A 264789-nucleotide genomic window follows, 5' to 3' on the forward strand; every position below is an offset into this window, starting at 1 on the left:
TCAGGGAGCGGTACCCATCCAACAGTCTCTCAGTGCCGTAACAATCTCAAGCGGCACATACCATCATGTGTCGGTGGAATAACAGCGGCATAATAGCAGCATACCACTCCGAGAATCTGTATGTCAGTCTGGGGATCGGTATATACCACTCCGAGAATCTGTATGTCAGTCTGGGGATCGGTATGCCATTCTAGGGATCGGTATATGCCGTTGAGCAGCAATCGACATACCTTTAGCCACTTTTCGATCTCGCTGTCACTCTATCAAGGATGAAACCTGAGTCAAGCTCCAGTGGATGTGAAAGTGAACTGGGCCACACATTCCTGTCTCCTTTCCCTACCATTGACAAACTAAACACTTAGATCTGCGCACATTCAAGATGTTGCATTTAGACAGCATTTAAAGAAGCATGTGTAGAGATTTAGTGCTAGCAGAAGTTTGGGGAGATTTACATCTGCGACACTGAACACAAGATGCAATCAAAGATGTCTCAAGGTGACATCTTAAAGAAAATATATTCAAGCTGTTTTGCAGATGCTTTGATCCAGAGTGAGTTAACAATGCTGCTCTGTATTCATGATTAAAACATTATGATAACCTGATGAATTTTTTTAATATCTTGATGGGAATCATCAGTGACTTACTTTGAGGTAGTCGAAGATGTTGCAGATGAATGTGACATAGCAGACCCACTCCTGCAGCGAGCGCCTCCTTGTCTCTTCGCGGTCCTTGAACTCCTGCTGGAGCCGGTTCAACAAGTTCCTCCGGAACACATTTCCATTGCTTTGCTTGGCCTCGGCCTGCACGGGTTGATGGAGTGTGCACAAAAAGTCAGGAAACACACTGGTGTGGGTAAGCTGGCTTAAGAGCTCCCTGTTGCTCATGTGTAAACTACCAGTTGGGCATTAATAAGGTAAGAGGATTAAGAATTTGGTTGAGGAAGCTCAATCAGATGTTTAAGTCCGGCTCTGGTTTCTTAAATCCCTCTGCTACGATGGTGTTCAGCCTGTTGATGTAACAAACTAAGATGGACTCTTAAATGGTGATGGACAAATGACACATGAAACTGCAAATGGTACAGACCTGCACAATGGTGTAGCAGATGCGTCCTGCCTCTTTGCTGAACACTTGGTCCTTTAAAGACTGATCCATGATGATACTGGATACTTTCTCCAGGTTCACTGAACTTGGATCTGAAATACACAAAAATGCATTCACACAAAAAGGTTGTTTAAGACAGTTGTCATTCACACAGTAGATGCTGAATAGTCATTTATCAATTACAATGCAGCAACATGTCAACATGTCATAGGCATGATTTGGAAAATTATTGGAGATGTTTGCAACAAGTGATGACACTGAAATTCCTGTAAATTAGTGATAAGACTACAGTAACATGCTTACCTTTCAAGGCTGTTTTCAGCAACATCTGTGTGTCCAGGTCAAATGACTGGATCTTGTAGTCGTCAGTAGAGTTATCCATTATAGATACCAAATTACACCTGAGAGCTGTCCCACTGTGAAAATCAGACAGCACATTTTGTATTATAAGGTGGTCATAGTATAGCAGGTGTTTTCAAAAGAAATGCAAGCTTTTCACAAACAGGTTGCGGTTCTGCTTCAAGCCTGCTGGGCACAAAATACATCACAGACAGGGAGCACAGAACAATTTGTGTGACAACAATAACCACAAAAATCCTGCTGTGCTGTCATCAAACTGGCTGCTCCCCATTCTTCATTCACTGAGGGATAGGAGGGATTACACGGGCAAACTCAGGTCAACCAAAGGGTCAGCTGACACCCCAAATCAACAGATAACACACAACACAAGAACGAAGTGGTCTTTTGATACGTGACATATTAACACCTACATATTAGCCACACACAAGTTGCTTACGCTACATGTGTTGTTAACATTAGCATGAACGTTGCATCTGGTATTAGCTAAACGCCAACTTAGGCAACGATATTTTGATTTATCGCTGGGTAACGAGAGTAAATGTAACGCCAGCACAGTTTTACTGTTACTAACAGCTAATATTTACTAATGTTGAATTAACACAAGCTAGTTTGTGTGCACCTACTCTACTGCGGACACCGTTAAACGTTAGCGTAAACGTTAAGACCAGTTAGCGTCAAGTTGTATAAGTTACCTAGCGTTAACTAATTAACGTTAACCTACATTTACCTTACAACCTCTCGCCAAAAGAAAGAAAACGGTTTAACGTTGATTACATCCAGGTTGGTGGAAGGGACAGATTAAAATAAATACTTACATTTCGATAATAATATGCAAAATGTACCTTAAATTTGCGCTAATTCTTCACATCTAAGCTGGTCATTCCACTTGGTAGCTTACGCTAGACACAGCCTTTCGAAGCCGAACTATCACGACAAGATGACTCCCTGCTTCTCTCCATATCACCCAAAAAATAACGGGGCCACGAGGGAAACAAGAGCTTTCGTGGTTGTTTTATTTCCGGTGTGTTCCGAGGAGGGAGAGATGCCTCTTGCTGCGTTATTTCTGCTTTGGTAGGTGCAGTACGCGCTATCTGACCCGGAAGTACTATTAGCAATTTTTGGGCGTGCGATGGAATCAAATTTTTGTCCTGTTATCATTGGATTTTACTTGTTTGGACTTTGGAGCTTACTGTAGCTTAAGTTATTTTTTATGAAGAACTTACTATAAGGTGAGTGTCCTTCTAACTGCAGACCAGTGTCTCGGTACAAAGTAAACTGCTGTCATGTTGTTGTTAGCTTAGCTAGGCTAGTCAAGGTCCCACTGCATGTCCTCTACCTGTTGTGACTGTTACTGTACCTGGTGTCATGTGTGTGTTGTTGGCATTAACACTACATTATATCATACTCTCGACAGTTTTGTCTAGATAGTTATACTCTGACAATATTTTAAGGTACGGCATTTAAAATGCCCAACGAAGGGAGATGTGCCACAGGAAACAGCCTTCCACAGGAAACATTAATTAATCACTTACTGTTGTGACATGGATAATATTTCTGGGTAGTCCCGCATGCTACCTTCCACATTAAAAAAACAAAACAAAAAAACAAAAAACCAAGGGGAAGAGCTTAAGAAAAATTAATCACATAATGCGGTATGGCATAACGGAAATTTTGGCTCACTTTTCCCTTCTCTTAAATCACACAGCTCACACAGTCTGTTTTATGTCTGATTATGTTTGAAATGGAAGGATGCCAGAGCTTTTGGCTAGTGGAGAATATGTTGCATATGATTTGTTTTTATATGGCTGATATTTTCCAACAAATTGATTTAAAACATTTTTTTTTTTTTAATTGAGCTCACATTACAAAGCACAACCCAATCTTGATCTCTGATTGCAGTGTTAACAGAAATCTGAAGCAGTGGAGAGATGGTGGGCTATGACCCCGGGGCACAGGGTGCACCCCTCTCCCCAGAGGAGGCAGCCCTGGCTGGGTCAGCTGCTGGGATGGTCACTCGAGCCCTAATAAGCCCCCTTGACGTGCTCAAAATAAGATTTCAGGTAATGATGCATTTGTTTACTTTCTGGGGATTCATTTTGATATGTTTGAACAAAGCCTTTTTTATTTATGATTTTTCAATATTTTCACCTTTCAGACTGTGAAATATACTTTACATTGAGATACTGAAGCTAGCAAATTAAAGTCAGTGTCACCAAATGGAACGATGTCGCGTTAAAGCACATTCATCATCTGTTGTTGATTTGGCTGCTACTCTCTTGGTGCATTTAATTACATTTTATTAAATATGCTGTTAATGTTGTCTGCCTTTTTTTCCCCCACAGCTTCAGATTGAACCTGTGTCTTCACAGAGGCCGGAGGGGAAGTACTGGGGGTTATTTCAGGCCTCCCGCCGCATTCATTCAGAGGAAGGACTCTCTGCTTTCTGGAAAGGCCACATCCCTGCACAGCTTCTCTCCATCTGCTTTGGGGCTGTCCAGGTAGGGCCTCTAAAACCATAAACTGCATCCTCACATAAACAAGTAAACCTCTCAAAACTATCTCACTTGTATTAGCAACGTTTACTTAATTGTGTATGTTCACTTTGCAGTTTGCCAGTTTTGAGTTTCTGACTGAGGTGGTCCACGAAACGACGCCGTATGACAGCCAGACAGCAGGAGTTCACTTTGTGTGTGGTGGTTTGGCTGCCTGCTCTGCCACAGTAGTCTGCCAGCCTCTGGACACACTGCGGACACGCTTTGCAGCTCAGGGAGAGCCCAAGGTAACACTTGTCAATACACTGATAAACTGTGGCTGTCAGAGAGTTTTTGTCAGAACTTATGTTAGGAATTTCTTACATCAACTCATAGTCATAGATCTTCTTCTAGTTGTTTTATTGATTGGATGGGTTGGTGTTGAAAAAACGTCATCCTGTGATTAGATAGAAATTTAGCACACAGTGAATGTGGCAGGGGTCACACAGGTGGAAACTCAGGATGTCAGTGGAAATCAAACTAATGAAGACAGCAGCCCATAGCATTCCCAGTTTTAAGTTTTATCCATAAAGAAACTAATGCTAAAAACAACAAAGCAAGAAGCCGTATTGACTTAAATTTGCTTCTTTTTGTAATGATCAATTATTTTGTTGCACATTTTAATAGACTTAAAAATGTAGGTGTCCTCTGGTGCTTAATACAGTGTATCTGCAGGTCATTAGGGCTAAAAAAAAAAAAAAGCACGGTATTTGATTTTCTGACAAATGACCTTAGAAAGCGTGAAAAAATGTAATTAACAAAAGACAGTGAATATGTAACAAATATGTTCTCTTTTGCTCTGTAGAGCTGCAACTATGAATTGATTAGATGCTAATCGCTAACTGTTTTGAGTGTATCATTAGGAAATGTTATTCACTGCGGTAAAGTACTGAAAAAAAAAAGTATTATTGCTGGAAAATGTATCTTCTGTGCAAATACAGTGTGAATACTGACAGTGGAACATATTTTAAAAGCAATGATTGAAATGCAAATTGTGAGATGAATTGTCTGAAATATATGAAAATCATAAAATGCAATGCACTAACCTGATGAAAAATCTGGAAGTCAAACTAAATATATTTAAGAAGGTAAGTGATGTAATGCATTGCTGGACAACCTTAGAGGTAATTCATTTCAGCTGCCAGCTCTGAGAGCATTACAGTTACCTGAAAACACTCAACAAGTCAAAAAAAACCTTGCTATTTAAAAAGCATAACAGGTCTAAAAGGTGTAATAGAAACATGAATGTTTTTTTTTTTTTTTTAATCAGCGTTCACACTTATTACCTACTTTGGCTGGCATTCAACTTAATGAACCCTGCCAAAACCCTGTATTACGCCTCATCTGTTTTCTCAGGTGTACAGCAGCCTGCGGCAGGCTGTGTCAACAATGTGCCGCTCAGAGGGAGTACTGACATTTTACCGTGGCCTGTCTCCAACACTGGTGGCAGTGTTTCCCTACGCAGGGCTGCAGTTCTTCACCTACAACATCTTTAGAAACCTGCTGGCTCCACCAACCACTTCTGGAAACTCAGGAGGTCAGCGGAAATCAAACGCACCATCCTGCCGTTTTATTTATCACGCAATCACACACACACACACACACACACACACACACACACACACACACAGGAAGTATTAACAGTCTGAAGTCTTTTTATCACCCCCTTCAAGGGAACCTAAGGAGCTTAGTTTGTGGCAGTGGAGCAGGAATGATCAGCAAAACAATGACATACCCATTCGACCTCTTCAAGAAGAGACTGCAGGTGGGGGGCTTCGAGGCAGCAAGAGCTCACTTTGGACAGGTAAGCTCATTTCCATCATGTTTCACATTTTGGAGCACTTATTGTGAGTATTTAAGCACCATCTCCTGCGTCTCTCATTCAGGTGCGGTATTATAGAGGCCTGCTGGACTGTGCGGTTCAAATAGCCAAAGAGGAGGGCGTCCGAGGCTTCTTTAAAGGCCTCTCTCCCAGCCTTGTGAAAGCTGCGCTGTCAACAGGCTTCACCTTTTTTTGGTATGAATTCTTCCTGAATGCCATACGTAACGTCAGGGAGGAACGGAGAGCAAAGGGCCTCACCAAAGACCTCGGGGAAAGATAATGAAGGGACAAAAAAAAGTAAAGATCACGCACAGACTCTCGCCTTGTTCTTTGCTTGCACTTGACATATTTATCAACTGGGTCGATGATCGGTGGTGGTTTATGTCGTGTTTACTTAAAAGGTAGGGAAAACGTAACCTCATTTTTGTATTTGTCTCTGTGCTATCATCACACCTTATGTTGTATGTTGTGAGGATTGAATTTAAAAAAATAATGTATTTCATATTTTAACGTGGGTTTCAAAGGGTTACTGATGTTTGCTTTTAAGAGATATAAGTCATAACATTTTGTGTTCAAACTGAACTTTGCACATTTTAAGCTCTGACTTTTATTAACAAATAGCAACTTTTCCAATTGTTGACTCATATTTCAATCAATTACATTGAAAGATGATTGTTCAGCAAAATGTCCTTTGATTGTCTGGTTGTATGTGTTAAGACAAGGAACATGTACAGTGTGATATTTATTTTATTATGTACTGTGGTGGGCAAAATATCATCCCTTTGACTATCGGCCAAATTAACGGCTAATTGAGAGTTCAGTTTGTCCCGCTAAGTGAAACTCTTAAGTGGCTCAGGTTGCTCCTACATGTCTGTCCAACACTGAAACTTTAAAGTCATTGTTTTAAAAATAAAATATAAGTTTTTAAACACTGAGTTCTGTGTTGTGCTTTAACAAGAGGATACCTGATTGGTTGTGAATCACTTACAGCAGCCCCTAGATTAATGCCACCGAGTGTGACGCATGTGCTTAGTTGACTATGCAGTAGTATCGCTCATTTTTAGTGCGTTTAATTTTTAGAATTAGAGCAATGCCCACAGAAATGTCTGCTGTGAGTGAGTGTTTCAGCTTTGCCACTTAATTATTTCCTTTTGTGCAAAAAACAAAGTTTGCAGTTCACGTTGAGGTGTTGTACATCTGTACCAATAGTGTTTCTATAATGAAAAACTTAAAATTTAATTTCCTGAACATGTAATTTAATTTGAACTTAACGTGATTAAAAATGTTTTGAACCCAGTAATTTAATGAAATGTCCTGACTGGTATTCTACCGATAACGTAATACCCTATTACATTATTGGAAATCCCCATTTTCAGGTGGGTCACTTGTTTTTGTTCAAAGCTGAGAATGTCGTAATGTTGACGGGCAATAAAATACTTTGTTCATTTTCAATCCAGAGCACACTGGGCTTCAAGAATTTTGGAATGATTTATACATTGGGTTTGAATCAAAGTACTAAATTATGCATTAGTGGGTTTTTATTAGATTTTCTGGCCTTAATGCATTTCCAGGAAATTATTACATGATTTGATGCGACACAGCCTGAGGTCCTGTTCTTTTTCAGTAAATATGTTGGGCGGTGTAGTTGAGAGCAAGCATGTACAATTATTTCTTAATTCCATTCAAATACATGGTAGTAACAAAGACGGCTCATACAGTTATGGATGCAACATGTTTTAATTTCATTTACTGAATACAAAACCCATCAACAGAATAACTAAAAAAAAAATATAATGAAATACAGTTGAAATGCACAAAGCAGCAAAACAACATGCATACCACATGGCTGGTGTGTAAAAACTCAGCTGAAACACAACATCAAGTATGAGGCAGAGATAACGGAGGAAAACATAGAGAACATTAAATTCACAAATATTTTAAAAGCAGCCTCTGGAGTCAAAATCATGCACTTACAGAATTCATTTACAGACACTGAGGCTGACCGAACTCACTATAATAAACAAACACTTAAATAAGGTTGAGAGTCCTGTCCTTTAAAATACACGATAAGCAATTTCATAGCAGCATCATCACTGGATATGATATTCTTTTAGAAGTTTTGACATTTTACTGGTTAAATAATGTTCATACAGTATATACAAGAATACACAATCACCTGACACCTTACTGTGAGAACCATAATACTCAACTGATACAGTGGCCATCAAAGGATCTGTCAAAATAGTCCCCACCACACAAATAGATATGTCAAACCACAAGGTCCAGTTACCAAAGCCGGAGACTCTGACGCTCAAAGGTAAAGCAGAAATATAAACAAATTCTCTACAAGTTCATGTGCAGTGACTAAACCTCAACATATCTCGTCAACACACCCTGAGCTTGGATGAAAGTACGGTGATGCTCTGTGGGATAAATCATTTTCAGGAATGTACTGTACGCTATACTCAATCTGACTAATTGGACTCCAAGCTGTCTGACGCATTGGTGCTGGCCGTCTGTTTTCTGAGGAGGAGACAAGAATGAGGAGCCTCCAGCTGCTTAAACTCTCAATGGGACGCACTATACCTTTACACCTGGCAGGACTTTTAACTGTGGAGATCGGGCTGCCTGATTGTACCTGTAAAGGCAGTCTGGGAGCTGTCGGCTTTGCTGTAACACCGGCGAGTCTGCTGAAGGGGCTGGAATCAGCTGGACAGCGAAAAGTCTCCTTCACTTCAGCTAGCTGAGGGGGGGAATTGTGGGATGTGCTGGGTGGCAGGCATCCTCCACTCATCCACAGGTCTAGGGGGGTTCACCAGTCGGCACAGCCCCGCTCTCATTCTGGCTGCGGACTGGAGTTCCAGGAGAAAAAGCTGGGCAGTTTGAAGATTGAATCCCTGCGGCCCGGATCGGGCAGGGTCAAGGTCTCGGGGGCAGATTTCTTCCTGGGGCGCTCTTTTGGCACCGACAGGAACTCGGGGGCTTCTGTGGAGAGCGGCGTGGACGGGGCGCTGTTAGGGCCACTGCGGGCGCTGGATGGCAGGGGCGTCTCTGAGATGGAGATGGTAGGGGGGAAGGTGCCAATCTTCAGGTTGGTGGCTTCTTGTGTGGCACGCTCGTACTCCCTGACTTCCTCCATGGTCATGTCTGTTGGGATGGAGGCATTACACTTGACAAACTGATTGGACTGTTCAATTTCTGAGTGTGACAAAGTTAGCTGTATCGTTCTATAATGCTTTCTATGAGGTATACTTTGAATTGGAGTTGGATTATATCAAACTGCAATCTTGCGGCGAGTCACTTTCTTCACACAAAATAATGCCCATGTTTCATGAGCAGTGCCGTCTCTAATAAACTTACCAATCCACTCATCCACCCAGGCAAAGGCCTGCCTGTGTCCTAAAAGCAGGACATCTCGAATCACCTGAGCAGAATTACAAAAAAAGAGAGAAAAAAGGAAGCAAAGGAGATGAGATCACAGACGGAACAAAGATGAAGAGAGAAGGACGCAGGGAGGAAGTTCAAGGAGAGAGGATGTGAATCAGAATGAGTCAACTTTGATGGCTGAAGAGAGTTTTAATAACATTTCTAAGTTCTAAATGTTTCCTTTCACCCCCTGGAGGAATGTGATAAATATGAGTCACTCCCGGCGGTACTGAGTGAGTAATGATCCTGCCTGTGTGTGTGTGCCTCTGGCAAGGAGAGGACGGGGACAGTTCACCTCAGGGACAGATGCTGTAGCGGCGAAAGGGATTTGGGAAATAGGAGATATGAAGTTTAAACTGTTGAGCCCAGGTAAGGGCAGGTGGTGCAAGGCAATCTGGAGGAAGCGAAGGGGGCAGATATTTTAGAGGGCTATTATAGAACATTGGTTCACAGCCAACTGGTTTGTTTGTCACATGTTTTCAGAGCAGAAAATGAAATGCCTCTGGCTCTGACATCCATCTACACCGGTCAAAAAGTTTGTCTGACAAAAAAAAAAAATCACACATAAACCTCTCTTTCCTCACCTTGTGCACAAACTGTTCCACACGTGTCTGCAGGCCCCAGACTTCAAACTTCACGGTGACAAGTTTGTAGGAGCACATGATGGGATCTTGAGTGTCGATCCATCCTTCCTGCAGGAGGCCTCGGTTAGTCTTCTTCGACTTAAAATACCGCAGGTCCTATTAGGTGATGAGGCATGAGACACATAAGAAACTCCTCTTCAGGAGGAAAAGATTTGCATGAGCATGTCTGCAAAAGTGGAAGGCCAAACATCCTCTTAAACAGTTTTTCAACTAATATCTAATTAAAATATTATTTCCAGTCATTTATGTCTTTCTCTCTCTCTCTCTCTCTCTCTCTCTCACACTCACACACACACACACTCACTCCAACACACCTGCCTAAAGGACAGGATCACCTGCACTCATTGCGAGCCTCATGCGGAGTGCAGCCAGGCTTCACAGCAGGGCTCCCTAATCACAAGCTTTACGTGCATTAATCACTGCTCCCTATAGACTAATTATACTGCAGTGCTCATTTGTCTTAGGGTCGTGTGTCTGATTGTGAGAGTGTGCGGGGGTGATACACAGCTCTACTAGGAAAGCGCTTGGCAGTGGAGGTGGAAGAGGCCTGTTGAGTTTGCACACAGAACGTGTCACAAAGTTTGTTGGCAGACAACGAGGGAGAGAAATTTTAATGAGAGCTTTCCGACTAGTATTTTACCTTAATGTCCTCCAGATTTACTGAGCGTGAGATTGGGTGCCTGTGCACACCAGCCAGGTTGCGGTTTGCATCCAAGTCTGTCCAGACTTTGAAGAAACGTAATAAAAGGAATTAGGTGTCGTTAATTGGAGATTATTGCTATATTGATTTATGATTCCAGCAGGGGTGCAGAGGGGCTTCGTTGATATCCATAGATGATAAATAGATGTCTCACCTTGTTTGAAGTATGCTATAACTCCCACTATGGGTTTCTCTATCAAAACAAAAGTCAGATGCAGAGCCAGACCTTACGGAGGAATAAACACCCTGAGTCAAATCAGACTCTTGACAGAAGGGAGCTCAGAAACTACCTTTTTAACTTTCGGTATTAAAAAGAGGATCTGTCAACCCGACTGCAGGAGTGATCCATGGCGGTGACCTCCACTGTGGGTTTTTATGCACTGCTGACTGTATCTGGAGGGCAACTGTTACTTTACTACACAAGAAGGGAGGGTAAAAAGAAGAGAGAGATCCGCAGTCTCTGGTGAGTGCTGTGTGTAGTGATTGACCAAAGTCACAGACACAGACACACACACCTTTTGAGGCACTTTATGAGCTGCGTTTTGTGTTTGAAAGGTGCTATTAAGTTCACATTTATTATCATTATTATTTCGTTGATTATCATGAATTATGTGAGGCGGAGAGAGCATGGAGCAAGCGTGTCTGTCATCATTAGTACATACAGCAAAAGCGAAACACATGCTATAAACGCAGTGATGCTGTTGAGGGGCCTGTAGATGCTGGTTACTGGTTCATTCACGGGTGTCACTGGCCTCAGTTGTTTACTATCAGGTGTGACTCTGGTGCATCGCAAAACCCATCTGTCTTTCAAATCCAATGATATTCACGTCGGCAATGTGTCATCCACTTTTAGCTCTGGACAGCATCTCGGTGCTATTTTTAGCTCTGAGCGGATAAAAGCAGAAGACCGTAAAGCCCGTCGGGAGATGTGTATATGTGTGCGCGCGTGAGAGTGTGTGCGTGTGGGTGTCAATAATAAAACACCACTGCAGTGACACCATGAACCCCTCTGACTATTAATAGCTCAGCTTTTTATCGCCATCACACCCTGATAGACGGGTGTGCACACACATGCATACAAATGTCAGATCACCACGGCTAATGTCCATCACCTCCCCCACGCACAAACATGCGTTTCCATCCCTCTGAGGAGGCAGATGGCCAGCTGGTGGTCAAAAATGAGCCGGCGCTGCTCGAGAAAGATAACACAAGATTCTGTTAATCTGCTCGCACACGTCTTCTGTCCATCTCCATAGGCTCTCCTCTGTTCTTCTCTTTTCATCCTTCTTCCCGCCCTCCCTTTATCTCTGACATTCACACGCATACAAACATAAACAGCGTGCCCTGAGGTCAGCGACGTGACTCCCATCACCTCTGACTCCTTGTAGTGACGCTCAGGGATCTCGTCGTAGGCGATGTCCACAACCCAAACCTCTGTTTCTTCTTCTCTGGGCTCGCTGCCAAAGATCTGAGGGACAGGAAACAGTTCAATGCGTGAGGAGGACAGTTAATCAATGATGCACTGACAATTGCTGTGGGATGATGTGCTGCGATTTGCCCCCCCCCCCCCCCGTCACTGGGTACGACACTTTCTGGCAATAAGATAATGTCCTCTTAGTCATACGGAGCTCCTTTCCTTCCCTCTGGCTTTACAGAAGGTGACAAAACCCTATACAAACTGCAGTGAGGGATTAATGTGACTCATACGGTCAATGACACACCGTTGGGTCAGTGATTTCTTCCTGTGTCTGACTCACACGGGAACAGCAAAGCAGTTTCAGTTAGTTATCTGCTCAGAACAATTTCACCCCTCCTGCGTCAGTTACATCCTTTTAAACTTTTATGTAGCGCAACGTAGAAAGTGCAATGAAAAGGTTAATAGAGGAGATGATGAGGAAAAAAGAAAGACTGTACACATGGTGTGCTTGAGAACAGAGCGGTCCGTTTCAGATGTGTGTCTGTGACCGTCTGCAACTCCCACGAGCCACCAGTAAGTGGAGCTGCAGCCTTTAGTTTCCGCCTGCAGTATTGATCGGGGCAGTATTGTGTAACCTTCAGTCTTGCCCATTCTGCCACCACAGTGTCAAGTTGTACCGAAGGAAAAAGGTGGAGAGCAAGCACTTTAAACTGTAATCAACGACTCAACGAAACCAAGTGTCGCATGTCATGTTGCTGCAGGAGAAAGTGAACACTGACTCTCCTCACGTGCAGTGTTTGTTCCTCATCTTTTGTCTCTAGTATAACATGAATTATTAAAGGTTCTATAATTGAGATCTTAAACATAATTTTGCAGCAAACAACTATTTGCTGTTTTCAGATTTAGTGTAATATAGTGGCATCCTGAACAGAGAATAAAGTCACACTTACGGTGTGTGTGTTGTCACTTGAGCGTCTCTGTTCTTTGTTTTGGCAGGCGGGCTGGCTGGGTGTGCCTTTAGTGCATGTGAGTTAGCTTTTAAAAGCTTTTCAAGGGCTCCAACGTGCCCTTTAAGATGGCAATAAAGACAGTTTACTTAAGGCAAAAATATCAGTATTACAGAAGGACTTGATCACTCTGTCTGGAAAGATTCCACAGGATTGAGGACATCGTTTAATGAGTGCTAATCCACGTCCTTCGCCTAATAAAAAGACTGATTTATGAGCAGAATCTCACAAATCAGAGACGGCAAAATAGCCCTCGGACAAAGAGAATCCATCAGGTCTTATTTCGAGGCTTTGAAGTGAGAAGAATAAGAGGGGAAAAGAGAAGTAGACAAACGTGCAATGCTTAAAAAACAGGCAGAATGATGGAGAGCCATGTTCAGATTCCCCCGTCTTCCTGTCAGATGTACCCACATGACACCCCGAGGTATACTCACATTATCGTTGCTCCCCTTGTTGTCCTCGTATTTGCTCTCAATGTGGATGGAAAACTTGGGCAGGAAGGAGCACTGGAGGGGGTCGATAAGAGAAGACGGTGAGAAATCGATGTGCACGGCGACAGCTTTGTCAGGTGATGGAGATACAGCAAGGTTTAAGAAGGTAAAAGATTTCTGTCGACTGATCCACAGGACGAGATGAGAGACCAACTGTGTGTCTCTACATCTGTGTTTTTACTGCCCAAACCAGATGAGCGATAACGATTATTCTCCCACTGTTTAGATTTACAACTTTAGCGCACACGCTCCCTTTCTACATCGCAACACACACGCACACACACACGGTTATTTTATTGCCTTGAGCCGTGGTGACTTTTGTGCATCGGCTCTCAAATGCAACAGTTCGATTTAATTAAAGCTTAACACCTCCGATCATTATACAACAGAAGAGTGGAATTCTGGTTATATAAGCAGTCTATGTACAAGCTGGTGTGTCTGAATGTGTGTTTATGCGTGGCACAGTGGAACAGAGACAACACGATGGATGACAGAGGGGCTGTAGGGCTTGATGCTGGGATTTCATGGTGGATTCATGCTGAATCCACTGGTGTGTGTGTGTGTGTGTGTGTGTGTGTGTAGACCGAAAGAAAAGGAGACAGAAGGATTGTATTGTGCTGTAATTACAGTGCAGTAACTCAGTGCTGCCTGTCAGTCTTACTGACTTTGTGAGTCTTTGAGCGAGACACCAGGAAAAGTGTCTTGTGGCATGCGAAGAGAATGAGCGCATAAACCTCGATCCGGAGGAGAGAATGTCAGTCACTTTCAGTTGACATTATCATTGACTCTTAGTCATTCAGTTCCTTATTTCCATCTATTGCTGAGCATATCAGAGGACCTTTAAATTCCTTTAATCTGTTATCATTACAACAGTTGACAGATGAAATATCAACTGTACGTCTCATGTAAGCACGACTGCCCACCAAGTGTCTAAAGCCACATTTCGTGTCTCTGTGATGCTGGATCTGGTTGCTGGATTTACACACAGCCTTGCTATGAGTCAAAAACTGAAGTCGGCATGCTCACATGTCCACCATGCCAAAGCTATAACCAGCTGATGTTAAAGCTGCTGCAAACATTGTTGTCGTTTCAGCTAACCTCCTCTACTTTTTACAATCAGCGACCCCCTCCCACCTCTCCACATCACCATATGAATGCGCCGCGGTAATCAGCAGACATAGCAGCAAGCGGGAAGGAGCTAGTCCTAAAGTCATATTATCGCTAAAGTGATTTTAATTCACCCCGAGGGGATGAATTATGAGCGGGTTTACCAAACTTCACAGCAATCTATCCAAAAGTTCTTTCACACGAAGTCAAACAACGTCAGCGTCTGCTGTTGGGGAGTTTGCAGAGGACAATCTGTTCAGTAGTTAGCTTCCTACTTTGTTAGGATAACAAAGTGACTGTCGTTGCCACTGCCAATCATTGTTTTCGTCTTTTGCATCATCATCACCACCCACCTTAGGCTAATCATAACAAACTGCTTCGAAGCTGAATCAGTCCCACGAGGCTGCTTGACTACACAAGCACCATCCACACAGGCTATAAATATTTGTTCAACCTATAAGTGGATCTCTGTCTCGTCAGAGACTCTTATCAAAATCCCCATGATTGCTAATTGGAGAAAGCTGTGAGCAGCTTTGTATCGCTACAGCATTTTTCCAAGAAAGGGAGTCTCATTTTCAGAATGAGGTCAGAAAAAGTTACTTTCACATCAGTTGGTATGACCTTCCTGAAGCATCCAGATGCTCCATGTATCTGTGTGGTTTCAAGGGAAAAGATCAGCCGGCTGCTGATTTTATTGGTGCTTCATTGATGTTTCCTTGCTGCTTTAGACATAAGGTGGGCAGGCTAATGATCCTCCAGTGTCCCAGAGCCAATCATTAGTGCTTTTTCCCAGCGACAGTCAATTAAACAGTTATTTCTGTTGAGAGCTGTGGGGTTTCTTAATGGTTTTAAAAGGAAATTTGCTTGATTAGTTGGTATTGACAGGAGGATTGGTTTAGCAGGGCTGCAGGTGTCGCATCAGACAATTGGTGAAGAAAGATCTGGCCTGAAGGTGAAGCTCTTAAAAGTCGATTTTGCATTTCCACCTTCGACTACGGTCAGGAGCTCACTTTAATTTCAAATGCATGCAGCTGAAATGAGATTCTTTCAGTGACAAGGTGCGGAGCTCAGATATCCTGAAGGAGCTTAGTGTAGAAGGGGTGCTTCTTTGCTCGAAAAAGAGTCAGCTGATCAGCATTCTGATCAGGATTCATTCTTGGCACCTCCTTGAAGAATTATTCCAGGCGTATCCAACTGGGAGGCGACCCCATGGCTGACATTACATAGACCACTTAGCCTGGGAAGACCTCAACATTCGAAGAACATCAAGGTTATATTCCTCAGCCGGCTGCCACCATGACTGGCCGCGGTTACTGTTATTTGTTGAATGAGCACAATCACTGAGTTTGAAGGGGAAAACAAAACAAAATGCATAGAATAAAACACTCTGTAGGATTTAATGTGTGGGGATTTAAATGTCACTGTGGCAAATGTTCAATTCTGAGACAATATGTTGTTTCGGTTGAATTAGACTTCATGGGCTGTGAGCACAATCTGATGCAATCTGAAGGTCAGAACACATTTTTGCATTATGTCACCGACATGTGTCTCTCGCTCTGTCACACACACAAACACACACATAACTAATGAAACCATATTTTGACAATGATGATGGTGCAGACATTCTGTTACAAGACAAACATGCAAGGCAGCTGTAGCACAATATTAAACAAATACATCTTTTTAAAATGGCAGTCATCAATTACATATTGATACTCTGATACCACTATTCATGCAACAGTGTGTTTAATGTGACTTAAATCTAATATTTATTTTATGAAGAGCCAAACTAATCCAAAGAGGGAAACAGCTAATGGCTTGTTTATCGCAACAGATTGGTTCATGACACACTGATGCACAGCTAATACAGATACAGATGTGCACAGTGTGACAGATGGTGCAGCGGGACATCGGTATGTCACAGTTCAAGTGACCATGAATTCCTGCCGAAGACAAGATTCACCCTCCTGTGGTAGCAGCTCTCAGGAATTGTGTATCTGCTCTCACCTTAACCTCTACCACAAAGATTTACATGATCAAGTGTTTCTTTGCACGTGTGATTTTGTGTGAGCACGTCCACGGATGCACACTACTCACCGTGTACTCTAACCATTTTCCCAGCAGAGGCCATCAGTACAACGGACAGAAATAGGAGATGTGAGATGGGGGGGAGGACAGGCAGAAGACAGCAAGGGAATGTGTGAGAGAGACAAGAAGAGAATTGAGAAGAAAAAACAATTTAGTTCAAAATGGAGACAGGACCATTAAGCTTCAGCAATGGCAGTTCAATCTCACAGAAAGCACATGGGAGGAGGCTATTCTGTTACGACACATTATTATTGTGTGCATCTGTGTGACAGTGATCATTTTCACACGTGCATGGTCCCACTGAGGGAATGTTTGGTCAGACATGTTTGTCATACGCATGCATACTATGTGATACCGGCAGACTTTTTTTTTTACTATTGCGTATTAAAAGAAATCACTGCCGTTAACCGATAAATGGTGAAACTGATTAATGGTTAACTGTTGACATCCCTATGTCATACTACTGTAACAGCCGTGACATTTCATCATAAACCTACGTAGCATGAAATGAAGTCACAACCAACCACAGCTAATTCCCATTTCCGCACAACATCCACACAGGAGATGCATTTAAATTTCAGGCTGTATATTTTCTTTAAAAAGGTATGAAGGGAGTTTTTCAGCCAGACACAGAGAGGCTCCACAGAGGGTCCTCAATCCCAGAGGGGAATTATTTTCCTCACAGAGGTGGAAGGTTCATGACCACCAGCCACACTATCATACAGTATATGCATAAGATCACCTGAGATGGTTCAGGTACGCAAAAATATTCTCTCTCAGGTGGTTAGTAACAAAGGACATAATGGACGATGTAGATGAGAAGTTGTGGCCAAATGTAGCAAACAGGGTATAAGCATTAGAGTTGATGTATTATCTATAGCTAAATAATCTTAATTTCAGAATATATTGCAATTGCAGCATTTTGGATTCATTTCTGTACCAATTACTATAAGATAATGTAAATACATGCAGTTAAGTCTTGTCACTGTTTTTGTTGGAACCAAATTTATTTTGAGGTCATGGCATAACAAGGGATAAAGTGTGATTATTGTTTTGGCAGCAGGTTAGTAAAGAGAATTGTCTGAAGTCTGAGTTTGGAAAAGGGAACTCAGTTCAGAGAAGTGTGTGCCTATCAATTGTAAAAAGTTGTAAAGCAGTTCTGCTTTTGCTGAACCTTTGTCACACTTTCAAAAATCTCTGACAGACTGTATGATGGCACTCTAGAGGAAACAGCAACCTCTCTACAAGACATGGTTAGGATGAGTGAAGAAAAACAAAACAGCTATCTGACACATTCACAAACAGAGACAGCATGTTTGTGTCAAGTTTGTGGTGGAACCTTCAGACCTTGAGGATATTTCATCCTGGCAGTGCCAGACGATACAAAAACACCACTTAAAGTGTCAGGTGTATTCAGTGTGCCATAATAACACATGAAGAGCTGCAGATAACAGGTTCAGTCCCATCTTATGTAATACATCACCCAGACTTTTCACGCTGTGAGTGATGTTGCATAACACAAGTGGTACACTTAATAAGAAACTGTTATGCGCGGGGTTCTGTTCATACTTAAGTTGCCGCTGTAGTAACTGTGAGAATCACAGTGTTCATTTGAGAGGAGACATGTGATGCTTGTTTTTAGGTTCATAATTTGATTTTAGATTACTACTTGAATAGTTTAACATGCTTTAATGCTCAAAAACACATTATTTTTCTCTGACTGTCCAGTGCAGCAGCATTATATTCCCCCTCTGTCTGAAACGCCCCCGTCACTTTAAGGTCCCCCCTCCTAAATACCCAGTCTCCTCTGATTGGTCAGCTCATACGTGCCTGATCCAGCACAGCTGACAGCTATAGAGCAGCTATCCTGAATCGAATTATCAAACTACCTGTTAGGCATAACTTATCCAAATATTTAACACGGTGATGTAGTGTGATGTCACAAAGTCACAGAGTTAAAGGCAGGGCTACTGAAGAGGCGTTTCAGGAACAGTGTTTCCTGTGGGAGAGAGGAGCTTTTGGACTGTGACTTATTCAACATTCAAGATCTTTTACATGCACAAGAACCTATACAAATCACTGACGGAAAGGGAAAAAAAGAAAACGCATAATAGGTCTCCTTTAAATGTTCCAGCAGCAAATAGTGATGCAAATTATCTTCCAGTAAAAACTGCCTGCCCTTTTTACCATCCCTCGGTCCCTCCTTCCCCTCTACTCATTATGGACCGTTATTGACAGAATATTGCTTCCATGTGCTGCTGCCCTCCAAATGATCCAATATAATTGCAGGTGAACTGAGCAATGTTTGTAGAAGGTTTGCAGAAAATAGGAGTCTGAAGCCATGCTGTTACAGAGGTTGATCCTTCTCTAAAGAGACAGTGGTGTTCTACTTTTTGAAACCAATGTTCTTTTTGTTACATAATATAATGTTTTGTAAGTAATTAAAGGGGGCCAAGTGAAAACACATACATGAATACTTACTTACGTAATTAAAGCATTACCTGTGATAGTGTAGGGGTAATAGTTCCAAGCCTTCTCTGTGACGTAGAAGATTTTAGGGACCACCGCTCTGGCCCAACTGGGCAGCTTGCTGAAACACAGAGAGAGTGGACTCATTTGTAAAGTAAAAGAGAAGAAGCAGAAGGACAGGCAGAAAGATTAGAGGACAGATGGGACAAATGGCTGATGCACAGTCAAAGTTATGCCCAACGTTTCTTTTTCCTGACCACCCACAAAAGGCAATGACAAGCATCCAACTGCGTGGAGCCTTAATGGAGGCCATTCAAGGCAGCCATGATGGCCCCTAGGGAAGTTGATTACACTGATTACACCCTCCACCCTGCAGTGGATCTTGCAGCGTGATAGATGCAGAGAGGGACACAGAGGGGGGAAAATACAGAGAACTGGTTATTACTAAGCACAAATGGATTCTAAATTCTGGCAGTAGCAGCCAAGAGGCCGAGCATCTTATTGGGCATCCAATCAAAATGTAAATGATTACTGAGGAAAGGGAACAACTGGGGCCAAAGCTTGGTTTGCTGGAGGGAAAATGGCCAAGCCACAGATCTGAGAAACACGCATTATTACAAGGAGAAAAACTCTGATTTTCCTTTTGAAACCTTGATACTTTTAACAATAGAACAATACGTCCGGATGATTGGAAACAGAGAGAATAAGTTACTGGAGATTAATCTTTGATCCAGACGTCTGCAAACTGATTTTCAGCCAACCAAGCATGGTAAATAGCAAGTTAGCAACCTTCGTTATGTTGCAGCAAATTTCACTTTCAGGATAATTCTCTTTTAAACCAGCCATTGATTAATTTCGCTCGCATATCATCACCCTCTTCCCATCTTATTCTGTGTCTGCCAGCTGTAATTGAATATGGAGATTACACTAAGAGTCAGTACGGACCACTGGGACCTGAGACAGACGCTCCCCTCTGGTCTCCCTCCAGTAGACTGTCAAACAGCCAGGGGAGAGTCCACACACGGCCGACTGGTCACATGTCCTCACACTGCCTGAAATACAGACTGCAGCTATAACACGGCAACAGGTGGTTTGTGGGTGGAGAGGCAGGCAGTCCAACAGCGACTGCTTAAATTATCTGTCACTTAAACTGACCTCATCTGCCCACACACACACAAAGATACACACACACAGGCACTAAACCTTCCTCTCCAAGTTTGTCAATGACACTTCACATTTCCCAAAGGCCCTCTTTTACTTGTCACTTCTGACCACAGGGCCTCACCCTCTCTCTGCCTCTCACTTTCTCCATGTGGCTCTCTCTTTCGTCTCGTTGTCTCGCTTTTGGGAAGGAGCGCCCCAGTTGTCTTTGACAGTCGTCGATTGTATCTTATCAGTCATCTTATCACACCAGAAGAGGACGTGTAAATCAAATTCTGCAGAGATACTGTGAAACAAATGGGCATAACCGCTCTTCAGTTTGAGTTTAAGAAGAGATTCAAAAGGAGTGAAACCTCATTTCAGCAAGTGAAACATTTCAGGGCCCTCATTTGTACATCAGATTTCATTTTGATCTTAAGAATGACTTGGGCAAAAAAACATGTGTTAGTAGTTATTCATTAAATCTAACTTTGATGTGGTAATGATCTCATCTCTAAGCTGGGGGTGCCAAACCATGAAACGTGATAACATCAGGAAAAACTTTTTATAATTCTGGTTTAAAGACCATTTTTAGCTAAAAAAAAATTAAAAGTATAATCATTATAACTATTGAATCATTTTTTTTTTTTCACTGTGCAGAAACATATCCAAAAGATGTCTTTGACAACATTGAAAAGAAGTCCAGTGGAGAGCCAGACTGAACGTTTTTTGTGATATCTTTTTTTGAGATGTCTTTTCAATGTCCACAAAGTTTTAATACATTTAATTTTAGACATCTTTTCAACTTGACAGACGTTTGAAGAATTTCTTGTGGTTCAAAAATAGGGTTAGGTGTGTTGATGATGGGCAAGTTTTCCTCCATGCAGCTGTGCACTACAGGGTGGATTTGAACCTTGCATCTAAACCTCAGTAGTCTGCAGGAGAGCTATACATCATCTTTATTAAACGTCATGTTTTGTCATTCAATCTTGGACATTACCCTACCTGACGAAGCCTGGATCACAATGACACGGTTTTCAATGTCTTAAATTACAAATACTCGGGGTGCCTTTTAGCTCAGTGGGTAGAGCAGGCGTCCCATGTGCAGAGGCTTTATCCTCGCTGCAGTGGCCCCAGGGTCGAGTCCCGGCCTGGGGCGCCTTGCTGCGTGTCACTCCCCCTCTCTCAACCTGTCTCCTGTCATTTCTCCCAGCTGCTCTGTCCATAAAGGCCAAAACTATATATATATATATATATATATATATATATATATATATATATATATATATATATATATATATGTATGTATGTATGTATGTATATATATATATATATATATATATATATCTATATATATATATATATATATATATATATATCTATATATATATATATATATATATATATATATATATATATTTATATATATATATATTTACATTTTACAAATACTCAATAACATACATATATATGTATGTATGTATATATATATATATATTTATATTTTACAAATACTCAATAACTCATGCCATACTTCCTTTTTTTGATTTCACACTTTGTCCCCCTCCATTACTAATCTGCAGTGTAAATGTAAACGTAAGAGCCTCATCAGTTTTTTTTATCCAACATCCCGATGGTTCTGAAAAGTCCTGGAAACAAAGCAGTGGGTTCAGTCAGTTTGAACTTCAAGCCTGTGTTGCCCGGCAGGACTAAACTGTGAAGTGAAACCCTCCATACATTGACGCCTTCATATCCACGTGTCCTGCCTTGGTTCAGCTGTCCATGTCAGCATGTTCTCCAGAGAGTGCACCGCAGCCGACCCCGTGCTCAGATCTGTCCATGGAAATCAATACTTTCAAATTACATTACTTTGATAACAGTTGGCTGAATTGATGGATTTGTGCTCCTGGTGTGGATTTATTGAACGCATTGACCGGGCGATGATATGCTTGCAGTATATGACTGGCCATGAGCTAACTGAATTATTGCTGTAGAAGTAAGCCATGCACTGACTTATGCACATAAAACAGCTGGGATAAAGAAAAGTAAATTGAAAAGAGAACCACAATCAACTGAAAAGAGAGCCAGTGAATAATACGAAGTCCGTGTGGTCACGACGTCTGAAGATGGTGGAGTGCACTCGGTTTACATGATGCTGTTGGACTGATAGATTGTCCAGTTTTACCGAATAAAGTATGGAGGACCAAACCTGACATAACTATAAATAAATAAATAAATAAATAAATGCATAAATAAATACATAAATAAATAAATAAATGCTGAAATAAATGTATAAATAAATAAATGCATAAATAAATACATGCATAAATAAATGAATAAATAAATAAATGCTGAAATAAATGTATAAATAAATAAATAAAAGTATAAATAAAAGAATAAATGCTTTTTATTTATTTATACATTTCTGTTCACCTACATTTATTTATTTATGTATTTCTGTTCACCTACATTTATTTATTTCTGTATTTCTGTATTTCTGTTCACCTACATATATTTATTTCTGTATTTCTGTGTCCATATGTAAATGAAGAGGTAGGAGGTCCTAACCTCAGTCAAGAGCATGATTGGTCAAATCAGAGAGCCAGACAAAAGCAAACGATTCCTGATCTCAAGCCTCCCTCTCTGTAACGTTGTAAACAGCTCCAGTTAGCTTAATGGCCTCGACCAGTGTGACAGGTTAACTGGCGTTCATTTTAACTTGCGAGGGTCCCAGATGTGCTGGTGGTGTGGTTTGAGAATCCTGTCTGGAGAGCCATGTCCGCTAACCAGGAAAAACATTCTGCTCATCGCTCCAAGTCATGTATACGTGTATTCATTTTGACGTGGCTTGAACACTTCTGTCCACACGGAGAAGCCGGGGCTGCGACTTGCAAACCACTGCTAGACGAGCGCTACAGAGCACAAATCGTCCAAAAGTGCATGTTGTTGGTCTCATATCTTTGTCGTGAATCTCTTCAACTCATGTGTGGAACAGTATCAAGCATTTGTTCACGCCGAGCGGCTCGAGAGCGGCGTGGACAGCGCTGTTAGCAGTTAGCTGCTAGTTAGCTTTTAGCTGCTCGCTGTAGCGCTAAGAGTGTAGCGTCCAGGTTAACTGTTGACACATGTTACCACCGAGAGTGAGATAGATGTCTGGGCTTTCCTGTGAACCATTGTCGCTACTGGTGTTTGCATCACAGGTTGATCTGGACGTCTTACGATTTGCCACAGCTGATTGACCTCACGCTGAGCTCGGGCTGGATGTCAACGTACTCTGCAGACTGTTTGACCAGCAGGCTGTATGACAGTGTACAGTTTTCACACTGACTTAGCTTCAGCTTAATAACGATGTATGCGGCTCGGAACGATGACTTTAAGTGACCATTTGAACAGTGCGGAATGAAAAATACCCGATGGTAACCGGTGTCACAAGGTAGCCTGGACGCTGCGCTACAGCGAGCAGCTAACATAAGAGCTAAATACAGTGTACAGGAATCAGCGCTGCTAGTAAGGCAGAAGTAGTAGACCCTCATCGAGCACACTCCTGTAACCAATCATGCTCTTGACTGAGGTTAGGACCTCCTACCTCCTCATTTACATATGGACACAGAAATACAGAAATAAATATATGTAGGTGAACAGAAATACAGAAATAAATAAATGTAGGTGAACAGAAATACATAAATAAATAAATGTAGGTGAACAGAAATGTATAAATAAATAAAAAGCATTTATTCTTTTATTTATACTTTTATTTATTTATTTATACATTTATTTCAGCATTTATTTATTTATTTATGCATGTATTTATTTCAGCATTTATTTATTTATACATTTATTTCAGCATTTATTTATTTATTTATGTATTTATTTACGCATTTATGCATTTATTCATGTATTTATTTATGCATTTATGCATTTATTTATTTATTTATACTTATGTCAGGTTTGGTCCTCCATAATAAAGTGGCCACTGAGTGTGTGATATATCAACAATAAATCCCTGATGTTAACTTACTTAACTTGCTGCTTTAAAAATCTTCTCCAGCTCATCCATCCTCTTTGTCTATCTCAGCCTTCGCAATCGTTACACATTTAATAAGGGAATCAATAAGCTGCTGGACCAAGCTCTCACCTGGCTTCACCTCATCACCGTTCTCGATGAAAAGGTCGAGTGTCCGTCATATCTTTGTGCTAATTCGCACAGCATTTTGTTTCCAGCGCACGGATGAACTGTTGCCGGTGTGTGTTGCATTCAGAGTGCATTCACAAATGAGGGTGAGACCGCACTTCAGACTGCACGCTGCTGCTAATTTAATTGTCATCTACATAGAGGAGAACGCACACAAGAGAAAATCATAAACTCAATCTCATGCTTATCAAGTTTAGAAAAGCTCAAGGCCAGTCTGAGCTGTATAATAGGCTTGGGGAGATGAAAACAGACACCTGACTATATTTTTACTGAAACCTGAACCTTTACCTGGAACACAAAGCTTGACGACATCTGAAAACTGCATTTGTTATAATCAGCATGACCTATACATACTCAGCTGTCTATATTAACAAGACTGCCTATAGATGAAGACGTGAACGCATCAGCTGACACCTTAACCTATGTCTAATCTTCATTTGACCAGTTTAACCTCAATTTGCACATCCATTTGCACTGCTTTACTTCCATTTGCACTGTTAACTGTAGCTACTGTTCATTTTATATCTTATATATATAATACTTTATATTTGAGCTTTTATTTTATTTTTAATTCTATTCTTAAGGTTAGGGTTTTTAATTTTAGTTTAATGTATGTTTAATGTATGTTTTGTGTTTTGTATGCCACTGGATACTTGAATTTCCCTCAGGATAAATAAAGTATATATATATATATATATATATTTTACCACGGAGGAGGATTGCAAGAACAATGAGCGTCAGTGACAGCTATGCAGCAAATCACATCGTTTTTTCTTTGTTGGATCTTTCCTTGAAGCTTTATAGTCAGCAGCAGTGACTCGTGACAGACTGCTGGGGATTATTAGAGTGAGATGAAATATGAGAATAAAATAAAGTCTTCAGCTTTGATGTTTCGTTGAAGCTAGACAATGATAGATAGTTTTCTCCTTTTGGGATAGGAGTATTATATAAGACACACATTTAAACCTAATGTAAATAATCAGCGTTGGGAAGTAACTTACACGTAACTAGTTACATGCTAAATAATTACGTTTTATTAAAGGACAAAGTCACAGAACTAAAGGCAGGACTACTGACGAGGCGTTTCAGGAGCAGTGTTTTCTGTAAAACATCAATCAAAAAGGGATTTAAATATAATAATAATAATAATAATAATAATAATAAAGTAACTTTACGTTGATGATGTAATTGAAATAGTTCCATTATTTATTATGTTTTTATTTATTTCATTAAACTGAGCATATGTAACAGGGCACTCACTTGTTGAGGTAGATTCGTTTCTCTGTGAACTGGCCTGATCCGTGCTCGGGGTCCTCATACGGCTCGTTCTGGACCACCTCCACACCTTCCCCACGTTCACTCTGCTCATGACTGTGTTTACTGATCATGTACAGCTGGCCAATCCGGTACTGAAAGACAGCAGACAGAAGACAAACAAACACAAAAAAGATCTTGATATTAGATCAATTGTTCTTTTCAAACTAGGGCGACATTTGGGTGTAGACATATCAACATTGTTAGGTTACAGTTCGGAAACTCCAAATGGAAATGATACATATACACTTTCTTTTAACTCAACAGCAGCCATAAAAATAAACACAGAGGGGAAAATACCAGGATTACCACTCTCGCTGCATGACACCTTGGAGGCTGTTGGATTAGGAGCTGTCTGCAGCATAGTGACAAAGACCTCATATCGGGTCATGATCGGCAAGCACAACAATAGTAACAGCAGCACCAGTAGCCAGTTAACGGCCCCTTGTGACACATCAGTCAGCAGACACATCTTTCACTAGCTGTCACTGACTGACCTACTTGGCCCAATGACAATGTCACTTTTGGTGGCCCTGACAGGCTGGACTCGGGCGTCACTTGGAAACTATTTTCCATACATTCGGAAAACGACAAGTGCTGGAGGGAGGACAGAGATTTCCGACTGCTTGTAGGCCTATTTCCGTGCCTGAGGAAATCGATCCGGCCCCGGTGGTGACTTACGCCTCTCTGCTGGAATGCCAAGAGTTCATGTAGGACTCAACTGCCACACACACAAGCAGAGCTCCAACCAAGGATAGCTGTGTTAAGCTAACGGAAAAAATGGACAAGGACTTCCTAGGATTTTGACTTGTGACTCACAAAAAGCAAGGAATGGGGAGAACAGAAATGTGATAGCGACTAGTGCGGAGAAATAAGCAGAGCCGGTGTGCGCCAGTAAACAAGCTGAGGATGTAAGTTCTTCTACCGCAGCGTTACATTATTCCATCTGACGGGAGGGCAAGAGGCTGAGGCGGAGTACTCCAAGCTGGAATGTGGACAGCGGTGTGTTTCTGACTGAACAGCTGTTGGAGTCTGGCATAGTTTTTCCACTCACAGTGCAGACATAATAGATGAGGAACCTGTATTCAAGTCGCACACAAACACACCTGACAGACATACAAAGCATGAAAAATTGTGCATACAATACATGTAGGACAAAATAATATTTTTGTTAGGCGGTTTCATCTCATCAGCAATTCTGTGTTACTAGTGAATCAATTAATTATCTAAATGTGAAGGGGGTCACTCATACTAACATGTTTTTTATTATTAACTGACATGTTTTATGTCATAAATCAAGACGTGAATACATCTCTTACGCTTTTTGTTAACCACTGACCTTAATTCAGGCCTCTTACCAAAAACCCATTCAAACTCGAGGCCACTGTGCCAACTCACCAGCCTCAACGGCCATCCACATGTTGCTGTTCCGACCCAGTACTCATTACTCTTTACTATATTATTGCCAAGTACACTGTCATACTGTGTCTACAAAAAAAACAAAACAGATTTTGTGGTGGTTCCCACAACAATGGGTGTCTCCGAGATCATATTTTGCCATGATCACTCACAGACACACATATAGAGACATGATGAAAACATCACCAGCAGACGCTAAAAAAGCCACTGACTCAGTGAAGAGGGAACTAGGAGTATATAAATGTTAACTAATTTCTGGTTTTAGGACTTGTTTGTGCAGCACTCTATATGTTAATGTAGTGTTTACAGCTTGTTGTGAACCCAAGGGGCCAACAAAAATGTATTAATGCAGATTTAAACAATTAGGAAAACTGTGTCGGGTGCAATGGCAGCATAATCATCTGTGTGAAACTGCACCGATATATGACATGTATAAAGAGACGTACAAGGAAAAAATACTAAGACATGCCAAACAATTTTTTTTTCTGCTGTTTGCAAAAGGGAATTATGTATTTCCAGGTGACATAACTGCCGTGATGAGTTTACATTATCTCATACAACCCTTGTGATGAGCGTCACAGTATCATTTTGATGAATATTTCAGAGGGTCTGTATGAAATGTGTCATCAGGGAGAGAAATGATGAAAGAGATTGAGAGTGGGGGGAGAACATGACATCCAGACAGCTAAAAGAGGGATCAATAATTACATTTCCAGAGATTCCTGTTTGGGCGAAAACAAAGATGAAGAGCATACATAAGTCTCCATGCGAGATGAAAAGCATCGAGGCAGCAGAGTGCCCACTCGAGAGGACCCCTGAGTGCCACTCTGATCACACTGATGGCTGGAAACATTAATGTATTAGCATTAAGCACCATCTTCCACGTTTCCCTCGGCTCATTCAGGGTTCAGACATATTGTGTAAACATGCCAGCTGTTGTGATGTTCGGCCTGCCTGCCTGCCTGCCTGCCATTGTATTCCTGTCTCATGTCTGCCTCGGAGATGATGAATGAGAGGCTGTTTTTATTGAAATCTTTGCTCTAATGATTCGGAGGGAAAAGTGGCCTTTGCTCACAATCAAGCGGCCATGAATAATCTCCTATTATCTCTCTTTCTCTCTAAGGACAAACAAGGCATTTGGCAGGATGGAGCGGAAAGATGCTGTTTCACAAGCGCAGGTGGAGTTTTTATCCTCTTTATACAACTCAGCGTATTGTCAGCAGATAACTTGGAAATTGACTAATGGCGAAGCATCGTTACACACGAAGCTACTCTTAGTGCCAGTTATCACAGGGGTTTGAGAGCTAAAAGACCACTTTGGATGGGGACACTGGCTGGGGCGCGCTGACCCAAGGAAAATAATGACATCTAAAAACTACCTTGACTTTGCTCTCTTTGCTTCCTTCCAAACTCTTTTCACATCACAAATGCTACAGTATTATGCAGTCAAAGGTGCATATAGAAGGCTGTAATGAGTGTAACAGAGGACTGAGCGAAGTGGAGGACAGAAGCTCATTTCAGGTTTTAAAAAAACAAAAAACAAAAAAAAGTAATTTAAAGTAATAATTGGACATTTTGGGAAATGCGCTCATTTGCTTTCAGGCAAAGAAATTAGATGCAAGGATTGATACAACTCTCATATCTGTCAAATAGGAAAGAAACAGCCTCAAACACTGGAAACCGGTCAGAGGCAATATATTAAATCTCATCCTATTCAAAAACGACAACACAAGATTTAGTCCAGCAGATAACACTGCCAAATGGCGACATGACATTTTGATACTGTAGTTTTTTTATGGATCAAACAAAGGAGATATAACATTTCATTTGGGAGCTTTAGAGGTGCCAGGCAGCTGCTTCGGTTCCTCTTGCTTCCTTATAGTCCTCATACATACCAACAGAATACAGTATATTCTACTATCGGATGGACAGTTATGATATGACAGCATGCTCAAGAAGATGAGATGGACCAATACGAGGAACAGGCAGACACAACAGCAGGATGCGGGAAGCACAATACATAACTCAACAAAGACTGGACTTAAATAGAAACTCAACTAATGACTGGATGAGGTGCAGGTGGAGAAAGGTGGAGAAAGAAGGAGCTTAAAGTCTAGCGCAACTGTACGGTTGTGTTCCAGTACTCATACTAACATGCTATTCATTATTTTTACTGGCTATTCTGACCCACAATCCTCTGCGCAGTGGTAGATATGTCACATCGACTGAGAGGGCACAGACAGATGACAGCTCATTGACAGCTGCAGCGGCGGAGTAGTATATCCCGGCACGCAGCAATGGGGGGCTGCAGCACATACTGCAAGTGAAAAGTCTACGATTTGGAATGCAGCATAGGTAACAGAAGCTCACAAAGGAATTGATGTCTGAGGTGAAGAAGAGCACAAACATTAATTATAATGAAATTATTCAAGCGAGCCCCCCGTAGCCCTGAGAAGCATAACTCCACCTGACTACAGCTGTGCAAATTCCTAAAATGATAAAAACTTTCGGTTTAACAAGCAGATACACATAGTACAAATGTCACGACATCAGCTCAACAGGGTAATGGCAGCAATTACATCAAAATGCAGTCCTCCACAAATACGAATTAATGACTCACATCCTCATTGTCGTAATATGAGCGCGATTTCCCCATGCAATGCAAAAAAAAAGTCCCCAAGAAACAACACTGGCAACCTTAACAGCGAAGTGCTTCACAGAAACATGCCAGTTTCCACATGAGACACAATTGAGCCACCACAACTTAATATACACATAAATGGTAAAATACAATTTCAAGATGAAAGCCTTAAGCCTTTGTGATCAAACTGTGTCTCTTTCTGCATCTCTGTTTCTCACACAACAGCAGGTGGCGGCGAGCTGTGGTCATTGTGCCGCAGCCAAGGAGTGTGTTCGTGTGAGTGTAAGATAAGAATCCTGACAGAGCCGCACACACACACACACGCACGTAAGACAATACTGGACAAAATGTGAACATGTAATTAAAATTTCGCCTCAGACACAGTAATTACTGCTGTGAGCGCTCGGTGATCTGGGCTAAATGACGGTGCTCCTGTTGAGCTAAATGGCTCCCGTGTTTATATGTGCATTTCAGAACTGTGAGTGTGTGAATGACAGAGAGGGACTGAGATCTGTATGTGTGTGTATCTGCGTAGGCAGACCACACTTAACACACAAAGAGGATCAATAAAATATCACATTACAGCCACAATCATTGTCTCAGTTCATTTGGCGATTATTACGTGGTTATTTATACTACTTAGCAGCGATTTGATGGTTATTTCTTACCATACCTTTTTATATGTTTGTGAAATGCATCCATATTGTTATATCTCATCTACCCATATGGTGGACGACATATTTCAACATTAGAGGGCGAACAGAGATATAAACACCCAGCCTCTCACAGCAGATGCACACAAACTGTGGCCAAATGAACATTTTCAGAGACAGTCGTATAGGCTGGCAGAGAAGGAGCTTAATTCGTTAAACCATATGCTAGCAAACATATTCCAAACCTTGGCTCACAAATGCATTCAATTATGGAATGAATAACACTGTACTAGAAAACAAATCTTTCAAAAAACATCGACCATGAGAGCTCCGTTGTTTACACCCAGCGGTCACATTTTGTTCTCTTCTCCGTGCTGTATCGTAGGCGACTGGAAGTGTTTCAGTCTCTTGAAGACTTTTCGCTTCTTATCCAAGAGGTTTCTTCAGTTCTAAATTCTGTGGTGGTGTGTCCTTACAGAGTCATTAAGGACACGTGTGAGCTCTGAGTTTCAGAATCGTTGACCCGACTGCCCTTCATGTGGGTTGCTAGGGCCAGGTGAGCCCAGGTGTGAATGGTGCTTAAATCACTCCTTTGAGGACAACAATGTCAACATCTTGGCCAGAGAAGACGGATCGATGTCCAACTGGCACGGCTGTCTTTGAACAGACAGGGTGGCCTACGACATTACTTATCGCCCACCGACAATGCAGCACTAACAACCATTCACACCTGGGCTCACCTAGCCCGAGCAACCCACATGAAGGCCGGTCGGATCAACAACACACGAGTGTCCCTTGCATATGGTTGCAAAGACAGCGTGCATGTCTATAAACTCAGCTGCAAGAAGCAGACTCAATTTCTTCCATCAGATGAAGAAAAACAACACTCACACATACAGCGACAGCGTGCATTGTGCCTTCAGGCAGTCTGAGAGAGCAACTTCCATCTACTTCTTCATCTCGCAGACTTAATGAAACTCACCAGCTTCATGGTAAACAGAGAACAGCTAAATATCAAACATACAGATCACGGAACTCCATTAAAAATACAACCATGAGGCCCGGTGGTGGGCACACAGTTGCAGGAGCTCATACGCTGTAACAAATTACACTGTGCTGCAGGGCTGAGCTGTGTCAGGGCTGTTGAAGTCACATGGGATCTCTTCCATAAAAGGAAAATGTAAACACTCATAGTTGAGACAGTCGAGTTTGGCTGACGTTGTGGCGGGCGAAGTTACAGAAAGAGTAGAGCCGGTGAGGTAGAAAAGGAGTGATAAGAGACGGAGCGGTGTGTGCACCTGATATGATAGAGAGGCAATCTGTGTTATAGAAAACACAGACAGAAGAGGCAGCAAATGTCATGGCTGAAATTATACAGAACGCTCTCCGGAAATTTGAAAAGAGTGTTAAGAAACAGACAGTATCAGCGCAATAAAATCAAATCATAGTTTTTATTGGATAGATCATCAGAACGGATGGCTCAACCAGCCATAAAAACCTGATAAAGGTGACTCAGTTTTGTCAAACATGATGAAATTCAACTCAATTCGAAACCAACACAATAATCACTCATCTCTAACCCTCCTGGCTACTAGTCTATGCTCAGTCCTTGTCTCTGTCCTAACAGTATTTCTCATGAGGTTACCTCACGTTGCAAAAAATCCCTCAGTCTCTAGCTCCGATTTTCTTTCACAAGGACTGAGCTACAACACACACATCACACACTGCTGTTTCAGCAGATATGCTGTTGAGAACATACCGTATGACCGACTACAACTGCTACATTTCGAGCAGATTCAGCACAATTTGAAGGTGGATGTTAACTCCCTGTAATGGTTTTATAGGTTACAGTGTTGGTCGCATTGGCAAAGTAGGAGGATGGCAGCTGGCTGGGGGGGAAGCATGTTGTGGTAGCTCAACACCAGTAGACAATTGCCTTTCCTAAATTCATGGCCTCAGTCAAAGAGTCCAGCAGCTAAGAGCGAGGGCGCGTGACAGGTCTGAGAGTAGATGAGTTAGAGTCAGCGCCTTTTTCTTCTGGAGGAACGGGAGGTTCAGTTTCCACCAAAGTGGCTCAGAGTATGCCTTTTGCATTTTTGAATAGTGCACTTGCTCCCTCAAACTAAAAAGAAGAAAGGTATTTTCTAGAGAACAATGCTACAGCAAGTCCTCCTACACGAGATATACACAGCAGTGTATATAGTAGTCGTGTCCTTCAATTTACTTCAACAAAGCACCAAGAGTCTGAAAGACTACACACTGGCCCTCTAAACTGTAGTTATACATATCTTTTGTCATCTTTGACAGAAAATTGAAGGGTAAATATAAACCTTTATTATAGGGTCATTTTGTGAACACCAACCTGATATTTCAAGGGGGCTGCCACTCAACATGGCTAAGAACCCCGGCATTAGACGACCCTCATACATTTCCTGACATGTCAACAGTGTGTGACATGTCAGGAAATGCATGTGGGTCGTCTATCACTTGGTTGATGCACAGCCACAGTTTTATAGATCTGTCCATATTAGTTTTAGACAATCAGGCTTTTGAAATAAGATTTCTGCCCCGCCTCAGTCCAGTGGAGGGGAATGGAATATAATTTCCATTGCTCAAATGAACATCACTGGGTGAAAATTCGCTATGCACTTTAGTAATGGAAATAAATAAAACATATTGTAGAGGCACTATTAGCAGTGGATTGAAGTGGAAGTGACAGCGGCCCTGATACGGACAGCGAGGTCACCTTAAAGACACCTGCCAGGAGGGGCGTAACTTATTCATCCTGCTCGCTGCAGGTGGGGGGAGGGCGCTCGCCTGTTGTGCATCCCTCTCCACCCCTTTCTCGCTCACTTCCCCGCCACCCGTCTCTTCTCATCACGCATCTCCGCAGTGTCCGAGGCCACTGAACCAAAGATTACATAACGTCAAGATCACTCACTACGGATCACTCCACTACGCATCATCTCTGCTCCCTGCTTGGCATCGCACTGGGTGGCCGACTGAAGTGATGTGTTTATATGCATGCAAGTAACAGGAGAGAACAAGGGTGAGGGGAGAGGGCTGGGGTTGAGGTAGAGGGGGAGCTGACGAGAAGGAGAGAGAGAGAGAGAGAGAGAGAGGAAGGCAATAGAAGACGTGCAGGAAGCCATTACATAAAAGGATTTGATTGAGGACAGCTGTCTCTCTTCTTTGCCCTCCCAACTACTCCTTTTCCTCTCCCCATTTATATTATGCATGCCACTTTCTCCTCCGGGCCTTTTCTCTGGCAACATTTTTTGACTTTGCATTACTGACTCCTTTCCACTTCCTTTTTTTTTTTTCATTTCCTCCCCTCACTGTCGTTGCCTCTTGACTTCATGAGCCAGCTTTGAAAGTGTCATTATGTCAGACATTCTTCTGATCCTCTAGTGACTGAAAGCACCACACAGAACTCCTTCTTTCAACCCTTTTATAATACCTTTAACAGTATGTCGCAACAACACATTAGACCTCGACTAAGCCAGGCGAGACAGCAGTATACAATCATGTTGCCTTGATGATAAATGCCTGCAAAGTGAGACAGTGACATACCATTTTACCATGAACTATGTATGTGTTTACACGCAATTTCAGTCATGTCTGATGATTTGCTTGCTCTCAATCGTAAGAAACACTCTTTGTCAAAGTAATACAATAGCTGTGGAGACTTTTAAGCCAGGATTGTGTGGAGGGCAATTTATCTGTCAGGTGGTAAGTCGGCCACAGCATCATATTAGTAGCCCCTTGATTGATTGCCAGGGTCCCTCCGGTAAATGTTAGGTTGTCATTTTTTGCTTTTAGTGAACAACATCTACAGGATGGATTTGCACCAAATGTTGTGAAGACATTCGAGGTTCTAAGACAATGCATTGTAATGACTTTTCCTCTAGAGCCACTATGTGGTTCACATTCATGATTTCGGATGGATATCAGAATTTCACTGCTATCACTTTTGATATTGTTAGGTTGGAGGAAATTACAGCTTGAGTCTACATCCAAACCTGGCAGTTAAGAGATGTCGCTGTTGGGGAGATTTGGATTATCAAAGGAGCTAGTGAATCAACACAGTACATGAACTGTAGAAGGGCACCAAGTAAAGCACGTGAGTACCTCCAGCAGTTGCCTTTATCTGCATCAAAATGTAATCTTGCAGTGTTTTTGTGTAATCCCACAGAAAAACCAACCAACCAACAAACGGACACAAGTGAAAGCATAACCTCAATACGCTCAGCAGAAACGTGAAACCGCCATGTTTGACTATTGAGTATATTTTTAGGGAAACATTCAAACCAAATCCAGCGGTGCGGCGAAACAGAGCATTTGTGCGGCGTTACGGGAGTGTGGGAGTGTCCCTCCATGACTGTGTGTGTGTCCTGTTGTGAACCCCCCGCTGATCAGTTTGCCAAGAGGAGAAGCTGTTATGTTGTTATGCCACTAGCATGCTGGTCCTATGGATTAGTAATAATAAAATCATTCTTTGGAACCCACTGCGGCCACCAGTGTCACAGCCAAAACACATTGCCCTCATTAAAATGAATAGGAAGACCTGCGTTTTCCCTGAATGTACCTAAAACATTACAGTTAAGCCTGAAAATGATAACAATTTAGTCAATATATAAACATGTTGTCATTTTGACATATCTCCGCAAAGCAAATCAACGGCCAGTTTTCTACCTGGAAGTGACTGTCGTTGTACAGCACAATGCAACGATGATTCGGTCTATAGCGCCATCATCACGTTTATGACTAAATACCTGAATAATAATGACATTCCTGTTAGTTTCAGCTGTGCTTTGTATTCAGCACTAATGAGCAAATGTTAGCATGCTAACCAGCTATCCTTATCATAAACATGTTAAATATTATAGCTGCTAAACATCAACATGATGTGAGTATGTTAGCATACTTATGATAGCATTTAGCCTCAAAGCACCGCTGTGCCTAAACACTGTCTAAAAGAGCCGCTGGCACGGCTGCAGGCTTGTTTATCCTAAACTTACATGTTCAAAAAGCATCAGTGTCTTTGGCCTTTTGATGTTTAACTGCTGACACCCCCAATGATGCCGGTTCACTTGATATACTGAGACCTTTAAGTGCAGGGACTGCTAAACTGAAGTGTAGAGCCTGTGGATCGATTTCTGTGTGATGTGAGAAAAGGATGAAATCAGAGGAGAACAGTCAGAGAGGGACACAAGCAGAGATAAATAAAAGGACGTCATAACTCGATTTAATCTAATGAGTGCTGCCAAAGGATCTTTATCAAATGCTGAGGCTGTTGATGGATCATATCTGTTTCCTCATACACGTCATACGGGTGTAGTGCACACACAAAAACACAGCAATTTAACTGGGAACGAATGGAATCTTTGTTTTACTTTGCCACCCAGTCTGTTTAACATCACTCCCTGCAAAGTTTAATTCGAAGTCAGTAAAGAGCAGGAGCAGGGTTGGATCAATCAACCTCCCTGTGGACGAAAAAGAAAGAGGCAAAACCCACAGCTGGATGCTACAGCGTGCTACAGTAAATGCAGAACTGCAGATTTTTCATTGATGTCATCTGTGTCTTACACGTAATATGCACGTGTGGGCACACACACACAAACACTGCGTTACAGCAGCTGCGCTCATCCTGCAGACACTGCAGCCGATTGCAACCTAAGAATGATTTGCTTGCGCGCAGGTGGTTGGGTAGTTAGAGCGCATGCCATAAACGCAGCCGACCCCGGTTTGATTCCAGCCGGAGGTCCTTTGCTGCATGTCACATCCCCCTCTCTCTCCCATGTTTCCTCTCTGTCTACTGCTAATAAAGGTGTCTATGCAACAAAAAAATCTCTAAAAAAAAAGAATGATTTGCTTTACCTAAACACACCACATTCCCAGTCAATTCCTCACCTCTACTTTCTCAAATAATGAAGCCTTGAGCAAGAAACAGGTGATTTTCTTTTACAGGCCTTGTTCAATATTAGATTGATAAACAACCCTGCCTTCGTGTTATGTAAGATTTTTGTCCCCTCGGTTCCACTCTGGAGTGTTTTGGTACAACTTCAATTTCTGGTTGCTTGGGGAAACCCATCTCATTTATTATGCATAGATAGAGAAAGAGCACAGTGTACTTTGTAGAGCCCTGCTGAGAGATGAGAAAAAAGAGAGAAGGATTGACCACAAATGTTATCAGTGTTTGATCTTGCATGAAATATCAGTCTCTCCATCTGCTTCTACTTCTACTAAAGCTGTGCATCCCCACTGTTGATGGAAAGGGTAAAGCAAATGCTGAACATGGCTGACAAAGCGACTGCAAGAAGAGAAGCCTGTTCAGTTGGCTTCAGGATGATTATCTGAAATATGTGTAGTCAGATTATGTAAAGTATATAGTCTGACCACACATCCTCACTATGTTGTGGTATTTTCCCTCTGCTATGTGTTATGCCAACAGCTAAGAAATTTCTGGTTGTGCAGCAACGCCTGTGACGAGGTCGATTATTTCCTCATTCTTCTGTTTGTTAAATTTGGACTGTTGTTGTCGCCTGTTCGTGTTTTTTGCACTTGTGTGGTCATTTTGCAGCTGGACGTGGTACACAGTCTCTCTGTTAGCACTCGTCCCTACTAGAGCGTCCCGTGTCCTTTGTTTAATCGCCATTCATCTAACCCTGCTTTTCTTCAACTTCTCCAGTGATTGATCTACTTCTGGATCAGCTCCTTGGCCTCACCACGACCCAGTCTCCTCCTCTGTATTCTGTGGAGGAAAGCTAATTAGTCCATGTGCTGGACTACAATTAGTAGCTCACATCTAGCACTCGCAATTCAAAATAAAATGAAACCAAACAGCTGTGTCTCACGGACGTGGTGGTTTTGTAACTAATCCTTCATGAGGGTTTCATATTGGTGTTTTTTATTTTTTATTTTAAAGGTGCCATACATAAGAATTGGAAACCTGTCAAATTTTTTTTTAAGTATTAAAACAAACATGGGACAGTGTATTGTTTCAACAGAGTAACTAACTGCTGCTAACTGCAGCTTCTTTTAGCTAGTTAGCTTAGTTAGCCATGCAGCTAGCTGTCCAGAGGGACTGGGAGCTAGGAGCACCGGGGGAGAGTTGGTGTTTACCTTAAGATCAAGATGGGCCGGGGCTAGCTGGTTAGCATGCTAACTTCAATTGATACAAAACTGTTTTTTCTTCACATTAAGTTGACAGTTCAAGTTAACTCTTTTTTAAAAATGTTTTCTTTAAATAAATAAAAAACAGACCGCACCTTGAAACACTTTAATGGTTTGTCATTTATTTTCTTCAAATGTAAATTTGATCATTGATGTATTAAATATGACCAATTCCCAATACAGATAAATTCAAGGTTACAGTTTGATTCTGACAGCAACAACAGCCTTCCTTTGCAGTTTCAGAGATGTATGGAGCAGACAGAAAGATGACTAGAACACAAACACAGCAGTGCAAAGTTGCATTCAGTATAAGTATGCATTTAAGTCAAGCCAGTGCACTGATTAGTCAGTTCAGTGTGACATAAAAGGAGTCCCAAACCATAATCCAATAATAACTATGATGAGAAGAACAGAAACAAAACTTGCAATTGTCCACAATATTACTTCAGCGTCCTATTCAGGCCAGCAATACTGGGGTTGTTCAGACTGCTACGTCGAATCAGCTCTAGGAAGTTGTTCCACAGGAATTGAAACTCGTCCTGTTAAAAGGGGAAAAGAAACAATTATTTATCACAGTGGCAAATGTAAAAAAAACAGCTACATTTAGTTACATTTATAATCAAATGACTTCACAATGTCTGATGTCTTCACCTTGGTACTGAGTGACGTACGCATCAGACTTTCTCTTGTAGTAGATGAATCCAGAGCCCACAATAACAAAACCAATCATCAGACCACACAGTCCCACAACTATTTTAATCCGTTCTGCAGCAGGAAGGGAGGGGTCTAAAAATGTGAGGAAAAACACCATTTATGCATCTGAAATATTCTTATCCTGCATGCAATTTGCATCACAGTGGCACACCAACCCCAGACATGAAGCGCTGGTTTAGAGAGGGAGAAGTGCTCCACCATGCACGTAATTTTTTCCCCAGCAGTCGGGTGGTGCTCCAGGTAGGAGTGAATCTGGTAGTACCAATCCCCGTCAGACATGGCTTCAGAAAAACTGACAGCTGAGGTCACTTCCTGGCCGTTGCGCAACCATGTCAGCTGAATTTGTTTTGGATGGAAGTTATAGGCACTGCACACCAGCACAGGCGGGTGCTTCAGTGAGTTCAGCTTGACAGTGGGTGCAGCTGTAAAGTTACCTGAAAAGAAAAGTTGATGTTTCATATTTTCTATAAGGAAAAAAACACAAGCACAGCATTTGTGTTTCTAGATGGCAAATTTTTTCATTGCATATCAAAGATGAGTACGTTGTGAATTACTGCACATTTCTGAATCAGTTGTGCTGTGCTACAATGCTGTTAACTGGGAGTTATGTTTTACAATACAACCTGTGCTTTTCCTGCTTCGACAAGTCCAAATATCTGTTCTTTGGATGTCCACAGTATCTAAAAATCCATTTATTGAAAGTAATCTTAAGAAAAACAAACATGTCTTACCTAAGTCTTGGATGTAGTCTTTCCTGTCTGTGCACAATAGTTTCTTTTCAAATGCTCTCCGTAGTGCATCATATGGATCTGAGTTCCAGTCTTTTGCCACTTCAATTGAATAGTTTGTGAATCCCGTCCAGTTCCCTCTTGTGCTGTTGAACTCCTTCATTACCTTTTTGTTGAAACGATCTATAAGGATATACTCTATATCTTTCAAACCTGGACCCTTGAATGTACAACATGCTGAGGTTTGTGAATAATCTTCGTTTGAGAAAACTGTCATGAAAGGAAAAAAAATTGAATTAACATCAAATAAATTTGTACAACACATTTCACTTAAACTTCACTGATGCATTTCAACATTAAAAGAAAAGCAACTCACCTAGATTGACAAGAGACAACATCAGACAAAATAGGAGAATATGCATGTTTCCCTAACTACAGGAACAAAGCTCGCCTGGTGTTCACAGATACTCGGAAATGAACGCAGGTTCACTGACATTTTAACAATATAAAAAAAATGTGCCCGACCTCTTGCTTGGTTGAAACTCCCTCCTCCTTTGGTAGTTCCTTGTTTCAGTGTCATCCAAAACACAGTTAACAAACACAGAAACACCACACCCAGAAAAAGAATGACAGAAGCGAAACATAAGTGGTTGCTGGTTTAAACTTAAATTACATTATTTTTTCTTCAAAAAGGTCAATAATTTCCTTTTATTTTCACTAAAACTTTCATTACAGTCTTGCAGCAAACTCTGGCTCCTTTGAAAACCCTTTATTGCCATTGCACCTGATTCTCATTCAAATTAATTTATAGATACTCTAACACACAGACTTGTTGGCCTCCAAACAGGGACTTATTTAGTGTCAGAAATGATCAAGTTCACATTGATCTTCTGCCAACATCCATGCTCACTTATTAGTTTAAAAAAATCTGACGTTCCTACCTACAGGATCAAAGTGGAGGATTCTTAAAATGAAAGAAAGTGTGTCGAGAATCTGCACTAGCTAGTTGTGGTGGAAGAGAAGTCAGCAATTCTCAATATAAGTTGGTAATTGAAGCATATTATATAGACCTCTACAGTCGAGGCTCAATGACTCAATTGCATTCATGTACATTTATTATAAGTTAACTAGCAAGGACTACACCGTCAACAAGATGCGTTTAAGGATTTATTAGTGACAAAGGAAAACGAAGTGTCGAAGATCTTGGTTCTTTTGAGTTCTTCGAGTGCGTTGTGAGGAATCTTGTAGAGAATCCGTCGCCGCTCCCGGGCAGCGACGGACCCCCTCATGGACCTACGAAGGAGAGGAGAGAAAGAAGAAACAGGCAGAGAGAAATGGGGTGGGGGGGAGGGGTGCAGAATACAAAAGCGAAGCAGAGGAGAGGGTCAGGTGGTTATTTATAGAAATGCGGAAGTTGGCGCTGTTAAGGTGTGGTCCTGCTCCTGAAACTTCGCCAATTAAGCTTCAATTCTAATTGGACAATATGTGTCATACAGTAGCAAAACAACATTCAGTGAATTCACAATATACAAGTTATTCAGTTTCATTCATATATGGTACTTGTTTGTATTTTTTTAAAGGTATTTTGGGAATTTTTGCTTGATAGCAGACAGTTGAGACAATGAACCAGGGTTGATGTGATCTCCATGCTGGATATGGTATATGTGCGGACTGCTAGGCCTCCCGGATGTTCTGGTATTGGTTTCCTTTCACAAAAAAGAAAATTCCTGCAGGAACTCCAAGAAGTCCAAGAGCCAGGCCAAGTCCACAAAACACATCTGGAGCGTTACTAATCTCATCTGTTTCAACATCTGGGGAGGACAAGAGAACATTTTTTTCATTTGAAGTTAACACAAATCCGTAAAGGAGACGTATTATGCTCATTTTCAGGTTCATTATTTTATTTTGGGTTACTACTAGAATAGGTTTACAAATGCTTCAGTGCTATAAAAACGCATCGGTTTTCTCATACTGTCCAGTGTTGCAGCACTGCACTCGCCCTCTGTCAGAAACGCTGTTTCAGCTCCAGTCTCTTTAAGGACCTCCCTCCTGAATACCCAGTCTGCTCTGATTGGTCAGCTCACACTCACCTGACCCATCACTGCTAACAACAACAGAGCAGCTGTGCTTTATCAATTCTTACATGTAAACCTAGCCGCTAGGCATGATTATGCAGGTGTGTGACATGATGATGTAGGGTGATGTCACAAAGCCACAGAATTAAAGGCGAGACTACTGGTGATGTGTTTCAGGGGAAGTTTTTTCTGTGGGAGAGAGGAGCTTCTGTTGGTGTGGACTTTGACCTTTTTAACTTTCAAGACCTTTTGCATGCATGACAATCTTTATAACACACTGAAAGAAATTAAAGGGATCAAAAAAGCCTAAAAGGTCTCCTTTTAATTATTTCAGAATTGATTCCTATATTTCTATCTGACAGAGAGAATATAAAACTACTACAAAGCATTAAGCTTCTTTTTTCTCACCCCAAAACTTGGTCTGAGGCATCCTCAGTGACTCGTGTTCCACAGTGCAGCTGTAGATGTCTCCTTGCTTCGGGACAAAGTTCATGGTGGAGAAAACATAAAACGTCCCATCAGAATTGGGTAAGCACTTATAGAAAGGATCTTCCACCATTATTTCTTCGTCGTTCTTGGTCCACTTAATATTGACGGTAGGCGGGTAGAAATGGTTGATGAAGCAGATGAGAGTGTTCTCTTCGTCTGTTATGACGTCATCTCTGGGGTAGATCATGATTTCTGGTGCCTCTGGCAGACACAATAACACATAATTTAATACGCTTTTAATTTTCTTGATGTAAAAAAACAACAACAACAAAAAAACTGTTCAATTGATATAGTATCTTTGACACAAGTACCATTACACCAACATATTGAGTATCTCTCACCTTTAGGCCTCTCTTTCGCTGACTTGTCTGGTTTCCATCTCAGTAAATTACTTTTGCACATAGATCTGTAATATACTGCATATTGATAAGCCCAAGAAACATGGAGGAATTCGGGCAATCTGCTCTCCCAAACTAGAAGTCCCTTTTTAAAGTCTGCATAGTAGACATCGTTGCCGTCCAGAGTCAAAGTGAGTTGAGTATCGCTCGATTCAAAGCATCCATAGGTGTGACAAAATTCATAACTTCCTGGGAAAATGAAACGATCCATACATCAATTCAGTGCCAACATAATCATTAAAAGATTGACAGATAAACTCATGCATGTGTCATTTTCATTACTGTTTTAGATGCAAAAGAAAGCCGTACTTACTTTGTGCAAAGATGCAAACTGCTGCTGATAAAATAAGAAGAGTTTGGAAGTACATCTCTTTCAGTCTGCGTGTATTAAAGTGAGCTGTCACTTCACTTGGTTTTCAGTGAGAACGATGAGACTCTTCAAGCCTGACTGTGTTCAACGCAACCTTTCCTCATACTTAAAAGTTAGTCAATCACATCAGTCTAAAAGAAAACATGTGATGCTTCTCTTCACATCCTCATAGTTTTTCACTTCCTCTATTTGGTAGGTTGATAAATCAGAGCAGTTTCCTCCTTCAGAACAGAGGAAAGTCCCATGAAGATCTTATTTCATGTTTTTGAAAGTTCCTTTTTTCTATTTGTTTTAACAATCATCCAAAATTGTTTGATTGAGTTAATAAACTTAATATACTACAACCCACTTAATGTAAGATAAAGTATACAACTAAATATGAAGATACATAATGCCAAATTGAACCGAACAGCAGTTGGACAATTCATTCAATTCAATTCAATTCAATTTCAATTTTGTTTGTGAGGGACAATGTGCAATCAAAACATAAATGTAACCATTTAATGCATTGCACCAGAGTTAGCCTTGGGCTATTCTACATCTGCAGTCCCATTGGCAATCGCACAACACCTGCAATAAGCTTTATTTATATCTGTTATGATCAGAGTGAAAGTAAAGGCAGATGTTTCTGTAAATGTAAAATTGTAATACAGCATACACTATAGGGCTGTAAGGATACACCAAACTCACGATTCGGTTTGTATCACGATTTTTGACCCACGGTTCAATACAAACCTCGATTTTTTAGAATAAAATTAAACATTTTATTTATGTAACATTTCAATAACTTCTGTATATGAAACTCGTCTGATAGTATCAGAGGCGCAGTACTGGGAAACTGAACCAGCGTGAATGGATGAGCCAGCTGCGCATATGGAGGGGGTGTTGTACAGTCTGATGACTGCACAGGTCCCTCACTCAACTTAATAAACAGAAATGTCCCACAAAGCAACGTTACAGAACCAAACAATAGTAACGTAGTAACTATAACTGTCTTCGGCCACTTATATGAGGAAAAAGATACCACAGATATAGTGGAGAAGTGTCCGTCCTCCCGCCTGTCCTACCGACTCCTCGCGACATTTCTGCCTGAAAAACAGCGTCTGTCACCGGCAAAAAAACTTTAACTCACCGAGTGTTCGTGATGAAAAAAAAATCTCCGCGACCGTCAGCCCTCCGGACCGAGACTTCAGTGAACTTTCGGAGAACAGCCTCCGTCCCGCAGCGCCGGCTTTCTGTGTGAATTCACGGCGGAGATCTTTAGCTCTGTGTGAATCACCATCGGCGGAGAATTGGCGAACCGCGGCTGCGGCTTTTATGCGTCTTCTCCTGGTTCTTCTTCACCCCGGCGGTGCTTCGCTCTGAGTGAACGACCATCGGCGGAGAATTGGCGAACCACCTGTTGTGTTAATGCGGCGTCTCTGTGTGAAAGGGGCTACTTATTGTTAATAGGGCTGGATCTGGACAGGAATTTGTGTCGCGATTCTGCCTTCTCACACCGCGAGACAGGTTCGTGCATCTGAGTGTCGCGATTTCGGTTTTGATATGTGTGTCGTTACAGCCCTAATACACTAATCTCTAATCATCTCGCACCCCTCATTTGCTCAAGTGCGACAGGGAAGCGTATGGGACTGAGAGAAACGCCAACATCTGGCCTGCTCTCACGGAGAGAACACCACGAAGGTGCTTTCCTTCACATCTGGAGGCTGACAGGGGCGGCTGTGGCACATGAGGTAGGGCTGAACGACCACAGATTGGACAATCGGCACCGGTCGGCACCCTGCAGTGCATCCCCATGTACTCTTTCCACAAAGGTTTTAGAAAACCATTCTCTTTAAGATCATCTGTGATATACTGAAGATGTTGTCAAAACCTAATGATCCTTACATTCGAGTAAAACCAATCCCCAAATGTGGATATGTAAGATGTTTTCTCAGCACCTAAGTAAATAACCTACACAGTCTGCAGGGTTCTTGAAGAGAGCAGAAAGCTAATATAGCACAGTGTCATGACTCCGCTGCTTCTTTCAATCTAGCAGCTGCCCAACAGACCTGAGAACAAAGGATAGCTGCTGGCACAAGACCAAAGCATCTAATGCAGGGTGTTTCAGGGCTCTCTGTTGGAAGCGACCTCTGTGTCAAATGAAGGGCGCAGAGGGAGCCGCTCATGTTACACCGAGGACATAACGATAATGTTAACTGTCGATCAGATTCACTGTGTTTGAAGAGTCCGCTGAAGTGTAGGAAGGCGACAGTGAATGGAATCGAGAGAAACACGGGGGACGTGGATACAAATACGGTAGTAGGCTAACGTCAAGACAGCCGTAGCAAGTTTTAGAGCACCCTCTCTCACAGACACACACACACACAGACTCACATGATCTCACAGGCAGTTGGCCAATGATAATTTACTATGAGAGCATACGTGACCTCTGTGCCAACAATAGCTGTCACACAAGAATAGTGTACGCCGATGAAAATGCCTCCAACAAATTCAAACATGAGCTACAAGTGTGTGTGTGAATACAGGGCACACTAAAATCCACCGTATAAGCACAGACCGGTCTGGATGTCTCATGTCTTATGTTTGTCCGATGAAAAATTCAAGTCAGACATTGTGGTGGAGGCGAGGACGATAAGAAAGCGCTGGGAGTAGCTCCCTGAAAAAGTCACATCGCTGCAATGAAACGGCAATGTGGAGAGTGGAGAATAACTCAGTGGAGCTCTATTGACAAGAGCAACAGACGCCACAGAGGGAGAGAGACGAGGATCCATGCTGCTGGCCACCTGCACCCATGGCATTAACTTAGCTGCCCAGGAACGTTGAGTCAGACAAACCAGGCAGAGACAAATGCCCAAGAAGAAAATATTGTGACAAGTGTTTGTGGCGTTACAATGTGGAGGCCGCTAGAATCTCCTCATGCTCCACAAGAGGAGAGATTTTCGAGTTGGTGGTTTGAAACTGTTTTTTTTGCCATTCAAAAGCTTCTCCAAAGCGAACTCTCGTCGCACACGAGTTAAAGTCAAAGACGTTCTCCTCTGAGGATTTTCTTCTCTCTATCGTCGTTTGCACCCTCTGCCAATTTTCTGATGAGTGATTCATCTTTGTCACATCTTTGATTAGCTGACATTTGCTAGTTCATGGAGAATAAACACAAGGGGTGCTTTTCGTTTCAGCAGGAGTCAACACTTGCCTTCTGTTGCTTCACTGCAAAAAAACACAGGGGACAAAAGGCCCTTACACACCGGGGGACATGATGAAAAAACGACACGGCGAATGTGAAATATTAGTCCGTGAAAATCTCTTATCCTCAATAAAAGTTAATAGATTTGTGAAATGCTACACTGGAGCACTCATAAAAAGCCTGTGTGCTCGAACGTTAAAGGCCGCTTGTAACAATCTGTAGAAATTAACATGGATTCATCACTTTTTGAAAAGTGGAATTTTAGTTTTATGATTTCCTGTTTTATGTTGATTGCCTCTCCTTAATGTTTAACTCTCCATTTCCTGTCTTTGTCTTTTTCCTGACCCTTTTTCTGTGTGTACCGATGTTTCATTTGGTAATTCACCAAATGTTTTAGCCTACATTTTTCTTTTTTTTTCCGCATTACTCTATTGTTTCTCATGTTCTCTTACGTTAATAAAGCTTGCCTTTAGTTTGTTGCTGGTCTCTGTGTCTCTCATTGCTAAAGAGATCACACAACAGACTGATTTTCAGATCTTTCAAACCAGAGTAAGACTCATTAAAGGTGCGTAAATATTTTAATTAAAACACCTTAATGTGAGATGAGCAAAGATGTTAATAACTGTGTCGCCCTCAGCAAACTCTCTTCCTCTGTTGTTTCTCACCTTGACACAATCATGTAGAGGAGACCGGTCTGTCATCAAAGAGATTTCCAATCAGTCACGAGCTGCTGATGTTCCTATAGCAACCAGGGACACTTGTACCAGCTATTCTAGTATGCACACGGTGTATCTGTATCTGTGCACACACCCACGCGCTGTATAATGATACGGACATATATTTTTGTGTGTGAGTGAGTGTGTGTGTGTGTGTCATATGGTCACTACACTACACACTTGATTTGCTGTTTCTACTCTGCACACTTTACAACGTCCGCCGGGCCGTTTCACAGTGAAGCAGCTCTGTGACTGGAAAGGTTAACAGCACGTGCAGAGCGAGAGAGCTGTACGTTTCACATGTTGCTGTAGCTGCATCTCGCTGATGGAGCTGATTGGCGTTATACCAGTAGGGGAATATAAAGTGAATGTCTCCCAATTAGCCTTTGAAACCTTTTCAAAGGATCAGAAGATAATTATTCAGCTCATTGGCTGAATTGGTTGAATCTCTCGCTTTGATTTGATAAAGGAACCTTTAATTGGTGGCGCATGCACTTGCTCGCCCGCACGCCAGAATAAGAGTGATTCAGTGATTAGCATCTGCATGAGTGTGGATTTGTGTGACGGCAGAGAATAATGAGCAAATGCATTTATATCTACACAATTTCCTTTGTGTTCCGCTGAAATTATTGTTTCTCTGGACTGCGAGTACGGTAACAAACAGGGTTGTGTGTGGATACCATTGTGTGTGCGTGTGTGTTTCTTGTACAGACTGGGCGTATAACATGTTTGTCAACTACATTAAGAAGCAGTTCAGCGAGCCGCAGCGTAAAGAAAGTGAAGAAATCAAGAAAATGTGTCACATCTGTGAAACGAACATTTAAAGAATTTGGACCTATCAATATAAATAGACGGGAAAATAACGAGATCGGCAACAATACTCAGGTGCCTTGAGGAGCCATTTATTTTACGATGCCCTACGAGAGGACCACTTGTGGCAGTTCTAATGTGCTGAATTATACCAAACTCTGAAGCGCGACAAAAGCGGCAAGCGGGACATCTGTTACCAGGGCTAATTATCCTATGTTTCAGACAGGCTGTCCTCGTCAGGTCAATTACCATATGGGTCGACTGTCTAAGGAGCTTATTATGAGCAATGTTTAAGTTTCTTGTAAGGCAGCGACTTCTTGTGGATGTTGAAACATGTAAAGGAGGAAGCCAAGCGAAGTAGCACTGGACCTGGGCTGCTGTTTGTGCCCAGTGTGACAGCAAGAGTCAACGGCGTTCTTTTAATTTACTAAGGTAATTAACATAGGTACATTTGTAACTTAATATAGTGCTTTTAAGACAAGTATCAAACTGTCAGCATATGGTAAGCATCTGATACGTCTGCCACTGGTAAGCTGCCAGGGTCATGTTGTTTTGGGAGTCTTACATCCAATTTTTACATTGGCTACAGTTAGCTCCCAGCTTGACAAAATTGATCAATCAATCAATCAATCAATGAGGGAATTGATTGAGTATAGATAAATAGACTGATACTATCATTAGTATATAATTAAAAATCGACCCATCCCTCTTCCTGTTTAACATCTTGTTAACATGGCTCTTGAAGTTGCATCATGAATATAGCAGATGACCGATTCACTCCCCATTATCGTATTAACGTGTGTGATCGCACTCAGTCCATCACCTGATGCATTCTGATCACATTATAGTGTGACATGTCCAGCTGCTCCCCTCTCACACTGCATCTTTCCTAACACCTGTCCCGTAACTCATTCACAAAGTGTCAGCACAGCTTCTATTCTCAGTGGCAATTGTTTGTCCTTGTTTAGCCAGGATGTTGACAGTAAGTGAGGTTTAGGGGGACAGGAAGAGAGTAGGCGGGGTACGAGGCAAATGAGAGTTTCCTGTCCTGATAAAGTGAATGATGATAGCTGCACATTAAAAGTGGTCGGAGTGCGGCCTGCTTGGTGGCACAGACAGGAACTTTCTCAGGCTTGTTCATGCTAAAACTATTTAAAAAAAAAAAGAAATACACTTTGTCCATCACTACAAACTCAGGTTACATCAATCTGCGTTTTCACATAATTTTAAAATTCCAGTCAGGACTGCTTTTTACACAAGCAGTTGATCAGGTACAAATTCATGGTAACACTGAAAAGATTTGTTGTGACAGTGTTTGACTGTCCGAATCTTTAGTTTCAATCCAATTTATCATCGCTTCAATCGTATTTAACAAAATAATCCATAAAATGATTTTTCTTTTGGTTAAGAGGAAGTTGATATCTTCTTTAATGAAATATTCATCATTTTGGTCTTTTAGAACTGTTTCTTCATGTACATACATGAATATTTGACAAACCTTTGAATATAATCACCATCAACCGCAACCTCAATATTAGAACACACGAAGACATGAATTTACAGCTCTATAACAGAAATTGGACATTATAGGTATTGTATAAGTAAACTATATGGTGTCTCTAAAATGTATTTTTATTCATGGCTGGGAATGGTAGCTGGGATATTAGTACGCTTCAAGTACACTGACCGTGTCCTTTGCCAGTGAATTTATCTGTATCTTGCTGGCTTTTTCTTTTCAATGCATTCCCTCCCAACTCGACCTTTTTACCAGCACGATTAGTCAGCTATTGTAGTTCCTTCCCACACCAACACAATGGCATTGAACACACACTTCGCATTGCTCCACAGACTGTGAAGGTTCTCAGTCATATACTGTAGGTCATGATATATCTCAGCGCTAAATAAAGGCTGAAGGACTTTCTGGAGGTTCTTAAGGGTGTTTTCCCTTTCATCCAAAAGGCTTCCTCACTTCTAACAGACTGATGGGGAGTGGATTGCCAGGGAGTCCTCCATGGATGTCTCAATGAATTATTAAAGTCTTCCGACACTACACCGGGATTTAATTGTTCCCATCCCAACATTTTATTATTCTGTTTAAAGATAAGGACCTTCCAAAAACTGTTTCTGTTGGATGAATATGAAAACGACACGGAGAGGGGGAGCAGAACTGTGGAGTCCACAATGTATAATATGACCTATATTTACTGTATAGAGTGCATCATTATAAACAGTGGGGTTGTCAATGCCAACAGCTGCAGCAGCACCAATATAGACCAATCAGCTGTCAAACATTTGATATTGACATGCGCAGTGGGACCCAGGTGTTAATTAGGGGGTCGTGACCCGCTGAGACAACCTGCGTTTCACACACCAGCCCTCCAAGCTTTTGCCCCTCAGCTTTAAAACAGACGCAGCTTATTCCAGTAATAACACTAATCAGCCTCTTTAAGGCTTTATGCAGCTTTGGGATCTCCAACATCTCCTAATAAAAAAAGATGAAAGCAGCGATGAAGTGTCAGCCTCAGTGGAGCCTTACAGAAAAAAACAACAAAAAAACTCTCCTCTGGTCCTCCTAACAGAGATGGAATAACGACACCTCATCTGGTTTAAGCTATTCAGACATCGCACTTGAGCGTTCCTGTTTACCTCAGGCTATGTCTGTATTCCCAGTGGGGCTGCACAAAATGGTACAAAAAAAACTCCCTCTGCAATTATTCTGACAGCTATTAAGATTGCGATGTTATTCACGAACAGTGGGAAGGAACATTTTTGCATCAGAATTTTTAAATTTTTGCTCTAAAACTATTGAAATCGTGATGATGTGACGGTTGTTGGGGTTTGCACCAAATAAAAGTTTTTTTTCCCTCTACAGGGCTTCAGTGTGATGCTGTTTTGTCCCATTTATCAAAAAAGCAGCTCCTGTGATTTGGACATTGCCTTTCGAAAACATGCGAAGCAACAACATGAACATTTCAAGTAATGTGAAGTCTTTACATGGCTTGACATTCTTGTTTATGAGGAAATTATAGATATGTCGTGAACTGATCTAAGTGAGCAGAGTGAATCTGAGTTCAGATATCCTCACTTTGCCTCTCTTTCAGCAGCATTCTGCTGGTGCACACAAGACACTAAATAATATATCAATGAGGCTTCTATTCTCTGGAATTAAAGCATTGTACCTGTCTTCTGAGCAAGAGTCGGTACAACGTGTGTTTGTGTGTGGGACAAGGGTGTGTATATATATGTGTGCAACGGACCATTAAAAATGTGCCACTGCTTTTTTTCTAACCCCACAGGCCCTGTTTGAAGCTCACTGCTGCTATGTGTGTGGCTTTTCAAAGACATAGCCAGCGGCAGCAGGAACAGGGCACAGCAGATGTCAAGCCTTGGTACGATGTGGACTGTGGGAGGAGTTGCTGTGTGAGATTTTGAGCTCATTTTTGAAATACATTTATCACAGAGTCATTGACACAGGATGACAAAACGATATCACGCAGACGATCGTCAGGTGAATGTTTCATGTGGTGCACTGATGGTTTTCTAAGATGTTCTCAAATGTGGCACACACCCACCATCTTTTTGGTCACTGTTCAGCTAATGTACTTTCCAACAACAGTCATATGCCAGTTTATGTATTTTTTCATTCGTTTTCCCCCATTTTTCCCCCCACATTGTAGATCCTTCAGTCCCTTATTCCACATGTATTGTTGTTTCATTGTTTTTATCGTTTAAGTTGTTGACCACCTGCTCCTGGCTTACTGACAATTTCTCCTTCCCTTTAGGACCTTCAACTTCACAACATCAGAGAGATCCAATACCCAGACCTCTTATTATAACTCTCAACACCTATGAAGCCCCAGTAGGATGGTTGCTTGGTGATGTGGCTTTTGTCTTATGAGAACACTAGTTAAAAGGATAATTCACTAAATGAGGGAATGTTGTAATTCTCAATATAACATCCTGTTGATCTTAGTTTTCTGTTAAAGGAGAAGAGATATATTTATTGATGGAGAAGTATAATCTTATGTTGTCAGCCCTTTGGTCTCTGTCTGGGTGTCCCACTCTAAACTGTCGGACAAAAATGAAACAAATAAAAATGAAAATGACAAAATGGCATGGCCTCCTTTTGCTCTTGATAATTTTAGAAATTAAGTACAACTGTCTCTTTTTCTAGTTACACCAGGTTGTGTGTGTGTGTGTGTGTGTGTGTGTGTGAATGTTTGTACCTCAGGCCCTTTCACTGATTTATCATGCTTTCCATTTGTGAACCAGTTGCATCTTTGTTTGGCTTTCTCTCCTTATTGCCTCTGTCATGTTATCCTATTAATCACCATGTTTTACTGTCATTCTTCCCAGATCCCGATGTGTACGGTATTCCAGTCAGTACTAAAGGCTACTTCATGCCAAATCTGCACGTTTAAATGGTTTGCTTGTGTCACGGAGGCAAAGGCATGGACTATCTCCACTCCATAGGACGATATCCTTTCTCACCTGTCCACCAGTCACCCCAGTTCCCACAACCTCCGTTCACCCAACAGGTTGTTCCCGCACAACTGCCCTTAATTTAGTCCTCTGCTCTCCTCTATAAATAGAAAACTGTTTACCAAATAACAAATAGTTGCTATTTCTGCCTGCTCGTCTGTTCCAGTATGCAACCTTGCCACGCCCTCTCAGTAAATCGCCTCGGAAACTTTACCTCGCCTGATTTAACTTCATGTGAAACTGAGGTGTTGGGTGCCTTTGTACATGTTTTGCTAGAGGTATTCTTTTGATTCAGGACATTGTTGTAGAGGCGGGTGAATCTGAGGAACCTTGTTTGAATCATCCTTTGTTGTTTCTTGTTGCCAGGTGAAAAGTAGCAGCTGGTAACACTATTACTCCTTTCACATTGGACAAAAACATCCACTCAAAGCTACTTACATCTGGCTTTTGTCTTCAACGCAAAAGGCTGCGACTGGCATTCACTCCCAGGCCAAACAACTCTGCTGGTATTTATTGGCTCCAGCTCCGATCGGCTGTGATGAAATCACAACACCTGGCTGACAATTTCTGTCCATTGTCAGGCGTAACACTACCGTGCGCAACAAAGTAGAGGACGCTGAGGACATCCATCTCTGTTTACTGGATCATCGCTCAGTTGGTGTTGAGTTCAAAAGCCTGAGGCAAAAGGTATTGAAAAAAGTACCCATCATCACATTGCCAGAGGCCACTTCCATCACCAGCCCCGGAAACAACGACACGTCTATTTAAGAATGTTGTTGATTAAGATTTTTTTGACACAAGTCAGTCTGCTGAGGTGTACCATCTGCTGTTTTATCTTGTATGTCCGACACACTGATAACACAGAAGAGTCGTTAAAAAAAGTTTTAAAAAAATCTGCATACACATGCTAATTTGTGGTTTGAAAATGGTATATCTCCGCTGGCCGACAGGCAAGGCATGGACATTACAACTCCGAAATAAGAGAAAATGCAAAAAACACAACAGAAGAATACACACCAGAGTCACAGTAGACTGCAAAAAGAAGCCAAGGCCAAGATAGGGAAAAACTACAATATGTTAAATGAAAAACCTTGAAATCGTTAAATGAGACAGTCACACAGACCAAAAATAAAAACACAATGAATGCAGACACCAAGAACAGACTGTTCATGTGTATTCCAGCTTTGCTGACTTGCCACTGCTTTACTAATTCATTGTGCCAAAAATCCTAACCCCCCTCCTCGACTATCTCATCTGAGGCTCACAAACCAACACATTGCTGTAGTGACAATTCAAATGATTATTTAGCCTGAGCACAAAGATTGCATAAATTGCCTTCAATTACCCATTGTCCCGCTTAATGCACTTAAAATGTAATTCTGATGTTGCCAAACCCTAAAATAATGCATTAAGAGGAGACAGGAACAGCCAGACATAGAAAGACAAGTTCTCTGCTGGAGAAGCACAGAAAATTAGCTTTAATAGAGTTGGTTCCAAGATTCTGAGACCTCGACAATACCACCATATTTTCAATTATCTGCACAACGGGTGCTGTCCTATGAGGCGGCAGGCTGGCAGCTGGAAAATGGAAGCAATCCAAAGTAATGATATGCAGATATAAAACCCCTAATATAGAGTGAAGGTAGAGAACTGATCAGTCACAACCAGTGGTGAAATGAAACATAACCAAATAGAATAAACTGTAGTTAAAAGATTTAAGTAAAAGTTTAAGAGTGTATATACTGAATAAAGGTTGAACGGTCTGTTGATTTGACAGCTTTCTGGCAGCTTCAGAGGAGGTCTCTGAGGATTTTAATGAAGATCCAGGGGCCAATCAGATAAGTGTCTTGACCGAAAGTTGAACCAAGCTCCATTTTTAATGAATCGGGGGGCTAATCTGGAATAGTGCCTTTTGTAAATGATGAGGGCGAATAGACACTTCCCCTGTCTTTAACCAGAGCAAAGATGACGTTCTGGTTCCCTCAGCCCATGCTCCAGAGCTCATTACTCAGGAGCTGATCAAGCAAGTCTTGAGAGAGAAATTTAACTGCTGCTCAGGTGCAGGAAAGACGCTCTGTTCTTTAACCAGTGAATGGTTGATTAATTGCAGAGGAAATTGCATGGTAATTGATGAGGCAATGAGGGCTCTGCGCCGTGTGGTCTGAAAATGAACGTCAGAAAGAATCTTCCACCGCTGTGTGTGAGTTTTTGTTTTGGTTGGTACTTAAGATATCATGAGACACTAATCAGGAATAGATATGCTTCCCTGTGGGGAAACTAGTTGGCGGTGCACTAGCTTTGAGGCATACAGGGAAAAAAAAAAGATACAGAGGATAAAATGAAATAGCAGCAAGTAACAAAGAATAGAACACTTGATATCAGACATATTCAACTCTACAGCTACAATGCTGTACGTTAAAACGACTTAAAGAGACCTTCTGGATTTTAAACTGGGCCTGAAAAATATTTTTGGTGTGTATGTGATTCATCATTCTAAAACTTTTGGAATCAGTTAAGTAGATCACCTCAACTGGCAGCCGCGACACGACCGCAATGGCTGCAATGTAATCCTTTGGGCCAACTGCGACTGCCAAAGTTATGTCAACTCAAAGTGTTTTTGCCACTGACAGGATGAGGTTGGTATTCTAAGTGCCTGACAACACTACGAAAAGGATTCCTACGGAGAGAGACCTTTTTGTTCAGTCATAAGATCCTTTTTTGTAACCACAAACACAAGTCTTGTTCAAGCACAAGTCACTGAAGCTGTTGAAGTATCTAGATTGTATCAGTAAACTCCAAACTCGCTTCAACTTTCACGTTTCCACCACTGTCTTCCTTCAACAACTGAAGAATCATTGACCCGCACGACAACTAGGTATCAAAATGGACTTGAAACAGCACTTTTTTAGTCTACTGACAACTCAAAGTCCTTTACGTGTTGTTTTTTTATATTTCTGTTTTAACCTGTAAAGTGTCTTTGTCTATCTGAAAAGCGCTATATTAGATGAATGTATCATCATTATCATTATTACATGTACTGACGACAGAGGCTGCTATGCTAGGTGCCGACCTGCCCATCAGCAGCGCTACAGCTCAGCAGCGTTTTGTGTGTCAGCAATATTAGGTTCAGTATTTTGCCGAGGATACTTCAAGGTACAGCTGAAGCCCTACTGACACTACCCCCTGAGCCACAGCCGCCCCAAAACAAAATCATGCTGACTTAAGCAGACAGCCCGTTACCCGAAGCAATCAATGCCTTGTCAAAACACACATATTCTCTCTTTCGCCCTCCTTTATCCTTTCACGTCTGGTAGATCATCTGACTAAGCATGTTTCTCACCATCTGCCGTGTGTGAACCAGGTCACTGTGCGGCTGAGCCTAGAGCTCCTCGGGGGGGCAATGAAGGAACAAGCGTCTCGTTAGTCGGAGCGCAAAGTCTCTACTCCGGGGACGTAAACAAGATCCTGGGCCCGGGCCGAGACATGCTGTGAGGCATCTCAGTATGCGGGGACACAAACAAACATATGGAGAGCGCCAGAGACTGACCATACACTGACTGGCTGATGTCACCTTGATCAGAACAGGAGTCTGTCTCTCAGGCCGCAGCAGAACATTTTCAGCATCATCAGCACAAGCACGACTTCATGCAAGGAGAGCAGCTTGTAAATCCAGTCCTGATCACTGTTCGCTGAAAGATTTTTCATATTTTTTCAACATACCAAAATCCCAATGACATCCAACACAGCTAGAAACATATATGACGATAAACTTTGTGACGTAACTCGTGTTAGAGGTGTCATCAGCTTTTCTTTCCTTTCTGTGGCTGCATGATGGCGTCAGAGTTTGTTTTTTTCCATATTCTATGCTAGGGCTGGGTATCACCAGGTACCTCGCGATACTATCACGATTTTTTGTCCACGATAACGATAATATCACAAAACAGCGATTCTGCGATAATCGATATATTGCAAGAAATTTCATCCACGATACATCACGATATCTGTGTCACTGAAGAAATTCAGAATTCACTGACTGCACTGAATCCATTTCACAGGAATTACGAAAGATTGTCAGTCAGTTTCACATGAGTGACAGCCAAGTAAAGCAAAGTGTGTACTGCACAGTGGCTCTTCTTAACACACACACTGACCGCAACTTCAATATTATTAAATACCGATATCTGGCGCCAGTGTATCGATAACGTACCTCCAGAAGAAATATCACGATATATCGTAGGATTGATATTTTGGTACACCCCTATTCTACGCTCATATTGTTGATTCACACTCTGGCTTCTCTCTGTCTATTTAAGAGGCTGACATGTTCGCAGAATGAGCAAACAGTACAAAAGAGACACAAAAAAATTAATTTCATTACCTACCTTCTCAGCCCAGAACTGACTTTTGGTGTGGATTGAGGAATTTTCCCTCACTTTCCTTAACATTGCAAGGTATGTCGTTTTGTGACATTTAATTTATTTTCTCAGTGAGCAATGCATGGATCTTGGTGACTGGTATCTATGAGTTAGTAAGAAAGTGGACTGTTGGGTCTTGGTGGAGGTATACACTCTATGAAGTTCCATCATATTTCTGAATGTGATAGATGATGAGTACATAGAATATGCTGCCTGAATTTTAAGAACTTATATTTGGACTTGTCCGCACAAATACATATATTTTACAAAAAGAACATTTTCCCGAATGTTTTGTGCTTTTTTAAAACAACAAACAAAAGAACTCTGGTTTCTGTGTTTCTGTGCGTTCAATGACTTTGCGCCTCAATTCGGGCACGGCAATTGGTGTTTGTCGTCCGTCCATACGAATTAGTCATATCAGTGTGCCAGAAAGGTGTTACATCAAAGGGGAGGAAAGTGTCAAAAAACAGTAAATAAACAAATAAATAGATAAATAATTAAAAACAAAGAGTTCTGCAGTTATTTTTAGTAAAAACCCAACGTAACTGCAATGTTGACCATGAGGAGATCCTCACGGCAATGTATCCAATATGTTTTCCCCCGCAGTGCTTCAACCTAATGGCCACTGGAAGATGAGAGTCTCCTGATGGGCCCACTGAAGGCTGCTTGTGATAAAATGGAACTTGTGACTTTAGCCGTCTGGTTGTGCCTTGTGCTGTAGAGCCATTTTGAGGAGATCCTGCTTCGTGACTCTTATGACGGGTTGTGTAAGCAATGCGTATACTATAACCAGGACACTGAAGCACCAGATGAATCATTGCTCATGACGAGTGTGAGGAAAAACACGGCGTGTTGACTATGTGAGAAGAAGATGTGTTTTATCAATTTTTTACCAATTTTAGCCGGAGAACAAAGCAGCACAAATAAGTAATTTGCACCAGTTCAGATGACCACTTCATAATGTAATGTGTTGCTGCCAAGGCTGCAATGAATGATTATTGTCATTATGGATAAATCTGCTGATGACTTTCACAATTATTAGTCTAAAAAAATTTAGACTCATCACAATTTCCCACAGCCCAAGGTGATGTCTTTAGACAGTCCCAAACCCAAAACTCTCCTTTTAATATCATAAATGATAGAAAAAAAAGCAGCAAATCCACACATTTAAGAAGCAGGAACCAGCAAATGTTTTATATTTATGCTCTTTAGAAAATGACTGAAACCACACATCAGTTATCAGAACACTTCACTGAAGCGTTGCAGCTCTAGTTTTGCTGGACTGACTCAGAAAGAGCAGTAAATGGTTTTCCATTTGCGTTACGATTGCATAAGAAAATCAATTTCCCAGCACTTTTCCAAGTTTAAATGACGATGTCTTTGTGTCTGCAGACGTGCACCGCAAACAGGAATAATATTACAAGTGTTCATTTGTCAAGTCAAAGGCAGGTTAACAGATTGGGTTGGACCCCCGTTATTATCATTACGACAACAGATGTGATGGCCTTTAGCTGCACGGCCAAAGAGGACAGCTGTGTATTCCATCACAGCTGGAGCCAACGACAGCAGACGAGACAATCAGCCTTTAGGACAACCATGTGATGAAGCGGCGTCCTGGTAATTACACAAAACTCGCAGAAACTACTTAATCAGGCGGATCGGGCAAGATAAGGATCGATCGACTTCTGGAGAGGCTGCTGGAGCTCTGATGATGGCCATATTTCATCCTCGGCTTAATGTTAGTGGCAACACACTTATTCGGAGTTGAACTGGTTACCCATGGCAGTGGCAGCTCGTGTCACACCATAAACCGGATTAAATGGTGTGCGCATCCTTTACGGCACGGTAAAAACACTCCAGCTGGAACATCTGTCGTTTGGGTTCAGGCAACACTGGAATGAATCACCCGAAGATTACCCGCCTAAACGCACACAGTCACAAAATGAGGTGCACCTCTTACAGCATCACATTCCACCGTTGTGTGACATTAAAAATCAAGTTAATACATTCACAACTGAGCCGAGCACTGAGTGTATCACGAAATAGAGCTTCTTATTTGCATGTTAAAACACCACAGCAAGCAGCAGCAGCAGCACTGCTGGATCATGAAGCTGCTTTCTGTGTCACTGTGACCTGAGGGGAACTTCAGCCTGCAGATGCTCCTCACACAAACAATGACCAGAATCGTGCGCCAAATTTGCATCTCAGTCATTCAGCCACAAAGACATTGTGGCACGTGTGTAATCTGGTTGCAGCAAGGGCATCATTTACTGCGAGGAGCACAAAGGTGACACCCCCATGTGTGACTGTGGTGTGAGGTGTTCCATCCAGATACACAATCACAGGAAGAAAAGAAAAAAAACAAAACACTCAGTACAACAGATCCACGGTTTGTCCTTCACTACCTCCAACAAATCACATGATCCCCTCTGCTGCTGCTGCTGCACGCTATCTTACAGTAAACCGCACTACTGCTCTCCAACACAAAGAGTAGTGGATCTGTCAGAGACACAGCAGCAGCAGCAGCTCCACCCCGCGGTGACGGCGGCTCAACGTGCCCTTTGGCGCAAAACCCGTGAGCGCATCATTGACAACTTTGCAATAATCGATTACACATTAAAACATACATGTAAAAAGACAACAACAGCGAATCCAACAAAAACTTGAAACTCTCCATCACACAAAGGTCTGAGATCAGCAAAATCCAAGAGGAACTTCACCTACCTCCTCCACTGTGAGAGGCATGCAGATGCGGTACTCCTTCATCAACATAGTCCCCGCACAAAGGTGATGGCAGCACGGAGGAGGGTGGAGGTTCACGGGGCTCTTCGTTTCTTCGCGGTGTTTCTTCTTTAACGACTTCGGCTATTTAATTGAATTCATTTGTCCAATCAGAACGAGAGATGACTGAGATCCACAAATCCCCCTAAACGCGCCCTCAATTCTGCATCACCTCGGCTCTGCCTACGTGAGTCTCCACACACACGCGCACACACAGATCCAGAAGTACAACAGGGTCTTGTGAGGTTTACAACAACCCTGCTGTCAAAACTCACAGTTTCCAGTTTTTGCACCAGCGCTGTTAATTATGTCGAGAAAAAAGTGTGAAAGAGATCAACACCAAAAACTCCGGGACAAGTCGCTCCAAACAGCAGCCGCAGCGTCCCGGACCAGAACCGAGCTCCTCCTCGTCTCCTCGCTTCTTCAAGCTCTTCGCCTCACTTGACAAAAAATAAGGAACACTTCAGCCAATGTAAACCAGCGTGCCTCCTGCTCCCGTGAGTTTGCCCTGAGAGCTCCGTGGAGGGATGCGCAGCCGTGTGGAGGAGCTGCGTCAAGCGAGAGGAGAGAGAGAGAGAGAGAGGGACCGGAAGTGAGAGGAGCTGACTGTCAGTGTAAAAGCATCACAATTAAAAACGCCCGCACCGTTCATCCACTGTGTAATGAGTATAAGTAGTAGTTAAGACGTGTTGTAGCTCATCGGTCGGGACGCTATCGACCGATTCGATTCAGTGTCGGCTCTTTCATCATCAGACACTTAATGGGAATTTATTTTCTTTAAATAGGTGACCGGAGGTCCTGCGTGGTGTTCTGGCTCACAGGCAGCTCAGGGTATTCGTGATGTTAATTCATAAAAACAAGATGCTTACATATAGCTATGTTAACTCATTACTGTATATAGGAAACACATCTTGTACTTTAGAAGGTCTATAATGATACAAAGAAGGTATATACAGTTTCATTAAAGGGCAACTCCATCAATTTTACTCACTGAAGTCTGCTTGCAGCTCTGGGGGAGCATAAAGCCTTTTGTTGCTCCAGAGGAAGCTGAATGCAATCTGATAGAGTGCCTTTAATGATGTCACTCAGAGGCTAAGTTGCATTGTGGGTAATGTAGGCAGCAGGTTTTGAAAATGAAGAATAGATAAGGTGGGGTCTCTGGTTCTGCTGTATGAGGGTTTAAACTGAGTGTTGTCATACCAGACATCATGAAAGACTTAGCCAGCTAGATATATTAAGATATGTTGAATATTTAAATACCACTTCCGAATAGTATCTACAATAAAGGATTTATAAGTTGCAACAAATGACTTTGTTGATGATTAATAAGTCATTTTATAATGATCAGTTGTGGTTGCGAAAACCCTCATAAATATTCATTAACTAAATCATTGATTAAAGATTGTTTTTATTCTGATTAAAGAACATTTTATTGTTTATAACTCATTACAAAGGTTCATTACAAAATTATACTGTTTTGGAAAATATATTGTGTGTGCTATGTTCTGTCCATCCTTCAGATGAACGTCAGGTTTTACAGTTCTATGACAATAACACACACACATCATAATATGTATATATTAAATGTTCATATTGAACTTTCTTTGTCCCAGGGCATTTTGTTAACACCACTCATAAACACCAGAAGTACGATATGCAGTACGCTTCTCCACCAGCAGATGTCACCAGAGACCTTTATTTCAGAGATGAGGTGAAGAGGGGCACTGACATCACACTGACCTGGAGAGGAGGGGGCATTTTTACTTGTCTCGCAGAAAGAAAGAAAGAAAGAAAGAAGGAAAGAAAGAAAGCAAGAACTTTCACACATTCTTCTACATGAGGCCTTCTTCTACTTAGACCATTGGGAGCAGAATACAGTCAATAACTTTGATAACTTCATGTGTTATCTGCAGGAATGGTCAAAAGCAGGTGTGTTTTTCATTTTGTGTAATTTAAATTGTGTTCGTCCAAATGACTGAAACATGGTATTGCATTGTTATACTATGTATAATATATCATTCATAACATAGAAAAAGAAAGTTTAATCTTTATACCAACAGCATTTTGAACAGTTCAGTCCTTCTTCCTTTCATGTAATTAACACTGGATTAAGTATATCATTAGTTTAGTATAAATCAAGCAGCAGTGGATGTCAGTGTTTTGGCTGGTTGGATTCAGAGTCTTTGGCTTAAACCTCTCCATCTGCATTGTAAAGAAAGGAATCAAAAGTTCCCATGTCTCAACTCAAGAGGGTGCAATTCTGTATCTAAAATACATTTCTTACACTATTAATAACGTCACAGAGAAGACAGTGCAGAGGCATCAGCACGAACACACGATCAGATTTATGTGCACAAACGTCCACAAATAGCAAGGTCTGCCAAAACCAGAACACATTCAGTTTACTGTCAAAGAGGAGTAAAGTAAACAGCAAATCTTCATGTTTATGAAGCTGGAATCAGAGAATATTCACTTTTTTTTCTCAAAAAAAAAAAGAATAATACTCAAACCAAATAATCGACTTTTAAAAATAGTTGGTGAAATAATTCAATAGTTGACTGATAGCTGATTTGCAGAGGATTCTAACATGTTAAAGCTTCCAGTTTCCAGAGAATATTGTGTGGCAGCAGGTAGATAACTGTAATAACTCATAAAATATATAATATATTTTTAATAAACTCTTTCATTTCAGCTCAGCTTCAGTACATACACTACACACAATACTATACCCATTTTACTACAGACACAATACACACACACACACACACACACACACACACAAACACACACACACACACACACACACACACACACACTCGCAAGACAACTAAAGCAGTGTTTGTTCCAAGTTGCCACAAGACATTACGCTAAGCTGTTTGTGGTGTCAAACTGATGACGTCTGCTACAGTACCCACATGTATCTGCTCACACACACACACACACACACACACACACACACACACAGACAGACACACAAAACTGTTTATTCCAGCCGGTATGAGAGTGTCGGCAGGGAGGAGAAACTGTTGCTAAGAGACCTGGCTTCCTCGCCTCTTGCCGCTCAGCATCATTAGTTGGCCTTTACTGTCACTTTTCTAACCTCTCGGTCGAGTCGGTCCACTGTTACAGTGGAGGAAAGAGCTTGTTTCTCTGCCCGTTCGATAGCGGGGGGTTGAGCTTGAGCCAAAATTAGTAAGGGGTATATTGGAGCCATCGGTCAGACGACAGAAAACACAGGCGTTAGAAGGGCGTAGCAGGCCAGCTTAATAATGGCATTACATTCAGGTGAATAGGCTGGGAGGGAGGGTCTGGTGGTGGCAGGGATGGATGTCTTTAGATGCCTCATTTGTGTGAAAACTGAATTTCTTGCCAGTCTAGAAGAACACCATTCTAACCCAAGTTAAACACGAAGCCGGCGGTTTTCAAAATGAAGCTATTCAGTGTGCACATCAAGGATTTCGGTTCAACTAGCTCAGAACTTCTTTGATCCTCCTGTTGCTTGGTGGAAAAATTTGTCCGTGGGTTGTTCTGCTTTTCATCTTGCTCTGCTCTCGCTGAGAATACACTGAACATCCTGACAAACTGTGGTAACACACATTTAAGGGCCCGATAAATATTTTCTTTTCTGTACTTATTATGAGTGAGGGGGCTGTAAACGAGCAAAAGAAAAAAAAAAGAAACTTCTACCAAAGTTTGAACAGTTTTGATGCAGTAAGCTCATTGTCTCTGTGCTGTTCTTACTGGTGTGAAGTGGGCGGGACTTGATTTTACATACTTCTATGTACCAATCGGTATTTATCAAACGCATCCATACTGTCTTGATTAAGAATTTTAGTTACTTTGTGTTAAAATAAATGAGTTAAACTAGTAAAGGAAAACTAGAAACTAGAAAATTTGTTTTTAAAAAGTAAGAAAATGTGTTGCTCGTTACGCGGAAAGAATTTTAGTTGATAACATTCAACTAAAATGATCAACAATGTAAGAACATCTGACATTATGATACCTATATACTGTGTCTCAGTGATGTTTTGTTAAATTAACATGCTAACCAGCTAGCCCTGGTCATCCAAGTCCAAAGTTCCTGAACCACTAGCTCGATGACTAACTAGTCCCCTGTTTCTTTTGAGTATGAAGTGAAGGTGGACAACAATTCTTACATACTGCACCATTTATTCAAGGAACGTGAATATTTGATGTCATAAGTAGGTCAGATTTGAAGTCAAGCTTCCAAGGCGTCAACGATCAGCTCAAATGACAGTTTGCTTTCAAATTTTTCATGATTTTGGTTTGCTGCATGAAACATGTTTGATTCAGTCTTCAGGGCTCACCAATAATGATTGCTCTACTCCCCAGGGCAAGTCGAGGGTCACGTTGGTCTAGTATTTGTCCAATTAAGCAAGTCCTTCTCATCTCTGTCGCAGGTTTCACATGCACAGTCCAGTTCAGGCACTTGGCGGCAGGTATAGAAGTTTACGAGCTGGAGTGCAAGCAAGCATTTCAATAGACCCTTTTCACTGCAGACAGTCTGACTTGCTGGGGTCAATTCCGTGTGTGGCTGATCACTTTAACAATGGCTCCATCCTATTAAATGTCCCAGCAAGCCACGGCAGTGAGTGAGCCTGCACAATACCAGAGCCCTGGAACCAGCTCACATAAATGGAATGCTGCCACTATGGATGTTGTGAATTTCACACGTGCTTTTACTGCTTTTAAAAGTCAAAATGTCTGCCCCTGAGAAGGTTCGCTATCCTGGTAGTGTTAGTGTTTTCAATACTGGTCCTGTATGCCCTGTCCTGTATATTTTAGATGTGTGCCTGCCCCATCACACCTGATTTAAATAGTCGTCATCAAGATCTGAAGCTAGATATGTAAAACAGACAGGGCAGGGGCCCCGGAGGAGCTGGTCTGCGTTAGAGGATGCAGGCTCCAACTATGTACTGTGCAGTTTGATGCAAGGCGAATAAAATTAAACATGACTAGTAACTTTAGCCTTTTTTGCTTTACTACAGTAAAATTAAACCCTGGTTCCCTGATTTTCCATTCATCCTACAGATGCCCTCTGAATTTCCCTCCTTTCCAAATCACCGACCCCAACCATTTACTCACCTGTTCCCTCTTCTGCTCTGCAGGTGTACGACCTTCCCTCCCGCCTCCTCACCTGCATCTCACTACCTCATCAGCCCTGCAGATACCCATCCGACCAATTCCCACTCATTCTCTCATTCTGCCAGTTCTCATTCTCTCAGTTCGTCCTATTTGCGATGTTGCTCTCTCACCTTCTGTTTTTGCTTTCTGAGTTCCTGCCACCTGAACCTGCGAGCCGCCTACCACCACCTGCCTGTAAGACTCATCCTGTCTGCCTGCTCGTCTTCAATTGTCTGCATGACACTGTCAGGTATCGGCCAGATGGGACTGATCCACATTAAATGCAGGTTTATTTGGTAATCATTATGAAACTCAGTGTTTCATCCATTCTGTCAGAGCTGCCAATTCTGTTTTTAGTGCCATAGCAAGCCTCACAATACTTTACATGACAAACATCTCAGTGACTTTTAAACAGTGAGCTTTACATGTTTTATATTGTGGGTCTGGTTGAAATGGCACTAACAATATTTTATTACTGAGAAAATGCAGCGTTAATGACTGTTCCGTCCTCTTAACTTTTAACCCATTAACAAGAAAATACTTTAATCGCTATCAATAATTCCATGTCATGTATAAACCAGATGTAATGCACCATGGCGGCCTCATCGGAGTGGTGAGAGGTGGCCAGTTCATTAGTGAGAGAGGACGAGTTATTACGAAGTGGCAGGAGGGTGTGGGGTGATTATCTCACGTAATTTTGAAAACATGGAGGGTGCCATTCTCAGCTGTGTGTGTAATCTCCACAGGGATTCACACATGCCGCTCATTAGCATATATTACATGTATGGACACACTTACCCCACGCTGTAGGTGGACTGACGCACAACTACCAAAAACTTCAGCACGCTTAATTCAAGCAGTCTTTAAGACATGTTGTCAAACGCACGCTTGTGAGGTGGCAGCTGAGAGCTGACACCAACATGGACAATGACAGCAGTCTAACAGCAGCAGAACACCTTTAAGGGATTTTATAAATCGCTGTCTGTCCCCGTTACTGCGCTGGGACTGTCGAAGCAGCACTTCCTGTTCCATACTCCTCAAGGCCCGATGGTGTCAGGAGTCTTAAGGGAAGTGCTGTCACGCTTGTGCTTACAGAGAAACATGAGGACCAGATGCAGATACTGAAGCTGAGCTGGTGCTGTTTTATAATATTAATGCAGGCCACATTTAATGAACAAAAGGCTGAGCCAAGCAATGGTCCAACCAGGAAAACAAATCCAATGGAGCAATCAGAATATCATGCAAGTTCAGACAAATATCCTAAAATCAGTGGGAGTATGAGATACTGACAAATGTCTGGGACATTAGACACACAAGGAGAGGAAACGGTGAAACTAGAGGGCAATTATAAAGGTGGGAGAAAAAAGCAATGACAGGAAGTAAAACAATTTGACGTATAGGAAGAGTGAAATTTACAAAATAAAACAGGAATCAACTCCAGTTGTTTAAAAGAACGCTGCAATGGCGCTTTGCTCTGAAGCTTCGAAAAAGGTTTTTGAGGACTTCCATCAGTAGGCGGTTGAGTAGATAATGACTGTCTTTTAATTCTTTTGGATGAATTTATCCTATAAGGAAAAAAATGCAAGCCTCAAACGCTGACCAATTTGAAAAATGTCTCTGGGTTTGTGCTTCGATCAGCTCGTGCTTTAAAGGTTGTGAGGGAAATGATATAATTCCACTGTCGACCTTAAAGTGCGTAGAGATTGAGGGCTGTTTAATCAAAAGCATAATGAATGTGGAGGGATAATTCTCAGTTTTTCCTCTAGCTGGAAAGTGTTCTTAAGGGAGGCTGTGTTGATTTACCATAAATACAGTGAGGTTACTGTGGGAAGGAACAGTAGGGCACTTATTTACAATCAGAACAGCCACAGACAAGAGAAAAAATCCAAGAACTGTTAAAACAGCGCTTTCAAAAGTGGAGAGTTATAAAAAAATAATTGAGGGTGAGGAGATTTTACCAACACAAATGCACTTCTTTCTTCTTTTTCCACATCTGCACTCATCTTTATCAATCATGCACACGCAACCTTTCAGAGCGCTCATTGATGCTTGGATGTCAAGACTGTTTCCATGGCTACACTGAGATCCAATCCACTTCTCAGTGTTCCCTAATGCTGGTCTAAAACCCAAACATGTACAGTCTGGAGTGGCGGTGCTTCAGGGCCAGAGCGACCAAGAAAAGAAGATTTACCAATTCTATAAACGAGGCGGCTGTAATGTTTATCCAGGTAATTTCAGACTTCCAGTTTCCCCATCGAGTGGGTCTGACAGCCATCTAGGCGTCATGCACATTTCATTCAGAGCAGAAGATTGTCTCTTGCATAATGTATAATGAAATCTGAACTTATTGCCAGTGGAGAAATATTGCTGCGAGAGATGTGACATCTTTTTTTCATTTTCGGGGGGCTCAGCTTGCATTTTTCCTCCAAGATTAAACGACAACCGCTCGATATCACAGCTATTAGGGTGTGATGTTGTAAGGTAGAGGAGCACTTTGAGGTGTGTGTGTGTGTGCGTGAATATGTGTTTATCCTCCTGTGCATGTGTGTGTGTGTGCAATTACTGTACAGAACGTGCTTGCGCGCATCACTGTGTGCACTAGCATTTCAGATGTAATGATTCTGCTTTGTCACAGTGGCCGCAGAGCTCTTTTTCAGGCTGCTGATCAGCCCGTCCTCACAGCTATGCTGCTCCCTCTATGTCACTATGGAGACACTGGTTGCTATACGTCAGCCAATCAGTGCAGAGGCATCAAGGGATGTTAAAAAGTTGTCCGTTGTATAGATTTTCTGTGTTGCTGGCTGTTTTCTCACGAAGCGAATTCTTGTCAGTTCGCGTCTCTTGCTGTTCCTTGTCATCGGTGGATGGGACCTGTGTTTGTGTTGAGTTCTGCTGTGTCCCATCATGGGACACAGCAGAACTCAACACGAACACAACACAAACACGGACGGTGTTTTTTTTTTTTTACCACCACCTTATTTTAAAAAAAATCTCACCATGCCACATCCTGCTGAATGAATAATGACAGAGTTGGCACAGTTAGTTCACTGTGCTTCTTCCAGATACATTGGTTAGTTTCATGCTTCGTGTCCACTGAATTCACATCATGTGAGGACAGTGCAAGCGATCAAATTGCTGTACAGGATATGAAGACATGCTGGCATCAGATGAAGATAAGGCGCTCTCACTATAAAAAAAAAAAAAACGTTGACAGTGGTTGACAGTGACTCAGCTATGTTTCACCCAAACTGTCCATTTGATTTCGCAGTGTGACTTTGTGGTCCAGCCGCCCACAGTCACTGTAGCAGTGTGCACGAGTAGATTTCCATCGCAGTGTACGTAAGTGTATCTCAGCAGGTAATTTAGTAAATATATACAAATCAATTTGCGTAGATCAACAATGTCTATTTTAAATAATATTTTAGAAGCATTACCTGGCATATTGATTAATTTATTGAGTCATTTATTTCTTCCTTATTCTGTTTTCTTATCCTCAGGAGCCAACATTCCCTTTTAATTCAGTCAAGCCTAATCCAATAGTATCCAAAAGTGAGGAAAAAATCCTGGATTAGTGTCTTTATCGAGATCTGAACCAAGACAACCTCTTTGGCAAAGGCAATACAATGGAAAATAAAATGAAATAAAGAACTAGGGAAATTAATACAAAACTAGGTCAATACAGAAGCAAATTAACAAAATATAAATGTATGTAATTTTAAAAATGTATGAATTGGTCTATTGCATTGACTGACAAAAACAAGAAAACAGACTTTATCTTAAACTGACCATAAAGACGACTATGGCTGCTGTATAAATGATAAAGCACAACAGCAGAACAGCAGGAAGACGCTGAAAAGAAAATGAAAGAAAGAGGAAGATCTTGGCAAAGAGAAGGGGGATGAAAAGGGAGGAGTGGGCAGAGTTCAAACGAGCAAAGGCTGTGAGAGAGAAAAGAGATGGGAAAGTTGAGTTAATGATCCTTCAGATAGAGGCTAATGAGTTCATCCGAGGGGCTCCAAGGTGCTGTCTAGACCGTGATGAAAGTTAGACACACACACACACCCACACACACTCACACACAGCCACCCTCACCCCGCCTCTTCGTCTCACCTGTGGAGTGGGAACAAAGACACACCGTGAATTGATGAGTTCCTTCCTCCAGTACCACTGATGGTTACAGCTCGTCTCCAGCTGCACGGGCTGAGGACAAACTCCTGCCTCTTATGAACAGAATCTAGATGATTAATCAATCTACAAAACCAGATATGACAAGACGACTTGTGCACCTGCATTGCTTTACATTTACCTGATCTCCGTCGCCTCCTCTAGTATTGATTTCCACTTTGTAGCTGATTTACAAGGAAGCCCAGAAAGAATACCAGTCTCCAGTCTTAAACAGATTCAAATGAGGAAATGCTTTTTTTCTTCTTCTTTTTTTACGACACACACCACTGATTTTTCGCCCGCTTTCCAAATTGCCTCCAAAATTACATTTGCACAAATGGAACTGAGGTGGCAGGCAGGCATTGGTGGAGGTGGAGGTGGAGTGCGCTGCAGTCATTTTCTCACTGTGAATGGTTTGTTGTGTTTGATAGCTGGGCTCACTCACCTGGGTCGCACCTAAATGCAGTGGATTAATAATGTAGGCACTTTGCTCCTTTGAGAAAAAAACAGTGATTGGATGTTGCTCGATGTGCCCCGCCTCTCATCTGCTCCTCCAATTAAACACACTGTAAACACACGCCCCCCCACACACACACACACACACACACACACACACATTTAGGTGATTATACATGCCTGTCATACAGTTTGGAAACACTAACTTCGAGATGTGAGGAAGTTAACGCATGTGACACAAATGCGTCTGTCTCCGCCTGCGACATGTGTCTGTTCCTTGGCGGACACGCTCGTCATTTATTAAGTCCATCCAGTGGAGATAATGGGCTGAATAATGGCACAGAACACATGTCTCCGTGCATCACACTACAAATGACCACAATAAAGGATATGTCCACCGATAATGAAGCGTAACAGAATGGAAAAAGGTCTCATTTGTCACAGGATGCCAGTTTGCCCTCTCCCGGTAGGACACATCAGGACTCGTCAAATTGATTTTGTAATGAGAGCGGCTGATTGTTGGACTTTTATTTCAAACAAACCGAACAGAGAGTGCTGCTCAACATTGCCTTCAGGTGTGTCACAAACACTTTTGGCCGGACTAGAGCTCGGACTTTAATCCCGGAGATGTAAAAGAGGCAGAATGTTATCATGCAACAGCTTTTCTCTGAACCATCTGAATCACCTTGCAGATAACACCAATCCAAATCGTTCGGATTATGTCAGATACAGCGCGAGTTTAATTGAGATCTTGTTTAAAAAGACACACAAGTGTTAAGCTCGAAAATGTTAATGATCTTACCTGTGACAGATCATATATTTCATTATTAGATTGTTAATGCTCAATGCATCACTGTATAAGCAGCATTTAGCTCTTCCAGTTGCCGCTAGTTTTAACTACTTTAGAAACAGCGAAGAAATTAAGCCCAGATTTTGTGACATATTAGATAATTTTGCATCTTTGGGCCTTGAACAGTTATCTAAATGAAACCATTCCACAGTTTCAGAAGAGAGATCACCCTCTGGTGTCACTGACATCTGAAACCAACGGGCCCCAAGGAGCCATTACTCCTTTGTTGTTGTATTTCATGAGTGTATCATGTGTTTTCTAATATAAATCTTTACTTCAAAAGGTACTACAGCAGTCAGATAAGTGTATCGGAGTAGAAAGCATCCATGAATACTCAAGTGAAGTACATGTTCTTAAAGGTGTACATAAGTCAAAATACTTATTTCCCACCTCTGTGAACCTGCATCAAGCTGATCGTGTAATTGTCAAAAAGTCAATTTCAGTGACAGAGTCGATACATAATAACTTACTTTCCTTTGATGGGAAACATTTAAATTCACAAATTGTCACTTCTTTTTCCCTTGAAACATCAGAGAGTTGACATTAAAAACGTATGGCAGGTGCGTAGACAGAAAGCAGGATGACAACCTCAAAAAAAACACCTTGACGAGGCAGGCAGACAGATGGGACCTAATACATGTAATAAAAAAAACAAGAAGCTGGGGGACATTAAGTAGTCATAACTGTGACGCACAAACTTGATGCAAATTAAGACAAAGTAAAAATAAAACCGGTGCCAAGACAGGATTGATCGTGCGTGGGTGGACAGCCGAGCAGGATAAAGCAACATGATGGAACAGTGAGCCATCATTAATCCCATTCACATTTTCCTCATTGAATTTCACCCATCTAACAACTTTTGTCAAGCCCATAACAGATACGCGTGTTATGAAGGAAATGCCCTTTAGCCACGGCGGCCGTTTCTTTTGGACGTCTGACGGACGCGAGGAGAGCGTGTCGAGCTGAATCAGTGCGGAGCGTTACAGTAGTGTCTGTCAGTGTCAGCCCCTGTTGCCCACAGCTGTGATCAGCTGAAAGCTGGACAATGTTGCGTTCGACCCTGAAGAGAGTTTAGTTTGGTGGGAGAGCTGAGGTGAACATCTGTGTGTGCGGAGCAGTGTCTCTCCTACTCTCTCCTTCTGTTCATTGGTGCAAAATCATGCAAATGAGAGTGAATCCCACAGGCGCCAGAAACACAAAAAAATTGAAACATCCTCTTGAGGGAAATGAACCATTGTGCCCTTTTTCTCCACCCAAAACTCTCTCCTCCTTCTTTCATTGTTCTGTCCTTCATTTCCCTCCATTCACCATGGCGACTATGTAGCTCAGACTTGAAAAGACGGCATATACTGTATAATAAGAAAAATTTGAAATTAAGATTGAGAAAACTTTGGCTGTACTTATGTGCTTCTCCTCCCACGTCGCCCATGAGTGAGTCACAGGCCTGCATGATAGAGATGAGAGCTTTTACTGAGCAAGTGAGAAAAACGGTCGTTATGCGAGCGTCATTCAAAGGTTCAATTAGCACACGAGCAGCATGCCACTGTACGTTTGTCTCCTTTTTTTTGTGTGTGTGGGGGGGGAATCTAACCTGAATGGGTTGCATGATTGTATTTTTCATATTCTTACCTCTGTGACACAATTCAAGAGACAGATGACACAGTCACTGAGGAGCCCTCGACTATTAAAACCAAATGAACTTGACCGCGGATGGAGGAGCTCAATGAAATTTTCAACGAAACATTCCCCATTGAGACCTCAAGTGCATATTTCTGTTCACTGTTAAATGTGTTGTTAGTCAGGGAAAGGTTTTTTTCTCTCACTCACTGTATATTGCTTTCTCTTCCAGCATCAGCAACCGTTGGGTTACTGCAGCGGCGTAAATAGCAAAACTCCAAATTCAAAAGACAAACAGGACGAGACAGGGAAGTTTGTTTTTTCTCTGTAATTCATTATACTTTACCCTCCCTTTATTGTCCACTTCTTTTTCAAAGATGTTTCCCTGATATTGCTTCATTTCTTCGAAGGTAAAAAAAAAAAGTAAATGACAACAGGTTACAACGACAAAATGAAAGACTGGAAAACTTAGACAAGGGAAAACAAAGAAATTACTGTCACACTATTGCTGTTTGCCAACAGCTCCTGAGAAACACTTTTCCAAAATAGTTTGTCGCCGCCATGATTGATTGCTGGCTTTGTCAGCGTGAGTACTCATTTCTTCTCTTCCTGTCTCTGCTCTTCTCTTACATAATAGAAAACACATTATGGCAGGGCTCAAATCTATTATTCCACGAGGGCCGGACTGAATAACGCCTCCATGCTCATCATTCTTAACAATTGTTTCCTGTGCGTGTGCATGTGTGTGTGTTTGTGCATTTTGGGCAATTACTGCCTGACCTTTTCTCCCACCTCTCCTCCCTATTGATTGTGAAAACAGACTTGGATTAATAATTCACCAAAAAACAGTGGGAGTTTTGACTACTCCGGTTGCCCATGGCAGCAAGACCAGAGCATGTGTTTGGATGATTATGTGTGTGTGTGTGTGTATATGTGAATGTTTGTGTGTTTTTGTGAGGATAAATATTAACCTGTGGGCGTTCTTGTTTTTGAAATGTATATTTCACACCAACTCTGACCCTCCAGACCCTGAGGCCACTGATGCTACAACTTTTATCTCCTTCTCTGTTTGTCCAGTCTTCCTTTTGAATACAGAGCAACACATTATACAGTATGAAAGGGTCCCTCTCTAACTCTGCCACCGATTGGTACTCTTCTAACAGACAAAGGCAACCAATCAGGGGCAGAGAAATGCAGCGGGATCGATAACAACAGTTGCTACATGTTGCCTCAACCCAATTCCCAGAAAAGAAATGTTGGATTAAGTTCAAGCTGTACATTTCTTTATGTTCCTTCTTTCTGTCTGTGTAGCTGCTTTGGTTTAGGCACATAACCACTTGGCATTGGTTAAGAAAAAACAATGTTTTGGCTTAAAATACCCCTCTTTGGGTCGCCAAAACACGGCTAGAAATGTCCCAAGGTGTCCCTCAAAACGTGGTATTGTCAACTGCAGACAGCCTGATTTCCTGTGAAAAAAATCAGGTTATTATGTCGCCACAAACGTGGCTGGAAAAGCCCCCATCCCCATAGTTTGGCGAATAAGATTTGATTCAGCACAGCTGCTCTGTTGTTGTTAGCGGTGCGGGCTCAGGCGTGTATGAGCTTACCAATCAGAGGAGACTGGGTATTTGTGATGGGAGGGCCTTAAAAAGACAGGACACTTGCAACACTTGACAGGATGAGGTAACTGTGTTGTAACATGTAAACGTAATTTATTCATAACCCAAAATAGAAAACTATGAAAATGAAAATGAGCATTATACTTCTCCTTGAAAACTATATTGCAAGAGATTAATGTGTCGGTACTGGAAACCTTTCGAGTAAAGCCAGAAATAACCCAGTTCCATCTAGAATTCAAACATCTCTAGTCAGATGATACCTGCATTCGATCCTGTTGGTGACCACATCTAGAAAAAAATACTATCCGTTGGTTTTCCGTGCAGCCAATCACCACAAGTATTTATCAATCTGGAGCAAGTGTGCGGAGAAGCCATCTAAAATTGATTATTTCAGGATAAATGGGCCAGTGGCTTCTGAGATTCCAGCGCCGTATTCTCCACACAACGATGTGCCACAGCTGTCGATTACTTTATGTGGTCACTTATCTAAGTGACTCATTTTTGTGTTTAAAACTTATCTTGGATTTTCCTTCCAATACCAAAGCAGTGAGCGTTAGTGGAGCACTCCCATCCCAGAGGAAATTTCATCTCCACGTCCATGCTCCGTCAGCTCCTCTGCATCCAGTGCCAGCGTATAGTACGTACAGATGAAGCACTGGTAGCATGTTGCACTTTTGCACTGGGTTGTATTGCCTTATTACAGGTCAATCTCCTCTCAACAGTCACTACCGATCCAAGTCATTAGGCAGCAGAGTGGCTGCTTGAGAGAGCGCTGGAGCAGAACGATAGAGGGAGGGAGGGAGGAGAGAAAAAGCTGATAAAAAGAAGGTGGAGATGAACCAATGGCTCACTGTCACTGCCTGCACAGGAGAGTGTCAAAGAGAGGAAAGAAAATAGATGAGGAGAAAAGAGGAGATTCAGGCTGATTTGGCCGAGAGAAAACAAAGAAAAGGGGGGAGTAATGAAGACGGACACGGAGGAGAAAAAGGGCATAATCTGCTGCCAGGCAATAAAGAAACACACAGACAACGACGACATGTGACATAGAGAAGAAAAAAAAGATCAGTTGAAGGGAGGGAATTGGAAATGTGGAGTAAAGTGTGGGCAGCAAACAGAGCGACATGATGACGAGAGCAGATCTACTGGCAGAGAGAGGCGGCTATGACTGAAGGAAAGAGAAATACAGTCACAGAAGAGAGAAAGAGAGAGCTGAGGTGAAAGTAGCACTTCAGGTCATCGTCTCCCTGATGTGAAGAGCTTAGTTTTAGTACAGTTGATCAGCTAGCTGGTCAAACAAAAAGAAAACAAAAAAAAGTACAGTGACATTTTTTTTTTAACCAATGAAAGGTCTGAGAACATGATATAATACCAGTGCTGTCAAAATGATCAGTAATTTAACATCAGCACAGATATAAAGACATCTTTCATGGTTTCTTTCTGTATGTTAATTTCCATTTACTTACTTATTATATATCATCATTTACATCATGTAATCAACAGCAACCCACCATTTAGAGTGAGAGTAGTACAGATTAGGAAAGATGAAGGTGTTGTATAAAGGAAAGTATACAAGGGGCTGGATCACGGTCTGTCCCAGTAAATAATAATAATAATAATAATAATAATGATAATAATAATAATGATAATAATAATAATAATAATAATAATAATAATAATAATGATATAAAGTTATAAAGAGTTTCAAGTCCAAGCATCTGAAACCAGTTTGAGTTTCAGATGGGCCGTGGGCCCTGTGAGCTACAGGAAGTCAGCATTAAAGCGAATCAGCTAACTGACCGATACATGTAATCCAGGTCTGTCTATGCATTTTTTCCTCAGTGAGAAGTTCTAGCATATTCAGCTAACAGTGGTGGTATTGTAGCTGTGTAACCGTGGTTAATATCGGCCACAAACTGGCCCCTTTGTCACTTTTTGGTCGCCATGCTTAACTGGTCCTGTTTTTGTCATGACTGTGCTCCATGCGAAAGTTAAACAGAGAAGAATTATGTTCTCTTTCTGTTGTTGTTTCTATCCATCCACAAAGTGAACACTGGGGGCATACTGTAGCTTCATAATGTAAGACATGAACAAGACTCTGTGGAAACAAGGTGAAAGAAAACCGCAGCATTCGGGGAAATTTTAGTTTGTGTTTTCATTTACTATAATTTACTCTGAGCACTCTGTCTATGAAAGTGCTCAGATTCAGTCTGTGTACTTTGCTTGTTTTCTTTGCGCTGCTGGCAGAGCCACGCAGCTCTTTGGGAGGATCATGTCTTCTGCTGTCGGTCCGTCTCCATGGCCAGCTCGTGTCCATCTGCACTTTTTCAGCCTGTTGTATATTTCTCTGCGTCTCTCTGCTGCTGTCATCACTCCTGCCCCACACCACACGCAACCATGTCAATTGTGTTTGGTGTTCTCTTTCTTCCCGGTCCTCCAGGCTTGCAAGAAATCCAGCCCTGTGATTTTAACATTTTAGTGCGAGCTCACACTCTCTCGGAGGGGCACGTCTGAATGGAAAATGCTTGATCTGTACTGCTGTGTGTAGAGAATAGTAGCAGCTTTGACAGCACTCAGTCAGAGGTCAGGAAAGTGACTGACAGCTTTTCATTCATGGCAGCGACTCGGAGGACCAGATGACTCATGTGAATGTCAGCTTTCCTCATCGACAAAGTGACACATAGGTGAGGCAAACCAGTGGCATCTCGGAAACTACACCTAACCGTGGTCACATGTCCAGAGGTAGTCAGATTTTAATTCATAATGAAATATTCTTCTTCTTATGGTGGTATTCAGCACTCCTTTCAATACACATTTTATAAATGGAACAGTGATAAGTACACTGTAAAAAAACAAACAAAAAAACTTTTATGGATTTTATTTCTGTTTATATTTCAATTTTCCTCATAATGTTGTGGAAAATATAATTTTCCATATTTGAAATACACAAGATTTCCATAAAAAATACAAAAATACACTGTGAATTTACAATGTAAAATAACTTTTCATTTTGTATTCCCGCTACATTAACATATGTTAACTTATAAGTTCACTTATGATATTCAAGTGGATGGATTTTTCAAGATTATTCAAGGGAAAGCTATGTATAAAAAACTATGTAAAAATAGAATTCTTCAGCAATTTTAAGCCTGGTCATGTTTATCATATGTGCTTTGTCTAAAAGTAATTTCATTGTTTTTATATGAAAATATCCTTATTCAACCATTAAAAAGCCAGAATATAAACGAGATCTCTGAAATTTAAAGCTAGAAAAATGTTTTGTATTTATGTAAAATTACTGCGTTTTACCAGTACTTTTTGGTGCCCCCTGCTGCCAGAATATTAACTTTTTAAATAATGATTTCTTTAACAGTTACAAAAAAGAAAAAGAAAAAAACATAGTTACATTCCATAACTATAATCAATCAATAAACAATTTAACGTTGCCTGTTTCCCTGAAGAGATCGTTATTTGACGTATAATGCAATTTATTGTTGTCCAATCCATCTAATATAAATACAATACAAGATGTTCTTTATTATTGCATGGTATAGATATGAATATATGATATTACATATGTTGTATTTAAAGAAATTCACAGGGTGATTTTGTTAAAATGTCACTCTCTGAGTCTTACCCTGAGCTTCTGTGAGTAAGAGATGAGAGTGAGGCCTTTTTACATCTGAAAGCATAATTAAAAGCATTTCCTTGACCTTTCCTACAAGAGAAACAATAACAAATCTAACAGCATAATGATGCAATAGTAAACCGAAGTTAATTTTGTGCTCAAGTAAACAAGAGCCTAGACAAATGCGTGATTCATGAGCACAACACATTTTTGCATGTGTTATTTTAATTTGCCTGATATTAAACACATTGTTTCTCACATGTAGGAAAAAAAGTATTGTGTTTCAGCAAACAATATGAAACAGAATCATGAGGGAGTTCGAGGGATCAAAACTAATGTAGGCGGCAGAGAGTAAAAAAAACACAAAAAAAAACAGCTGTGTCCGCTCTGCCGTTCTCATAGCTGAAAGGTAAAGGTCTTATGAATGATTTAGGGAGCTTCATGCATTCATTACGTCCACTCCTGAAAAAGCCCTGACCTGCAGTGTATACGCTCTCTGGAGCATTTCCAGTAGCTTTGTCACTCAATTCAAACACATTTTCTTGCTCTCCCGGACCAAAGTGAGTCTCTGAATGTTTTAAGCCATGGATGAACGTGCACTGACTCCTATGTATCTGTAGTTAGGCATACAAAAACATAATGTAATGTAAACAGAGGGGATATAACATGATAATGCATCATAATTTCAAGAGACCGATGGTAAAAACCTGTGCTTTTGAAAAGATAATCATGGACATAGTAAATCAGAACATTTACAAATCTGAAACAAATATCAAATCCAGGCTGACCTCACCAGAGAAATGATAGTTCGACTTTAAAAGCAGCTTATTAAGACCCATATTGTCTGGTACGCCTGTTGTTGGTCCGCTGCGGTGGTCAGGTTGTTTTGGGGAGTCACTGGCAATTGGCAATCATTTAAGTGTGAGGATGTGTTCCTTACAAATGAGATGTATGATTTAAAAGAAATACTAAAAACTCTGGGTGAGACTTAAAAAAATAACAAAACACATCATCGTTTCGTGTCTGAAACTCATCTTTTATTGTATTGTAATAAACATCTTATTTTTCTGCTGTTAATTTAAATTACAGGTCACCAGCTCTTTCAAATACAGCTGAGTATGATGAGAGGATTGATTCATGTGATCAGTGTAGATAATATAAAATAGTCAATAAAAATGAAAGAAACCTTCGACCTTCTCAAATATAAACCTGTACACTGACCAAGTACGTTTTGTGATTGCAGTAAGAAAATTGGAAATGTTGCTCTCAGAAGGACCTCAGAGCTAAATGTAATCATTTCCTCTCGTGTTCCCCTGTGAAACAGCGTCATTTATGGAACTTTAATTTCACTGCACCTGCACCATCCGAATGACTTCGGGGCCAGAGTGACTCACTGAAAAATAACATGTTGGACGTAGAAGACTGCTTCTCTAACAATATACGACCCTTGTGTGGAATCTACACAGGAAAAAGAGCCAAATAAAAATGACTGCTGTCAGATGCAACCTGATTTTGGGCTTTTTTATTGATTGCAAAAGGTCATCTATGATAAGAACATGAAAATAGTTTAAAGAAAAAAACACATAAAGAAAAAGTATACGAACCATTTGAATGAGGTTTTCATCTGACAGCAACAACGGTTGTCTACAGAACAGAAAACTATTTAAGCTTTAAGGAACTATTTTAAAATCATAGGCATTACTTACATGGAGAAGTCATACTTACCCTAAAAAAAGGCTATATTAGCTTTACAGTATTTGGCCCCAAAATTAAAAGTAGCATGATTTGATACAGCATTGCAAATACACAAGTTGCATAAACATCTATCTATCTATGTAAAAACTCTATGGATGCTATAATGTGATTTATGAGAAGGTATGCTTCATAACCCACTGTGTGGCAAAACTTTAATTGACCATTTGATAAGCCCTTACTATACCAACAATCGTTCCATTTTCACACATTTCACAATAACGATTGTGGGATAACCAGATTTACCTGAAATTCAAAATGATGTCTGCAGATTGAGTTAGAGCAGATAAACACAGCGTTTAATCACTTTTATGCTTATAGATTTTGGAGAGAGTTGAAAAAAACAACCACTAGGGAAACTCTTTATATACAAGGTACAGTTCTTAAAGCTCCATACGCCACTTCTAAGCCCCAAAGGAAGGGTGCCAGGCTTTTTAGCCAATTTTACATATTAGTCAAATGTTTAATTACAATGTCATATGATCCACAGGAGCCCCAACAGATAGGTCTACATTGTAAACAGTGGCTGTGGGAGTCATAACCCCTGGTGAATTGACTTGTTTGTACATATTTCACCCATCCATGCGGTGACAGTAAGGGTTCAGTAAATGGTCACTTATTTTCTTATAGTTCTCTGTATAATTCTGGCATTTTAACTATTTTTAAAATGCCCTCTGAATGCAGAGTACATGTGCTAACATACAAAGCATCCCCCCAAGGCTCAGCAAATACCAATATCATGGATCGAAGCTCCTGGACATACGTTACCAGGGGTCTTGAACATTGACCTGCAATAAATGACTGATGTCATCAAGGGAGTACCAGGCAAGTGGTCTCTCTCTAGACAATCAATGGCACGGATTGATTGTAAAAAGTCCTTTGAGAAAAGGAAAGACTGCAATGACAGTAGCCCATTATAACGATTCACTACTTCACTTTAAACAACACGTTACAGTGCAATTGCTCACCGTCTTCATCTGGTCTGGTGCCGTTTTAGTCCAGTTCTTTTTTCTTTTCTTTTTTTCAATCTTGCCTTGTCTTTTGTATTCCTATCTTGTCTAAGTTTAAAGGTTTGATCATGTATTCCTTGTTTGTTATCATACTGTAATCTTTTTCCAGTCTAATCCAGAGCAACAAACCTCAAACTGTTAAATGTGGCACTTGACCCGCGTCTTGTCTTCTCAAGTGTTAAAGGTAAAGGTGTGTTTGCCTGTTGTTACTCATATTTCCTCAAATTGTTTGTACTTATACCATGTGCCCCTAGATTAATCTTTTCTTGACTTCCAGGCACCAGTCAATTTTAGTACGATATGCAAATCTATTAGCAAAATAAACTGTAACATCACTTTTACGGTAATTTGGTAACGCAGTAAAAAGCAGGGCCCACTTCGTGTGCGGAGGCGTTTAGGTGCTTGTGGAAAGCTCCAACATCTTAAAAACTGAGACACTCTTGCTGAAAAACATTGCATTCATGAAATATGCTTTCACAAACCCAAACACAACCATCATCCAAAAGTTCCATTTTAGAGATTATTTACTCACTCATGTACGAAGTTTTGCCAAATTTGCCAATTAAGTGTCTGGGTGTTTCAGTAGTGCATCAAACTCTAACAAAAACTGTCTCCTCGTATTCCCAAATGTCCATTAGATTATTTCATATTTAGTCTAAATCACAGAACTCGATGTATAAATGGTGCCAAAATGGTAAAACAAACAAACAAACAAACAAACTGCAATGACTGATGCTTTATCTGTAAAAAGACACTTCACAGCAGACGTTATTATGCCTCTACACCGGGGATGCAGAGATGGCAGCCATTTGATTGGCAGCTCATTGGAGCGATTTCTCCCAAGGGGGATCAATAAAGGTACAACCTCTCTAATCTGTTCTATGCCCGCCCTAAGGCCTAAAACAGCCAATGAGTGAATGTGTAGACAAGTAACAGACTCTCTTTTCTTTCTCCCTTCTCCTGCGCTTCTGACATGCCTTCTTCCAAATTGTTGATGCATCATGAAGCCAATATGATTTCAAATCCGGTAATATATAGTTTATATCTGTTTTAAGCCTTAAAGGATTAAGAACAGGTTAGGAGAATGCTGCATATTTATTTCACTGCAAAGCTGCAGAAATGTTTTGAGGACTATGAAATATTACCCAATTTTCCATCTGAGTAGATAATGTGAGATTTTTAATTTTTTGGTAGTCTCAGATGCTACTTAATTATTCCTCAGCTCTCAAACAAACCAGTTTTCAAAACAATTTCTGCTTTTAACTTGGTTACCATGTGAAGATTGCTGTGGCTTGTTATCAATCATAATTCTTTCCAAATTGATTTGCATATTTTACCAACATGAACTGAAATCAGCGGACATGGACGGTAAGAAATCAGACTAAAAATGGTTAATGCTTTGGAAAACAGCTCGCAGTAATGATACATGTAAATATGTGGGAATGTAGTCGGAGTAGTTAAAGGGCTAAAATATGCAAAACCACGTGTATTTTCTTGTCATTTGAAATCAGGCTTTTAAAACATTTAGCCTGTTGCGTCACTTGTGGCTAATCTAAGGTGTCAGGCTCTGCGTCCATGCAGGTCTCCCAGGGATTACGTGGCATGTGTGGCATGGAGATGAGGAGCAGGGCGACTCCACTGAGGATGAGCAGGGTGAAGGAGGCGCAGGCGCATGTAAAGGACCAGGAGTAGTGGTATTCAATCCAGATGGTCTCATCGCTGTCGATCATGCGCTTGACAGACTGGCGCATTACCTCGACGGAAATGAAAATGCATAGCCCTGTGTAAGAAAACAGAGAGACAGGGTTTGCTGGAGGTAAAACTCAACTTTGAGTCCTTAACAGTTAATGCGCTGCTAGACGGAATCAGGTTAATTTAACACTTTCAGATATTCAGAGCTACATCAACTCTATCAGCACCTCTGAAAAAAAAAATCTGTCAGTGAAAAATCAGCTTTGTCATCTCTGTTAGATTGGCTGCATAAGTAATACTCATCACCAGAGCGAAAGGTGAGTGTGATGATGACGCACCTAATTTAAAGAGACGAGAATGGCACACAAAGCCTGATCTGTGATTCACATTATCTGTCATATCTGACCTGCGAAGGCGAAGAACATCCCAGCGGGCCGGAGCAGGTAGTCCCTGCCCTTCCCGAAAGAGAAGATGACACAGAGGGTGCCAAGGATCATGAAGAACAGACTGAAGATGGCGATGGCGGCTGCCGAGATGTTGTACTCTGAGGAGAGATTTTAGAAAGAGGAGGAAGTGAAGCAGACAGTGAAAGGAAACAACAAGCGAGAGAGAGGCGACGCAGAGAGAAAGAAAGACACTCCGGAGGCGAGATTGAGTGAGAACTTGATGGCAGGACGGGAGACAGCGAAGAGGTAGCGATTAAAAATTGAGAAGGTTGGTAGGAAGGGGAGGTTGCAATATCGTTTACTCAATAATTGTTTCAATATTACACTCAGGCAGTTATGACACACATAATTAGCCTTTAAATTAGCCTCACTTTTAAAACAACAGTCATTTATCCGAACTGGCAATAACAGCATTTGCATGACAGATAAGATGCTGCGGGGCCTCTAACGAGATGATTCTAACATCTCTCTCGCTCTCTCTCTCGCCTCCTGTCTGTTTGTTGGATAAAGGTAATCTCGTCTTTCCTTCTCTCTGACACCCCAACTGTGATAGAAATGATCCTCCGAGCATCCTGTTGCATCTCAGCCTCCCGACTGTGGAGAAGCACAGGGTGTAAAATAACCTCACACCCGGAGCAGAAATCGTGCTCTTTCGGCGTCTGTTTGAAGACTGTTGGTCTGCGTCTGAATAGGCACAAAGTGTATGTGTCAGTCTCTGTGAATGTTTTCATGTATTTCATGTGCACCCGACCCCTGCACTGTGTGTCATGTTCCATCAGCAGATCTGAAAGCCGTCAAGATTTGACAATTTATTTCTTGTTTTTTCGTGGATGTGGCTCTTTCTACTGGGGCGATGGGTCAGTGAACAGGGTGATCAGATGTTTTCACTAATGTAGCAATAATGTTGAAGTATTCTTTTAACAGTTGAAGTCTGAAGTGAAAATTTGACCCACTGTAAGTAAAAATATAGAAATAGGAGCATCAGAATTAAGTTAAGTTAAAATAGGAGTCAATAGGCAGAATGGCTCATTTCATGATTAGCTCAGTTAGCCGTGCAGCTAGCGGCCCTATCAGAGATAAAGTTACTCTGCAAGGCCTCAAATGTACTTATTTGCATTTATTTGTTTCTAAAAAAAATCTGTGAGCATAAAAATATCTTATATAACTGCGCGGGTCGATCAGAATTCTAATGTGAACAGTGGCAGTGTATAATGAAGAGGTCGTATGCTTCCTTACAAGGTGAGGGGAGTTAACGTAGCCAACTAAAACACAATGAAGTATGAGTGAAAAATGGAGGAAATTAGAACAGATTTCTTATCTGATATGACGGATGGTGTGAATGTACCTGAGTTGAAAACATTTCCATATTATATTGAAAAGATGTGCTATTGGAAAGGAGCTGTATAAGATGTGCGATGCCTACGTCACTGTGTGTATCTATTACACTGTATTTCTCCACATGTTTTGCTTAGATTCGTATAATATGGATGTACTGTATGATATCTGATCTTAGATCCATGTTGTAGGAATACTGTACATCTTCTTTACTAGAGATGGTTTCTGTAACATTTCTGGCATGTCACAGTTGGGCCTGATTTTGAGATGTGTTGTAACGTGTAGTCATGGTGGCACTGAGGAGGCACCCACCTTTCTGAGTCTTGACTTCAAAAACTTCAGCTTCTTCCCCCGAGGTAAAGTGTTTGAAGTAGGAGCAGTTTTTTGCTAAAGAGTAAGACAGAGAGAAGAGAAGAGACAGAAGGAGATGGAACATGAGGGGGAGAGAAACAGGTTGCATCCGTAGTTCTGTGTGTCTGCACTACCTATCGATGCAAAGGTCAAATCTATCAATAGACCCCATTAGAAAAGTAACATGTAATCATATATTAAATAGACATACAGATAAGTAAAATAGTAAATATTCTATTAATTTAGTGTTTATTTCAGCCTGCAGTTCTGTCTTGCTGTGTTGCAGCTGGCCTTGTAAATAACAATGTTATATCTTTTCAGTGCCGTCAGTTTCTCACTTTTCAACAATCAAATGTATTTGATCAGTACACTTTGTCAAAGTTCAGATGTCTACAATTCTGAATTGATTCCAAAACAGTTTTGGGGATCCGATTTGATCCCCAGTAATTTGATTGAAAGTGATTTGGACATTTTCAATGCTATTCTATACCCCAATTCAGTCATAAATTCCCATTACATCTAACAAGATGTATTAGACCCACGTATCCACTGGAGGACAGCATGTGGGTGTGACCGTTTACCTCGCCCATGTGCTAAAAGTAAACACATGTGTAAAGGTTGCAGTACCAGCAGGGGCCGATAATAGCAGGAGCAAAGGATAGATGTAGTATAAAAGGGCGGTATTGGTCAGATTGTTGCTCCAGGTCCATCATTTCTAAGTATGTAATAATAGGTGGTTAGGTTTAGGCAACAGAAAAACATGGCAACAAAAAAACCTGATCGGTTCAAGACAACAAAAATACGTGATTATGTCTCCACAACAAAAATACCTGGTCAGGTGAAGGCGACGAAAATACTTGGCAACAAAAAATACGATGTTAGCCTAAGGTAAAAAAAATACATGATTATGTTTACGCAACAACAATACCTGGTAAGGTTAAGTAAGCAAAAATATGTGGTTTGGTTTATTCAACCAAAAACACGTGACCATATCAGGCCGTGCGTTATTTCCCACCCCAGATGCCTATGCATTTTTCACCCAGTCATTAAAACCTGTGTCTGTCTGATCAGAAGACATTCTTGGAACTCACTTTGTACTCATCTCAAATCTCATCGTTCTCTCCTTTAAATTGGAAAAGAATCAGCGTGCTCGACTGTTGCTTTTCCTCTTTGGCAGTTTGATTAGATGTACGCTCAACACCGCCTCCAAATAACAGCAGTGCTCCGTGACTTGATGTCATCCTAAAATTAAATGTCTTAAAGTCACTGTCCTCCATGATGGCTGTGTTTACTTCTCAGAAATCGGTTCACACTTATTTCTACACAGAGATGACACATTTCTGCACTGTGCTTGCCCAAACTCTTGTCCTTTGACCACAATCTTCAATATAGTCCCATTTATAAAACACCATTCCTGGCTGCAGTCATTGCCCACACATCCATCTATCTATTTGCTGTCTCTGAGGGCAGCTGGGCTGAGAGGGAGGGGTGGCGAGAGGACATAAAGGCCAAGTGAGAGTCCCCTCTTTCCTCCACTCCACCATCCTTTTCTTGCTGAGATTAAACCCATAAAGCAGACAGGTGCTCTCTCTGTCCACACAGAGGCGGACGATGTGTGTGTGTTGGTGTGTGTGTGCATGTGTGTGTGTGTGTGTGTGTGTGTGTGTGTGTGTGTGTGTACCGGCCAACAGAAGAGCTGTTTGTTATCCAGGATGAGAAAGAATCACTAAAGAGGTAACCTAGCAACAGGCTGCTGCAGGTCTTGCCTAGTCCTATCTATTTACCCATGTAACGGCATATCAAGAGGAGGGTGTGCATGCATACATGTGTGTATTTGTATGTGGGTGTCAAAGTCGGTGTCTGTGTGTGTGTGTGTGTGTGTGTGTGTGTGTGTGTGTGTGTGTGTGTGTGTGTGTGAGGGGATGGGCGGGCAGGCGGTGGGGAAAACCAGAGGCGGGGTCACGGTGCAGCTCGGATCAGCAAATATATTATTTTCATAAGTCTTCTCTCATTAGCTGTCTTTACCTCTGGGGCTCGGCTAATCTAAGATAATACATGTTTGGGTGTAGCTGCGAGATTTTCTCCAGTTTCTATGAAGACTATTATGTGCCCACCGCACAAAGACAAGACATAGAGATGTGATTTACACAAAGGGGAGCTCCAAAAGACTGAGCCACCAGTTATCTGCCTCATCCCGATGAATTAAAAAGGATAACGTAGAGACCAGTCAAGCCATCCATCCTAGATCCGCTCTACAACAGTGGCAGATTTATTAAACCAACTGAGCAGCTATCCGGGATTTCACAGAGAACTAAACGAGAGCAAGTTTGTCGTTCCACCCTGAAGGATTTTGTTGGCTTAAACCTGCAAATAACCACATTCGAGTTGATATGGCGAACTTGTCAGCCTGCAGTTGCTTATTTATGCCTCCGGCAGTTACAGAGCAGCATTAGCTTTCATTTGGAGTATTTCTGCTGACCATCTGGTGAACAGAGCTCCGATAACCGTGCTCCTTATGCTCTGATTTTGGTCTATAACAACTCACGAGAGAAACATGAGGCTCTTTAGCTGCCAAACGCTGCACTGTGTTCACCAGCTATTAGCTTCACTGTGTCTGTCTCTGTTTGGTGTTGAGCAGGTAGTGCTCAGAGGGGGTTTCAGAGCTTTGTAGCTGAAAACACGATGCTATGCGAGCAGCGAGAGTGAATGAATGAAAGTCAAACAAGCTGCCAAGAAACACTTAAAAACAAATCTGGGCTTGTATCGTAACTTCAGATGGTGAACATCCACCGAGGAAGAGAACATCTGGGCGCCTATAATTGACCTTGCAGTCTGGCTAATGGGGATATTTAGTTCCAGAGGGGGAGAATGATTAGAATGATGGTATCGCCTGTCATTTTAGTTTTGCCTCTTTCCATTGAACTGTGCCGCCACCTCCTCTCTTGGATACGCAGCTTCTCCCCTCACCCCTCCCTTCCTCTACATCCTCCCCTTTCAACCTGCCATTATACCTGTCCCTCTCTTCCAACCCAGCTTCTACTTCCAGTTTAGCATTCTTCTCGGTTTTCTTTTCCTTTCACAGCCGGCTTCTGTGCTGATGTCTCTTCTTTTCACCATTTCAATAAGCCTAAAAAGTTTGAAATACATGAAGTGACATAAAAAAACAAACAGATTTTTTAACTGAATAACTGTATTTCATGTTTTCAGCTACAGCAACAGCTGTGAAAGTGGTCTTGAAAGTGTTTTTTATTTTTTTTAAATCTTTTGTCTGAGCGTTACAAATGACAGGATTTTTGGGTGATTGGAGGTGGGGGCTGTTCTTTTTCTAGCCATGCAGAATGACCGACTAATTCTGGGTCAATGTGAATAGAATGGTTGCTGCTGCTGCTGCTGCTGCTGGTGGTGCTGATGGTATTTGAACGGCTATTCCACCAGGAGCTCTGATAACTGGGACACGGCAGCACAGGAGAGTCCACGCAGCCTAATCCGGTACGTGCGTGTTTGTGTGCGTGGCCCGGCTGTTATCACTCGATTCAAAACATCCTCTGTTCGACTGTCACGATGATCGTCACCACAAATTACACCCCAGCATCTCGCTCTGAAAGGGATGCCAGCAGTTATCTCTAACGGTGTGTTTACTTTTATTTATTTGAAATTTACATAATGGGAAGTGATTAATTCAAATTCTGAACCTTATACTTGTTTTCTGAATGCCAAATTCAGAGACACACCTCCACAGTTCTGGATCTGCACTCCGAGCAGGGACCTGGCAGACTTGAGAGGAAAATGACTGGGTGTCTATGAAGAGAAAATGGTGTTTCAAGGTTACATCGGTGCTTGAATTGGGGGCACCAACCCGTGGAGGAGGACATTTTATCTTTGAGATGCTCTGGTGGTAATATCTTTCCTCTGTAGAACTAGAAAAAAAAACGGATGCTCGACCATTTGGAAGCACTAAAACCATCTCTGATGATAAATTCCTCTTTGCGCACATACATATGCGCACACAAAAGCGCCAAATCATGATCTTTATTTCCCAGCAGAGCAGTGATGGTGCGATCCATAAAGGGTTCTGTTTGATTTTTACAGCACTCAAGCTGTCATGCGTCATTTGTGGGAAGCTAATTTCAAAAGTCACTTGGGTTCACTGCTTTGCTGCTGTTGTTATGCAACCCCATCGCAAAAGCGGTGTAATTGTGCATATATGAAAAAGTGTTTGTGTACGCGCCTCTTGACGACCGACTCCCCCCCTGTTTGGGAAGATGCAAATGCGTGTCATTAAGTCCAATCACCGCTGCTTGCTTGGGTGAACCGTTCATCAAGGATGTGATCTGGTAGTGCACTCTCAACTCAGGATCTTCTTTTTTTTTTTTATTTTAAACCGTTATGTAACGCACACCTTTAAATTCAGAAGCAGATGAAGCAACGCTGGCATGCTGTTGTTAGCCAGCCAGCAGCGCCATGACGTTTGTAGATCCATCTAAAATGTCATTAGAGCTTTTTTTAATTCTAGAACAAAGCTCATGTCTTCGACAGCATACCAATGAGAGTAGAAGTTGAGTGTGCTCAATAGTTGTCTAGGTTGAAAAGCCACCCAGTCGTTAATTTTCTGCAAACCACAGCTAGGCGAGACAGCTTCAAAGTGAGTGACGACTGTTTCAGATGCCGTTTCGTGAGAGAAGACCATTCAAGAAAGCGCTTCAACATTTGTCACCCGCAAACCACTGGATTCTATAAAAATAAAACACTGTTGGAGACTGTGCTTCAACATTTGTGCGAATGAAATCACTGGATATAATCAAAGAGAGACCACTGCTCAAGACAGCATTTCAACATTTGTAATGGCAAAACCTGCTTGGGAGAGCGTTTGTGACCACACTAATTCTGCTGTTGGAGATAAAATTTTAACATTTGTAGGCGTGAAACCATATCTTTAACATACATCTTTAACAGGAGACCACTGTTTGAGATTGTGAACCATGGGAAAGCATGGGAAATCACCGATGAGACGTCACTGTTGGAGACAGCGTTTCATCATTTGTAAGAGTGAAACCACTGGATATTATCAGCGTGAGACCAAGATGACCTCTTAATTTTGAGATGCGCTAAACCACTGGATACTATTTATGAGACACCACTGTTGGATAGAGCTGTTCAAGATGGCCTTTAAACATTTGTAAGCCCAAAACTTGACATACTTGACAAGACGTAGGGACAATTTCCAGGAGTGTTGTTGGCGACAGAATCAGGTAAGACAAAACATGATCTTTTCCCAATCAGATAAACATGAAGTTTAAACACATCCTTGGCTTGCAGAAATGTACACTGCCAAGATTTACTCTGGAAATTGGGTTACTAGAATTACTAGTACAAAATCAATGGAAGGAACAAAACTGTTTAATTATGCAGGCCTTGTCATGAGGTGTTAATGTTGGTGTTAAGGTTGGCTTGTTAACTGCAAACACCTGTGAATTTATCACACGAGAAAACACTTTTTTATACACGTGAAATTAGACACACAGTATGCAATCCAGCCCAGACATCAGCACTCAGCCAAGCTGCAAGTTGCTGATATCGCTCTATCGAGAAGAAAAGCAAGCGGCTGAAGCCAGATAGTGGCTCTTTCTCTCTGCTCCTCTCCGCTGTCAAATTACACCAACCTGGCAGATTGACCAAGTGGGTGCCAGTAGAGAGAGCACCTGTTGAGAATAAACCTGTAGATGCTTCTTGTGTTTTTTCTTGGCCACTGGAGAACGACAGTCAGTTCGCCTGGTGAGGACAGTCGCTGAAACTCACTCTCTGAAACAAGAATCGCATCTCATCCAGTGTCATCATCACATCGAGCGGGACTGGGGACACGACACCACACCTACAGATCCATTTCTGATGGCACCGGGGCCACAAATGGAGAGAGATGGGCTTGTGTAACCGAACCATCGAGCATGGCGTGGGAGCAAATGGCAGAGCTGCCTAGCCACACGCCCGAATCACTAGACCTTTATAAGTAATATAAAAATGTGACTCATTTTCACTCATAAGCCAAACGTGGAAGCACCGTGTGATCATGGGAATGTAGCAATGGGGATCTCTGTCAAAACAGCTCATATGTCTTGCCGCATATTCCCCTCACTGCTGGATGTAAAGACAGGTGAGCCGCTAACAGCTCCAGTCTGTCAGGTAGCCCCCTCCGTACCCATCTAGAGAGGCCCCCCTGCCCCGATCCTCCCATGTGGACTCCTGTTTCTTTTTTTTCCCCCAATCCCCTTCATCTCTCCCAGGTGTACCCTAACTCATGAGCTAGAGCGGGAAGCCACACTTCATTAAGGCCCGTACTGATCCTGAGGTGCTGGAGCTGGAGGCTAAAGTCAATGATAGAGTCAGACTGAAATCTCTCCGTTAGGCTGCGAGGCACGCACACACAGCCAGAGGCCAGCGAGACTGTGTTTACCCCAGGGCTCGCTCTGTTCTAAGCGAGCTCGTAATTAAAGCCACAAGGCTATTTTGAAAGAGCAGACTACTGAATGCGAGACACATTTACTTTTTTGGAATTACTTACCGTACGCTGTGTTATGCAAGGATGGGAAGTAACTTCCTAAATGAATGTGTGAGTTGAAGATTGACATTTTGCTTTTTGGATTAAGCAGCACCTCCAACTTTTTACATTTTTCTTCCTTAAGTCTCAGAAAAGAAGGTGCGAGTTTTCACAGACATTGGTCATTTGAAGGTGCACTATGAAGTTTGGAGGAAGAAATTTAAAATCAGCAGAGAACGATGTTCATTTTCTTTAACGTCTAAACAAGCTAAATAAACAATCTCTTTATAAACCGAATAAACAAACTGATCTAAAGGACAAAATGATTTCAAATGGTTTAACTTTGTTTATATGTGGCAGACCCTGCCACCTTTCTAGCTTCAAACTGTGTTCTGGGGACCTCATTTTCCTCTGAGAACAGCTTGTTTATTCCATTATGGAAGTATTATTACTATTTTAATTTGGTTAATGTTACAATTCTGAGTTTGAAATTCTTCTCCAAAACGACATAGTGCCCCTTTAAACATTGGGTAAACCAAAGGGTATCAGTGTATCAGAAAATACTGCTTGAATTAGCTGTGTCGTTTAAAAGATCTCCACACAGACAGCGGTGTGGAGTTATTCCTGATCTGAATCGAGATTTAGGATGAAATGTAAAGACCCTTGGGGCAAATTGTGATTTGTGATATTGGGCTAAATTAATAAAACTGACTCGAGGCTTGACAGTCTGATTCGCATCCGGTTTGCCTCAAAGCCAATGGAGCCGCAACTTATTGTCGTACGCTTTTGTATATATGAATTATGTTACAATTCCTGTTAAGAAATTCAAGGGAATTGAGGAATAAGGTGTTCGCCGTGAGGTAAAATGAATCCTACTTCTTAACGTATTGAGAGTCCATCATCATCTGACAGAACAGATTAATGTTTTTTTCATGTTAAATGTGAAGTATAGCTTCCATGCTCTTCCATTAGAGCACTTGACTTCAGCTGTTCAGCTGCACTTAATTGGCAGCCTGTTCAGAGAGACTTCCTTTGTGGAAGATAATGACGGCTCAGCGAGAAGCACGATGGAGGAATCTCGCACAATCAGTCCAAACGCATGTCCGTGTGTGTGTGTGTGTGTGTGTGTGTGTGTGTGTGTGTGTGTGTGTGTGCACACGTCGGACGTGCACATGCCAACATATGTACTGACGCATGCCTTTGTGTGTGAGACGAGAGGATAAAAGAGGAAGGGACGGCGCACAGATCCACTCAGAGGCACAATATTTGAGGGTTTGACGTACAAGGAGGCAGTGATAGCAAAAATACCATTCTGCATTGCTGAAACCCGACATATGTCAATGTCCAGGCTCAGTTCTAACTGTGATGAAAGTGAGTTGATGAGAGATAGCAGTCACGCCGTCAAATTCAGCTCTCAAGTACATTTTTTTCGCTGTTGTTTCTGCAGGCTGGCTTGACTAGCTTGTTTACACGAACACATAAAGCTGAACTGCAGTATAAATATTTCCTTACAGGTTCCAAACTGCTTTCCAGCAACAAATGTTTGTTTTCTTCATCTGTCTTTTCTAAATCTGGCAAAAGGAAAAACTCACATCCGGGATTATTTCGAGCCACGAGAGCTGTCAGTCAGCAAACACACAAGAAAAGAGAGAGAGAAAAAAAAGAAACACTTTGATAACTAATGGAAATGTTAAGGCTTGAGCACAGAAATGCGAAAAAAAAAAAAAAAAGGCCAAACAGCAGGTTTTTATCCAGCGACAGTGAGATCAAGTGCCTCCATACCTCCAGGTAAGCTGATGGGGCCGCAGCCTTTGCCCTGAGGGTCCTCCTCCACGATGAAGATGGTCTTCTTGCAGAGCCTCCAGAGGCCAAAGTGGGCCGCCTCGCAGGTAGCGTTGAGCTTCTCCACCCGGGGGCTGAGCACGGCCCAGTGGTCGGTCACCACGGCCGCCAGCATGGCCGACATGCCCACCACGATCACCACGGACGTGATCTTGACCTTGGTCGCCTGCTCCTCGAACATATTGCGTGCAAAGTTGCAGGTGTGTGTGTGCGTGCGCGTGCCTGTGGTTTGCACACGTGTGACAGATCGTAAAGACGGCGTAGGACACTCAAGGTTGCCTTCGTCTTGTTTGCTTTCAGCCCCTTGGCGTCGGATGTTAACTCCAGAGGTTCCCCCCGTCTTGTCTACGGCTTCACTACACTTCTGATGTCCTCGCCTCTCTCGCGCACTCCTGTCCACAGCTCTTTCTTTCTCTTTCTCTGCCTTGCGCCTGGTGGTTGGTGAAAAGGGGCCAGATAACAGTGCCCTAGTTTCTACCTCTCTTCCTCTCCTCCTCTCCCTCCCTGGTTGCCTTTGGTGAGGCGAGGCCATTCAGCTACGAGATGAAGATGTACTAGAAAGTACCTACGACTTTTACACCCGTTACTTGACCATTCTGGTGTCGCCGAGAGTCGGGTCGAGATCACACTTTCATTTATAGTGTGGACGCAGCCAGGTGATTGGAAGCGTTCCATTTGTGCACCTCTATCTACATCATCAGAGACAATGTGAGAAGACTTTGGTTGAGTTTTGACAACGCTGTTCAATATTGCATTGCGTCGCCAAACACTGATGTCATCAACTTCTCATGTATGTGAAACACTCTGCCACATCTCTTTTTATATTCTTATTCAGTCCAATCCAGCGCAATCGTCTCAGGCGCCATGTGCCAGGGGACTCCTGAGTGGGAGATTTCCTTTATTAGTTGTCGTCTGAATGAGCTGATCTACTTACTCAGCCAATCAGCAGTAGAGACAAGGCTCGAGACGAGGGTCCCACCTGATGCTGGCAGCTGATCCAGATTCAGGAAGACAGAAAAAAGGGCTTTAATATAGACCCTCTAAAATGTGATGTTCAGTTCACGAGGAGAGAATTCTCGATTTTTAGAACTTCATATACTCCTGTGTTTGTTGTACATATATTAAAGGGGCGGTGTGTAGTTTTTGGTGAAGAAATTAAAACTTTACAATATTAATGAGGTGATAATACAAGCTCAAATATTTTTTTTTTCCATAAGTGAATAAACAAGCTGTTCTCAGAGGAAAGTAAGGTCCCCAGAACATTGTTTGAAGCTAGAAAGGTGGCAGGGTCCGCTAAATGTAGATAAAGTAAAACAGTATGACACTGTGTTGTCCTTTTAGGTCAGTTTGTGTATCATTCAGTCATGAAAATAAACAGTTTGTTTATTTAGAGTGTTCAGACATTAAAAAAAATCTCTCTCTTCATAATTAAATGTCTTCCCCCAAAACTACATGTTAGAACTTTAACGTGCATTTGGAGCAAAACCTACCAGTGGCTTTGACATGCTGTGTTTGATTTGGCATCTTAAGAATTTTAATTATATTGTTAATCTTATATTTATCATATGTTTCAGCGCACAATTGCTTTTGATGGCTGTACTAATAAATGACGTCACAGCGTTTGAAGATGGGGGGAAAAAAAACATGTAAAAAGCTGATACATCTCAGAGGCACAATCAACCTTTTCCCTATGAAATACTCGAGTAAATGGGCGCGCTTTTTATAAACTGTGCCCCACTTTAGACGGGACTCTGGCCCATTTTTCAGCCCTGACAACACTCGCGCAGTTCTGGGTTTTTAACACACTAAATGGCGAGACATTAGCAGGAGGTGGAGAGAGAATCCGTTCTGTTTGTACCGTCTGCACGCCAATTATACAAACAACATGTGTATCATGTCTGTGTGCGCGTGGAGCCGAAATACCACAGAGAGCCTGACACTTCTCAGAAAATGAATGTAACGAGAGAGAAAGTGCTCTCTGTAAACACCATCCGAAGCTAACTGAACCAGGAAATTGATCATTAAAGAAAAAATCATCTCACTCACCAGCTTTCAAAACAAATAAAGAAAAAAAGAAAAAAGAAACCCCACAGCGGGGGGGTTGAGAGGAGATGAGAGACAGTTGTGTTCATTATCACGTTCCACCTGGATGCATTTGCAGCGAAACCGCCTCTTCTCCCAGAGGACGAGTCCCACGCTGAGGCTGTGAGAGCGTCGCTTGTCTCTAAGTGTGTAATAATAGTGTCTTTTGGCTCGGCCCCGTCTTACTGGGTGACCCTCTGACCTGCTTCATTTGCTCATGGTCCCCCGGGTGACAGCGGAGAGAGCAAACACCTCACAGCTGCGGAGTCTCTAAGCAACAGGCAGCCGCGTGGACGGCTGTGGTATTGTATAATCGACGACGTGAGTGTGTCATACATACGGGGGGCGGTGGTGGTGTGCACCTCATGCCAGAAGCACTGAAAAAACGGACGACAGCAGCTGGCAGGAAGGCATCTCTGACTCACCTGCGAGTGCCACTTGGCAGAAATATCACTGGCGAGCTCTCGGCGCTGGAACAATCAGAGCAGTGACAGAAACACGCAAAATCACTTCTGCTGGAATCAGGATTGACACGTCTAAACTGAGCAGCCATTAACTTCAATTACAGCTGCCAGCTAGAAATTTTTAGTCCAGGATGAAAAACAAGCTTAACCGGAGGCTAATTTTACCCATAGCAGAATAGATTGCATAGCTTTCAGAGGGACCCGACTGTATTCATTTGCTAATGACAGGCAACATTATTCAAGCTAAAATAGATTACCCGTGCCCTGTGGTGATTTTTATGAGGGTCATGTTAATAGTCCTGTCCAAAACAACGGGATTGGTTACCACGCGTGTTTCGCCCTCCTGCGACGTCGTCCAGGCTCACTTGACCAGGCTCAGGCAAAAAAGCTTTGGTCGTTGATCTACGTGAAGCAGGAGGTGATGTGGGACGATGAATTGAGAGTTAATGAGCTCACACTGAAGAGAGATTAAATTAGGTGGAAATTACGAGGAGCTGATGTAGCTGTTGTACTGCAACATCAGACATTACTGTCAAAAGTTAATTTCCCCAGTTAGATAAACAGCTGCATAGACATTCCTCTTTTTCTCAAAATGAAATCTCATCAGCATGATTACACATGCAGTGTAGGAGAAATTCTGCTTGTGGTGTGCTTTGGGTTAGCGCGCTGTACTCTGTATTTAAGGGTACCAATGAAATTTTATTTCATCGGATAAGTCTGAGATAAGGAGATACCTGAGAATATAAGCATAACGTACATGACAGGCAATATTTTTTAAAAAATGAAACGCCTGCCAAAGCAACACTGCTAAGGAAACACCAGGTTAACGTTAGCACACCTGCAACACGTGCCAAAGAGGTTGAACCCTCCGTGGACGCCGATACTTTCAATGAGGCATTGACTTACTCGATTACTTCATGTCTGTAATGAGCTAGTTGGATAAGTTGTCGCTGGAGAAAACTGGACTTTGTTCAGTGTCTCGATTGACGGTAGCTGGACATCTTTTACTAGTGTTGTTAGCCAAAACTCAGCCACTGGCTGCTTTCATAATTCCTTTTGTCCTAAAACTTAGATTGGAACCAAACAAATGTGAATTGCATATTAACAGGGAAATATTGCCATCAGCAAGCAGTGACAACAACAACAAAACAACACTGGTGTTGGCGAGGTAACGCCAAATTTAGCAGAATAGCTGCTGCAACCGTGAATTGCTACCCATTACTGTTAGTTTTTAATGTTCTTTTTGACAGTCATTTGTATTTCTTATGTAGCCCAATACTGGACTGATTCCAGTTATGGTGGTTGAATGAAATGAGCAAGGAAAACAACAGTTTCTCCAGCTGCTCCCAGGTTTTTGAACAGCTTCGTCCTATAACAACATTTTTGTGATTTATTTTTGTTATTATATAAAGAGTTAAGATCCAAAGAGAGAGATACTGATGGGTACATCCCTATTTTTCTTGAAGGCTCATGTATGACCCCTTTAAAAAGAATGGTCGACAATAGTTAAGACTCGAATGTGGAGAAGCCTTTATTCTGCATTGAGAAGTTAAAACACAAGAACTGAATATAGGCTGATCAGCTCCATTCAACCGCCAACCATTCGTTCTTTTTTTCAATCCCGACAATAATATGATTCACACACATTCAGAAAAGAGAAGTTCACTCCGCTCACTGATGAATCAGCTGAATTTAAAAAAAAAACAAAACTGGTAAGATCAGGTAGCATCTCTCTGAGCGAGAATGACAGCTTTATAACATTTTGATCAAAGAGCGCTGCTATCAGCATGACGCTGACTGATTTATTTCTTTGCCGAACAATAGGAGGATGAGATGGCTCATGGCTCACTCTGAGATGACAGTGATTCAGTCTGGTGCAGGTGAGCTGAAGAGGCATTCAGGACTCAGAGAAGGTCAGCCAAAGAAATGTGAATGAAGCACTGCATTCAAAGGCCTTCAAAGGAAATCAAGCTACACTAAGATGAATGTATGGTCAAATTATTATGCATAACTCATATACATCATGTGTACATGTGTTGCTTATACATAGTTGGTGGGATTTCCTATTAACTTACATCGCCAGATGTGTGGATTTTTAGTAACGCAGTTAACATTTCTGTCTACCATTGAGGAAATTCATGGTCCTCAGAGGATGAATCTTCAGATGTTGAAGATCACCTGATTGTTTCTCGAGCAACACCAGGAGGTTTATGTTTGTGGAAATCAGTGAAATGTCTCAACAGCTACAGAATAGATGGCCACGAAATTTGGTGCACATATCCCGTGGGATATATGTCGATAGCATTGGTAATCCTTTTTGATTTAGTGCCATCATCCACTTACATTTTTAATTTGTCAGTACTTTTCCATTCCATTCACATCAACCTCAGGCGTACTTTGTGTTTACAGCTAATTGGTAAAAGTTATCATTCAAACACACTGGGCTAAAATGCTGACCATGGTCAACAGTGAACCTGCTAAACATCACCTTTCAACATCGTCCTTGTGAACGTGATAGCACATCAATGTTAGCAACACTTCCATAACAGCTAGCATGACTGTAAGTCTTGTTAAAAGAAATCACCACTAAAGCATAACAGTATAAACCTGATTTAGTTTATTTGTCTATAACAGTATGATTTGGGTTGTAAATAAAATGTGATGATGATGATGAACAATTGAAGTAAATTCAGAATTAAATAGAAAGCAGAAAATACAGTGTATAAATTAAAAAAGGCACTCAAAAAATAAGAATATGTGCAGGTAATAGTGATGTTTTCCAGTTGGTTTTATCTTTTCACATATTGAAAATGAAGTTATTTTTTTGACACCTCAGTTTCTTTCCTTGTGATTTTTTTTTTTTTCATAATACAACTCCAACTTTTCCACTCCGGTCTGGACATCCAAACTCAAATGTTTGTAGACATTTGCTTCTTCAAAAAACTAGAGAATGTGCTTAATTCACAACAGTAAGCCATAAATCAATTTTAGCACATACAGTAAAGTACAGCTGCCGCATACACATGGAATAGAAAATCTCATTTTTTTATCTCCTAAATTAACTTACTGTACTTCACATTACAAAACAGAATATTCAGTAGATTAATTGTTTTTGACTGATAACAACAAAACCAGCGTTTGTTTACCTTAACATAAAATGGTAGATTTAATAGTATGACCAATATCAGACTGCATCAAGTCATTATCATTGACACTGTTAAGTCAAATGATGCTTTGAACCCTGTCTTCATCTCTTTGCACATTCAGTGTTTTTTTCCCCCTCTCTTTTGTGTATTTTATTGTACTTTTATATACAACTTTACAGCTTTACATTACAAACAAACACATTTTACTTTTTTCCCCAAACTGTAAAATAAAAGATCTACACTGATGGCTTTCTTTTACATGAGCTCAGCCTGGTATACAAAGTGGTATCTCTAATGGCATATCAAACACACTAAATACAATCAAATGCTCCTGTGTGGTTGAGCGAGCTCGCCTATTAAACCGGAACCAACTGAATAGCCCTCAGACTGAACAAAACCCTAACCCCAGCTGATTCTCGGCGCAAGCTCAAGCAAATACTCACAACATTTACTAAATACAGTAATGGTATTTTTATTAATGGTATTTTATTCTTTTTTACTCAAATTATTCCTGCCAGGTTTTTCTTTATCACTGGTCCATTTCCCACCGCTGCCACAGCAACCCAATCTCATCAATCTGTGTACAACCAACATGACTTTATGCTTTGAAATTGCTTAGAGTGCATACACCAAAGTTCAATTTTGTATGCAAGTAAACATTGAAACAAAAATCTAAACGAAACTGTCGCAGTTTGGTTAAATTTGAGAAACGAAATGACTTGGTTGTGTTTATGAAAACATTTTTATTATTGTGAATGAACGGTTCTGACAATTGGTTCCAACTTCTAACAAGGTTTGTCAGCCAATAGTATCACACCATTGGTATCCCGTGGTATCTGTGTTTCGTCAACAGGATGCACCCTGCATACTGTACCGCCTCATGTTAGCTAGGTAGCGTTAGCAACATTAATGTTGGCAACATTAACGTTAGCAACATAAGCCAATGCAACAAACTGGCAACCACTTGAGGGGCAGATGGTTTGGACCAAAGCTTTGTTTTGGCATGAATGCAACAGTAGGGAGATGAGGGAATGGCTCATTTAGTGGCTGAATGTTATCAATAACATATTTTATGTGATGGAAGTTACATTCTTTCAATTAAAACAAGTCAGCAAAAATGTTAGGTTTCACTTGGACACAAACACCAGTCTCCCAGCGACCTACTTTTGTTGGACCTGTCAGTCAAACCTATCCTCCCCTGGACAGCTGTTTATATCACCTCACCTGACAGTCTGGGTGTCCCTATTTTCCACAGAACTGAATGATGATGCACAACATTTCCAACAAAGTTCAAATTGAACGAAAAAAAGAAATTCCATCAAGAAAATGGTGCTTTTCAATTGGTCGCCTGTCTCTATAACCTCCGGAAGGGAGTCGGAGAGTAAGTAGCCAAACTAAAGGAATCATAAATAAAACCTTTGCTTTGTTTTACCCGAATCACGATCCTGATGCAAAACTGGGCTTTGGCGTATTCACTGCATGCGGTCTAAAAGTTTAAAGTCATGTAATCAGTATTCATACTGAAGAGACTGGGCTGACCACGAAGTCTGGAGGGGACCTCAAAGTTTTCAACCTGCCATAACAACACAGTTTTTTTCCTGAGAGAACTAAAAGAAAGAGCGGTGATGGACGTGTGGACTTAGGCACACACACACTCACACATACACGGGCGTGTGTCTGGTTATTAGAGCCAAATCCCTCAGGGACGCCGCCACACGAGGCTCCCTCTGCTCCTGGCCGGATCCTCTTTTAAAAAAAGACGACCAGATGGACTTGCAAGGGGTGTGACAGACAGACAAACATTCTCCGTCTGGCTCTGATCATTATCCATCAAGCTCTGTGGATCCCAAGGCTTCATTCAGAGCCAAAGGACGTCCTGACCTGTGCCGTTTTCACAGTACTGGGCACCCCCTTTTTGTCAGCGGCTCTTCTCTCGTGACAGGCACATTCACAATGTCACATCCATGGGGGGTGGGGGGCGTGATGGAAGGACGGCGGACTGATATGGAAGTGAACAAAAAGGGGCCATTCAACAGAAGTGCTCCACTGACAGAACGGACATTTTGTTCCACCGACAAATGTCAGAGAAGAATAGGATTAAGGAAGAGACAGCGAGGGAGACAAAACCTTTTTATGTTGGATGATTGACTCGAACAATCTCCCGAAATACTAAACATTAAACGCATTTCAACGCAGCAAGTCAGTCATTCGCTAAGACACCGACTCCCAAACCACACTGTTGTGAAAAATGATGCATTAAAAATATTTATAATTTGTCTAAAAGGCCATACATTATTTTAAAGGACAGCTGAGAGACAGAGCCCCGGCTGTCTCTTTCAGACCTTTGATTAGAGTATAAGGCAAGACCAAACTGGTTATGAGGGCACAATACAAACTTGGGACAGAGGTCCACACTTTATAGCAACTGCACGCACAAATGGAACACTTTCAAGTTGAAGGGTACATTTCATTTAGCACCTTGTTACATACTTTACAGGTAGAATACTGCTGATTAGCACATCTCAACGCTTCACTCTCACTTCATCCAAAATGTTTAGTGATCGTTACACAAACAGGGTGAGATCCAAACGCTGCTCCTTTAAGCATTTTGACAAATTAACACTAATTTCGCATTGGCTACAGCACAGACAATGTAACTCTATACTGCTTCGATGATCTCTACAAGCAGGTGATGACTGACTGGCTCGTCTTCTGTCCCCCCTTTTGCTCCGGTCTTTTCAGAAAGGACTGTCTCTTGTGATGATGGCAGGCTATCACAAGCCCTCGGGCTCCAACAGATTAGCCCACAACCACTTCCAGGTGAACCCCGAGCCCCAGCGATATGCCCCTCACACCGGTGTGGTCCTGCGATTCACCCCGTCCTTTAAATCATTGGGGAAACAGTTATGGACCTGGAGGAACTCAGCGGCCGCCTCATGTTCGGGGCTGTACGTATTCTCTGTCACGCTGTCCCTTGCCAGGGCATACATGGACAGCTCATCCAGGGCCCCGCTGGAAGATTGCACCCCTTTCAAACCAACCACGGGCGAGTTCTCCCGTGACGCCTCTGTAGAATGAGAGCTGGCGCGCGACGTCCGCCGGCGGTAGCGGAAGCTCGGTATCCTTGAGTACGGGGAGGAGGAGGAGAGTGAACGGATGAACTCGCGCCGCGCCCTCCAGCGGACTTCCTTGTTTCTCTCAATGTAGATGTTGATGGCGAGGACAGCCACGGTTTCGGCCACAATGAATGAGAGGGCACCGAAGTAGAATGACCAGCCGTAGGAGTAAGTGTACTTCTTGTCATCGTCGCGTTTATCATTGGGGTCTCCTGCATTGCTCGAGATGTAGACGATGATGCCGATGATGTTGCTCAGACCTGACAAGCAAGAAACAAAAGACAGCAGAGTCAAGAAGGAGTCAGAAGACATTGAAGAATCCTAATGGAGAGATGAACCAAGAACCAACCATGACCAGCCTTTCCCAGTCACAGTGATCAAACCATGCGTACAACAGGTGCCACATCAAACTGCCTTCCTTGATCATAAAACCCCAGCCCTTACATGATTGGGAGCATGGCTGACAGTGTAATCCTGCTGCTCACCTGCAGCTACGAAGAGAATGCCTGCACTGAGGAGGACGTTGTTTGTCTTGTTGTAGACTCGGCCGACCCCGACACACAGCCCGCCGAGCATCAGCAGGCAAGTGCTGAGGATGGGGAACACACTAGAGGCCCGAACTATACCTGCAGGGATGTAGGCAAGAGGACATGGCAAAGAGATCATTTAATCACCGAAAATGGGTGGACAGGATTAATTTCAATCAGTTTTATAGATACCAAAATACAACCATAAATAGACCAATAACAGGCAAATGCGTGTGCGATCTGGAAATTCATTTAACAACCATTTATGTTAAAGAAAAATGGACTTTATTAAATAATTTGAATTTTCATTACCCCGCTGAGCCCTCATTTATCCAGCCCCTCACCTCTTATCATCCATTTTTAAAAAACTCCATTACCTTTTATACGTCGGGGCCTTGTTGTGACAAAGCTTTGCTAATCAGCTGTGGGATGGAACAAGAGCCCTCACCGACTATCACCTCCCCAGAAATGAATCACTGTGCCATTTTACAAGTGTCCAAGGATGGATGAGCTTATTCAGCTGTAGAGTTGAATAAGCCCTCTTGGCTAATGTACTGCAGTTGGACTTTGTCCAAAGTCTGATAAGTCTGCTCTGTTCTTCTCTGCATATTAGGCAAATGCTGAATTGGCTGTGCAGTAAATTAAGCTCTTTTGATATTTGATTATCTCTTTTTATATCAGACTAATGCAAAACTAAGTGAAGGCCTTTGCCATTTTCATTTTTAACAGAAAAGTACCTTAGATGAAAAAGGATCATCATGTTTTTTTTTTTCACAAGGATATTATGTCCCCACACAGCAACAAACACTCTTCCCCACAGTTCAGTGTACAGAAGTTCCTCTTGCTGTGAGCACAAGTCACAACATGCTTCACATCATATAAATAATGAGGAAAATGCAAATCAGCATACGATCCTGCGCCAGCATCAATCAAAGTAATTAAGCAATAAAAAACAATGAACTATGGAATGTTTGCACTGCAGTTTGCCATTTTCAACACCTTTTTAAAATTCTTAATAAGAAAATGATAACGAGAGTCTCTGCGTGTTTGAGCTCCATGTCTGAAGCCACAGAGACAAGCGAGCTTTTGTGGCTTTGGAGCAAATTGACTAGCAAGCATGAACATTGAGTCAATTGAAACTCTTGAGTAACAAAAAAATTAGTTAATGCTTTCGGACAAAACATATACAGCACCTTGTAGTCGGGTTTGGCAAGGCTACCTGTAAATGTCTCATCATATGACGAGTGATTAACTGCCTCAAAATAATCTGACAAAGAGGTGAGACACAAATGTAGATGCAAAATATCCTGGGCTGTGATCGTAGTCTGATACGGTATCCTGCATTGCATGAGTCTCTGTTCCTGTTTGGAGACTAACCCCAGAACCAAATAATAAGACAGCATTAAAGGTCCGTGGACTTCCTGAAACAGGGCTGATGGTTCCAACAACGCTGGACACAGAGAATGAATGGGCAGCACTTACGCAGCAGGTATTCGGAGCTGTCCGTGTCGTAATCGTTGTCATCAGGGAAATGGTTGATTCTGTAACAGCTGCCCTGATTGATGCCTGCAGGACAATCAGAAGGATACACGTGATGGTTAGAACATGAGGACTGATCTGCCGACAGACAGGATCGAGAATATATGCGTGAGGTTAAACTGGATTTATGTGACGCTCGGGGTCTAGACTGTTGGTGTGAATCCATCAAACACCTGTTGGTTTCAGCGGGCTGAAGGATGTGTGGGTGCTGCAGGCAGAGCTGCAGTCTCTCCCAACCGAGTGACCTGTTAAATCATGTCCACTGGAGTAAGACACACTTGTCCTCCCCTCTCTGATAAAAGAGGGAGGAGTGGGAAGTCACTTCTCGGGTTACTGCTGGTTATTTTTGGCTGGAATACAGCAAAGCGGCTCCTTAAACGATCCTGTCATACTGAGTGAGTGATGTAGTCAGGCGGGTGTTGGACGTTCCCCACTGGGCGCTGTCGTTTCAATGAACGGGCGTGTCCTCATGAGCACACTGACCATTCAATGTCCAGCAATACTGTATCCCTGCCCACTTTGTCCAATCAGGACAGAGAACTCCATAAAGAGGCGGTCCTGTCCGCATGAGGAACACACACATTTCAATTCCAGCGCTCCTGGTGACGGTTTACATGACCGAACAGACCAAGCGATGAATTGAAGAAAAGAAAGAGGCAAAGAGAGTCATGCAAGTGTGTTGACGTAGAGAGGAGGGAGGGGGTTGCCAACTGCGAAACAGACAGGAGGGGAGCTAAAATGAGGACAAACAGCAGCCTTGAGTGTTATTTTAAGAACTAAAAAAAAACAAAAAACTAAGAAAGGACCCTGCAATGTGTATTAATAGAAACTTCATAGGCCAAATCACAGTGACGTCATGCTAACAACAACCGCAACCGCTCCCACTCAAGTCCTCCCAGAGCTCACGCTTAAAAAAAACACAAACTGCATTGACAGTCTTGCTTTGGGCTCACTCTTATATACCCTGGGGTGTTTTCTGCATTGCGCTCCCACTTTTGGCTCAGAACATGACTGTATTCCATTTGCTGCAATAAATGGTTAAAAATATGACGAGAGCTTTTCCTGACTGAACTATTGTCAGAGACGATGTTATTGAAACTGCTGTTATTAATGAGATATGAGGGCGTCAAGCATGCATTTTGGATTGATTGCATGTATGCACTTTGACGTGGCATTGTGAAAAAAGGACAATCTGTCTGCAGTCTAGTGTGAGAGCGGGAGGTTTCTGTCTGGAAGTTGTTGTAAACCAACATTGTGTTTGGTTCCAGAAGCAACACATTCTCTAGGATTGATCATTACCCTCCCGATGGTTTTCACCTCTGACTATAGCTGAGACTTTGACCTCTGAACTTGACTTTTAAAAGAACACTCGGGGTCAGACAATGATTGTTGTTGTTGTTGTTGTTCAGAGCTCCCTGAATCCTGCAAACTCAAGTTCACAGCTTGGTGAGCACACATATTGGAGGGTTGGTTCGTGTTCCCAGGATCAGCGCATATGCTATACGGCGGCGGGATTAAGATTGCATTGCCCAGGGGGATTTGAGGGGTTGTGGCGCGTGTCCAAATCCAGCTCAGGTGAATGGCTGAGTGCTGGGAGGAACAAGGAGCCTATTTGAACAAAAGAGCGTGCGCTGGAAGCTTTTTAGCGCCGCCGAGAGTTGCAACGGGAGAACAGAGTGGAAGGAGAGAGACAGAGAGAGAGAGAGAGAAGGAGAAAGAGAGAGAGGTCAAAACCAAGAGAAGGCGGTAGCTGTAATTGAGCCGATGTATAAACAACACCTTGTCTGGAGAGAAATGGGTTGGGGGTGGGGTTAATGGATGTGCTCAGTGTGGCGGTGGTAATGCTGGGAGCTCTTTGACTATTCATTCACCCATTTAGGCTGTGAATGGCCACAACACTTAAGTTATTCTGCAAACAGCACCTACTGATAAATAAAGGTGGGCCGAGCTGCGGCTCCACTCGCATATTTTCACAAGAGCATATGTATGATTGTGTATTTGTGTTCGTCTAAATCACGGAGGGAAAGGAGGGAAAGCAACTGACCATTCGATAAGCTCCAACAGCCTTCGTCGGTGCGGCTACACCTGTCAAGCACTTTAATGCAGTTGACTATTATAACGGTGGCACATTTACCACTTGAAATTACGGCTGCACACTTGATCAGAATGTAATACCGAGTTCCTTTTTCATCCCTAATGGCTTAACAGGCGGCAGCGAGAAGAGCTGACCTAAAATGTTCAACTTCCCAATCACAAGCCTGTGCCAGACAGACACCTGTCAACCCCATTTCACAGGTGCCGAAAGGGTCAGCAGCCCTCACTGTCTGCGCCACAGCTTTTAAGGCCACGCTCGCTTCCATTAACTAGGTCTGCTGCCTAATAAGGGACATCAAATTAATTAGCGTCAAATCAGTCGGTGGAAATGGAGCACAAGTTTCTGTGTCTAGTCACTGATGGGAAAAAAAAAAAAAAGGGCTGCGGACTATTTTAAGCAGCGATATGAGACTTGTGAAAAAAAAGACATCTTGCTCTCATGGTTAGATCAAGAACTGTGAAGATTACGAAAATATAGACACCTTTGCTGTGCTGTTAATTGCCGTGTAAACACTAGATCATGCTGCAGCGTCTGGGGCTTGAGCAGATTTTATATGTGCATTTTTTTTTTAAAAAAGCGTTTGTGTCTTCTCTACTAAACAACACTCTTTTCACTGTGAACTCAGACAGAACACTACTATACTATTTTTTGGACTTGTGCACAATATTCTCCATCCTCTGCTCGAGTCCAGTCCCCTGCTCCCCCAGCCAGTCTGACGCCTCTGTCTTGTCTCCTGTGTGTGTGTGTGTGTGTGGGAGAGAGAGAGAGAGAGAGAGAGAGAGAGAGACAGAGAGAGAGAATGGAAGAAATAAAAGACAATATCACAACTGATCTGATTATAAGCAGAGGCCTCAAGGCTCATGATTTATGAGTGACAGTTATCAGCTCAATGTCTATGTTTAGTTTGTGTGTGTGTGTGTGTGTGCGCGCAGGCCGTCAGATCGACCCTTCAAGAAATGAAATAAAGTCTGAATACTTACTAGCTGGGAGGAAGGGCGGAGGAGATTAAACGGGGAGAGAGGGTACAAGGAAATGAAACAACAGCAGCGCAGGCAGCAGAGGAATGATGGGGATGAAAAAGGAAAAGATAGGAGGCCACATTAAAGAGGAGCTCAGACAGAGGAGGAGGAGGAGAGCAGGGAATCGGCAAGCGAGGAATCGGGGAAGGCGGAGAGAGCGTTAAAGGGCAAAATGTGGATTGCGAAACAAAGGTCGGAGGACGGCCGCGCAATGTAAAAGCTGTGAAACTGACTGAAGAGAAAGATATTTGCAGTTAATTTCCATACGTGTCTTAAACCGGAAATGGGTGTAACTGGGCCTGACATTTTTATAGGCTATATAAGTTGTTTTATCCGTAATTTGTCAGAAAAATGTTCATAGAACAGCCTCAGAATTGAGCTACAGATCCATGTTTTCGATCACAAGAGTAAGAGACAAATATTGTATAAGCATGAAGGAAAGGAAACTTCAGGCAGCTACCTGATGATATTTGTGCTCGTAAAAAGTACATTATCTGAACCGGATACTCGTTTGAGCCGATAGATGCTCAACCCAAGGATTCACTTTGGTTAAAGGCGCAATACATAAGAATTGGCTAGCTGTCGGCAGCATATCCCCAGAGTAACCGTTAACTGCTGCTGACTGTAGCTTGTTAGCTCAGTTAGCCATGCAGTCTGGAGCTCAGTGTTTGGAGGAGTGGCACAAGAATAAGCACCAGAACTGGAGCCGGGCAAGTGGGCAGCAGAAACGGGATCAGCCTCTCAGTGAACATGGTCCGATTGTAACCACACACAGCTTCTGAGACCAACGGAAATCAGTTTGATGACAAGGAATACAGTTTGAAAGCGATGAGGTTACGAGGGCGGTTCGGACAACAGGCAGCGCCCACCTCTGGAACCACCTCATGCGGGTTTTGCATGCTCACTTCAGTAGATATCTCTGCGATACAATCATTGATGTCTTTGTTGTAATGTCAGAACTCATGATTCTTCACATTCTCTTCCCCACTTGGATGCCACTACGGTAGATAAAACATAATCAAGTGCCCTCTCGGGTGCCCTTCCGGTGGAGAAGATGTGGTGAAGAGCCCTCTCTTCACATAAATATACCAATACTTTCGCCTCACCTTGTGAATCGTCACTGATTATAACTAATTTGTTGCTCAGGGACCTTATCTTGAATGCTGCATGATCTTTTGCTGTCTGTTTTGATGACCGTATTTTGTTTTTGTCCCTGTTTGTGAAGCACTTTGGTGAAGTCATGTTGGTTTTAGATGTGTCCTAGAAATGCATTTTAGTTTGACTTGACTAACTTGTGAATTTTCTTTTGCATATTGTAGCTTTAAGGTGGGCGAAAGATCATGATTTTGGTTATATGTAATTAAAAAGTAAGCGACAGATTAGACAAAAACTAATCTGTGCCCATGTACATGAGTCCTGCAGACACATTTTGTCACCGTATCCCAAAATGTCAAAATACTGGACTGGACAGAAATATAGTTGGTCACCGGAGTGTTGGTTACAAATAAAAAAGCTCTTAATCCACAAATCTGTTGGATGGTACAAGGTGATCGTGTTGTGACAAATTGAGAAATAATCCTCTGCACATAACACAGGAAATAAAGGATTTCCTGGCCTAGACTGGAGATGCAAAGCCCCGTGCTGAGCCTCTCCTCCTCTTCTCCATGGCAACCCCTGTTAGTCTTTAATAAGCTCATTTACATAAACAATCTCCAAGGTTGCTTTTGACATCTCCATTGTAATTTGAAACTCGCCGAATAAGCGACGGCACTTCCTTGGCAACCAACAAAGCCTGTTCCCCGTCACAGATCTGTCGCCACTTAACAGTACACGACTGCCAGACACAAATGGACACATGCACGCAGACACAAAACATACACACACACACACACACACACGGTGTATCAGAGGCAGCTGTCACAGCTGTGATGCCTCTAGCAACAGGATGATGCACGTTGTCATTATTTTGAATTAGCGGTGCTCGGCCAATAAGGGAGCGGCCCCGGTGGAATACACCAATAGCACTGTCTCAATGAGTCGTCGCTCTCCAGGAGTGAGGTGCATCACAGCCTTCAAGCTCCCCCACTTCTTAATTTTCACACTTCAACAGCTCGGCAAATTGATTGATGATTAGGCCAATCAAAAGCGACTTCGGTATTGCACTTCGCAGAACTACGTAGCCTCCAGCAGGTGATGTATTTCGCAGTAGAGCTTCACATAACAGACTCACAGCAGACCTGGAGTCCGCTTGGCGTTTTAGGTCTGAGATAGAGTGTGAGAACACTGACAGGGGAGAAGCGCTCTGAGGTGTACAGCAGGTGGGATGATTAGGTTTCATGAAGCTGTAAACAGATAGAGAACCGACGCCAGGCCTCGATATCAAATGCAGACATCCACACACACACACACACACACACTCCCACAGACACATGCATTTATTAGTTTGGAAGCGAGCAGGGAATGCCGGGGCAGAATATAAAAGCCTCTGTGTAATCAAACAAACCCCTCCGATTTTTTTTGTTTTGTTTTTTTACCCGGTCCAAGTGAGGAAGAAAGAAAAGCAATTTGGCAAAGACATCAGTGATTCGGTGTTGATATGACTGACAGTTGGTTAATTAAATTGTCACCAGGCAGCAGTTCCTTCAAACGCAGCCCTGCTTGGGGTAGACTGTGCATGTGTTACCGCATTGTTAGAGGAAAACTGAGATCTCAAGCCTCCTGTGGTCTGTTGTGAAGACTGCTATGCATTGTCACTTACTTACAAAAATGTACATATATCATGGCTTCTCAATGCGATGCTTGGGATTTTATTCTTTGAGTGTGTATAGAGACTAAAGCTCTATTGCATTGCAGCCCACCGGTCCTCTCTTATACATTTTATAAAAACATTTTCATATCGTATTGTATTTTGTGCGATTAGAGATTGATATTGTGTTTGATGATGAATACAATATTTTTTGTTTCATTTTTTTCTTATCTCATTTTGTTATTTTCAGGTTTTGTGTGTGTGTACTATGAAAATTAGCTAAAATCACGGTGTTGTGTTGTTCCATCACCATCACAATTAATGTTGCTCCAGGGCCATCACACACAGAACGCTCACACACATGTGGAACGTTGTGATGGGGTGTGTTTTAACCCAAACCCTGTTTTCCTAAACCTAACCAAGAATTTCAGCTCCATAAGCCTAACCACACAGCGACAGAAAACTGTAAAGAAATAGAAAGAAATAACTTAAATTACTATCCTATTATGTTCCATGTAAGATTTGACCCCGGGTCTCTTTACTGAGAGTCCTATACAAAGCCCACAACAGCTTTCTTGACTCTGTCCAAAGCCAACAAAATCCATCTGCGATCACCTCCAAAGCTCACCATTAACACACAATGCTTTATTTGTAAAATCCATGCAAAAACCAACGTGTAAAAGGATAAATGAATTTTTGTCTTCAGAAGCAAAGCTAAGATCCAGATCATCCAGAAGGCTTCTGTTTCCAGGAAAAACACTCAGTCCCTTATACTTTTAGTAAAGTGCCCTGTCTGATGCCCTTATAGAAGATAAAACATTAAAGGGCCCTCCAGGATGTAAATGTATCACAACTCTCTGCATGCAGGTTCCCCACTGCATACAACCGGTCCCTCAAACATCCTGAGTCCGCCACTGCTTAGCATGTCAACATTAAAGTGGCATCGATCTTCTCCCCTTACTCTCTGCGAGAAAGTCAGTTTCCCACCATTTCAAACTTTTCCTTTAGGGTTACCTATTTTCAAACGGCATGACGCAGGGAACTTCATTAAAATAAGAGAAGAAATGCATCCTAGAGTAAAAGCGACTGAGGGTTTGTGGGTATAAAGGGGGTGACAGAGGGTGAACTCAAAAAGAAGAACAACAGAAGACAAAACAGGTAAGAGGATGATGGGGATGGAGGAGATAAACATATAAAGAGTTGAAAAGAGAGAGCACATGAAGCAGAGAGGAGGACATAGTGACAGAGGTGGCAGTGAGGGCCTGCTGGCTAATTAGTGCCCCTGAACAGCTTCATAGTTGGCGCGTTTTAATTACAGACTTGCAGTGCACGATGGGAACGACAAAGCGACCCTAAATGAAAGCCCTCCTCACCGTCTCCCCCCCCATCTTAGAAAAAAAAAAGCTGCCTCACCCCACCTCCAGCTGGAATGTTTACTGTAAATATGGACCAGCTGATTGGATTACTCATTAGGTCACTTCTCATTGTCAGGGTTGGTATTATTTACTCGAGTCGCACGTAAGCGACAGCCTCTGATGCATTGCCGATTCTGATGCAAATCAGGCAGCACTCAGTGCTACCCCTGGCCTCGCGGCATTCATGTGAGAAAACAAACAAAGGAGGGGGGGGAGAAAATCGAAACAACTCTCGAGAAATGCAAAGGACTCGGTGGATGACCTCATTCGGTGTATTCCTGAAACGCGGCGCAGGAAACAATGGCCGGGCAGAGCGACTGGAGACACTGAAGCTAACTCACTGGAGGCTTCTGAGGAGAAAATGTGCAATGTGTTGTCGCTGCAGTCTGTTCAGCCAAACGTAGTGATGTTCTCCACAGTAGCTGTGATACACACAGAGTCATACCCGTCAACAACACAGCGCGTTTGTCATTATGACCAGAGGGGTGTGTGTGTGTGTGAGAGAGAGGAGGGGGGCTGAGACTTCCTCCTTTGTCTTCTCTATACTTATGAGTCTCCATGACAACGGAGCCACTGTCCAGCACCTTGTAGTTTCAGCAGAGGCGCAGAAGTAAAACTGTTAGCAGGGGAGAGAGTGATGTGATAGGCCGGGGTTTTATTTGTAAGATTTTTGCTTTTAAGGGAAGGAAGCCTCGTCGCACAGAGCCGGCCTTTGTCTCCACCGTCATTAACCCACCTCCCATTACTTACATCAAAGCTCGACATAATAGATGGCAGGCTTTTGTGATTTATTTTTATTTGCCCGGGTCTCGGAGGGACGTAAACGCAGACTGTGACTCTGTCCACATCACAGACAGGTGCCCAGCCACGCCTGACTCTCAGCAAATTGCAAGTGTCATAACACAGCAGGATGTTCTTCACATGTGTCTAAAGCGTCCATCATCACCGCAGGATGAGCCCGGAGTCAGTTTAATCATTGATGACAGCTGTATGGGGCCTCCAGTGACATTAAGTCTGGCAAATGTGGTTGGAAACCAAATAATCTTCAGAATCAAATGCAAATAATGGAAAAAGCACATGATCCAATGCCAAGTTACTGTTTTTCATTTTCGTGGAGACAACTGTGAAATATTCAGCTGCTTTTTAGGGAGAAGAAGCCCAGCATCCTATTATATAGATAAAAATGGCTTCATATTGATAAAAAGAGCGGCTGTGGCTCAGGGGTAGAGTCAGCTTCTTGTGATCGAAAGGTCACTGGTTTGATTCCCCGGTTCTGCACGTTGAAGTGATCTTTGAGCAAGATACTGAACCCCTAACTGCTCCTGGTGTGCTGGTCGGCCCCTTACATGGCAGCCACCGCCATCAGTGTATGACTGTATGAATTACTGTAAGTGGCTTTGGATAAAAGCGTCTGATAAATGCCCTAAAATCCAAAAAGTCTTAATGTATCAACACAGAAGATGATAAAACGTACGTAGATTTTTCTTGAATTTGAAGGTGACCAAAGAAAAAGTTTCCACCTCACGACACATTCTGCACTTTTTCCTGTAATAATGCTCCAGAAATGACACAAAAAATGTGTCACGCTTCATGTGCTGTGTTGAGGGAGGATGCCTCCTCCTGTACATCCATGTGTCTGTAAATCTGAAGTGCCTGTCTGTAGCTATGGCCAAAATCCTTCTTAATTCTGCAGTTTACTAAAGTTAAAGGTGCACTATGTAGTTTTGGGTAAGAAATTTTAATCACTGACTGATTTTGACTGTTATACTGTTTTACTTTGTCTAGGTATGGCGGACCCTGCAACCTTTTCTAGCTTGTTGTTTATTCAGTTATGAAGAAAAAGAAATGACCCCACTAATATTGTAAATATTCAAATTCTGCGTTTGAATTTCTTCTCCAAAACTATATAGTGCCCCTTTAAAGAAATAGAGTTCTGGAAACAACTTGGCGTGCACATTTTATATTCAGACAGGGCAGAACATGTGTGGGATTGTATTGTGTGCAGCTGACGATACATTTAGTAAGTTTTGGTGTGCTTTCAAAATAAGATACGTCAGTTTTTATCTCGTTACTTTCCTTCTATTTCTGTCTCATGACGCCAGACGTTTGTGACATGAACAAATCCATCCAGGAACATCGACTCATTCATTGATAGCGGAGGCGAGAAGTCAAGGGGTGGCCGGAAGGAAGATTGGTCAATGAATGAGCGGCTGTCTGCCTTTGAAGTAAGACGTCACTGCCAGCGCACCTCCTCTCCAAACATAAAAAAAAATACTTTTAAAAGGATGAAAAGATGAACTAGGGGAGGTTCACTTCATGTTCTTTAACTAAAACTATGTTCTTCTATTTTGCTCGGACATGACGTGAACTCTGAGCCATCTATTTTTAAGTCACTGGGCATGTTTCCATAGCAATGTCAGAGATGTTGCCAAGCAACAGCATCGGATACAACGAAGACATGAATGAAAGTAGACTCGCGCACATTGCCTGGCAGCGACCGGCTTAAAAGTGAATGGGTTCCGACGCGCCGGCTTGGCATCGCCGCCTCTCGCAGACTATAACAGTCGTGTTTGCTGTGCGGGCCCTGCGCTCCAACAATTCGATGTAACAGTTGGCAGACGGCTCGAGTTTAGCGCTAGGGACGCTTTTCTGTCGGAAATCTTCGACTTCAGCTGGTTTAAATCCGCAACTTTCTCCATGTGACCTATAACCTCTGAACGTTTCCCCACCGTTATGATTTTTTTTTTTGTTGCGTCCCCATCTCCCAACTGAGACGTTTTGCCGCGCGTAAAAGGAGTGCGCCCTTGTGTCTGCGCGCACTGAGGGAAAACACACTCCTCCTCAGAAAAAATAGAGAATTCTAACTACTTGCTTCAGAAAAGAGCAGTATGTGGCAGATTAGCATGCAGATCACCGTATAAGGCTTACCTTCAATACAGCAGATTCTCCACAGCCCGGAGTGGGTGAGGTCGCCCTTCTTGGTTTTGGGCTGCGATTGGGTCTCGTCCGTGGTGGCATTGGTGCTGTTGCAGATGTACGCCCGCGAATACAGCCAGTAGTCCGTGCCGATGGCGATGGTCATAAGGCTGAAGGCAGCGAAAGCCCCCACGGTGGCCAGCAGCGTTTGAACCCCGCGGTCACACCAAGCCATGGCGCTTCATACTAGTCCACAAGTCACTCTCACCGGTCCAACATGCACTCACCGAAGCGCGTCAGGGCGCGGATCCCTTGGTCATACTTGTTCAGGCGCGTCCACTCTCTCTGCTCCTCTGCTAAAAAAAAGTGTCCACCCAGAGACAGAACAAGAACAAGAATTAGAAGTAGAAGTGGGAATGTTGTCTGAGACGATCACCTGATGCTCAGAACCAACTGTTTGCTGCTGTGGATGAGAGAGGACACCAGTTGTGCCCACTCCAGACGCTCCACACAGCCTCGAAGCGCGCAGGACGGCACGACAGCAACATCGTGTACTTTAAACCTCCTCTCACCACTTCATTCCTCTGTTTCACCTCTTTATCTTAGTCTCAAAGCACTTTTCTCTGTCTCTACAAAGGCTGCGCCTCGGTTAAAACCAAAGACGGCTACGTCAGTGGCTCTTAAGTGAGACCCCACCCTCACCAAATCTAACCAATGGAGGAGGTGTGCCGCTGAATAAAGAAGGGAGGGAAAAAAAAAAAAACTCTGTGCTGTGACATTACAGTTTTCAATTGGGTCACTCACTGATGCATTTTGGAGTCCATCTTTGGGGAGATATCAATTAGCCAAACAATGTGTGTCTCATGTGAGACGTTTGGACACTCTCCACTGAACTCAACAGCGAGGATTATGACAAAACTCACAGTCACAGGGGAGATGATGGAAGGTTGGAGGGTGGTGGAGAGAAATAATGACACAATTTGACACAATGGTCCTTCCCTTGGATGCACTAACACCAAACAACCAATTCCCTGCTGAACAGAGCATTAAGAAAGCAATTACATGTGGGGTGAGTGCGTTATACCAGCAAGCATGAAGTAAATCAGCCAGGTTGATTGGATTTCCCATGATAGATAGATAGATAGATAGATAGATAGATAGATAGATAGATAGACAGATAGATAGATAGATAGATAGATAGATGTGTGTCGCCAAATATAAAAGCAACAGGAGTCACAAAAATACTCGGCGATAACATCATATCCTTAGTGAAAAAATAAAAATACCTGCCTCTCACTTTGATCACACGGCTGACAAACTGGTTTATTAAACATGCACACAATAAAACTGCAATTCAAGCCCATGTGAGCGGCAGATTACAGGCATGTTTAATGCACCTCTCAGCCAGAGTGAGGGGGGGTTTTCAAACCAGCGGGAGATGCCCTTCCGCTGGCAAGGTGCCTCTGGCTAAATACAAACACACCAGTCGATGGTGCTGCCAAAAATCTGGTCGATAAACTGGTTAATTCCACGGTAAAGCCCATCTCAGAATGCAAAGTGGCTGTTTTGTGTTTGTAAAATGAGCCATACTGATTCAAATTGATAAGAAACAACTGCAGAAGCAACCGATGACTGCTGCAAAGAAGCTGAAACACCTGAGATAAGAGAAAGTCAGCATTGAGACGGCCACAGGTCATCTCAGTCTTAAACTTTCACTTTCCATTCAAAGCTACAAAACATAAAATGCCCTCGGGATAAAGCAAAGCTGGGATACATCCCCTGATGCTTCCCTAATAAAATTTCTTATTATGTGTACTAAAGAAGTCTGAGCTGTAACAAAGAGGAGGGGAGGTATGAAGGTGGGCACTGGTGGACTCAGGGGTGTCCTCTTGGGTGCCCATATGGTAGTTTAGATATTAAAGGTGCCCTCTAGGGTGCCCCTCCACTGGTCAAAACATGGTGAGGTGACCTCTCTTCACCATAGATCGATCACAACTTTCTGCTGGGGCCACCACTTGTACTCAAGGTGCCCTATTCATTTTTTTTCGCCCCGGCCCCTCAAACATCTTGAGTCCGCCACTGAAGTTGGGAAAGTTTTCTTCAGCCTGGGCTTCTTCCTGTTTGGCTGTGTCGATTCTGTCACATTGTCTTCCTGAGTTACCTGCTTTTGCTTTGTCCGTGGAATCGCTTTGTAAACTCAAAACTAAATAATAGGCTATTATTATTATTATCTGGATTACCTAAATCAGTGGAAATCTGACATCCCTGTCTTTGTTTCTGACATACTTCTACTTTTATTTGTACAGTTATTTACAGCAATTGCAGCCAAGATGTAATTTTTCTTATAAGTAGTAACGGACTACATGTTTTCTTTATAATTCATCTATTAAAAAGCAGTGCTCTTTTTCATGTCCGCGGACCTGAAGGTGGCGCCAACTCGCTGCATCAGTGTAGGAAAAGGAAATGCTGGCTGGTAAAAGTACTTCCATTAGCGTGGACAAGAATCCCAAGGACCGGACGGCGGCGTCACGGTGCGGGCGCCCCGTGTGTGTGGGACGCATGCGCATCGCTCCGGCTGCGCGGATTCACCGTGCAGTTGGGGGCAGCCGACGCGCATGCGCGAGAGCAACACGGCAACGCCGGTGTCCTCTCCTTGTTTGTTTTCTGCGCAACACCCGAACAAAGGCCTGCCCCTTTTTCATGAGGATTTCTCTACCGCCATCGTTACTTTACGTGTAATCACGATTACTAAATCGGATTACGGTACTTTTATTATAATTCAAGACGTCGGTACCAGTGAAGGTAGAGTCCGAGATGGATGTGGATCACAGTGAACCCGGCGGCGAGACTAAATCGGCCATGCATACTTGGCGTTATCGCCACCATTTCACGTACAAGGCAGATCAAGGGAAAAATATCATCGTCCAGTGTAATCTATGTCTGCCGAGGGTTAATCTGCTCTCCACGTCGAAAACCTCCACATCAAACCTAAAGAAGCATTTAGACGTAAGTTTCACAAAGTAATCTCCCCCCTGTAATGATCTCCAGCAGCCGCCGGGTTAATGTTTGAAAGAGTCAATGAATGAATAGCTGCCCTCGTGATTAATAACGTTACATTATAGCTGCATGCTTATTAACTCAGGGCGCTGCAGGCTCCTCGTCAAACAACCCATTTCACTCTGCATGTGTCTTTCTAAAGTGCTCTCATGAGTTTTTTGTTTTATTATATGCAGCAAGTTTCAGTGTTTTTTTTTAACTGTTACAAACTCAGCACACACAAGTGGCACACCTCCGACAAGTAACCAGAAACTGGATCTGTGGGTTTTTTCTTGTCTTCCAGAGAACACATTTGGGCTGCGAAGCCAGGCCCGATGCCAAGAGGGGAAGGAAGAAAGAGGAGCACAACGGCGAAGAGAGCCGGCACTGCCAGCTCAAAAAACTTAAAGCGGAGATCATCTCCAAGTGCATGACCCAGGCAAAGACTGATGATCTCATTTTCAACTTCATCGTGGAGGATTGTCAGTCGTTTTATCTGCTAGAGCAACCTGGCTTCAGGAAGCTGATCGCAGGCTTGACTGAAGGGTTAAAGTCCATGGACAGAGTCACCTTGTTTACAAAGGTGGACCAAGGTTTCTCCCGGATGCGGGAAGAGCTGATGGCGAAACTGAGCACCGTCCAGTACGTGTGCACCACGGCTGACGTCTGGACGGCCAACAACAGAAGCTTCTTCGGGATGACCTGTCACTGGATCGACCAGGATTCTTTGGAGAGGAAATCTGCCGCTCTGGGCTTCGCGCGGCTGCAGGGCCGGATCACGTATGACACCATCGCCGGACGGATACACGACATCCACGTGGCGTACAACATCGAAAGCAAAGTGCAGACCACGGTCACCGACAACGGCAGCCCCTTTGTGAGCGTGTTCAAAGAGTTTGCGGTGGACAGCTCGGAGAGTGACGATGACATTGGCTTCTACGAGAACGTGAGCGCTGTCCTCGAGGGCGAGCCGGAGCAGGACATGCTCCTGTTTCTGCCCACGGTGCAGCGCTGTGCCTCGCACACCCTCGAGCTGGTTGTCTCTGAGGACTTCTGGCAGGCGGTGTCGCAGGGGCCCATGTGCCAGCTACATTACAGCGCCATGGCCAAGGTGTACGCCATATGGAGCAAATGCCACCACCTTCAGGTCGGTATGGATGCGGCGGAGGAGATAGGAAAGATGGCACTTGTCGTCCCCACAGTAATACGCTGGAACGTGGAGTACTGTGCTGTGCAGAAGATTGTCTCTCTCACCGAGCGGGAGCTGACGGAGCTGTGCGCCCGCCTCGAGGTCCCGCGAATGCAGCCCGAGGAGATGGCCTTCCTGAAGGAGTACGTGACTGTTTTCCACCCGCTCGCGTTTGCACTTGAACTCTTCCAAGCAGAGCAGAAATGTTACCTTGGGCTGGTCATCCCGACCGTTCTCAGCCTGAAGAACAAGTTAAGTGAGCAGAAAGATGCGGCGACTTACTTCAGCGATGTCATCAACGCCATGGTGGTGGCTATCGACGTGCGGTTCCAGGAGCTGTTTGCCAGCACGGAGGCGAAGATCGCAACGGCGACGACTCCTCAATTTCGCTTGTGGTGGATGGGCGCCTCCGAGAGGGAGGAGATGTGCACCCTGCTGGCTACAGAGGCGTCCCAGGTGGATCCCTGCAACGTGACGGAGACCAACCCCAGCCGCAGTCTGTCGACCATCGAATCGGAAGACGACTTCTTCAGCTACGGGCCCGTCAAGCCCGCCATCCAGATCCAGCAGCGGGGAGTGATGGACGAGATCCGCAAGTACGTTGAAGGAACGGGGAAAAGCCTCGAGTGCCTGCAGGACTTCCCCAGAGTGAAGCAGCTCTTCCTCAAATACAACACCACGCTGCCATCAACGGCTCCGGTCCAGCGTCTCTTTAGTCAGAAAGGCAACCTGGTCACCTCGCAGAGAAACTTTCTGACCGACGATTACTTCGAACGCATTCAGCTGCTGCGATACAACAGCAACGTGTGCACCTTGGTCACTGAGTGAACACGTTCCCTGTGACTCTCTCTGTCTTTCAGCCTTTTAATCGATGCAGAATCAAACCATATTGTGCTAAAAATCATTGCAGAAAAACCCTGAGTAAGATCTCGTTTCAGACTATTTAGCCCGGATGTGATTTCTGTTTTGTAATACGCCTCTCCGAACCTGTTTTGATAGCATATCTTCCACTCCTGAATGGCCTCATGGAAATATCAAATTGACAATCAAAGGACAATGGCATTCAAGGACCGAACATGCTGACGAAAGCATCTTTCTATCTGTGCTATTGTTGTGATTTGAAGTAGCCACAGGGTTCAACTGAAGTGATTCGGTCTTTCAGTTAAGCTAGTGTGTTTTTTCTACAGCTCTTCGACGAGAATGCATCTCCTGTCTGTATGTTTTATATCATATATAAAGAGATACGGAAAGAGCTTTCTTGTGTCTGTGTCTGACCTTTTTCATGCAAACCAGGCGGAAACCGAAAGCAAAGAGATTAGTGCCGGTGTGGGAACGGTTGCTTCATTTGCATGCAGCCCCGACTGCATCAACTGACACTGATAACCGTTTCAAAGAAGCCTGTGTGTGTGTGTGTGTGTGTGTGTGTGAGGAAGACACGCAGCACCACAAAAACCACATTTCAAGGGATGCAGAGTCCCAAGTGTTTTTCCCTTGCCACGCGTCCAGATGTCAGTTAAGAGCTTTCGTCTTGTCAGGCAGCTGCCTGGAGACCAACAGGATGCTGTCAGAGCATACAAACACACGCATTCATACACAGGCCTCTGTCTGGACCCGAGCTGTCGAAAACATGACACTTCTGAAGATGCAAAACCAACCCCCCAGAGAGCATGAGGTGCCCTGGGATTGGTCCCTTTCTTCTCTTCAACAGTATTGCATGTATGACTCTGTATATATTCTTGTTTTTTTTATCATGCATTTTCCTGCAGCAGCTCGAAAAGACAGACAGAGATGAGAAGAAGAAAAACAACCAGTGGACTGCTGTGAAACTGCCCTCGCTGCTCCTGAATCTATTCTGCTTGACAGACAGGCTGTTGGGATTCTATTCAGCGAAACATCAGCTGATAAGGACAAAAACGCAGCTTGAACAACCGATTGCAGAGAGAGAGAGTACACAGGAGGGATTGCTACAGGAAATAGAATTGTCACCGCACAATAGAAGACAGCACAGCTGCTCGACCAGTCCCAACCTTAGCAGCAGTTTCTAGGGGGAAAGCTCTACAACACCGAACAGGTCCGGGGAGTGAAGTTCTAACAGTGAATTTAGGGAAGCGCAGTTTAGTGAAAGCTGCAATCATTACATTACATGCTCTTAAAAATAGGTCGCTAAGTGCTGGAAGACCAAAACACATTCGAAGCCGGCCAATCTTTTAGTTAGTTTTCTGTCTTATATTTAGAAATACATTAGTCTGTAATCCGTATCCATGGGAACATACAGGAAATATTTTAAATGTGTTTTATGCAGGATTTGGGACAATAATTGCTTCCGTGTTGAGTAAAGAAAGGTTGAGTATTAAATGTTAGATGAAAAATAACTTTTTATCTCCACCGAGAGGTTGGTTGGTTGTTTTGTAGGCAGGATTACACGTAAAGTTTTGAGTGGATTTCCACAAAACACGGACCGAAGATGGGTCTCGACTCAGAATAGACCCCATTCATTTTTCCAGAAAAACTGACAGATCCAGGAATATTTTGTGATTTGTCTCTTTAAAATTGCAAGATGGTGTTGTTTTTTTTGTTTGTTTTTTTTTTTTGTTAATTTCTCAGGGGGCAATACAAAAAAAGGTTTTAAGGTGATGGAGATATAGTTCAGGTGTTTTAACTCCTTGAATGATAAAATCTCACCTCAGCATTCTCTCTTCTCACAGTTATGAGTACAGACATTGTACTCAATGAAATGATATTTCCAAAACTGACTAATTCAACCAATCACATACAAGAAAAAGTTATAAGAGTTCAGCCTTCACCTGAGCTTTGTCTATAGTGCACTTCTTATGCTGCCTGTATGGTTAAAGGTCTGTACGAGTGAAGAGTAGTACGAGCAATAAGATGTAATGACCTTCCTCTTCCATCTTCCACCTCAGAGAGGAGACGCAGACTAGCCCTTAAAAAGACGAGCGTTTTCGATATATAAATTAAAAGCTGAAGCCGAAGGGGTCTGAGCGAGGACTCTTTGAAGCCAGGCGAAGTAGATTTTCCCCGAGATGAGAGATCTTAAGTTATTTCAAAGAACTTTCTTTTTTTGTTGTTGATTCAGGGAGCCCAGAGGACAGAGCAAACAAAGTGAACTTTGTTTTAGCACCAGACTGCAGAGCAGCTTCTTTCTCACGCTGCGACACTCTTCCATTCATCCTCAGCACTCCGCTGTATAACATGTTTTTATTCTGCGACTTATTCTGCGACAGGCATCTGGACTAACTGAAGAAATAGCCGATCTTTTAGCCGATGTTCTGACTTGCTTGTGTACTTTTATAGAGGGAACAGTATTAAATTGAACTGGTTCACAACTAGTTAAAAGTTGTAGTATTCTAAACCTTGTCATGGAATAATCACCAGACTATTGTTTGGGACTTTGGCTAGGACCAGCAAGTGAACAAAGTAGTTTTATGAATGACAAGCCTGCCACCTGTTGGACACATATCTGTAAGTGCCACCTGTTCAGCTGCAGGAGGATGTTTGTTTTTCCAAAGTAAACAGAGGAAAGAAACAAACTCAAGGCCCAGTTCAAAGTTTGATCCAAAGTTTTAATGATTTCAGAAAAACAAATGGTACAAAGTATTACTTTTTTTAAACTGCCCGTAATACCCGCTACCACAGATTAACACACATACGTTTAGAACAGGATCATGTTAGGCACAAAGTGGGTGGAAGGTGTACAGTGTGTGTTGGACTAACAACCTTTGTCAGTACCTTTGATTTAATCCACCACCAAGCCCATGTCTTTACAGTCCTCTCATGCTTCCTTCCTTGCATAAAATAGCATTACAATCTCTTTATTATACAAAAGCAGCAGGGCCGGCACAAATATTAGAGCTACTTTAACCGTCAACCGTGTTGCTTGGACTGTGTCTGTCAGTTCAGTGATATAGTCTAGTAAGGAGGGAAGCATTAGAGGGAGTTCCAGACATGACTGGTGTACTTTAATATTCTAATGCCCTTCTCTCACTTTGCTTGGGTAAGACGCCTTTCTGGTGTCTGATCCCAGGACGGCCCCTGTCACTGCAGAAGCAGCTTGGCAGGACTGAAGTGGCCAAGGTTCTCACAGGATTTGATCCAGCGCTGCACATTAGCGGGAGCGGCGGAGGCCGAGCCGCTCTGCTGCACGCAGCAGTAGCATGCAATGTCGGCCAGGGAGAACTCCGGCCCGGCCAGCCAGGGGTTGCGGCCCAGAGCGGAGTTGAGTGCCCGCAGGACGGCTGAGCGCTCCTTGGCGCTGCCCTCTGCCAGCTGGAAGAAAGCCGTGTCCACCCAGCTGTCCACCAGCGTAGCGAGGGCAGGGTCACTGGGGTAGGGCGCCAGCAGCTTGAAGAGGAAGCGCGCCACGTTGGCCTCACCCTCGATGGGACACATGTTCTGGACGCTGAACTTCATCTGCAGTTTAGGAACTGTGGATAAAGGATAGTGTCTCATGGTGAACAAGATCACAAATGGATAACATGATCACAAAGCATGGAATGATTCTCCTAAAACACAATGAGACTCTGTAGATGATTTCAGTTAAAGAGTTAGTGTAACAACTCTGAAATTGCACCATTTATCATGGCCAGAAACTGTAGAAACAGAATTTATCGATGGATTTTCACATTTCTAAGAGTCCAGAGCTGATTCGTGTGTACAAAAACATCAGGAAAATAAAAAACACGTCTATCCTTAAATTACGGCTAATTTCCGTTTTTAGTTTGGAAATCATAATATTTACACACATCCATTTTATTTGTTTTTGTGGGGGGAGACAATCTGCAAGCTATACAAAATAAAAATCAACATAGACAGCTTTTCAAGTCATTCATGTGAGGATATTCACAATTTTGACAATGAAAATGAACCACTATCAACTTGTTGAGTGTTTTTTTTGTCACGTTAATTTTTTTTCATTCAAGATTATTTGTGGAGATTGTAAATATGTCTGGAATTTAATATGTGTAGCATGTGGAGCCCATTTTTCCCCCCAATATTGCTCAAACTTTTAGAGATGAAAGAGAGTGAAAGAGACGCAGGACTTGAAAAGCAAGCCCACTGTAAGTGAAAATGTGAAAAGAGCAAAAACACCCAGAAACTGCTTTCTATTCAGAGTGCTTACGTTTGCAACACTCTCTTGCTGATAAGTAAATTACTCTATTCAAAAAGCTTCTTGACACTGACAGTAAGAGTCAAACCCCTTCTCAAATGATTCCAGTTTGTCTTTAGCTTATTGTTTGTCATGATTACTTTGGCGGGGTGAAAGGTATTCTAATTAGTTTCTAATCTCAGAAAAAAAGCAAGTAACAAACCACCTACACACTTTGACAAGAAGTTACATCCAAATTAAACAGCGACGTGTGGATCAGGGCCGCGTGGCACCAGCGTATCAAACTCCTACACTCCTCTTTCGTCTTCTGTCGATCACTTCTTACCATCTTTCCATATGAGGGTGAAGCCCAGCTGGAACATCTGGCGTGCATAGCTGTCCGCGTGGCGAGGGCCGAGGCAGGACAGGAGCTGTGGCGGCACGCTGGTAACGGAAGAGTGGACGTGGACGGTGGAGAGTACCCGGTAGCGCTGGGACAGCAGGCTGTGGAGCACCAGCAGGGACAGGGGGGGCTGTGCCGGGTTGGCGTTTATGACGATGTCACGGAGAGCTCCGAGGTCCTTGTCACACAAAAGAGACGAACAAACAAAGTATTACAACACTTGTCTCATTCAACAAGGCCAACACAGAGTACACAAACAGGCTATTATCAGCACACACCTCCATTTGTGCTTCAAGACAAATTCCGGTATGAACAGGTTGTGCATGTTAGCGCAGAGTTTATAACTTGTTATGATGGGTGTGAACAGGAAGGCATCAAATCAAAAGCAATCAAAGTTGTCACATGAAACAGATTATTCCTGTCAGTGCGTCTCCAGAGCACAGTGTTATTCCCAGTTTCTCACCTTTCCCAGCACCGTGTCCAGGTCCGTGACGCCTTTGAAGGTTGCAGAGCTGCAGCTATGCGAGGAGAGGCTGCTGCTGACTGTCAGGTCCAGGTCGGCGTCCGGGGTGGTCACCGTCTTGGCCAGGCCTTCCACAGCTGCTTTCAGCTCGTGCAGTTTCCTCATGATCTCGTCCTGCCGGGCCTCCAGAGCTCTGACAGCCGGGTCCACCTCGCCATTCTGGGAGGACGAGAGACAGAAATGCTCAGATTGGCTGAAATGGGAATTTGACAGTGTTGAGCATTTCACTGCTTGAGCACAATCCTGAAACGATGTGGGTGTAAGCTGGCGTCTCCACATTTAACAGCCCTACGCACAGATGAAACTGAGACAGTGCTGAGAACATATTTAACATATTCCCGATCTTGAGATAAACCCTGCCAGTGCACACACTGACAAACACGACAGATCCAGGACTAGATTTTAGATAGTCTTGTAACAGGCTATCAAGTGTCACAAAGCCACAATGAATGGATCACTATGGCGCAGTGTTGCAGGATGTATCCAAGTTCTTGAGTATCAGTAGCAATATCAACCTGCAAAAAAGCCATTTCAGAGCTCCAGACCAACTCTTTACATCATTTAGTGGCGCACAATAACACATGTATGATATTGATTGTTAATAGGAATTAAGGTGAAAATACATGTTTTTCTTCATTTCAATCACAGCACATGCAACAAGAAATTCCGATGATGACCTAAACTGTTGAAAAAGTAACCTGCTACATCTTTGGGGCCGATGTTTCGTCGCACTTGACAATTTTAAAAGGTTCGTGCGCAACTTAGTCACGCCCAGACCAACTGTCATACTGCCAACTGTGTGTTTCAGCATTTCACTCTTGGAGTCAGACAAGGTGGAGCAAACGTAGGGCTGCAACAATTATTTTCATTCTTGATTAACCTGTTTATTTTTTTTTTCATGAGTAAGTTAGTTGTTTGGTGTTTAAAATAGAAGAGAATGGTGATAAATATCAATCAGTCTTTTCCCCAAAGCTATACCTGACTTCCTCAAATGCCTTGATTTGTCCTCAACCTATATTTAGTTTACTGGCATAGAGGAGCATAAAGACATCAGTTATAAGAAGCTGGAATCAAGGATTTTTTCCTTTTTCCAAAACAAGCTAATCTAACAGTGGATGTGTGTTACGTTAATGTGTGTAAATATTACTGCAGTATATGCCTCTGGAGTTGAAGTATTAAGTGATATTCCATGGAGATACTCAGTTAAAGTACCTTTCATATTGCACTTGAGTACATTTACTTAGTAAAACAACTTAGTAAATGTAACTGATTACATTCCACCACTGCACAGCTGAAGGGGTCCACTCAGTCCATTCATACGACCAATACATGAACTTATCATGTCTCATTTCTTTATGCTTCACATGGTGGAGTTAAGATGATCTAACGATATCCCCGCTATCGTTTAATGATCTTTAAACGCTGGTGGAGGAGTGGAGACGTGCAGTAATAGTTGCATCAGCCCGAAGTCAGATTACTCATTGTCCTGACCAGCCAGCTAGCTTGGCTAATGATAGCTCATGCTAACAGAGCGTGAGGGCTTCGCGTGTCACTGCGTGAGAAACGAAAAACGAGCTTCGGCCAACACCGAGACACAGATACGAGCTAAGCATCTGGAAATCGATTAACCTTATCGATATGAAACCAGTTATCAGTTGTCAGTTACCTGAAGCGCGTGCTCGGAGGTGCAGCTGTTCCCTTGCTGCGCGTGGATATTGGGTAACTTGTACATGCAGGTTGGTAAGTCGGTCTCTATGTGACCTCCGCTGATGGGCTTTACCTTGTACATGGGCACGATGGAGGACAGCCAGCGGACTGTCACAGACAAACAGTTAAAAACTAAATCCCGGTGTTTTCTGGGGCTGTGTGATGTTGACAGGCAGCAGCAGCAGCTACCGACGCGCCGGAAGAGGCCGCAGCGACGTCACATCCGGTGACGTAGCAGCGTGGTAAAAGTGGCGAGTAACCATTTATTTCTTTATCTTATTTCATTTTATTCTAAATATTGTATAACATTATACATATTACATGTCTGTTGTGTTTGTGTATTTGATTGTTTTTCAATAAAGTAAATTAAAAATAAACAAATAAATAAAACCAATGAGTAACCTTTTATTTCTTACAGCTTTCTTTTATTTTTCTTTCTTTCTTTCTTTCTTTTTCTTTCTTCTTTCTTTCTTTCTTTCTTTCTTCTTTCTTTCTTAATTTCTTTCTTTTATTCTATTTTTTCACCTTAACAACCCCAAACAGATTCAATTTGCAGACATTATTCATTATAATATTTTTTTTCAGTTTAATTATATGTAACACGTGTCTTATGTGTTAATTTGTATATTGAATTGTCTTTCAACAAAGTTCATTAAAAAGAAAGAAAGAAAGAAAAAAAAGGTGGTGAGTAACCTTTTATGTCTTCCTTCTTTCTTTCTATTTTTTTTCATTTAATCTTTTCTTGTACTTTCTGATCCAATACGTTCTTTAGGACTTCTCCTGACTAGTTGTTTTTAATATTCACACAGCAATGCTAAAATCATCCAGATTCACAGTCATATTACATGCTGTCACATTTCTCTCTGTGTGTATCATTACAAATGCAGTAGAGGGCGCCACAGTATAATTTCCTAGTAGTTACTCGTGCAGGAGGTCAGCAGTCAACAGAGGAAGAGGTCATACTTTTATGGACTTAACCATAACTAAACACAGTGTTGCAAAAAAAATAATCAAAAGTCATACTTTAGTAAAAGTGAAGATTTATTTTCAAAATGATAACTAAAAAGTGACAGTCACCCATACCAATAATTCTTCAGTAAAATTCTTATAGTTCCGTTAAATTTCCGTAAGTATCAAAAGTAACTTTCTGGCAGTAATTGCACAAGTAAAAGTTGGCCTGAATGATACGTATTACATGTATGTACTGTCAGGGGTGGTTGCTCATATGGGTAATATGGCGAGGTTCACCCAGGGCATCATGCAAGCTAGAACTCTACTTTGTACTGTATAGTATGGGTCAACTATTTCCTGCCTGGCCAATAATCAAATTTGAATTATCAGAACAGTTTTCTGATTTTCAGAATCATTAAGAATTATATTTTAAAAACTAAATACATAAAAAGTCTCATTGCAGGAAAATAAAACAGTGTTTATGCTGGAATCAGGAATAAGTGGAAACAACTGTCCAGTCACCTTTGGCTTCAGAGACAGATTAGGAAGAAAGCAGATGAGAGACTTGACATTTATTTCAGTCATACATTTCCTAGATCTAGCAGCGCCACATCAGTCAACCTGTTGCAACGATCAAAATCAATCCGCTCAGTCTAATTGTTAACAATCATAAGTGATCCTTGTATTAATCAAACCTGGCAACACAATCCCTCACCAGGAAGCGATTGAAGAGGCTGTGACTTTGCCTGATACTGGGCTCTCCTTTGACATGTCCCCTTGCACTCACATCATTCTCTGTCACCGTTCTGTCAGAGGACTCGGCTTAGTACTGTTTCACACTTTAGCCACATCCTCCCCTCTTCAGCTACAAGAGACACGGCCAGAGAGGTTTAATGAAAATGCACAATTGAGTTTGCCGTTCCAGCAGCTTGTTAACCCTGAATAATTCACTGTTTGCTGAAGTCTAACAAGAAATAGGGAATAAGGAGTGGTGTGTGTGTGTGTGTGTGTGTGTGTGTGTGTGTGTGTGTGTGCGGGTAGGGGCCAACCTGGCAGCTCTGCTGAGGTAATAATCGGATCTGATGGCCAGACTAAGACCTGAGCGAGAAACTGAGACTGCGAAGGGAGCTGAAACCTGACAGTCCACAGTAGTTCTTTGAATCATGTTGGCAACAAGGTACACGACCGACAATGTGTGAACTGTGGGAGTGCAATGAATACTGTGCTTAGAGTAGCGCCTCAAAGGAAGGGTTGGACACTTTGGGAAATACTTCACTTTCTGTCAAAGAGTTAGATGAGATGATTGGTAACACTCTCATATTTGTCTTTTAAGTATAAGTCTAAAGCCAGAAGCTATAGTTAGCTTAGTTTAGCTGAAATATTACTCAATTACAAGTAAAACTACATGTATTAAAATAAGTATTCTTCTCAAACGGTAAGAGAGGAACGTCAGCAGTTAAACAGTAGCGTTTGAGAAGAACACTTTGTACTTTTACTTCAGTATTGTTTTAATACCAGACGTCATGAACCACATATCTGGGACAAACTCCCAGAAAACTGCACTTCCGCTCCAACTCTCACCTCTTTTGAATAAAGGCTGAAGACCTTTTTGTTTGCCACTGCTTTACATTGAAGCAATTGTAGGCTTTTATCTGCACTTTGACTTTTATTCTTTAGTCTTGCCTCTTTTAAACCTATTATATTTTAGCTTATTTTCCTTTTTCCTTTTTGATGTCTCTCTACTTGTTTTTCATGTATCTAAAAAGCAATTGTTAATGTCTATAAATGTAATTTTATGCCCCTGTAAAGCACTTTGAGTTGCCTTGTGTCTGAATTGTGCTGTACAAACAAATTTGCCTCGCCTTTTCACCACTGCCTGTTTGTGACCAGATAACCTCATTGGCTAAAGAAATATGCAGATGAAAGGTTTGGATATGGATTTAATTTGTACTCTGAGAGTACTCAATTATGAGTATTTTAAAAGTCACTAAGTACATTACATGGCGTAAAATTACAGACTTGAAAACAATCCAAGTTATTGTAAGCAGTAGTTAGCTACTTCCACTTAGATATTAGTCTGAAGCCAGAATCTGGTTAATTTGGCTTAGCACAAATACTGTAAACAGGAGGGAAAAACTGTTCTAAAGTTAAAAAAAATCAGCTTACTAATTAACTTTTATATATCTTGATTTTTAATCCATGCAAAACCTGAGGCGTAAAAACAACAATCTGTAGTTGTACAGGAGGTTTTGTGCTGAATCGTCTCTTGACTGGGAGTCGTGACTTCCTGCTGATTTAGGCAGCACATTTACCAAAGTGAAGCTTTGCCTTGATCACATCTTATAAATTGCATGTGTCACGCGGGCACAGTGTGGTTATCAAATCCCACTAATTAGAAGATTATTATTAAGGTGAAGGAGCATTAAGTTCGTACAATCAGATAAGATGGAGATGATTAACAATCATAACACCGTACATGTGCAGTATTCAGCCTGTGGGTGCGCTGGGATGAGTTGATACTTGAGCGCTGTATGCTTAACGTTTATTTGAACAGCTATGAGGAGATGAAACTTTGTTTGTCCTCGAACTTGTCAAATTAAACGGTCGAGGAACATAAGGCAACAAAACAAAAGCGAAATACAACATTAAGATCCGTCGTTGCGATGTTATTACCGTGTTACTATCACTGTAAACTGCGATTAGGATGCAGACACATGTACGTCATGTTGTCTAAATGCACCATGGGTGTAATCCAAGCTTACGAAGGTGCTCTGTACGTATCTACCTCCACATTTATGGATGTTGTAAGGTGTTTACTGACCAAATTGAGACACAAACATCCTTTCGTTGTCCTCTCTGACCGGACAGTCTGCCTTCATTATTCAGCTAGTTTAAGAAAGTTTGTCCTGGATGACTCTCTCCATCTTATCTGATTGTGCCTTCTCATTTGGAAAAGTCTGCAAAGTACCTGTCTACATCTCCACGGCTGCCATTACTCAGTCTGACGGTGAGTCAGCACATGTAGCAGCTGCTCCGGGCATTAGGCAGGGTGTGGCTTTTAGTTCAAATTGCAATCTTGCATTAGTCCGGTTAATAGACACAGCTTAATATATAAAACACGCCAATTAGCGGGTATCTAAACAATAGGCTCAAGCCAGGGTGGAAACAGACTTCTAAAAAAAAAATGGCCTTCCTAGAATGCCCTGTGTGTATCAGGATTGGCCATTGATATGTGCATGGCCTATCATTCATTAATGAAGGGAAGCTGCACGCAGACATCATACGCACAGGCTCAGGACTAATGCTTGTCGGGGAACAGTGGCAATGCTGTCATCCCCTGCATTATGGATAGAGTTCCTGCGCAGAGCTCACAAAGCCCATTCAGTCATCCCAACACACCAGTTAAATCTTTTACGACGTTCCTCCCTGTTCAGACTATCAGGTAGCAACATCCCCTATACGTCCAGGCTCCAAAAGGCCCGGGAATGAGGCAAATTATGATCGGCATTGGTCCGAGTGTGCACTTGGGCGCGCGGCGGAGGTCCAGGTGGTTCAGCTTCCCATTACCTCGTTTGCTTGAGCACTTCGAGTTTGTTATCAGTTGAAGATGGGGTGCACATTAAAGTTTCACACAGACTTAATCAGTAAGGTGAGCCAGACACTCCTTTCTTGATATGAGTTTTTGGTGACAATGAAGTGGGAGCATCAATTATTGAAGTTCCAAGCAGACAAGCAGGCGAAGGCCCGTGTGTCCATCCTGAAGCGCCTGTCTAGATGAACCACACGGTACAGTGTTAGCAGTCACGCAAAATAGTTTGATATGAGGGCAAAGCTAAGTTACGCTTGCTTGATCTACGCTTTTTTTTGATACCTAATGCTGCATCCAACAGCTCAGGGTGATTACTGCTGCCACTACTACTAGTACTACTACGACAGCTACCACGGGTGTAGCTTTCAGGGGATACACAAGGGACACGTCGCCCTCAGTATTCCAACTATCATCACGTTACGTTAAATTACGCGATTTAGCACAACTCTTGGGTAAAAACAAGAAGCAGAGGACTTTTATTTTTTACAAAGTGCTCGCTAGAGAGCCTTACTGTATTATCCTCCGTAATAGTTTGAATTGTGGAATGGATTCTGAATTCTGTGTTCTCCTATACATACTAAAGAATATTTCCATTATGGATTGATGCAGTAACTGGAGCACCAAATGTAAGCGTGATAATTAAGAGCAATAAGTCACTGCTGCCAGGACTGACACATAGATCAGGATGCCAGAAAAAGAAAGCAGCGGGCACAAGCTTAAGACCCAAATGATACCCTACGGACTGACTGTTTTCAGTCAGGTCACAAAGCCAGGCTGAAGAGATGAACAATGGCCAGGTTGCCAGTGTTACGAGTCAAGAGGTAGCCAGAATCAGCGGAGGAGCCACCGCCACCTGTGATTGAGAGAGATGTCCATAATGACAGACGACAGACATTCTGCATGTGCTTATGTAGGAGAGAGTGCACACACATGCGATGATATGAGTTAAGCAGAGGATTGCCAAGTCACTGGACCGATTCACCAGGGCCAGGCTATTTTTTTTTGTAACCTCCTTCTTAATTTCCTTTTATTCTTGGAAGATAAAATCACACGCTCACTGGTCACATGCAGTGCATTCAATGATTATCTCTGGAACGATATATATTGAGAGTACATGATTAACCACAGGACTTGAAATAACAGCTGTTCAGCAATTTTTCCTCAACAGTATATAAAGTGTAAAGGAACTCTGCTTTAAACTTGTATGTTAAGTCTGAATAGCTGTTTTATCTCCTGACAATCGTTTTCATGAGGCTGATACTGTTACACTCCAATAACTGCTGGTTTCTGTCATCATTCTCACACTGTCATCACAGCAGGACTAGTACATTCATGGCATGTCAAAACTGCAGTCTCTCTCTCTCACTCTCTCTCTCTCTCTCTCTCTCTCTCTCTCTCTCTCTCTCTCTCTCTCTCTCGCCCCTTCTCTCTGCCCTTGATTCCAGGTAATCTGCTTGTCACACTATCTTGTACTGCTGTCTCGCAGCAGCACATCCAGCAGTCAGTGTTGACCTGTTGGCTCACATTTCCTTCCTGTGTACCACTCGCCTCTCATGACCCACAGGGGTCATGGCTCCATTGTGTGTCCCCTGGCTTGGGTTACCTACTGGCTTCCCCAACCTTGTCCCGCTTTTCAGTCGTGTACCCTGCCCCACCACCACCTTCCATCCCCCCGGTTCTCTCCCTCTGCCATTCTGTCTGCAGCGATCAGACTGATAACAGCAGATATTGATATATGATGATCTAATTAGCGCTGTGTGTGCTTTTTGTCTTGTTGGGCATCGTTTTAATCTGTAAATGTATCTTATGATCATTCATTCAAATTGGGTAGCTTGAATTTTGAACAGTTTGGAATAAAGTTTCTCTAATCAATTATTTTCTCTGAATGTGCGAGGATGTCTGAGGTTAATTTGCATTATTTTAGTTCAACCCACACCACGAGATACTATCTTTTTTGACTGTAAACATGAATGCTTGATCTTGTGTATTTTCCTGTTCCAACTTCACTTTGATTATAAAGTAATCAATCATTTACACTAGGTCAGTTATTGATTGTCTTTCACCGAGTTATAGAGACGACTTTCACTGATACAGTCTGAAATGGTCATTCATTTTAACGTATCAAAGATGTGTTATGCAGGACTTTCCTAAAAGAAAAATCATGTCTCGACTCATTCAAAAGTAATCCCTCTGAATCCCCTGTGGCCCACTAGAAGTGTTTGACAGTGTTTGAGTCCAGTATTTTCTTTTTCTTATGATGTTCACAGCAGTTCTAAATCCTAATGCGTCAAATACAGCCGCCTGGTCAGTGGCCGCACACCTGTAAGTTTGACACTGTATGTACCTCTCCTGCATCGCTTTTTGAACCGCCCAACAACTGCAGTAGTCTTAAGAACGAGCAAAGTCTGAGTCGGGATGGTAGGGAATGATGGATGGACAACTTGCGTAAATTAAGTATTCATTTTAACATATTTTAACCCAAAATCATAAAGTATAATATCTTTTCCTGAACCTAAAGATAAACAAGTCATATTGGTGCCTATAACTAATCAGATCACACCATTTATAACAGTCTAAAGTCACAATATGTCATAATGTGTGAAATGTTTGTCAGCTACCTTAATTCTTAAAGTTTCACTGGACGTCGCATCTTAGATATTACTGCTAAATTTACCGCAGAGCCATTCACATTTAAAGCTGACCCAGAAGGGTAGATTGAGCGTCATAATTTGAAGCTACAGGACACTGACCAAGCTGCCGTATTTTGGGAGTTGGGGAGTTTCTGGGTGACAGTGATTTTAAAGAAAGATAGTCGATTGTTGAGTCTCATTCCCAGGTAATCAAACAATGGTGCTTTTGCCAAGCCCAAACTGTAGGAATCTTACATCTTTTGAATGGCTTTGAACCAAACAAAATCATCTGGAAAGGAGCTGATACAAACTGTTTGGACAAATGAACAGTCGCCTCTCTCGCTGATTGACATGCCTGAATCACGGCCGTAGCCGCTAGTTGATCCTCACGGGAGCACCGATTGGTTTCTGACTCGCTGTTTTTATTTACAACCAACAACCAACCAATCCTGCATAGTGTGCCTTTAAAACATAATGGCCTCGTCACATTTATATCAGTTGAACACACTGAGGTTTGTTACAGGCAGCGTGATCCCTATCATTATCACAGCACACCATCTGAATCAAGCAGCATCCTACACTTGCACGCTAATACCAGGGTATGCCCCACAGCTCTGAGTAGCAGGTGTCTGCTGTAATTGTCAGCTTCACCCTGTAATATACAGGTATTGAAATTACACCGAGGTAGATCCGCTGGAAAAACTCGCTGGACTGTATTTTGGCGCCTGTGACGGGTGTTTGAACAGTGAGGTGGTTTTTAATTTTAATCCCGTCAATCCTCTAAGTGCACAGATTGAAAACACAGCGTGCTATTTAAAGTCTGTCGGAGGACAGGATGCAGAGGTGTGATAAAAAACGATTCTTCTTTAATATATCCTGAGCAAGCTCTCGGAGGCCTGGCAGGGGAGCACACATGTAAGGCTAGCATCCTCGGCTATAGCATTCTGCAGAGCTTGCATCTGTGCATCACACACACACACACACACACACCCCCACACACACACACTCACACTGATTCATTTATTGTCTCCAACTCTGAAGTGCGTGTATTTATATGCATACATTATTTGTGTTTGCATGGATGGATCTCACATTTGATTTTTTGCAAATACATTGGGTTTCATATTTGTGTGTGTGTTGTGTGTGTGTGTGTGTGTGTGTGTGTGTGTGTGTGTGTGTGTGTGTGCGCGCGCGCGCGTGTGTGGTTTGTGGCCCCAGCCCGAGCAGCACCAAGGTTCAGCTGGGTTTATTTACAAAGCTGAGGTCAGGTGTCACTCGATCCAGCCGCGGTGACACTCAGGTGGTCATCAAGGTCACCTCCTCTGCTTTTTCCCTGAGTTGGCTCTAAACTCTCTCTCTCTCTCTCTCACACACAAACACACGCCTGTACTGTATATACACACCTCAGACTGAAGCACGACATGTCTCAGCTCTCATATCTATGATACTGTCTGACATTCAGTCTCATTTACCTCTTGGTAATTGAAGGTCTAAGGACACAGAGGAAGTGTTAAGAAAATGGTGTGACTTTGTGTTGGCTTTTTCTGTGCATGTGCACATATGAAACATTTCAACACTTCCATAATATGTTTTTCTTGTCGTGCCACTTGGTGTCATCTCAAACCAGAGACACACAGAGACATACAAAGATGCACACTTGAGCCACAGTGTTTTGGGGGGATTTTATCATTTTATTTTCTCAGTAATTTTGGTAAATTGTACATTTATTTGGGAAATACAGCTTTATGGTCTGTCTAAAACATACGAAAAAGTAAAAGAAAAAAAAACAAAAACATGATGAGAATGTGTACGTCTGCGGACCAGAGCGAGTCATTGCAAAATAAAAATAATTTAAAAGGTTTTTATCTAACCAGAAGGAAAAAGACTAAAACTAAGAGAGCCCTTGAAGCGTTGGAATAACGGGGGGGGGAACAGGGGTCAGATCAAGTTGGAGAGATGGCGAACCGGGTGATTAGGACAAAACCATGGCCTGGAACTCTGTGGAGGAAAAAGAAAGACAGCGTTAGAAGACGCACCGCCTGCCTCCAAGTATAAGGACATGACACCGTTAGAGAAACAGAGAGCTAGCATTGTGATGCTAATTCGGGTGTTGTGCTCTCGAGTGAACAGCACGCCACTGACACAACATGTCGGATCAATTAAGCTCATTCACAAATCTAGAATTACAGATGGAGAAGCACTGTGCAGGTGTCAGTTTTGAGCCGCTGGAGGACAGAAGGAGTGTGTCGGGACTCAGAGGCATCGCTGTTTGTGTTACCTTAGCGCTCTCTTTGAGCTGTCACCTACTGACCCAGAACAACCGTCCCGAGCTAAATGTAGTCAATCTCCAATTTAAGATACGAAAGGGTTTGGAAAATTGTGTCCGTATCTTACCTTCTGCTCCAATCCGACCATCACTGTCGTCATCAGCAGCGGCCAGGAAGCCCTTGGTCTCCTTATCTGTCAGGACGCGAGCACCAGGAGAAAACCTCTGGAGGAAAAACCTGCCACACACACACACACACACACACACACAGAAGTTCAGGACAGAAGCTGAGGATACATAACACAACCACAAAGACAGAACGCAGGAACACAGGGGTCCAATCTGTCCTTATGCAATATATTTACAAAAGATACATTTGCACAGGTAACAAGATGTAAAATAAGTTGAAAGGACGTCAATCAATCATGTAATTCCCAAAGGTTTTCAGGTTTAAGTTGCCTCTGTACAGCCAGAGAACACAACCTCTGGTGAGCGATGACTGTGCTGCTAAAAGCCATGTCAGCCCTGAGAAGTTGGATAAACTCATGATGGACCGGGTGTCTCCTTCACTCCATCCCCTCTGGCACAAACACATCAGCAAAGACTGAGCAGAGTCGTCAAATCCTCTCCAGCAGGAAACACAGCGAAGAAAGATTCTGTGAATTGTCGAAGCGGCCAACTCAACTCACTTGAGCTCTTCCTCCTCGATAAAACCGCTGCCATCGTTGTCCAGGATGGCGAAGGCCTTCTTCACATCCTGGGGGCTCTTCTGGGTGAGGCCACAAGCCTGGAAGAACTTCTTGGGGCAGAAGGTGTCTGGTGCTGGAGGAGAACAGAGAACGGCACCGGGGTACATGTCAGTATTTGGTGTCGGTCTAGCCTTGTTTTGTTTTGTTTTTTCCACCAAACTGGAATTAACTCCCTGTAGTATCAGCACATTCTCAGACAGCTAAGTCTGTTTACATTGTGAGAGGAGATGACATATGACTGCTCAGGCGTTAATTAAGTGTGATGCAAGTAGCTGCCCAGAGCTTCCTGAAGGCTCCCTGTGGAATATTTTATATTTTAGTGGTTTGAGAGGCCAATTTCTCCTCATCTTCGACCTCGACTGGTGGGATCATATGTGGACCTGATTGATGCTCCCAAAGTAATCTAACAAATGTAACCCTGTCACCTTAGGGTACACTCCACTAATGTAATGTATCCTTTTCCATGTCACCATTTTGCAGTCTGGTGAGCGCACAGGCTCCACTAGAAATACTGTATAGAGCAAAACAAATCGAATGGAGAGAGCAGTAATGATACTGGTGGAAGATGATACCTTGGCAGTCCTTGATAGCACTGTCGATGGCATCAGCGGAGAGGATAGATGAGAGAGACATGTTGTTTTTTTTTTTATTCCTGCAGGAGGAAACAACCACGGTGAATTATCAACACATGTATCCAGGCACAGAAGCACAACACAGAAGCTGACACCGATGGAGAGCAGAGAGTGGCAAAAAAAAGAAAAACTGACATAGAAGTGATTGGAGCAGAGGAAAAAGTTCTTAAATCTACAGAGTCCGAATGTGTACCCTTAATCTCATCCTACAGATCAAACGTGAGAGGTCTAAGAACTTTCCGTCTTTGCCTTTTGCCGCCTCCGACGCACAAAAGTCTCCAGTTTTTACGCACGCCTATTATTTCACCTGTCACCTCAACACATTCAGCCTCGACATTCTAAAAAGTAAGAAAGAAAAGTGCGCTAAATCTGCAGGAGCCAAGTCTAAAAAAACAAGTCAAACAAAAAAACAAAAAAACGACCTTCCATCCACAGAAATCATCGCAGCCAAACTTACCGTGTTAGTGGGAGATCTCGCCCGGTCGTTGATCCAGCGGAGAGGTAAGGCTATGTGGTGACTGCTGTCTGTCAAGGCGGATTTATATAGGTCTGATTGCAGTGACAATGGGGATTGCTTGAGTTACCTGTCTGTGGATCAAATTCTAACTGCCCGCCCCTGATCCAATTTCTCAGCTAACTAATTAACCTTTACTATTTATAACGCCGGGGGACACAGAGACCGGACCGCGGACCTCTGTAACGCCCTTGTAAATAGCAAATTAAGTTAAAAAGCGCATTCTTCTCCCCCATCCGCCACTCCCTCCCTGTCATCCCCCTCACCCCTCCTCCTCCACCTCCTCCTCCTCCTCCTCTCACCTCCAGAATTATACAGTACAGTGGATGCAGGGAGGCTGTAATGTAACTGCAATCTCTCTCTCCCCTCTCCCCCTCCACCACCACCACCCTTCCATGCCGAGATCCTTTTACAGGCAGCGGTCCCAAAACGAGCACATCTGAGCTACACCCGCAAATATGCCCATATTATTATTACACCCGAGGTGAGTTATGGGAAATAAAATGTCCTCGGACACTGAACCCTTCATGTCACATGTGTTGTGCTGCTGCAGAAGGAAAGAATACATAGAGTAGTGCCCGGATTATAATAGGGAAGAGGTCAAAGTGACTCAGTGTCACCTTGAGTAAAATTAAAGATCTGGCGTTAAAATATGATTTTGATGAATAGAAAAGTTATAAATAGTGCCATTTTTGAGTGTAAGTCTTGAGGTATCTGATATGAAATGTAATTAAGTAAAAGCACGTGCTGTATGTTTTCATGTGTGTACTGTGTACTCGTTTATAGCATCTAAATCACGCGCCTGGCCGATTAGCGGAGCCGATATTCCGCAAAAAATCAATTAATACAAGAAAAAGTGCTGCTTTGGCTCTGGCGCAGCGTGCGATCTATGAGCACTAAAGTTATCACATATATGTAGTTGGAAAATGTACAATGTCCTGTAGTGGAGGTATATAAGTTCCTAAAAAAAAGGTACTTAAATACAGGACTGTAACTAAGTAAATGTACTTAGTTACAGTCCATCACTCCCATCACTGAGATCCATTAGTAAGGAATATCAATTCAGTTCCTTCATAAATGAATTGATATGAAGGAAGTTAGCCGGAGACCAGTAAGAGAGAACTTTAAGTCAAACTTTATTCTCAGCCTCTCTGACAGCACTACATTAACTGTTTTCATAAAAAGTACGAAGCTGGTCGTAAACATGTATAAATTAAACATAAATAAATGTGCATGTTTACTGACATCTAATTTACTTGATTCATATCAATTAATATATGAAGTAAATGTGAATTAACATTCCTTCATGGACGATCTACCGAGTTTGAACACTTTATAATAACATCATTAGATTAAATGTATAGTTAACCAGGGGTCCAGACCACCTGACCTACTGGTTGCAAAGGTGCGTCCAATTTTTCCATTAAGGTGCATCCAATATTGCATTTTATTTGATTTCCCAACACATTTTGTCATTTATTTTCATAAGAATCAGAGATGCAGATACATGTTTCTCTTCTTTTAACTCAAAGCACACGCAACAAGACAATAAAGTCAGTTGTTTGAGGAAACAATCTGCTACGTTTCAGGCACACCAGTGCGACCAGTGAAAGATATCCATGACAGACTTTTGGGCGCATGTATGACCAGAATAGTTACGCACGCCTGAAACCCTGCTGCTTTAACCTAAGTTAATCTGACTGTTAACGAACAATGAAATGCTTTATAACCCATTTATTAGTTCATTTTTAATTGTGAAGTTCAGGCTGATGTTTATAAACCTTTACAAAAGTGTCACCCTTGCATTGATTCGTGCATTCGTGTAGTTTCCATGGCTTGTACCCTTATCATATAGAATTATAGGTCAGTCCATAGGTAACCTGTTTGTCTGGTGCGTTCTGCTCCACCCGCCTTGGCTGCATTGAACTTCTACCTGCTGTAGTTGCTCAGATTGACAACAGACGGAGTTGAAAATATTGAATGGAATCTACAGTAATATGACCTCAGACACATATAGGTGCTGATCGGTGAATGTCAGGGACTCCCAGAGCCTTCTCACTCACGCACACTGACGGTGGGGGGACAGTCGCGCTAAACTGCTTTGTCAACTGTGCTGATTAAGGGACGCGAGGTCACCCTCTGCTGTCGGTGTGTCCCCGTCCCGCCGTGATGGTGATGATGATGCACTATGAGCAGTGTCCCAGGTATTCACATGCACTATTAAAACAGAGGCGTAGCAGTCAGAGGTCGAACAAGGCTTCATTGATATAGGGGGTTTTAATCATTTGGACACTTTGATTCATCCAATTTTCTGGGAGCACAGAGCTGCACAACTGACTTTTTGTCCAGCTGCAAAAACGACCAATTCAGGGATGTGTCTTTCCGAGGGCGTTTGTGGCCCCCGGCGGCTCTGGCACAAACGAATCCAGGGGTCATTACGCTCACTCCTGGGAGAATGTTGGCTGCAGCAGCACATGGCAAAAGAAGGTTATTTCTCTCCGTGTGTAAGGTTAGTTGAAGGTGTGCATATGCAGCAGCATGCAGCAGTGGCAGCAGTAGTGTGGGGAGGGGAAAGACAGACAGGCACAGTGCGATCGTTGTGCACAATATTAAACCGGAAATTAAAACAAAAATGCTCATTTAATCATCAGTGCAGCTGGTTTCAGAGCCTGGCGTGCTGTCTCCAAAATGTCTGCAACCTGACACTCGGGGATTTCCTTGAATGTAACCAAAGGCAGGGACGCAGCAGCCCCCGGCCAGCTTCCTCACATTAGAAGTCAGACTTTTGGCAGCGCGTCGCTCTCTGTACGCGTCAGCTGGTGACCGTGAGCTGCAGGTAGTGTTGGCCCCGGGGCAGTGTCAGGACATGCACTAAAGAGCCTCTTAAGCATTATTTAAAAGCCTGAAGACAGAAGACAGGTGTCAATAGAAATCAATAGAAATAAATTGTATGTCCTTTCAATGTTATTTGTTGTGTTCTGGGTTTAAATTTGACATGTAGTCAGTGAGAGGGACGGGTATTCTGTGCGCACATTGGACGCACTGCAGCTTTTTTGTTTTTGTTGCTGTTGAATTCTCTGGCAGCACCCTGTTGTCTTTCATTACTGAATAAAAGCTTGTAGGATCTCCGGTGGTTTGTCATTGTCAACCCTCTCTTAAACCTAATCCCGGTGCCAACTTGTTAATGGGGCCCCTCAACAAGTGATGTGTTGCTGCTGCTGCTGCTGCTGCTGAGAACTCCTCGTGAAGCCGCACTCCTGAGCAGGTAAAGAGAAACTCAATCATCTCCTCGGGACCGTGTGTGAAAAAGAGACAAGAGCGGACACCGGATCGAGACCCGGTGCATGATGTCATGCGCCATGTTGATACCTGACAGACTATAGTGTTACTGGGCGATGATTTATTCATTTACATTTGCTAATGTCCTTTACAAGCCTGGATGTATAGATCCTCCACCTTCAGCCTCCGCAGCTTCATTTGGAAATAAAAACATGATCATTATTTTGGTCCTGCATGTGTTTCCTATATGAATGGGGCCCCATTATTTAAATTCACAGGCTCGACTTCTGCCAGGAATGTTTAAATCGAGAGCGTCAGATAGATTTCCAAACAGCTGCCGTTTTTATTGCCGGATGTTTCGCTGTAAGCGCTTGTCTCTGTCACAGCTTCTATCGTCAATGGACATGAGGCCATCTAGTGGCTGCATTTGGAGCCTCATGTCATGAACATAGGCTACATTAGGACCGTTTTTATTGATGCTGATAGGATTTATTTATTTTTAATTACTGTTTATGTACTGTCAAAATATTTTAGCTGCTTTGGCCCCATTTTTCTTTTTCTTCTTTTTCTTCTTTTTCTTTTTTACTTTTATGCTTATAAAACCATTGGATTGAACATAGAAAGAGGAAGAATTGTATCAAAGTTATTCAAATCGTTTTCTTTTTCTCTATCAAATATTCTTCTTTCAGGCCATACTCTTTGGCAACACTTATGAGTGTTTGTGCATTTATACTCTCTTTTTTCCTAATGTTTTCACATCTATACATATATGTAGGCTATACTTTTTACTTACTTCATATTTCTAAAGGGGCGATATGTATAAAAAATAAAAAATAAAATAAAATAAATTAAAATGATCAACAGAATGTGATTGTGTAGCGGTCGTGGTATTATGATATCAATGTACCTTGTTGCAGTGTAGCAGTCCAAAACTCCTGTGCTAGCAGTTTAAAAGCTACCAATTCCCTTTGTACTGGAGCTCCCAGCCTGAACCACTAGCTGCATGGCTAACTGAGCTAACTGGCTAAGTCAGCTACAGTTAGCAGTTACTCTAACAATATGCTACCAACTGTTTGTTGCTGAGTATGAATTTGACAAGTAATTGGTAAGTAAAACAATTTATCTGTCACATATATCAACATCTCTAATCACAGAAGTCCCAGTTCTTCTGTTTATGTTCATGGTAAACCACTGTTAACATGCAAAATCAAAAGGAAGGAGAGGCTGCGCATGACTTTGACCTGTTGAGTCTGTATAAGATGCCATTCAAGAATGTAACAGACATAAATCATGGCCCAAATAAAGAATGAAAAGTCCAATAAGACCATAGCAAAAGAATATTTATTCTTTTTGTACCGTTCGTTCCTGGAAAGTGCATCATAGAGATTTTACAGTAAGCAAAATTCATATTTAAGACATGAACACAACCGAGCGACATTCACAATCATCATCATTTTGGACAGTGTGTTGCATAGGAGGATAAACGTCTGTTCAGCATATGTATAAAAATTATTTATATTCAGATGAAAAGGGGGGAGGTCGACATGGGCTTTGTTGTTCCATCAGAGCAGGTGTTGTTGGTCATTGGCCATTGTATGACACATTACACTTTAACCATGGCAGCGAACTCTGCAGGGAGACACAAGAAAAACACAGTTAGCTGGTGTCTGTTTACCACCATTAAAGGGGCATTATGTCGCTTTGGGTAAGAAATTTTAATCAGAGGAGAAAGATCTTTGTTGATGAAACTCTCTTTGTTTTCATGACTGAATAAACAAACTGACCTTAAAGCACAACACAATTTCATGTTGTTTTACTTTGTTTATGTTTGGCGGACCCCGCCACCTTTCCAGCCTCAAACAGGCTGAGAAGAAACAAATGAGAGGAAAGTATTTCCCTTGTGTTACTCGCACAAGTTTGATCACATTCGTTTTTATCTGTTTTACTCAAGCGGCACCCAGCAGTGCGTCTGAATGACTGCTAATTCCAGCACTACCTGAGGCTGACCGGTGCCTGGTTCTCAGCTGTGGAGCGCCTGTTTATCTGTTTCTGGTGAATGGCAGTTTCTAAATCTGTGTGTTAAAATCAACAAAAAGTAGACTTAATTCATCAGTTTCACCATATGAACCCAAAACGAAGCAATTTCACTATGATCTGACTGCAAAAAAATGGATTGAAAGGACGCCGAAATAACAACATCATGATGCCTCCTCATAAAAAACCTGAATTCATGCTTTGTCAGGTTTTTTGGCCAGACGACAAGCAAACAACTTTAAAAATGCTTGTTCCCTGAATGGAGTTCGGATCCATCACATCTATGCTGTGCTGAGACATATTTCCAAAACTTACAAGGCAGTCTGACTTCCTTGCTGCTTCCCTCAATTGCAGCTCATTATTTGTCCTGTCTCGGTACGAGTAGATGTGTTATCGCACAGCTCTCGATGTCCGCAAACAGCAACGATTAGTGATAAATATCCTCTACTCCATTGTACAGACATCAGTGATATAACGTCATGAAGTCAGCGTGAAGGTCAATGCTGATAGTCTTTCGCGACACAGTCTCACCTGAAAAATGTTTCATTTCGTTCAATATTTTCAAATCACGCAAATGCCTGAATGACGTCGCGTCCATTCGCTTCCTATCATTCGCTTTGTATCTAACGCCTTGCCTTTGGTCTGAACACACCCTTAGAACAGATTGTTTATTCAGTTCAACATTCAAATTCTGAGTTTGAATTTCCTCATGAAAACTACATAGTGCCCCTTTAATATCCCAAGATAACAGCTGATCAGGGTCCGTACCATCAACGCCAATCTTGCCGTCACCGTCGGTGTCTCCGGCCTTGAGGAATTTCTTGGTCTCATCGTCTGTCAGTGCGCGTGCACCTGCCTTGAAGTTCTGCAGGAACAGCCTGCAGACACACACACACACACACAAGGGCGGTGGTTAGTTCACGGACCTCAGCTAAGCCTGAGACACAATTCAGACTCACCCTGACCACAAATAGGTCCTGATGAAGATTCATGTGTATTCCTCTCCAATAATGAAAAGGCAGGTGGGTAAAATGAAAGATGAAGCAGTGTGACTATACATCCCTCCAGTCCCCACAGCCATGTCAGAACAACACACCTAAAGCACTGTGCACCGGTGCGGGCACATGTATGTGGATGTCTTACTTGAGCTCCTCCTCCTCAATGAAACCACTCTTGTCCTGGTCGATGACGGCAAAGGCCTTCTTCACGTCGTCGCCGGACTTTTTGGACAGCCCGCAGGCGGCGAAGAACTTCTTGTGGTCGAATGATCCAGCGTCTGAAAATGAGTGCAGATCTGTGAGCCGACACTTGAAAATAGTCAACAAACCAAACTACACATAAAAGCAGAGCGATGCTCCGAACAGAGGAGGAGCTGTGGTTGTGATTGCGTCAGGTGGAGGCTCACCTTTGCACCCGTCCAGGGCTGCAGCGACGTCAGCATCTGTCAGTCCAGCGAAGGGCATTCTGAACTACAGAAATCAAATAAGAAAAACGGGTAACAAGTCACTGACATGTCAAGCAACAACTTAACCGAACTTGATTCATATTTATTTCATCCATCAGAAGCAGTAGACCAGTGGATCACGTTAAATTAAGCAGATATTGGCCATTTTACACAGTCCACAGTCTGTTGCCACAATCGTCAAACTGTCATCATTCCGATGAGGAAAAAAATCAGAGTAGCAATTCAAAATTTCTGCTTGTTTTCCGAGTTGGACGTCCCACTCGAGAGATTGAGCCGCTGTAAATCCACGTCCTCACGCAGCCGTCCAGACGAAAGAACAACAATTCTTTATTTAGCTTCATCGCAATGTGAAGTCCACATTAAAAGACACAGAAATAGAGAAAAGTTTTTAAAAATGAGGGTTTTCTCAGAGATGCCCGGCGTGATGCTGCGGGGCTTTTTTTCCCTCCCGCCGTCTTCCTCTCCCTCCATTTCATTCAAACTCACCTCTGCTGTCTTTGCTTTGTGTGGGTACAGGTAACACAGACAAGAGTCGACTGCAGTGATCCGCCCGGTGCTCCCCGGTGACCTTTTATAGTTTCGCTCCGATCGGAAATCTGAGGCATAAGACAACTGACACCGCCGAGAGAAGGGGGGGGGGGGGGGGGGCGGCGAAAATCTCGTCCCCTGCGAGCCAGAGGGGTCTATTTTAAGTTTCACAAATGAAGACGCTTAAAAGGTGCGTTTGAAGAAGTCTTTCATATCCCCCCATAACGCTAAGAATAGGCCTGCGCGCTGCTGAGGAGGACGAATTGGGAAGTGCTCAGGAGGAGCGTGCGTGCGTTAGAGGCGCGTAAGTGGCGCTAATTGGCTGTTTTTCTCCTCTTTTTTGAGCAACAATGTTGAGCTGGAGGCTGTTGACTGTTGTATTCACGGATTACTTTGAGGAATAAACGTAGAGCATATCAATCAAATAGTGTCAGAGTGTGCCCATTGTAGTTAAATTTGTGAGGAACAGATGCTTTGGATGGATGCCATTATCATCTAAGTGAATTATTTTGTGTTTTGTTCAGATCGAGCCTGTTTCTGGGATTGAATTGAGCATTTAGATCAGGTTTTTAATAGTGTTATATTCCAGGTTTGAATCAGTCCCATTTTGATTGGCATGTTTTGTTTAGTTCTTAAGTGTTCGTTGTCTAAATAGAATAAGAAAAGGGTTGTTTGTTTTGGACAATAACTCCATCGATTGCTGCTTTCACCTTATCTTTTTGTAAGTCATAAGTCAACATGTTAAACTCCAAATAAAGAAAAAGAAAAAGAAAAAGAAAGGGAAGGGAAAAGAAAAGACGAGTTAGATAAGAAAAGAAAAGATAAATTAGACAAGAAAAGAAAAGAAAAGAATAGAATAGAAAAGAAAAGAAAAGAAAAGAAAAGAAAAGAAAAGAAATTAAAAGAAAAGAAAAGAAAAGAAAGGGGAGAAGGGAATTCTCAATCTTGCCCGCACAGTTAAATCTCTGCCTGGAATGCTGATAGCAGCTCTGGCCTGTAGGTGGCAGCACTGTCCCGTGAGGTAACCCCGCTGTCACCATGCCTCTTTTTCTGTTTTGACCACTTGGTTGATGGCAACAAGCTCAGACTGTCATCTGATATGGTTGAGGCTTTAAATATTGCTGACTTGCAGCTCCCCGAGCATTCGTAGCTTCCCCTGAGGATCGTAATTCCACTTTAATATTTCTGTGTATAGAGAGTGATGTCACTTCTAAATCCCTGTGAGAAAGAAATTGATTGATTTGTTTAAAAAAGAAAAGACACTCCTCAGAAATCCAAAGATCTGCATCTATGCGCCAGATCCAAGCTGCTGAAAGGCTGCTGATGCAACAGGGGCTGTTAATAGCCCCCCTGTTGCCACAGCACATCATCTAATTGACTACGCAGCAGTTGGTGGAGAAAAAGACCTTGGATCAGGCCAGCTAATTGCACTATGTGTGTGACAGCTATCCGTTGAAAACCTCCCAGGGTCTTGGAAGCATGCAAGCAAAGCCCCAGGGCCTTTCCCACTACGTTTGCCAGCTTGTGGCTTGTGGCTCGGGTCCAGCTCAACTCCCCCATCCCGTTAAGCAATTATCAAAACAAGTGCAGGGCAGGTCGGTTCAATTGCCTCTCAGTGCCTCTTCAAAATCCCATTTTTGAGGTGCCTCCTCCCCCCCCCCCCCGCCCATTGTTTTGAGAAAGCCCCATGCAGCATGCTAAAGAAGACTGACCTGAGGGAGATGTCTTTACACCAAAAGAGTATTTATTCCTGGTTTTTTTTCACTCTTCCTCAAAGTGCATATGGTGTTGTACAGTTTGCACAAGTCATTTTTCAGAACATTTAACACACCCGAATAACATTTCACAGTAAAAGCATGTGTTCCATGTTTGAGAAATACTCCGCAGGCAACTCATAAATAAGGTATAAAAAAATATTCTTTCAGCTGATGATTACTGGTTCTTGCAAGAAGCTCACAGTTCCATGAAAAGAAGAAGTGGATCTTGGTCAATGGAAATTTATGCCTTAACAAGGGCAGCGAACTCTGTGAAAACAGAATGAAACTGCCGTTAGTAGAGAACAAGACAGAGTCAGATTCTTGCGTGGTCAGCAGCTTGATTGGACCCGTTCGCTGACCAAGACTTTGAGTGTGTGCAGGTATTAGAAGTAATGTGAGTGGATGTTAAAATGCTGATTAACTTGCAGGTGTGTGTATCTTTGCTACATTCAAAGCAGGAAAGAGGGGTCTCACCATCGACTCCGATCTTGCCGTCACCGTCACTGTCACCAGCGGCGAGGAAAGCCTTGGTCTCCTTGTCGGTGAGTGCTCTGGCGGAGGCAACGAAGTTCTGCAGGAACAGCCTGACAGGTGGTACAAAAGAGCGGGAGTTAAAATGATGCACATCTCAGACTGTGTTGACTGGTCTGTTTGGTAACCACTGAGCAGAATGAGTGTCGTTTAAAGGCAAAATGTGATGTGTGAATGAGCCTGTTAGTGAGTATTTAACTGTTTTAGGTTATTAAACCTTTAGGCTCCAGTAAACATTTCTTTAGCTTGTGCAGTGCTATAAGTGTGTAACCAAGTTCTAAAATCTTGTCTCGGTGCCTTAGAGGCCATTGCTTGCTCAAGTGTGCATTTCCAGAGTGTCTTACTTGAGCTCATCCTCCTCAATGAAGCCACTGTTGTCCTGGTCAATGATGGCGAAGGCCTTCTTGACCTCATCGGAGGACTTGCCGGACAGGCCGCATGCCTTGAAGAAGGACTTGTAGTTGAAGGAGTCAGCAGCTGGAGGACACATGTTAGCACAATTAGCACCCGGCCGGCAGGCTGCTTCAGCACAGGACTTGAGTGTTGATGTTAATGTGACATGTGATAACTTTGCAGTTTAAACTGGCAGTTTATGTGACACATTCTGAAGAGTTCAATCCAGATGTGTTTAAGTCAGCAAAATGTGCAGTGAAAAGAGAAAAAAGGGCACTCAGTGGAGACAGTGAGGCTCACCTGAGCAGCCGTCCAGGGCAGCTTTCACCTCAGCATCCTTGAGTACACCAGCGAAGGCCATTTTTTCTTATTTATTCTAGAGGAGAGAAGACAAGGCTCGGGGTTAGTTTAAACATCACAAATGCAGTGCAGTGATCATGTTGCTGTTCTGAAAATCCTGCTCTAAAGCCAGCTGATTCTGCTTCTAAGGATCTAAGACGCATTGCCTTCAGAGATGCATTCTCAGTGCTCATCTTCCATGTCTTTCCTGTGTTTTAAATCATCAGATATCAAGCAGAGACTTTGGTCCGTGAGCTAAAAGTCATCAATCAGTGTCCTCTAGCTTTCACACCAGGCATCATTATCTTATCTAACATTGTATTTTAAAGCATCTAGTTGCTTAAAACTGTCCACCGGTTTCTTTTGGTCACGATTCAGCTACTTCATTGCTTTAATTTGCAGATGCTGTCAGGCAGCATCAGCGCTCCTGTTCGTTTAGTTCCTCTACTCTTTGCCTATGGATGCCCACCCCTCCCACACACACACACACAAGCCTGGCTGTGTGTATCCCAGCGCGTTATGCTGCTATGACACTAAATAGGCTAGATGATGCTCCCACTGTGAGGCCAACAGGAGCCAAGAATAAACAGCTTTTCTTTTCTTTTTCTTTTTTTTTTTTTATCATCCGGTTAAAAGAGATCAGAGCGCAATTATCCTCCACAAAAGTTGATCCTTTAGAAATCAAAGTGTGTGGCCTCCCTGCGGTCCCGTGTGGTAGCAGCGGTTGTTCGGCTATGTTGTTCCCAGTTCTCCCTACAGTTATAGTCCACGGTGCTCTCCTGGTCTCAGTCCCTTTCCTTTTCCAGTTGCGTAAAGCTGCCGGCCGGCGCGGCCTATGCGCACTTTCCCACTCACCTTTGCTCTGCGTTGAGGGCGAGTGAAAACCAAGGCGGACTCGTTTGACTGCCACAAGTCCTCTTCACTGGCTCTTTTATAGCCGGGAGCAACACCATTTACAGCGCTTTGGGTCTCAGTATCAGGTATACCAAGATGCATGGGTTTCGAAAAAATGTGTCTAGTAGTCTCGTCCTATTTTTAGGCGAACAAATGAGGATGCTACCATGTGTGCCGTGGCCTATAGCTAGACGTGTGGAAACCCGAGCAGGCCTCGCTGCTCGCTGCTCGCTGGCTTCACGGGACATGTTGCTCTCTCATGATTTACGGGCAACATTCAAGATGCTGAGATTATAAATGATATGAATCTGCATGTGCCGGCTTCCTGAGAGATCTGAGAGTTTGGTGCGTGTGAGGAAAAAACAACCGAGAAGTCGGGGCCAATTAAGCGGCCGTTCGCTGTTTTGATGAACATATGGGGCGTTTAATGTGCGGCCGGAAACGTGATACGTCATTTTGGAAAGAAGAGCCCTATTAGGTCATTAAAATGCTGTAAATATGTGTGACAGGACTGTCCTCGAAAACCCTCTTGCTTTTTGTTGCGTCTGGGTGTTTATCCCTACAGTCGGTGCTTTGAGGTTTGTGAAACCCTTTTGTAATTGGCAGTTCATCTTGGTCATAAAAATAATACAGTGAGGACGCACAAAGAACGTTTTCCATTCTTAAATTGATCTAACATGAATTATATTTTCTGGGAAAAGTGAGTGTCAATGAAGTCAACCGAACGTTTCCTGTAACTGCAATCTGATTATTCCCAAGACATTGGCTTTTGGAGGGTTTGTGGTTTTTTTCTCCTGAGAAAGCTGCTCACTTCAGGGTTTTCCCCCTAACAGTTCTGTTGAATTTAGGAATGGGCTGCCGCTCTAATCGTCTTTGGTACTAACTTGTGTGTTTTTGTGAAGAGATACCTTGACATTGTCCTCTAGAATCCACTGGTTCGATCCGAACTCATAGATCTGTCAGTGATTGCAAGCCGCCCTGGTCCCGAGGCAGCAAAGCATCCCCAACCACCAAATAAACCCCAAAAAGTTGTAATGCGCTCTAAAGAACATTGTTCGAACAGCCTTCTGGTTCATCCATTCGGTGTTTAGCAAACGTTAGATGTTCTGCCCTGCCAAACACACCGTTCTCGTTTAGTGTCTGTCTGATGGTAGACTCTCTCTGATCCTTCGATGTGGGATTGGGGATCTTTGAAGATCTGATCAAATTTTAGTTCACATTAATGCAGAAATACATACAGATTATAAGGAATTCAAAAACTTTCTAGCTTTATGATTAAGTTAAAGCTTGATAGTTCCTTCCTTTTCATCCTTCCTTCCACTATTCTTCCTTCTTTGTGCTGTTAGTAAAATGTTCACAAACGATCCCATTCATATGCATTACGAGCCTGCGGTGCATCCGTCCAATATCATTTATTTGATACCCTTGCCTGCAGTGTCGGTGGTAGGAGTTAATTTACTTCATTGTCTGGTTATTTTTCCTATAGAGTTGGTATTCTTCTCAGCTTATAAGGAGTTCATTATAAGTTATCGGAGTCAGGCTTTTCATTTTTGCATGTGAAGCAGTTGCAGCACATTCCCAGAGACGGTCTCAGATGATAGATATGTGCCGCGTCAGCCAATACGCTGTCCTGTCACATCAACCAGCTACCTAAAGTATATGCTACCTTATATCTCCATAAGGTTCATCTGAAGTCAGCATGCAGTGAGTCGAGTTTCACTTGAACCCCAGCATCCTAACAGGGACACGGACTGAGGCCTATACCACCGGATCCCTGACCTTAGTAGGCACCAATCGTTCAGACTATTTTTTGAGTGCAGTCTGATTGCGTGCGCGAACAAGTGAGCAATATGTTGACAACTCATTTTACGCCTCCATGGCATGAAACACAGCTCATTTTTCTCACAGGTGACTAATTTACCAGGGCGGAGACCGCCCCCCCCCCCCCCCCCCCCCCCTTTTTTTCTCGATGTATTTACGTGACTGATGAATGTGTTTTTAGTGGTCTATGTGACCACTTTAGAAATATGTCACCCCTGGCGTTTAACCATCATCTAAACCCCAATCAGTCACCAAGGACATTCGCCTCGGAGTCAAATTGGTTCTGTTTGGTTTGGTGGATAATTCTACCGGTGTCTGCCAGAATCTGCAATCTGTTCAAGCAAAGGCAATACTCGTCCCAATAGGGGCCTCAACCATGAAGCCAACACCGTGAGGGACCAAACCCCTACAATTTGGGTGGGATGGGGACATGGTGTTTGATGGGATCAATTAACTTGTTGAGATATCCAGCTCTATCTTCAAGACAGTCTTTGTCGTTTGCCTAAACAACATCCACTTTCAGTTTCGTGTCTCGTTGTCTTTATTGAAAAACTTGGTTGTGACAACGGTGGTTTGTGACATCAGACACGTGTAGGTTTGACATTCGACTGGAAATATTACGCTTATAAGTAAAAAACTAGTAAAGGGTGAAAAGTTAAAAATATGAGGCTACAGTTATGCACTCTCCCCTATTAATTCCTAGATGCCAGCCACCTATTATTATTTTTTTTCTTAATCAGGATCGATGCATTATTAACAAAAATGTTATGGAAAATTTCAATGAATGCCTGGATTCGTCCCTTTATCCAGATCAATACCAAAAGTTAACCAGTCTTTTCTGGGCTGCAACCCATCTGCCAGCCAAGTTTCCTGGAAAACCGTTCCATGGTTTTTGTGTAATCCTGCTGACAAACCAACCAACGACACATGGAAAATAACCTCCTTGGCGGGTAACGCTGGTTTGCACTCACTCTTGTATTCAATCATATGAATTCTGAAAGTTGAGTTGACTGCTGCAGACATAAGCTGCTCCAGACTGTGTATTATAAACATTTGTCAATTGTACAAATGGTCTCCATCGCACTCTGTGACGAAACCTGCAGTATCAAAGTAGACAACAGCCTTTTTTTTTTTTTTAGCAACATTTGAGTTCTAGAATTTCAACATTTTATTGCGTCAATCCAAACAATATGCACATGCGTATACAAGACATTGTCAACCCCAAAGTCAAGGTACTGCTGCAACAGCTTTACTCTCTGAACCAGCTTGCCGTCTTCATGCTGCATGTAGGATCGTTTGATGAAAAGACTCTTTTGATTATTCTTAGTATTGTCAGTCACCTCTAACTTTCTTATATGCAGTCAGGATCAAGTTGATTTAAACCCCTGAATACCTTGCATATCCCCACACTAGTCTTTGAAGCCCGTATCCTGCCATAGAATAAATAAAACCTCGTACACAATGATACCACATTTCAAATACATTTATTGATCCATTCCGGGTACCTGATTTATTCAACACAACACACAACTAATATCCAGCTTCAGCCGGCTGTCCACCAAACATCTTATTCATTATAGTATCACATCAACAGGGAGAGCAGCAGCAGGCAGGTGCAGATTATCTGAGGTTTCTGGTTCCGTCTGGATAGTCAGGATGTCCGTGAGAAACCCACCGATCAGAATAGGGAAAGACAGTCGTGGGCATGTGTACTCGTTCTCTTTATTTCAGGATATCGCAGAACTCTGCGGGGGAGAAACAGAAACAGAGGATCCAGTCAGATTCCTATTAAGCACAACAGTATTTTCCGGGCAAGAAGTCGGTGTCACACAACATTATGGTTAAGCAAGATAACCGAGCAAAAAACCAGATTATGTTCTGTGCGCTTTCATTGTGGTTTTTTTTTTGTGTGTGCTTTTTTTAGACTGCAATTTCAGCACTAAGTAATGGACAGCTCCCCTGTACAGATGGCTCCTCTCCTCATCTGCAGACGGCTTTTTGTTGAGAATGTTTCACATGCACGCACCTTCCAGCCCGATCTTGCCGTCCCCGTCTTTATCGCCGGCGGCCATCAGAGCCTTGGTCTCAGCCACGGTCAGCTCCCTCGCCTCCGGAGAGAAATTCTGCAGGAACAGCCTGATGTTTGCGACAGAAAAAATATCAACGATAAGTTCAACCTTGTATCATTGTGGATTTTTTATCTAGTTTGGTGGCATTTTCTCCCCCTCTAGGGCTTTTTTTCTGAGCCGTCTTAACCCGCCTCCCCCCCGCTCCGTCACTCCATCACTCCCTCACCAGTCCTGTCCCTCATGTGTCACTAACTTCATTCACAGAAGAAAGGTGCTTCACTCGCACAGTGACCTCTGCCCGAGGCCACCACGATGGATGGACATGGATGTAACACACATGCACTCACACGCCCTATCCTTACTTGAGCTCCTCCTCCTCGATGTAGCCACTCCTGTCTTGGTCCAGAATTGTAAACACTCTTTTCCCATCTGCCTCAGAGGAGCCGGTCAGTCCCACTCGTGCAAAGAATGTCTTGAAGTCGAATGTGCCTGGGGCTACAAATGCAGAGAGAGTAAGAGAGAGAGAGAGAGAGGGTGAAGACAGATGTGGGAGCTAAAGGTTGATCACAGAATGACGAGAAAGCAAGGATGGTGAGGGGATGAATAGAGATGTCGCATTAACTCACTCGCTCAGATGGCTTTCATTCTTCAACCGGTGACATTTTCCAATATACACCCTGCAGCGCATCACTGTTTTATATTGTTCTAGGCTATGTAACTATGCCATTGAAACAGTCAAAGCAGACTGAATATCTCCTGTGGGGTCTGAGGCCGTCCTAAATTTTAAAAGCTTTTTATTTATAAAGCCGTTCTAAGTGGAAATTCAGATCCAGGGTGAGTTTTTGGGTGTAAGATTTTGCACTCTGATTTAAAAATGAATCATCTCGCATCGAGGGGGAGTCTTTAAAAAGTGTATCCCCCAACCCTGAGGTGACTCATTTCCCCATCACTTCTTCCAGTAAATCACAAAAATGCTTCGTCCTCTTGCTGATGCGCACAAAAATATGAACATACAACTGACAGTTTGAATGTTTTTTTTTTTGCCTGAAACATTCCCAGAAGGAGGGGTTTCTTCAGTAAAGGGCATATAAGCACTGACATTTGATATTCATCGGGGCAGTTGAGCCGTGTTCTCCTTGTCATGCAGTCAGATTTGCGAGAGAGAGATAAATGTTTAAGTGCTGTGGGATGTGAGGGCGGCGCAGCTTGTGTGATTTTGGTTTTCTCTGTGTGAATGCTTAACATAAACACTTTGGTATCTGGGTGGTAACTGCTCTCCTGTTACATGGCTGCCTGGTTACCTGCCTGTGCCTGGTTCACAGTGGGGACTTGGGGGCCTGTCCCCACTGTGAACAACACATCACACAGGTATCCCCTGTGGGAGTGGGAGTGGGTTAAACAGTGCCTCTCACTCTCTCTGTCTTCGGACTCATGTTCACCTAAACTATGTATCCGTGTCTGCGTGCGAGTGTGTAGCCGTCTGACTCACTTTGACAAGCCTGGACCGCAGCCTTGACGTCCTCGTCACTCAGCATCCCTGCAAATGCCATGGTCCTCTGTAGCTGCCTGAGGGATACAAACACACATGCACGCACGAGAAAAAAATGCAAAGTGACAGTGGATGGAAACCGGTGCAGGTGTTTTCAGCTATCAGGTAACCGTTTCTGTCAGATAAGATAGATTGAGCATATTCATTCCTCTGTGGGTAGTCTTCAGGTACGTCAGAGTCTGAGTTGTACCCTTTGTCAGGAGGGCTGTACCATTTTCAGAGTCAGGTAAAACCACACAAACAAAAAAGATACAACTTTGTATTGTTTCTTCCGAGAGAGAAGCAAATGTACTTCATCATATGCATGGGTTAAATTATGTGCATGATGATCGAGGTTTGTTTCACAAAATGAAAGATTTTTTTTCCTCACAGAGAAAGTTATTACAACTTGAGCACAAAAAAAGGGTTGAACGTCCTTTTGATTTATTTTGTACTCCCCCCCCCCCCCGCCCCTTTAAAGCACAAGAACTGACATGCTCCAAAGCGCAAACACACACAGAACTGCCAGCTCTCATCACACTGACATCACCGTACACATTAATTTGCAAAAAGAAAAAAAAAGCCTGGTACTCACCGTGCTTCGGGTTTGGAGGTCTGCGCTCTCTGAGCCTGTGATGTGCTGAGCTCTGCCTCTCTTGCTTTGTGCCAAAGAGCCAGCGACACTCTCTCGCCGCAGCTTCGTGATCCGGAGTGCAAGAAGCAACCTGACGTTATCTGTCCTCAAATCCAGGGAGATTTCCCCCACGCCACTGAAAGCCTCCTCCTCCTTCATCAGTTAATCAGAGCAGATAATTGTCTCACTCATATTGTAAAACATACAAAAAAGATCATATATTGACATTTCAATCTCATCATACAATGTTCATCCAACAACAACTCCTAAGGCTATTAGTATCATTCATGATGAAACTAAGAAGGAATAATGATGTAAAACACAGAGGTAGGTGTACACAGCAAAAGCAGAACCTCTCAGTAGAATAAATGAATGTGATGATTATTGATTAGTTATGTGATGTTGTTAAAAGTGTACTATTTGGAGAAGACAAAGCCGACTTTAAAGGATGACACAGCTTCATACTGTTTTACTTTGTTTATATGTGGCGGACCCTGCCACCTTTCTGGCTTCTAAAGCATTCCCGGGACCTTATTTTCCTCAGAGGACAGCTTGTTCATTCAGTTAAGGAGACTTCCTGAGTTTGTATTAAAACCTTGTTTATATTTTAAATATTGAAATTCTGAGTTTGAATTTCTTCCCGAAAACTACATGGTGCCCCTTTAATTTCAGTATTAATTATGTCTAGGCATTTTGAAAATAATAATGACACTGTGTGAACACATGCATAGGCAATTGTTATTTTGTAAGCCTTAGCTTTATATAAGTAAGGGGTAATATGTGGATTGATTTAGAATATTACAATAATTCAATCTGTTGGCACATTTTTTGCTGAGTTTTAATGACACTATAAAAAATAATCAAATATGTGCTACTGCTTGAAAGTCATCAAAACAACATAGAGGCAGGAAAGCATACATGCAAAAATAGGTAACTGTCTTTAATTGGGATGAATTGCCTACAACAGCTTAATTGTTCAAGAGCATTTTCGATATATTTTTGGAGCTGATGTACTGATTAAAGTAGAGATGCATTTTGTTTTAGTATTCAATCATGGGGAATATGGAGTTTCCCGTAAATCTACCGAGCGGCAATAATCAGATGAAATCACTACATAATTAACATTTACAAAAAACCCCCACAAGGAATAGATCATGATGCTTGAGCCAGCATCAGTACACCATTAAAATCAGCCTGGCCACCAGTCACATGCTGCTGGGCAGTTTATAGCCGGTCTTAAATCCAGAAATATAAAAATATTTTACACAGACAGGTCGTCTCTGTAATCTGTGTGGCGTGAATCACATGGTTGGCAAGTGACTGGATGTACAAGGCTTTCTTCAGATTTCATACAAACACTGGATTTACATGACTGATGATAAAGCTCGAAGCTGATTGGCTCTGTGCGTTTAACGTGCAGATATTCCTTGTTGTGATTGGCTTCGGCGCTAGTCAATTATCTGAAGTGTTACGCCTCATTCCGTGATGTGACGTTGTACAGGAACATGGCGCTTTGGGGGAAAGGTGTATCATGATAGTCAGGGCTATTGATTGATTTACTGTAGATATGTTCAGTTAAATAACACTAAGCTAAACACACCAAATATGATAGGTCGTGTAAGGCGATCGCTCCTTTTGTCTCTATGGACAACGGAACACTATATTTCGTAGCGGTGTTTGCTGTCGTCAGCTGAAACTGTTAGCATTGACATGCTAGCCGAAGCTAGTTAGCTGGCTAACAGCAAGTCGCTAGCGCTAAACAGTCAGAAAATATGCTTCTTTATGTAGCCTACACTGAAGTAAAATAGATGATCAATGATTAAAACACTTTATTTAGCTTCATATCAGCCATTTACAGTTTAGGACGACGATTCCAATTAGCTAACATTTTGTTAGCTAAGCTAGGAGGATGAAGAGCCGCCATCGATATGTTTTGTTGCTGGCCAGTGGGATTTTTCTATCGGCGTTATGTCTGTGTGAAGGTGCCCCTCTCCTGTATCCTCACAAATCAGGTGAGACAGCTGACTGAAAGCTGATACACGGCTAATCGACTGTTTGTTCACTCACTACAACTCTTTTCTATCAAGCTGCTTGGCTAGCAGATGTTTCTGTTAGCTTATATTTACCGGGGTAGCTGTTGCTAACCAGCAGCTAATAGCTAACAACACAACAACCTGATTGCATTTCATTCTCACTACTGAAGTGCCATTCCTCAGTGTATGGATATTTGCACTGACTACTTTTGTTTTGAGTGTACAGCATAGAAATGATATAGTCTGTCTATATGTGCTGTTAAATCCTCAAATAATGAATATAAAGGAAAATTTAAAAATAATGTCATCGTCACGATTCAGCTAATTAACGTCAACACAAACATTACATTCCCCTACTAGATCCCAGAAAGTACTTATTAACCTTGTCTCTTTTATTTGTGATTAATATTTAACACAACTAAACCAGACTCCAGGAAGTTGTGATGTGTCTGAGTTAATATAGTACAGACTGCTTTGACTGCAGGTGCATTGATATTTAACCTTTCAGTGGGGTTGGTCCAGTCATTGACATTTAACAAAGTTTATGGGACAATGCACTGGATGTTGGCATACCAGCATGGAAACACTGTAATTGTTACGAGATGGACCTTGAATAACCTTTTTGTTGTTGATTCCAGGCATCTTCCCTGCATAACAGGTTTTGTCACGGTTGTAATGGTTGGATTATTTTAGAGTGAATGAAAGTGTTTTCATGGAGCAAAATCCTGTGCCACATTGTAATATACCCGTGTGATTAAAAAAAATCAACAGTTAATATGTTGAGTAAGAGACTCTTGCTCTTGCTTGCTTAGGACAGAATTACAGAAACAGGAGGAAGTTGACTGTATGACAGTTCAATCCCAGCAGATTTATTCGGGAAACCAATGTGGGTTATTTATTATATTTATTTAATTGCTAGTGGATCAACAGAAAACCAAGTGAGGACAGTTTTCATGATTATTAATCACTGAAGACAATTAGGAGTTTTGATTAAACCAAAAATTAATAAATCAGTTCTTGTAGATGAATCCAGTACATCAACAGTCATTTGTTCCAGTCTTAATGTTGTGGATGCCATATGGGCAATGGGCAAGAAACTGCAATCATTTGATAAAGGTAAAACACGTGATCAACATCATTATCATGAAGTGCTGCAGTGCTGCCCTGGCCTTCAAATGTTGTTCCTCAGATGTGGTGCATATACAAGAATGGAGTCATACATGGATATGCTGTAGCAAGGGTCGGTAATGTGTAATCGCAACACATTCCAAGCTTATCGGCATTAGTCAATGATTAGCAACAGTGATGTTTGCTTATTATAATACAGCATACAAGACAGTGATATTGCAGTATGAGCAAGCATTTAATGCTTTTATTACATAGCAACCTGTTCTTTGCCCCAGTTCCCCAGTTTTTGTTTACCACCACGAACAGCTACAATATGGTAATACCTGATTGTGTAAGTTTTGATTTAGATTATGGCTTGTGAGTAAGATCATTGTTAAAATAATAACTGTGGTTGGTTGCAAAGCACTTCAAGTGACATGCGCTCTGTTTACGCACATCAAACATGATTAAAGGTTGAGCTTTAACGGAAGTTTTAACTGTAGTTACAGCCAGGTGATGGAGTCATGTGTGGTTTGTAACCAGGTGGACATTGACCTTAACCCCTCCACTACACTGCTCAGTGATTCAGTGACTGGCACACCAGGATGTACTGGATGGTGCTTTAACACCAGCCTCTCCTTTACGTTGCCCCAATCAATGTTTTCGACATTCTGACAGTATATTAACAGACCTTTTATAATTGAAATGGACAGAATGCTAGCTTGCAAATACGGATCCTGACAAAGGCAGCCATAAATATTGGCTGCTTCAATTCCCTGGGCTCATCATTTGATCGATGAGTCTCAGTCTAGCAGACAGACAAATCTAAGCTCAACCCAGACATGTCAGCCAGACAATGCCATCCTTCATCCTGCATGAAACTGAAAGCGCAGACATCCGCTGTAATGCACGCTGGTGGGTGAAATCTGCAAAAAATGGGTCAGCTCCCCCTCTGAGTGAATGCCTGCTGAAATATGCAGTGGAACCGAAATAAGACCTGGCAGCTCCCTGCCGTATTGGTCCCAAAAACCAGTTGAGTCATTTGGTGGTGCCTGCCAAGTCATAATATGAACCCATGACTCAGATAAGGCCTAACGGAGGAGAACTGATCCCATGTAGAGCTGCCGTGACCCAGCTCCTGTTTGTTCCTATCTGACTGCCACTGCAGCGTCTCTGGGAGTCCTGCATCGCCTCAAACCTCTCTGCTCCACTGAAACAGAAGGAAGGTGTTTATATATAAAAACAGCTGCCTACTATTAACAGCAAATTTTTCACAGGATTGTTGTTAAGTCACGCTTTGTGTTTATTAAAGCCAGTTGTTATTTTCTCCGAACAATTGCTCCTGCCAATGACAGATACTCATTTGGTACATTATAATTGTAGATAAAGGAAGTGTTTCATAACAAATAGGCACACATGACGTATTTTTGATCCGACTGGAACAGAGCTGTTAAGTTTTGCTTATCTTCAGCTTGCTCGTGGTCTCATGTAAATCCTTGCCAGTCTAGAATTAGAGGATGGTCTTGCTTGCATGGCTTAAGGGAAGACCCCATTCAAGGGATTCCCTGACTCAGTAGGAGGCTGGGGGGGGGGGGCTGGTACATCAGTACAGTGATGCATGTGGTACTTATTGTTTTTATGATGTACATTTTTATGGAGGTTTGATGTTTACCTAATATGAGAAGGGTACCTGTAGCTCTGTACCTCACCAGTTCAACTAACAACTCACTACTAATACCGTGTGTTAAGCTAATACCAGGAAAGCTCGGCCAGTGGTTTGTCTGGGACCACCACCATGTTTTTTACTTTTGAACACCCATTATAAGAGTGTTTCTTATCTCTTGGCCAAATTCGGCCAGCCATAATATTTTATTTGGTCCACTAGAGGTATCGAAAAATTATTAAATTAGTTGAATATTTCTTGAACATACATTTTTTTAATGCCCAATTTTGTGAGGTTAAAATGCTCTTTAAATACATAGAATCCCTCCTTATTAATTATTTGTCATAGTCTGATCATGGCAAATGCAACTATGTGCAGGAGGTCAGTCAGCTAAGGGAACTACAGATGCTAGTTTGTGTTTTTCACTCTTCTTATGCGGTGGATGTGTGATCAGTTGTAGTGTTTCCCACCTGAAGAATGACATGGCAAGTGCTGAATGTATTGTCTGACTCAGAACAACCTTAAATAATTAAAAATATCGTGTAGTCTGTGTTTATAACAGATTAAGTCTATCGAGTTGGGCTGTGTCAATTTCCCAGCTGTTTCTCCACTTACTGTTCCTCAGAGGAACTGTGTATACGCTTAATGAGGCCGTATTAGACTTTATAAGGCTTATCACGTCTCTTGGGATGTCAGTGATAAATTGCAAGATAGGAAACACTTTAACTTAACAGATGTAAGTACACATCTGCATTTAGAGCTACTTGTACTTGGTCTGTGTCCAGACGATGGACCCATTTAATCTTTAATTCCTCTACTCATCAATTTTTCACCACAGACGCTGTTTCTCTGATGCAATTTTTGGCACAGAGGAGAGGTTTGTGGAGGTGAACAGCCATCTTTTAGTAATCAGTTAAATATCAGTGTTTCAGGTCTTTCAAACCTTTACAGTTAGCATCACATTATCTCTCTAATCACTTTTCCCGAAGTAAACATTTCCTCAGAGGTAAGGGAAACAGAGCTGTCATCTAGTTTTGGATTCGAGGTCCAGTATGTTTTCTGTGCAGGGAGGGAAACTAACGGCACTCAAGACAATTCTAAAAAATCAGGATGCAAGAGGCCATATTCAGCCACTCTGTCTATTTTTGTCAGTGATAGCTTGGTGTTCTGTGGTCATGGCTGACACTTCGGATCATATCTAATGCTCCCCAGGGAGATGGAGTGATTGCTGCTCATCTCATCTGCGCTCTGACAGGCTGTGCTGTCTGAATACACAACTGCTCCATCTGAACAGACCTGACTTGTAGTAAAATCACTGCTCAGCCTGTTGTCAGACTTTCTTTCCGCCTCTACAAGCTCTAATCTCGGGTTCATTTCAACAGAATATTTTATTTATAATTTAGAGGAAGGCAGCACTTGATGTCAGATTAATTAAATCACATCTGCACAAGAGCTTTGGTGCTGAGGCTTGGCCTGTCTCCCGTAAAAATGGCATGGTTGTTGGTGTAGACTTTGTGAGTGTGAATACATGATAAAGCATTGTTTATGTGTATAAACAACATACATCCACAATAGTTTTTTTGTTTTTTCGGAGATCCGTCCATACTGAAATGCCAGCACCGTAGCGATCGCTAAATCTGTTCGTCTTTCTCCTGTTTCTTTTGACAACAACATTATTCAGCATCTGGTAAGTGTGTGACAGACGCATCCCAGATGCTTTGCTTGGTGTCAGCAGTTTAATAACACAGTGTGCACAGTTTAGATGTTCTCATTGACATTCAGTTCTGCAACTGCACGTGTGTAAAATAAAATAAAGCTGGTTGTGAGAGGATGGTTAGCTCAGAGTTATCACGTCCATGTCATGTGGCCGACCCAGTGCTATCTGCTCACTGCACTGGTCAAATAAAAAAAAAACTCTCTTCTGTCTTTTTTCACTTTCACTTTCATCAGGCACTGTCATCAGGCACTGTCCCCTTTTGCCCCTTTCTCTACCTTGTCTTTGTCTGCCCTCACCTCTGGTTGGGAAGCAAAAAAAGTAACTTTTGTTTTTCTTCTCCCCCTTAATCACAAGGCACTCTTAAGTTTCACACACAAACCATTGTCACTTTTGTCTACAACCTGCAACCTAAGCATAAAGGCAGATTAAAGATAGCACCTCTATTGTGGGATAAGCTATCCAAACAGACTTGAGAACAACACAAAATTAGATTCTTGCTGATCATTGCAGGACCAGGAAGGGTCTAAGCAAACATATGGCATCATTTGGATGAGCTTACACTACAAGGTGCCACCATTTTTAGATTATTCCCAGTTGGATGAGTTTATATAATGAAAAATGTGTCAAAATGGAGATGAAAAGTTATGTTTTCATATTTACTGGCTAAATGTAGACTGATTGGCCTTAGTCTGTTCTTTTTACCCTTCATGTAAGAGTGTGAAAACATGGGACAGCTAGAGATAGGATTGTCGTCTGGGGGTATTCAGCACCCGCTCTCATCTGTTGGGAGTTTGTAGTTGAGCAGAAGGAGACTCAGGAGGTGCTGATGTCCCCTGCAGCAGACAGGATGTACCTGACAAGCTGCGACCAGTGGGAGACAGAATAAACACAGCAGGGAGAACGGGGAGGAGAGTCTCCCACAAATTCTCACTTGGCTTTCAGTACGCACAAACACACACTCGAGCACAAACACACACTGCGCCATGTCAAGATGCAGTGGGCTGAGATAATGTTTGCATTTATTACAATGTGATACCACGTAGTGAACTTACAAAAAGTATGTAGTCATACTTTTGAAATGAGCAAAGACCTTTTAAGACATGGAGACAATCAGGCGTGGCAATATATATAAATAGTATATTGTTATTGTGATATGAGATTATATTATTATATATATCAGATTTGAGGCCATATTTCCCAGCCCAGGCGCTGGCTCACAAGAGGTTGACAGCATTTAGATACTTTCTTTTGGAAACAAGGCTGTGGCTAACACTTACCAATTCTGCCTGTGTAGTATCCTTTCGTTATAAATCATACAGATTAATCTGATATATCACTGGCTTATTTCAAAATAAAAGCTGCGATGTATACAGTTTTGCAGCCTACTTCAGCCCACTTTTATTTCTTGTGGATGTTTTTATATCTTTTTTTGTGCAAAAATTCTCTGCTTGCTGTAATGCTTTAATAGTTAGTGTTTGTGTGTGGAAAAAAAATGGAATACAAAATACTTGAATGAGAAAATAATATTTGATTATAATACAAGTAACTGACTCTTACTTCGTATCAAACATAATAAGGAGTTAAAACAGTTTTCTAATCTAAGCACACCCAACATTTTTCATGTATTAAGGATTGTTAAGGCAGCCGGCTGTCGGTTAAAGACATTGCTACAAATCTGCATCCCTAAACACTGACCATGTCAGGACAAGTAGTCTTCATAAAGACCAAAGTCTGCCTTGTGCAGCGAAACATGTTTTCTAAGCTCCTGGTTAAGATTAGGCTAATGGTTTGGGTTATGCTGTTTAGCTGCATGAATAAAAGCCGGTGTAAACCTGCGTTTGTGTGTTTGTCAGCATCAGCGTAGTAAGAGCAGCGACTAAGCAGCACAGTGGGTGGGGGTAGAAAGGCTACCATCAGCCCTGACACTTGAAATGCTGTGACAGCACCATCCTCACTGGAGCGGGCCCACACCTTCTGTCACCGCTGCTGCACCATCAGCTGCTGATCAGCCAGTGGAAACCCCCACAGCTGTCTGAATGGCTGATTAGGGGTTGAAGTTGGTCTGGAGAGTCATGTCATGCTTGTGTAAATTGTAAACCTTAAAAAAAAATCACAGTTTTGACTCCTCATAGCAAAATTACTGTCTTTCACAGTATTACAGCTTTGTGTTTCTTCCCTCTGCAGAGGCGTTGCTGGTGAAAGAGAGCAGGAAGCTCAAGAAGTTGCATTTTAAAAGCGGTGCAGTTTATTTTTATTGTTAAGTGTTTGTTGTGGGTGGATTTGGTAGAACAGCCATGCCACCCGAAGTCTGCTGTATTACTGTCAAACACACCCAGCGTTTAATGCTCATGACAAGGCTGTCAGCTGCTTTCTTTCGTTCTCCGCCAAATTAGTTTTGAAGCACAGCTATAAATGATTCAGCATGGTTTCTGTCCATTTTTCTCATTTCAGGTGGAAGCACAGGCGACACGTTGTCTGTGTCTCTCTACCTGTCCCTGGTGGTGTCCCTGACGGCGCTCGTGGCCTTGGTGGTGTTGCTAGTGAATTGTGTGACCTGCTGCAAGGAGAGGGAGATCAACTTCAAGGTGAGAGTCCCGGCAGGCAGCTATCCAGGCAGACATGGCTCCACCTGGGCCCATGTGGGCCACACATAATGAATACAGAGTTGGGTTGTAGCAAGATGGAAGGTGTCTGTGAATTCAGTTTCTGTTGTGAAACAAGCCAGTTTACATCCACTCTTGATTTTTGTTGTTGATTTAGGAGTTTGAAGACCACTTCGATGATGAGATCGACTTTACTCCACCGGCAGAGGACACTCCCTCTATGCAGTCCCCAGCTGAGGTGTACACCCTCGCTGTGTCCCCTGTGGCTCTGCCTGGACCCCCACACCTCCAACCTCCTGCCCGCATGACAGGTCAGACTCATTCACACCCACAGAAAAACAGATTTATGGCATGTCAAAACATGCACATGTATTCTACATCCATCCATCCATCCATCCAGGACATACACATGCAAATAACAGATTTATAATGTTTTTGAATTACACAATATTTTGTTGTCTGAGGTTCCTTTTTTGTTTTTTTTGGTTAACAAGAAATGAATTGTAAACATACAAACCTTTGAAAATATATGGAAGATTGGTTTGTTTTTTGCCATTTGCACTATATAGTCTTTAATGATGAGTTACTAGAACAGAGACTGGGAAATACTATGATAATTTTATTAAGGTCACATTTAGACGTAAACATCGGTGAATCAACCTACTGATTAACTCCAAATCAGCTTCTGAGTGGCACAAACTAGTGACGATTACTAGTAATTACCTTGTCATTGTCCGGTACAGTGATCATCAAAGATTGAGTATTCATCAAGAAATCCCTTATTGATCCCTCATCCTGATCAGGACAAGTATCTAATTAGTTTTGTTGAAGTAATCAGCTTCTTCTCCTTATCATTAAGTAATGAGGGACTACTTACTTACATACTACACGGCATAACTTATCACATTTTTGTGTGATAAGTTATGCGATAAATGAAATCACCACACTTAGGATCAACACGTGCTATGTTAACATTGTTTGTTGATTGGTTAACAGAGGGATCCACAGGCTTGCAGGTAGCACGTCACAGCCTGAGTTACATCCAAGAGATCGGCAATGGCTGGTTTGGTCAGGTAAGATTTGTTTCCTTTTAATGTAGAAGTTTGCCACTTTTCCAAATAATTTAAATCATCTCAAGGCCTCTTGCCTTTTTCATCAGTGTTTTTCTCTGCAGTTGTTGGGAAATAATGGACCTATTTTACCATCTGGCCTGTTTCTCTGTATCCCGTCAAGTCTTAAAAGTTTGTATGCATTAACAGGTTCTTCTGAGTGAAATCTACACAGATCCAGGTGGAGCCAGGGTGGTGGTGAAGGAGTTAAAAGCTAATGCAAGTGCCAAGGAGCAGAATGATTTCCTGCAGCAGGGGGATCCATACAGGTAAACACTGTAACTCCATTCACTGGATACTATTATTATTATTATTCAGATGTTTTGAATCCGCAGTTCAGATGTTTGATATTTGATTGAGTAATGGTAGTGTTTTGATTATGTGTTTGGAAGGACATCATTGCAGTGCTTGTCGACAGAAATAGCCATGACATCACAGTAATGTTAGCAGCACCCTCTGCCTTTCCTCTAATATCCTCGCAAACCTTACCGATGTTGTGTAAAGGAAATATTTAAAAACCTTATTGCAGTCCTAATTAACATCAGCTGTCTTTACAGAGTGCTGCAGCACCCGAACATCCTGCAGTGCCTGGGACAGTGTGTTGAGGCCATTCCCTTCTTGCTTGTCTTTGAGTACTGTGAAATGGTGAGTGGCCACGTCCTCTACTCATTTATGGGCACAAATTAATTTTCAAACAAATGTTGATTGTTATGTAATCTTTTAATTGCAGCCCAAATGAACAACTTTACAGTAAATGTTGAATGAAATCATGTATTATGACTCTGCAATGTGTACTCTTATTTAGCATTATTTGTGTGCAAGTGTGGAGGGACTGAGGTATCGTCTGCTTACTGCTTGACATCTCGGTCATCGTTCACTTAGAAGGCTTCATTAATTGAGAAATCTGAGAATTAGCTCTCGTCAGTCTGTTAAGCTCACAAATTCAGAGGGCAAGACCCCTTTAAATACTGTCCAGCAAGCATGAACAGCTGACCCGCTCTGCTGACCATCTGGACAGAGAGCCTACTATCTCAATCCCAAATTAGCCCTTTCCGTTCCTCTCCACATTTTGAAGTGACTCAGGCTCCATCACGACAGCTGATTTATTAACTGTTTCTCTATCTGTCCTGGGTGGGCCGGGCCTGGACTGCTGGGAGCTCCCTCCCCTCCCCTCCCCTCCCTCCTCTGCTCCCCTCCCCCCTGCCTGAACTCGCATAGCTAGTCTAAGCTTGGGACTTCTCACATTCCCACCTCACCCAGTAAAGCAACAGGCTCCATTTACGCTCCTCTAGTGTCAGCTCCGCCAGATGCTGTGTTTGTGCATTTTTATGGGTTGCACCTTGTGTATGTTGGAGACTTTTGAACTCAGTCTAAGGTAAACTAAGCCGTTACCAAAGAAAACCTATGGGGTGACAAATCCATTAAGCAGCTAAAAATATACTCCAATTTAGATTCTGTTTGATTTAGTTATCATGGAAAGAGGAAACACTGCACATTTCAATGCAGTCCAGCCGGTTGTAAGACTCAGGAAGAGATGCTGATTAAATATTTTAGGCTATAGTTTGTTGTTTGTTTGATAAAATTTTATGGAAAAGTATTTCCAATTCTGGTCAAAAACGTGGCAGCAAAAACAATAGAAACACCTTCAAATATGATATAAACCCAGAACAGCTGCAAAAGAATGAGATTTTCAAGGTACCATGACCATCTCTGAAAAATATCACAGTAATACGTTATTATTATAGTTATTATATCATTAACATGACTTAACGGGATGAAAACAGGGTTTTTTTCAGGTTTACAAAATATTTATTATTTCCTGCTCATTGTTTAGCTGACCAGTTCATGACTTTTCTGTTTTTGATTCACTCTCACCCTTTTGATGTTGTGAGCAGATAAATATCCAGATATTACTCTCCCGCATTGGTAGAAACCAAAACAGAGCTAAAAGAGAGGGAATATAAGACTCGAGTTCACCAAGTTTACCATATCAGCTTAGAAACCTTGTTAACACCGTGTTTTCTCAATGCCCCAAGGTGACTAAAATATAGGTTTTACAGTTTTAATATATAATGTTGTTTTTTTTATTCACTCATCGTTTACTCTATCAGATATTTAAAAAATGACACTTTCTCACTATAACTGATGTCTTAATATTAGTCTGACAAACAGCCTCCAAGTATAAGATTTAGAATGAAAACCAACCAGCATCACTAACTTGTAACTGCAGCCTCAAAAATAACCCGCCTTGATTAAAACACTAATGTCAACAACCAGTCAGTCAGTGCGCAGGCTTTACTTGTCATCTCTACGTGACTCTACTGTTGAATCAGATGACCCTTGCCCTACTCGGGCAGTGATAAATCTTGTGTGTGTCCGTCTGAATGATTCAGACCCAGGTGTGTCTGGGTTTGCAAGAGATGCACAGTTCCAGCCATTAGCTGCTTCGTGTGTCCAGGATTCAGGATGTGATTTATTTGTTGTAACGATCAATGAGTTGGCCTAACCTGAGCTAAAAACTTTGACTTCACAGTATTTTTACACGCAAATTAGAATCTGTTTCAAGTGGCGTATCAGTTGCCTTCGTGCAAATGTGCAGACTGCAGCGTCATTTTCATTTCTGCTCCTTGGATGTTGAGCCACATTTTATAAGCTTGCAGGAAGAAGGAAATGCATTTCTGCTGCTTAGGTGACACATACACTCTGAGTAACTCCACCCCCACCTTGCCTTCCCACTTCTACGACCTGGTAACGCTTCCAGCAGGGTCCGGTTTGGCTCATGTTGCCAGACATTGCATAATTTCGTTGGGCCGGTGTATTGTCAGCTGCCCAAGCCTGGCCCGTGTCCTGGCATTGTGGTCTTTCCCAGTCGGCTCTTGTATCGTCACTGACAGGGGATGGAAATAAGTCAAGGTGAATGACTTATCACAAGTGTATGTGATTCATCAGTGCAGATAGCGTGATGAAGATATGGTCCTGTTTGTTGAAGGTGATAATGTGTGAGGGTAGCACAACTGAGTGATGTCCATGCTCGTTACTCCTCTGTGGATAAAGACTTTTGTGGACTTCATCCAAGGGGGATATTTTCTTACACAATGCGTGTTTTCTCCACTCCACATGCTCCATTTATGCCACTTGAAACTTCAAAATAGTACTTGCTTCACATGAGAAAAAAAAAGTTAAAGAGCGTCATAAATACTTCAGGCTGTTTCAATCATCCCCCTTTATACCAAAACATGAAATATGACACTGCAGCTGCGCAGTGGACAAGATGCATCCCGAAAAGCCAGCGTAGAGGGACAGCCTGATGATTGATGGTGGTTTTTCTGTCCTGTATCACCCGTGCCGGGTAACCCTGACTCAAAGCATTTTAGACATCAAAATACATCAAGCAACTGGTGCAGGGGCCACAGAATGTCAAATACCATAGTGTGAGTGACAGCTTCTAATGCATGGATCTCCTTCCTAGTGCCAGGCCAGGAGGTTTTTCAGACCCTTCTCTGGTTCAGGGTCTCAGACATGAGCCAGCTGACTTTTGGCTTTCGAAAGACGTTGATCTCCTTCATTTATTATGCTCGTTAAAGCAGCAATCCTCATGTTGTAATGAAAGCGCTCTTACTGTCATGGCATTTATTAAGTTATACTTAAGTGACCATGCTTTGCCAATATGCATATTAAGCATTATAATAATTTGTCTTGTCGGTAAAGTCGTCCTTATCTGGTTGGTGTCCTTCTTGACTTGTTTAGGCTAATTGGCTTATTAATGGTACGCATTCTTTTGAAATAGAGTTGATCTAACAAATAAAGTTGGTTACACTGTGACTAACCATATTGGCTAAATTGCACCGTTTAGGTGCTTTATCCTGGATTTCCCATTTCCTTTAATGGCCCACTTGCTCTCTTTAGCTTACAAACAAATAAGCTAATGGTAATCAGAACATGGCCTGCATCTAGTATCCACTTATTTACATAACTCGATCATGTGGTGGTTGAGTCAGACATGAATCTTGTTTATTAATGGGTCAGACACGAAGCCTAATTGTTTTGGCCTTTCACAGTTAATGTTGTTTCATTAACAGTGTTGGATCCTCTCCTTGAAACCCAGACCAAATCACCTGCTGCAGAGCCTTCACAAATGAAGACAGGCAGAGAGGGTATCGCTTACCATACATTTAATATAGCTTTTCTCTGAAGACTGCTTCTCCGAGCTGTGTGTGTTTGTCTGTGATACTGTTTCTGTGTGTGTGTGTGTGTGTGTGTGTGTGTGTGTGTGTGTGTGTGTGGGGGTGAATGTGGTTGAAGCAAGCAATGCTGCTTACGTAAGATGAGCGATCTAAGCTGCTTGTAGAGAGATAGCTCAGGGAAAAGTAAAACCTTTGTAAACCCACAGACGCAAAAACACAAACTTGCACTCTCAGTAATGGTGTGCGACTTGACATTTTTTAATAAAAAGCGCCTCATATATTATGCGACTCTGATGTGTACAGCATGGTTTCGGTTTTTTCAGGGAGCCCCATTCATCTTACCCTGTTGTAAACATGATTTCAAATGCTTTTACATTTTGGAACCAGAGATAAATATAGTGTTCAGTAAAATGTAGACAAGCATGTTCAGACTGCTCTTTGATTATTTTTTTTTATGCACCTATTGTAGTGAAATATCAGAAAGACTCAAAGTAGAATATTCCATATTTAGGGCCCTATGATTTCCGCGATCATGTAATCGCGGACGGAATCGCAGAATTGGCCGATTAAAACGGAATCTATTGTTAAACACGGAATTTGACATAATTTCACTGAAATGCTGTTCTCGCGTGGAAGAGGAACGTATGTCTGAGGAAAACTGCACGGAGGGAAGCAAATCTGGCTGACACAACAAGTCCCCACGCCCCCTTCAAAACAATGTAAGCATGGCGAAGCGGCTGCCCACGGCTCCGTCTTCGTCGGCGAAAAAACTGAGAGACTCGACATTAACCCCTCAGTACAGAGCCGAGCAGTTCCCGAACGACTTGTATGTGTCAGGTGAACTGTTGTTTTTCAAAGAAGAAGACCTGAGAAATCATAATTAAAGTTGTAATGCGTGAGAGTTAGCCACCTGTCCGATTCATATTATCGGCATAATACCAGAGTGACTGTTAACTGCTGCTAACAGTAGCTGCTGTTAGATAGCTAGCTAGCCCCGTTAGCCACAGCCCTCTTAGCTGACTTTGCCTGGTATGGGAGCTCAGAGGACAGGGGCAGGGTTGGTGTTTTCACTGTATAATTCACAGTATAATTTCTCATTTCGTTGGTCATCTTTGCTAATTTTTTGAATATTTACAACTTAAATTTTCACAACAATTTTGGTATGCAAACATTAACTGGATCTGCCTGAGAGCTTACCATATGTTTTTATTCAATGAAACCCATAAAAACACAAAATATACTACAGTATGAAGACATGATGAAATCAGATGTTTTTGATGCACTTTAGTGTATTCTACAGTACAGTATTGAGGAAATGTGTTTGTCACCTCAATAAATTTAAGGTAATTGCTATTTAATTTGTGTACATCTTGTCATTTACATTAAATAAACACTGTTTTAGTAGTAAAATAAGAGTAAAAGGTAAAAAAAAAACTGGATTCCCCAAATTTAAATTGAAAAAACGGAATTCCCAAAAATTAAAATGGAAAAAACGGAATTTGGGAAAAAATAAAACAGATTTTGGGAAAAAAGAAAACAGATTTTATAGGGCCCTACATATTGACAAGTTTCTTGACCATTATACTAAATTCTTAGACACTGGTGGTAGATGTTATCGAATAACTTCAGGTGTTCAGGCATTTATAGCTATATTAAGTCTAAATTAAGTGGACTTGCCCTCGGTCGGAAATTTAAGCCATTCAAAAGTACCTCAAACCTGCAGTCGTTCGAATGGCCAGCAAGGGGCACCTTAAGTGGTTGCACAAAATCTAGATGTCTATGAGAAAATGACCCTACTTCTCACTTGATTTATTAATTCAGTATATAGTTTCCTAATGAGTTTATGATCTCACTAACTCTCAATACAGCTTGATCATCATTCTCATGGTCCCATTTTTGGCAGAATGCAGTTTAAAGCAGGATATGCATAAGGGTGTAGCTACCAAGATGTCAAGCAACTTCTTGTTCTAGATTCACTGGGTTATATGAACCTCTCATGACACTGTGATCAGTCAAACTGGTAACATGAGTCTCAATATCACTCTCTCTAACCAAGCGTGCTTGTTTATCATGTTGGTGTGTGATTAATTAACTCAAAGTATCATGGCCTACTCTCCTCACGGGACACCTTGTTCTCTTCCCCCCCTTCATCTCGTGAGCTTCCGAAAACCCAACTGGAGCACCCAACTAATTTCTCCTGACCTGAGCCACACTCTTTTATTTATAAATCTCTGTGACACAGCACAGACGTCCGTTAAACCGTGTTACCCTTATTTGGTCCTCTCACACATCAGCAGTGAGAAGTGCCGAGGAGACAGTAACAGAGTCTGCTGCCCCTGTGTGGCAGTCTCTGCACAGTGCATTTGACTAGAACCACGTGTTCAATTTCTCGTATTTCTGAAATGCAAATAAGATTCTTCTGGATCTATTGAATATTTATATTTGACACTGATGAACTGATGTTGCTCTGTGCCTGTGCCTGTGCCTGTGTGTGTGTGTGTGTGTGTGTGTGTGTGTGTGTGTGTGTGTGTGTGTGTGTGTGTGTGTGTGTGTGTGTTTGCAGGGAGATCTGCGGGGCTATCTGTCTCAGCAGGATTGGATGTTCAGAAACGCTGAGTTGTTGCAGCTGCAGAGGATGGCCTGTGAAATCGCTGCCGGTGTCACTCACCTTCACAAACACAACTTCCTGCACAGGTAGCACTTCAGAATTGCAACACTTGAGCAAGCTCACAGATTTTACACCCAATGAGCTAAGCACTCTGAGTCTCATAACACTTAATCTGGCAGCTGTTGTTTAGGGTACCACTCACTCTCTCCGTGACGGCTAGACACAACAACACTTCAGTCACATATTTTAACTGAGCCAACATTTGGTACTTTTCTGCCTCATTTTGATATATTAGATTAGTCGTTCTTTTGAAATAAATAAATAAATACATTTTCTGTTTAATACCAAAGGATGTTTATTAATTAAATCTTTTGATGTTTCTCTCATAAATGTTAGCTACTCTCGTGTAGTACAACATAACTGATATAATTTGGGTGTTAAGGATTTAAAGTAGATGACATTTGAATTAAAACTGATGGAAATTTCATATGTTTCACATAAAATGAAGTACATATAAAGGTTGGTGTCCTAAATGTTAAAGTAAGGGCATTCTTGTACACATTTTTATGGCATATGATTTAATATGAAGTATTTTCACTGTTTATGTAATGTCAGTTAGTAAATATATAGCCACAAACATCATAAATTAGGATTGTAAAGACTTCGGTCAACTGTTAGCTTTACTTGAGTGCTCACTGTCCAACCGATCTTAGGAGTACCAGTGTTCTCCAAAAAAGGTGTGTACAGCAGAGAGGCCACGTTTCATTTTCATTTTTACCCCCAGCAAGCACTGGATGTCTGGCTACCAGCAGCCAGTAGGGTGCAGGGGGTGTTGGGAACGTGTGGCTCGGGGGTAACATACGATGCTCTGCTCATCAGCTCTATTTTGCATGCTCAGAATAAGCTCAGAGAGTTCCAATTACACAGCTCCCATGCATTGCCACAGTGTCAGCTGTCCGCTGCCAGAAGGATATGATGATTCTGCTCTTTGTGTGTAAAAGGATAGCCTCCTATTTGTTGTTGTGTTTTAATCCTTGTTACAACTTAAAGGGGGCTCTACAAGCTTCTCTCCATGTTGGCCAATTTCATTTACAATTGTAATTATTTTTCACTGACACTCTTGTTTTACGGCCACAAAATTTAAATAAAGCTTGACAGACAGTGATTCACAGCAAAGCCACATGCTGGTATATTTGAATGTATGTTGATAGTGCTGCAATGCAGACACAAAACCCTTGGGGCGATTGCTGTGTGGGCTGATATCCAAAGCTGAAACCTCAGCTTTGCAATGGAAGGCTGAGAATGATGCTGCAAAAGAGGAAAACACATACTGTGCTGTCTGTGTGCCATTAATATATTCTCATTCAGAAAATGTGGAAGAAGTTTAGTTAAAGGCAGGGTTCAGTGATTGCTCTACGTTTTTTTTTTTTTTCAGTGCAAGTTTGAGACTTTCGGTCAAGTAATGAGCCAAGTTTGCGAGTATTAAGTGATTGATCTGCTACCCACAACTTTTCACCAGTTCACAAAAATTTAGATTTAGCTGATACACAGTTAAATCCAATTTCTCAGACATTAATGATGCATAACTCACAGCATAGTTTCCTCTTTAAAGATCCAGTATGTAGGATTTAGGAGGACCTTTTGGCAGAAACAGAAAAAAATATTAATTGTTTAATATCCATTATTGTCTTTCAAATGTTTCAAATTGGTTTAGTTTTGAAAGATCATCATTATTGACAGTAATTGATTGGTGTTGAACATAATGTGACGGGGTTTTTTCCGCTTGATCACAGAAATAAAATCAATAAACTGACCTAACAGAAATGACACCAGACTGTACTGGTGTCTGATGGTACAGGAGCGATCATTGCCATGCCATGTATTAGCCTTGTATGGTTAAGATGTTTGACTCATTTCCTTTTTGCTGTGTTACTGTATGTCAGGCACTCAGCCAGCAGCATAGGATAATTTAGAATAAACCTCCATTCGTCTTCCAGAGGTTTAGAACACTGGTGTCAGCAGTGTCATTCGTTTGGAACCAGTGCACAGGGATTGCCGCAAGGCTAAAGGGAAAACCGAAGCTTGCCTCTTCATTCAGTGGAATGAACTACCATATGTCTGTTAAATGTGCAGATGGAGCCTCTGAGTTTCTTAGTGCCCTCTACTGGCAGCCCCCCAAACAGTTTTCAGAGCCTGCATTTTCCTCTAGAAACTATATCCTGCTGCTGTATGCACCAGTCAGGAATAGCTCCTGTGTGAGTCTTGTTGCAAGGTGAAGAGCCGAGGCCATTGACAGAAGAGTAATTGTTAGTGTCCTTTGCCCTTGATTCTTGAGAGGTAATCTGAACCTTTTAAGGTTAAGAGCAGATGTTCGAGTCATTGTTGATCTTGATATGTTGGTTTTTACAGCTATTTATAAACCTTTAAATAAATAATATAATAAATAAATAATAAATGGATAATAAAGCACTTCCTTTTTAACAGTAAAATAACTTAAATAAATCTAAATTGAATATTAATGTAGCTTTATTAATGATGGTTATTATAAAGTGTTGCCTAAAATGTATTTCCTGGGGCAAAAACAAGCATCAGTTGAATATTTTCCTTCAATCGATGATCATAAACTTCAGAGCTTCGCAATAAGTGATTATTTTGGTACTTGTACGTGTGTGAAGGATCTAATTACTGTCCTCATGTGTAATGCTGATGTCTCTCTCTTTTCTTGTAGTGATTTGGCTCTGAGGAACTGCTATCTGACCGCAGACCTAACAGTCAAAGTTGGAGACTATGGAATTGGACCCTACAGATACAAAGTAAGTTTAAATCTCAATTTCAGATCTATTCTGCAGAGAGATTATCTCAGTATCATAATTACTGTATGCTTTAAATTAGGCTTAAGAAGAGACATATTAAATGTGATGTTATTTGAAATTGCTGGTCTGGTCTACCAGTGGTAATCCACTAGGTCTTGCTGTGGCGGTAAATTTTTATGTAATCACATAGTGAGTGAGTAAATGTGCGCTAAGAAGTAGCTGATATTAGGGATGCCCCAGTACCTCAGTTGGCAGAGCGTGCAACCCATGTGCGGTGGCTGTGTCCTCGCAGGAGCAGCCCAGGGTTTTGGTCTGACCTGTGGCTCTTTGCTGTGTGTAACCCCCCCCCCCCATAAACTGTAAACCGAGATACATGACAAAAAAGTCCAAATTCAGATGTCTGTTAGATCTCTTTGCCCCTAGCCCTTCAGTGCCTGCTTAGATTTGACCAACGATATACAGTAAAATAGAAGCCGCCCTACTGCATATTGACTCTCTCCAAGGTTGACTGCACCATCTGGAGTATTTGTGAAGCTCCAGAGCATCTGTGATTGATGATGCAATGAAAACATTTTCGTTTGTTTATGCTCTACCCTTTCTGATACAACTCAAGATCATGATATTTTTTGTTGACATATTTACCAATAAAAAGAGGCAAGTTAATTGGTGCATCTCTAATCTTAGACACATTTTAAGTTTAAAAAGTAAGCCCCCGTATTTCATACCATTTTTCACCAAGGTGCTGTTTTGATAGCCAAAAAGAGATGAAGAAAACATTGATAGTAAATCAAGCAATTAAGATTTAAAAAATGTTTTTATAGACCTTAGTAGCATCTTGCGTAAAAGTTTTTCTAGTCAAATTTCCAAGAAAATGTGGCCTCATGATTATCACTATGATTTTTTAATTCTTCTCCAAGCCACATAATGTAAACACACGTAAATGAGAGTTTAGTAATTGAAGCAGGATCTAACTAGTGAGTCCTTCTTAAGATGGTTTAGAGCGACTCTTCATTGTGCAACTGATGAATTTAAGTTGCCTGTCTGACGTCTGGCTGTTTGTTGAGATGAAGTCACCATCAAAGTCTATCTTTGTGCGACCAGCCCCAAATGACCTGACTGAAAATAAACCATCTTCATCGTTGGCCGCACAGGTGTTTGCCACTTGAGCAATTGTATATTTCACTGAAGAATTGAGACCATCCTCTTTAGTAACTTGACACGCTGCATATGTCCTGAGGCAGTCCTGTCTACAGGATTCTTTAAATACTGCTGATCCGTCAATTTGGCTGTGTGAATTTAATACTCAGAGGTCATCGACTGAATCTATTTTTGTAAAGAAAGGGAGAGGCAAAATGAGAGTCCACTACCTCAATGAGACCAAATAAACAACCACATTTCTTCTACTGAGTGCTTTTTAAAGACGTGTTTGTGTGTGTTTAATGTGTTTTGTGTGCTGTTTTATTTACGGTGTTTTTCAGAAAGAAAAGGTTTGTAAAAGTAGCAAAAATTTTGTGTGACTGACATTTTCTACAATTTGACTATAGGAGGATTACATCATCACAGAGGATGATGTGTTCGCTCCCCTTCGCTGGTTGGCTCCAGAGCTCGTGGGTGAGCGCCATGGGGGTGTCATTACTATGGAGCAGACCAAGCCCAGCAATGTCTGGTAGGTACCAGACTGTAGCTCTTCACTGACAGTAGAGGTCTTTTTTTTAAAAAAAACACATTACTTATATTAACTGTCAGTAAAACTGAATCTAAATATTTTATAATGAGACTGAGAAAGAAGGAGAGATTTATGCTGCCTTATTGCATATGATTCAGTCGCAGTCAGGTCCTGTAATCAAGATATACATGCAAGGTATACTTGGAATGAAGTATGGCAGTAAATGGTTCTGCAGTCCACCTCTAGCTCATTGCTGAGAAAACAAGCCATTTGTGCTAATTGCATAGCTGGTAAATTAATCTGGTAAACAATCTGGAAATTTACCAATAGAGGGGAAAAGACACTGACAGTGCACCAATGAAGCATCTCTCCACATTGTTTAGACTTTTCAGCTCCTCCTTGACTTCACGACTCATTGCCCAAATGCTTTCTGGTCATAAATAGCAGAGTTACCTAAGGTAATTGTAGCTCCATAAGCCAGATCCCCCCCTAATTAGAAATATGTTGAGATTCAAAATGTTCCCCATGTAAATGGCATCAGTGGTAGCATTCCTTCACGTTACTGTGCTGTTTTCATGGGTATGGATATTTTTAGCATTTCCCTTCATTAAGTTATATGATTCGGGTTCAAGAGGTCAATGTCACTTGCTGAACTTGGAGTGTGCTGGATAACTCTTGTCCTACTGTAAATTCTAACAGTTATTTTATCCTCACCTCTCTGTAGGGCATTGGGGGTCACATTGTGGGAGCTCTTTGAGAATGCGGCTCAGCCGTACCCACATCTGACTGACCGGGAAGTTCTCAATCATGTGATCAAGGACCAGCAAGTCAAACTCTTTAAACCACAGCTGGAGCTTCCATATTCTGACAGATGGTGAGTATTCAAATCAAATTACCTGCCAATAATATTATTAAAGAAAAATATATTATTAGTTAAATACTTTTTTTTTTTTTTTTTGATTTGTTGTCCGTTATCTTAAGAGATGTTTTTTGCCCTGTAACTGCAGGTACGAAGTCCTGCAATTCTGCTGGCTGTCTCCAGACAAGCGAGCCACAGCAGAAGAAGTGCACCGTCTATTGATTTACCTGCGCATGCAAGGCCAGAAGGACATAGAAGAAGATTTTGAACAGCGCTGGGATGCTCTCAAGCCTAACCCTTCCACACGGCAGACCACTGTCAGCCACTCCTCTTTCCCAATCTTGGAACAGTTTGCTGATGATGCCCTGCGACAAGAGATCGATGAAGTCCTCACAGTCACTGAAACAAGCAAAGGCCTCAGCTTTGAGTACGTTTGGGAGGCAGCCAAGCACGACCACTACGAAGGCAACCATGGACGTTCAAGCATGGACACAACGTTGAACTATCACAGCATGTTCTTTCCAGTTTCCAGTGAAGACATTCAGGCTCATTTCCCTGATCCTGCAGCCAGAGCAGCAGGCAAAGAAAGTGATAACACTTCCTCAGGAATCCCTGGGATTGTGCCAGTGTTTGACACACAAAAGCCATTGAATGGAAATGAATATTACATACAACTGGAAGAACAAGGAGAGAGCACCGTTGGGGAAGATGGCAACAGAGGGCAAGACATTGACTTCAGTGCAGGCCGGCAAGACTTTGTCGTTCTCCAAGATGTCCGTCTTGATGAATCTAGCACCGATGCTGATTTTTTCCACCAAAGTATTGACTCCAAGGATTCATATTTACCTGACAGCCACATCTGGTCATCTCTTGAAAATGACAGTCCATACCACACTAACATCTTCACTGAAGGGGGGTCCAAGCAAGAGGACTCTCCTTCTTGGGGCCGGGGTTTTATGGAGCTTCCAGAACGCAATGGGAACCCTTTCCATGAAGGTGCTCCTTTAGAAGTCCAAGAGGTGGACACAGATAAAAGCTATGGGGATTCTTTTTTAGGGGATGGTTCAGAAGCCACTCACCTGACGGATTCTGTGGAAGTGGAGGGGGAGAACTCAGATGTGAAGAGGCTTCTGAATACTGAAAAACTTGCTGACAACTTCATGTTTCTCAAAGACCAGAGACTGATGAAAGACGGATCTAGTTTCTCAAGCCCACAGGACAATTTTCTTTTACCTGGTGTAGCCCACGAGCCAGAAGACGCATTCAAAATGCGTTCTTGGGACAACTTTGAGAGTTTAGGCAGCTTAACCACAATGGACACTTATTTAAAACCTGCAGCAAGTAGCACATCCTCAAGACAGGAACTTTTAGACTCTCCACGTGCCAGTTTGGGGGAGTTTGGTCAGTCTCTGGTAGAAAATGAAACACTGGTGCCTTTCATTACAGTGGTCTCAGAAGACGACACAAGCAACCAGCTGCCAGTTAGAAAAAGTTCTTCCACCGAAGACCTTGGTCTACTGCAATCCTCAGACAAAGGTGTAGACTCTGGTTTTGATTCTACCTCAGAGAGGTTTGAGATTATCATCAGTCAAACTGATGACCACACCCCTGCATTCTCTGAAAGTGCCACTACAGACTTCATGTGCACAGATGCCAAAATTCCCAGCCTTGAAGACGACCTTGGAGCCTCAAAGGATAATGTTCAGTCTGTAGAAGGTGAAATGCCTGAAAACCTGCAAGTCCAAGCACTGTCCTCAGACAACGGACACGGCGAAGACCTAACAAGTAACGATCTGTTGAGTGAACTAATTGAAGATGCAGATATAGAATTAGAAACCACTCTGTCTGACCATGAGGAATCCTTTATGGATACCAGTGGGCGTCCTCTTGTCAGATCGTCTTTGTTGGTCTCTGGGCCGTCTTTGGACCAGATCAGCCAGGACAGTTTACTGGAAGACAGTATGTCCACCACGCTACCAACTGTTGATAACTCAGCCGAGACACCAGACTCATTGGACTCTCTGGACATCCACAGGCTGGGTGAACACGGAGAAGAACTAAGTGCACAAATAGCCCAACACAAACTCCAGCCTCCATACAAAATATCAGACAGTGGATATGAGACGGAGAACCTAGAGTCTCCTGAGTGGAACTCTCAGCCTAGCGTCAAAGACCAGTCTCCTGTCAAAAATGGCTTGAGTGTTGCCAAAGAAGAGGAGGAAACGGAGGAGCCCTCGGCTGCAACAAGTCTGGTTCCACCAGAAATTATTATCTCTGAAGTAGGGGGTGTGCTAAACGCTCACAGCGAGGATCCTAGTGAGGACCAGCAACCAGATTATGAAGCCCCAGCTGAGGAACCACTCATGGGCATGAATTACAGAGACTCTGCTTACTTCTCAGACAATGAATCAGAAGCTGAGAAGAAGTCTGAAGAAACAGTTGCGGGAGGTTCCGGTGAAGTCACGTGGCTGAGGAACTCGGTCAGCGAGGCAGCTGGAAGTGCCCCATTGGAGGTTAAAGTGGAGAGAGATGTAGATTCTTTATTTTCTCAGCAAGAATCTTTTGAAACCACTGAAGCACAGGCTGATGGAGAAACACTTGATCTTCATGTTCTGGGGACATTACCAGAGGCAGATCTTACAGAGAAAGGTGAGAAGGAGGCAACAGAGGCTAGCAACAATCATATCAAACCAGAGGTGTTGAAGGACGTTACATCTCCTTGTCAACCAGACCCATCAGAAGATATAGAAACCTCAACCTCACTTCCTTCTGCTGCCCCTTCAAAGCCCACAGCAGAGATCACAGGTCACGCTAAACTTACCAGGACCTACGCCAGTGATGGTCATAAAATAAAAGAGCCGGAAATGGAGGGGCGTTATCTAGGGAGGCGGGATGGCTCAGGTTTAGATGGACAGGAGGATGGCGGGGATGCGGATGAGGAGGACGAGAACAGCGATGACTCCGACGATGACATCCGTGCATACCAGCTGCACAGCTCCAGCTCAGATAGTGAGGACGACGGCGTGCACACCGTGCCAGTTATTATTTCTGATGACAGCAGTGCAAAGAACCTGAAGAGCTTGTTGAAACCGACGACACTGAACATCGAGGCTTCGTCTTCCCCGTTTGCTGCGAGGAGTAATGCAGATAACTCCAGAAGAGCTGTGTCTTTCTTCGATGATGTCACTGTCTACCTGTTTGACCAGGTAAAGTATTGTTTTGTTGTAGCTGTAACTAGCTAGGTGATTTCATGTGGCCATTCTAACTAAAATCCAACTCTTTTTGATGTAGGAGACGCCCACCAAGGAACTGGGTGACCACTCCTTGGGCTCAAACAGCCAGGTACCAGAGTTTAGCAGCCCGGTGTCCACTGCCAGCTACCTGAACCGGTTCACCAACTCTGAGAGCTCCACAGATGAAGAAGGTTGGGCCAAAACCCACTAAAAGTACACAGCTACAGAATATCGTCCTTGCATTACATGTTCTGACTGGTTCATTTAATTCCAACAGGCGGTGGTTTTGAGTGGGACGATGACTTCTCCTCCCCTTCGCCCGCCTTCCTGCCCAAAACGGATAAAGACCCCGTGTCCAAGGCTATGTCCTTATCGGCGGCATCTCGCTTTGCCTCTCCGCCCGCTGCAGTAGGGCGTGTGCTGGAGCCCAGCTGGACCAGCTCCTCAAACTACTCCCGTTTCTCCATCTCACCAGCCAGCATCGCCAGCTTCTCCCTCACACATCTCACCGACTCGGACATCGAACAAGGAGGCAAGTCTAGCAGTTCTTAAGAAATATAGTGTATCCAAATCACAAGAGCAGCAGTGTCTTGATTAAGGTAACATGTGTCATAAGAGACCATGTAAACTAGGGGTGCACGATATTGGAAAAAACTGACATTGCGATTTTTTTTTTGGCCCTGCGATATATATTGCGATATGAAAAAATACAGGAATTTTCATCAGATGACCTGAATAGCACTTTATGTTATGCTGCATTTCAAAATGATAAGCATGTATATTTCATATGAGCTCATTCATGCATGCTTGCGCCCTCCCAGAACTCCCATTCCCCACGCTGGCTTACTTTCATTTATAAAAATTACGTCCGTCTAATTCTCCTTCGGGTGCGGGTCGGGCGTCGGTAACAATTTATAGCGGTCGGCTCGGGTGCAAAATGTAATTTGTGCTACTGTAGGAAAACGGGTCGGATGCGTCAACAGATGCAAGGCTCTGTTGACACAGAACACGTGTTTGGTCAATATCATCCTTCTTGTAGCCAAAATAATTCCAGATGACTGACGTTGCTTTTCTTTTTGGCAACAAGATTTCGTTTTCACGATTTTCTCTTGTTTGTTGCTCATTTTTCATTGTTGTTACCAGCGACTCACTCCATGTGCAGGGGCTAGTCTGCTTCCACTTAAGAACTAATGTGATTGGTGGATCGTTGTGCACAGTGTGTGTCAGGTACCCTTGAAATTAGATGAGTTCATTTGCGTCCTACATCGCAGGCCCTGCAATGTGACTATTGCACACACGTACATCGCGATGCTCAAACGATATATCGTGCAGCCCTAATGTAAACAAACAACTGTGTTGCTACAAAAGACAAAGGAGGACATTTATGTAACATGCTTGTTACAGACACCCAGCAAAAAACACACAATTAAACCTAATACCTTTTTTTCAGCAAACACCAAATGTTCCATTCCCACTAAAGTTGTGACTCGTATCGCAATCGCAATACCTGTCAAAATAATTGCGGTGTGGTTTTTGTTTTTTTATTGTATATAATTAAGCCCTAGTTTTTAGCCAGGCTTAACAGAATAGTGTCAAGTATCTTTGTTTGCTTTTATTGCTGAATGTTTGCATCACAACATCAATACCACTCTCTTAAATACGAACACATGATCGCTTTTCCAGGCTTTATGCTACGCCAACAGGCTTCTATTGAGCTCTGTCTTTTCCAAAAAGTATTTCTTTGAAATGTTGTTTCACTGCAGTCTTCATATGTATTTCTTAATGAAAATGTGCTAAGATCATATTAGTTAAACTACTTGTATAAATGTGTATGACATTGTCACTTTCTTAGTCAATGTCTTCACTGACTTCTTTAATCAGGTTACATACACCTGCTCATTGAGCCCTGTAATAAAATGAAGCAGTCATGTTAACTATCATTCATCAATCAGTTGAGCACAATCTAACTGTCTTCAATCTCTTTTTATTGCCTCAGGAAGCAGCGAAGATGGAGAAAAGGACTAGTGTGATAAATGAAGGGACCATTCATCATCACACTATTAAAAAATGAACCTATACTCGCACTTTTTGGGAAAGGAGAACTGCAGACTTAGGACAGATGACGTGGTTTGTGGGACAAACCGCGGATGCTTCTCTCAGGCAGAACTGTTCTTTACCTACATGGAGATGGCCATGAGAACAATGGCTGCAAACTTGACTTTCAGCAAATAAAGACAGACAGTCCCAGACAAGTCAGACGAGTCCCAGTCCCGGTCTGAGCCACATCACCTCTCCAGCTACATCAGTGTGTGTGTGATTTCAGTTCAGTGCAATTCCACTTGTGGGGGAGGGGGGGAGAGTTTCTAAATATTTTGCTTTAAAGACTCCTCAAGCACATTCCAGGTGTTTGGTTGCTTCTTTTTTTGTTGTGTTTCCAAGTGCACTCCTTTTACCAGGACTTTTGCATCACCAAAAAAAAAAAAAAAAAGATTTAAAAAACAGACTTTACGATCTGATTTCAACACACTGGGCTGACAGACTTATCACTACAGCCAAATAGGAATAAGCTCTTCGATTTCAGCAGACCTAAAACTGAAAATCCAAGCTTTTTTTTTGCTCTCTTAAATTGTTTAAATTTTCTCCTTCATGTTGTGCGATTATTTCAGTGGTTGCCTTTTTTTTTTTTTCGTAAACTCTTGTTGGGTATTAGTCGAAGTCTCCGAATTGGAGAAGACAGTATGTGTGGTATCCTTCTGTAGCAGCATTTGAATAAGAAGGGTTGACATTTAGGACGCACCATCCATGCATAGGATGATTTGATAACTACCTTAACTAAAAGTCCCTTATGTGGGAGGTGACACACTGTATGTTCCCTTTATTTGTGTTTGGAAAGGAACATTAACAGGAAGTAGTTTCATATTTTTGAGACATGTCAGTAAGAACTGTTGCTGTTATTAGCTAAGGATTGTCGTATGAATCCTTACAGAGGTGGTCCAGCTGGAAGTGGTGAGGAAGATCTTTAAAGACATTTTTGTAATGCTTAAATTTGTTTTGCTCTGAGGTTGTGCAGCAAGTTGCTGGGACGCCACTGGGGTTTTATCACAGTGCCTGTGATGCTGTAAAAAAAGAAAAAGAAAAAAGGCTGCACTCCTCTGTTTATTATCACTACAAAATGTTTAAATCATTGTGTAAAATTTATTTTTGAATGTCCGAATGGAGAAATGTAATGAGCTGTTTGTAAACAAATGTGCAATGAGTTTGATTTAATCAGTTGAAATTTGAGTTGATTGGAAGACCTGGTGAACGTGGTGGCGTTTCTACGGTAATGTGCAGGGACTTGAAGCTTCACTACTAGAACAAAAAACAAAACGAAACAGAAAACACTGCTGCTTTTATCAACGTCAGTGTCATGAACAGAGTCATGCCTTTTGTTTTTCTTTTTACTTTGTGTCAAACTTAATTAACCTGTTCAGATGGCATTGTCCTCCTTAAGGACCCATTGTCCAGTTGCAATTTTAAGCATTCATCGTTTCATTAATGTATGATATCATTTTTGCAGGCCGTGCATCGTCTCTGTGGCTGTAGAGGATTTGTTGGGGACGCGTTTCTGTACAAAGCATAATGCAAACAGTTATGGAGCAACACGTGCTCCCCTTCCCCCCAAAAGGTTTTCCTGTACAGCTATAAAAACACTGTCCCTTCAAACTGTAAGTTATACAGTTACTCTATGGTTCATTCTTTTAAAAAGGTCTCGTCACAAATGACCTGACAAACTGCTTCACCTGTAGCAGATAATGCCCACCTCCACCGCCCCCATACAGACGGCACTGTACAGTAGATAACGTTAACCTCTGTTAAAAACCAGCAGCCTGCTTCAGTTAAACTTGAACATTTATTTAAGGAAATCTTGTTTTATTTGACTACAGTATACATTTGCTTAATCTTGCACATTTGAGAAATGTAACTTAATGTTGAACTGTACTGATGTATGTAAATGTAAATTTTTTTCTGTCTGTAAATGGGAAATGATGTAACTGAGTTCTAGGTATGAGGTTTCATTTTGTAACTTAAAAGCTGAGTTGATCGGAGGAACATATCAGTCGTTGGCTAAAAGCAGTTAAATTAAGACACAAAAGCAGATGTGAAATCATTCTGTCCTTTAAACTTGTAGATTTTAAAAATATTTTTACTTCATATTTATCATGCTTAGTGTAATTGAATGAAATGTTTATAATTACACTGTTTAATATGAAAATAAATGCAAATGAACTTCTAATTTTCTCTAGTGGTTGCTGCACAATCTAGGTCTGGTGCCTAGCCAGTCGCCCTGCAGGGAAGGAATGACCCCTGGCCACAAGGACCGGGTCTCCAGCCAGAACTACTTTGGGAAGTGGTCTTTTAGATATAGTATGGCTCGGTATCGGTTTTGAAACTCAACTCCTGGAGCGGAGTTGGCTGTTGTGACAAGTCTTGGGCAGGTGAAGGGGATACACTGGCCCCAGGTGAGTCAGCAGTCGTGTTGGAGTTGACCGATTTTATAATTTCACCTTTATTCTCTCAGTCCCATGCTCCTATCAGTTTCACCTTGGCTCTATAATATTCTCTGAACTATATACTATAAAAACTTAATGCTATGCTGTGTTTTGGCTTGGGTCTAGACCTTTTCAAACAATCAAAAAAAACATTATTGAGAGCAGTGTCGGCGTCATGATCAATGTGACAAGTAGCATCGTGTTGTCTCTGGAGAGCGAGAGGATCATAGAAACACACTTCTGCCCGAAGTAATTGTAAGTGTGAAGTGAAACAAAACATTTACCGTGCCGACTGTGGTGTTGAAGTAACAGTCCCACCTTTTTCATTAAGTCTCGCTCTTCCATCAGTTTTGTCACATGATCAAAATGACAAGAAGCATTGTGTGCTCTCAGAAGAGCGAGAGGATCATAAAGAGACGTCTGCCTGTACTATTCCCAACATGGCTGTGTATGGATAAATCCATGGCGCTGTCCGTGGTGCTGAAGTAGCACATCTATTTGCATCTGGTCAGTTTCGTTTTGAATTTACTCTGACGTACGCTTAACAATGTTATGCCACACGATAGCAGAGTTGCACTGTGTGGTCTGGGAACAGAGAGAGGATCATAGAGACACCGCTGTCTGTAGTATTCCTTTAATATCCCTTTCAGTAGCTTTTAAAAATGGACAAATGACTGACTTAAGTGTGAAAGTACTCAAATCTCATTGCCTTCTTCAGTGAATTCAAGCAAATAAAGGCGCCCTCCACAAATATCACAATCCATTTATTAAAACAAAAAGTGAATTCTGTCTGCCGTCAGTCCACAAACTGCAATCCACTTGTTCTCCGAGGCGACTCAAAATGATTTCAGAACATAAATGAATATTTTGAAACTTTTATTTCACACTTTAACGCCCTCGTCAGATGAATGTCGAGTCACGGGCGACATTCAGGCCCGCCGCACGGTTTCAACAGTCAGTCACGGTCAGATTGTGGTCATAGCAGTAATTTGTACGGATATGATATGATAAGGGGAAGAACTTTCCTTATTGCAGGCAGATAGAGAGGTATCATCTGGTAGTGCGGACTGAATTTTTCCATATTTTTCTCTGTGGTCACATGTAGTTGAAAGAGCAGTTTTATTTTTTTGATGTATGGAGAGGAGAGATCTTGGAAAAGGGCTCCGATGTTGTGGAGACTTGTAGTGCCAGGAACACTCCATTGCAAACATATAACAGGCCAAAACATATGGAGACACAAAATTCAACAAATGCATAATAAATAAATAACATGCAAACGTATGACAGGCAAAAACAAAAAAAAGAAACAAAACAAGATTCTAGAAACCAAGACAACTTCGGCTACAGTGGGGCGGTGTTAAAGTTAGTTACCCGAGCCCTTTAATGAAGACCCCCCCCCTTTTAGGTTTTCACAGGATAATCTAGAGAAGAGACAAAGCTATTGCTAGATCCCAAAAACACCCAGTAGCCAAAGCCTAGAGCAAACACATGCACTCACTTTTACATTTTGATCCCACAAGACATCAAGATCCTTTCTACCTAAATGCTCTTGTGCTCTCTCTTCCTTCTTCGGCGTCACTGCATACCGACGTGATTTTTTTTCCGCCTGGGAAATCGTCCCCCGGAGGAACAACATTCATCCATCGATCAAGAGTCAAATCCACCCAAAAAAATACGGTATAAACTCAGTGGTACGATTGTGCATTCCCTTTACACGAAGGGATAAGGGCCTGTGGGAATGGTCCGAGGAGACAGATGTGGATCCAGGCACAAACAGGGCTGGGGGCGGAGGAGGAGGAGGAGGAGGAGAAGTGGGGGGAGGAAGAGGAAGAGGAGATGGGAGGGTGCTACACACCCACAGCGTTCCCGTTGACTTGTGTTGGAGGTCGTGCAGGGAGCGGGCTGCGGGGGGTTCCGGCGGCGCCAGGATGAGGGGGGCGAGGAGCCTCTGCGGAGTTCCCCCTCACACTGATGTGCTCCCATCCTCCCTGGAGGGTTACATAGAAGACTCTCAGTACTGCAAATCAAGGCTCTCAGGCATGGACGTTCTCATTTCTCCCTTCTGACTTTACTTGCACACTGCTGAACTTTTGGCGTTTTTTGCTTCTTGATATTGGCTGGTTGTCAGGTGGTGGGTGAAACTTTATATTTGTGAGCAGTTTTTAAAGGTGAAATTTGTAAGAACTGGCGAGAAATCTATATAAACCACAGGGGGCAACAAAGCTTAACATTTTTCTGACTAGTGGGGAAAGTGGGTGTCACAATATCTATCTAGAGATTGATTTTGTTATATTCTTAAATACTAGCAGGCTAACTTCAGTAGAGATCACTGCTACAAAATACGTAGACATCTTTGATATAACATCAACACTGTTGTTTCTTCATACTCTTAACTTTTGTTCATTTTGATTGTTTTAGACTAAAATTCTGGTCATATCGTATAAACTGCCCCTTTAAGTCTTCATAAGGAACCAATAAGCTCTAGGCTCTTTCTGTATGATTATATTTGTTTAGGCTTAGTTTAAATTGATTGAATGTCATTTTTTTTTTTAATGCAACCTGAATACGAGGTTGTATATATACACTCACCCCGATGCCGTAGTCCCAGGACTGGCCCTTAGGTTGCATGGGACCCACTCCCAGCCTGTGGCAGACAGCTCCGGGAGTCTCCGTGGGGAAGCCTGGAACTCCGTCTGCTATGGTCCACACCTGAAGAGAACAACAGCACTGAGCAATCATGTTCACAGTCGGTTCCAACAATCACTGCCGCCACATATTGATAAAACTTGTTCCTGGTGGCTAAATCCCCGTCCTCAAAGCAGAGATGGCGGATGCGGAAACACTGACCTGGTCCAGTGGCCCCACGGTAACCTTGGTGACGTTGTTAGAGATGAGCTCCCAGGCGGAGCCCTGTGGGTAGCTGGGTGTGAGGCCCTGTCTGTACCACAAGTTACCTACATGAACACAAAAAAGGTTTTTCATAGGATTTTAAATAATTATTTCCAAGAGTCCTTGGTTTCTGTAAAAGGAAAAACCCGCTACTCACTGTTATCATCCACAGCAAAGACGGAGGTCCGGCCAACAGACAGCTGTCTGAGAGTCTGTCGAGGGGGAGACGGGATGTGGTACCAGCATTCACCTGTAGAGGGACCAGAACGCGAAGGTCGGGCTCTAATGCATGTACTCAAACAACACAACCATCATTGGCCCTTGACAGAAATTTGAACATTTCCACTTTATCTCGCTGATTCGTTGTGAGTGTCACATCTTGAGCTGACCTGCAGGGTTCTGCGGGGACACAGATCCTCGGTAGAACACAGCTCCATCCTTGGCGATGGCCCACACCTGGTTGGCTCCCCCGATAGAGATGGACTTGAAGGGCTGGTCTGTGCCCACGTGTAGCCAGGAGCTGCCCTATGAGAGAAGGATGTTTAGAGCAATCAAATTATTGTTACTGTGATGTAAAAAATCTAACCTCTAGGAATATTCAGTGGGTGTAAAATCTGTGGAAACATCTAAAAGTAAGAAAGTTGTTTTCTCACCGCAGGGTTTTGGGGGCTGACTCCCAGACGACACAGGACGTCTCCCTTGTCGCTGAGGGCCCAGACAGGCACCTGCTCCATCCTGCTCTGGGCCAGGCACGGCATCAGAGAGATGTCTGTCAAAGGGATGGGCGGGACAGGCTGCCACGGACCTCTCAGCGAGATCTTACACTTCCTGTACACGGGTCACGTGATTAATGTTATGCTGAAGAAACCACAGAAATGTGTTAACACAGCGCATTTTTAATTACCTCGTCCATCTTCTGCGCCTGACGAAGTCTTTCATGGTTTTGTGGCCGTGGAATGTCCTGTAGAGACGGAGAGTCAGGCGAATTCACAGATGTCTTTCTTACATATTCAATCAAAAAAATATATATGTGTGTATATATATACACATATAATATATATGTATACACATTATTTATGTATACATACATGGGTTTTACTCCCATTGACACTGTTATGACCCTAGAGGTCATAAACGTTTCTATTTGTCTGTTTCAATAACCCTCTTTTACCTGAGTGAGTGAGAGTATGTGTGTGTGATTGGTTGCAGGTGTGTCTGAGTGATTGCAGGCTGAGCTGATGGGCTGCTGCTTCGGAGCCAGAAGTTTAAGGACTGGCTCCTCCCAGTTCCTGGAGGTTCTCCTCCGTTCTCCCAGACTACCAGCATTGTGTGTTTGTGTACACGCTATGTTTTTGAATAAAACTATGTAAAAACGCTTTGCTGCCTGTGGTGCTTGGGAGATGGGATGAGGGAAGTCTCACTTTCATGTTGTGCCAGGGTTTCCCCTAGGCCCTGGTCGTATAAGACACCAAGGGACCAGTTTGCTTTGACCCTTTTGTGATTTGTGCAGTCCCCTGTTAGTTTCCCGCTCTGCGACCCCCTGTCCTTCAGGTTTTGTTTTCTGGGGAATCGTAACAATACGTACACGGGAAAGTCTGCCGCGTACTGCCAGCCTTCTTTGTCCGTCCCTCCAGGGACGTTGTAGTCCACAGCCCACTCTGACACCTGAAACACAGTTAGGATTAGCTGCTGGTGAAACGAGACAAGAAATGAGTGTGTTTGACTAGACCCCACCTACCCAGGACCACTGAGGGGAGGGCGGGTGTGTGTTGCCTTTGGTGCACTCCTTCAGTCCGCTCTCGTCACTCCACATGGGGCGGTCTGTAGGAAGTCCTCTGGAGCAGGAATGTTATATGTTTTAGGAGCAGTCAAACAGCACACACACAAAAGTCGAGATAAAGATGGCAAGGACTTTATCAAACTTTGTAAACGATGAAATGTTCCTACTTGTCTGTATATCCCGTCATGGGGTTCCACCTTTGATTCTCATACACATGAACGCTCCTGACGTCAGTCTGCTGGTGCATCTGCACTGCATCCTCTGCATGAAACACAAATAAGGACACAGATGTAATGCTCGTCAAGAAAGAGTATACATTAGTGTGCATACGTGTCTCTACAACTGCGACAGACAGTAAATTCTTAAACCATGCTAAGCACTTGCACACAGACTACAAGCTGTTAGCAAGAAGGTTGATTGATTGATTGATTGAGTGATTGATTGACTGATCGATTATCGTTTCATTACTTGTAATAAATGCATGACAAACTAGGGAAAAAGGGAGATTTGAAGGGATTTTAAAAAGGATTTTACAAGTCATTGACATGAAGGACATGAAGTGGGAAACATAAGGCTTGATATGTATCCACAGGGGCATGTTTACCCGACGTGGGCTGGGGCCCATAGCGCCCACTGTAGACCCAGGCGGTGCCGTCCCACCCGATGCCCCACACCAGCCCCAGACTGTTAGACTCTACACAGCGCAGGTGACCCGGGACCTGCCGCCAGAACCTGCAGCACCACACAGCGGAAGCACCCAGCGTTAGCCACGTTATCATCACCACACAGACACACTCTGTCACCATGCAGAGCAGCAGGTTAGCAACACGTTAACTGACAGGAAGCAGAATTGATGTAGCAGATGGGGAAACCAGGTGAAGAGAAAGAGAAGCGTAAAAACTAATTAAACAGGACTACTGCTGTTTGGTATCACACTCACATGAGGTCACAGGCCAGCGTGTGTGCGGTCGCCTCCAAGGAGAAGGACGGCTCGTGGACCATGACGTCTCCCTTCGAGGTTGTGGACCACAGGGCGTGTCTGGATGGGGGACCTGTGATCCCTCGACACTCGCAGCAACAGTCAGACAACAGGGACAGCTACAGACACAGGACACACCCAGAAACGGCAGGGAGGAGATCAGCAGTGAGCAGCTGGTACATGTGATGTGAAAGATGGAAATGACACTAAAACAAGCCAGCAGATCAGTGCATCTGCAACATGGTGTCAGATCAGCAACCCAAAACAAAGGTAGTCCGATTTCAGCCTGCTCGGCTGGGGAAGATGAATTACTACTTTAGCACCTTGAAAATGTTTTTCAGAACAATATGACTGAAACGATTCCTACTTCAGAATCTTACAGCTGAAGATATTCTACAACACTGCTTGACATTTTTTGACATCTAGAGTTTGTGGACAAAAATACAAAACTGGCTGAGGGGACTCAACATTTATCTTAAACTTAGACCCTTAAACCATTAGATAAACTGTCTCCTGAAAGAAGACGATTCTTTTACATAAGATATCCGTATTTATAGCTCAAAGAACTAATCTGAAACTTTTCTCAAACTTTTATTTTAAATACACCACACAGCTTTCCTAATATTTCAATTTCTAAATACAACGGTATTGTCACTATTATTTGTATCACTGGTGTGAGAGAATTTATTTTATGGATACCATTTGATGTTTGCCAATTTTAAAGATAACTTTGTGAATTAAGAAGGTCCCAGTTTGTTGTAAAGATATCAGTCTCACTTTTTAGTATTAGTATTGTGTGAAACTGCTCAATGGACCGACACCAACATGGCCGTCACCTTGGCACGGGAAAAAGACAATCGCAGCTCTGGCCATATTATCAACTGTAGCGATGTGAGAGAAGAGTTAGTTTGCTTTTTATACTAGCTGATATGCGAGGTCAGCTCTACAAGGTTTCAGTTATGGGCTTCGGTCGCACAATTCAAACAAGAGAATTCAAAAAATTATGTATGACTTCACTTCTGTCATGAAAAATGAAAGCTGCAAGCAGTGATGGGCGGGCCCTCGCAGTCCACGTGTGTCAGGGCTTGCTGCGTACCCGGCGCCATTGCCTGATTATTGTGTACGCATCTCTTAACTGTCCGGGTTTCGGACAGTGCAGGAAGGGGTTAAGTGGCATTTCCTGTGTCCATCATGTAGCGCTCTGACTATGACTGTATATTGGCCTATGTGTTCAGGGCTGGACTGTTATCAAACATGTGAAGTTTGGTCCAGATAGGAATGAGGAAGTTGTTCCTTAATGAGCTGGAGGCCTGCTCCTGCCTGTATTAAATAATGTACGCTGAAGTCAGAAGAACTCTCTGCAATCTACATAAATACAAAATGGACTACAGGTGAATAATCCCTCAAACAAATTTGTGGTCAGTTGTGTTTTGATTATTGAGTGGCGGCGACGCTGTCGGAGGGTGTGGTCACCTTTTAGTTGCATGTCATCTTGTGGTGTATGATATGGACGAAAAAACCTATACATGTCATGTAAATAGTATATTTGTCTGAATTCTTGTGTCCAGTAGGTGGCGCTATGGATATGACACAGTATTGATGCATGGAGGTATTCAGAGCAACATCGTATACATGTGTGATGAATTTGGTGTACATGAGAAATTGTAGGGTGAAGTTATAAGGACTTGATGCTTTATGGCAAAGCATGAAAATAGACCGCACCATGACACCCACCATGTTTGATGTAGGCGAAAGCTTTTGATAACTTTTCATCTTAAAGCTCTGAGGATGATACTGAGTGAATTGGAAGTCTGTGGTGTTCAATCTGTAGGAGGAGTTTGTTAAAGTACGAGGCATGGAAATGGATCAAAATGGGGGTGAAATGGGAACTTTGAATCAAAATGGGCGACTTCCTGTTGGAGTGACAGTTTGGTACCCTGATGCTTTTTGTGCATCTGGTGATGATACATATGCATACCGAATGTCATTCATGTATGTGCATGCAGGAGGCGGAGCTTGGCTTTTTAATATTCCAGGGGGTGCTACAGAGTCCTCTAGTAACAGCTTTTAGCTTTTTCAGCTATCATCAGGAGGGCATTGGCAATAATTGTACCAAGTTTCGTGTTAATCTGACCTACCGATATAGAGATATAAAATACTTCAATTTAGAGAGCACCACCTAGTGGTAATTGGCCAAAATTTTGCACAGAGCCTCGGGAGCTCATGGGGAAGTAGTCACCTGAGTTTCATGTCATTCGGACACACCAATGTGGATTAATATTATCTAATAACTTGAGCATTGTTTGAAATATCAAAATTCGTTTAAAAAGTTTTTGTCAGGAGGGTCCACAGATGATGTGTGCAAAGTTTGGTGCAAATTGGTGAAAACGCCTGGGAGGAGTTCGAAAAGGTAGGTTTGTGACATTTTGCAAAATCGGAAAAAAAACAGAGGAGGAAATGGGCGTGGCCTATATAACAAGATTCGGCACAATTCACTGAACACGTGGATATAAAATATATCGAATGTGCGATAAAGTACATAGGAGTTATAAAGCAAAACGCACTTTCCTTGATTATAGCACCACCTAGTGGTGGAAATTCACAACGACAATAGATTATAACATTTTTCGGCAGGTGTGATGTACATTCCAACTTTGGTGAGTTTTACGGTATGTTCAGGCAGTGAAAAATGCGATCATTTTGGACAAAAAAGTCATCACTACAAAAACAATAGGGACCTTGCTGGTCGAGACCTGCTCAGGCCCTAAAAACAAAACTACGAACGCATTCTCTGTGTTTCTTTGTTACCCATTCGTTCATGTCCCTCTCGGTTTGAGCTGCCAACACCAGAGGCCACCTCTGTTTGATCCTCTGAGCTGTGTACACAGCAAAGGCATAGTGGCCGTCCCTGAGCACCGGAACCAGCGCCGTCACCTCATTTATAAACACATGGAGGTACTGCAAAATAAATAAGACAGACGAGAAAGTCTTACTTACAGTGCTGCTCAGAAGAATTTTACCCAAGCATAGCCTGACAGCGAAACCCACCTTCTTCTCATCGTATTGTGTGTAGTAGACGAAGAAGATGCTGTCCTTCCTGCCGTCGGACTTGGTGGACTGCTCGAGAGCGACGCCCACATCCACCCAGCGCTGAGGCTTCCAGTCCCTCCACCAGCGCAGCGCACCTTTACGCACCCACACTGACTGCAGGAATCGACCACATGCATGCGCAAACATTTAGAAAATGACCGGTCCAGTCTGTGATTATTTAATGAGAAGTGAAGCGAGTCTTACGTTGCTCCTCTCCAGAGGTTTCCTGCTGATCTCCTCTCTGTGCTCCTGCTGCTGCTGCTGCTGCTGTTCGCTCCAGGCTGCTGACTGAACTGGAGTAAGCGACAGGGAGCTGGTGAGAGGACCTGACAGAGACACGTACAAACAACACATTTAGACAGACAACCATAGAGATGACACGCAAAGTATATCTCTATACATGTAAAAATCCACAGAGACACACGGGGTACAACAATCAACACAGACATACACATAGAAACTGACAATCAACTCAAATTGACTGATTTTAGTACATTGATAATTAAGTGTATAAACCTGAAGATCCATGTACCTGTGGGACTAAGCCAGCTGATCTGGGAACTGGCATCCACGTCGCAGCCCCCGCCAGAGATCCAGGTCCACACTGGCCCGTCCTCCTCTCCGACGCCCTGAGAGGTCTCCAGAGAGTAAGTGGCAGCAGTGCTTCCATCGCCCAGCGAGAGCCCCGCTGCCTGGGCACTCCGAGCTGCTTCTGCCCCCTCCAGGTCCACGTTCATCCAGGGGACATCATGTCCTTCAGCCACAGGCGTCGGGAGTATGGGGGCCGGGGACAGCTCCTCGCCTTCTTCCTGCGGCGCCTCTGTGATGGAAGGCTGGGTGGTGGACGTTCTGTCGCGGTCTGACACTAGGCTGTTGATAAAGCTGTCGCTGGCAGGGATGAAGGGTTTGGGGGCGTCCTGCTGGGAGGCTGAGGATGCATCCTCTGTTTTCAGGGGAGGTGTGGGCGAGTCGCCTCCCCCTAAAGGGACCACAGAGGGCGCTGCTGCCTCTAGGACCGGGGTGTCATTGGCGCTGTTTTTTGCTTCAGGAGGACCTAACTCGGAGTCTGAGTCTGTGCAGCTCAGAACTGAAGCCTCGTTCATCTGGCCACTGAGCTCGCACTCTTTCCTACAAATCAATAAAATACACGACCAAAGTAAAAACTGATATAAACAAGTTGGTGTCATCATCGTCATTGGTGGTGTAATGACAGGAATAAGGAGGATTTAACTTGATCACTCATACAGACCTGGGTGGAATAACCTTTTTACTGTTGCCCCACTGGGCAGAAACGGGGATCCAGCCATTTCCGCTTGGTTCAGACGGGGTCACGCCCATTCTGAAATACAGCCCGCGGTCCTCGCCGACTGCCCACACCTGACAGATAAAGAGAAGAAGACAATGTACAGTGACAATGGTGAAAAACAATGATCACAGACACACACATACCTGCTGTAACATGAACACTGTTTGAAGCTACAAAGGTGGCAGGGTCCGCCAAATATCAACATCATGTAAAACAGTATGAAATTTAACGTCTAACATCTGAAAACCCCTGTCAAGTTAAAACCGTAAAAACTGGAAAAATTGCACCAGAAAATATTCCACAAGGTTAAAACTTTGCAAAGAGTTAAGTCTAACGGCCTGGGACAACAATCTTTTGTTGACATGCTCCTCTGCCTGGTGAAGGTGCTGTGCAGAGGGTGGTGGCCGTGGTCCAGGATGGCAAACCACAGCGGCAGAAAAGGGTTCAGGTTGAACCCATACTGAAGTGGCTCTCCCAGTTTGGCAGAACAGAATTTAGTTTAGAAGTTTGTGTAGGCGAAAAAAATCAGTCAATGATGATCTTCTGGTTACAGTTTCTACACCGAAACTACATGGTGAGTGCACCTTTATAGGTCCCGTGTTATAAAAAGTGAGTTCTGAGTATGTTTTTTTTGTCTTTTCTGTCTAAATGCTGTGAAAGTTAAGCACTCATTCCATGGAGACAGCCTGCCTCAGATATTGTGCTTTTAACAGGCCGCTGGGACTTTTGGGGACCTTCAGAGCGGATGCAGAGACATGGTGGTTGGTGCCTGCTCAGGCCTCTGAGAGCTGACCAATCAGAGCAGAGGAGGGCCTTAAAGCTACAGTGACTATGACGGAGCGTTCAGACAGAGGGTGAACAGAGGTGCTGCAGCACAGGACTGTATGAGAAATGATGTGGTTTTCGAACCGTAACACATGTAAACATTTTCCCAAATAACTCCCAAAATAACTAGGATTAAATGTAATCCTAACAAATGTCAACCAAAAAAAACTTCAATGACGTATGAGAGGCAGTAGTAGGACACAGACGACTGTTACTTTATAAGGCCATATACTGTAACACTGGCGCCACCTCACACAAGCCATATCCATAATTACAGCCCTGAAATATGAAATATGGGATATGATGACGACGCCTTGGCCAGCTTCTAATTAGGGAGTCTCCCATATGTCAGGCCAGTGGGGATATAGTCTTGGGATATATAAGGCTGGGCCTGAGGTGCTACTGCCGGGACATTGGCTGGAACGGCAGCCTGTGCTCGTGTTACAGGGCACCAAGCGGGGCTAAGAGGTAGAGGAACCAAGGGGGAGCAGGTGGGAGGTGAGAGACCGAAGGGGAGGAGGGTGTGAGATGTGGGTTTGCAGTGCTAGCAAAGTCCTCAGCAGTGAGATACAGAGTGAAGACTCCTTGCCCCTGACCCCAGGCCTGATCTGGCTCGTCTTGAAACCAGATCCAGAGGCGAGGGTAGAGTGAATCGGTCAGAGGGGTGGCAGCTTGAGAGCAGAGGCTTGCTGTGGTGGAAGCAGGCTATAGAAAGGATTCAAAAAAGACTGGAGTGTGAAGATTTAGTAAAATTTTTTATGTTCATTGTGTCTAAAAGTAGACATACTAGAGTGTAGAAATACTCTGTTACAAGTTAAAGTCCTGAACTCAAAATGTTACTCAGGTTAAAGCCAATGTAAAGATTATTACGGTTTATAAATAATTGTTTTGTAACTAGTTCTCTTACTCTTACTATCAAAGACATTGATCTGAAGATTAATTATGAAGCTCTTCTATAGATAGCTTTCAAATAAATAAGACTTTTAGCAAATCTGGGTCAACCTGAATCCAAACCCATTCCAGTTCAAGCACCACCCATTCTGAGTCCAGACACAGATACAAATAATGGTGTACTCAGTCATCCCTATGAAGAAGTAACTATAAACTATGGCTGTCATGTAAATGTTTTGAAGAAAAAAAGTGCAATATTTAATGGAGGAGAATTAGAAAGTAATATGAAATGGAAATACTCTATACTTCAAAATTTTCAAACAGTCTACGCAGAAGAAAGACTGAATTTCTTTCTGAATTTGGTGCTACATGACCAGAGAAGACAGGGAAATGAGGGCTGTGGTGTTTGCTTTGGCTCAAAAGGTAGAAAAACTACAGCAACCAGAATGCACTGCAACCGCTCAGGACCAATAAATACTCCTGCTGATGGGTGACGTACTGCGATTTGGCGGATTTGTCCAGCTGTATACAATACCAACATTGTAATGATAGAAAGCTGGCTGTAATAATCCAGACTTCCCGTTTAGGTACAGCTCCTAAATAACCGGATCAGTGTGAACACTATGAACAGAAATCTGTTAACCTGGTCATTGAGTCCAACATCCACCATCATCATCTCCCCTCCGATGCTGATCCAGCCGGAGCCACAGGGGTTGTGGGAGTTCACGCCACGCCTGAACCACACCTTGAAACACACAAGACATACAGACACAGACATGTAAGAGCAGCAGCTGGTCAGAGTTTAATACATGTGAGGTGCTGAGGCTCACCTTGTAGTCTTTAGTGACCACCCAGACCACACTGACCCCGACTGATACATGCAGAGCTTCAACCTCCTTCACTGGTGACTCCACCTCCACCCACGATGTGCCTGAAGGAAAAAAAGAAAATGCCGTTTGGTCAAGATATCCCTGTTACTGTGATGAGCGTAGTTCATAAAATAAACAATATATTTTTGGGGTAAATGTTATCTATAATAAATGCCGACCAGTCGGGCTGTCCAGGCTGAGGCCTGTGCGGACCATCAGGTTCCCGTCCCAGAGCAAAACCCACAGAAGGTCCCCGGGGCCTGCCGACAACTGAGCCACCTCCTTGGGCACTTCTACTTCCTCCCAGGTGGTGCCCTCTGGGACCCGAGGGTGGATGCCCTCCCTGAACCACACCTGCATGGTTAAGATGAAGTCATGAGATTGGATCGGCTGGGATGAAATCATACATCTTCAAAACTATATATTGAATGTATATAAATCATTAAAGCTTGTTATTCCAAATATAATGTCAGCCCTGTTCCTGATGCATCAAGTCCAATGGGTATTAAACCCCTCAAGAAGAAATTACGTGAGGTCATGCTGCCCTCTGGTGGCCGAAAAACTGAACTGGACTTACAGCGGGGCAGCAGATTGTTGCTCCAGTATCTGACTGAGCCACATTTGCAGCATTTCATCTAATAAAATTCAAACCTTTGCTTTTAATCAGCGAGCTTGCCTGAGACACATTGAGCTGTATAACAGATTAATGTGCGTAGAGACGGTCAGGAGGGAAGACGCACTCCATTTATACAACTAGAGCAACATATATTCACCGCTGTGCTTTTTTTAATAACCTTTAATTTTGTATTGAATTATTTTTAAGGAAATCACCATATGTTTGAAGGGACGGTTCATCCAAAAATCAAAAATACTATTAATTGCAAGTTCTGGAGACGTCTGCCTTCTCTTGAATATAATGGGGACCAGATGGCACATTAACTCAACAGCAGTTACTGTTACTCAAGAATATCCACAGAGCTTGTTGTGAGCTGCTTCATGTAGGGTCTTTTTTCTTTCCGTACCACCTCACAGAAGGAAGCCTGACTCTGTTCTTGGATGAGAGGCTTGTTCTCCTGACTGCGTGGGATGTAAACATTATTAGCATCCTCCTCTGCCGTGCCGTGTTGTTAGCTAGCTTAGTTACCTCACCTCTCATCAATGGTAGATGCATGCCTCCTTCTATCTGGTGATATGGAAAGAAAATAGTTCTCATGTTGAGCAAACCAAGCTGAGAGCCGTCTAGTTTCATCATATTTGAGAGAAGGTAGACATCTCCAAAACTTGGCAACTCACACCAAAACGATCCAGATGGAGAAATGGCACTACAGGTACGAGAAATGATATCTATGTTTGATTTTCCCATGAACTGTGGCTGAAAATGGCTTTTGTCACATGACTCACCTGTCCTTGCTGTGACACGCCCCAGAGGTAGGGATACCTTCCAGACTGGTCACTCATCTCCCAACCACCACAGCTGATGTCACAGAGGGGCAGCGGCGGCTTCCTGGGACTGTCCAGAGGGATCTGCAGAGAGACAGAGACTTTGACTTGCAACTTCGCTCTGACCTGAACTCAATTTCTCCACACTGACAGAAATGAGAGATGCAGAGTAAAACCAAAGAGTGTACAAACCCTGGCCCAGGTGCCTTGTGCTATATATCTCCTGTAGCGGATCCAGCGCCGCCGACGGACACAAGAGTTCCACTTCTTGTCCGGGGAGAAGTTGGCTGGGAAATCGACCGCATACTCCCAGCCCTGAAGAATATGAGAAGGCACCATGACGACATCATCATTAAAATAAGAAAGCGAGAAAAAATAAATAAGTGAAATGACTGCATGTTTGTGTTTCTTACCCCGGTCTGGCTGGGTTCTCCTCCACAGCTCTGATCCACATACCAGTCCCCCTCCCACTCCCAGCTGTGGGAGGGCAGCTCGAAGCTGTGGAGCGGTTGCGGATTCATCCCGGTCACGTCGCTCCACGGCCAGCGGTCGGTGGGCAGCAGCGTGTCGGTGAAGCTGTCCACTGGGTTCCACCTCTGCAAACACACACACATACAGAGCACTTGATCACTGGCGACACACAGCGTCTGCATCTAGAGTGCTTGGACTTAGGCCGACCTGGTTCTCGTAGGTCTCCTCCCTGTAGCGGATGGGGGTCTCGCTGGGCATCATGTTGAGGTAAACACGGTGGTCGCAGCCGATGCCCCAGCAGCGGCCTTTCCCCGCGGAGACGCGCTTCAGCTCCAGCAGCAGGTCGTCTGCACGCTCCCACCTCTGGCCAGCTGTGGACAGGCTGTATACCCGGCCGTACACGTCCACGGCCCACAGCAGCGTGATGGGCATGATGGCCCCTGAGCAGAGACAGAGACAGAGACAGCACTCAGCTTTCCAGGCTGTCTAGTTTTTACTTTATGACTTGGTATGCTTCGGCTTTATTGATATGCTGAGGAGTTATGATCATGGGGAAAGGCTACATTTGCATTTAGATTCATTCTTTAACATTTATTCTGCCTCTCTGGTAGCTTGAATCACCTTAATAAGAAATAAGACTTGAGGCATATGAGAAATATGTGATGAGATATGTCATATTATATAGACTTTGTTGCATTTTATTGTTTCATTGATTAATTGATTTAATCATAACATGCTATGGTGCTAGATGTAAGCAAACATGACAGACCCTCACAAATTTCACATTATAGTGACTTTAATACTTTTTTTAGGCTTAGAGCAAACTGTTGCACACCTTTTGGATTAACAGGGTTGACGAAATCAGAACAAAAAACGCATGCACACTGTTCACCTCACTCCCAATTCAGAAGAAAATCACAACAACATTTCTGCACAAAGACCTTCAGTTTTTATGACCTACATATTTGTATCTTGTCTAATTCACAAGAGTTTTCATTCAGTAACTTGACTTTATTGCTCCAGGTGTGATTCATAGTCTATGAGTGATGTCGGTCTGCCCTGGTTTTAAAAACAAATGATCTAAATCAATACAACAGACCCAGAGATATCAAAATGTATCCTTTTTAAAACCTGGAGCCTACATTACCCATGATGCAATTAAGCCACTGAGTGACATCACTGAAGGCAAACTATCAATTAACTTGCAGGTTCCTCTAGAGAAACAAAAGGCTTTATACAATTTTTCTTCACATAAGCATTAGGCCTACTTTCAAACTTTCAAACTTCAAACTTCAAAATGAAAATGAAAGAGCCACTGACTGCACTGTGGGCTTTTATTGTATGCAGCAAAGGAATCCTGCATGCCTCTCCTGCTCTGGTAAATATAAGAAATATAGGCCCAACCAGGTGCATCATGGTCCTACACCTATTCTTCTACCTATATAACCTAGGGTACCCACAGTGTTATCCAAATTAACAAGTCTCCAAGACCTGCAAACACATTTTATTGTGAAAATTTTGGGGGGAAAAATAGTATAATCCTTAAATTTTTTATTCATTAAACATTTAAGCTAATTTTTTTTCACTTGGATTGTTTTGTTTTGTTTCCTCAAGTGACCATCACAGCGTGGCCATGCTGTTTTATTTTGAAATGTATGACCGGAAGTCTTGCTGTCATTCTCACCGAGTGCCTTGACACTTGCTTTATCGACTGATACTAATCCGCTACGATATTGACTGTCACTGTGCCACACACCCACAGGCCTTCACCCCGTCTTCTTTAAACAAATGGACGGTCACGTCACACATTCAGCCGCTTGAACTTTATTCTCCAAATTCAAATAGACGGAAATGGTGCGTTTAAAGACACAGAAATAAACCCTGGAGCAAATAAAGCCCATCACATTACATCGTTTCTGACAGAATGCATTTTCATGGACTAAACTTAATGTCTGCTATTTGTTGCACTGGAGCTTTTCCGCACACACAAACACACACTCAGAGGCCTGCAGTAAATCCAGGGTGAATACACACCAACAGCAGCAGCCTACCTGAATATTGCTATCCGATCCGCGGTTGTCAAGGGAATATCAACAGACGCGTCATGACATCAGGTGCAACAGCCGATACCTCCCGTCTCCGAGGCCCATGCTAGGACACATTCAACATGTTTGGATCCACGTTAGATGACAGCAGGAGGAGGAAGAGGAGGAGGAGGAGGAGGAGGAGGAGTGAGAAAACACGCTCTGCATCGTAATAACACAGACAGCTGATATGGATGCCGCAAAGTCGGCTATAATCTGTTTACAGGTCGGGGCTGCAGTTAGCGGCCACACACTCACTCTCTCTCTCACACACACGGCTGTTTACTTACACCTGAGGCCGTGTCGGGAACAACACCTCCGCCGTGGAGGACAGGACTCATTCGTGGTGTTTTAATTCACATAGTGGAGCACAGGAACGCTCCGTCCGACTCCCGGATCCACAACAGGAAGTGGATGAAAGTGGCGCTCCCATTGGTCGAAGCTCTGGGACCTCGCTCTCCCATTGGTGGAACGCAGGAGCCCCTCTGGTGTGGCTGTGTTTTTCTTTTTTTTTTCTTTTTCTTTCCGACGCCTCGGCTGATTGACGCGCATATTTCAATAATTCATTCAGCGCCAGATGAATTATTGAAGCGTAAGGTTTGGTTTTACGTGTTTGGATACAGTATATTTAATGCAGAGAGAAGCTGGGAGGATGGAAACAGTGGAGCGGTGCGGAAAGAAACTTTCATTCATGGTCAACTTGCCTCAGTAACGTTTATGTTTGGTGGGGAAATGATATTATGCTGCTTTTGTGTTGTTCAGAGTGTAAAACACGAAGTTAGACATGATCCACCTGAGCAGCAGGTTTTCATTGAAGCACACCGCTGACCTCATCTTGTATAATTGTTAATCAGGAGTTGGTTTAAGTAGCAGCAACGACTATGTTATACAAGTAGTAGATAATTGTATAACATAGCTAACTATGTGAGTACAAGTAGTAGCTAATAAAATGGGCACTTTGTAGGTTTGGACAAGAAATTCAAGCTTAGAATTGTAATATATACTGTATGAGGTAATAATACAAACTCAGAAATATTGGGGTTTTTCCACAAATGAATAAACAAGCTGTTTTAGGAAAATAAGGTCCCAGGACACTGATTGAAGCTAATAAGGTGGCAGGGTCCGCCACATATAAAAAAAAAGTAAAACAGTATGAAACTGTGTTGTACTACTTTGTAGTTATTTTGTTTATTCAATCCTGAAAACAAGAGTTTGTTTATTTTGTTTGTTTAGGCATAAAAGAGATCTTTCTCATCTGATTCAAATGTATTCCCTAAAACTACAGAGTTCACCTTTTAAGTGATGCATTCATAATGAGAAGAAAAAGCAAGCATCACAACTAGCCTACTTACCGTCACATATTATATATTATCAGGTAATGTTAATACTGATGCATCAGTGTGTTACTGTCATTATATGCTATGCTTATGTACTGTATATAGAGTTTACATGCAGCTCAGTGGAGTAACAGTCCAACTTTGGGTTGGAGCCCCCTGCAAAGAGTCATAAGATAAATCTGGGAGGTCAATTTTTTTTCATAGTTTTGACTTTTCTTTTAATCTATTTGTTAAATTTAAGATTATTTGACCTATTTGGGTCTCAAACAGTTATTCAAATGACACCATCTGAGACTTTCAGTATATTGCCCAAATTTCTTTGGTTGTAAACATACAAGGAATTTCACTCTGGATTTTTGTTTTGTTTTTGTTTTTGTTTTTTTGCTGAGTAGACATACAGCTAAGAACCAGGACAACAAAGAGGAACAAGGTTACTATATATATTGTTGTATAGTTCATATGCATAGACATCTGAAACATGATAGGATGCCCTGACCAGACACTGCTGCATGTGAAAAGAAGGGAGACCACAGGTTTAAATACCCAATAAATAAATAAAGATGAGTACAAGCTATTCCCCCCGAAATACGGTGCAGTAAAAATGGTATAAAATTAAAAGTTAAGTACTAGTGCCTCAAAATTGCCCCCACTATTCCCTTGTTGTGATTTAGAAGACTTCAGATACTGAAGACAAAACCCCTCTTAAAAAGGTGCAACATGTCAGAATCTTAGTTGAAAACTTTTAAAAAATTAACATACATTTTCAGCAGGAAGTTAAGACATAACAGTTACGACACTGTGCAACTTGTGTGTTGCAGAAATATTTACTGGTGTGAGCATGCTAATCACCTAGCCCCAATGCTCCTGTACGAGTGATGTAAACACTAACACATCCTGAACTTCCGGTCTGAACCGCTAGCTGCACGGCTAACGGCAGCTAAAATGTATTCGCAGTTAATGGTTATTTGTTTTGAGTATAAATTCAACAGGTGACTACTTCTGACTTGTTGCACCTTAAAATAAATTATAAGTTAGGTTTTAATATCTTTTAAGAGCTTCAAAGCGTCACAGGTTTACAGTTCTATGTATGTTTTCTCATCAAGTTATGGCCTGATACTAACAGGAAAGCTGAAATATTGAATTAAGATGCCCCTTTAAAGTGTTTCATATAGATCGTTTTGTTCTTTGATTTTTGGAAAATCCTGTTTATCCTTCCAAAAACCTGCTGCAACCCTCTCCTCTGATTAAATCAGAGGATGTGAGACCAATATTATGCAACGCAAGGGAGGCCCACTCATAATCAGGACAGCAATTATGTAAGTTTCTGTAAGTATAAACCATTTAATGAGAGGCTCTATGAGCCATAAATCATACTTGGTCTCACAAATAACATGATAATCTCATATGTGCACCACCTGAGACGCAGCATGGACATACAGTGACTGCACCACGTACTCAGGCCTGTCATTATAATAGGTGGAGTGCTCTGAGGTGGAGCAGCTGGCTCTGCAGTGCTCAGCCTGCAGCCTTTTATTATCGTGAGCTGTCGCTTTAAGAAGCCTTTGAGTGCGCAGAGGCGCTACAGCAGCTCATCACATGACTCTTCTCTTGTGACAATCCAGACAGAAAGGAAAAGCCTCTCTGACTTCCAGCTGAGTTACAAGGTGCTGCGATGACAGATGACTGTTGTTTTGGTGCTACAGGACCAATTGAGCGGAGGGAAATGGAGTTAAGTTAACCATTACCAGACTAAATCGGCCTCGTTCCTGTCTCTGAAGCTGACGCTCGGGGAAAGATTTGGGGTTGTTGCGCCGACGGGGACAAAGTTGGCGCATGGAGAGGGACGAAGTTTCATTTTGGCGCAGCGTCTTTTCTTTATTTTCGTTGTTTTTGTCGCCACTGCGCGTCAGTGAACGTCGCACGGCTCTTCGTGAGTAGCCGGAGTTGAGTTCAGAGCCTCTCTGCTGGTGACTTTATCAAGTTAAAAGCGGACAAGTTGAGGACGCATTACGTCGGCTGAGATGGTGGACAGCAAACCTCTGCTTCAGGACAGACCTCCCGCCTACAACGCCGTCCCGGGGGCTTATGAGTACGGCCCGCAGCAGAACAGCTATGGAGCCATCCCCCCGCCGGCCCCGCCGCCATACCCGTACCCCGACGGCCAAGGCAAGTATCCCCGCTCGTGTCACACGGTCCCCGCACGGTGGGCAGAAAGTACCCAGACAGGAAGAGAGGGCTCACCTCCCATCACTTCCTTCTTCGTTTAAACATCAAATGTCGACTTGTTTCGGCTTTTCTTATCGCCATTAACTGTCAGGGTAGAGTTTAATCAACCGTGTCTGAGACGTAAAGTTACAAAACCCGTCGAATTGCCATTAGTTTCGCTTATCAGGTGCTCCAATGTGGCGCATGCGCAGTAGGGCAATAGCGATGTGTTATTTATACTTGTATAAATTTGATAACACGCTGTTTTCTTTAAGGCGGTTGACCACGATGGCTCACAGAAATGACAAAAAAACACAGTTTATAGTGTAATGTTTACAGGCAATCAATCAAATAATGTGTTATTTTTTATTTGAGGCAACAGAATATGAAATATGTTGAAGTTTCCTCACACTGCAGGGAGCTCTGCACCACCAGCACAGCACATACTGACACAGTATGTGTGTGTGTTTTATGTGAAGGAGACAGGCATCATCATGACTGTGACTGTATAAAAGCAGCAATGGTTACAATTCACAATTATGTTCACCAGCGGCTAATTTTCTTGATTAATCGATTAGTTGCTTGTTCCATGAAATATCAGAAAAGGGTAAGAAATGGTTATCATTTATCCCCCCAAAGGCCAAGATGACATCCCTAAATATCTTGATCTCCCCAAAACCCAAATATATTCAGTTTACTGTAATAGAGGAGTAAAGAAATGAGGAACAAAGAAAAAAACATTTCATAAGCCAAAATCAAAGAATTTGGGATTTTTTTTCTTTCAAAAAAGTCTATAAATGATTAGCCGATTGTCAAAATAAGTCTATATATCATATCATCTAATAGTAACCTATTTACAGATAACTTGGCTAACCTTTACAGCTCTAATTACAATGAGGAAGTTAGGCAGTCATCCTAAAACGAGGGGTCATTTCTTGCAGTTGCATGTAATTTCCTCTCATCACGTGCTTCTGGTGTTCTCTCGAGGTGAACACAGTCTGTTGCTGCAACTGAAAGGGATCGTTGTTATAAAACCTTGTGGGTTCACTGCATGTACAGCTACAGTGTGTTGAGTTTTAGTCCGACTTCGCGGGGCGGCATCCTTATCGGACAAAAGGTGTTGGTAAACATTTCTGAGAAGTTCAGTGTCAAAGTTCAGTGTGTCAACACGGGTGATAACCGCCCACACACACAGGTGGTTGGAAAAGAAATCAATATGCCCTGAGAGTGAAACGAACCAGCGAGTCCTCTAACAAACGATGTACACGCTGATCAGCTCTGATTTGGCATGACCTGTCTTTGACTTTCACCAGGCAGCTTTTTACTGCAGACACCTGAATTAAAGACGAGTCCCGAGCAGGTGTTTTGTCATGGAAACATGTGACTGATCTTTGAACCTTCCCTGTTATTATGCATCAGTATCATTGCCCCCATAAATCTGCGTATACACACAGAGTACATCCCCACAAAGATTGTTGCTCTCTGACATGACATTTGATTGTTAAAAAAACGTATTTTCTTACCAATAGATCCATTTCATAAAACTTCATACTGGACTAAAGCTTGTATACCGGCATGTATAACCTGCAGTGTCACTTCCTTTTATTTTCCTTGTGTTTATGAACTTATTGACTTGGGTTTTATTACTAAAGTGCTCTCTATATGTGTCACAGTGCTGGGTGTGTGTGTGTGTGTGTGTGCGGGGTCACATGTTAACAGAAATCTCCTTAAAAACCATAAAAATCCAAAAAGGTCATGGTTACATCGTGTAAATATAACATGTGTACCGTCTCCCTCTGTCAACCACAGGGTACCCATCAGCCCAAATGGCCCCCGCAGTAGCCCAGCAGCCCTATGCTGGGACCTACACCATCATCCAACCCTCTGTAGTGGTGGTGGGGGGCTGCCCTGCCTGCAGGTGAGAGCACACACTCATTACCTTAACACATTTGTAGTGGTGGGCAGAGTACTGCAAATGTATACTGATTTTAAAAGTGGAAGAAAAAGAGTTTGAGTTTTAATTGCTGTCTTCAGGACGCCAATTTAAAGCCCTAAATAACAACTACCTTCAAGATAAGTTAACGTCGTTTTCATAACTTGATAGCTCAAAAATATACACTTGATTCACACTTCATACACAAAGAGGGAAGACGGACATACCGCAGGCATGAACACTTTCTCGATCTGCATGAGGTTAAACTATGACTAAGCTGGTTTCTGACCACAGTTCCTTCAGAGTCCGAAATCGTCACATCCGTGTGTGTGTGTGTGTGTGTTTTTGTCATTCCTGCATGCCTGTTGTCAGGCCGACAGCCTGCCTGGCCCAGTGTCGAGCGGACGTGACTTTCAGTTTTCAGACGACAGTTTTATGTAGGTTTCACTGTGCTTGAGTCAACACCCTGTCAGTCAGATGATTTTTCAGCCTGTAAATATGTGACCGGGGAGGCCGGTCAGGTCACGAGTCACAGGAACACCAGATGGAAATCACACGTGCTCCCATTGGCTGGTTGAATTTAAATAATGGAATATACTGTAAAGTACTGGAGGAGCTGAAGGAATGTGGTTGTGTAGCTTTTGAACACACGGCAGTTCAGCAGGATTGTTGATTGTCACGAAGTTTGCTTCTGTTTATATTTCAAGTGAAAGGACGATAACAAGCTCTAATTGATTTGCACTTTACATAGAAAAAAATTCAACTCAAAGTGCCTTATAACAAAGAAATGCATGCTTGACACACAAGACATAGAATGGATATAGAAACAGGCACACAATGGCAAAATCTATGTACAATTCAGAACTGTTATTGGAACACGGTTGCATACGTGGTTATTTATGTTCTTGTTAATCATCATTACCGGCAGCCTCTGAAACTTACTGTGTTTCAAAATTACAACGTTGCCGAAAAAGAGGAACACCTCTGTCTTCTAAAGGTTGACTGTGGGCTCGGGTGTTTTCTGGCTGCACGATGACACGGCTGTTAAATGAATGTACCTTGTGTATTTTTGTTTGGAGTTATCACACACATCTTATCATCTCAGTGGAACATGTACATGACGTTGACGATTTGCGTCCATATTTGCATTTGCAACCTCAATATTGCCTGTCGTGTTCAACACAGCCACAGAGTCCATTTTATTTATGATTAATTATATATGATTATTAATGAATTATTTTTTATATTATTTTTTTAAAATAAAAAAATATGTTTTTAAATGTGTGTGTGTGTGTGTGTATATATATATATATATATATATTTGTGGATTACGCAATTTGGGTTGAACATCCCCTTTAAAATGACAATAATATTGAGTATCACAATTGTTTCTGAGACAGTCCGACAAAGTTATTGTGACCGTCCTTCCCTATATAACTACATTCACTCCCCCTGACATGCTGCTCCCTGACACTAACAAACAGTATGTTGTGGCCGCAGTGTGTAAAATGTGAAGGATTTGCATCAAGGCCGTGTTTCCTGGGTCAATAAAAGTCTCAGCTCCCAGCAGCCGTGCACAAATAAGCTGTGCAAATACAAACACTTGTGACTGGTGCCACGGCAGACCCAACACTACTGTTAACTCGCAGTACCATGTGAGCACGCAGTCTTTTTGGAGCCAGAGAAATCTTAACGGGGTTTACACCCAGTTCATCACCGCAGCACAATCTAATGTTATCAGTGTCATTAAGGCCTATTAATGAAGATTATTCCCATCTAATCTAACACCCCCAAAAAATCCACAGCTATGCAGCACTAATAGCATTAGCAGTAAATGTTCTCCATTTCCCATCTCCTCAGGATCTGGGTTGATACGTGTTGTTTGTTAATTCCTCCCCGAGGCCTCGGGCAGATTTAGTGGCCACACTGGTCGTCGTGGTGCAGTCATGAGACCACGGGTAGTACTTTGTTCACCTGGATTAAAGCTGCTGCTGCGAGACGCGACCTCAAGATTCTGCTTTCTCCAACAAGACGTTGGCAACCTTTTGAATATACTAACAAAGATACATTAAAGATATTGTCAAAGGTTAGACGTTTTTATAAATAGATGATTTTATAAATAGTCAAACAGTCTTTTGTTTCTTCTAACTTGGAAAAAGAAAGAAAATGATTAAAGTGTTGAATGATTTTCATTCGTTCTGCGTTGAGGCGGTGATAGAGCTCTATGGGGGGGAGAAGAAATAATGGAAAAACAGGAAACAGCACATCTCTAAAGAATTTGCAAACTGAACTTTTTGTTGTGTTAGAATGAGGTCAGGCTCAAACTGAGCAGCTTCTTCTTGATTGTTGTTTGAATGTCAGGGCAGAGCTCAAGAGATTGAAGGGAGGAACTCCAGCATTCGGTTAAGTGTTATTAGTATAATGTGATTACTCGTGATACAGGTCAGACCTCGGTCACGTCCGAGGAGGCTTGTAAGCAGATGTGACCTGTGAGTTTCTTCAGTTTTACAGAAGTGGGGTCCAACAGTTAAAATGATTAAAAATGTGTTCAGACTTCAGTTTAAAGCCCTGAAAAGTCTCGGGCCATAAGAAACTGTAGATAATTAACAGTTATATTGTATTTAAACAAAACTGATGAAAACAACACTGGATTTGTAACAGTTTGAGACATGGTTACAGTTTGAAGTTGTTCAGTCTCTCTCTATGGTCACTGACATCACTTTTTTGGATTTTTGGGCCTTTGTGGCCAATGAGTGTCTCTGTGGTAGTTCTGCATGTCCTTGTAGTCTTCTGATGTCCACTTTGTAGCTGTTTTGCTTCTATTTGTATCTTTGTTGTTAGTTTTATGTCTCTTGGAGGTTATTTGGTGTCAGGTGTTTTGCATCTTTTTGTTGTCATTTATGTCTCTGTTGACGTTTTGGGCCTCTTTCTGGTCATTTAGTGTTTCTTTGTAGTCGGTTTGCATGTCCCAATTGTTGTTTTGTGTGTCCTTGAAGTTTTAAGCATCTCTTCTTTTGATTTTTTCTGGTTGCTTGACTTTCCAACAAGACACTTAGTCATTCACTACATACCGAGGTTCTTGTCCTGAGGCCCTGGGCCTGTACCTAGTGGGCCGATTCAGTAATTTTTGTTTTGTGTGGTTTTAAATCCTGTATCGGTGTTCCTGTTGTGTGTGTGTGTTGCAGAGTCGGTGTCCTGGAGGATGACTTCACCTGCCTGGGGATTTTGTGTGCCATCTTCTTCTTCCCCCTCGGGCTCCTCTTCTGCTTCGCGCTGCGCCAGAGAAGGTGTCCCAACTGTGGCGCCACCTTCGGCTAGAGGGACCAAACCACAGCTCACGCACCCCCGCTAGTGCTCCCACGCATTGACGACCCACACAATACACAAACACACTCACACACACACCTAATCCAGCATTTCTTGTGTCTTTTATTTTGTTATCTTTTTCTTAATATTGCACATATTGCTGTTGCCATTACGTCATGTATAACAAATGATCAACTTGATGTTACCATGAATTACGATGTGAGTTGTTATTAGGGGCACGTGTTGAACGGTGTTTTTCATCCGCCAGTAGAGGAGATATTTCTAGCATTTGTTAGTGTCCCGCTGTCGTCAGTGCCTTCACTTCATGCTGAGTGATCATCAGAGATTCCATCAGTCATTGATTTCTTCTGTAGATTGAGCTCGGTTATCCTCGGGTCTGAGCAGATTCCTTTATATGTTTTGACAAGCCAGAGTTAACTGAGGCAGTGGTAGTTTCTGTGCTTCAGTTTTTGTTTTCCTTTTTCGTATTCGCTGGCACATGGCTTACATTTTCTTTGTTTTGTGCTTAGTAACATTGTACTCACCACATGATCCACGTAGATCACTGATGTATTAGTTTTTTGTTTTTTATGCCTCCTCCGACACATGGAGTAACACATACAACATGTTTAAAACAAAGAGGAAAAAAATAAAAGGCGTGTGAAGATCCTTGGACGTGAACTGTCCCGGCTGGAACAATGGACTTCCATCAGACAGAAAGCCCGCAGCATTCTGTCTGTTTTTGTTGATATTATTTCTTGGGGCCATATTTGCACTGACCGTTTGTTTGATGATTATTCTGCTGGATCGTGCTTTTTCCAGGGCCAACGCAGACCTCTCAGGTACATACAATCTGAAAACGCCCTCGACTTTACAACCTCAATCACTGTTTTGACTTCGGACTGGTCTGAGAGGACTCTTTATGTCAAAGCGAGGAGTTCCGATTCAAGGAAGCATGCTGAGAGTGAAAGCTGAAGAGATCTCTCAATAATGTGTATAATCTCTGGATTTGTATCTTAGTACTCTGTGACAAGTCACCCTGCCCCATTCCTCCCAACCAGACAATCAATCGAGAATGTCTATGTCCTTGTATGTGCAGTATCTCCATGTCTACGTCTTCCATCGCAGCAAGATTTTATATATATATATATATATATATATATATATATATATATATATATATATATATATATATATATATATATATATATATATATATTATACTATATATATTATATATATATATATATATATATAATATATATATATATATATATATATATATATATATATATATATATATCTATATATATATATGCACATAACTGTCTACGGCAGAAGAGAAAGATATACACTGGGTGGGAGGGGTTTAAAAAAGATCTTGCTTTAGAAAACACACTACGCACGCTCTTATGATTGAGGTTCTTACTTTTTATATATGAGTTACTGTAATTAAAAATGAATGCTACTTACCTGCTCAGATATTTTATTTGATCTTCTGCAAATGCAAACATACATGTCTTTTAAAGACAACGGGAACACTGAAACACTTTGTGCATGAAACCAAACTATAAAAGCGAGTTCAAGAAATAAATGTTTATTTTTCCATACAGCAAATTCTAATGGGGACATAACATGGGCAAAGACCAACATGATTAAACTGTCAGCGTGGAGGAGATTATCACAACTCATGTTCACAATCTGAAGAATTCAACAGGTACATGATATTTTTACATCAGGTATGTATGTGTCATTAAGGCAAAAGTCCTGTTTCCATGATGGTCTAGCTCTACAAAAAGCTAAGTTAGATGGCAAAGGACAAATATTTTTAAAGCATCTGTTTTGAGAATGTATATACAAGAGGGACTTGAGGGTAAAGATCACTTGCGTGCCTTTTTTTGGATGCATCTCCCCTCAAACATCATTTCGGTATCGACGCTGAGATTCAATGTTTCATAAGGACCTGACGGTGAAATGCAGAGGTCCTCTTCAGTACATTCTTTTACTGTCTTATGGCAACAGAAAAGATTTTTAACAGTCATTTGGACGATGAAAAAGCAACATCCACGGCATAAATACATTCCAGTATTTTCTTTGACCATTTTTCTGTTTCTCAAGTGCAGGTAAGAATGTGGTCATTTAAGTAATCTCCACCACAAACAGAGGGACAAAAATAGACATGGAAATATATATATATATATATATATATATATATATATATATATATATATATATATATATATATATATATATATATATATATATATATATATATATATATATATATATATATATATATATATATATATATATATATATATATATATATATATATATACACACACACACACACACACACACTCATCTTAAATATATGAGCATATGTTCTGTAAAATAAAATGGTCCCAAAATACTTTGTAAGAGTTTGCAGCAGTAAGGAGATCCCAGATTCAAATGGCATTTTTTTTCCTCAGTACCGGCCAAGTTTAGTGTGATTCCATCCAGGAGCTGCTGCACGTCCTGGGACAGATGACACAGAAGGGTTTGTGGGAATCGAGGGTGTGTGAAAATGTGGACAGATCAGATGACCGGTGCAGAGCGGTCGTTGGTGACGGTTGGACGTAGCCTGACTGTGGCGAATGGGTTTCCTCCCCTGTGGGAAAAAAAGGAAAGCAGCGAGTGAGCGACGAGTGCATATCTGGGCGAGAGAACGGCAGTCGTTAAATATGTGACTTACGCGAGGTACGCAGGCGAAGGTCTCGAGACGCCATTAGGTTGGACCGTCTGTGAAGAAAACAGATTCACTGTAATACAATCCATCACACATGACATAACCTTGACATACGACGCAGTATGAATACCTCAATCATGCCCAGATGCATTTACTTCTGTTTGATGTACAGCCTAACCCAACACACACACACACACACACACACACACAAACAGACTTTTAGCCGTTGAAAGATTGGATACACTGGCGAGGGAAAGCGTGGGAAAGACAGCGTGCCGTGTCACATCACGGGACAGTGTGTGAAATCTGGACCATCTGGAAATTCAAGTCTGTTGCATAAAGTTTTCTGATGATGGAAAGGCAGTGACACAATGAGCAAACAGGGCGAGAAGCTGGAGGAAAATTTAGTTTGAGACTTAGAATATACTTCTGTACAATTTACATTTAAAAGGAGTATTTTAACTTTTTTCTTCTTGCAAATTAAGCCCAAATACAGCAATTACGCCATAAAATGCATCTTCAAATAAATGACCAAATGAAGAGCACACCTGAAATCATCCGGATGATATTCATCTTGAACTTTTTTGCATTGGTTACACCTTGGAGATTATTAGCTTCTAAATAACTGAATAACTCAGGCTTTTAATGTGAAGAAATAACAGAAAATGAAACGTGTCAGTAACTGAAATTAGCGGCGCTTTCTTGGTATCAGTTCTTCTATAAAACAGTTGGGAGGAGGAGTATTTACAGCCACTTCTTTAACCACGGCTCAAGACAAGCTAGTCATCAGTTAAAGACGCATCTTCAAGCGGTTAGCTCTGTTGTAACGGAAATGCAAATCCCCGGTGTGCTGGGCCGACGTGCTGAGTCAAGCCGAGACAGCACGTGTATGAGAGAGACAACAGAACAACAGGAAGAGTTGACAGAAGGAGCAGATCTATCTGCAGCCTAACAAAACAAATATAAAGACACACACTCAGACAGATCAGCTGAGTGTGTGTGTGACTGAGGTTTCTCTTTCCTGCTGCAGCTTTCCTCACATTACAACAAATACAATGTAAGACTATTTGAGACTTTTAAAGACCATTTTGAATAGAATTTCACATCCATACACTGTTATACTACAGTCCAAAAATAACTTAGTGATAAAAACTATTGCAGATTATTTTTTTGTTCACAGATTATGTAATGTTCTAAACAAATATTTTCTATATTAAGAGACACAGTTTCTAGCTTCTAAAATGTGAATATTTGTTGACAAAAATAGCAATATATCAAAATTAATAAGTTAATTTAGAACTGTTCACTGTGTAATGTATCTATAGTGAAGGGAGTCTTGGATAACTCAAATACAGCCACTGTTTTGTAAACTGAGAGTGCTGAGGTTGAGCCATTTGCCAAACTGCAGTACTGCACAGGTTCCACTAGAGGTCAGAAGTGTATAGAGTGACTGATGAGTCTCTGAGACTTTCAGTCTTGGCACAGTCCCTCTGACTGTGACCACTTGTATCCCACAGGGCGTAAAGAGTTTAACATCTGTTCTCTTCCTACAGATGTTTGGATTACAAAACACGTAGCAACGATCCTGCTGCCTCTGCTTCTGTCAAATCATGACAATAGTTTCAAACACTTGTGCAGTCAACATGCTGAGACCGTCTTCACGTTGAACTGTTTTGCTCTGTTTCACTTTGAGTATCTTCTTCTATCACACTGATACTCAGCCTGGAGGTCAAAACCATCTGCGTTCCTTCAACTTTCTCTGTAGATCTCAATCTCACAGATATCTGTTTCTCCATCCTCTAAATATATTCATTCCTGTGAGTCGTTATCTTTTCTTCAACACAAAGCACCAAAACCAGTGAGGCTGCATTTCTTCTCATGGTGACAGTGCATTCCACAGTAACCCCCCTCCTCTCCTCTCCTCCCTTCCTCTCACCTTCTCTTCTCTGGACCAACAGAAAAAGGCTTTGCTTTACATTACAGATGTTCTGCTTTCAGCTTAATGTCCATTTCTGTTTTCGAGCAGCAACAGAATTATCAACTAATAAAGAGATAAAAACAAACAATTAGAGGGTTTGTTAATGTTGCATCCACAAGTTGCCAACTCACCCAACACAACCTCAGCCACCCACTCATACACTGAGCTGTACATGAACTGGAGTATTATAGTCTGCTATAGCAGATGAGCACTTTTCCCACACACAAGTCTATTCTGGGATCCGTGTATATGTGTGTGCGTGTTGGTGTTTTGAGCGAAGTTAAGGCAAGGGGTGTGTGTGAGGAATGAATGGAGGAGAAACTTCTCTAGAACTGACTCTTATTTACCCTGGAGATGGCGGGACAGAGAGGTATGCATTGTTTGATTTAGAGACAAGTGTAAAGAGGGGAAGATAAACAGACAAAAAAAATGACGCCGAGAGAAACTGAAAGAATGAAGAGAGAGCGGCAAAGGAGGAAGCCGGGTATCGGGTTCACCCGGAGTGGAATTCCACCATAATGCCTCGCTGGTGGTGGAGAGACGGAGGCTGGATGCAGACCGACAGGCCTCACAGTGTAGACACAAGCAGACACACACAAAAGCATCATTGGCTCTAGTACCGTATGTCTGTCCGTCTGCCTAAATGAGTGGTAAATAATAAATACCTTCGAGGCAAGAAAGCAAAAAATGTGTCTCCATTTGCCATCTGACTATTGAACCCTCTAACTGGGTCAAACATCACAAGCCACCAGAACAGACACGTCGGCTGTGTGTGTGTGTTTGTGTAACTTCACTGCGTTGGGATTCTGTCGTCGATCTGGGCCTTAACTGAATATAATTAAGATGAAAATGGGCAATAATAAACAAATGTTATGACGAATGTTATGTACAGTGTAATTAACTTAGATAGCCTGAGGACAGAGACTTGATTTGACTTGCAAAACAGTGCATTGCTCATATCATCAAATATGTTAATTTCAGTTCATATGGAACTTCAGGGAATCGATGCAACTCAACAGCAGGTTCAGTAGGACTGGGTGAAATGGCCCTAATTAGTATGTATCTCTTCAGAAGCACTTCATAAATGCTGGGACTGGACGAAAACATCAAGTATCACGATATTTCTGTCTGTATCTTTCAAATACACAATACTGATGACCATTTGTACTTCCACAAAACATTAACACAATTACATTTTTCATAGAGTGTGTAAAGTCAGCTATCACAGCAAGAAAATCAGCCTAGTAGGTTCAGAAAATTACATCACTTTACTGTAATGGAGCCTTAAAAACCAGGAAAATGTCTTATCACGATATAAGGATAACCAAAATCCAAGATCATATGTAGGAACAAAATAGAATACCGATACACTGCATTGATCCAGTGTACAGTGTATCTGTCTCTGAATGTAGATGTGATGGAGAATAATTGTGTGTGAGATTTTGTCCTACATGTCCATATTTTCACTTTGAAGTGTGTGTGTGTGTGTGTGCGTGTGTGATCGTGCAGATAGGGTAGCTGCTTTTGACCCTGACGAACCACAACACATTTACATTCATCCAGCACAGCAGGGGAATGATAAAAGCTTTCGTGGAGGAAAACCGCGACTTTGGCTGATGCTTTGCATGGTATGCAAAAGGAGGAACATTTGTAAAATAATGACTACAGGCGGGTCGGCATCAGAGATGGTGCCACTGATATTATGTATTATATCAATTATTCTATTTTAGACTCTGTGATGATGGAAATATTCAAAAAAAACTTCTGCTGCTAAGTCAAAGAGGTTCCATCGTCGTTACATTAGTTGAGGGAGCTCGCCACTGTCACTGTGTTACTGCCTCTAACTGGAGAAGGGACTCCAGGAGACTCATTTTCAGTACACTGGGGATAATTAAAACAAAGGCAATCTTCTTTACAGCTGTGGCCTGCTCAGTCTGTGTCTTCATCCCCTACAACCATGTAGGGATGGAGAAAAACTGACCATAGCCTTTCAAACGCATTTATAACCTTTGCATATCCTATAAAATTAGAGTTTCTGCCTATGTTAATCTAAAGTTGGTCTTTATGGTGAAGTTTGGGAAAAAAACCCATCTTCATTCTAGTTTCTATAACTTCTTGTCCTGTTCAGGTTCATAGGCGGCTGAAAAGGACATGAGGGAGAGGCAGGGTATCACGGACGGGCGAGCAATTTTCTATACATATTGACCCCTATTGAAAATTTAATGTTATTTGTGGTTTACATACAAGTGAATTTCTGAGTCCAGGTGCCTTTCAAGTTTGAGCAAGGTAAAGCTCTTCATGATAAAGGAAAGCAGCACCTTTTTCATCTTCAAACACAGTGAATGGGCCTTTAAAGTATTTGGTATTTAATTTCTTTTTGTGTGCTACCTCATCTTGAAAAAGGACTAAATGCTGAGTATGAAGAAAATAATCTTCAATCAGTATTGATTGTACATGCAGAAGATGAAAACACCCACAAGAACTCTACACAGTGTGTGCTTCTTCCTCACATGCATTTTATTTATTGATTTTTTTATCGTGTGTCTGCCGACACTGAGAGTATATCAGAGTGAGGTCAGGTTACCAAGGCAGACATATAAAACTCATCTGACACCACCCGCCACCACTTTCATCAGCAGTCAAGATAAGGCTGAACAGTCGAGGGTACAGTAGCCATGCTTCTGCAGGTATCAGGTGAGACGCAGCCTCACATTGCCAGTCCCATCACGACACCAAGTCAGAGCCGTGCCAGCACAGCACAAAGGTCTGGCAGGAGACAGTAGGTCAAATTGTTCTGAGCTGATTAAATTTCTTAGAACAATCATTTTTGAAGGCAGGGCTTAAAGCAACAAGATCTAACTTCCTGCAGAAAGAGATGAGTCACATCCCTTTGGGGAGCTTGGGTTGGACGCTTTAACATTCAATGATCTGGGGATAAGACTTATCAACTACCTTTCTCCATGATAAATTTGTGGCTTTCAGTCGAACAAAATGTAGAACTGTTGCACTGACTGACCGTGTTGTGATCAGAGGAGGAGGAGGAGGAGACAGCAGAGGGCGTGGGGGAGTGCTGGTGGTTGTTATTTGTGGTGACGTTGTTGATGGACGGGGTGTTGTTCTTGATGGCGTTGCGCTGCGGGCTGTCGCAGTAGTCCGCTGGGGGGAGCACCATCGTCGCCTCGTCTGTCTCCGTGTCCTGATGGTGGAGGTTGACCACGCTTCTGCTGCGGTACGGGACAGCAGACACGCTGTGAGGAAGAGGAGGGGAGGCGCTGTCAGAGAAGAGGGGACGGGGTTGCAACAAAAAGACAAAAATAGAGCAGTGCAGGGAAAGAAGGGAAGAAGGGAAGAAAAGAGGTATAAGAAGAAAAAGGCCACCTAATCAAACTAATTACAGGATTTTGCATGAGTCTCCTGGCTACACAGGCTGTTCCATTTAGTGTTACTGTAAGAATTAGACAAGGTTAATCTTAAAATTAATGTTGGGTTTATAGGCATCACAATCAAAATTATGGGACACAGACTAGATGTGATCTGTTGAGAGTCCTCATGGGGACAAATGGACAAGTGTGTACTTGTGTGTTGTGTCCCCCAGCGCTGGTTAAAGTTTAAACTTTGTTTCCCTGACAGTTTGCTGGCAGCCTCTCTGTGGGAGGTGCAGCACATTAAGATCTAATAAATTAATCCGACAGGGATTAGTCTCTTTGAAGAAGAGGCTGGAGTCGACTCCCTGAACCTTCTCTCCCTCATCAGCAGCAAAATCTATTCATCAGCAGCACACAACATCCTGTTTCCTGATACTTTGCTGAGCTCATCCGAAAAAGTCCAATTTTAGATTCATTTGAATCACACAGATTTGAGGGTTACTCAATATTCGTGGATGCAAAAAGACAATTTAAAGTCTAAGGTCTATGGAAACAGAGTTTCTGAAACAGAGCAGGACTTGACTTCGACAGGAATCAAAGGTTGAGGAATGGGAGAGTCCCCCGTAGGATTAGAAAGGTTATCACTTTAACAGTAGTAACTAGAGGAAACACTGCCAACAATACAGCTGGCTGCAACATGAAACCTGCCGGTGTGTGTGTATGTGTGTGTGAGCTGCAACATGGAGTCTCCTTACCTGTTGTTATTCAGGAGAGGTTCGGAGAGTGCACGGCAGTAAGATGAAGGGAACCAGCCCCTCCTGCAAGACAAAGAGAGAGAAGCAGGGTTTGGGATGATTACACCTGTGGTTCTTCTTGTTGCCAGCCTCCCTACCAGCTCCCGTTGCGCAGCAATCTGAAAGCTTCTCTACATGATTAGCAAAGAGCTATGCTGCTCTGCCCTCAACTCACTGACTTACTCCAGCTATTGATCATAAGATAAAAAAGAGAAACAAACAGATATACTATCAAAGCACTACTATAGTTCTTTCTATTGTTTCATATACTGTGTGTTAGCTATACCATTGGTCACCATGGCAGCAAAAAAACTGGAATTCAACACAGAAAATAAAAATGATTAGTAAAGAGATGTCATGAAAAGGTATCATTTTAACTGGATTTTTCCATTTTAGATTGTATTCTTCTTATTTTCCATCTTCTCTGTGGAGCAAAGTCAATCAGGCTTTTGAATTGATCAAGGGCCTGTGGTCAAGGTTTTACCTCAAACCCGTTGAGTTGACACACACAAGGCTGATGAATTAATGTTTGGTTTATGAAATGAGTCAATGTCTCAACCAGTCTAGAGATTTATGAGGTTTTTAGTAACCTCAGTACAGGAATCCAAGCAGCTACTTCATTATAGAGTTTAAAAATATAGGGAGAACGACGTCATAAAGCCACAGGAATGATTCAATTAAATTAAAGCAACTTTGCTCAAACAACTTCTCACCCTTAGCTCGAAAATTCAATTAAAAGTACATTCGCATGAGTGAATAAAAAGGTTTGGACTAAGAGTACTAACAAATCTGTGTCACAAGCTCAGACCAAGGACTGTGTGTCATTGTGCTGTTGTTCGTAATCAGTATGTAACCAGTCAGCCTCTACCTCCATGTGGATAAATATTGATATTTGTCCTCGGGAATGAGTGTTCCTTCATGTACCTGCGATAAAAAAGGCTCCTACTGGAAAATACACCTCACTCAATTACACACATATTAATAATAGCTTTTATTTATTTAATGAAGGTTGTTCCACTGAGAACACAAGTCGAGTCCTTGCATGAGTGATACTGCTGGTCACAGTGTAGGTTTACCTTGCTCAAGGACAGCTCACTAGTAGCAGGGATTTTCATTTTCCCCTATGGACTTTCCCTGCACAGGAAAGCAAAGCTCTTACAAGCCCTCTGAGATGATACGACAGTGAGGAAGCAGGGAAAGTGACCATGAGAATATTCTGTGTGATGTCATTATTTGGTCATGTGTCGCTGTGGTTTATTGACCAATACATATTCTGCTCACTATGATTCGAATCTATCTCTATCCTGTTGACATTCATTCTTCAGTCCATCAATAGTGTGTGTGGACATCTGATTTATACCAGTCGTTGCTTGGCAAAGGGAGAAACCAAGCTTCAAAGCCCATCTGGTCACATGATCTGCTCTGATTAACAACATCATATACACTTTTTAAGCCTTTAGTCATCCCTGCTTGCATTCGAGAGGCAGCGAGACCAAAGTTTTACTTTTGGGCAGCCTTACTTTTGAAAAGCAACTCAGAAATGATTCCCTTCTGCCCTTGATCAATTTTTTGGGATAAAGTGTGCCAGGTAATTTCCCTTGATAGTGATAAAGATCAAACCTGATGACTGATTCAAATTCAAAAACACACTTCCAAGGGCTTCAGATCAAATCCCTGTTTAAAAAGTCAGACATCAGAGACCCGGGGAGAGCCAGCTGGCTTGGTGTTTGCCTGTCTGTGTAGGACAGCAGGTGGTACTCTGAACCTCTCTCTCTGCCTCACTCCAGTCCACTATCGTACATCCCACCCTCAGGCCATGATTTACTTTGATTTCCTTATCAGTGAGTGTATCCAGCTCGGGCAGCACTTGGTGAGCCTGGAGCTGTGTGTGTGTGTGTGTGCTTACATGGTCAGCATAACAATCAAGTTAGGGACCATCTGACCAGTTAGGACAGTGCAGTCAAACTCTTACCAATCACATGACTGGTGGGCAGACAGAGGAAGGTAGTGATTATAGTAAAATTTCATGTTAATATTCCTTAAAATATGAAGGTAGCTGAGGTATATATTGGTTGTGATGTGAGTACAGATGTGTGGGCCATCTAATCATGTCTCTATATACAGTCTTGAAGGTGCACAAGCTTTCCCTCATTTGTGAAATTACAGACAAATGCAACACGTGTGATCCGACTCACTTTCCGTTCTTCTCCAGTTCCCCGTACAGCCACCCGTCTCTCTCATCGGGGATGAGCAGGAGGATGACGTCTCCCTCGTCAAAGCTGAGCAGTGTGCTGTTATTGCCGGCAGTGTGAGGGAAGATGGTGCGCACACGTGGCCGCTTAACTATGTTGTTGAGGCCCGTGGCGACAGAAACAGACCTGGCAAGATTGTTCTCCTCGCTGTTCCCGTGGTCTGGAAGGGAGGGAGGAACAAACGGTAAGGATGAAGAGTCTCAGCTAGAATACAACAACAAGTCGAGCAATCAAAAGCCACCATAACAGCCTTGTGAGGCTGTGCCTTCAGATTATTGGCCCCATCATACAGTGACAAACACAAAGTAAAGCTGAGGCTAATGTCATTAGTTTGGCAGCTATTCGGTCATAAACCAATAGTGCCAGACAAACCAGCAGGGGATAATGGAGATGAAAGTTCAGCAAATGAAAATGATTACAATTCATCCTCTGGGGATCGAGCATGTCTGTAACAAACTTCACAGCAATCTATTCAATAATTGTAAAGAGGCCTTGACTTTGGCATTACGACCGTTGCCATCTTGGTTTTTTAAAGTCAGAAGTGACCCTATTTGGACGAGAAGTTGATGCTTTTCACATTCAACAGTCTGGACAAACCATCAATAATTTACAATAAACATTTACTAAATTCAATCATTTCATCCTGGAATACATTTTTGTAGCAGCAGAGAAAAAAGGAGCTACCCAAACGAAACGAAGCAGATGCTGTTGTTCGAAGCAGGATAATATCCATTCATATTTAACGAAGGAACAGGCAGTTCTGCTCCCTGTCATAGAAAGCACAAGCTTAAAGCCACAATGGCACACAGGGAGGTGCCAAATGAAAACCAATGCCGCAGTGCCTGCCATGATACCTGTGCTGTTGCTGGTCACATTGGAAGTGTTGTTCTCCGGAGTGAACATATTAGCCAGAGGACTGGTCTGAGCCTGGGTCTGAGGTGGGGCCGGGGGAGCGGACATGTTCTGCCACAAGAAACATTAATGATAATGTTAGCATGTTAGCAACTGTATCATGTGCTTCTTTTTCAATGTTTATGATACGTATACTACACTGAATCACCAACACAGCACTTTTTTGTAACAGTAGTATTAGCCTCATCACAAGTTAAACATAAACCTTTAAAGCATACATCGGAAGATCCATGAATTTAAAATCTAAAATACTGTGAGATGTTGATGGAGGTTCTCAGTCACCCTACTTACTATGGAGTTGCAGTAGTCATGACATGAAATTTAATGAACACATGATTAATCCTAATTAAATATGAGATATATGAGGTATTTAAATACACACCACATCTTAAAGGACATTGTCTCTTCATTAATATGCAAACCTATACACCAAGGTGTGCAGAAATCTAATCACACCATCTCTACTTTAAGGGGAAAGTGTGGTGTTATCATTAGGTATCTATCATGAGTCAATCCTGAGAAATATTTGTCCTTTCATCCCTTCCATCATACCACACTGTGCCGTGACGGTGAGGGAGAGGGCAGAGGTGTGATGGAGACAGCCGTGCGCAGTCCCTCGATCATCGTAAGGACACTCTCAGGCATGTCGGTTGCATCGTTGCACTGGTCCTGCCAGCTGCCCAGCTTTGCCGTCAGAATGTCTTTGGCCTGTACAGCAGGCACGGACAGGAGGAAAGATATTAAAAGAAAACATGAGTAATCTGAGAAAAACACTGCACACAAAGATTTTCATCACTATGGTAACACAATGCATGTAGAGTCCTGAGATTGTGGGTTTTGGAATAAATTGCTCTGGCTGGTGTTTTGAATAGATTTAAAATTGCTGAGGGTTTTCTCCAGTAAGATATACGCTTTTCACCACCACAGAGACATAGCCAGCGAAGTGTTATGCCAAGGGCAAGCAAAATGTTTTGCCTGATTGTAAGCAAACGAGGGGCAGGAGTGTTCTGTACCTTGTCGTGGAAGGAAGCGAACTGGTAAGAGAACATGCAGTGTTTGTCCACCAGGAAACAGAAGCGTCTCTTCTCCTCCAGTAGAGCCTCTTTACAGCCGTCTGCGATGAACAACTGCATGTCCGTCTGACGGCTCGTCAACGTTTCCAGGCACTGGCAACAAACACATAAAAAAAAATTATGATAAGTAATACATGAAATACATTGGTTTGTCTTTTGTTATACACCGTCTTACGAACAACCATCTCCAATAGATCTGGTCTTATCTTCCCTGCCACATGCTCTGCAGCCATCTAGTCCCTTTCACCGTCCATCTGTACACGAACCTGACAAAGGTAAACGATATGAAAGAAGCAGGGTTTCTCCTCCTCCTTTCTGAATACCCTAATCTTTCTCTTGCAGCAGAAAGGTTTCATTAGACTAAAGTTGACTGTATTGACAGGTTGCATTGAGTGTTTAGTGAAAGGACATAGCAACAGGAGGAAAGAGGGGCACACAGCATCTTATCTGCACAGACAGCCTGGGATTATAAAAGGTCAGAGGACTGCTGTAGAGACATTAGACTACTGTGTGTCCTTGTGAGCGTGTGTGATGAACACTAAAATACTCATCCAACTTATTTTACCATCTTAATCATCTTGGTTTAATTGTTATTATTTTCTTGTAAACAATAAAGCCTCATAAAGACTCATTTAAAGTTACTCTTGTAAATGTATTTTATGACTTGCAAAGCCTTTATATTACTTCCTCACCAAATGGAACATTTTATGCCCAAAAAACATTCACACTCATGCTTTCTCAAAAATAACAATACACAATTCTGTAAAAAACAACAACACGTGAGATCCGTGTAATTATCCTCCTCCAACTGGCTGGAATTGGCACACCTGTAACGGCTGTTAATGCGATGGCACACGCCCTCTCTATTGAGCTCTCTTCTGATAAAGCCTTAACCTGCTCACAGCTTTATTTACCAGAAGGCTGAGGGTTGGGTTCAATTCAATAATGCTTAAAGAATTCAGATTCTCATCTCTTGTGTTCAACCAAATTAACAAGGAGTAAAGAAGATTATTAAAATGCTTAATTTCCCTATTAATTACTTAACCAAAGTCTTTGTATAAACTGCGTCTTTGGGTGTAAAACACTAAGAGAAAAGGTGCCTTCGAAACTCATACAGAGAAAACAATACTGGATAATTAATACCATAAACCGTCAGAGGATTATAAATCACACTAATTAAGTGACGATAACAAGGGGTGATAAAGATATTAATAATTGTTATGGACAGATCAGAGATTCCCCAAGGTTCTTATTTGAGATATCCAAAGATCTAGGTCACAGGTCATCAGAAGCTACTGGATGTTCTCCCTCAGCTGGCTGCAATCAGTCAGCTGGGAGTTTAAATAAGGCGGTTGCAGTTCCCCTGCACAGATAGTTGCATGTTTCAGGGAGTCGACACCATCAGTTGGGTCTCTGTGTTTTCTGTTTGGGGTGCATTTCTTTTGGCCAGTTTCAATACTTTTTGTTTCCCCCCTCACCTTTGGTTTTTGGGTCAACTGTTTTTGTTGGTTATTAGTGTGTGGCTGTGGGTTTTACTCCCACCGCACCTTTGAGATACCAAAGGACCATTTTACTTTGACCCCTTTGTGATTTGTGCAGTGCTTTTTTCGTTTCCCACCCTGCGACCCCCTGTCCTTCAGGTTTTGTTTTCTGGGGAAATGTAACGTATGTAATGTAATATAAATGTAACCTACTGAGGCAGCTATCTCTTCAACATCTGTATTGATAAATAACTAGACTTTTGATTTTCCAATCTATGTTGAAACTAACACAAGGTATTTTTATTGGTGTGTGTGTGTGTGTGTGTGTGTTCTCAGCAACAGGGCGAAGCATAAAATGACACAAACTGTGTGCACCTGTGTGTGCTTTAACATTCAGCAGGGGTGATATTATCATTGTTCAAACAGTGCGTTCTGTCTGCAGGACTGAAGGAGAATTTCTCTCTCTGATGCCAGGAAGGCCATTTGAGTTGATGGTATTTCACTCAATACATGTTTTTAGGATAACAACTTCCCCTTTGTGGTAGATGCAGATGCAAATGTATGATGCAAACATGAACACCTACATGAACAACAACATAAATGGCACTCTTTTTCCTGTTACTGCTGGGTTGATCTCCCTTTATTTCTTTTTTCCTGCCTCTGCTTTTAATACAATGATATAATGAATGTAACATATAACACTAATGTCAGATTTAGATCATTATGCTCTCAGAACACAGGGCTCCTGTCTGTCTCCAGAGTTTAACAGAAGTCCATTGGCTGTGGGGCTTTTTCCTATCGTGCCCCCCCTCCCCTGGATAACCTCACTGCTGACATTAGACAATCTGACTCTATTGAGGCCTTTAAATTCAAACTTAAAACTAATTTCTTTTAATTGGTCTTGACTGCTCAGCATTCGCTCATGTTACTATTACCTTTTTACAGTTGGTCCTTATCAGTGTGAATAAATCTCTTAACCTTTTGTATCTAGAGTTCATGTCTGTCAGTAAACTTTTTCATAAACACTGCATTTCTCTAACTTCTGTTTTTGTTTTTCGTTTCCCTCAAGCTGCAAACTTTATCTCTTTCTCCTCTTCTCCACTTGACAATCTCTCTCTCTCCTTGCTCTGGGTGCATCACATGTATGACGGATCTGACCGTCATACCTTTAGGGTCCTCCATGGATCATGGATCACTTCTGTTTTTCTGTCCTCTTCCAGGTCACCATGGAGAACAGGACAACTAGTGTACCACATGGAAATGCCCTGGCCTGTTCATCCTCCTGGACATACGCATTGTTCACAAATATTTCATATAATCTACTTGTATCAGATATTTTGTCATTGAGATCTGTATACTCTGAACAGATTTTGTTGTTATATATTGTACACGTGACATCCATTGCATAAATGTCCATCCTGATAGAGAGATTACTACTCTGTGTTTTCTGGGGAGCTTTTCCTTACTCGAATCGACTTGACAAATGATTTGTTCACTGTACAGATTGTGAAGCCCACTGAGGCAATTTGATTTTGGGTTAGAATAAGGAAATTGACTTGACCTGTTGTTCTGGATCAGAGGTTCATTCCCCACCAGATGTATCTCATGAGTCAGTTATTCACCTTACAGCATTTGTTATTTTATAGTTGTTTTTATTTAGGGGCTAGGAGGACACCGCTTTCATATTGCTGCCAGTACACACGTGGCTATTATCTCCCTGTTTTTTTAATCTTATCCTGCACCATAAAGCACTTTGTAGTCTGTAGTCTGAGTGCTATAATTAATCATTAATCATCTTTCTGACTTAAAATAATGATTGCAATATCACTGCAGATGACAGTTTACAGGTATGTGTGATAAATCACTAGTACAGATGCTATAAATAGCCACAGCCATGTGTAAAGACAGCTGATCTGATGCCGCTAGAGAACCTACTAATGCGACATTATCTGTTAAACTGCAATGCTTTGCCACTTCTTCTCAGTGGCAGGTCTACTGAGTGGTGGCACGAGTATCAACATGCAAATGGATGCCTGAGGTCATTTCAACAGCCATTTATGGTGAACTGTGTGGGTGAAAAAGAGGCTTCTGCACGTGTGTCCAGTTCCACAATGACTAAATCATTCTAGTGGACAAAAATGCATATGCAAATGTCAGTATTTTTGCGTACACACAGTTGTAGTTGTGAGTTTTGTGCATCCAAATCTGTATTCATCACATACATTCAATGAGCTAATTGATTCTATATTCTTGGGTTTTATTTTGGAATGAAATACTGCAGCGATTAATGCCAATAACATTAATTTGAATGGAATAAAAAAAAAGAAAAAAAACAGAGAGCACCTCTCCAGAACTGTAGCGGTGGGCGGTGTAATTTCTTCAACAAGTGGATGAGGGAAAAAAAGGAGGAGTGTGAAATGCCACACACACACACACACACACACCTGTAAACTGCGGCAAGCGTGTTGCTATGGACAACCTATGTTTATCCTGAGAACTATGGGTAAGAAAGAGCACAGGTAAGACTGATACAATGCATCTGAATACAGTATATCACCCTTTACCTCCTTGACATGTAAAAGCCTAAATACATATCTCAATCTTTGTTATTCTTGTGTGCAGAGAAAAAAACTAGCACTGGAGAGTCTTTTAATGTATTGTCTGACAGTTCTGACAGAACTCTCACTTTCTTTTTCTTCTATAAAATCTTGTCTCTGTTCTCTGGCGGATTGCTCCCTGGCTTTGAAGAGTCTTTGGTGTCTGGTGAATCATATGCTGCTGTAAACTCCTGCTCCTAAGCCCCAACACCCTGTCTGTCTGTTAGCCGACCCATCTCTGTGTCTGTCAGGTGTCTAAATCCTAATACCTGGCCTTAATTCAGATAAGTGAGCACAGCAGTGAGCAATCACACTGACTCACTGTTTGCTGGGAAGGAAAGAAGAAACAGACAATGGTAATGGTGGGATAGAGATTGAGTAAGGGAAAAAAGGGAGGAGAAAAGACTAAACAAAAGAATGAAAGCGAATGACAGAAGAAGGAAGGGATTTTGTGAGGTAGCCACCGGGGAAGAGTTCATCATATTTTCACAATCTTGCTCATCAAGTATCTTTCACTAACAAGCTACTGTAACATCTTAATTTCACCTTAAAAATAAATTTGCCACTGTGTTACAATAAAGTATTTTTTCTTGGTAATAATAAAATATCAAATGTATGAAAACTGTTACAGCTGCATTAAACCTATACTAGTAATGTTATTCCTTGTGTATTTTTGTTTATGGTTGTCTCTCTCACTTTATCTCTGTCAGGATTAGGATAGGTAGGGTGGACTGTGTTGACAGTATACACACTGACAGAGGCACGCACACACACGCCAACATGCTGCCTGACTGGATCGATGGTAGGAAGCTTATGTAAGATCTGAGGCTGCTGTGCAGCTTTGAGATGGTCTCTGCAATTTTCACCCTGGAGACTCACTGTTAGCAGGGTGTGGTGGCACCATGTAATGACAACTTACACTGACTATAATGATGACTTAACAGTCCACAGTGACTAATATGGTACACTCAGGTAACCCATCTGTAAACAAAATCAGAGTCATTTATTTTCTAAAGGGGACACTGAAGACACTTTATGGCAAAGGTGAAAAGCAAAAGACACAAACGACCAAAGGTTTAATTAACGGAGCACCTCCAACAAGTAAACAAGGCAGTCGAAGGTGTTCAACAGTTCAACATTACATTACATTACTGTATCATTTTGCCAATTCGGCATTAAACAAACATGTCTCAAGAGTACAGGTCAAATAATACTTTTTGTTTTGTTTGATATGAAAGCAAAATGTTGCCATAACAGTGTTTCCTCTAGGATTTTTTTCAGCAGGGGCAGGCTCTCCAGGGAGCCGTGGCGGCGTAAACAAATGACACTTGACTGCATTCAATTTTTTACCTAACCATCATCATTTGAGTCAGAAAAATGCTAATGATACCTGACTAGCGTCATCTTCATCGGGTGTCTTTCTCTTCTTTTAGAAATATTTGAACAAGCTCATCTGAAAATGCAGTCAGCAGTTACATCATGGCGTGTATATATTCGCTTAATGCTATCAATTAGTTTACTCACGTTAGCGACACTGAGTTGAGTTGGCACCGGGCTCAATTAATTAAGCTACCGATATGTTACGTAACCTTAGCTGGCCATCAGTATTTTGCGAATGTCTATTGAACTTATAAAATCTATTGTAAGTTTTCTTAAGCTAATAAGTCTACCTTTACGGTGAGTCGTTGCCCTATTTTCAAGATGACACTCCTCTGACTCTCCAACCTGGTGCCTGGGTGCTTGACGTGATGTCACTTTCAAGGCCGCGCTCTCGCGAGTAATTAACGTCGATGGCACCAGTAAGTTCTTGGGGGGGGGGGGAATCTACTCCAAAGAGTAGATACTGAGCAAGATAGTTATCTAGTTTACCTCAGCACTCGCGACACCCGACCCGGTGCAGGACTCTGCTGTGAAGGTGGAGATATGATGTGGCGGTGGTGTATTTGCGACAATTAAAAAAAACAAAAACAATTTGAAGGAGTGGCGGCTAGGATTTAGGAGTGGCGGGCCACCACTCCTAAATGAATGTAGAGGAAACACTGCATAAATAAGAATGTCCACTTTACATGTGTCTCTAAGGTTATCAAGATATCTTTTTTATGATCAGATGACTGGCAGTCATTAAATTTAGAGGAGGTGCAGCACTTAGTCAATACTGATAACTGCCCAGACTTTATAGTACTTATACAAAGCATCTCTGGTCAATATTATCACTCTCCCTTGTTTGTTTGCTTGTTTTGTACATGTGTTCACTTTACTTGTTGAGCATATGGGTGGAGGAAGAGGTTTGTATGCGGGTGTAAAAGAAGCAAACAACACACATACATCCTCTCCTGCATGACTGCACAGAGCAGACACTTCATACACTGTCCCCACCTTTTGTTACACTGGCTTTGACATGGTGCATCTCAGGTGTCAAGGTTTGGAAATGACTGTGTGTGTGTCGGTGTAATTATGTCTATGCATATATGAACGTGCCTGTGTGTGTGTGTGTGTGTGTGTGTGTGTGTGTGTGTGTGTGTCAAGGAAAGAGAATCCATGTGACACATGATGTGTCACGTGTCTGTGTGTCTCTATCCAGCTTACCTCGCTTTCTTTGTTCTCGTACTTGTTGGCGTTCTTGCCTTGGCTCTTTCTCCTCAGCTTCTTCAGGTCTGCCTGAGACCTCTCCAGAGAGTCCTGCTTCATCTTGTGCTCCATCTGGTACCTCTTAAACGTGGCCTGGAGCAGAGGAGAGTCAGTTGTGTAAATACTGGTCCTTTTCAAAATAGTTATCTAACCCACATATAACCTCTACACATATTCACACTTCAGCTGGAAGTATAAACTTTCTGGACATATCAAAAACTATCCTGTTTAAACTCATGTATGACACGTTCAGTCACTGCCATGCTTTTATAGAACAAACCCTTTCTGAATCACGTCATTCATTTCTCCATCAAGGTGTTTTCAGCTAGTCTGTTTGTTGGCTGGTTGGTTTGAAAGCAGGATTACATAAAAACTCATGCACAGATGGATGGAGGCTGGTTCTCTGACCCCATTACTTTTGGTTTGGATGTGGATAAAGGGATGGATTCAGGACATTTTTTTTTCTCACTTTCTTTACATTTGCATGTTGCTCAACATTTTTGTTTATTTCTCAGGGAATAATGCATGGATATATATGAAAAGCATCAGGTGCATTTAGGTGGCTGGTATGAGTGAGTAGAATTTGACAAATCTGGATGAAGTGAATTTGAAAGTTTTCATTTTGCCGCTTTAGAGTTACAGATAGGAAACTGGATGAGGCTGGACTGAATTTAAGAGGTATGCGTTCTACTGAGTGGAATTCTTATTATTTTTATTATTAGTTTTGATTATTTCATTTTCTTAAACTCACATTTTTTCAATACATTTATTTGATATGATGCTATCTTAGTCTTAATTTGATTCCATTTGCCATTTGTTGAATATCAAAATTTGATTTTGGACTTAAATAACTACTATAATGACATTGAGTAGTATAATTATCATTGGAACTTTATGCAAAATGACACATTAACAACAACATGCTTGGTGGACCACTTTGGCTTGTATTGCTGTGTTGTATTGCAGCAATAACTCCCATTAGGACATCAATTAAATGTCATGGCTGCAGTCATAGTGACAGAAAATTACAGCACTGAATTGCTGCGCAGGACTCAGTCATGGTTCAGATGTTTGAGTGAAAATGAAGTTTTCCATCCATCTACCTGCTCATCCTCTTCATGATCACAATTATGAATAAACAAAAATCTTCTTTGTACAGACATGTTTAGGTATGCATTCCAAAAATCCCACATAGCCAGCAACAAAAATCAAGTCGACAAATCAATGGTGAGAGCAAACACATAAAAAAAACATACTTTTTTTAAATGGCAGTGTGTTTGGTGTTCCATAATGAATGACTCAGACTGCGCACACACACACACACACACACACACACACACACACACACACACACACACACACACAGAAACTACTCACGGTCATATATTTGACATCCATGTCGGTCTTTCTCTCCAGCTCGGCTATTATCTCCCTGTGGAACCTTTTAAACTTCAGGTGAGGAGGAGGAGGGAGCAAAGAGAAGAGGGGGCAAAGAGAAGAGGGGGAAAAGACACACAGATGATTATTAACTGGATGGGAGGATGGAGTGCAACAGTTTGTCAGCTTTGCTGTCAGCGGCAAACAGGGAAAATACTGTAAGTCTCAAAGAGAGAAATGGAGAGTGTATCGGTGCGTGTGTGCGGGGGTGAGAGCCAAGTCCGAGGTTGCGCTTATGAATGAGTCAGAAACAAAGCGTGGGAATGCCCACAGACTTCTCTCCCTTTCTCTGCAGCTCCCTCTCATTAGTGTGAGGGTGTCGAAGCAATCCCATCACCAAAGCCTTGTTGAGACGCAGTGGCGTGCCCACATGGGGCGGATCAGTGAATTGGAAGACCCCATTACTAAACACAGAGATGACCACAGAGACCTCGTTGAACACATGATGCAGAGCTTCATCGAAGTCTGCAAAAGGGTTTTCTTCCATTATTTTCTCTGACCTGGACTGATGCTGTGACTCACCAACAGGAGTCCATTTACAAGTCTACCCACTCACTGACGCTGATGGCAACAATGTCTCTGGGAAGCGCCTCACAAGTTTTCTGCCCCAAAGATCAACTTTAACAGCTTGTTTTCAAAGTCTGGCATTATTTATTTTCTAAGCACAAAGCTTGTGCAACGTTCAAAGAAAACAATCTTGTATAAATGTGTGAAGATCTCGTTGTTCTAAGTAAGGTCTCAGTAAACAATGTAAATACAACCAATTGTTTGGGTAGAGCGCTGGAACAACAACAATTGATCAACGACAATCAATGATCAGTTAATCACTTTTAGTATTTTCTCAAATTCGATTCTCACATGGGAGAAATTGGAGCACACAGGTTTTGCTTTAACTTGTTTTGACAAAACAATTTACTGGCTCTGTAAACATTTAGAGAGTATTTGTCCTTAATTTCTATCATTTTACAGACTAAGAAAATATTACATTAACTGTAAAAATAATCAAGAAATTAATCATAATTAAAAATAATCATAAGTGACAGTATTACTGCGGTGCAAGCATGCTAACAGCCTAAATAAGGCTGTACTTTCTCAATGCACCAAACTTCAACAGCTCCAGCTGGTGCTATGCCAGGGCATGTTGAGACCTGCCCCATGTTTTCAGCCAGGAAATAAACCAACAGGTGCTTCAACAGCATAAACCTGTTGTTTCCCTTCCTCATTCAACCTCTTCGTACTGCCTGCTCATGGTTCTGCTGTAGTTGATGTAGGTGAGGAGGGAGAATAGAAGGCAGTAAATATCTGTCAAGGGTGGGTGGAGAGGGGAGAAAGCTACCGGCTGACTGTGTGAACCACTAAATGGTGCTTAGTGAATTGAGGCTTTGCTTACGCTTGTCTGGAGTGAGCAACAGGTTCAGAGAGTGACAGTGTCTGAAATTTGGTGAGGCAACGTAGTTAGGAAACATTTTCTGGAAGCATGTACGCATGTACAAAAATATATCTGCACTCACATTTTCTTCCAGCTCAAGATGAACCTTCCTGTGGACCTCTGAGATTTCCATCAGCACTACACCTGCCACACAAATAGAACAAGAGAGGGAGACAGACAAATGTTCACGTTAATGTCAGAGGAAAGACAGGCCAAAGGAAATCTAATTGTCTGGTCTTGTTTGCTTTTTCTTCCAGTCTTTTGTTATCTAGAAATGCTGTGCAACACAGCGACAGAAGTGCACAGTGACAATGAGCACAATGCGTTACACCTATACATATACTGTAAATGGAAGAATGTGTCACTGAAAAATTATGCATGTCATTTGCAATTTGAAAAACCTTCAAATGTCACCAGCTACAAAAGGGTTTCCCTCGCCGGGATGAAAGTAGAATAAATACGTGTGCCAAGACCTGAAAAACTGGACCACCTACTGCTCGGCTAATCAAAAAGAGCTCAGATGGCAGGCAGCCACAAATTACAACCTCCTGTCTTTGCATGTTTCCCACAAAAGCAATCAAATTAGGATTATGGAGAGAAATCATTTTGTGGAAAATTGTAATTAAATTTCCCATTGACCTACCCAAAACAATACACAGCGCAATGTCAGTGATTTAAAAAGTCATAAAATCATTAGAAATCATAATCACAGTACTTTGTGCATTTTGAAGCATTTCTCAGCAAAACAAATACAACTTTGCAGCCCCAAGAAATGTCATGACTTTGACTCGTCATTAAACCAATTCTTAAGTTTCTTAAATGTAATTATTATGCCAAACACTTCACTAATTTAACAATAAAAACATTTAAGTGCCAGTGCTACGCAGTACCTCTGAACCAGATAGCCTACATGCTGACTTGTCTTATTGTCTGTGGCCTGAATAAAACCGCTCACCGATTCAAAGGGCCTTTGAATATTTGTTATATTGTAGAATGAGCAAAACTGCAGCAGCTGAACTGTGGCGACAACTACAAACTAAAACAATACCAAAAAATTGTTTTTATTCTGTTTAAAATCCTATAAACAAATTATCAATAATTTGGAAGATGTCCTTTCAGAGACATGCTTAGTGTAAACTGCGATTGAAGACCGTCTGTGTACCACAAGATCAAGTGTCGCTTTGGATAAAACAAGCAGGAAGCAAATCATCAGAATGGAAACTTTATTCCTCATGTTATGACTTCTCCCACACAGAGCTTTTCCCACAGGCATCTATTTTCCGTGTACAGTGAGTAAATGTCATGAAAAAAACATTCTTCAGTAGCCAACAAGTACAGCTGCACTGCACACATGGGTGTTAATAGTGATGCAACCCTGAGACATTTTGTAAAGACAGATTTTCCTCCAAACAGATACAGTGGCTTCTGCTTCAGCGCACAGGAACAGTTAATTTGTCTGTAACAAATGGAGGACCTGTGCCATCACAGAGGGGAGGCGTTGGCTTGGTGAATAAACAACACTTGAGTCAATCAATATTTCCATATTTGTTGAGATTTATAGAGGCTATGGACTTAATACTGCAACAAATGTGAATAGAAGCCATCTGCACATACACACAAAAAATATTTTTCGAAAGATTAATAAAGGGATCCACTGTCCGTTTGCCTCAATAGCAATTGTGTTCAAATTTATAAATCAATATCTAAAATTACATAATTCCGGTGTTGCCTCCAGTGGAAAAAAACACCTGTTTCTTTTACTCAACAATGCTGACGTGTTAAAATGTACTGCGCAAATCCCTGACAGACATTCATTAGGATGTCTGTCTGATGCATCACCATGACCTGTGCATTCATCAGTATGTAAACAGGGCCCTTCCCCACGCTGTCTTTCTACACCTCGACTGCCCCACCTTGCCTTACAGCGAGACTGGCTCTTTCACTGAGCGCAGTTCAAACAGCTCGGCAGATAAAGGCCAAGAGATCAACCCAGTAAATCTGCCCTTTGACAGAGCAGGAGAAAAGAAACTGTGGGGGGTGGGGGGCAACAGCTGGGAAAGGAAGGGAGGAGAGTGTGTTAAGGAGGTATAGTGAGGCAGGAAAAGGTGTACTGGTAATATTGGATAAAAGGTATGAGTGTGTTAGAGTGTTGGAAAAAGACAGAAAAAACAGAGGGAGAAAAAAAGATGGCAAAGGACACTGGGTTAAAAGTAAACCATGCTAACTGCGTAAGAATGAATACCTGACACAGCTGACCTCAAAGTCCCCTTATCTTACATTAAGAAGGTAATCTGAAAAATGTCTACAGGTGTGGTATCAAGTCAAATACCTGACAGACTGGTTTATTTGTAAGACGCAAAAGATCTGAGTCATCAACATATCACAATATCTGAATGATTCAAATCAATGTGTCATAGAAGGTCTTAGTTACAGTGACATCACGGGAATCAACAGTCCTTCTCTGGCAGTTCACGCTCATTTGTTTATTGTTGTCACAGTCAGGACAAAACGTTGCCAGGCAACAGCTGTTCTCGATCGAGCAAGGTGCGAGGGCAAAAGTGTGTCGTGATGTGGATTACAGCAGAAGCAATTCACCGCCATAAGCTAACATAACTAAACTGAGATAAAACCACACAATACAAACTGGCTGCCTACAGCCCTGTTTACCCAGGATGTAATGGCTCTTGAGTCATGGTCAGACACACTGTGCTTTGTGGAGGACTTTTACATTCACCATTACAGGGCTGATAGCTGTTGCACAAACACAAAAGGTAGCATCTGACAATTCAGAAGGCCTGACTGAGAAGTTAAGTACCTGAGATGTAACCTTTCGCTTGAATGTTAGGAGTGAAGGAGCTACAAAGTACGTAAATGTGAAACTGCAACAAGCTTTAGGATCAGAGAACATCATCAAAAACTGAAGTTAACTCGGACATGGTACCAAAATGTAACTATCAAAGTCCCTCTCTTTCAGCACAGCTGAGTTAACATAGCACAACACCTACAGGAAATGCATGCTTGTCCTTAGGGCATTGTAGCTCATGTCACAATGTCAGTATGTGCCATTTCAACAAAACTACTTAGTGATTTATATCAGTTGTTCTTCGCACAGTTTCAGAAAGCTTACGAACCAATGGAGCAGTGACTCTGGTAGTTGGCGGGGGCAGTGTAGCAGTGTATCTAATAGTTCAAAGTGACACATGGCCACAAAACTTGAAGAAGTCTTAAAAATGGCGAAACTTTGAGGTAATGTGGGTTGGTGAGAAACATCTGTATGATGTTAATTTACCTAGTACAGAGATAAACAGTTACTACAGAACAGCTGGAAGAGATTGGATGGTGGCGGAGGAAAAGTGGAAGTCCGTGCGAGACCGAGCTGATTCTAGCCGGGGCCCTCTAGTGGTAAGATTGATTAAGATTGATGCCAATGTTTGTTTCTTTTTAATTAAATCTTTATTTGGGATGGACATGTAAAACATCGGCATACGACTGTAGTGAAAATATAAACAAATGTCCTTCCGGTTTTGTTGTTTTGAGTTCAGAAAAGGCACAAGTCCAGTCATCCAGACGCACGAGTCCCAAGGGAGTATATTCATGGAACGTGAATCAAATTATACTCGTCTTTGGTAGAGCTTCCTCTCCTCTAGAAGCTTAGATTTCACAGCCTTTATGACAAAATAACATCAGTGGAACTACATTGTCATCTTAGAAACAATATTGACAGTTTGCCTGGTATAGACAGAACCAGATAAGATTTACATGTGACTCTCGAAAGAGCTCTAAAACAACTTAATTGTAATCAGAACATTTTACAAGGAACTATGTACACGAACCAGGGGATCGCCTGTCGCTGCTGACGTTGGAAGCATCAACAATAACCAGTCCAAAATTAAAACAGTTAAATTATAAAACGATATTGCCAGCGGGATCAGATAAAATCTGCTCTCATAGGGGCTATGAATAGGATCCAGTTGTGCCAGATTTGATAAAATTTCTCCTTTTGGATCCTAAGCTGATAGGTCAGTTTTTCCATCCTAAATATCTCTAAAGTAATTTCAATCCAATCATCCAGGGTAGGTTGGATCAAGCTTAACAATCTCCTTGTATTGATGCCAATGTTAAGGACGCACGGGAAGTATGTGGCCTTTGATAGTTTTATTGTTTGAAACGAACACGTGTATTTTTGTATGTAAGGGAGCATAAATTAGCCTTCAATCCAATGTGCAGCGGGATGTCACATGTGTTGTGTAGATATGGTTTATCAAAGACACTATCAAAACAACACCATACACAACAAAAGGGAAAAACAGAGACTCAGCCTTGTCATTATAAATGCATTATATGAACAATGACAGCTTGATTGCAAAAATTATCAAGCTCCATTCTTGAGCCATGACCTCAGAGGTTACCATGGAGGAGAGATAAAGTAGGATGAATAAAGTAAAATATAAAGAAAAGACAGTCTTAAAGTGAAACAAACAGAGTAAAATGTTGACAATACATAAATAAATAGGAACAACTTCCCTCTCTGAGCTGATTTTGAAAACAACATTTTGCTGGTAGCATGCAAAGCGGCCCACAGTTCCTCCACTGTTTTTGACTGTGGGCAAAATAATCCTGGCATCTGAGAGAGCCACCTGACACACCATGCAAACATGCTTGGATTATGTAAAGTGGGCCTGATGCCATTTGAACAGGCCAGGACCATCAAAGGATGGCTTGTGTGTTTCTGTGTGTGTGTGTGTGTGTGTGTTTCTGTGTGTGGGTCTGTAAAGCGACTGCAAAGCCCTCGCTGCCGTAACAGGACAAGATTGGATGACTCTCAATTCCCTGCTGACAACAAAATGCTGCATGGTCACGGTGTTTTACAGGCTGTTAAATACTCTTCAGATTTTTGGGCAACAGTTGCAGGGTGCTTGTCAATTTTTTCCTTGAAGAACCAACTACATATTTTAAAGTTCCAGCATCAGCAACACTTAGTTTAAACTCAAATACAAGTTTGAAGACCCAAAACTCCTGGTCTGTACACAACCTGGTTCTACAGATCTTGATTCATGCTCCATGTCTGACAAGAGAAGGAAACAAGTCAGATACCTGAGTGCTTGAATGAAACAACTGTTGACATTTGAACTCTGGTAGAGGAGGAGGAGGAGGAGGAGGAGGAGGAGGAGGAGGAGCAGGGGGAGAGGAAGGGGGACTAAAGACATTAAAGGAAGAAGGCAGGAGGACGAGGTGCACCGGTCCTCCAGTGCCTCTCCAGAGTATCTGGTTTCTGGTTGGCTACGCGTCACTGAAGCTCAGGTTTCTGACAGGCAGCTCCACTACGTCCACTAGCAGCTCAGACTTTTGTGTTCTTTGTAAAACAACTCAATTTCCTGGAGAAATAGAGGAGTTTATATTGTAGTGGACAGCGGACAACAGAGGGACATCCTGGCTGGTTATCATGATGTGTACTACAGACTCCTGTTACAATGCATTTTGGAGAACAGTCCTGGTTTATCAGATTAGACGACTGTTTGTAGTGCCTTTTTAATCACCCCCTGCTCTACATTATCCACCATAATGACTCAGACTAAACTGATCTGTCATGAGACCAGAGTGCCTCTCCCTGTCTCTGTCTGTCTCTGTCTGTCCCTCTCATACAGGGATTAGTGGGTGCTGGACCGTGTCCAGAGGTTAGGGGTGAGTGTGACTCAGCCTGGACATCATGGACTCAGCCTGGACACCCCTACATTAAACTGTTTTGTAATGCTAATGTTTACGTCATCCCTCAGACTTATCATTTCTAGGATTCTGAGTTTTTTTTAATTTGTTAAAATGGGAATTTATTTGTTTATTTTGAAAAATAAAACGGCTAATAATTAGTTAAATTACTTTTACGGACAAAGATAAAAATCAGAAGGTTGTTTGGTGTCCCTCCCCTCATTTCCTCCTCACTTCCTATGACTGGAAGGATTTTCCAAGTTGTACTCCATTCACAGTATACTGCTATAAAAACAAGAAGGTAGCAACAACAACAGCTACAATATTAAATACAGGTGAAAATCAGAAATTCAAACAGATGGGCTTTCTTTACACAATTTGCATTTTTGGTGGGTGAAATTCCAACAGTGCTAATCCATTGTCTTTTCTATCCAAAACAGATAGAAAGGTCTTGTGACATGCCAGTCTGTTTTTCAGATACTGAATGCCAGAGTGCATCATATGCACACTGAATATATTTTACAACCTATAGATGACAAACTGAAGTGTTTGTGCCGTGTGATTATGTTCAGCATTTAGAAGAAGAATGTGTGGGAAGATCACAGATGACTTTAACTGGCAACAGAAATGATTTTGTTTTAATGTATCATTATGATGTAATTGCTGATTGCACAGTGTAAAGGCAAAAGAATAATGACACCACCTGCACTTAAGATTGTTTCCCTTTAAACCTTGCTTTCACTTCTCCGTTTCATCTGCCAGACAGGAAAAATCTCCCAGGAAAATCAAGGCATGGCAATCCAGTAAGGTTGACAGCCTGGCACCATTTCTATCTGCTCTCACAGCTCAATAAAGAAACAAATGAATAAATAAACTCATGTTTTGTCCTGTGTTGTTGGGGGTTGCTACTCTGAGGAAAAAGCAAAGCAATCCAGTTGTCTTTGTGACGGCTGGATCAACAACATTACCACATGGAAACAAATACATTAACATCAACAACTTGATTTATTAATGGGACAAACCACCCAAATCAATTCTTATCACCCTCAGATTTAGACAAAGCTGGCTGTTAAACACAGAAGAGGATTAAAAAGTTTATGGCTGAAACAACATCAGAACTTCTCTCTTCTGCAGCATTACTCACTCCTCAGTTGTCTGTATTTTACTATGTCAACTGTCAAAAACTCAAGTCCTTGCAATAGACACAATGGCTGTGTTCAACATGCTGAACAGATGGGACAGATGGAGGGATGGAAAGCTGAGATGTGGATTTATAATCATAGCGTATTGCACAATTGAAAGTTGTCACCATTAGAATCCTTTTTAGCGTACATGGATTCAATCTGCCACCCACAGTTCTTCATTACCGAGCAAAAATTTACAGCCAATGTCTCATTTTTTTGGGCGGGGTAATACTTTCAGTGTGTCAGAAAATTGACACCAGTACAACATGAAGCACATCCCATTGTGCTGCTGAATTTAATTAGCAGTTTTGCTGCTAATCAGCAGGGGAGCTGAGAGACATACAGCAGTTAAATCAAAGTGTGCCACTAGTGACATGAGTTAGCATGCCAGACATCTTTGGACTGCAAATGAGCTTGTGGGAGCTGAAGCCTAGGGAGTTCGCTAGCAACAAACAGAGAACCAAAAAAAAAAAAAAAACCCTATGCCACGGTGTGTTTCAAGTTTACAACACACACACAGTAGTGTATCCATCACAGGCATCATGCCGGCATTAATCAAAGTATAACTGCAGCTGTGTTCAAGGAACAGTGCTTCCTGGCTTGTGTGATAACAATAACGAGAAAATCTGACAGTACAAACTTTCATTTATTGTTCTTGTTTATCTACTTTTGATAAGAGAAAAAGAAAAGAGCAACAATTTGCTCAAAATTCAACAGCAATGCCTGAAGACCCATGCTATGATCACAGTAAGACTGTTTTCATATTTTTGCATTTTACATTTTAAGGCATTTGCTTAGATTCCCCATTCTTTATAAGATATTTGATTCTTTATGAGACTCACTTCTGATTTATCCATCCAGGAACTAAGACAGTCTAAATCAGGTTTGGCCACCAAGACTTTCAGAAACGGATTAGCTCAAGATGGCAAATTTCAGACCAGTGACTGAGGCAGTATTTATGTTACCTAGCTTCATATTACATTTATCACCAACAATCTCATTAATCTTTTGCTATAGCTTGTGAGGCACTGCTCTAGAAACACAATCAAAAGTGTGAACAAGATTTATATCAAATGGAAAAAAAGAAAATGTCTGAATGACAAGATGATACACAGGGTGAGGAAGAAATTATTCAGAAATCAAATGTTTATGCAAGACAAATTCTGCATAAATACACCCCTGGGAACCCCCGACAATGCTTCTGAGACCCAGCTGAGATAAACAACTATTTTGGGAAAGCAAGAACTATCTGCACTGTCTGCAGATCTGCCCCAGTTCATCCCAGAAGAGCCAGAGGACAGGGAAACATGGAAACTTACCTAATTCTCTGGAGACGGGAGACACTGCAGCACTCTCCCCAATCTTAGACATTGCATCAAAATATAACTTTCCCGCCAAGGTCATTGCTGGGAAAATAATAAAATTATTGTTAATGTTTGTCAGGATCCCTGATACCTGTTGGAAAACCTTCTGGTTAGGAGCATGTGTTTTCTAAGCTCAAAATTACCCCGAATGTTTATTACTGTTGTAAAAATGCTCACCAGCCACAGATTTTTCATAGTTCTTGCCCAGGTTGACCAGATTCCTCAGTCCTGGGTTGAACTGTTCCATTACACTCTGGGCGGAGACACAAGCAGAGACAGTTAGTCATGATGTCATTCAAGCTTTCCAGAGTTATATGGTTAAAAGACTGCTGACTCAACAAGTGGGTGACTGTCCACCTGACTGAGTGACATCAGATGTGTTCAAGGAGGGGAAGCTTGAAATTCACACAGTCATGTTAAACCATGTTGACTATACATTAACATAGGCTATAAACAACGACCTTTATACCTGCTTGCTGTGCAGGCAGTCTTACATGTTAAACGGAAGATGACACAGACTGAGGAATGAATGAAAAGAAAAGTGGGATTCTCATTCTTAGCATACCTTAACATTTCTTAATCAGTGTCTTATCTCTGTGATTATGCAAATTATTGAGCTATTCTTTGTGATGACTATGAGAGGATAAGGTCTTATCTTGGATTCACACCCTAGCCCAGAATGCAGGAAATTATACAATTTTGGTAAACAACTCTTAAAACAACACAATGCAACTTCCTGGAGAAAAATAGCTGATTGTCGAGTCTCACCACAGATTAAGTTACGTTAAGTACTGATACTTCACGGTGAGTATTTTCGTCATTATATGTCTCTTTCTCCATTATGTCACTTACGAAAAGACTTAAAAACTGCTCAAAGGTAAAAGTTTAGTCGTTCAGACCAAATATAAGACAATTTTCATCCTGAAATCAATGTTAAAATCTCAGTCGGTTTGGGTTGATGTCCGACACTACCTGCCAAACCAAAGCATCAGTCTATGATTCAGACTCAACAACTCAACTGCCCTTCTTTGGGAAGGTACAAGCTGTTGCTTTAAGTAATGCATAACCTTAACCCTATGACAAACAATGATTTATGAGCCCAGCAGTGATCACAAACTCCTCATTCAGACCTTTAATCTGTGACATATAAGCCACAGAACTTCGATCCGCCAATTTCAGATTTCATTAAACATATGAAGCATGAAATCATTAACATCACGAAATCTGAAGACACCAAAGCCACTCATGTAAACACATTGTATTATGTGAGCCTTGGGCTACGGCTGATTATAGCTGTGGGCCAGAGGTGACGGCTGCCGAGGAGCTTGCTGTATAATCTTACCACACAACACACACAGCCAGCTAAATTATTAAACCTGGAGTCTTTTTCCTGCATTTCATCACACCAAGGAGATGTGGAGGCTGTCCCGTGAGGAGGGTAGCGGATAAAAGCTGTTCAAAAAGTCTAAATGGTTGCAAGAACAAGCATTTTGTCAATTTTATTCCCCCTCCAGCCTCTTTATACTTACTCACCTTCACTTTTTCTCCACCAGTGGAGGCAGCATGCACATCTGCTTACACAGTATAGTTAGTTAAAAGTTTAAACTCTAAGGAGCTTGCATCCATTTACTGGTTAGTTTATCTTTTAACCTCCATGAAATCCCACAGCAAACATGTGAAAGCAAATGACTCATTAAGTGTGTCTTGGAGGACACAAAATAAGTAACAGCAGCTGACTTTCAAAGCACCTTCTTATCTTTATTAAATTGATTCTACTTGATTACTAGAAGGCACAGATGCCAGAGTACGTTTACAGCTGCCTCAAATGATGCTGTAAACGTAGGGTAGCACTTTAATGAGGAAATGGCACTCCTAGGGTGGGGCTGATTTCTTCAAAAACCTGCAATCTAAACTCAGTATTAGTCAGCGACTGGCTTTTGGAGAAAAGTCTCTGCTCTCCACATAAGAAATCTGTTTCATTAAAACGTGCACTATGTAGTTTTGGGGAATAAAGTTCAACCAGAAGGGAAAGATCTTCATTGACTGATTTCTTTATGCTTGATCGAATCAAATAAAACGAATTGATTGAATAAACAGACTGACCTTACATGACAACAAAATTTCCTACTGGTTTTGTTCAAATGTGGCCGACCCTGCCACCTTTGTAGCTTCAAACAGTGTTCTGGGGACCTTCATTTCTTCTGGGAACAGCTTGTTTATTCACTTATAGAAACGATGAACTAGTTGGTATTACTAACGTTACCTCGTTAATATTGTAAACATATAAATTCTGAGTTTGATTTTCTTCTCCAAAACTACACAGTGCCCCTTTAAGCTGTTTCAACACATCAATCTGTCTGTATTTTACTGATGCAGAGGTAAAGTCGGCAAACAAGGGGCTATAGAAAAACACAAGGAGCCCACGTAAATATCAAAAATAACTTCTTTACAGTATTGACACTTATTTATAACACAATCTATATTATAAACAAAAGGCAAAGATTAACTGTGTCCAGGTTGAGTTTCCCCTCATCCTTCCCTCATGTTATTAGCAGTTAAACCGTTAAATTTAAGCTAGCTTGAGCAGAATAAAGCTAACTTTAAAACACCTGTTAGCCAGCTCAGGTGGTTCAAGTCAGCAGAAAGTTGGACACATGGATGCACGGAGGTATTTCCCCTCTCTTGTCCCGGTCCCACCTGTTGTGTTCACACCGGTGTTTACTCACCTTGTATGTACTTTCTGTTAGCTTGTACACCTCGTCCGTGCTCCTCGACATGTTTAACGGTGTATCCCTCGCGACGCCCAACGGAAAAAACAACAACAACTAAAAACCAAAAAACTAAAAACTAAAACAACAACAGGTAGGGGGGAGTGAGCAAAAACCTACGGACACATAAAAGTCCTCATAGCCAGCAGGAGACGCAACACGAACCAAGTAAAAAAAAACGATCAAACTGTGGAGGTGAGGAGAGGAGAAAAGTAACCCCAGAGAGGGAGAGGGAGGGAGCCGTCCGCTGCTGCTGTCGCCGCCGCTGCTGCTGCTGCTGGAGGTGGAGGTGTTGGAGGTGCTGCTGCGGACAGTGAGCGCTGAAAAAGCTGCGCTGTCAAACTTGTTGTAGGTGGATATTTGAGAAAGAGGAGGGGAGGAGGCCTGTGGAGGTGTGGAGGGAGGGAGGGAGGAAGAAAAAGGTGGACATGTGTCAAGTCGGACGGAGTAAGAGAATGAACCACTTTTCCGGTCGGTTGCCTTCAAATTAAACCTTCTGTTTTTTATTAAATCGTTGATCACAGTTGCCCCTCTTCAACCAAGGCAGTCCAGGTGCCGGTTCGGAGCCAGGACCTTTTCTGGGACCAGTTCTTTGTGTTTCCGAGCCAAAGAGCTGGCCCCCATGGGCTGAGGGCGGGGTTATAGTGACCAAGGACCGATCGAGCCCCCAGAAAAGAGCGCCAGGATGTTTGATTATATCTGGACACAGCCATGGAGACGGAGCCCCATTCAATCCTGTGAAAGCAGCTCAATCTTATGACAGTCAAATTAGTGTTTTCACAGGGAGTGTGACACAAATGTATCCGCCGTTTTACAGATGCTTTTTTCACAACATTAGCTCATGGGGAAAAGTCTTTTTGGGCCCCATTGCATCGCGGAACATTGTAATTACACAGTTTGGTCACTATGAAAGTTGGCTTCAAAGCCTGGTGCTCTTCTTGAGGGCTTGAGTGGCATCGACACTTTGCTGGTCTAGAACAAGGAACGACATAAGACTGGGGCTGGGAGTGGGTTGACCAAAGTCCAACTAAAACTACCTACGATCGGAATCTTTAAAGACCAGAGCTGGTGTAACGCGTGCTGAGACGTCCATGGGAGAATAAACAAAAAGACTTTCACTGTTTTTAATCAAAGCGACAGTAGTCCGAGGACCAGTCATGTTTTGATGCCAATGTAGGCGCGCAAAGCAGAGAGCACTCATAAAGAGTCAATGTTGGGCAATTGGAGACGTATACAGAGACCAAATGATGTGATTAAGTGGCCCTCAGGCCCGTAGAAAAGCGAATCAGTTCCTTAAAAGGTAAACAAGTTTGAACCAGAACTAGCACCAGCCCAGATCTAACTCTTGTTCATTGTGTTGAATAGGGGTAAATGTGGTGCAACAGGTTTAGAGCTGAGATGAAGAACAGCATTAGTAAACACAAACATTGAGCTGGTAATAATGACAGGGTGAGCAATAAGGTTAAGTATCTTGAACATTTTATTACAGACAAACAAATGACCGATAAGGATATTTAAAGGCAATGCTGCAAAGTGTGTGCACAAGCAAATATGCTCTCATGCAAGTTTAATGCATGTGTAAACAGTGAAAATGTCTCTTCTTGGAGCATATTGTATCATTTTATACTGTTCAGCACAACATGTGATCAAGCTACAAAAAAAGCAAGCTTATAGAGGCTTCAAGTCACTTATAGGTTAGTGTTGCCTTGAGAACGTTACTAAAGAGACCTAGTCCTAGATGGTATAGTGCGATTAAAAAAATAAATGTCTATGAAAATTTGATCATTTAGTTTTTTATCAAACATGAGGTTTGTCGCCACATTCTTCCAGTGGTGGAGTGTAAAGGTACTCGTATGAATACGGAATGATTAATGCAACAGGTTTCTTTATATACATGAAGGAGGGTGATATAGCAGTGTCAGTGTCATGCACTTTTTTGGCAAAATGACAAATGATTGCTTGTTTCTGTCATCCTTTATGATCTCCGATTGCTTTCTAACCACCCTGTAGATTTGTGATCGTCTATTTTACAACACTTCTTATGACTCAATAAAGATTTTTATGTCCTTTTTTGAAATCATGGGTCTTTGTCACGCTTTTATTTTGAAGGCCTCGTTCCAGTGCCTGATACCTGTGTCTGACTTGACAGTTACTGCAGGCAGGTAAGAAAAGGTGGACAGCAGATGCAGTGCTGGAGAGGGGCGCTCCCTGGAGGCAGCTAATCCATAGTACAATGAATACACACATCACACCATCTCCCTGCACACACAGACTCCCAAGTGCTTGTGGAACTGAGGTAAAAAGTTTAGGGGGTGGACCACATGGATACAAGATAATTATTAAGTTGTAACTTTCTGTAGTAAGTGTAGAAATTGTGGCAGTAACTAAAGTTGTTGACCTATTAATCCCTCAATGTTGTCACTCCTGGTTCTCAACTTTATGGAGTTTACATAATTTAAGGTTTGAATGTTATTTTCCAAGACCACAGCTAGGCTCAGTCTGCATTGCGAATACTATTCATATTTATAAAAAAAGCACTTTCAGCGATGTGGAAAAATGTCAGGAAAATTAAACTAAAGAATCAATAACATGTCAGGTGCACATGCAACTCTAGTTGACACTTGATGCCTTTAGAAACAGAGATTATTTTGGATGCAGAAATGTATTTACAGTTACATTTCAAACAACCAGACAAAAAAAAAAAGTTGTATTTCTGACATTAGAAGCTACAAGGGCAGCTCTTTGAACTGGAACATAATGACGTTGAAGAAGTTTCATAATTTACCACTAGATGTCCCTCATGGTCAGCTGATTTCCTCTAAGGCTGAGAGAAGTTTCACAACCTCTGAGACCAAAGACACTAACATGCAAGATTTGCCTCAGTTTGTGTATGTAAAGCCCGAGTAAGCTCTGCTTTTCCATCTTTCAACACTCAGCACTGATCTGACCATTTCTGTAATTACCCATTTTGTATTTTATTACACTCTAACATGAGTCATTTGAATACATGATCGATACAACCTCTCATGTAGGCTTTGCACCTCTTTTTTTTTTTTTGCTGGTGGTATTTGGACATCTCGCCTACAAATCAAACAAAGCATCGACTGAATATCAGTATCAATTGCGGGCGCAAATATGCCGAGCCTTTGCCGTGTAAATGTCATTTGATTTTAAATCTATGGAAAGCTCCCCTGCTGCCGCGGGGAGCTACAAAAAGGAGCTGAATGTTAAATGAGATTGTGCCCTGAGGCTCTGAACACATACCCCTGCTTTCAGCCCCCAAAATGCTCTGCGGTGACATATACAACATAATTAGTCTCCAACACCACTATGTAAGCTCTGTGCTATTTTTCCTTCCGCCTCTTGCTGTTATCTGCTGCATAACGGACGTCCTGACCACCTCCCACTGTGTTGTGTTCCTGTAGGCAGGAATCGATACTAAAAGAATGTAATGCTAAATAAAGCAGTACGAGGGTCAATTATAAGCAAGTCACTCATATTTCTGAGGGGCTGAAAAGTAACTTCAGACTTTGTCTGACTTCTGTGCGCTCAAGGACAGATGTGGAGTAATAATATGTTTGGAATGGAACAATATTTCTTACATAAGCCTCGCCAAGTATTCATAAGAACATGGTGAACAAACTGTCAAAGCAGAGTATGAAGGAAGAGACAACTTTCAGCGGAAATAAGTGGCTGATGAGTTAGGCCCCGGTCATGAACTCACCCCTCTGCCCCACTATCACTTGCTTGCTTCTCTATCTCCATCAACGGCCAACGGCATTCTGATGATACCAGAGTACCAGTTTTCGACACTGACCCCTACTAATGATGCATGGGGGTTTTGAGGGGTTGTCCAACTTCAACCACTATCCCTTTGTTACTATTGAGATAAAATGCTAATATCAGTGGAGACCATATAACTGTTCGGAGCGCTGGTAGGCTCTCGTTAAAGACTCATGATGGGTGTCCTTCCCTTGGACAAAACAAGGTGAACGGCGTACTTTGGTGAAATGTATCATGACTTTCTGCGCGTTGGTGCCCCGCCACATACAGCTGGCGCCATCTTTATTTTTTTCCCCTCTCAAACATCCGCCACTCGCTCTGAGCACTAGCTGTACAACTAATCTTCCAACTTACTGTAAATGCACAGCATTTAATTTCGGCCCCCGGGGATCCCTCAGTCAAAACAAAACAAATGACGTCAGTAGCAAGGGATCATGGGATAGTGCTGATAAAAATCTGACTTGGCACAGGGAAAAATGTTCACAGATGACGAAATGTTTTAAAGTTTTATTCACGTTATGTTTAGTCGCATTCTCCGACCTCTGATTCTCTCCTGGAATTCCATCAAATGAAATGCGCTGTAACCTTAAATATAATTAGGTATGCAAATGAGACGGTGATACAGCCAAGGTCTAGTCTAGTCACACTGGGCTTCAGTCAGTCTGCTGCTGACGTGTCTTCACATAGACACGCCACTGTCTGAGAATCTGGACGTCCAATTCATCCAAAGCTGACCTGTCCCATCATTAAAATATGAGTGTGCTGCATTGAAATGGACTTAATATCACCCTGTCCCCCGTCATCCTCCCCTTTCACTCTTCTCCTGAGTCAACCAATCACGAAACCAACGACTATAAATAAATTGATGTCATTAGCATCAGCTGGGGGCCGAGAGGGGAGTGAGGAAAAGGGAAATCAGACACCAAATAAAAGCACCGCAGTTTGTTCACAAACACAGTTTATGTAAAACAGCTCAGTCTCCTTGTGCTGTTAGGAATACGGGATTAGTGAAAGCAAAGGAACTGAAATATTACATTTGAAAGTTTAGGCATGAACTGTACTCTCCAACCAACTAGCGCTGACCTCTCAGTCATTGTCTCCGCCGCGCGTGTCCTCTCAAGGACAGCCGCCTATCCGTTGTGATGGAATAACCAAGTCCACCGAGGCATTCAAAATGGAGCCCAATCATGCTGTGCCAGCAAGGCCACCTCCTTTTCAGAAATGCCTTTTTTTTTCTTCTCCTGGCCGTACTTCACAGGAGCGGTGGGTAGACAATAGAGGCGGCTTAAGAATTTGCTTTTCACCCTTGAAGAGCGCACACGATTTCTTGCAGTTTTATAACCTGGCGAGAATAATCAGTGGCAGTCGGGTGAAAGAACCATCTTTAAGTATTCCGCGAAACTCTTTATTTTTTCCAGATCTTTTCTTCTTTTTTGTTTGTTTTTTGACGTCATTCGTGATGTTCCTAAAATAGTACAAGGTTGGACTGAAACTAAGGAAGATAAAGATACAAAACTTCTGATTATACTCATCCATTTTAACCAGTGCCCAGTGTGCGAGGAGACTATTATCTTCAGACTGAGCTGCGATGCTGGAGCTCATTACTTTCACCAGGCAAGATCATAAATCTAGCCTTAATCTGTGGGGCCAAACTGAGGACCTAAGGCCAGCCAACTAATTCTCACACACAACGTTGTTTTAAAGTGCAAAGAAAGGCTCTTTTTTTTTTTTTTTTTTTTTTGCACAGGAGAAGGACGGACAGTGAATTTTTCCGCAGTGCGTTTAGCAGGAAAACCACACATATCCGAGCGCCTAGGCGACACAGTAGCTGCAGAATATCCATTATGCGAGCAGCTCTTCTTCAGCCTCACAGTTTTCACGGTGCAAATCATCAGTAAACAGCAGGCGCACAACTTTGACAAGCTCATCATGATGGATACAGAAATGGGGATTTTAGCAGCTTTTGGGCTGCACCGCACCAAATTATTTCCCAGAAACATTCTCAAAGTTGAGGCGGACATGAATCTTTGTCTAAAAAAAAAACCTGAATAGACAATGTGCTGGTGCCTGGAGGAGGCTGAAAGTACTTGAGCAAGCGTATGAAAATAGATTTTCTAAAGGAGTGGATTTAAGCGGGTCAAAACTATTTCATTCTTGTTTACAACTGTATTTTTAAGGTCGCCGCAGACGGACGAAATATCCATTCTATCACTCCTCGGCGGTGGAAGCATGTTTTTTTTCATAACTCATTCGTATTCTGAAGAACAAAGGTCTGGATTTTCATTCTTGTGAGGAGAAAGGGCTGCTTCCTGAAACAGCTGAGTCATCAGCGCAGGTACTCTTCAACACCATACTCGGGAGGACAAGGGATGATTTACTGTACAACAAGCGGATAAGTTATAGGAAGATTCTTGTAAAATCTGCACGACCAACTTTTCGCCGTTTCATTTTCCACTTATGTCCAATACGGCATTCCTTTAAAGGTGAGCTCAACATCTAATAACTAATCACTCCCTATACCAAGAGTCAGCTCTGGTTTCGACCTTGTAAATGGATGAAATAAATCAGGAAAGAACCTCCAGAGATGGAGATGGATATAGTTTCAATGACTGCAAACACACACACACACACACACACACACACACACACACAAGTAAACAGGCCCCGGGACCTGAGGGCACACAGCGCTGAACGTTTGCTCCTGATGATATTGCGGTCAGCAGTGTGTGAAAATTTAATAACCCAGCCGATGTCAGGCGCCACATCTCGCTGGATCAGCTGTGTCGGGTAAACTTGCCATGTATGAGCTCTGCATGCTTCAGTGACACCACCAAACTTGTACAAACTGCAAACAGAGCAGCCATGATCCCTGCGTTGACACTAACCGGTCATTCTATCAGAGGCCAGGTTTTTATACGCTGTAATTAGAGGCCACTGAAGATTTTTCACAGCTGATTTTTTATGACTGGGATCTGCTCAAATCTGAGGGTCATCTTGTTTAGCGCTACAGATGGAAATCTGGATTTACCACATATATACGACTGTAAAATTCATAAGATACTTTTACATACGTCTGGTCAAGTTGTCAACTGCACCGACTCATTATTGCCATTGTTTAGAATGATGTATATGTAGAATGTCACACTAGATGCCAATGCTGCCCTTGCTCTGGAAAGTCAGCATGCTAACGAAAACGCAGTAGCCCCAGTGGCCACTCTTGGTATTGCAGCATTTTCCCCCCGAGACAACCATCATAAAAAAGATGTCTGTACCGTAAATGTTGACAAGATACCTCGAAGATTAGTAATGTCTCTTTCTATAATCAAGTTTTTAACTATGAACTTTCCTCGAGACAAAGAGAGTGACTTAAAAATCTGTGACATCTTCACAATGTGAAGTCTATGGGCCGAGCGGGAGGCTGCATAACCAGGAAGTAAACAAGGAACATAGAAAACTTTATTTGCCATAAGCCTCAGGCGACTAATAACCTTTATAACCTTTCCCTTGTGTCCGTTTGATGGTTGGTTGGTTTGTAGGACGGATTACACAATAAACCACTGAACAGATTTCAACAAAAATTAAATGGTGGATGTGTCACTGCCCAGTGTCATAGACCCCTACAACTTTTGGCGTGGATCCAGATGAAGTGACAGATCCAGGACATTTTTTTTTAGTGTTTTCCGACTGCTTTATTTCTTAGGGATTAATGCATCGATCTTGATGAGAAAAATCAGGTGTGTTAAGGTTGCTGGTATCTATGAGAAATGTGGCTGTTTTATGTGATTCTGGATTAGGCTTCATTGAATTAAACGGCACTGTTTGGCAGAAGTATGCAGTCTACTGAGCGCCATTCCAGATCTTACTGGACTGAAGAGGTGCCATCTTTCGGTTCTGTTTCTAGTATTACTATACACATATAAAAATCACACACAGGGCGACATTGTGCTGCCTGATTTTGTTCAGTCTAAATAAGCAAAGGGAATGTAAAGAAGGGTGTAAGTTGAAGCTGTTTTGTGTGATATCTGTGTAAAAAATGCCTATGGAGGAGTTTGTCACCTCTTCTAGCCCTGCAGTTGTATCATCGTTACTGGGCAAATCAATGTCATTTCGAAAATGCCACAGACCACAAATAAACTTTTGTCTGGAGAAACGAGTTGAGAGTGAGCCTGACTGCAGAGCTCCGTGCCCGGGGCCCCATGCAGGGCGTGCTGTTGATTCCCATTTCGAGACGGAAGCAGCTGCTATTTTAAAAACTCACCTCCACACCTGGTGGCATTAACACGAACATTGATCCCATAATCATAGTGTTTATGCAGAACTCCCTGCAGAATCCAGACATTTTTTGATCGCGCCAAACATCTCAAAGCTGCAAATGCTCATAATGCGGCACGGAGACATCTCGCCCACGAATCCAGTCTGAATGAGACAAGAGCTGTCATTTTCTTTAGCAACAAAGCTCCGCGCTCCGGGACCTTGATCGGTACGTTTGAAGGCTCTTCTCACACACACACACACACAGACACATACACACAGAACAAACACACACGCTGATGCACTAATTGCTGTCTCTGTCATCAGTATGCCTTCCCTAAATACCCAATGTTTGTATCTGGGTTAATTACACTTTCCTAATCCTTCTGAATCTATGACTTGCCATCTGAAGCGGCCTGTTATGACAGACAAGGGAGGCTTTGCACTGTTTGTGTAGTATTACCATGCTGCCGTCAGATGTGTTGCATATCTCCTCTCTGCAAACACAGCGCACAGGGCAATCTGTACACGAACGACTTGTGCTCGTGTTTCCACGGCATGCAGCTCTTTATCATCTTTACGTGAAAATGATATACTGGATTTACCTTATTTACTATAGGAGCTTCACAGTTTGCTTGGATCACCGTCCCTAAGTACATCTGTCAAGTAAAGATGAATTAGCCATATTAGTGCGTTGTGAGCTGTGCTGACAACCGGCCACCACGTCTGAATTAACTGTTGAGCATCAGCAGCATCATTTTGTAAAAGGCGGAGGGAGAGAGTCATCGTGCATTTTATGTGCGTGTGTTTGTGTGCATGTCTGTGCATTTATCCGCGGCTGATTAAACATGGATGTGTCTCTCAACCCTCAGTAGGTACATATTGGCAGAGGCTTTTGAAGCTCTCCTCAAAGGTCACCGGTAAGAACCGCGGAAGACGACGGAAATAATGCAATGTCCTCCAGTCCTTTGAGCATCATACAGGCGCCGCCCTTTAAATCCCCTGAGAGCGCCCGAGAGATGTCACGGAAACACAAGGGTTTGTAACACAGCCTTTATTTTATAAAGAAAAAAGGCAATTTAAGCAACATATTCGCAGAGAGTTGTAAAAGAGCCATAAAATGACATCCATAAAAACTTTTTGTACGGACTTAAATTTGTATATTCATAAGACGCGTGATTACAACCGGGGCTGAAAATGCTCCTGCGAGGAAAATGATGGCCATTCGTTGTCTGTAGCCTTGTGAGGAATGGCTCGTCGAGTACAGGCCCGCTATCAATTATGCAAAATTTACCGCTCTTAATGCGAACAACCTTGAAACTCTTGCAGGGCGTGGGCACAATGAGTCAGTCCAAAGTCTCACTGCGATCGATCACCACTACTGTAGCTCAGGTGAACGATGGGCTTCCTGGCACAAGACGAGCCTGCGCCAAGTGCCTCCCGCCTGCAAATTTCTTCTGACTGTGCATGTCAAATGCATTGTGCTGTCTTGCTTTCAGAATGTATGACTGCTTAATTATCTAATGGTGTCATCTGCTTTTCATGATGCATTGTTGCCGAGAAGTAGAGCAAGGCCGATAAAGTAATCAAATTATGCCGTTCTCCTTTGAGTCAGCGCATTGCCTCCTGGTGTTGCTGTGTGTGTGCCTTATTTTTGGATGCATGCTTGTGTGCAGAAAACTCTCATTAGCTCTACATCTGGCGTGGTTCAAAGTTTAGTTTGAACAAATACAGAGCCCCCGCAAGTACTGTGACCAAGGGACTGGTGACCGATCAAATAGACCTTCTGGTTTTAACAGTATGTGTGTTTTGTTGTTGTCAGAAGAATCTCATCAGCTGCTCCAAAGACTCGTACCGAGGGCTAATGTTGGTACTACCAACCCTGTATCCCTGCACACAGTTGTCCACTGCCTACCAACTTGGTTGGCAGTGGACAAAACCATTGTGAAGCTTACAAAGGTAAGGCCTAATCTGTGTTTTCACTGCATGTTATTATATTATTCAAATAATATCTTTACAATAGAAATAATATATGTTCTTCTCCAGGAAGGGGGTCCATAGAGTATGAAATGTTTTTACTTTTCTCTCTGATCGATAGTGAGAATGATCTTCTGTGATCCATTTTACATGATGAAAACAAGTTATTATTGTTAATAGCAAGATTGTGAGCTGTCTACCGGCAATCCCATGATGCCTTGGCATGAGTTTTCTAGACCAATGAGAGACCGTGTTTCTGAATGACAGCCTTCATCAGGCTATATTGCCCACCGCTGCTAACAAACTTGAGCTTCTATGTTTTGATGGCCCGCAAAGACACTCTACAACCCAATATGAATGAATGAATTAGTTAATTGCGGTACAAATCACCAACTAATCTTTCAAATCACAAATCAGTTGTTTAACCTGCATGAGCACAAACTTATCCACATGTTAAACTGTCTACTTTTCCTCTGTGAGGCACAAGTGCGTCTGCTCCAACTTTACCCAGCATCCTCTCAGCCACGTGGCGTCGGCAGGAGGAACATATGGGCAACGTGACGATACCGACCTTGGCAGCGAGGCTGTTGATCTCGGCTGCCTCGTCCTTATCGTATAATAACCATTCCTCTCACACTACTCTCAGACACACAGATGCTTATTTTTCCATGCTCTCGGTCACTCCGTTTGTCTGGGCTGCTCCCTCGGTGTCCAGAGCTCAGACACCAAGCTAAAAAACTTGTTGTTTTTTATGTCAGACCACGCGCTGAAGCGTGCTGGGGCCATGTTCCTCCATCTGTCCTCTCAACCATGTAGCCTTGTCTGTGTTTTGTGCAGAGTAAAGCAATAAACTAAAGCAGGATGGGCTTACTTTGAGCGAGTGGGAACAGGAAGTGCATCTTCATAAATAGTACACTCTATAAATAGGGCCTGCATGGATTTATGTCCACAAATAAATGGTTTTATGTCCCCAGATCCCTGTCCTGATGACAGTCACATGATCTGCTAAAGTCAGTAGAGAGCAGGGCTTAATCACACCAGCAGGAGTTAGTGTGTATGTGTGCGCACGCGCTCTGTGAGCCGGCTGAAGGGAGGGTAGGTTCATCTCATGGGTAGGAAACGTTGGCTGCTGGTGATTTCGTTAGCAGCGGTGGAATGATCGAGATAATACACTTATCCACGGGCCCTCTGGGAGAGGGCGAGCCACCGACATCTGATTAGATTCCACAAAGATAAAAGGATCATGACGAGTCACATGTCTACTTTATTACTGGGTGACTTTGGGAGTCTATCTCATGAAACAACATCAGATAATAAAGTGATGAATTTCTGTGTTTAATCTCCAGCTAAGAAGAAATGATTTGTTTATCGCACTCGCACTTTTATTGTGTTTTTTTCACATTGAGCTACTGAGCTGGAATTGAGGAGAGTTTTATTTTCACACCTGCTCAAATCACATCTTGTTTTTTTAGTTTTCCACAATATCAACTGAGGCACAACTGATTCTCAATGATGTTCTGTTGATACTGGCAACTTAAGGAAAGTGAAATTTGTAGAGGGGTTGTAAAGGGTACCCTAAAGTCATTCTTGAGTAAATGGATAGAAAATGAAAGTCACACATGAGAAAAATCTGATATGACATGTACTTAAGTATTAAAAGTTCCATTCCTGGAAATAATTATACATAAGTATCAAAATTACAAGTAAATAAAATAAATTTTTCTGATTTGCAGAATTTCTTTTTTTAAACCTGATTGGGCATATATGAAATGATTTAAAGATGTGCTACTTTGGCTCTGATGCAGCATGGAGTCCGCAAAGTAACTAGTGACTGAAGGGAAAAAAATCAATGTAGTAGAGTAAAAAGTACTTTTTGTACTCTTTGAACTTACATCCCATCACTGCATGATGTATATTTTGTGTAGAGCATAAAGGAATAGTTCAGCATTTTAGGAAATCTATTCAGTGACCTCCTTTCCAAGAGTTAGATGAGAAGCTTGATACCACTCACATGTCTGTACTGTAATTATCAAACCAATGCCATCAGTCTGCTAGCTTAGCTTAGCTTAGCTTAGCAGAAACACTGGAAACTAGGGGGAAGCAGTTAGCTTGGCTCTGTCCAAAGGTATCAAAATGTATCTTGTTTGTTGAATCCATACAAAAAACAAAAAAGTGTAAAAAGGACACATTGTGGCTTTATTACCTGGTCATGTGCAGATACTTCCTCTTATCTTCATTAGCACATTCACAATGTGGTTGCCAGGCAACCAGTAAGTACTAAGTTAGCAGGCAATGACTAAACACTAAAGGTGAGTAGAGTAAAACATTTTAAGATGATATCATTGTGAAACATCCCACGTTAAATATTAACATTAAGACAGTTATATTTGTATAACAAGATTTCTTAAATTGTAAATGATTAAATATGTAAATGAGGCTTTATGTAGTTAAATATGTATTCATTGTCTTAGATTGAAAACAATGGATAAAGCCTGAAAAACTGTGTTTCATTTTGTTAACATATTAGAGTCAAATGCTTTTACAGAGGACATTTTGGATACCTCTTTTTATCACTCCATAAATCAGGGAACACTGTCAGCAGACATAAGAGAATCCATTTTTGCCATGTTTTTAGGAATTAAATGTTTTATAAATCAGGCTATGAATGATATATGAACACACCCCTCTGTAAAATCCCTCAGAATGTAGATAGGATTGAGACTGGTTCGTTTGATGTGTGTGAGTGCTACTGAAGTGGAGATTTCTATTCTAAGAAGACGTTCTTTAATGGAGACTGTATATTCAGTATACAGTACATACTTATACACGGGAATAGGGTACATTTTTCAATGAATAAGTATCAACATGAGATAAGTTTTCTGACATTTTTAGTTGAAACATGCAAATGAGGCATTGTCATGTGCTGATTTGCATGTCCAGAAGAGGAGAGAAAGAATGAAATAATAATAATAACAATAATTAAAAAAAAACGCTCCACATCTCACACAGGTTTTATCCTGTGATGTCTGGCCATATGTTCCAGTCAGGACACAGTCATACATTATACATTTCTAGACTTTCTGCTGAGCTAACGTGCTGTTGTCAGTACTTTCATGAAAACTGAATCGATCTTCTCATTTATCCCTCAGCAAAAATGCAAATAAGCATATTTCCCAAATATGAACGTATTCCTCTGAAGCTGCTGCAAGCACTGATGTCGTTTTAGCTAACCTCCTGTCCATTATGTAGTTGGTGATGCCCTCCCTGACCCAGCGGCCATCAGCAGACGTGGCAGCAAACAGAAGGATCCTGCTCTATGCACTTTTTTGGAGTTCTCTGTCCTGATATGGATGTAGTGGGCAGAAGTGCCAAATCATTTCTTTTCTCTTTAACTGCATGAGCAGGAGGAGGAGGAGAGACATGTTACTGACCATAACAACAGTTATTACTGATGGAATATAAAGATACATCACTTACAACAGCTTTAATGAATTCATTTTCAACAGTGTTTTAAGACAGACAGACAGACACTGAAATTTAAAAGATACTGTTGTACACCTCTATCCTGTCCAAACACAGTACTCATAGATCTTTAATGACCTCGATACTCAGAGGTGACCCATCAGGTTCACACATTTTCCCTGTAACGGGCAAGGAAAGACACAGACAGGCCATTTTACAGACAACATCTTTATTTGTTGCTGTAGAACACAGATGTTTTGGAGGAAATAATAGAGCACCTTCAGTGAAGAACGGGGAGAGATTTGTAGCTGCAGAGCTTTACTGCTTGTTGCGAGACAGGCAGAGGAGGGCTGTGTTAAATTTGCAGTCCACACAGGTGCTCGAAAGCATGATTTAAACAGATTGTGGGGGAGATTTAAGCTCCCGCCTTTGCAGGCAGAAAATTCTGTAATGCAGCTTCTCTTCCAGCCTGATTATGACAGCTTCTTCTGTAGAAATCCTTACTTATTGTTGTAAATGTAAATCGCCTCTGTTGGAATACATTATATCATCATCGGAAAATAAAGAACAAAGTGCGGCAGTGAATCTGTGGGGCTTTGTCATCTGAGCATGAAGAAGTGTCAGATTTACGATTTTCTACAATATGCTTGAAAAGACTGCGTATCGCTTAACAGAATAGAGATGAATGAACGTCTTCATCGAGCATCCACGGGCTCTTTGATCTTCAGAGAGGTGGCATTACAAACTGTCATACAGCAGCTGGTTCCTCTTCATGTGCTGATTAATTTGTTCATCCCTCCCTCACATCATCTCTGTCTCCACTGTTTTCTTATTCTCATTCCACACAATACAATGCCTAAGTCGTTCCCTTCGGTGTGCAAAGTGAGCGAATAACGCTGTACTAATTGTTATCTGATATTATTATTATTATTATTATTATTATTATTATTATTATTATTATTATTATTAATAATAATGATGATAATAATAATAACAATAATAATAATACCAGTAAACAATGTAATTTTAAGGAGCGTGTTGGGATGAAAAGTGAGAGCACTCGGGTGTCTAATTTAAAAATGGCTGCCAGACAGAACCAGAGCATGGAACAGAATAATATAACATTTCTGATGCATAATTTCATGAAGCCAGTGATAAAGGCTGAAGGGGGTTTGTGGGTCTCACTAATAGTCTGTGACATCCAAGAAAACAGCAGTTTTTCAAATGCCTGGGAGAGCCTCGCCTTCTGCGCAGGCTTTTTCTTCCATCAGGCTTTAATTACTAAGCCAAAGGACTTCGCTGGTCTCAATTCTGAAACTTGTTTTTCTCACAGTCTTTACAGCGCTCCGTCTTCGGGGCTCCATGGGGACTCCATGTGCAAGAGAGGGTGCTAGGAGCAGGATAGCGCTCTAATTCCCCCCCCCCCAACACCCATCTCCTCCAATGTATCCAGTGGCAATCAAATACACTTGGTGTGATTTGATTTTAATTATGGGCTTTTCACACACTTTAACGCAACCTTGGGGCGATGTTGGAAAAAGCCACATGATCCCGACCGTCTGGGTGGTGAATGAAAGCTTTAATAAAAAAAAGTGCCAAATAATTATTCACTGTCACTCCATGCAGTCATGTGTAATGGGCAAATGGACAAGCTGGCAGCGCCACAGAATTGGTAATTTGTTTGTAGTGATGCACTGTTATCATTACATCTGCAGCAGCTGCCCAGGTCTTCACCAACCCTCCAGGATTTGGCTTGCTGGGAAAATCTCCCTTTCAAACTCCACCGCAGTGGGAGAAAAAACTCAATAACTGGAACAAATCTACTCTTCAGACCCGATTCGCTGCCAAAGTGATGTTTCTCAGTCACACGCCCACATACGCTGACACACAATGGCGCTCATTGTTTATCCTGTTGAATCATAGCACTGTCAGAGAGACAGATGATATCTGGAGAAGATGATGCTTTTCGGTTCAATTCCCCACTCAGTTAGGTGTCATTAGTTCTATGCAACGGCTTTCTGAGAGACAGTTTGTCTTAAACACAATATTTGACAAACCTGAGGAAGAATGGCTGTGACAGAAGCACGAGGGAGGATGTGACAGCAGCAATCAGTTTGTCATCAGTAGAAGACTCATGATGGGTGTCCCAAGCAGATGCCAGCCCAGAGCGTTAGAATGAAACGTTTCAGTTTTTGCAAATCACTGATACTGATACTGACATTTCTACAAAATGTGTCACATAACGCATGACATGTTTATGACTTGACTTTGATTTCCGGAGGAGGAGGGGGTGAGTTTAATCACAGGCAAGTAGGCTGCTAATCCAGTGACTGCAGTTCAAGACTGTCTTTAAACATTTTGGAAGCGTGACATCAAAAAAACAATGTTTTCCAAACCCTAACCAAGTGTTTTTTTGTGCCTTAACTTACAAGAGCATACGCACAGCATTGCCACAAAATAAAAGTGAAAATTGAAACTGAGGAAATGCGGAGTCCCAACAATATCATTGTTTATTCTGGCTTGTTGCAGACACACACCCTCCTCTTCCTCATTAATAATTTGATGGAGGTTGTATAGGCTTGGGACTCAAACACCCCTCACAAAACAGCATACTATGAAGCATATACTGTCATACGCTGACACATTTAAAGGTGCAGTATGTAAGAAATTGTACACCTGTAAAATTCATGCTCAAAACTATTAGAAGGCAGCATATCACAAAGTAACCGCTGTTAGCTCAGTCAGCCATGCAGCTAGCTGTATCTCTGCAACGCAACAGAGACATCATATCTTCAAACTTGATATTTAATCACATTCTTCGATCATTTTAAGAAATTTCTCAAGTTTTTAACCCAAATTTTTACATATTGCACCACTAATATATGGAAGTCCACATACGTGCTAATATTTTGCAACTCTGCAATAAAATATTGCAACTAAATATAATGAATGTACATTTCTATTGCATATTAATAGCAGAGTGATGCGCTTTAAAAATCTGTTATTAATTTTATTTGATATTTTGGATAATATATTGCAAGTACATCATTAACTGTGAGCTACTAGATTGTATATGAAGATGACACTAAATTGCAACATACTGTATGTGTCAACTGTCAAACATATCAGCTTGGTTTGTATTTATAAGGTGAAAATATTGTCATGACACTCCTTGATTGACACAAATAATACAAAAAAACTGGAATGCAAACACATTTGACCTTGGAAAACAGATTTCTGTTGCGTCAGTAATGGGCCTTTTGTTCAGGTTCAGGTTCAGATCTCCTATTTCGCAGCAGCACACCGCAAAAGCTCAAAATCACACAATATATATCTGACTAATTTCTAGTAAGAAAAAAACCTCCTTGAACTTAATATGAGAAAGTCACACTGATAGAAGCATTTCGGTGTGAGAGTTTACAATTTAACAGACAGTTTAACTTGTTTCCATTAGCAATTTTCTTTCACTTATTACCAGCAAAGAAACCTTCTATTAATTATTTTATTTGACAATTTTGTTTTTTTTAAAAGTGGCGATTTTTTTCCAGTGCAGTAATGGAAGTAATATCCCAAAAGCTGTCTAGTTGTGGCGAATGAAAATTTGAAACTCCTCAGATTTATAATTTGACCTCTTTCCTCTTTTCTTTGCACAAAGGAAAAGATGATGTGGAGCCTCATCATCGCTGTCATTATATCTGCAGTGGTCTTTTGTTCTTCAGACTTCCGGGAAGAATCTACAATGCGTTTTTACACAAACTAACGTATTTATCATTTATTCAAACGCAGATGAATAGTCTCCTTTTAATAATTCAGCTGTGCTCGATGTGTGAGAACATCAAGATGTGCGCTGGATATTAAAGGAGCAAAGCAGTGAAAATTAGAAGTACAGAATACGCAAAAAAAAAACATCACACGCGCACATCCATATTTCACTTTGTTGCATGTGTATTGGAGGCCTCGCGTTGTTATTGTATTAACAATCAGGAGCCCCCCGCTGCGACACCACCAACACATTGTAGCATGAACAGAAAAGCATGGAGGAGAATGAAGAAGGCTCACAGTGTCCTACATTGTAGCAGCTCCAGTAATCCACATGGGCAGGATTTTTTTCATTTCCACCTGGATGTCTGCCAGTCAAGAGGATTTCTCCATGGCTGACGGCATTACATTGCCCAAATGAGATCTGTCCGTGTGTATTATGGCTATTCCTACAAATGATATGTCTATACCAAACATCGGGACAAACATCTACGTCAGTACTGTTGTCGGTCTGGCTGAATGATAAGGTCAAAAAAGCATCTTGAGATCACTTTGAAGGACATTTATATGATTTACGATTAGTTTGAATGATCATTTTTGCGTGCAAATGTTCCTTTCACCAAATACCTGGAACCACGTTGCGATTACTTTGCAATTAATCGTGCAGCCCTCGTATTTAGTGTGAACAAAAATGTCAAAATAGGGAGCTTTGTTTAGCTCCTTTTAAAGATTAAAGTTTGTTTTTCCTCATTAAAGTGTACATTTACCCCCGTTTTGAATATTGAATATTGGAAAGTACACAAACTCATAGACTTTTTGGAGCCATTTCATGTTTTCTTTTTTAGGTTGTTTCTTTCAACATTAACCAGTCCCCATCTACCTCAGTTTGAGTGAAAAGGCTGTAACGCAGCAGTGAAGCTCCAGAAATGACCACCAAATGATCACCTGACTTTCACTTCGTACGGGGGTGAGTACATAAAGACTGCATGTTCATTTTTTGGGTGAATTTATCCTTTAAGAAACACCAGTGAAGAATAATGCATGGCCTTGACAGGGTTACTCTCTCCTCTGACTTAATTGCTAAAGCAGCACAAAAGATCCAGCGTGCTTCAACGGTTTAAACAGCTGTCCAGCTGCCCCGTCACATTGTTGAGTAGCTGCTTTAATCGGCCACACCTCTCGGAACTTGTTCACTCTTTTATTGGGTGCAAAAGGACATTCAACCACATGGCAGAAATGACGTGAAGGTGACTTTTTTAAAACAATGATAGCAAAAGACTTTTTTCCTGTTTTCTTGTGTCCCTCATTGTCCGTGTGAATCGTCCACAAGCAAAAGCACATATGGTTTCTCACAAAAGGCCATTCACCAAATAAAACAAAGCATTCTTCTTAAAGTACTTCTGCTGTTTGTTTTTCTGTTTTTTTTTTTTTTTTTTACATAATGTGCTGCTAATGGACAAAAATCATAAGCAGAAGAAAAGCGAGAAAAATACACCTTGATTTTTACATTAATACATTTTAAACAAAGACACTCAAAATCACAGCCAGTTGGTGACATATCCAATATGTGCTTCATAACGTTGAGTGTGCTCCCTCGGTTTTTTAAACATTCTGCGCTGTTCGGGAAACCTGCTGCATCAGATCTTCTATTCTTATTTCAACTGCATTGTTGTTTTAAGGTGGATAAAAGCGTTTTTTTTTTAATGGCTTTTGAACTACTCAGTAAGGAGAAAAGAAAGTTAATGTCTTTGTTGCCTCTTTTTTTTTTAACTTCGTGAGGCTCCAGCACCAGGCTTAATATCAGTATTTCACTGTTTATGAAGAACAAACAGCACTGAAACACGTGTGCACCACAACATTCAGGACTTACATAAATTAAGCTGCAAAAAGCATCAATTTTATTCATCAAGCCGTGCCAGAATCCATTGATTCCCTACATGTTTTAAAAATATATATATATCCGTGGATCAAAAGGTTCTCTTCTTGTTCGGTGACATTCATCACGTCCGTAGAGTGCTGCTCTCATTTGACACTGCTGGCTGCTCACCGCTCCACTCATTCACAAACACAGATAATTACTACCCAGATGAGGAATTAAGGATTGTCCTTGAAGGTCAGGCCTAGGCCCTGCCCTCACCGGGCTCTCTCGGGCTGGCGTCCACAGCTCTGACGATGCGCCAGTCCCGGGCAGCTGTCCGACATCGATATTAACCTGAGCAGAGCCAACCCGCCCATTAAGCTGTTTGGGATATGGCAGCTGCTCAAGGGGCAGAGAGGTATTAAGCATAGATTTACAAGAATGAAAATGTCCTCCCTCCCTAGTAATCTCTTGTCTTTTAACACGCAAGACAAGCCATACACGCATAAACATACACACACTCTTACGTAATGGTGTCAGCAGCACGCCGCTCTGGCTCGTTCGGACGCGTTGCACACACACACACACACACACACACACACACACACACTCCATGTGTTGACAGAAAACATGCACCGTCTCTTCCCCACTGCCTTCCACTCATTGCTCATGCATTAGACGTTCTGCCCTGTTGCCTCAAAATAATCAACAGCGATGGGGTTGTGCCGTCGTCCACTTTGAACTCATGAGCCTCCGCCTCATTACGCCGCGTTTCTACCCTGGCGCCTCATTGCGCTTTAAACAGCGAGGAGGCTCACAGTGCTCTCTACCGTGGTAAGTCAGGAATGGTGTTCCGCAGCACATCAAAGCCTGTTTGAGCTCACATTCACTACGAATACAGTGCAGCATCGTCACTATAAGGAATGCAACGAAAAAAGAGCCGTTTTCAAAGAGGTGTCAAATGAAAGCTGATCTGCTGGAGAGAAGACACAGACTGACAGTGGGTCGTAACATTAGAGTAGACTGATGCAACAGCATATCTTCTTCAGAGGAGCCGACTAATTTATAGTCTCCTGTAACGTCCTCAGGGTTCGGATCGAATGGACACATCAACATGAGTCCGATGAACATAGAGTCTTTGAGCAGTCAGAGCGTATAAATATGTAAAAATGTTGCACTATACCCTCTCCTGCGGGACGTGACTCAAGCAACAAACAGTCAGAATACTTGCTGGTGATACCGGATCTCCTCGCTCCAGATCCTTTAGGAATCAAAAGCGCGATCTTCACAGATCTCCAGCGCCGCTTTGCTCGCGCCGCCAAACACTTCCACGTTCGCGTCGATCCAAGGTACCACGTTGCCCGGCATGTACGCCGAGCAGTTGGCCAGACCCATGATGTCCACGGGCCGCAGCACTCGATCCCACATGTTGAACTGGCTCAGCTCCCCCACGAAGGCCTGGGTGGCGTCGAATCGGCCTCCGACCACGTCCTGCATGGAGAGACCGAACATGGAAGTTTACTGTAGCAGTTGACTTCTGAGGGAAATGTAAACAGACTTTTAATTAAAAATGAATAAATTCTGTTTGATATTCATCAAACTGCCAAACGAGTCTGCATATTTTTGCAGTGTACGGCCGCTTTAAAAAAACTAAGTGTTGTGCAATCTCCAGTATACTGTAGTGCAACATGCAGAAATCTCACCTTGTGTGAATGACTGAAACATAAAACAACACAGCCCTCCTTAGGCACCAAACTAATGCAGCATGAGTTAATGGCTCTCTGTGGACGTTACTCAGACGTCACTGTACATTTCTTAAGTATATATATATATGGAGCTGTCATGGAGCTAACCGCTAGAATAACCCGCTAACGCAGCTCCCAAGGGCACCAAGGTTGCATTTTGGAGCTGGATGAATGAGGTAATACTGACAGGGCCGCGATAGCGTGAGAAGAGCTGCTCTGCCTCCTCTCCCCCGTGCTCCCAGCGCCTCCGGCAGCGAGCTCGAGGGAGAATACACACCGGGAGGAAGAACACACACACTCCTGCATTCACAGACACACACACACACACATACCACCTAAGCTTCTCTACCGTGCTCACCTGCTCCTGGCCCAGGATGATCACCCCTCCAGGTTTAATTGGATGCCAGGGGGCCAGGTTGTCCCCGGTGCCAAGGCGCTCGCCATCCTGGTAAGCCTCCCAGAAGCCATCTCTGGTTGTCCAGGTGATGCAGATGTGGTGCCAGCGGCCGTCGCTCACTGACAGAGGGAGCTGGGCCACCTGGTCGGGAGGTCGGGGCAAAAAGGGTGAGCGACATGAGTGCAGGGAGGACAGAGCAAGGGGGAAAGGTTTGGGGGCAAGATGAGTCAAGAGAGGTTTGAGATTAATTGTGGCGCGTTAGAAACAAGGACAGCAATTAAAGGGGTTAGGGCTTCAAAGAGACGGGCCTCTGCAGAGAATTCTCCAGATGAGCCGGCGCGACATATAAAATTTAGATTACCCAGGTGACATCAAGGGGGAGAGCTTCCTTCAAAGCAGCCTGGTAGCTAACAGCAAAACAGTGTCCTGCTATCGGGCTTTGTTCGCGGATCAAAGAAAAACAACCGGTTATTTTACCAGCCAATGACATCATGGGCCTCTGAGGATACACATGAGATGGTGAATGTGTTACTCATTAGGCTCCTTCTTCTTTTGAGAGTTACTTGTGTGTTTTTTGTTTCTGCAGGTGCATAAAAACCTTAAAAAGATGCGAAGAGACACTGAAAATAAAATTCAAGTCACTTGCAATTACCGAGGCAATTGACCCGGTTAAGGACGTGAGGCGGCATCTTTCATACCACTGGGACTGCAGACACTGGCAGCATTGTTACAGAGACTCTTCAAATGAAAAAATTAATTCCTGTCAAACACTCCACAGGACTTAATGTATGACAGCCGTGATGATCTGTACACAAAGAGCTTAATATTGAGACAGCATATCCTCAGGGCAGACACTTCAATGGATACATGATTCACTCGTCTTCATTTAAATGACTACAAGTTAGCCCATTCACATATAACAAAGTGGAAGTTATTATTTTCATATTGGAATTTCCGCTTCTGTATTGAACGATTTATTCATGCCATTCAAAAGTTACATCACCAGTGGGCTCCTGGGAGAGGGGGAAGTTGGTGGGTGTCTGGATGTTTATACATATGTATATATTTATGTATATACATACATATATAAATACATATAAATATATTTGCATTCAACGTTCCATGTTAATACCATAGAATAGAGAGATATGGGTAAGTAACATAAACAAGGAAACATCAAGAATCCTAATTGAACTGAAAGAAAAGACAAGACATTATAAAATAATAATACAAATGTGGGCCTTTTTCAAATCAGAGCACATGCAACTTGATTTTGTGTTTCACTGAGCAATGTCCAATGCAAGGATCTTGAAACTGGCACCTACAGGTAGTGCAGGTGTTGATAGGTCCATCTATGCCTCTCCTGCTACAGAATGTCAAAATGTCTGCTGTGAGAAAAAGCC

At 42.2% G+C, this 264789-nt stretch overlaps 18 protein-coding genes and 1 long non-coding RNA gene across 27 annotated transcripts in view; 5 read left to right on the plus strand and 14 right to left on the minus strand.

Annotated features, from left to right (window-relative positions):
- Window positions 1-2487, minus strand: part of mif4gdb (MIF4G domain containing b) — a 6897-nt gene extending 4410 nt beyond the window's left edge. The window contains exons 1-4 of one of the 3 annotated variants that reach the window (XM_030406990.1): window positions 2277-2487; window positions 1405-1517; window positions 1084-1193; window positions 645-800 (exon numbers count right to left, since the gene is read on the minus strand). In XM_030406990.1, coding sequence (XP_030262850.1) covers window positions 645-800; window positions 1084-1193; window positions 1405-1483 — 345 coding nt within the window. In that variant the 5' untranslated portion in view covers window positions 1484-1517; window positions 2277-2487. Of the gene's footprint in view, window positions 1-644; window positions 801-1083; window positions 1194-1404; window positions 1518-2188 lie in introns of all 3 variants that reach the window. The other 2 variants (XM_030406989.1, XM_030406988.1) reach the window with 2 other exon arrangements.
- Window positions 2488-2529: 42 nt separating this feature from the next.
- slc25a19 (solute carrier family 25 member 19) lies at window positions 2530-6749 on the plus strand. Its single transcript, XM_030406986.1, has 7 exons — window positions 2530-2690; window positions 3361-3521; window positions 3804-3959; window positions 4070-4240; window positions 5349-5529; window positions 5666-5796; window positions 5879-6749. The coding sequence occupies exons 2-7, from the start codon at window positions 3390-3392 to the stop codon at window positions 6092-6094; spliced, it is 987 nt and encodes a 328-aa protein (XP_030262846.1). The 5' UTR covers window positions 2530-2690; window positions 3361-3389; the 3' UTR covers window positions 6095-6749.
- Window positions 6750-7532: 783 nt separating this feature from the next.
- On the minus strand, window positions 7533-59892 carry LOC115575537 (cytoplasmic phosphatidylinositol transfer protein 1-like). The gene is made up of 10 exons (XM_030407703.1): window positions 59852-59892; window positions 58804-59408; window positions 25756-25904; window positions 19196-19284; window positions 16704-16711; window positions 13443-13514; window positions 11957-12052; window positions 9825-9980; window positions 9175-9238; window positions 7533-8961 (listed from the first exon to the last, which is right to left on the minus strand). The coding sequence occupies exons 2-10, from the start codon at window positions 58849-58851 to the stop codon at window positions 8651-8653; spliced, it is 993 nt and encodes a 330-aa protein (XP_030263563.1). The 5' UTR covers window positions 58852-59408; window positions 59852-59892; the 3' UTR covers window positions 7533-8650.
- Window positions 26288-37341, plus strand: LOC115575540 (uncharacterized). Of its 2 annotated transcripts, none has more exons than XR_003982683.1 (5): window positions 26288-26720; window positions 28352-28406; window positions 30095-30151; window positions 34509-34645; window positions 37214-37341. It is a non-coding gene; the product is annotated as an uncharacterized LOC115575540 (long non-coding RNA). The 2 variants fall into 2 exon arrangements; XR_003982684.1 differs by having other exon boundaries at window positions 30095-30145.
- On the minus strand, window positions 37790-39713 carry LOC115575538 (rano class II histocompatibility antigen, A beta chain-like). Its single transcript, XM_030407704.1, has 5 exons — window positions 39517-39713; window positions 39144-39410; window positions 38568-38846; window positions 38350-38484; window positions 37790-38237 (listed from the first exon to the last, which is right to left on the minus strand). Exons 1-5 carry the CDS (start codon window positions 39560-39562, stop codon window positions 38188-38190), a joined length of 777 nt encoding a protein of 258 aa, XP_030263564.1. The 5' UTR covers window positions 39563-39713; the 3' UTR covers window positions 37790-38187.
- LOC115575539 (H-2 class II histocompatibility antigen, A-Q alpha chain-like) lies at window positions 40297-42629 on the minus strand. The gene is made up of 4 exons (XM_030407705.1): window positions 42416-42629; window positions 42046-42291; window positions 41624-41905; window positions 40297-40951 (listed from the first exon to the last, which is right to left on the minus strand). Exons 1-4 carry the CDS (start codon window positions 42468-42470, stop codon window positions 40815-40817), a joined length of 720 nt encoding a protein of 239 aa, XP_030263565.1. The 5' UTR covers window positions 42471-42629; the 3' UTR covers window positions 40297-40814.
- Window positions 59893-77351: 17459 nt separating the features above from the next.
- LOC115576439 (voltage-dependent calcium channel gamma-1 subunit-like) lies at window positions 77352-92278 on the minus strand. The gene is made up of 4 exons (XM_030409039.1): window positions 91237-92278; window positions 82884-82958; window positions 81197-81334; window positions 77352-80878 (listed from the first exon to the last, which is right to left on the minus strand). The coding sequence occupies exons 1-4, from the start codon at window positions 91826-91828 to the stop codon at window positions 80646-80648; spliced, it is 1038 nt and encodes a 345-aa protein (XP_030264899.1). The 5' UTR covers window positions 91829-92278; the 3' UTR covers window positions 77352-80645.
- A 3070-nt stretch (window positions 92279-95348) lies between these two features.
- Window positions 95349-113080, minus strand: cacng4b (calcium channel, voltage-dependent, gamma subunit 4b). Its single transcript, XM_030408786.1, has 4 exons — window positions 112374-113080; window positions 102114-102197; window positions 100590-100730; window positions 95349-100364 (listed from the first exon to the last, which is right to left on the minus strand). Exons 1-4 carry the CDS (start codon window positions 112594-112596, stop codon window positions 99838-99840), a joined length of 975 nt encoding a protein of 324 aa, XP_030264646.1. The 5' UTR covers window positions 112597-113080; the 3' UTR covers window positions 95349-99837.
- Window positions 113081-115019: 1939 nt separating this feature from the next.
- On the plus strand, window positions 115020-117839 carry zbedx (zinc finger BED-type containing X). Its single transcript, XM_030406363.1, has 2 exons — window positions 115020-115367; window positions 115702-117839. Exons 1-2 carry the CDS (start codon window positions 115176-115178, stop codon window positions 117412-117414), a joined length of 1905 nt encoding a protein of 634 aa, XP_030262223.1. The 5' UTR covers window positions 115020-115175; the 3' UTR covers window positions 117415-117839.
- Window positions 117840-120146: 2307 nt separating this feature from the next.
- aimp2 (aminoacyl tRNA synthetase complex interacting multifunctional protein 2) lies at window positions 120147-124566 on the minus strand. Of its 2 annotated transcripts, none has more exons than XM_030408888.1 (4): window positions 124283-124566; window positions 122557-122775; window positions 122037-122271; window positions 120147-121028 (listed from the first exon to the last, which is right to left on the minus strand). In XM_030408888.1, exons 1-4 carry the CDS (start codon window positions 124403-124405, stop codon window positions 120640-120642), a joined length of 966 nt encoding a protein of 321 aa, XP_030264748.1. In that variant the 5' UTR covers window positions 124406-124566; the 3' UTR covers window positions 120147-120639. The 2 variants fall into 2 exon arrangements, with proteins under 2 accessions (XP_030264748.1, XP_030264749.1); XM_030408889.1 differs by having other exon boundaries at window positions 124397-124548.
- An 8597-nt stretch (window positions 124567-133163) lies between these two features.
- Window positions 133164-135871, minus strand: pvalb8 (parvalbumin 8). Its single transcript, XM_030406720.1, has 5 exons — window positions 135598-135871; window positions 135081-135160; window positions 134449-134581; window positions 133888-133997; window positions 133164-133491 (listed from the first exon to the last, which is right to left on the minus strand). The coding sequence occupies exons 2-5, from the start codon at window positions 135139-135141 to the stop codon at window positions 133466-133468; spliced, it is 330 nt and encodes a 109-aa protein (XP_030262580.1). The 5' UTR covers window positions 135142-135160; window positions 135598-135871; the 3' UTR covers window positions 133164-133465.
- Window positions 135872-140255: 4384 nt separating this feature from the next.
- On the minus strand, window positions 140256-143063 carry LOC115574776 (parvalbumin beta). The gene is made up of 5 exons (XM_030406380.1): window positions 142919-143063; window positions 142373-142436; window positions 142111-142243; window positions 141736-141845; window positions 140256-140562 (listed from the first exon to the last, which is right to left on the minus strand). The coding sequence occupies exons 2-5, from the start codon at window positions 142428-142430 to the stop codon at window positions 140537-140539; spliced, it is 327 nt and encodes a 108-aa protein (XP_030262240.1). The 5' UTR covers window positions 142431-142436; window positions 142919-143063; the 3' UTR covers window positions 140256-140536.
- A 1619-nt stretch (window positions 143064-144682) lies between these two features.
- LOC115575576 (parvalbumin beta) lies at window positions 144683-146974 on the minus strand. The gene is made up of 5 exons (XM_030407759.1): window positions 146836-146974; window positions 145942-146017; window positions 145593-145725; window positions 145192-145301; window positions 144683-144984 (listed from the first exon to the last, which is right to left on the minus strand). Exons 2-5 carry the CDS (start codon window positions 146000-146002, stop codon window positions 144959-144961), a joined length of 330 nt encoding a protein of 109 aa, XP_030263619.1. The 5' UTR covers window positions 146003-146017; window positions 146836-146974; the 3' UTR covers window positions 144683-144958.
- Window positions 146975-150162: 3188 nt separating this feature from the next.
- Window positions 150163-153053, minus strand: pvalb5 (parvalbumin 5). Its single transcript, XM_030407760.1, has 5 exons — window positions 152888-153053; window positions 152254-152330; window positions 151127-151259; window positions 150722-150831; window positions 150163-150440 (listed from the first exon to the last, which is right to left on the minus strand). The coding sequence occupies exons 2-5, from the start codon at window positions 152312-152314 to the stop codon at window positions 150418-150420; spliced, it is 327 nt and encodes a 108-aa protein (XP_030263620.1). The 5' UTR covers window positions 152315-152330; window positions 152888-153053; the 3' UTR covers window positions 150163-150417.
- A 1350-nt stretch (window positions 153054-154403) lies between these two features.
- lmtk2 (lemur tyrosine kinase 2) lies at window positions 154404-182797 on the plus strand. Its single transcript, XM_030407754.1, has 14 exons — window positions 154404-154938; window positions 161898-162031; window positions 162207-162360; window positions 163046-163122; window positions 163309-163427; window positions 163716-163803; window positions 169906-170036; window positions 172679-172763; window positions 174308-174429; window positions 175154-175303; window positions 175437-178494; window positions 178580-178712; window positions 178799-179053; window positions 180518-182797. The coding sequence occupies exons 1-14, from the start codon at window positions 154836-154838 to the stop codon at window positions 180544-180546; spliced, it is 4638 nt and encodes a 1545-aa protein (XP_030263614.1). The 5' UTR covers window positions 154404-154835; the 3' UTR covers window positions 180547-182797.
- Window positions 182798-183798: 1001 nt separating this feature from the next.
- tecpr1b (tectonin beta-propeller repeat containing 1b) lies at window positions 183799-200125 on the minus strand. Of its 2 annotated transcripts, none has more exons than XM_030407756.1 (26): window positions 199968-200125; window positions 199645-199744; window positions 197801-198033; window positions 197536-197718; window positions 197315-197437; window positions 197084-197206; window positions 195862-196036; window positions 195644-195744; window positions 195457-195558; window positions 193041-193168; window positions 192324-192919; window positions 191996-192117; window positions 191750-191905; window positions 191510-191659; window positions 188663-188820; window positions 188327-188454; window positions 187890-187983; window positions 187681-187777; window positions 187528-187607; window positions 186847-186903; window positions 186596-186770; window positions 186332-186467; window positions 186100-186192; window positions 185901-186007; window positions 185643-185762; window positions 183799-185041 (listed from the first exon to the last, which is right to left on the minus strand). In XM_030407756.1, exons 3-26 carry the CDS (start codon window positions 198023-198025, stop codon window positions 184901-184903), a joined length of 3570 nt encoding a protein of 1189 aa, XP_030263616.1. In that variant the 5' UTR covers window positions 198026-198033; window positions 199645-199744; window positions 199968-200125; the 3' UTR covers window positions 183799-184900. The 2 variants fall into 2 exon arrangements, with proteins under 2 accessions (XP_030263616.1, XP_030263617.1); XM_030407757.1 differs by having other exon boundaries at window positions 184901-185041; window positions 191996-192084.
- A 2450-nt stretch (window positions 200126-202575) lies between these two features.
- bri3 (brain protein I3) lies at window positions 202576-209139 on the plus strand. Its single transcript, XM_030407758.1, has 3 exons — window positions 202576-203180; window positions 205029-205137; window positions 208338-209139. Exons 1-3 carry the CDS (start codon window positions 203036-203038, stop codon window positions 208468-208470), a joined length of 387 nt encoding a protein of 128 aa, XP_030263618.1. The 5' UTR covers window positions 202576-203035; the 3' UTR covers window positions 208471-209139.
- Window positions 209140-210780: 1641 nt separating this feature from the next.
- Window positions 210781-242613, minus strand: baiap2l1b (BAR/IMD domain containing adaptor protein 2 like 1b). 4 transcript variants are annotated; one of them, XM_030409033.1, is made up of 14 exons: window positions 242113-242612; window positions 239564-239639; window positions 239342-239428; window positions 231218-231279; window positions 229647-229718; window positions 228228-228362; window positions 221504-221656; window positions 221043-221198; window positions 220433-220541; window positions 219522-219738; window positions 217288-217350; window positions 216184-216439; window positions 211196-211242; window positions 210781-211111 (listed from the first exon to the last, which is right to left on the minus strand). In XM_030409033.1, the coding sequence occupies exons 1-14, from the start codon at window positions 242161-242163 to the stop codon at window positions 211039-211041; spliced, it is 1557 nt and encodes a 518-aa protein (XP_030264893.1). In that variant the 5' UTR covers window positions 242164-242612; the 3' UTR covers window positions 210781-211038. The 4 variants fall into 4 exon arrangements, with proteins under 4 accessions (XP_030264893.1, XP_030264894.1, XP_030264896.1 ...); XM_030409034.1 differs by having other exon boundaries at window positions 216184-216415; window positions 242113-242611; XM_030409036.1 differs by lacking the exon at window positions 239342-239428 and having other exon boundaries at window positions 242113-242613.
- A 17955-nt stretch (window positions 242614-260568) lies between these two features.
- The window catches only part of nptx2a (neuronal pentraxin 2a), a 13544-nt gene continuing 9323 nt past the window's right edge, over window positions 260569-264789 (minus strand). The window contains exons 5-6 of the mRNA XM_030407385.1: window positions 263348-263527; window positions 260569-262735 (exon numbers count right to left, since the gene is read on the minus strand). Of these exons, the coding sequence (XP_030263245.1) occupies window positions 262508-262735; window positions 263348-263527 (408 nt within the window). The 3' untranslated portion in view covers window positions 260569-262507. The remainder of the gene's footprint in view (window positions 262736-263347; window positions 263528-264789) is intronic.

Source organism: Sparus aurata, chromosome 23 (genome assembly GCF_900880675.1).
Source record: "Sparus aurata chromosome 23, fSpaAur1.1, whole genome shotgun sequence".
Lineage (NCBI taxonomy): Eukaryota > Metazoa > Chordata > Actinopteri > Spariformes > Sparidae > Sparus > Sparus aurata.

What these genes read in the sequence shown, in the direction of transcription:
- slc25a19 (XM_030406986.1), top strand. Translation starts at nt 3,390, where the DNA reads ATGGTGGGCTATGACCCCGGGGCACAGGGTGCACCCCTCTCCCCAGAG. An exon ending in TGCTCAAAATAAGATTTCAG is followed by an intron (nt 3,522 to 3,803) that starts GTAATGATGCAT and finishes TTTCCCCCACAG; the next exon opens with CTTCAGATTGAACCTGTGTC. An exon ending in TCTGCTTTGGGGCTGTCCAG is followed by an intron (nt 3,960 to 4,069) that starts GTAGGGCCTCTA and finishes TTCACTTTGCAG; the next exon opens with TTTGCCAGTTTTGAGTTTCT.
- LOC115575538 (XM_030407704.1), bottom strand. Translation starts at nt 39,562, where the DNA reads ATGCATATTCTCCTATTTTGTCTGATGTTGTCTCTTGTCAATCTAG. An exon ending in GTTGTCTCTTGTCAATCTAG is followed by an intron (nt 39,411 to 39,516) that starts GTGAGTTGCTTT and finishes CTTTCATGACAG; the next exon opens with TTTTCTCAAACGAAGATTAT. An exon ending in AGACTACATCCAAGACTTAG is followed by an intron (nt 38,847 to 39,143) that starts GTAAGACATGTT and finishes TTTTCTTTTCAG; the next exon opens with GTAACTTTACAGCTGCACCC.
- LOC115575539 (XM_030407705.1), bottom strand. Translation starts at nt 42,470, where the DNA reads ATGTACTTCCAAACTCTTCTTATTTTATCAGCAGCAGTTTGCATCTTT. An exon ending in AGTTTGCATCTTTGCACAAA is followed by an intron (nt 42,292 to 42,415) that starts GTAAGTACGGCT and finishes TCATTTTCCCAG; the next exon opens with GAAGTTATGAATTTTGTCAC. An exon ending in GCCTCAGACCAAGTTTTGGG is followed by an intron (nt 40,952 to 41,623) that starts GTGAGAAAAAAG and finishes TGTCCTCCCCAG; the next exon opens with ATGTTGAAACAGATGAGATT.
- LOC115575537 (XM_030407703.1), bottom strand. Translation starts at nt 58,851, where the DNA reads ATGTTGATGAAGGAGTACCGCATCTGCATGCCTCTCACAGTGGAGGAG. An exon ending in TGCCTCTCACAGTGGAGGAG is followed by an intron (nt 25,905 to 58,803) that starts GTAGGTGAAGTT and finishes GCTGTCTTTCAG; the next exon opens with TACCGGATTGGCCAGCTGTA. An exon ending in GTCACTACAAGGAGTCAGAG is followed by an intron (nt 9,981 to 11,956) that starts GTGATGGGAGTC and finishes ATCACCTAATAG; the next exon opens with GACCTGCGGTATTTTAAGTC.
- LOC115576439 (XM_030409039.1), bottom strand. Translation starts at nt 91,828, where the DNA reads ATGGCCTCGCCTCACCAAAGGCAACCAGGGAGGGAGAGGAGGAGAGGA. An exon ending in CCCCATCAGCTTACCTGGAG is followed by an intron (nt 82,959 to 91,236) that starts GTATGGAGGCAC and finishes CTTACTCTTTAG; the next exon opens with CAAAAAACTGCTCCTACTTC. An exon ending in TGAAGTCAAGACTCAGAAAG is followed by an intron (nt 81,335 to 82,883) that starts GTGGGTGCCTCC and finishes ATCTCTCCTCAG; the next exon opens with AGTACAACATCTCGGCAGCC.
- cacng4b (XM_030408786.1), bottom strand. Translation starts at nt 112,596, where the DNA reads ATGGCTTGGTGTGACCGCGGGGTTCAAACGCTGCTGGCCACCGTGGGG. An exon ending in CAGCTCCGAATACCTGCTGC is followed by an intron (nt 100,731 to 102,113) that starts GTAAGTGCTGCC and finishes ACATCCCTGCAG; the next exon opens with GTATAGTTCGGGCCTCTAGT. An exon ending in CATTCTCTTCGTAGCTGCAG is followed by an intron (nt 100,365 to 100,589) that starts GTGAGCAGCAGG and finishes CTTGCTTGTCAG; the next exon opens with GTCTGAGCAACATCATCGGC.
- zbedx (XM_030406363.1), top strand. Translation starts at nt 115,176, where the DNA reads ATGGATGTGGATCACAGTGAACCCGGCGGCGAGACTAAATCGGCCATG. An exon ending in ACCTAAAGAAGCATTTAGAC is followed by an intron (nt 115,368 to 115,701) that starts GTAAGTTTCACA and finishes CTTGTCTTCCAG; the next exon opens with AGAACACATTTGGGCTGCGA.
- aimp2 (XM_030408888.1), bottom strand. Translation starts at nt 124,405, where the DNA reads ATGTACAAGGTAAAGCCCATCAGCGGAGGTCACATAGAGACCGACTTA. An exon ending in TGGACACGGTGCTGGGAAAG is followed by an intron (nt 122,272 to 122,556) that starts GTGAGAAACTGG and finishes TTGTGTGACAAG; the next exon opens with GACCTCGGAGCTCTCCGTGA. An exon ending in CACCCTCATATGGAAAGATG is followed by an intron (nt 121,029 to 122,036) that starts GTAAGAAGTGAT and finishes CTTTATCCACAG; the next exon opens with TTCCTAAACTGCAGATGAAG.
- pvalb8 (XM_030406720.1), bottom strand. Translation starts at nt 135,141, where the DNA reads ATGTCTCTCTCATCTATCCTCTCCGCTGATGCCATCGACAGTGCTATC. An exon ending in TGCTATCAAGGACTGCCAAG is followed by an intron (nt 134,582 to 135,080) that starts GTATCATCTTCC and finishes GTTCTCCTCCAG; the next exon opens with CACCAGACACCTTCTGCCCC. An exon ending in TGGTCGGATTGGAGCAGAAG is followed by an intron (nt 133,492 to 133,887) that starts GTAAGATACGGA and finishes TTTCCTCCACAG; the next exon opens with AGTTCCAGGCCATGGTTTTG.
- LOC115574776 (XM_030406380.1), bottom strand. Translation starts at nt 142,430, where the DNA reads ATGCCCTTCGCTGGACTGACAGATGCTGACGTCGCTGCAGCCCTGGAC. An exon ending in ATTGAGGAGGAGGAGCTCAA is followed by an intron (nt 141,846 to 142,110) that starts GTAAGACATCCA and finishes GTGTGTCTGCAG; the next exon opens with GCTGTTCCTGCAGAACTTCA. An exon ending in CGGCAAGATTGGCGTTGATG is followed by an intron (nt 140,563 to 141,735) that starts GTACGGACCCTG and finishes GTCTCCCTGCAG; the next exon opens with AGTTCGCTGCCATGGTTAAA.
- LOC115575576 (XM_030407759.1), bottom strand. Translation starts at nt 146,002, where the DNA reads ATGGCCTTCGCTGGTGTACTCAAGGATGCTGAGGTGAAAGCTGCCCTG. An exon ending in TGCCCTGGACGGCTGCTCAG is followed by an intron (nt 145,726 to 145,941) that starts GTGAGCCTCACT and finishes TGTGTCCTCCAG; the next exon opens with CTGCTGACTCCTTCAACTAC. An exon ending in CGGCAAGATCGGAGTCGATG is followed by an intron (nt 144,985 to 145,191) that starts GTGAGACCCCTC and finishes CTGTTTTCACAG; the next exon opens with AGTTCGCTGCCCTTGTTAAG.
- pvalb5 (XM_030407760.1), bottom strand. Translation starts at nt 152,314, where the DNA reads ATGGCATTTGCAGGGATGCTGAGTGACGAGGACGTCAAGGCTGCGGTC. An exon ending in TGCGGTCCAGGCTTGTCAAA is followed by an intron (nt 151,260 to 152,253) that starts GTGAGTCAGACG and finishes CTGCATTTGTAG; the next exon opens with CCCCAGGCACATTCGACTTC. An exon ending in CGGCAAGATCGGGCTGGAAG is followed by an intron (nt 150,441 to 150,721) that starts GTGCGTGCATGT and finishes TCTCCCCCGCAG; the next exon opens with AGTTCTGCGATATCCTGAAA.
- lmtk2 (XM_030407754.1), top strand. Translation starts at nt 154,836, where the DNA reads ATGAAGAGCCGCCATCGATATGTTTTGTTGCTGGCCAGTGGGATTTTT. An exon ending in CCTGTATCCTCACAAATCAG is followed by an intron (nt 154,939 to 161,897) that starts GTGAGACAGCTG and finishes TTCTCATTTCAG; the next exon opens with GTGGAAGCACAGGCGACACG. An exon ending in CAGCAGGGGGATCCATACAG is followed by an intron (nt 163,428 to 163,715) that starts GTAAACACTGTA and finishes CTGTCTTTACAG; the next exon opens with AGTGCTGCAGCACCCGAACA.
- tecpr1b (XM_030407756.1), bottom strand. Translation starts at nt 198,025, where the DNA reads ATGCCCATCACGCTGCTGTGGGCCGTGGACGTGTACGGCCGGGTATAC. An exon ending in CACAAGGCACCTGGGCCAGG is followed by an intron (nt 197,207 to 197,314) that starts GTTTGTACACTC and finishes GTCTCTCTGCAG; the next exon opens with ATCCCTCTGGACAGTCCCAG. An exon ending in CAGCCTGGACAGCCCGACTG is followed by an intron (nt 195,745 to 195,861) that starts GTCGGCATTTAT and finishes TTTTTCCTTCAG; the next exon opens with GCACATCGTGGGTGGAGGTG.
- bri3 (XM_030407758.1), top strand. Translation starts at nt 203,036, where the DNA reads ATGGTGGACAGCAAACCTCTGCTTCAGGACAGACCTCCCGCCTACAAC. An exon ending in CCCGTACCCCGACGGCCAAG is followed by an intron (nt 203,181 to 205,028) that starts GCAAGTATCCCC and finishes TGTCAACCACAG; the next exon opens with GGTACCCATCAGCCCAAATG. An exon ending in GGGGGCTGCCCTGCCTGCAG is followed by an intron (nt 205,138 to 208,337) that starts GTGAGAGCACAC and finishes TGTGTGTTGCAG; the next exon opens with AGTCGGTGTCCTGGAGGATG.
- baiap2l1b (XM_030409033.1), bottom strand. Translation starts at nt 242,163, where the DNA reads ATGTCGAGGAGCACGGACGAGGTGTACAAGCTAACAGAAAGTACATAC. An exon ending in GAACTGGAGAAGAACGGAAA is followed by an intron (nt 217,351 to 219,521) that starts GTGAGTCGGATC and finishes TTTGTCTTGCAG; the next exon opens with GAGGGGCTGGTTCCCTTCAT. An exon ending in CCTTCGCCTGCGTACCTCGC is followed by an intron (nt 211,112 to 211,195) that starts GTAAGTCACATA and finishes TTTTTCCCACAG; the next exon opens with GGGAGGAAACCCATTCGCCA.